This window comes from Pinus tabuliformis, chromosome J (assembly GCF_031772625.1).
Source record: "Pinus tabuliformis cultivar Carrire ecotype Pingquan chromosome J, CPIR1, whole genome shotgun sequence".
In the NCBI taxonomy this organism is placed as follows: Eukaryota; Viridiplantae; Streptophyta; class Pinopsida; order Pinales; family Pinaceae; genus Pinus; species Pinus tabuliformis.
Window position 1 is genome coordinate 1,049,277,543 of NC_142295.1, and position 288,358 is coordinate 1,049,565,900.

Genomic DNA, 288,358 nt, shown 5'->3' on the forward strand with positions numbered 1-288,358 from the left:
CTTTTAACCGGGATGATGGATATTAGTTAAGCCAATCCTAGAAACTCACCATCCATTTCTTATCATCTTAACCCTTTCCCTCTTTTAAATTTCCCCCCATCCTAACCACGCCTCCCCCCCCCAGCCACACCTCTTTAATTTCCTACCCCTTTCACCCACCCCCCTCCTTTCCCATCCTCCTTGAATTATTCTCAATTCTTTTCCTCATAATATTATTTACTAATTTAATTGGATTATCAATTACCTTTCCAATTTATCCATTTTAACATAATTAGTAAAGTTAGGGTATATAATAATATTAATATTTTTATTTTTTTAACCATTGTTAACCTTTTGTACCTTTTGTCTTTTTCTTTTCTCCATTTTTACATTTATATATTGTAATTACACATTTGATTTAGTTCCATAAATTTTCCTCTCATTAATAATATGTCCTTTAATCTTATAAGTAATCATGTCTAATTTATAAAATAAAATAAAATAAAATATTTTTAATTTTAATTTTTATGTTTGTCCCACCCCTCTTTTTAGAATTTTTGACCAATTAAAATAAATTTATAATCTCTTTAGGGTATTTTATTCATTTTTATAATTTCCAAATGTTGACCTTATGACCAATTTCATTCCAATTTAATTTATTTCTTATAATTAGGCCTTTGACATAATCAATAAATAATATTTAATTATAAATTTCAGTTACCTTTTTGAATTTTGACCAATCAAAAATAATTTTTAAGTTTCATTTCAATCCTTTCAATTATTTATATTTCTGTGATTTTGATTTATTAAGGAATTATATTAAATATAAAACTAAATCTTTAATTCAATAATTTCTCTCTCTATGGTTTAGTAAAAATTATCATGCAACGGTCATTTAATCTTACTATCTCTAATGGCTAATTCTTCACTCCATTCTCTATATATTCTGGTCAAGCACTCTTCCTATCATTAGTTTTCTTCCTGCCCTTGAAGATGGGTGAAGTGTTCACCCAAAAAGTTGGGATCTTCAACCAATGCAAATAGGATGCCAAAAGTTCTCAACAACAATATGTCACTGCCTATGGAAACATACATGCTATAACAAAACATCATCTCAGCAAATCATAAGAAATACATGGCATCACTGCATCATTTACCTCCACTTTCGGGTATCGCTGGAAAATGCAAAGCTCAGCTCATAGAATGGACTACACCATTGAAATCGTAGCACGAAATCGTGTCAAATGACTATAAACTTTTCCCCCTCCTAACACCGCCAAATTCTAAACCCTCGGGAACCTTGAAGGTTCTCCTAAAGATTCCTTCCTGAAGATGGCCAAAAAATCCGCTGCACAGATGAAGATTCTAAGCACATCACTGCACTCCCTGCGAAATTGTGTGAAAAATGACTATAAAGTTGGAATCATTTTTCCTCTATAAAAAATCAGCCTCCAAGGGAATCTTTTAGATTCTGCAAAGATTCTTTGTTGTTGGATGCCTAAATTTCCGATACTCAGATGAGGAAATGAACCACACCATCGCGTTCCCTGCTCTTTTGAGTATAAAGTTGACATGTTTCTGTCATTGTGAAAAACACCCTCGAGGGAATCCTTCAGATTCGTCAGTGCGTCAGGGAATATTTTGTGGAATATTATAGGGAATATTATCCTAGAATATACTCACCTTCGTAACTATGCCCACAAGTGGGTCCGTCATGTGGCTCCTTTGCTTAGCGCTCTCCCTCCATTGGTCCCTGGCGAATGAATAAGTGTTGCCTTTTATTAAAAACTTGGGTGGACTAACCAACATAGTATGTTGGTTTAGTTGGTTGGGCAGCTAATTGGGGTGTGGGAGACCCAAGTTCCAACCACGCGGCCCTCCCGACTTGTTACTTGGTGTATTGTTTCTTAATTACATAACCGTTAAATTGTTTCTTTTGGTGGCCAGTTAATCGTTGGAATAACATTTGTCGTTTGGTGTTTAATGCATATAACGTAATTGTTTTTTGTTGGAGTGCGCGTTGTGTAATGGGTTGTGGGGCCGCTGCTGCTGGGCCGGCCCACCTCCTGGCATGGGTTTGACACTGATCAGCCCCGGCTTATGCGATGCCTCCTTGGTATGGTTGTTGCCCAATTGTATTAATATAATATGCGGTTGGGGTTGGAGTTCGGTTGACCGGCTTTGACCGCCGACCAACTCGCCCATATTATTATTATTTTATTTTATTTTTAACAATAATGGCTTAAATATTTCGACTGGATTTCGTGTGCCGACCCTTTGCCAAATTGATTGCCTCGTTAGTGACTGCCACTTGGCTAAGTTTGACCAAAACTTTGACCGCGAATATCTTGAGCATACAAACTCAAGTTTGAGTATCATTCACGTTGTTGGAATCAAGATGACGAGCACTACGATCTGGTCTTAGTTTGGGTGAAATCCGAGAACTTTGATTTTTGAGCTATTCTAAGCCCTCTTCGACTTCTGAGCATCTCTAGAGCCACCTAGATCATTCCTCCCCGCCGAGAGCTTTTGGTCCTCCAAAATCATGAACATAATCTGCAATTGTTGTGTTACATTGTTTGCACCACAAGTATCTTGACCTGCCACACTTCCTTCTCCTTCACCCTTGTTCTTTGAAGCCATAAGTAATGAGTCGACTTGCATCCCCTGCAAACCTGTAGTACATATTTACAAATTGCATGCTCAATTACATGACCAACCATGACTCAAGCATCCCTTACTTGCCAAGAGTTTATAAGACACACTCTTTGGTCAAGTTTACATCATAATAGAATCCAATACCCCAACTATCAATAAAAAAGCCAAAACATCATCGTTGCTTTAATAAGAGATGGAAAACAGATCATCACTTTTACAATTTAAATTGCAACACACGATTTACAAAATGCGGCCATTGCAAGCTACTATATCTAGTAAAACCATCTTTCACTCATCAAAGTGAATGTGTCATTATCCTTGAGCTAATTTGGTTGTTGAACAACTTTTCCAACTTGTTCCTGCATGGGTGCTTTGTCCTTGAGACGTTGCTCTGGATGGAGCCTCCAACACGTGGGTCTTTGATGTCCACCTCTGTTGCAATGATTGCAAAAATTCTTCTTCCTCCAAACCTTCTTAACCTTCTTCCTTCCCTGATTTGGAGAAGGCCTTCCATGCCTCATCCTCTTTCTTGCTGCCATTCTCTCCCAACACTCAGAAACCACATGGTTATGAAAACCACAAAAACTACATGGTTTTCTATGCCATGATTTATGTTCATCATTAACATGCTTGTAATCAAAATGAACTTTAGAATACTGAGACTTTTTATACCTCTCTTGATTGTCTCTGGTGCAACCCTGGCGATGAGAGCTTGCCTAAGCTCTTCCTATGCACTATCATGGAAGTATTGTGATGTGTTCCAATCATCCTCTTTCTTCGATGGCTTTGACAATGTCTCAAAAGATTCTGCTACCTTTGAACACTCTCCTTCAGTGTATCCCAAACCTGTAAATCAAGGTCTTTGTACAACCTCCAATGGCTGAGTCATTCCTTGGCCATTAACACCAAGTCCTCCTCCTTTATACCCCATCTTGGTAAGGAGTCTCATGCCAGTTCCTGAAATGGGTACCTCCATGTTTCCAACATAAATAACATCATGTGAAAATGAAATTGAAGAATGATCAAAACTATTTACCTCAGTTGTCGATTCTGAAGCAGGGTTGTGATGGCTTCGCTAAGCCTTCGTTGCGTTTCAATTTTTCCAAGGCCTCTTTCGTGGCTCGTAACTAAAGTTGCAGTCTCTGCTTCTCCTCTTTTTCTTCTCGTAGAAGTCTCCTCAATTTAGAATTCTCTGCTTGAAGGCTCTAATTGATCTCTCAATTTGAATGATGAAAATATGATGAAGAAGAAGACTATTCACTCGAGGGGGTAGATGGAGCATCGTCCTCTACTCTTTCTTTCTCTCATTCCTCTCTTGCCATCTTCTCCTCATAATTTGCATACATTATGTCCACCATGTGTGCCATCTTGAGGAGGTCCTCATAGAGATCTTTATTGTTCTCCATTTTCCTTCTTGTTGCACGTTCAATCATTCACACTTGCAATTCACATCAGCAAGAAGACCGCTCTGATACCAAACTTGATCTGGATCTCTTCAGCTACCAGAATTAACCAAGATCTTTTACTTATGTGATGTTAGCAGAATTGCATATGAAAGAGTATAAAACAACCACATCTGCATGTTTTAAGGAATATGAAACATAACGACAACCATCAAATCAAGGCACAAACGCATTGATAACGAAGTTCACCCAGTGTGGGTTATGTCTTCGGGCCCAGTGTCAAGAGTGGGGAGGCTGCTTCATTGAATGGTAAAGATGATGATGAGTACATAGTACATTCTTTGTCATTACAAGGATAAATTCCCTAAACCAGATTGCCATGTCTCTCCACAAGACGTTCTCCCTATAGGAATTCTCACTCAAATGAGCCCTCCTTCAGCATGAGAAGTTAATAAATTCTCACATGACGTGGCATACACGTATCCCTCAACATAATGATAACAAGGATCTCAACAACAAAACATCATCTCAACAGATAAGAAGAAATACATGGCATCACTGCATCATTTACCTCCACTTTCGTGGATGGCCAGAAAATTCAAAGCTCAACTGACGAAATGGACTGCATCGTTGAATTCGTGGCGCGAAATTGTGTCAAACGACTATAAACTTTGCCCCTTTCTGACACTGTCAAATTCTGGACCCTCGGGAATCTCGAAGATTCCCCCAAAGATTTTTTCCTAAAGATGGCCAAAAAATTCGTTGATCAGACGAAGATTCTAAGCACAATACTTCGCTCCCTGCGAAATTTTGTGAAAAATGACTATAAAGTTGGCATCATTCTACCTCTGTAAAAAATCAGCCTCCAAGGGAATATTTTAGATTCCACAAGATTCTCCAAAGATTCCTTGTTGTTGGACACCTAAATTTCCGCTTCTCGGATGAGGAAACATACCACATCATCGTGTTCCCTGCGAAATTCTATTTTTTTTAGTATAAAGTTAACATGTTTTTGTCACTGTGAAAAAACACTCTTGAGGGAATCTTTCAGATTCCTCACTGCATCAAGGAATATTTTGTGAAATCCTCCAAGGAATGTTCCCCTAGAATATACCCGCCTCAATAACTGTGCCCACACCTAGGTCTGTCGTGTGGCTCCTCCGCTCGACGCTTTCCCTCCGTTGGCCCCCAACAAGTGAATAAGTGTTGCCTTTTATTAAAAACTCAGGTGGACTAACCAACATAGTCCATTGGCTTAGTTGGTTTGCGGCTAATTGGGGTGTGGGAGACCCAGGTTCCAACCCTGTGGCCCTCCCCAATTGTCGCTTGGAATATTGTTTTTAATTAGATAACCGTTGAACTATTTCTTTCGGTGGCTTGTTAACCGTTGGAATGACATTGTCGTTTGGTGTTTAATGCATATAATGTAACCATTTTTTGTTGGAGTGCACGTTATGTAATGGGTTGTGGGGCTGCTGCCAATAGGTCAACCACCAATGGGCCTTGGTTAGAAACCCATTGGTTAGTCACTGGACAAATTAAGTAGGAAATTTATTTTCCCTTTTCGATCGGTGGATTCCATGCGCCGATCCTTTGCCAAATTGTTGCCTCGTTAGTGACTACCACTTGGCCAAGTTTGACCAAAACTTTGACAGTGAATATCTTGAGCATAAGAACTCGGATTTGAGTGTCATTTGCGTTATTGGAATCAGGATAACAAGAACAATGATCTGGTCCTAGTTTAGGTGAAGTTCGAGAACTTTGATTTTTGAGCTATTTTGTGCCCTCTTTGACTTCTGAGCACCTCTGGAGCCACTTGGATCATGGACAGTCTTAGCTCGCAACACTAGATCGCAATTTTGTTGGAAAAAAAGCAGTGGAGGGAGAGCTCCATTGGTATGTGTCTACAAACCTGTTATATATGGGGGGAAATTAGAATTCTGGAACTCCCTAGGAAGAATAAGGGAGAATTTTGGGCCTGAAAACTATGTTCTGGGAGGATATTTCAACATAGTTTTAAAGGTCGCGGAGAAAAGAGGAGGATGCCCTGTTAGGGATCCTTTTCGAGAGCAGATGGAAGATTTAATGTTGGAGTGGGACTTAGTGGATTTTCCACCAAAGATCAGAAAATTTACTTGGTCAAACAAACGCAACGGAAATAGTCACATTGTTGCTCGTCTTGATCGGTTCTTGATCCACAGTTGTTGGTTGGATAAAGGTATGGAGTGCAACACTTCTATTATAGCACAAGGAGAGCCAGACCACAAACCAATTGCGATAAATTTATCCCCTCTCGAGAATTTTGGACCAATACCTTTCAAATTTAACCCAGATTGGCTGAAAGAAGAAGGGGTTTTGGAGCTGATTGCTCAGGCCTGGAAAAGGTCGATCTCCGGTTCACCCTCTTATGTTTGGGAAAACAAAGTGAAGGTTGTAAAAAGGGATTTAAGAAATTGGTTAAAAACAAAATATCAACCTCCAAGGTGGAAGAGACAAGAGTTACAAAAGAGATTAGAAGCTCATTAGTGACAAATGGAAAAAGAGGAGGTAACTCCAAACCATTTAGAAGCAGAAGTGACCCTTACAAAAGAAATCTTTGTTGAAGGTAGAAAGGAAGAACAATTATGGAGGTTGAAATCCCGAAGTCTCTGGCTAAAGGAGGGAGATCAAAACACAACTTACTTCCATAGAATGGCGAAATTTAGAGAAGCCCATAATAGGGTTAAAGAAATTACCCCGGAAGAAAAAGATAAAATTTCTTCCATGGAGAGTATCAAGTAAGAGGCTTATAGACACTTTTGTAGCCTATATTAGGAAGAAGGAGGTTTGGATGAGGAGAAGGTTGTTGAATTTTTGAATCCAATTGAAGCATCCCTTTCGATGGAGGATAACCATTGGATGGTAAGAAAGGTAAGTGAAGAAGAGTTGGTTGAGGCGGTTTGGGGTCTAGCTCCAGATAAAGCACCTGGTCCCGATGGTTTCTCAATATGCTTCTACAGGGCAATGTGGAGCCTGATTAAAATGGATCTTCTCTACATGGTTAATAACTCCAGATCAAAGGAAAGATTAGGAGGGGGAACAAACTCCTCCTTCCTTGCCCTCATCCCAAAAGAATCTAATCTGGTAAGATTTTCTAGATACCGTCCTATTTCTTTGTGCAACTCTTCATATAAGATAATCTAGAAAATTATTGCATCCAGGCTCAAAAAAATTCTTCCCTCTTTGATCTTTAAAAACCAAGGGGGATTCATGGAGAAGAGACAAATAGTAGACAACATAATTTTAGTGCAGGAGGCTATCCATTCTAGCAAATAATCATGAGAAGTAGGTATGGTAATAAAGCTGGACATGGTGAATTCCTTTGATAGAGTGAGGCACATCTTCCTATTCAAAACTATGAGGAAAATGGGCTTCAATGAGAAGGTAATTCGTTGGATTGCAGCCTGTATAAGCTCCCCCTAGATAGCCCCATTGGTGAATGGAAGACCTGTGGGATTTTTCAAAGCAACGAGAGGATTGAGGCAAGGTTGCCCCATGTCTCCCTTGTTATATATCATCCTGGTAGAACCTTTTAGCATAAATTTGGAAAGGGCCAGGCTGGAAGGAAAATTAGTTGGGCTATGCATTGCTTGAAATGTCAAAAATGTAAACCATTCTCTCTTTGTAGACGACACCTTGTTATTGGGAGGGGCCTCTAAAATTGTTGCAAGTCGATTCCAAAAGATAATGTGTAGTTATCATGAGTTATCCAGAGGGAAGCTTAACAAGGAGAAGTGCCACATCTATGGCTGGAACAACAATGAATAAATCTTGACTGAAATCACAAGGGATCTTTCCTTCTTGGTCTGCAATGAATGGAAATAATTTAAATATATTGTACTGCCAATATCCACCGGAGCAGATCATAGTGATGATTGGGAAATCGTGATCCAAAAAAAAAAATTGAATTGGGGAACACAATGGATTAACGTTGCTAGGAAAGTTGTCCTCATTAAAGCAGTGCTTTCTGCCCTTCCTCTCTATTTTGGCATGGCACTTTTAGCTCCTAAAGTGGTTCTATCCAAAATTGGGGGCCTTTTTAGAAATTTTTTATGGCAAGGAGGTAAGTCCAATGAAAATAAATTTCATCTTGTCAATTGGTAGACAGTCAGGCTTCCCATCCTCTGTGGGGGCTTAGGTGTCAAGGACCCCAAATTAATGAACATAGAAATGGGTTCCAAGATCATTTGGAGGTTGATCTATCCTACCTCTAAATGGTGGAAGTCATCCATCCTCATAAAGTACTTTCACAAAAGCAAACTCTTGAGACCTGAAAGTGAAAATTGGAATGAGAAGGGATCAAAGATTTGGAAGCTTTGCAAGGGAGTCGCCCCCCTAATTCTTTACCATCTAGGATGGAAATCCGGAAATGGGAAAAGGATTCAGTTATGGAAAGATCATTCACATATGAAAGAGATTTTGAATGAAAACCCCAAAATGTATGAATTGGAAGAATGGATGAAAGCCCATCAGTTAGTTTATATTGCTGACCTTTCATCCTGGGATGATAATGGCCATTGGAGAGGTTGGATATGTCCAGTTGTTCCAGAACATCTATTGATTGAATGGAGTTTGATGATTCATGCTTTAAAAGGGTGTGCTCCTATCAACACAAAACTAGTAGATGAAAGAGTTTGGATGACCACCAATAATCTCTCATACTCAGTTAAAAGAGGATATGAAGTGTTGCTTCACAATCGTGGGAATCTGTCTTCTGTGGGAATGTGGAAATCTATCTGGAACATTGATGGATTGCCCAAGGTAAACATTTTCTGTTGGGATCTTGTTCTGGGGAAAATCCTCAGCAGAAAATTTAAAGAAAAGAAAAATTCAAGGACCATCCAGATGCGTCCTGTGCAAAGAGAAGGAAGAGACAATTTATCATCTATTCAAGAACTGCAATTACGCTCATTCTGTTTGGAAGGAAATTTTCAGCGAAGTAATTGAGATGGATGCTTTCCCTATGTCTTGGGAAGCAATGTATACAACCTGGATTTAGAAAATCCCATGGAAGTGCTCAAAAGAAGCAGCAATTGCTTGGTATTGGAGCATCCTACCCTAATATATTTGCTAGCTAATCTGGATAACTCATAATCAGGAAATTTTCTAGAATAAAGATGTTAAATCCAGTGTCACAACTTCCAAATCAAAGCAGTTAGTAGCAGAGGCAATAACAACTAAGGGATTTGATCCAACTGATCTCTTAATCATTCCAGAAGAAAAAAGGAAATGGTGCAACTTAGATCTCCCTTCCCCTCAAGTTGATCGTTGTTTGAAGCCTATTTTCAGTCCTAACTTGAAGTTGTGGATGGATGATCTTGAATTAAAAAATTGGAGGAAGAGCAATTGTAGCTTCTCCCTGTTTTTCGATGGGGCATCGAAAGGAAATTTGGGACATGCAGGAGGAGGTGGGGTGCTTATCAATCCCAATGAAGATGAAGAAATAAAATATGCATGGGGGCTTGGGGTCTCTACAAATAATGAAGCAAAGTTTTTAGCTCTCTTCCAAGGCCTGAGATTGGCCATGGAAAGAGAAATAAAAAAAATGATAGTCATAGGCGACTCTCTCTTGGTTATTCAACAATTGAACAAGGCAAAGTTTTGCATGGATCCTCCTGGAGACTCTCTACAATGCCGAATCATCCATCAGTTGGAAACATTTGAAGAAATTGAACTATTTCATGTTCTAAGAGCACAAAAAAAGCAAACAAAATGGTTAATCTGGGCACAACACTGCCGCAAGGAAACTTGCTCATCAATTGGGTATCAATGGGAAATTGCCCCATTCCTTGATTATGGAAGAATTCAGTCTCCTCCTGGTGGATTAAGTGCGAGAAAATCTGGAATCTCTCACGCCTTCAGTTGAGAATTCAACTATGACAATAGGGGACCTCTATTGGACTCCCTTACTGGGATTTTCCCTTGTTGTCAATGATCTAGTAGTGGATATAGAGCGTAACACAGCAGAGAAGGTGGATAAGTGCCCAAAAAAGAAGAAGGAAGTAGATGACAACCTCATTCCATATTTTAACATTTAAATAATTGCAAATATGTAGTTTTTGGCAGTGTTTTTTGAAGGATTTATAAATTTAGTCAAAGCATAATTTTGTAGATTAGTAGAAAGGCAAGAATGAAAAAATGTGTTGTAATACAAATAGGAATAAGAGATGTAGCAATTGAATTTTATTGTAAAAGGTTTCGACCTTTAATCTGGACAGTGTATCTATAAATCCAAATACCCGTTTCGTTCAAAAAAAAAGTCGTACAAACAAAAAAGTGCAACGGGTATTAGTAAAGCATATGTAGAGCCAATATGCTCTCAAAATTTGGCATTCTACTAGCCCTAAATGCAACAATCCCTTAGTTCTCTAACCAAAACAATTGTAGGAAGTTCCATCTACCTTCCACGTTGATCCATATATAACAAAACTGGTAACCACACCTGAAACACCGCCCACAATACTATCAATTCCCCATGTACTTCACTTACATAAACAATCCCCCTTCAATTTCCTATAATGAACAACAAATGGAATGAAAATTTTACTAAAATGATAATTCTTTTACATTCCCCTTCAATTTCCTGTAATGAACAACAAATGTAATGACAATTTTACTAAAATGATAAATCTTTAACATCGTGGGTATTTAATTAGAAGGTATATAAATAATAAATAATTTAGAAGCAGGTTTTTCCTTTGGATTTTAGTAATCAAATTACTGTGTAAAATGAAATCTCTTATATTACAAATTGAAAAGAACAAAATTTCATTTATAAATTTCATAATTATTAACTACTTTGATATTTAACTCCATCCTGAACCTAAATTTAAATTATTATTATTAATAATAAAAACACTTGACTTGTAACTTCTATCATATGACACCATAACCTAAGGAAAAGGCTGGTAATCTGAACTTTTTAGATTGTAACATGTTAGGTTTCTCAACTGCAACAATTAAGTTATATTAGGATGAGGACCATCCAATTTTTTTTTTTTAGAAACAATTATATATATCAAAACATAATTCACAACATCCCTAATTATATTTATTGACTACGAATCTATTGTACCGGGTTGTTGAACTACAAGTCATGTGACACATCCCAAATTTCTTTCAATAATATGTTTGCAGCTTGCACATCGTTGCCATCCATTCTCTTTGGCAAGCTTGAATAACATCAGTTACACCATGTGTGCTCACGTTCTTGTAATGTTTTTCATGTCGTAGTTGTTGCTCAACCTCAAGAATTGTAAGGGATACATTCATGGCATTAACAACAACTTTTATGTTCCAGGGATTGACCCGGATGGCTCCATTGAGAGAAGGAGAGCACCACATCCAATCATTTGGCTTGTTCATGTTGAAGCTGGAGCTGAAGTTGTTCCATCGTTTGGCCCATTCCAGTGAAGTTGCAGCTGAAGTCGTTCCTTTGTTTTGCAACCTTCTTCCAACAACTCGTTTAGTCCATATATTTCACAATCTTACCAAAACAAATACATGGGTTTAAACTCAATGCCTCGTAAATCCAAAGAGGGTCAAAATAAAAACAGAGGTAGAAGGAAGAGGCAAAACCTTTACGTTCATTTCTTGAATGGCGAGTTTGGAAGCTTGTTAAAATTGGCAACCAGGGCCAAACTCCATGTGGGTCATCTTATTTATGGTAGCTGATATTTTTCTTGGATCCCTATCACTGAGAGGTGTAGGATTGATCTAAAGATCATCCGATTCTGATAAGTATTCATGGAGTTATGAATTTATTTGTGTTATAAGACAATTCATCAAGGTCGGCCAGCAACCAAATAACCCCCATATGTGCTTAATGTTTTAGTATAAAAGGAGATGACTTGAGAGTGATTTCCACACACTTCTCTCTTGATTTTCTCTCCACTAGCTTTGGGTTTTAGTGGAAGAGAAATCTAGGAGAGGGTGCCCTAGTTGCAGTCCTAAAGGATGCCCTAGCCGCAGTCCTAAAGTGGATGATCTAGCCGTAGTCCAAGGGAGAAGACCCTTGATTCTATATGCTGCCCAACTTGCCCTCTACATTGCCTAAAGGAGAGACATAGCATGGTGAAGAAGACCTATTCACGCTACCCAAATACGTAGATCTATCATGCCCTAGCTGCAGTAAGGAAGACTAAACAATGTGGGTTTTTGGAGGTTGTTTCAGGGTCATATGTGAAGGCCGAGTTGCTGTTAGGAGGGCCGAGATATCTTCCTAGAGGGTCAAGGTAGAGGAGGGTTGTTTGGGTTTGATGTGTGGGACGTAAGATACAACAAAGATACATGGGACAAAGTGGGTTGCTTTGGGGTCATGTTATACTCTCATCTTCAACATGGAGCTAGAGGGTTTACACTAGCATAGGCTGCATTTCATGAGGGTAATTCTAGGACAGATTTGAGGATGATTAGGGACTATTGTGTGCCCTAACCAGTCCCAGAAATTACAGCAGCAATGTAGTGACAATCAACAATGTTTGTATGGTGTGTTGGCAGCAAGGAAGATAGGACAGCAAGGTCGCATGGTGTAGCAAAGGGAGATGGGACAACAACTATGGCATGGAACAATTGGGACAACAACTGTGATGAGACAATATCAATACAATTGGGACAACAACTATGGCATGGCACAATTGGGACAACAGCTATGATGAGACAACAGCAATACAATTGGGACAACAACTATGGCATGGCACAATTGGGACAACAGTACAGTAAGCAAGGTACAACAAGCACATGGTGGCAAGCATGGTCATGCAAGCACATTGGGCAAGGTAAGTAAGCACATAGTGGCAAGAATGATGCTGCAAGTACATGGGACAATAATATGGTAACATGGTACAACATGCCACATGGGATAACAATGTGGCAACCTGGTACAACAATGGCACATGGGACAACAATGGTACATGATGCAGTATAGTGAGGTACAATATGAGGCAACACTGATGAATGTAGCAATATGATAAGGTACAACAAGATGTTGCAGAACAGGAAGGTGCAACAGTATGGTAATGAGGTCCAGCATAGTGATGATGGGTGCAACATGGTGCAACACATTGAGGTGGAGCGTGATGACGAGGTACATCACAATGCATGGTAATGGAGTCAGTGAGTCACCTGGGAGAATCAGTTGAATCAACATGTCTTCAACTGAGTTCAGCTACCTCATGTGTCATCTACTTAGAGATGATCTATGCTCTTACTTAGATAAGTCAAAGTGTTGACTTCTGTTGTATATATACTATCTCTCTCTCTCTCTCACTCTCTCTCTCTGCTGAACTATTGAATAACATATAAGAAGAATTGATCAAGGGTTTCCCCACATTGGGGTTTGTCCCTATCTAGCGCCACATCTTATGTCCTCTTGTCTTGGCTTGTCTTCTGTGATCTACGTTTATGTTCTATCTGCAATTTACTTTAATGTTGATGTGATTGCTAATCTGGAAAAGATATTGAGCTAGTTGTGAAAATTGAAATAAATTGCTCTAAGCATAGAACATACCTAAAATTAACATGGTATCAGAGCTGAGGTGAAGACAAAGCCCAAGCAAGAGTGAAAGAGAAATCACCGAAGACAATTGGGAAAGGAAAAAAGGATCAATAGATCCCTCATCCCTCTTCAAATTCACCAAGGGTGAAGTCAAAGCAGAGAATATTATCGGAATGCCACAGTGGAAGCTTCTGATGGCCTACCTAAAGATCACTTCATTGGGAAGTCTGGATCTAAGAGTGGAAGGAAAGGCAGATGCCTTGTTTCCAATAAATTCAGCCATTATGCGAAGGAGTGCCCGAGGTAGGGACACATCACTTGATGATGATAAAAAACATTCCACGGACATCTTCAAACGATGAGAGGAATGACAGGTAATGCAGGTCATCAAGGAAACAACCAACTCTTCAAAGAAAGCAAGGAACCCCGGGTATGAAGAATCAAATGTTGTTTCTGATAAGATAACAAAGTGTTATGTTATATTGGCCCTCTCCTTCAAACTATTTGGGAATCTGGCTCATTGATTGTAGTGCTTCAAGGCACTTCATCGGATAGAAGGGTGCTCTCTCTAATTTGGTAGAGATGGAAACAATTGTGGGATTATACTTGGAGTCGATGCCACTTATCTCGGAAAGGGTGTAGTGAATGTTACCCCTCAATTGAATGAGGGTAACTCGATTCATTTACAAAAATCTCTTTTATGTACCTGATCGCAAGAAGAACCTGGTGTCCATTTCGGCAATGGAAGTTGTTTGGTCAATTTAGTGTCCTAAATTTCTCTACATAAATTATCAATCCAGGCATCATAAACTGATGAAGTGTAGTGCACTATCTGTGCTATATGACCCTTCTTACCTCACTGTTTTTGAGTTTTCTGTTGTTTTGGGGGTTTGATCATTTTAATTCCTAATGTTCTGCAATGTATTTAACAAAATCTTAAATCTACTGCTGCTAAGAATCTAAAGAAATGAAATGAGAGCTAATATTAAACTGAAAATGAGATTGCACCTATCTATGATGAACCAAAAATGAAATACTGAAAATAAGATTCCAACTATTGTCTAATTTATTTGCAGAATCAAAACTTGATGAACAACTAAAAAATGGAATTGCAACTAAATGAAAAACTATGATTGAAAATGAAATTGCAACTAATCTGTCATAAAAACTAAATGAAGTGTCTTGTCACTCTGCTACACAATTTTGGGAGAACTACCTCCTTGTGATAGCATTTTGAGGGATTCAATACTTCATTGTTCTAAAACTGAAAATGAAATTATAACAAAATTAAATGAAAGACTAAGACTGAAAGTGAAATTGCAACTAATCTACTATAACAACTAAATGAAATGCTTTATCGCTCTGCTATACAATTTTGGGAGAACTACCTCCTTGTGATAGCATTTTGAGGGACTCCATACTTCATTGTTCTAAGAAAAAATAAACATAAAAATGCAGAGAAAGACTCATTCGTAAATGAAATATTTCACCACTTAGTTTTAAGATGAACCATCAACTGAAAGGGCTTTCGGAAATATTCACTTACAGCATGAGTTATTAAACTAACATCGAAATGGCATTCAAAAATATAAAGACTAATGAACATCAGATGAAAGAAACTAGACTAATGATCAGCAAATCTAAATTACTCTATGCTACTAACATCAACTTCAAGCTACTGATAAGAAACTAGAAAGTAATGAAACAAAAGAGCTATTATGTGAACACAAGCTGCATTATGAACAGAGTTAGAAAATGGTTATAAACATCATGGAAAAACACAGTGAATTTACAATTAACTATGAAAGACAAAACAAAAATAAAATGTAACCTTGACCAATGTATGGGCCCTCTGCAAAGGTCTCAGATTATAAGCACTTAATCAACACTCCAATAACGCTTCAAGTATCCATGAAACAGAGTCTTTATATTAAAACAGAGAATGAGTTCTTCAAACTACAGAGCGGAAATCTGAACTTAATACATAAGAAAAAACTTAACTTGTTCTATGTTCTTCACACAGGTATTTATAGGGAAATTATACAACTATTTTAAAGAGAGAATTAAGCTACAGCAAAACACGTAGACAGGCAAGTATGCGGAATTCTTGTCCTTGGTTGCTTGGAAACATAAATCTTATGGTAATGGTTGTTGGATTCTATTTGCGCAGGTGGCAGATGAAGTTCGTGGCCTCAGGAAACTGCTTCGGATCCCATCACTGAGAAACGTGTGCAAAACAGAGTTCTGTTTGCCATAGGTTTCTATGTTTGACTTCCCTTTGACCAGAGTCTTCCTCGTCGATCTAGGCCAGATGAATAGGATACGATCCATGCCCTAATGTTTTCCAAGCTACCCATGTAGTCCTTTTCCCCTCTTGACACCTGGAACCTGCAAAAGCGTGAAAGTAGCTGCAGAACAACCAATTAGCTGCAGAATGTGGCTGCGTTCTGTAGCTAAAAGACAAAAACTTATTCAAATATCAAAAATAAAAGTATAGCCTGTAATTCACTGAAATATACTCCTTGGGGCAATGTATAATGGTTTTTGATGATAAGGATTCATTTTTCATGGAAAATTAGAGAAGGAAGGATGAGAAAAGTAGCTAAGGGAAAGGCAGTTTTGGAACTCAACATACCCCCACTGCTAGACTATTGCATGTCCCCATGCAATCAAAATTGTAACTCCCTCCTCCTACTGCATTTGTTCTAAGACTTCAGCCAAAACATCCAACCTCTTCTTGCTTTTCTTTGCACCAACTGCCATCCTAGGCTTCCTCATGAGAAATCTGTACTTGAGGCTAATGAGTGCCCTTTTTAACTTCTTATTCTTCCTTTTTAGTTTTTTGTTCTTCTTGTGCCATAAACCCAAGTGAAGCATAGTGTTATCATTGATAATCTTATCCAACTTGTTCTATTCTTTTAAGGTTTCATTTTCTCTTTGGATATGCCTATTTAGAACTTCTAGCTCATAGATTTCCTGTTTAAGTGAGCTAGTCAAAGATTCTTGTGATGTGGCAAGCTGCTTAGGATTAGATGAAGTCCCTGGGTCCACTGATGTACTCTTTTTCTCCAATGACTCTATGTAGTCATAAATCTGTTGTTGGACCGGATTAATGCTTGGAGAGGCTCTTCTTGGGTTGCTTTCAAAGCTTTGTTGAGGAGAGATCTGTGGGCTTTGCTCCTATGGAATATTGTCTTGGGATTGAGTTGGAGTTGTAGTTTCCTCCCCCAAATCTATGAATTGGGTCTCTTTTGATTTTTCTTTCTTCACTTTTCCCTTGAGTCTAGAACTTCTCCTCGAACTTTGGGAGCCTATGATTTCTTCCTCTATAACCTGTTTCCTTTTTCCCTTCTCTTTATCTTTCTTGACATGTTCTCTGATTTTGATTAATTTCTCTGAAAGAAGTTGTTCATCCTCCTTAGATGATGAAGGTTTAGGAATATTCTTGTGGATTTTCTCAATCTTCTCTTTCATTTTCCTTCTTTTCTTTGTCTGCTTTCTGATCTCTGTTAATGTTTCAGAGATGGGCTCTTCTTCATTGTTTTTCTGTGTTAAAGTTTCAGGAGTGTTTTGAATGGTGAGACTGGTCTTCTTCTCCTACTTCTTTTTACAGAACTTCCCTCAGGAAATTCTGGAGCATCTTGGAAGATTTTTCTGACCAAAAATGCATCCCATGTGTCCCCTACATTCTTTAAGTGATGTTCAACTAAAAATTTTACTAGTCCATGATGATAAAGAGTGGTTTATATTGCTTCAATTTTCTTCTGAACATTAGTGGCCATTATTCTCAAACTATTCAACAGGAAAAATGGGAGATTGAGGGTTCCATCTTCAAGAAAATTCATTAGCAGTCTTATGTGATATACATACATCGAACCAAACCTTCCCTTACATGTAATAAACTTTTGCAAAATTAATAGCATGCTACTCCATTTGCCCTTAAGTGCAGATATTGGAATTCCTTTCCTAAAAACTGAAGTGTCCATACCTGGATTTTTGAGAATGACCTTCCAGGTTTCATCATGAAATTCTTTGTTCTTGAACCAACTCTCTCCTAGCCTTGGTAGCTCGGTTGCTTTAGCAATAAAAGACTCTGTCACTGCAAATTTTATGTCTCCTATTTCCACGTCCATCCCATCAAATGATCTGGCAAAAGATTTAGTGATTTCTTTATTGTAACCATCGACTTTTTCAATGAAACTCAACCATCCGGCCTTCTGCAACATTCCTTTCAACTGAGGATAACCTTCCATGTACTTCATCTCTATGGGCTCAGTTCTGACAATGAGCCCCATCACCTCTGTTCTCTGCTATTCTTCAAAATTCCTTTCACTGTTTGAGAAATAGAGTGACTGTGTAGAGAGGATTATGTATACAGCAATGAAACAACTGGTATATAAAAATAACTATGGATATGGGGACAAAATGACAGAGTATATGGAAGTGAAACGACTATGAGTATGGGATAAAACGACTGTACGTACATGGTATATGAAAACAGAGTAGCTGTATGCATAAAATGTGTGGAAACAGAGTGTGCACAAGGTATATGAAAACGGAGTGGCTGACTCTATACATAAACTGTGTGAAAAATAGAGTGACTGTTATACATAGAGAATACGAAAACAGAGTGACTGTGTGCACAAAATATACGAAAACAGAGTGATTGCATGCACAAAAAGGCTGTGGAAGTATAAGAGAAGAAAACTTGGTGTAATAAATGAACAATCAAGGTTTTGAGGAGTCGTATTCAAATGGGTTACGTCATGAATCTAACTGTTTAACAGGTGTGCTGGAGGAGTCTGGTTAAGTACGATTCATTGAGTTTAAAACCGAGATTGCATCATTAAACTGTTAGGTATTAAAGACGGAAGGTGTTGCGGGATTATCGTGGCAATCAAATCTCATAATGATAAATCAAGGAGTCATGTGATTATATGAGTTATACAAACTTATGTTTTGTATTGCTTTTTGAAATAAGTTTTTGTTTTTACCTTTTAGAACCATACCTTCCGCTTGCTAATCTCTTGTTGTTTGCTTCCACAGGTGCTTAGATGTGATTGGTCTTCAAAAGTTGTTCTCTCCTCAATTACCTGCATATGAAATTTTATTATGAATTGGCCTCTTTATGCTTGGATTGATGATCAAACTGTAGTTGCAGAATCAGATTGGCTTCAGAACAGGATTAGCTATGGAAAGGGAACAGCTGCAGAATGTGAAAACATTTGCAGAATGTAAACCAAAGAATAAATGTGACTTTATGAATGAATGAAATGGAGATCGTTGTGTGGGTGAAAATAGGACAAGATGATAAATGAAAAATGGAGATGGAAGAAATGTTGGAGAGGAAAAATTTATTGGTGGAATATGGTAGTGGAGTGAAAGTGAGACTTTGCAAAAGTAAAACAGAGTGAAATGAGATAAAACAATAAATTTGCATAAATGCAAAGTGAGTCACCATTTTTTCAGAAAAAGAAATGGAAAATATAGGGTGTCAGAAGCTTCTGATTTTCACCGTGTATTTTCTGTATAAGCATGCCAATCAACGATTGGTCTGATTGGTTTTCAACCTTATACAATTTTTTTATTTTTTTTAGATATGATAAACAAAGACTAAGTTGGTGGAGAAGAATGATTCTTCTTCACCAACTTCATTTTAGAATTGTTCTGAAAGATCTTGATGAACTCCTCCTTTGAGATTGGTTTTTGATAAATTTTAAATCTATGACCATTCACAAGGAGATGAGTTTGACTTTCATCTATTGTTTTGATCCTTACTGCTCCATTACTGAAAACTTTTTCAATCTCATATGGCTCAAGCCAATGAATTTGAAACTTCCATTTAAAATCTTTAAACTTTGAATCAAATAACAGTGCCCAATCTCCCTCTTGAAACTTCTTGTCTTTGATGTACTTTTCATGCCACTTAGCCCTCTGTTGCTGAACTAGACCAGTCCTTTGAACAACTTCTTGTCTGATTTCATCAAGTTCATTCAATTGCTCTAGTCTATGCTTTTGAGCTTCTGATAAATCCATCCCCAACTGGACTGCCATCTTGAAAGTTTTGACTTGGAACTCTATGGGGAACAGGACTTGCTTCCCATAAACAAGTTCATAGGGTGTATGTCCAGTTGTGTTCCTCCATGTAGTTCTATAGGCCCATAAGGCTTCAGGAAGCCTTTCTGCCCAATCTCTTCTATGTAGATGCACAGTCTTGGTGAGGATTTTTTCAATCACTTTATTTGTAGACTCCACTTGACCATTTGCTTGTGGATGATAGGGAGTGGATTTCCTATGCTTGATTTTGTATTCCTCCATAAGCTTCTCCACCATGTTGGATGTGAATTGAAGTCCCTGATCTGTCACAATTTCTCTTGGAACACCAAAGCGAGTAAAAATATCCTCAAAAATAAAACTAACTATAGAATTTTCATTAGCAAAAAGTAATACTTTGGCTTCTACCCATTTGGTGACATAATCAGTGCATACCAATATATACTTTTTTCTGCTTGGATGGAGGATTAATAGGTCCAATAAAGTCTAAGGCCCATTTTTTAAAGGGTTCGATAAGTACCTGAAGTTGTAATGGCATTTCATTTGAGGGAGTAGGTTTCCCTACCCTTTGGTAGTTGTCGCACCTTCTGACATATTATTTAGCATCTTTGAAGATGGATGGCCAAAAATATCCTAAAGAAAGGATTTTATAGGTTGTCCTCTTGTCAACAAAGTGTCCACCACACGGCTCATCATGACATGCTTTGAGAATATCAGGCATCTCATCTTCCCTGACACACCTTTTGATCATAAGATCTGGCCCTGTTTTATACAATTCGTTAGTGATCCATGAATATCTTGCACTATCTTGAATAATATTTCTTTTCTCTCTAGGAAATAAATGTGAAGGTAACTTCCCTGTAACCAAGTAATTAGCAACATCTGCAAACCAAGGAGTTTGAGTAGTTACTGCAAAGAGATATTCATCAGGAAACTTATCTTCAACCGGAGAGTCTTCTTTGATATTCTGAATCCTGGACAAGAAATCAGCAACTGTGTTTTGTTTTCCAGGTCTATCTAGTACAATAACGTTGAATTCTTGCAAAAATAAAATCCATCTTGTAACTCTGCCATTAGTAATAGGTTTATTCATCAAATATCTAATTGCAGAGTGATCTGTATGAACAAAGGTTTCATAGCCTGTTATATAGTGTCTGAACTTGTTAATTGCATGAACAACAACTAAGAACTCTTTTTCAGTTACAATATAATTCAACTCAGTGGGAGTCAAATTTTTACTTCTATAGTAAATGGCATAAGGAATCAAATCTTTTTGTCCTAATATAGCTCCCAGAGCTGTATCTGAAGCATCTGTAGAAATATGGAAAGGAAGTTTCCAATTTGGTCCTCTTAAGATAGGTGCTTCAAATATTTTTGCTTTCAAGGTTTCAAATTCTAGCTAGAAATCAAGATTCTACTTGAATTCACAATCTTTTGTAAGCAGTTTGAAGAGTGGAGATGCTATTTTAGTGAAGTTTTCTATAAATCTTCTATAATATCCTATAAATCCTAGAAAACTTCTAACATCCTTTTGGCAATTTGGAATTGACAATTTAGAGATAACTTCAACTTTAGATTTGTCAACTTTAATCCCTTCTCCCGAAATGTGATGTCCTAAAACAATACCTTCTGTAAACATCATAAAGCATTTTTCATGGCTTAGTGAAAGGTTTGTTTCTTTACATCTTTTAAGAACTTTTTCCAAATTCTCCAAAGCTTCTTCAAATGTGTTACCATAAACTGTAAAATCATCCATATATACCTCTACACAATCATGTATTAGATCAGAAAAAATTCCTAGTACTGCTCTTTGGAATGTTGTAGGTGCATTACATAACCCAAAAGGAAGCACTCGGTAGGCAAAAGTTCCCCATGGACAAGTAAATGTGGTCTTATCCTGATCCTTAGATGCTACCTGAATTTGATTATAACCACTAAAACCATCCAAAAATGAGAAATACTTTTTACCTGCTAATGTATCTAACATTTGATCTATAAAAGGCAAAGGAAAGTGATCTTCAAAGTTGCTTTATTCAATTCTTGGTATTCAATGCACACCCTCCATTTACCATTCTTTTTAGGCACAATTACCAAAGGGGAAACCCATTGGCTATCTGAAATTGGGTAAATGAAGTTTACATTGAGTAATTTTTGGAGCTCTTCTTTCACAATTTCCCTAAGATTTGGATTCATTATTCTTTGAGGTTGTCTGATTGGTCTATTGTTTTCCTCAATATAGATATGATGGATACAAGTCTTAGGATCAATACCTTTCATGTTGGTATACTCCCATGCAAATGCAGCAGAATGTTTTTGTAATATTTTGGTTAGCTCTTCTTGTTGTAGTTTCTCCAAGTTTTTGTTTATGTTCAATGTCCTACCTGGAAAAATTTCAATTGTAGAGCTACCAAACTCTTCCATAGAATAGAGAGACATCTGCCTAGATGACAAGTATTCAATATTAGATATTTCCTAAAATTGTGCACGATCATATTCTAAAGATGTTTCAAAATTTTCCAATGTGTTCAAAATTTGACTATCTTCACTAATTTTAGATATAGTAAAGAGAGGCTGAATATCATCTTCATCACTAATCCATTCCTTGTCATCTATTTCTATATTTTCTTTTGCTAGAGGATACAAAGTAAATTTCTTTGTTGAACTACCATTAGAAATATACATGTCACCAGATCTACAACTAATAAAAGCATTAGTTGTGGCCAACCAAGGTCTTCCTAATATGAGTGGATGTCTTCCTAAATTATTCTTGGGAGTTAAAATCATGAAATCAACAGGATATTCTGAAGAATCTAAGGAGACTGAAATATCTTCTAGCACACCATCTGGTTTAATTACTGATCTATCTGCAAGTTGCAGTATGGTAGGTGTGTAAAGAAGGTTAGGAAGTTTAAGCTGCTCTATAGTTTGTCTGCTCATAATGTTTACTGTTGCCCCTAAGTCAATCAATGTATTTGGAATTTTAATCCCATTTATATGTGTCTTGACAATTGGACTTCTTAGATCCACATATTTCTTCATGACAATCTTTCCCATCATGATGTCTGCTATCTTTCCTACCAAGTGAATTCTTTTTGTTTCTCTCGGTTTTCTTCCTAGTCTTTTGATGCTCAACTCCTTTATTGTATTGGCTATAATAGGAATTTCTCTAATGGCTTGTAGCAAAGGAATTTTCATGCAAACATTCTTCAATTCATCTAGAAAATCATAATTGGGCAACGAGATCTGTTTTTCTACCCCTCTACCAATTTGTAATATCTCAGGAAAAGGAGGTGTAGAAGTAGATGCTGGTTGCTCAATTATAGGAGTTGTGTTTATTGATTCTTTTTCCATGTTTTGGTTTTGGAGGTATGTTCCCTCAAAACTTTTATTGCCTTTTAGAGAATCCTCCTTAGAAGTGTCTTGTTCTTGAATAACTATAGAAGGTTTTTCCTTTTCTAATATCCTACCAGATCTAAGTTGAACATCATTAAGATCTAGAGGAGTAATCATGTAAGCTGGAAATTGTTGTCCTTCTACCATATAAGCATTCCGCGGATTTTTATTATTGGGGTTTGGTAATGGTTGGGCAAGTAGCTGATTTGGTTTTTGTTGAAATGGAAGTAAGAGTTGAGGATTTTGACCTTGTTGTGGAGGTTGTTGTGGAAATGGCAATGAAAGTTGAGGGTTTTGATTTGGAAGTTGCTACTGATTTTGTGGTTGATTTTGATAAGATGGAGGATATTGGTAATATTGGGCAAATCTCCCATAAGGATTTTGTACCCCTTGTGCCCATGGTTGAGATTGATACTGAGATTGAGGTTGAGGCCAAGGTTGCTGCCAAGAATTCCAGTTTGGTGGGGGTTGAAGATACATTGGATTGTTGAATCCTTGATTTTGTGGCCCCTGCCAAGGTCTTCTTGCAACAAAACAAAGAGATTCTATAGGATTTGGGATTGTTTCCTCTTGAAAGACAGCCTTAAGACCTGGGATTGAAGGACAATCCTTGGTCTCATGACTTTCTGAACAAATCATACAAGTTTCTACAATTTTTGCATCTAAAGGGCATTCCCTTAGAGCATGTTTCTTTCTGCATTTTGGACAAAAGATGGCTAAAGCATCAACCTCTGTTTTCTGCTTGTTTTGAATTTTAAGGGTGTCTAGTTGCTCACTAAGGCTCCCTAAAATTTCAGTTTTAAACTCATCAAGCATATTGTTAATTTCTGCCCTACTTACAGATCCGGTTGCAGATTTGTTTGCTCTAACAAGAGAAGGATCTCTCGGTCCTTTCCCGGTTTTAGATTTCCCTCTTGAGAGATGAACACATAGTTCTGCTATGTCACTCAATGGAAGTTGAGAGATATCTCCCTTCCCCATCATGTTAAGGATATCTATCCATTCATCTCTAATGGCCTTTAACAAAAGAGCTTTCAAAGTTTCTTCATCTAAATTGTTCATGTTTGCTCGTTTCAAATTATAGTTGAATCTCTCAAGCAAATCCTCTAAGTTTTCATCTTCCTTTTGTATCATTTTGAACACCTTAGCTTTATGATTGGTAGGCATACAATAATCCAAATATCTATCCAAAAATGTATGTTTCATATCATTCCAAGTTCTAATGGATTGAGTGACCAACCCCATAAACCATTTCAAAGCAGCCCCTTTTAGTGTTGAAGGGAACAATTTGAGATTTTGAGAGTCTTCTAGATAGTCATAGGTTCGGCACAAGACTTCAAACTCAAACAAAAATGTTTCAGGGTCCTCACTTCTCAACCCATAAAAGTTTGGGAGGACAGATGGTGAAATGTTTTTCATTGTGGTATGTGTTTCCTCATCTACTATAGTGAATCTAAATGATTTATCTACTTCCATATTTCCTCTGCCTCCTCCATTATTACCTCTACCTCCTCCATTGTTTCCTCTACCTCTCCCTCTACCCCCTCCTCCAAACAGTGTGAATTCTCCATCTTGTTCTTCTTCTGCCATTATAGTTTCTTCAGAGTCAGTATAGGGCTCAACCTGCAAGGTTATTCCTCTGGTTCTTCTATTAATGGACTATGAGAGAGAGTTTCTACTTCCTCACCAGGTATTCCTAATTCTTCAACTACAATAGGCTCCCCTGTGGAGGTGAAAAAGGTCTTCTCTCCTAGGACTGTTTTGGTGGATGATGTAGGAGAATCTTCTGATTGAATTTCTGCCCCTTGAATTCCAGGAATCCTATGGCTGGGAGTATGAGTCTGGGATGGAGGTGTGTCTTTTCTAACTCTTGGTGGAGTAGGTGGAGTTGTAGGAATCGAACTTCTGCCCCTAGCTATAAATCTACCCCTAGATTCTCGTTTTCTATGCATGTCATTTTTTTGTTCTTTTTTTTTTGTTCTTTTTGTTTTTTTTTTTGTTTTTTTATTTTTGTTTTTGTTTTTTGTTTTTTGTTTTTTGTTTTTTGTTTTTTGCTTTTTTGTTTTTGTTTTTGTTTTTGTTTTTGTTTGTTTGTTTTTGTTTTTGTTTGTTTGTTTGTTTGTTTGTTTGTTTGTTTTTTTTTTTTGTTTGTTTGTTTTTTTGTTTGTTTGTTTGTTTTTTTGTTTGTTTGTTTGTTTGTTTGTTTTTTTTTTTTTTATGAATGTAAGAGATAAGGCTACCTAGTTACACTTCCCCGGAAACGACGCCAAAATGTTTGGTCAATTTAGTGTCCTAAATTGCTCTACATAAATTATCAATCTGGGTATCATAAACTGATGAAGTGTAGTGCACTATATGTGCTAGATGACCCCTCTTACCTCACTGTTTTTGAGTTTTCTATTGTTTTGGGGGTTTGATATTTTTAATTCCTAATGTTCTGCAATGTATTTAACAAAATATTAAATCTATTGTTGCAAAGAATCTAAACAAATGAAATGAAAGCTAATATTAAAATTGAAAATGAGATTGCAGCTATCTATGATGAACCAAAAATGAAATACTGAAAATAAGATTACAACTATTGTCTAATTTATTTGCAGAATCAAAACTTAATGAACAACTGAAAAATGGAATTGCAACTAAATGAAAAACTATGATTGAAAATGAAATTGCAACTAATCTGTCATAAAAACTAAATGAAGTGTCTTGTCACTCTGCTACACAATTTTGGGAGAACTACCTCCTTGTGATAGCATTTTGAGGGATTCAATACTTCATTGTTCTAAAACTGAAAATGAAATTACAACAAAATTAAATGAAAGACTAAGACTGAAAGTGAAATTGCAACTAATCTACTATAACAACTAAATGAAATGCTTTATCACTCTGCTATACAATTTTGGGAGAACTACCTCCTTGTGATAGCATTTTGAGGGACTCCATACTTCATTGTTCTAAGAAAAAGTAAACATAAAAATGCAGAGAAAGACTCATTCATAAATGAAATATTTCACCACTTAGTTTTAAGATGAACCATCAACTGAAAGGGCTTTCGGAAATATTCACTTACAACATGAGTTATTAAACTAACATCAAAATGGCATTCAAAAATCTAAAGACTAATGAACAACAAATGAAAGAAACTAGACTAATGATCAACAAATCTAAATTACTCTATGCTACTGACATCAACTTCAAGCTACTGATAAGAAACTAGAAAGTAATGAAACAAAAGAGCTATTCTGTGAACACAAGTTGCATTATGAACAGAGTTAGAAAATGGTTATAAACATCATGGAAAAACACAGTGAATTTACAATTAACTATGAAAGACAAAACATAAATAAAATGTAACCTTGACCAACGTAGGGGCCCTCTGCAAAGGTCTCGGATTATAAGCACTTAATCAACACTCCAACAACGCTTCAGGTATCCATGAAACAGAGTCTTTATATTAAAACAGAGAATGAGTTCTTCAAACTACAGAGCGGAAATTTGAACTTAATACATAAGCAAAAACTTAACTTGTTCTGCATTCTTCACACATGTATTTATAGGGAAATTATACAATTGTTTTAAAGAGAGAATTAAGCTATAGCAAAACACGTAGACAGGCAAGTATGCGGAATTCTTGTCCTTAGTTGCTTGGAAACATAAATCTTATGGTAATGGTTGTTGGATTCTATTTGCGCAGGTGGCAGATGAAGGCCGTGGCCTCAGGAAACCGCTTTGGATCCCATTACTGAGAAACGTGTGCAAAATAGAGTTTTGTTTGCTATAGGTTTCTATGTTTGACTTCCCTTTGACCAGAGTCTTCCTCGTCGATCTAGGCCAGATGAATAGGATACAATCCATGCTTTGATGTTTTCCAAGCTACCCATGCAGTCCTTTTCCCCTCTTAACACCTGGAACCTGCAAAAGCGTGAAAGCAACTGCGGAATAGTTGATTAGCTGCAGAATGTGGCTGCGTTCCGTAGCTAAAAGACAAAAACTTATTCAAATAGCAAAAATAAAAGTATAACCTATAAATCACTGAAATATACTCCTTGAGGCAATGTATAATGGTTTTTGATGATAAGGATGCATTTTTCATGGAAAAATATAGAAGGAAGGATGAGAAAAGTAGCTAAGGGGAAGGCAATTTTGGAACTCAACAGAAGTCAAAGGTTACAAGGTGACATACATTGATGGAAAGGTACATGTTTGAAAATGAAATTTTCAAAGATGATTTTACTCATGGGTTCAGGGTTGGCAATTTGTATCAAGGTGTAGGAAGTCCATTGGGGACCATGTTAGTTGTCACATCTCATCTATAGCACTAGAGGTCTACTTATTATGGGACCCTACCCGATGTGAGTGACTAGGATGCCTGAATTCAAAAGGAGCATGAAGGTACATGTCTGAGATGTAGCAAAAGAAAATCTTACAAGGGGACCATTCCCCTCATGTAGCAGGTCCATAAGTTTGGAACAACCCACAGGGTTTGAGATTCATGATCAGGAATCTCATGTATGTAGGTGGAAGAAAGCCCTCTATGGGTTGAAGCAAAACATCCTGAGCTTAATATGAGAGGATTGATAGCTGTTTGATGAAGTTGATATTCACTAGGAGTGAAGCCGATCCAAACCATTTCTTGAAATTTTTGGATGATAGACCTATCATACTGGCACCTTCTAAGGACGAACTCTTTCTGGCAGGTGCAGACCCTCTCAGTTACAAAAGTAAGAGGGAGTTGGATTTCGAATTTAGAATGATGAACTACAAGCCCGTGACTACCTCGATGGATCTTAACTTTCAGAAGTTATGTGGTAGGGATTTCAGATCTATTTTGGGAAATGCCTTTGAGTTTCACAAACTCATACTAGCATTAATGTTCTTGGTGAACTTTCGTCCGGATATATGTTTTGCAGTTAGCATGTTGGGCTCATATTTGGTTGAGCCTCACTGGATTGATGCCAGGAATCACTTGAGATATCTTCAGGGCACAATCTCTCATGAATTGAGATACACTGCTGGAAATGTGAAGTTGCATGATTATTCTGATGTTGATTAGGCGGGTAATGTGAAGGATCGCAAGAGCACTTATGGGTGCTGACTCTGTTTGGGTTCTGCTCGATATCTTGGATGAGCAGGAAGTAGAAGACGATTGCTTTGAGCACAGCTGAGACCAAATACATAGCTATGAGTATGATCTCATGTGAAGCTTCCTAGTTGTGGAAGCTCTTCAGTGAGCTATTTGTACACATGATGGATACCACCGTGATCTTCTATGTCAACCAGGGGGGGATTCGATTGTTGAGGAATCTCGTATTCTTCGATTACTCCAGCATATAGGCATCAGATACTACCTTATCTAGGATATGGTACATCGATGAGCGAGAAGGCTCCATCGCATTGAGACTGATGTACAAGTCGCAAACATTCTATCGAAGCCCCAGGGAAAGGTCAAATCTGACTTTCCCAAACGACTTGGAGTCATTGAGAGACCCTCTTATGAGGGTCATGCATGATGCATGCATTGAGCTTTGGGAGATCCGGGGGGCTTGGGGTACTTCTTGGAGCAACAAGAGACCATAGGGCGACTCACCCTCCCCTAATGGTGCACTGTGTACAGGGTGAATGGTTCAGCCTTCCCCTGTGATACCCCGTGGTGACTTATGGATAGGATGAGTGGTTCTCCTATCGAGGCATCCTACCCATGTAGTCTGGGACTCATGGGAAGTACCTCTCATCTGGCCAATGAGCCAGGAAATGGTGTTAGGGACCATAGTATTACTATCAATGGATGCATCATTGTATCTATCGTACTCCCTATGCTAGGATGACCTCCATTGATCTGGGATCAATATGAGTGGTTTGAGACACTCTCTTTTGATATTGATCTCGGATCAATTGGAACCGACTTCGGGTCAGTAAGAGTGACATAACTCACTCTCTTGGAACTGATCTGAGATCAGTAGGAGTGGTATGACACACTCTCTTCATATGGAACTAACTTCAGGTCAGTAGAGAATGGTATGAGATATTCTCGATCAATTCTTCATCTTCATGGTTCAGCAGAGCAGAACAGAGCAGTGCAGGGCACTGATGGCAGAGATAGTACAGTCTGGCAGATGGATCAGCGAATGGAGTTCTCCCTAGTTGAGAGGGAGAGTTAAAATTGTCAACTAGGGCCAAACTCCATGTGGGTCATCTTATTTATGGTAGCTGATATTTTTCTTGGATCCCCCTCATCGAGAGGTGTAGGATTGATCTAAAGATCATCCGATTCCGATAAGTATTCATGGAGATATGAATTTATTTATGTTATAAGACATTTCGTCAAGGTCAGCCAACAACCAAATAACCCCCACATGTGCTCAACGTTTTAATATAAAAGGAGATGACTTAAGATTCATTTCCCACACACTTCTCCCTTTATTTTCTCTCCACTCACTTTGGGTTTTAGTGGAAGAGAAATCTAGGAGAAGGATGTCCTAGCCGCAGTCCTAAAGGATGCCCTAGTCGCAGTCCTAAAGTGGATGATCTAGCCGCAGTCCAAGGGAAAAGACCCCTGATTTTATATGCTGCCCAACCTACCCTCTATGATACCTAAAGGAGAGACATATCACGGGGAAGAAGACCTATTCACGCTGCCCAAATATGCATATCTATCCTACCCTAGCCGCAGTAAGGAAGACCGAACAACGTGGGTTTTTGGAGGCTGTTTCAGGGTCATATGTGAAGGCCGAGTTGCTGTTAGGAGGGCCGAGATATCTTCCTAGAGGGCCGAGGCAGAGGAGGGTTATTTGGGTTTGATGTTTGAGATGTAAGCTACAACAAATATACATGGGACAGTGTGAGCTGCTTTGGGGTCATGTTGTACTCTCATCTTCAACGTGGAGGCAAAGGGTTTACACTAGCATAGGCCGCATTTCATGAGGGCAATTCTGGGCCAGATTTGAGGACGGTTAGGGACTGTTGTGTGCCCTAAGCAATCCCATAAATTACAGTAGTAATGAAGTGATAATCAACAACATTTGTATGGTGTGTTGGCAACAAGAAAGATAGGACAGCAAGGTCACATGGTGCAGCAAAGGAAGATGGGACAACAACTATGGCATGGCACAATTAGGACAACAATATGGTAAGCAAGTTACAACAAGCACATGGTGGCAAGCATGGTGCTGCAAGCACATTGGGCAAGGTGCAGTAAGCACATGGTGGAAAGCATGATGTTGCAAGTACATGGGACAACAATATGGTAACATGGTACAACATGCCACATGGGACAACAATGTGGCAACATGGTGCAGCAATGGCACATGGGACAACAATGGTACATGATGCAGTACAGTGAGGTACAGTATGAGGCAGCACTGGTGAGTGCAACAAGATGATAAGGTACGACAAGATGTTGCAGTACAGGAAGGTGCATCAATATGGTAATGATGTCCAACATAGTGATGATGGGTGCAACAAGGTGCAGCATAGTTAGGTGGAGTGTGATGACGAAGTACAACACAATGCATGTTGATGGAGTCACCTAGGATAATCAGTTGAAGCAACATGTCTTCAATTGAGTTCAGCTACCTCATGTATCATCTACTTATAAATGATCTATGCTTGTACTTAGATAAGTCAAAGTGTTGACTTCTGTTGTATATGTACTATCTCTCTCTCTCTCTCTCTCTATTGAACTATTGAAGAACATATAAGAAGAATTGATCAAGGGTTCCCCACATTGGGGTTTGTCCCTAGCTAGCGCCACATCTTGTGTCCTCTTGTCTTGGCTTGTCTTCTGTGATGTATGCTTATGTTCTACTTGCAATTTACTTTAATGCTGATGTGATTGCTAATCTGGAAAAGATATTGAGCTCACTGTGAAAATTGAAATAAATTTCTTTAAGCATAGAACATACCTAAAATTAACATAGATTTTCTCTAGGTATAATCCATCAATGATTTTGTTGAGTTTTTTGTTGTTGGATTCAACATACCAAACTTTCGTGTGGTTGATGCTATCCAGAGACTCCTTCAAGTATCAAACATCAAAAATAATAAAAATTTATTAAAAATAAGCTTACAAAAAGAGAGTTGTCATGAATGTGAGACAAATCAATTAGCAGACAATGAAATAGTTACAAGCTTACGATCAATATTGCATTGAACTTTCTCAATGCTGGAAGATTCATGTGGATGTCAGAAAGTTATTTAAAGTCCCTTAAATATTGCATAATTTAAGTGATTTAAAATCCCTTAATATTTTTCTTTCTACGATCTTCCATTTGACTCCCCTACCTAAAGGTTGGTGAAGTTTCAGATACATACAAAGAAAGAAGCAAGGGCGCCTCGAGGTAAAGTTTGAGATTTTGCCACCTAATGCACACAATTTTGCATAAACCTAAAAAATACAATACAATACAATGAAAAATGAAAAAAAGTAGGTTTTGTACATTATAATATGCACTGTATCAATGTCACATGATTAAGCTACTATTGTACGAAGAAATATAATGGTGTAAGACCACAAAATCACGTTCTTGCATTTGCATCTTTTAGGCATGCATTCCCCCAATTAATTTGGTCAAAGGATATACTTACAAGGAGGATAAGAATGACCCTCCATGATCCCCTTTCTAAAATCCGAACCATCAAAATAATGTTGTAACCCTTGTTTCAAACTATCGTTCCTTCCACTGTTTACAGGTAAAAAGTTAAATGGAAGGTGTCTATATTGTTTACCCTAATTCTTTACAATGTAGAGGAATATACACTAACCAACAAAAATTATGGCACCATTATAGATAGAACATAAAATTACAGGTATATTGCCCTTTCCACATACAAGTATGTACATATGAGGTGCATAAACTATTTAGGAATAGGATTTAATCAATCCAAGACTGTAGAGAAAGAGCTCTGACTTTGATTTGAAAAGATTTCCAAAGGAGAAGGGGATGTTAGGTTCCATTGGAGGAGATTTGGTATGCATAAAATTGTCTTTTACATGCAATACCATTAGTTTGATTTCAGGTGCGTTTTCCAACCATAGGAAACCATGTAACCATGTAAGAAACCATAAGAATTGGAAATCATGATTTGTATTAAATAATAAAAGCAACTGTAAAACAAATAGTGAACTATAACACCAACTATCTAAACATCAGAGAAATCCATTAAAGGAATTGCAGCAATTAGGGACCTAGAAGTAGGCTCCATTGTGCTCCTCTGAAAAGGTTCCCACACATCTGTATATCAATCTTTGTATGTTGCAAATCCCACCTTCTACCTTCCTCACCTTCCTCTTCTTTTAAGTTGCTTTTGAAATCTACTTGCTTTACTAGTGTTTTTTCCCCTCTTCACTCACAACTGATATTTCTTGTAGGCTGCTTTGTGTCCTCGAACTTTAAATACTCCACCATGTAGAAACTATAATTGGTGAGCCAAACCCTCTTGTTCTCTCCACCAAACAAGTACTCCAAGGATTTCTAACCTTATTAGGTGTGTTTTCCAACCATACAAAACCATGTAACCATATAAGAAACCATAAGAATTGGAAATCATGATTGATATTAAATAGTAAAAGCAACAACAAAACAAATTGTGAACTATAACACCAACTCTTTGAACATCAGAGGAATTCATAAATATATTTGGCAGCTTGAAAATTTCTAAGACACATATATAAAAAATGCGGATAAAAAAATTAAAAATTACAATCAAAATAAGTCTTTACTAACTTTAGAACAAAACAAAACAAAAAACATGGGCAAAAAAGAAACAAAAAATTGAAGATTTACCGTACACGTTTAATTAGGGATGGAAATTGACTCCATTTGCACTGCAAATTTTAGACACCAAAGAATTACATATCTTAGTGAACAAATTCAAAATGCAGAACCCCATTCTTGTGTGTGAGAGCTAAAGCTCAATACAACTCCCCATTGAAAAGCCATATAGCTTAATAACTACACGTTTTGAAACCCCTGGAGGTCAATCAAACATCTGTTACAATAATTTTTTTGGTATTAAACTTCTACTTTGTTGATGAACACCCCAACCCATCGCTATTACAAAATTCAGTGACCCAATGCCAATATTATTAAGCAACACCAAGCCCACTCCACTAACCCCATTCATAATAAACCTTGAATGTTGGGCCCTATCCTCCTTACGGGAGCACACATATGGGTAGCTGATATCACGTCCCTGTCCAATCAGCCAAGTGAGGCCCCCATAAACAACCGTTTTTCTGTAAAAGTAACTCACACAACACCAAAATGTCTGTTTTTGCAGCCCAGCCTACAAGGGGTACGAAGCAGTGCCTGACCAAAGGGAGTTTTTACAAGGCCTTTAGCTCTAAATTGGAAAAAGTGATGGCACCCAACAACATCATGCTCAAAGGGAGTTTCTGTGAGGGCTTTAACTCTGGATTGAAAAAAGTGATGGCACCCCATAAACAACAGGCAGGATAAGGGCACTCATGTTCCAACATACTAGAGTCACTTTAAACACGAACCCGTGAGAAGGAAGGAGAACACAACTGGCTAAGAGGAAGGATAAGGAACCCCTATTGAGCCAACATAACCGCACTCCAAAGTGACACATTTTTTTTTATAGATCACATGCCCTACACACGCAAGGCATGAAGGACATGTGACAACTCCCCTTCTCTAGGTGTGTAACAACCCCGATTTTTAAATATACAAATAATTACATCAATTAGGCGATTTACAATTAATCAACTATTTAACATAGAATTTTGGAAATATGGGCAGAGACAACTTACCTGTGGCGATGATATTGCTTACTTGTGATTTCAGAGTCGAACAATATTTGAATCCTGCTAACTGCAACAAAGTTTTGGAGATGACTCTCCACCCAACCGTAGGCTCAATTGCACAAAATCTTGCTACAACTGGCCACCCTCGAGCCCTCAATCAACATACTACTACCAGAGAATCCTTTGTCTTACAACACTTTTCTCCCAAGAGAATGGATGATGGAATCATGGAATGCCCTCTCATCTTCCTCACCGTCTATTAAATAGAGCAAATATTGGAAGGGGAACCACATGCACACACTCCATGTGTTAACATGCAACTTTTATTTCTTTATTTTAAGTAATTCTCTTAATATAATTCTTTCTTATTTTATTCCTTTTTACGTTTTGATAACTTTACTTATTTATACTATTTTTATAGTTCTCTTAATTTAACTCTTTCTTATTTTATTGTACTTTTTGTTAACTTTACTTATTTTTACTATTTTATAGTTTATTTTTATTTATATTTATTTAGAACTCTAGTATTGTTATTTACTATTTTATTTATTTATCATTGTTATATTTTGTTCATTATTTATTATTTATTTACTATTATTACATTTTCTTTATTGTTTTTCATTTATTTTCTTATATTTTAATATTATATTATATTATTTATTATCTTTATTATTATTAGGGGACATTACATACTCCCCCTCTTTAAGCAACTTCGTCCCAAAGTTAAGTTGAATTATTTAACATTGTATTTAGTTAGTTATTTATTACTTCATGTTTTCCCTACACCCTCTATTGAACTAGTATAACCAGCAGGCATCGAAAGTTTTCACAACGCCCGGTAAATCTCAAGGAATCTCTATCCTTTTCCCCCTTTCGGAACTAGGCATAAGCCTCCTCGGTCTGTATCCTAGTCCAAGGCTCGCGCTCGACTTAGACCTCATCTAGGCAGGCATCCAGTACGATACTCAATGACTCTGGGCATCTCGCAAGGTTGGCCCACTCCCTCCATAACCACTAAGGCGCACAACCCCAGGCATCGAAGTCCTTACACCCCCACCAGACTTCAGCATCCCAATCCAATACTAGGCACCTAGCTTACAATATCAGGCACTTGGCCTCCTTAAGATGGTCCCATAGCCCCTCAAGTGCTATACAAGACAAAGGAACCACTGGCATATGTAGTGTTGATTGAGTATGTCTCCAGCCTATATGGTGTTACATATTCTCCCTTGCAAGTATGGGCTCCCAGGAGATCATCAAATAAACCGGCCCTCTCGGCCCATTTGTGGATTTCCTGTTAGTCACCACATCTCAACATGCATCCAATGCATTAATTTTTTTTTTTTTTGGTAGGTAAGCACCCATGGGGGATTTGAACCAGTGACCTATCGCAAGGAGTGCCTTCACAGTGCACCCATTCACTGTCAATCCAAAGCCCCATGGGCACATCCAATGCATTAATTATAATCATAATATCATAGAAAATAATCCACATGCTAACCCTTGCATGCCATCATGATTACATAACATACTTGTTAATCACCACATTCTGAATAGTAAAAAAAAATTGCATAGTCATGCATGTCATAAAATTTGTATGCAATTACGATACGCTTCACCTTATGAAATACCATCATAAGTTATAACATCAACATATCTGTATCAAATATATATCACGACATCACATAATAATGAACCACGTGTCAATATACATTGTATTGTAACATCATAATCCATATGCATATCATATCCATCATGAATATACAACATCATTATCATATCAAACTAAATGAATAAGAACCACATGTGCATCATTATCCTCATACCATCATATCTGAAACATAATCAATATGAGAATCATCTCAATACTTATCAAATATAGAATAATACACTATAAACATTCTTATCGTGATTCATCAGAAAAATGAATTTCATTTGCTTGTATAAACATTGAATACCAATTATGAACCAAGATTATTCAACATCCATCTAGGGTCTATGTTATTTCATCGGTACTATTAGTGTCGTGTTTTCATCAAGATACCAATTACATTTTCAATATTCTTTTCTTGTTCTTTCTATTAGGAAGTTGACCATTTAGACCGTAGGTATACTCATCTAAGTACATCGTTAAATTTCAAATGAGCCTCATCATCTTGAGCCTTATTCTCTCATCCGAGATTCTTCCTTCCCTAAGGAAATTTTAGTGAAATTCAATGTTAAGATATTACCATTTGTACAATCATTTACATCATCAATATCAAGTTAAAATTCCATGAACACTATACATATTTTGTTATCCAAATGGCACACATACACAAGGTCATCCTTATTTAAGTCTCATGTTATGCTTAATCCACCCGCATGAGGGCTTGTTGTCCCCAGGTGATTTATCCATCACTCACATAATTTTCATTGTTTATCGTAAAAAGATTTGCTTATCTCATCAAGTTCCCACGTGATCTATTTTATCGTAGATTCACCCATCTTCAAGTTGGACTAGGGATTCTTCTGTCTTAATTTCCACTCATTAAATCTTTAGTTTAGAATTTGAAATGCTTGGAACCACTACCACCATTATCATCCCTGAATGCTTTGGTATGCCCAATGTGTTTGGAAATAACTTCTTTCAATACTAATGACACACTAGTAAGTTGTTTTATGTGAAGTAGCACTAGATCTTCAATCCACTCGTGAGTAACATTCATTCAAGTACACCCTTTATTAGTTGATTCTTACTTCCTTTGGTAATTTATGTGTAATCATTCTCAAAGTTTCAGTATAGAATTCCCAATAGTATGTGTTCCTACGCTTCATGCTCGATGTTTTATCGTTAGTCTACATAGCATATTTCCTTTACCAATAATTGTTATCCTTGAAACATTTTCCTAATTTATCACTTGTCATTTCTCACCAATTACAAGTTCTCACAACTCCCTATCTTGACACTTATAAATGATATAGGTCATCATATTGACTCATACCAATCATGTTGATCATTCCACTCATCATATCCTTAGAAAACTTTCTTCTTGATAGAATCACCCCTTCACTTACTCATACCAAATATTCATAGATATATTTTTGTTTTCTCCAGTAGTCTCAATTTCCTAATATTCCATGTCTACTAGCTTCAAAGATGGAAATATCAAATTGGCCTTAATTTCTCATGTTGAGTCATCATGGTTTCTTTTCCTCCTCTCTTAAATGCATAAATTGTTACACTTTGAAATGTTGTTACTATTCCTCCTATCACGTACTTGTTTCCTCCAATTGCTCAATTTTATTATGGATTCGCTTTTATAATCCAATGTTATCATATCCCTCAGGGCCCTTGAAAATGACCTTCTTTGTTATTCAACTTCATTAGTTGATCATCAATGTCTCCTCCCTTATATGCATCATCCTTAAATCAACCTTATAGTGATTCTCACCATGTTCTTACACGAAAATAATTATATGATTCCACAACCTCTTTCCCTTGAGTTGTCCATTCAGGGAGCACTTTTAGAATATTTTAACTATTCCAAAATTTGTTATCATGTTCTAGGATAGGTTATTGCTTCTTGTTGATTTATTATATTGGTTTGTGACGCCTCTACTCACTTAGTGTGTCTTTCTCTAAATATTTTCTATTTATATCCTCCTTCCAAGTTGGGTATTGTTACAAGGTTACCATTCATTATCATTATAGGAAATTGTATAAGTTCTTCCATTTCACCTTCTTCCATTCCTAAATGCTACTAGTTTTGGAGATCAAACCCTGAAACCTTCATTCCTTTCTTAAAATTGTTGTCTCATTATACTTAATACTCAATCATCTCATTCTACTAATATTTTATTGTCCTTCCAACTTAATTGCATACTATCTTAAATTATTTCTCTTCCATATTCGACTTCATTTGATGTGTATCTTCAGTGAACTGTTCTACTATTTTCTCTATTTGAACACTTATAATATCTCCACATCTTATGTGAATATATAATCTCTTCTTTACTTCTTCATATTGCCTCAGTTAGTTGAGTATATTATATAACTATACATCACTTCATATCTAATGGTCTCTTCTTAATGTCCATAGTCAGGATTTCATTACCATTCTCCCTTCTCCAAGAGACTATATCCTTTGTGAAAAGTCAACTAATAAACTATCAATATTCACCATGAACCCAAAATTTTAATCACTTCATCTTCCTTAACCAACTAGTCCACATCATTATTACTAGGTTTCTTTTTAATCAATTTTCAATCATTTTTTTTCACAATATTCAAATAAATTCTTTATCAATAATTAATTTACACTCAAATTTCTTATTAACTCAAAATATCACACTCCAAAAAAATATTATACTTAAAAATAATATAAATATTCATACATCCAATAAATAATAATTTACAATCCCAATATAATATCTTAATATTAATTAAAAGAATTCAACTTTTATTACTCATTTCAACATAATAATTTAATAATAATTAAATAAATTCAAACTCTATTACCTAATTTATTAAATAAATAAAACCACGTCATATAAATTTATTCTCATTCCTTAAAAACTCCACCATTCATTTTTATACTATACTTTCTATTAATACATATTTTTCATAATATAAAATAACACTTAATATTATTATTAATATTTGATATTATTCTCATCTATTTATTATATAATTAAAATAAAATAATTTTACCTTTCATTTCTAAATAATAAAATCTTTCCTTTAGAAAATTTCTTAATTTTACGCACTTAGGAGTTTGAGTTTAGGGTCGTATATTATCTCCTCTTATTAAACTATAAACTATGTATCATATTTAAAAGTATAATGTTATTTACATTAATAGAAATAATATCATATATTACATTTTAAATATTAAAAAAAAAAAAAAAAAACTTTTACCCTTAAAAAAATGATTAAAGAGATCATAAATTTAGAATCTAGGTCCCTAGTGGAAGGGGAGAATATTTTAAACTTAATAAAAATATAATATACTTTTATTAAATAACCGAAAGTAAATAAAATAAAGTAACTTATGTCAAAACAAATCTTAAAGTCTTAATGTGGGATGCACTCGTACAAAGAAACCAGATGCGAATATGCTCAAATTTAAAACGCGTAGTCTTCTTTATTCAATAATTCATAAATCAAAGGACTAATATAAATTTAATAAAATGAATTTCATGAAGCAAAACAATGAATTTCGAGCGTATATTTTACTCGCAAGGGAAATTTAAGGAACGAAAAGAGGAATAACGTATTGCCGCACCGTGATTAGTAAAAACTAATAATCACACTTTGAAGATAAAAAAAATGGGGTATAATTATTGAAAACGTTGAGGATTCTCAAAATTCAATATCAACATAGCTTCAGCAAAATAATTATAATACTATATTTTGAACGTGTAGTTTAACGAGGCAGAGGAGTTGTCCAGAAAGTTATGGAAATTCTGGTCATATTTAGAGAAAATTCGGTAAGGATTTTTGTAAATCCAAGTTATAGTTGTTAAACTTCAAAATTTTAGGTGTCCCAAATGTTTTTGATGGTGCTGAATCCATTTCCACCATCAAAAACACGATTCAAACACTGCCTCTACAAGATTTTTTGAATTTTTTTTGCCCAGATTCCGGCCACTTTTGGCCGTCCGGGCAATTCCTCCGCCTCGTTAGACGACTCCAATTTTGAATAGCGAACATTCAATTGTATTTGGGTTAGGTAAAGTCAAAAGAATCTGACTCGACGACAGCTCGACAATCCCAAAGAGAAGAGTTAACTTAGCAACAACTCGAGTTATTAAATAATAAGGAAAAATAGACTTGGTCGTTTATGACAAAGGAGTTAATTTACTAACCAAAACTGCTAAGTGGACTGATTGTATTAATTTTAACCATGAGTGAACTAGGCCATGGTGGGCACATGAGACTATATTCGAAACAACACTTTAAACAAGACGAGCTTTTTCGAAATTAAGACCAACGATATGGCGGTCGAGTCGACTCTCCACCCAACTGTAAGCTCAATTGCACAAAATCTTGCTATAACTGGCCACCCTTGAACTCTCAATCAACTTACTACTACTGCCAGAGAATCCTTTGTCTCACAACACTTTTCTCCCAAGAGAATGGATAATGGAATCATGGAATGCCCTCTCATCTTCCTCACCTTCTATTAAATAGAGCAAACATTCAAAGGAAAACCGCATGCACACACTCCATGTGTCAACATGCAACTTTTATTTCTTTATTTTAAGTAATTCTCTTAATATAATTCCTTCTAATTTTATTCATTTTTACTTTTTGTTAACTTTACTTATTTTTATAGTTTATATTTATTTAGAACTCTAGTATTGCTATTTACTATTTTAATTATTATTATATTTTCTTTATTATTTATTTTTTATTTACTATTATTACCTTTTCTTTATTGTTTATCATTTATTTTCTTATATTTTAATATTATATTATATTATTTATTATTTATTATCTTTATTATTATTAGGGGACATCTTCTCTAGGTGTCACTGCATTCTAAGTGCCCACGACATTTGTTAGAGTCGTGGATCAGTTAATCATATTTTCCTAGTGAATGTTCCTAGGTACGATTTTTGTAGCATTCTAACTGTGCATCAATGTGAACTGTATCCTTGTGCGTGCCAAGAGACCTATTATTTTCTTGTTGTTGACTCTCCACAGATTCATTATGGAGTAGACCTTCATCATGATCAAGCCCAACAATGTGCACCATGGATTGGTGGGAGAAATGATATCTAGGTTTGAGAAGAAGGGCTTTATTTTGAAAGGTCTAAATATGGTGGTTGTAGAGAGATCAATGGTGGATAACATGACAAAGACATTTGAATAATGGTAATTGATCTTTTGTTGAGCATTGTGCAACAACTGGTCGACATGTTGGATGATCTAGAAAAGCTGCTCAACGCTCAGAAGGTTCTTGATAATATCTTCTGTTATGCTCTACATGAATAATATCAAAGACCCAAAGTTTTACTGGGGAGAAGAGATTCGAGGACTGCAAGTTTGAGTGGGTTGAACAACAATATTCCAACACCCAAAACTCTCTAGACTCTCATTACTAAGTTTAAACTCCAGGGTCTGGATGAGGTAGACTTGGTGGCCCTTTCAGGTATATATATATCTATTTACTTGCAGCGTCATAATTTGCAGTTCATTCATTTCGTTTTGTAGCATTCACTATTAAGTGGAGATTATTAAGTAGTGAAATACAAATGCAAATGCTAATTACGCAGGAAGGCACACCATCGGCCAATCTCGATGCACAAGTTTCAGGTAGAGGCTTTACAACCAGACTGGAAATGGGCTGCCAGACTCCACCCTCGAAAAATCTTACTATAGTCGGCTTGTTTTTGGCAGGGAGTCCTATTGGAAAGATTAAAAACAATATTTGCATCAAGATTTGGCACAAACAAGTTACCTAGTATATTCCGAATGCAAACCCTTGAAGTCCTTCAGTTTGGATGGTTCGATGTCCCTAAACTATGATGTTGTCAAATTTACCTGTTAAAACAACAGTAGATAAGAAGGCACCCCTAAGTATATATTAGCCCCTGAAAGTCCATCCAACGTACCAAACGCAGTAGGCAAAATTAAACAAAATTAAATGGAAAAATTGTCCATGCCTATTCAATGCAGAAACAAACATGCTAGATGTGAATATTGAATGTGATGTGATTACCTGGAAGATTGTATTTGAAGGCTCACTTCACATACAAAATTTGTCGTGTGATATTGAAGGGTTAGTTTAGGCAGAAACATGGAATGGCTCAGATAGAAATAGGGAATGCATGCGAATGTGGGCAACGCTTGGAGGTCTCACTTCAGATAGGAAATGTCGTGCTAAAAAACAGATACGAACAATGTCATGTTGTGTTAAAGAAATTGAAGCCTGACTCACTTCAATACATAGGAGAAGTCGTGCCAATGTGGGTGGAAGGCTAGCTCAGAGGATGTCGTGCAAATGTGGGTGGAGGATGTTGTGCGAATGTGGGTGAAGGATGTCCTTCGAATGTGGGTGGACGTGTTGATAGTCCAGGTGATAATCCAGTCCAGATGGAAATTTATAATTCGCTGGAGGATGATGAAAATCAAACTCTCCCATTACCCCAAGCCTGCAAATGAAACATCTATTAGTGTAAATATGAGGATGAGTTAAAAAAAAATTTACTTTTTACTATTAATAATAAATGTAATTTCTCAATACTTAATATGGAGATGTCAAGTATTATTGATATTACATGATGTGTAATTCTATACATTTAGTTTACATGTGATATTTAAAACAAAAATATATTAATAACAAAAAATATTTAAATGTCCATATTAAATAACATAATTTTATATCTACTTTATATAGAGAAAAATAAAGCGATTTAAATTACAAATTTTCTTATAGAGAGGTGTGTGATTTATTTTATCTAATATAAAGTTGATATATAAGATTTTAAAAATATCAATAACGAAGAAAAACTTAACGTAGTTTATAAATGAAATATTTCAATTTTTAAGTTGAGTAAATTTTTTTAGCATGAAACATATAAAGAGAGAAATATTGAGAAAATTCTTATTCCATTAATAACTACTTTCTAATTCAATATATGAGAGATACTTGTAATTCTTTCAATGTTTAATACAGATTTGATATATAATATTTATAAAATATTAATAATACAAATAATTAAATATAATGGGGTGAATGTAAATTATAAATAAAATATTTCAATATCAACTATATATATATAAATATTTCAATTTAAACTATATATATTATATCATTCTAAATCATCTAATTCTAAATATACCATATACTCATATTTTTATATCTTAAAAAATTAATCCCTATAGTAAATCAAAAATTAAAATAAATCTAATTAAAACTCTCCATATAAAATAGAATATAAATGCTTACTTCTTATATCTCAAAGGAATTTGAAAAAAATGAAATTTAAAAATTAATTTTCCATATTTAAAATTCCAATTTAATATTTAAATTTTACATACACGTTAAGAATCGCGAAGGATCGGCGCGGCTTCATGGAATAAACACTGTGCTCCTACGGGATTTTCGTCAGTTCCCTTGGCGGGGCGAATCGCATTTACTGTTCAAGTACACTGCATTTTGTTTGACTTGGATTGCGACGAGATTGACCCCATCATGAAAAACACAATGTGGAAATGGGAGTCAAGCTACTACTCTTCGAAAGGCAAAGGCATGCGAATTCGAATAACTGCCCAAGAAGCTGCTGGTATGGTGCGGGGACTTTTCTGAAGAAGCTGAGTTTGCATTGCATGCCACAATCGCCTCGCTTTAAAGGCAAAGCGTAGAGATCAACGTTTCAAGGAAAAGCGTAGAGATCAGTTGCCATTACCTTTTAACCCTCTCAATTCAGGTAATTCTCGTCTGCTTCAATTATGCATGTTTTTAATGTTTAAAGAACACGTTCTTGCTGAAGGAAAATTGGCAGAATTCATTGTTTTTAGTTAAGTTGCAGTAACAGCTTTAGTTTCTCCAATTCGGATTAATTTGATAATATTTGGTTCAAATGTTGGTGCGTGAGCATTTCTGTGTTTAGTATTTGGGGAATCATCTGCTGAAAGAAAGCTCTAGGGAAAGGCAATCTGTTCCGCACATTCGTAGAAAATTTTCTTGAACGTTGTGGTCTTGATGTACACTGATATAATCCGTAGGTTCTGTTTGTTCGTAGATTTAGGTTTATTTCTAAGGACGAATATCCAGTAGTGTTCTTGGATGTTTGGTAAAGAAATTAAGAATTCGCGGATTCTTTTCCAATTCCTTAAGTTTGATACGTTTTTCTGTTCTGGTCAATTTGCTCATGCTACATTCGATCTGACTGACGGGTTTTTGTATAAAGACTCTTATTCAGGGTAAATATATTGGAATTTGCCACAGCATAGGAATCTGCGCATGAGTTTGTAGCCTCATTTTTTCGGTATCTGTGTGGGTCTATTTTTCTTTCAGTCATGAATCAAAATTTTCTATTTGAACGAGTCGAACTGTCCGCTACAAAAATTAGTGACAAAATCGGCATAAATTTAGGTTTGCAACCGTGGAGTTGTTGTTAATCTCGTTCAGAAAGAAATCTTGCAAAGTGCGTCGACTGAGAAGTTCGGCTCTGTTAGCTTTTCAGATGGTAGAATTTTATAAAGCTTCTTGTTGTCCCGTGTGTTGTTGAAATTGGATCCCCAAAAGCCACTCGAACCGGGTTTCTGCAAAATAACCATCATATTTTGATTGATTGAGCGGTTGTAGAATTAGGTTCAAAAGCCATTCTAACCGGAATTCTCGAAAGAAAGATTCCTAGTTTCGATTGATTTGGTGTATTTAAGGTTTTTGAGAAGCTGGGTTAGTTCGGAAACCCTTAAAACTCTTTGATTAGTTTAATGGATATAGAATCAACAATCAAGTAAGCTAATTTTGTAGCAGATAAATCTTCCTGTCGGTCACAAATTTGATAATAGTTCGGCAGAAAGTTTAGTTATCGGGAGGGTTTTACCATGATCTCAGATTAGTTCACGGGGAACATTCTGAATCGACCCACCCAGATTGTCAAAATATCAATCATAGTACTGAATTGTGAACTCTGACACTTTGTATCCTCGGATTTTGGCAACTGTAGAGGGATTTGTTGCAAAACTTCAGTTCTTCATGGAACTATGACTAACACATCATTTCCGTCCAAATTTTACCGTATCAATCAAAAACTTGTTAGTTAGGGATGATAGTTAGTGCACACCTCCTGTGTGTGCTTGTTGTCACGTTTAACTGCAATGGCATACCTAACAAACATCTTCTCACAAGGTAGAGCCAATATATTTGACTATTATATTTTTGAGTAAGTAGATAAATTCAACTTCTTTTGGCAGAAATTATTCTTCCAATTTAGTAAGAATTCTGTTTCACGTTGGAGCTCTAGATGATTGATGGGAATTTTGATCATGAAACTTTTCCTTCAAGAGTTTTGGTCTGTTTTAAGATCATCTATATTGGTTTTTGTGAAATCAGAATATTTATATTATGATTAAAAACATGAGCATACATTAGCAAATGTTTCTATTGGTCTGTCACTCGGAAACCAGACCAATAGCATAGACACAATATTTTGAAATTGTTCATATCGTTCATAATTTGAGGATCTGATAGTGCCAAAACTGCTAGGAGTGCTACATAGAAAACATAAAATAGACTGTAAATCACAGTAATGATACTGAAAATTAAATTACTAGTATGAGATGTTTTTTTTTGTAGGCTTTCATTCTGTAGGGGTATCAGCCGGGCCTAGCAGCTGAGGTTCTCCATCTGAGTCTGATGTAGAGGGATCCATGCCTGTCACCCTTTTCGTTAGGAGTGTGGTTTTCCTATTAATTCTGTTCACTTTCTCCATGAGTTCTGCCATGTATATGATAATTTCACTCGGAGTATCAACCATGTCTATGAGGACTCTTCCCGTTAGAGTCTTTATATGCCAATATAGGTTGACTGTCTGCATGTATCAGGAGGCTTTGGCTCAGGCATAGTTCCCAATGTCTGGGATCCAGTCTCTAGTTTCCTAGTCCACATGCGTGTCAGGAATGTACTTTCCAAATTGTCTTACTTATTCTTCCACATCAGGTATTGCTCTTTGGACGACCACAAGGATGATATCCATGTATCTTTCTATAGCTGCTTTGGCAGCTGATTGTGCATGGGTTCCCCGAATAGAAGGGACATTGAACTCTGATGAAGAGGTGGGATCGGAGCGTCCCCTCCTACTTTGGTGAGTTGGGCCAGCTAAGCGACGCTTAGCCATACAAGGAGAGGGATAGACAACAGTTTGGGTAGGAAGAAGGAGAGTAGCACAAAAGCAAATGAGACAGGAGGATGGTGAAAAGGGAGAACAAAAGGGAGGCTTGAGAACTTGAGGCGAAGAAAGAATGTAACACAGAGAGGCTCAAACAAAAAGGGACAATTAGACAGACAAGCAAGGAGGCCGGGATGAAAGCCAGAGGGGCAAGGGATTATAAAGATGCAGGGGGAGTGGGGATTAGAAAGATGCAGGGGGAGTGGGGATAGACTATAACAAGACCAAACCATGTACAAATACAAAGCCTAGCGAGGGGAGAGAAACCCAAATACCAATAAATTTCGAATATGATTGAGAGCTAGAGATGATGAAACTCAAAATTGAGACGAGATTGCAGAAAGGTAGCATGAAGAAACAAAACTTGAAATTGTTGAATGCACTACCGGAGGACACTCGCACACAAGAGAGAAGGTTGGAGCAATTGAAATTTACTATTAGGATTAGACCCCCTAGCCTCATTTGCTCTATGAATAAATTATGTTGAACCAAGGACTCCTGCTTTGTTTTCCTTCCGCCATGGCTAGCTATTTATAAACAAGGTGAGGCACTCTCTTCTCACGGGGCGATCTCTTTCTTGCCTCTTCTCAAGATTAATAAACTATTTCACTCCATGATCTTCCATAATGAACAACCTTCTTCCCTGGTTGTGTGAAACCTTGTGCAGTTGTACCTTCCCTAAACTCTGTATGCACCAGCTCTACGTCACATCAGTGACCATTAACTTGCCATATGTTCGTCCCTTTCCCCGACGATGACGTAACCATGCAGGCTGCTAGGTGGATGCCAACCTGCCCTTCCTTTTGCCTTTGCGTGCTGTCATCTTGAGGCAGGTTGGATGGCCCATCCACACACCCTCTATGGGGATAAGAAGATACATATTACTAGAATCTTGATTTTTATTGTTTAATTTTGTTTAAATAAGAGCAGTTGGGCAAAAATTTGCTTTGTCAAAATAATGAGGTGGCTAAATATTTTGACCTTTTCTGGTTTGCCATTACTAGAATCTAGCCAAGCAATTTTTGTTGAAAAATTGCAATTTTGGGTTGTTGAAATTATCTTTTTTCACAACTGGATTGTGTAATTTTAATATCTTATTTTTGTGTTTCCATCAATCTAAAATGATGCTGGCTGAATTACAGACTAAAATAGTTGGTTATGCATAAATGGATTCAACACCCTCAATACCCCTATCATAATCAAATTGTGTAATGGTAACATCTTATCTCAAAATGGTAACTTTGAAGTTATTATTACTTTCCTTTACAAAGAAAGCTTATAAAGTGCTTTGAATGAGAAACTTTGGTTCTGTTAGCTTTTTAGGAGCCAAAATTTTATAGGAAGCTTATTCTGGTCCTGTGTGGGCATAGAATCACATTTATTTTAAATAGACCGAAAAAGCTATTCTAACAGGATTTCTGTACATCATAGCTTGATTGATTGTGTGGTTATAGAATCAGGCTTATTAAAATGAACTTAAAAAAAATCCATTCTAACCATAATTCTCAAAACTAAGCTACACATATTCGATTGATTTGGTGTGTTTAAAGGTTTTTAAGATCTTGGGTTGATGTTGAAATCCTCAAAACTCTTTAATTGGTTTAATGGATATATAATAGAGTAATTTAATATTGTGGAATATGAACCCTTCTGCTGATCACAAATCTTATAAGTGTTTGTTTGATAGAAATTTTATGTATTAGTAGAGTTTTACCATGATTTAAAATTTGTGCATGGGGAACACTGTCTTTCTGGAATTTGCCAATTCTGATTTGACTCGCCTAAATCGACCAACATTCAATCAGAGTTTTGGATTAATATGAACTTTGACACTATCTCCTCGAATATCGGCAATTAGAGGGAAATTTGCTGCAACATCAGACAACTCTACATAGAGCTACGACTAACACATGATTTCCACCCAAATTTTACCAAGATCAATCGAAAATTGGCTGGTTTTGGATCATAGCTATCGCTTGGCCCCCATGTGCGCTTGTAGTCACTTTTGATTGCAGTGGCACAATTAGAGAAACTTCAACTCATAAGAAAACTTCTACACATAAGGTAGAGTCAATCTGTTTGACTATTACATTTTTTTTTAGTAAGTATTCAACTTCTTTGGGCAGAAATTATTTTTCAAATTTGGCAAGAATTTTGTTTGAAGTTACAGTTCGACATGATTGATGGGAATTTTGATCATGAAACTTTGTCTTTAAGGGTTTTGGTTTATTTTAAGACTTAAAATAAGTGTAGTTGGATGGAACTTTGCCTTGCCAAAAATAGAAGGTGGCTAAACATTTTGTCCTTTTCCGGTTTGCCATCACTAGAATTCAACTATCCAATCTTTGATGAAATTGCAATTGTGGGTAGATGAAGTTGTGTTTTTAATGTATAAAATGGATTCAACAACTTTAAATGCCTCTAGTGCAACTGTGTTGTGCAATGATAACATCTTATCTTTGTAATTCTGTTAATCCAAAATTATTCTTGTTGGATTCCATGTTAAAACTATTGGCTTTTAATGTATAACAGATTCAACACTCTCAAATACCATTTTTGCAAACAGATTGTGTAATGTCAACATCTTACCTCTGTGATTCCATCAATCTGAAGTGATTTCCAATAGATTTTAAGCAAAAGATGTCAAGTTTCCATCCTCGTGTGTTTAGACTACTTGAAAGAAATAATGTTCACAATAAAATGAATTGATGATCTTATTTTATTTTTTACAGAAATGGTTATGAGATTTCATTAGATATTTGGAAAAAAGCCACAATTCAGGTTACAGATAGTGAAGCTGATTTCTGAGCGCCTCTCCAACAAGAGGGACATAGCACATACGCTTATGAGTCGCCTCTTTTTACATTTTATAATGTGAACTATTGCTGCTGCTTTCCCGAGCTTGTGAATGCATACAAACTGTTTCAATAAAATGCAGTAAAACATGGAAGATTAGGGGATTGGATCCCATGAGATTTCTTTGTCTCTGAGAATAGTCCCAGCAGCTAGCTGGACTGCCTTGTTTGCCTCTATGTCTGCCTCTTTGTTGTTTGCTCTCAGAACATGAAAGAATTTCAAATTCAGGGGCTTTGTCATGTCTTTGATCCTTGTAATCGTCCTTGCAAGCCGCAGATCTGCTGGATTAGTGTTGGTTGCCATTGCTTTGATGATGACCTGCGAATCACCAAAGACATTTGCCTCCTTGTGGCCCAACTCTTTGAGTAGTTTGATCCCTTGAAGAAGGGCCAATGCTTCAGCTTGCATGCTTGAGGAGTGACCCAGTCCCCAAGCATATCTGTGGATAGAGGTTTCTTCTGAGTTTATAATGAGCCCTCCTGCGCCAGCGATTCCTGGGTTTCCCTTGGCTGCCCTGTCAAAGAAGAGAGAAGGAAGTGTTTGCTTGGAAATCCAGGATTGAAATTCTTCTTCATTTTTCCTGATTTGCCAATCTTTGAGAGAGATAGGTATGATGGTCGATTTTTGGAATTGGAGATTGAGTGCAGCTCCAAACTCAATATCTTGCTGACATAGATTTGTATCATCCCTTTTGTCTCTCAGCCACTCAATTAACTGGCATTTCACTGTATTTGCAACAAGTCTGAAGTCCTGTTCTTTATTTCTGAATATCCTTCTATTCCTCTCTAACCAGATTTGCCAGCTGATGAGTTTAGGCAGAGCAGTCCATGCTGCTTTGATGATTTTGTTTTTTGGATTTGGGCCTGGGTATCTGGCCAGCCATCCAGCAAACAGGTCCGGGACAGAACAGGGGAAGGTGAACTTAAAATTCCATGATCCAAGAAGCTCTTGCCAGATAAGGCCTGCGAATTTGCACTCTAGCGTGAGATGAAGGGCGGATTCTGGGCTTTCCTTGCATAACGTGCATCTTGAAGGCCCGAAAAAGCCCCTTTTCTGTAACCTGTCATCTGTAAGGATTTTTTGGTGGCAGAGCAGCCAACAGAAATGGTCGATTTTTGGAATAGAGGGAAAATTCCAGATGCCAAACCAAGGTGCTGGGTTGGGAGGGACGTGAGGTCGTTCCATGCACTTGGCGTAGCCCAGAGCCACCGTGTAACCATCCCGTTTCGGACCCCAGCCACGCACGTCTTTCCTCCGAGCGTGGGAAGGAGCCAGCCCATGCATAATTTTTAGGAACGCAGCAAAGTCGATTTGCAGTGCGGGTGGAACCGGGAGCTGCTTCCAACCAGCCTAGCAGTCACCGCTCCAATTCGAAAAATCCCACAACGTTTTGATATTTGCGTCCGTCATCCAACTCTTCAGCTCGGTCATGGAGTTCGATTCTGCCAGCGGGGGCCTGTTCATTATGCTGTCGTCCCACAGGTTGATAGATTTACCATTTCCAGGTATCTAGAAGGAGTGCGTTCTTATCAGAGGGCCAGCTTTGTTGCAGAGCATGTTGAATGGGGTTCTGAGATGGGATTTGGGCTGATCCAAGCATCGGAGTCTCTGTCCTCTGAAGTATTTTTTCCACAGTGCTAAGTGTACCCAACCTGGTTTGGGAGCTATGATTTTCCAAATCAATTTTGCTCCCATGGCTAAGTTTTGTGCACAGAGATCTTTGAAATTCAGCCCTCCCTCTTGAAGCGGTCTGGTGACAATTCCCCAGTTGACTAGAGGGATCCTCTTTTCGTTTTGCTTGCCTCCTTTCCACTCCTCCATCTTCTTGAGGATTCCCACAGGTGCCAAGAGAACAGAGAATTGGAATAAAGGTAGGCTACTAAGTACTGCTTTGATAAGCACTGCTTTGCCAGCAATGTTGAGCCAAGAGGATCCCCAGGCCTGCATTTTTTATTTGAATTTCTCTATCTGAGGATTCCAGTCTTTGCTCAAGGCCCTCTTATGGAAGATGGGAAGTCCAAGGTATTTAAAAGAGGTCCAATTTGAAGAGGCTGCAAAACCTAGACATCTGGCAATGGAGTTTGCGGATGAAGCAGAGATATTCCAGCAGTAGATATGACATTTGCCCTTATTTAATTCGCTGCCCGAGACTTCACAGTAATCTTCCAGCACTTCTTTAAATCTGACTGCTGAAAGTGGAGTTGCAGCCCCCAACAACAAGGTATCGTCCGCGAAAAGGGCGTGATTGATGTTCTTTACCCCTCTTGCTATGCACATGCTAGCTATTTCTTGATCTTGCTGTTTCTTATCTAAATAAAAGCTGAGGACAGAAGCCTGCAACACGAAGAGGAGGGGTGAGAGGGGACACCCCTGCCTCAGCCCTCTAGAGGCTTTGAAGAATTCAGCAGCCCTACCATTCACCAAGGGAGCAATCTAGGGCTCCGAGATACATGCTCGGATCCAGTTGATAAAATTTTGACCAAAACCCAACTTGTGCAGAACATCCATCAAAAAGCTATGCCTTACACGATCAAATGCATTTGCTAGATCTAGTTTAATGACCATACCTTTTTCTTTTCGATGAAAACTGGAATGGATCGCCTCTTGGACCAGGATGAAGTTATCCACAAGCTGTCTGCCATGAATAAATCCTCCTTGATTCTCCGGGATGATTTTGGGGAGGATATTTCTCAACCTGTTCGCTATCACCTTGGTTATCACTTTGTATCCAATGTTACATAAGGAAATTGGGCGGAATCTATTGAATGAGTTTGCTCCTTTTTCCTTAGGGATGAGGGCGAGAAAAGCTGAATTTGTGCAACCTCCAATTTTCTGACAATCTTGGGACTTCTGAATCATTTTAAGAAACTCCTTCTCCACAATCTGCCAATAGGTCTGGAGAAATCTAGCTGTAAAACCGTCCGGTCCCGGGGCTTTGTCGGGATCCATTGCAAAAAGGGCATCCCTGACTTCATTTTTGTTGATTTTGCTTTCAAGTAGCTGATTCATTCTAGAAGTGATAAGGCAGGGAACAACATCCAGAAGATTAGAGCTTTGGCCAGCCTCCATGTCTTCACTATACATCTTCTTAAAATGTTTGGAAGCTGCCTTTTTGATGCTGGCAAAATCCTTTAAGGTGTAGTTTTCTTCTTTGATTTCAGAGATGGAGTTACGGCATTTCCTGGCTTGAGCTTGCTTATGGAAAAATGAGGAGTTTCTATCGCTTGCTTTGAGCCATAGACTCCTAGATTTGAGCCTCCAGAATTCTTCTTCAGCCAAACAAGCCTTATGAAATTTCTGCTGTAGTTGCGACTCCTTGTCCAACTCTTCTTTGGTGATTTCAGCTGCTTCTAGATGGAGATGTTGCGTTTCTAGGGCGTTTTGAATTTTTTTCCTTTCAGCAGCAGGATTGGGCAAGGTCTTAACCCAGTTTTTCAACATTGCTTTTACTCTTCTAAGTTTTTCCTCCCAAACAAAAAAAGGGGAACCCTTGACTGGGTCTTTCCAGCAATCTCTGACCTTTTGCATGAAGTCTGCCTCTTTGGTCCATAGTGAACTGAATCTGAAAGGGATAGGCCCCAGGTCCTTGGGAGCCAGCAGCTCAAGGCTAACGGGCTTGTGATCTGATACACTGCTATGAAGAATGTGCATTCTAGCCTCTAGCCCAAGAAGCAGGAAGGAGCTTTGAACAAAAAATCTATCAAGTCTTGCCGCTATATGTCCAGGACCAACTCTCTTATTTGACCAAGTAAACTTACCAGTAACCGGCTTGATGTCTAGCAGGTCCCAGTCCTGCATGAGGTCCTCCGCCCATTCTCTTGCCGGATCCCTTACAATGCTGCCTCCTCTTTTTTCTGATGAGAGGAGGGTGAGGTTGAGATCTCCGGCTATGATGATATTTTCCAGGTTCTCTAGATCTGCCAGACTTTTTATGGAGTCCCAACAATTTTTTTTCTCACCTGCATTGTTAGGAGCATACACATTGAATAGACAAATGAACTCCTTAGTTTCTAAATGCTGCATTTTTAAGAAAATCCAATGGGTATTCAGAGACTCAGAGATTAATGAGAACTTATTAGGATTCCAGAGCAACCCAAGCCCTCCCGAGGCTCCACGGGCAGAAATTGCTTGCGCTCCGCTTTTATTCCAAAATTTTTTACTTGCTTGGAGGAAAGCTGCGTCCTCCATTTTGGTCTCCTGGATGAGGAGGATATCCGGGGCTTCCAATCTTATTAAACTTTTCATTGCTTCTTCCTTGGCTGTAGTGCCCATTCCCCTACAATTCCAGGAGACTATCTTCATCATTTATTTTTGTTGTGGTGAGCTCCCTTGGAGCCCTGAGATTGGTTCCTCGTCATCTTCGGGGTTTTTGCCAATAGCTTCTCTAGAGTTGGCTGGCTGCCCTGAAGCTTGTCCTTGTAGGTTTCTTGTTCTCTTTTTTCCCTTGCAGACTTGCGTCCTCTTGTGGATCTTCTGGGAGAAGATTGAGAGTCTCCTATTTCTCCTTCTTCTTCTGATTCCTCAGATTCTTGGGTTTCCTCCTCCTCTTCTGAGATCTTCCCTTTGGATCTCTCTGCTGCACTTCCACTTTTGATGGAGGGGGAAGCTTTGGATGGAGAAATTTCCTTTGGGATCTCTACCTCTTGGGAGATCATGATTTCAGATCCAAGAAGCTCGAATTTGTTCCCTTGACCTTCCGTGGATGGTTTCTGAGCAGGACCCATCTGTGGAGCTTTAGCATTTGCATTTGCAGTCTTCTTGTGAGAGGTTTTGGTGCGCTTTACCTGATTCCAGCCCTCTTCTTTCCCTTTTTCTTCCACACCGTTGGACGAACAGTCTCTGGCAAAATGGCCATAGACATGGCACTTCCGGCATTTGAAGGGCAGCTGCTCATAATCAAGTTTCTGCACATGAGTCCAGGGGCCTACGATTATTTTGATGGCTTCCGGTAGTTCGATATCTAGATCTACCTCCATGCAAATTCTGGCGCAGTCATATTGATCTTTGTTATTAGCCTTGTCTATAAATTTGCCTAGGGTATTGCCTATGTGCTTCAGAGAATCCCAATTCCAACAGTGCACTGGAAGGTTGGGGAGTCTCACCCACACCGGGACCGCTGTAGGCACATCCACTGCCGGATCGAAGTCTGGCATCCATTTATTCAAATACAGTCCTTGAGGGCCCATGAAGTAAGGTCCATTCTGGAAAATCAGATCCTTGTCCTCTTTTGCAGTGAACTCAAACAAAAAGTAGCCTCTCCCGAGAAAGTATGAGGTTACTTTGTCTTTTATCAAGGGTGCCCAGTTCTTGGCGACCCAGTTCTCTGTGGATTTCGGGGAAGGCCAGAGTCCTGTGAACTGGCCAACAAGGGCACGATCTGCAAGAGACAGGGCAACTTGGATTGGCCCTTCTGGCGGGAGGGCGATCTCAGGAATGTCGTCCAGCTTCTTCACGAACTTTGCAGTTTCCACTTTCTTCTTCTTGGGCAAGGAAGCCAGCAGGGTTTTGAATGCATCAGCGGCAGAAGGCGGAGGGGGAGAGATGGGAGGCCCCTGAGGAGTACCCAGCGCCTCCATGTCAAGCGATCTTGGAAGCCCTAGCCAGGGCAAGGCGGCCACGGCCTACAGCACAACCTCAGCAGGAACGTGCGCAACTGTTGCAGAGCGTCAGCCAGTTTAAAATAAATTAGTTGAATTGATGATCTTATTAACTCACCCCATTTTTTACCATATGTTTAGAGTCTGTGTATTTGATTACCATTTAGATATTCTGTTTGAATTGACAATACTTTTTAATAAATAATGTAATTGTTGATTACGTGTGTTACCACAAAATCTAGTACTTTAAATGCAAAGCCTCACTAAATAGTCTAGGTAAAGGGTAATAATGGGGTTAGCCACCATCGTCACCTTAGTAGTTGTTCCCTAGATGGATATTATCCCCACAAGGGAGACTTCCCCCAATAGATATTGTAGATTAGGTAGCCCAAGAATTCCTAGGCTAAATACCCTCTAAGGATTCTGCTAAATAAAAACCCAAGGATAATATTCAATGAAATAGGTGTTTGGGTGAAATGATGTAATGAGTTCAAAGGACCTATGGCTACATCTAGAGGGCTTGGATAGTCCCAGAGAGGCTCAAATAGATCCCAAACACACGTTACATTGAAATTCATGATTGTTGTTATAAATTAGGGTTTTTGTTAAGCACAAACAAAATTTATGACAATAATAATCAAAACAACCTATAATTAATGATAAACGATAAATAAGCAAGGCTATTGAATGAGTAAACAAAGGAAAAACGTTGCAACAATCCTTCAATGACTCAAACTGCATAAAAAAACTATAAAACTCTAGACGTTAGCTTAAAAAGCTGATTGAAAATCACATATAAATTGATATTTTGCTTTTTCAATTTAATAGATACAAAGCCTAACCCTAGGAATATGATATCCAAGATATTTTATGCTATTTAATGCAGATTTTGTTGTAATCTAACCCTAATTTACCCTAAAAAAGTAAACAAAGAACATTTAGGGTTTTAATTTTTGTAAAAGATTGACATACTAAATCAACTAGTTCTTCTATCAATCTTGGGCATATGGAGTCAAAGGGTGAGGTCAATGGTAGATGACTTGGTTGGAGCAAGTTACGAGAGAAACAATCTCTTCATCAAAACCCTCGTGATTTTCAAGAAATTGGAGATTTAAGGTCAAGGAGTTTTATACTAAGTTTCCTTGATGGATACTTGGTGATAATTTTGCTAAGGAGATGTTAAAGCCATAAAAGTTTCAATACATTAATATGAAAAATTCAATGAAACCCTAATTCTACGACATTTGCAAAATGGAAAAAGATTACACACAATAAAGTTGCATAAATCACTAGAGAATCACTTCGTCAATCCAAAAGAAAATCACTTCAAGCATAATATCCTCCCTAAGACAATTCTCTACATCAATGCTCCATTGTGCCCAAGAGAAAAAATAACAAGTGTGCATTTTCTCTTAAGGATTAAATGTGTGTGTGTGTGACAATGAGTCAACCTAAATCAGGGTTGCAGGGGAGCATCCTCCCCTCGAATCCACTCTTGAAGCGCGATCCCTTAAAAAAATTCACTCACTGTTTTTTTGGGAGCGAATTTTTTTAGGTGGGAGCAGTCGGGGAGCGATTGCTCCCGCCTTAAAAAAATTGCTTCCTTGTGGGCGAAAAATTTGCGGCCGCGCGACAAGTTTTTGGAGGGAGGGGAGGGGCGAAACGAAATAAAAGGCCCTCCTTTCCCATAATTCACCATTTGCATATTGTGAGACCAAGAGAGGGCTTTTGGAATTGGAGCTTGAGTTGAGGAGGAAGATTGAGAGGGTTGCTTGGGAGCTTAAGGAGCTTTCAAGGGAGATTGGAGCCTAGGATTGAAGGCCAAAGAGGCAGGATCTAGACTCTAATCTAGCATTTGTGTTTTTATATGTTCAATGTTAAATGAAAATGTTATCTTCTATCTTTCCCATTCCCATTCCTCCATTTTGTTGCAGGAAAGAAACTATAACTACACCAAAGTTTGAAACTTCAAACATCATGGCTATATGGCTTGACATTCTCTTGATGTTGGTTCCTTTTTTGCTATGATGGTGTTGGGGAGCAGAAGGAGGAGGAGTGATGAAGAGGATGAAGAAGTGGGTAGTGGTGGATTTGAAAACCCTAGAGAGGAGGAGGAGGATAATTAGAGTGGAGATGATGAGGGCACAAAAACCAAACCAGACCAAACCCCATCGTGGAAATATGTTTCTAGGCCTCCAGGAGGGAAGGGGGGTGGAACCACTAAATTTACATGCCTCCATTGCAAAAACACTTACACAGGTTCATACACCCGTGCTAGAAGGCATCTCCGTGGGAAAATGCCATGGGATTCAAATAAACAAATAAGAATCAAAACTAGTGGAAGTGTGTCACAACATCAAAGAGCCAAATACATAAGGGAAGAGGAGGAAGCCTAATACAAATCTAAAAGATCAAAGGGTGACTTTGAACATGACACCAGTAGCCCACAATCACATAGACTAAGAACTCCATCAACATCCTCCCATGGCGGTGGATATGGAGGCATAGGAACACACATCCCTTTAAGGCGTAGAACCATATTAGATTTCCTTGACGAAGGGTGTAGGAATGATATGGATGCAAAAATTTAGCAGTTTCTTTATGCATGTGGGATACCATTTAATGTTCTTCGCTCACCTTATTGGCATGAAATGCTTTCCACCATTAATGATGCCCCCAAAGGATACAAGAGCCTGGATATGACAAAGCTAGAACCGTGGGACTTGATCACGAAAAAGCAAAAATAACAGATGTTGGCGGTCACAGAGTGTTTGGTTGTTTCCCCTTGACACTCTCCCTTTAGGTAGCAGGGTATGGGAGGCTCACCCTAGACAGTTGGATATGACACCGCGTGCTATTACTTGGGAGGAGACTCTTCAGTTGAGACCCTTGGTAGGAGCATGAGTTGTCGGATACAAACTTAGGGATGGCATGGTTGGTAGCCGAGGTAGCATATATTCCACCCCTGAGCTCCCTCTTGAGGGACGATGGATGGTAGACTTTGTCTACAGGAGGGTACCCAGACTCCGAGCAGTGTCGAGGTGTATCATCAGGAGTTGGGATAGTGGATTTCACTGCGTGGTTCGGCAAGAGCAGGGCAGGTTCACAAGCATGAGACCTACTCCTTATACTCCGGTTCCACCCAGGGAATACATACAGGGATCAGAGATGAGGGCCAGATGGGTTGTAGCTGGTAACAATGTTACGCAGTGACATCCTGTGAGGAGTGGGAGTTATGAGCTTTATGTTTGGGGAATCTGGGGATCCAGTTGGCGGCCAGATCACTCCACTTTGTGACGAGTAGGGTCATGGTAGAGGATGATCCAGTTCACTTTGGGTTTGAAACATGGGGGATTACTGAAACCTCCACTGCATGGCGAGGCAAACTTTTCCTTTTATGGCTCAGAGTGGAGATTGGTAGTGGAGGGGTAGAAATTGGCATCATGGAGATGCCCGAGCAGGATGAGCTTAACTCTCATAGATTTTTTGCCACTAGGCCTTAGGAGGGGAGGATACTGTCTGCGCAAGATGGGGAGTATGTCATAGTCAGAGCAGTGCAGCATCAGCATGGTGGCACCACTCTGGGACTAGCAGGGAGCTGGGGCATCACAACCTTCCACAACTCAATAACCTGTAGGGATGTGCTGGCTACTACAGGAGGAGATCATACAAATCTTCCATTGGGCTTTAGCGAGTCACTGATGGAGCAGGGGACTTCTAGTACTTGCACCGGGCAAGATAATAAGTGGAGCGAGAGGAGCTTCATGTTGGACAAGATGGCTTGGGATCTTAGTACTGAAGGATTCTTTCATATCAGGACAATGCAGAGGTCAGGTACGATCCAGTGGCACATATGCGACCCTGGCACATTTTGCAGTGATAGTGGGGAGCAACAGTTAGAGAGGATGCTTGGTTAGACATTTCTTGAGGACAAGCAAATTTTTGGTGCATTGGAGGAGCTTGCAGTGATGAGGATGCTACTTGGGAGGGCGAGCACATACTTGAGCATCCAACACTGAAGTTGCTTGGGGACAAGCAACATTTGGGAGGGGAGGACTGTAATGTCCCTTCCTAAATTATTTTGGAACATGATTAATTTCTATATTTTGGGGCCGATTTTGGAGGTGATGGGGCCCATTCGATTTTTATTAGGAGATTAGACTTAGGAGAAGTTATTTTGTTGTGGTTAAATTACACATGGGGGCCACCCACACTAGGGAAAGACACACTTCCTAGTTCGGTTTGCATGAAGGTGGTTAAGTTTTGCATGTAGGTGGTTAAGTGAGGGCCCACGATGGAGGTAAAATTGGAGGGAAAAGTGCTCCACGAAATCTATATAAGGAAGGTAGCTCTCCTCATTTCATTCATCTTATTGGAGTATATCGATTTCTCTTTGGTTGCTTGAGCTACTTAGCTGAGTCACTGGTTGTTTAGCACGAGTTCTTCAAGCGAAGAGCTCACCCTTTCTTTGGGGGACTTCGAGTGCCACCCTAGGAAGGTTTTCTTCATTTCTTCAGGAGGAGGATCACATTGTGATTCCTAGCAGTGGCATTTCCTTCCAGGTTGTGTGTATTATTGGAGGGCACACTGGAGAGGAGGCCGAGTTCATTGGTGGTGCTTAGCAGTGGAGATCTGATGTGAGATTTTTTGGAGAGGAGGCTAGGGAGGATTGTCAGCATTTGAGAGAGTTTGGGATCTGATTGAGCTTCTGGCTTGACAATGTGACTTTCGCACAACCTGGGCTAGCGTAGAGGCAATGTGTGGGAGCTCATTTGGTGGGTAGAGTATCAGTGCTTGAGGCTGAGCTTTTCCGTGGAGGTTAGGTCAGATATTTGTAGTGTTTGCTTCCATGTCAGAGCTTAGAGGAGGACTTGAGGAGGACTTTGTGGTCATTCCTTGCAGGCCGTATTTTTGGAGCTGTTTGGAGGGCGTGGGCCATAGAAGAGGTCGAATTTGGGAGGTCAAAATCTGGCCAAACCAATTCTAGGTTTTTTTCTGGGTTTTTGACAAGGATCCCAGATATAAAGTTTCGAAATTTTATGAGTACTGAAAGTGAGGTTTTCAGCTGTATCTCTGCAACAGACAGTGCATAATTGCTGGGGATTGCACAGTGCCTTTGGGGTTCGATTTTGGGAGGTCATAATCGGGCCAAGCCATTTCTAGGTTTTTGTGGGTTTTGGCCAAGGAGTTTGTGGCTGAAGTTTCATCACTCTCTGAGCACCAGAGGCAGCCTTTCTTGCAGCTCCTTTCTAGTTAGCAGTTGTAGTCACTGGGAGACAGCGCAGAGCATTAGAGGAGAAGTTCTTTCCAGCATTGGGATTACCGTTTGACACTTGAGTTTTGTCAAGCTTGCCCTTGAGGCAAGCCCAGGTGCATTTTCCGCACTATTGTACTTGCTCCACTCCATTAATAAAATGGCTCAGCTGGTTCACATTTCTATTGTGTATTGAGCATTTGTTGTTCGTTTAATTTTTCTATGTATGAATCACATTTGCTTTTGTATATCACTATCTGTTCCAAATTTTCTACATTTGGGACATTACAACATGCAAGGTTTTGAAGAGGTGGAGGAGACCGCTCTTGATGGTCTGTTTTGGGCACGTGTGAGGGAAGTTTTGCAATACACCAAGCCCATTTATAACATGATTCGTTTTGCAGATACATATGCACCAGTGATTGGGGAGGTGTATGAGAAGATGGATAACATGTTGGGGCAAATAAAAGATATTGTTAAACAAAAAGATCCCAACTTGTATGATATTATTCACAATTTTGTGTACATGGTGGTTTAAAATTAATGTTCCACTACATGCCTTGGTGTATATGCTTACGCCAAAATACTATCCATCTTGGTTGGGAAAACCTGCACCTGGGGGTGGGGCTAGGGCCAAACCCATACAGATCTAGAGGTACAAAATGGGTATATGACATCATCAGACAAGGTGGTCCCTTACAGGGAGGAGTGTGCTGATTGCGTCTTGAATTAGGCAGATACTTCACCAACAATGGAGTGTTTGGTTCTTTGCAAGCAATGGAAGATAAGGACAGATTTGATGCTATCACATGGTGGGACGCGTATGGCGGCCAAGGAATTTTGCCAAAATTGGCAAAAAAGTTCTTTCATAGGTTGTAAATACTTCTTCTGCAGAGAGGTTTTTTAGCACCTATAGTTTCATCCATAATGTGAGAAGAAACAGACTCAATGAAAACTAGGCAGAAAGCTTAGTTTATGTGCACTACAACTTGAGGTTGTTGAGTCATTATTGTGAGCAGGCTCGTGATGATACATCATATACAACTTGGGACAACAACCCAGAGGAAGATAATTTGGAGGATGGCACTCTACATCTAGAAGAATTAGAAACAAAATTTTTGAAAGATGATGATGAAGCAACAACAACCATGCCACCCCCATCATCTAGTAACAATGCTCAAGTTCCATAATCTTTGCCTTTATTGCCGCCACCTCCATCTACATCCTCACGTGGAGGTCATGTGCCTTCTGGTTCTAGTCGTCCGACTATGCGGGAGGAGACTCCCAGTAGACAACCATGGCTTTCTCAGAAATTAGCCATTTCTCGTGGCAAGGGCCGTAGGGAGCAGTAGATAATGGATTTACTTGTGTTTTCTATTAGTTTTTATAACTATTGACTCTTTCATATTTATTATGATATTTTTTGTAAACAATATTTGACAATTTAAGTTTGAAGTTTGAAGTTGGCAATTATAACTCATTGGTAATGAATTATGAATATGATGCTTCTTGAAAGTTGAAAGTTGAAACACTACATTTCATGTTAAATATTCTTTGTTATCGTTTGGTTACTTGGTAACGATAATGGTTACAAATACAAGTTACCACTCTAGTGATCAATGATGATAAATGTTATATATCGGATTTTGAAAGCTTGAAACTTTAAGATTGATGAATCATGAGATTTAATATGTTGTATGTTACTAACTTGTGGACGTGGTTGATGAAGAGTATAACTTCTAGATAATTGATGTTGTATAGTCCAATCCATGTTTTTGTGCTTTTTTATATCTAATTCATCATTCTACATGCTTTTGTTGACATATATGCATCCAAATATATAAAAATATATATTATATAAAAATTCGCTCCCGAATTGGGAGCTTTTGAAAATGTTGCTCCTCGCTTTTGCTCCTAGTCCTGCTCCATGCTCCCACTCCCAAGCAACCTTGACCTAAATCAATTTCCCTCTATATATATGAGGCAAACAGGTTGATTTGCTCCAATAATTAATTAAATCCCAAAAATAGTAAATTAAGTGATTACAAGTAGGTCACAAGCCAACCTAAAAGATAGGTATCTTAATGATGAAACATGACAAAAGCCTCCTCAAAGACAACTCATGTAAGCAAAAGGTCCTCCAAGGGTGATGTCATTCTTTAAAGGCGAATATCTCCATTTAAAATGTGCCATGGATGGGTCAAAGGAGTGCTCCTCACTCAAAGGTCATCTCCTCATCTACAAGGTGTCCACTCATTAATCAAAACCCTCTTCATCCACATGTCTTCATCAACCAAGCCCATGTCATCATTCCAAGCCACATGATAGTGACATCACAAGGCGAAGGCATGATATCAACATCTAGAAAGATGTACTAACCCTTCTAGAGGGATCTCAAGTCATCATCATCATCAAATTGGAAACATCCATCAAGAAGGTACAATGCCATCCTAGGGGCACCAACTTGTGGGTGTCTTGTGGTCTTTGGGATGCATTTATCTTCTAGGCAATGTCTTGGATTCAATGTAGTATTTTAGGCTCTCGAGGGACAAGATAAGGTCATCATTAGTGCTAGATACATCCCAAGGTCAACAATCCTCATAAAGTGGTCAAGAGTCATAAAAAGTCATCAAGTGGGGTTAGACATCCTCTTTGATGTGCTGAAGAAGTCTCAAACAACCCCTCAAAGGATGGTAGCTGTACCTGAGAGAAAGCATATGAAATATACCCTCAAAATCAAGTAATATCATCATCATAGGTAAAATACCATAACAACATCATAATGGACCACATCTAATGCAAAAGGCACCAAAGTACTTCACACAAGTATCATTTTCAAATGTATTCCTAGCTTAGGTTTGTAAACAAGTTAGCATGCTTAGATATGGGAGGGTTATCAAAAGGCCTTATTAGGTGCTTCCAACCCTACGGGGATGAATAATTTTTAAGTCGACCCATCAATTAGCAGGTGCAAGTGGTCAATGATATGGGAGGAGTTTAATTCATAGAGGATGCCACCATCGTTGTGTTAGCTATGAAATTCCATCTTTCTTGAGCATTATAATATGAAGAGGAAGCAATCATGGGACTTGAGTTACCCCTTTCCTTGGTCTATTTTTATCACCCCTCTTGTGCACTTTTTTTTTCATTGATCTTCTTTTTCTTGCATAGCATGGGTTAAAAGCTTTCATTTACGCATCATTGACTCCTTAAAGATGAAGCGTTTTATTGTTCATCGGGGTTGGGATATTCATAGTTCTTTCATTTTGATTGCTCATGCATTGGCTAGGCATTGGGTGACGGCTAATGGGGGGGTGAGAGCTTAGGCTAGGCTTTTGTCCATGTGCTTTATTATATCCTAGCCAATTTTTTTCATTTTATCATTATGGCTCGTGCTCTTTCTTTTCTTTCTGCCGCATCAACATATTAGGGCAAAGTTTCTAGGCCCCTACTCAAGAATGAGAAAGTCAAGGAACCAATACTCGTGACAGATAGCAATCAACTTGAAGATGGGATGTGGATACAAGGGACAAATGGAAAGTGTCAAGTATGGGTTACTATGGACACACAAAATCAAATAGTGCCTTCTATTTGTGCTCCTCTAGGATAGTGGAAATACAGGCCTCAAGGAAAGTCACGTTGGACTAGGGATCAGGGATGGCCACTAAGGTGTAGCATGGGAACAAGAGGACAACCAAAAGCAATATATCATCCAATTCAACCTGTGATCCATACTAGAATGGCCTTAAACATTAAATGAAAGCACTTGATTACAAAACTAGTTAATGTACCTTACAATAGATGACCCACCTTCATTTGATGAGTATGCTAGATGTCGTAAAGCACTAACCTTGGCATGGATGGAGGGTTTGAGGCTAGCTATTTGTAGATCATCATAGGGATATTGGCTAGTAATTTGATCAGAATAGGAGAAAAAATTTCTCCTAGGGGTTATCCATCTAGGTGGTAACAATGTCCACAATGAATTCCTCACTAGATGTTTAGGGTCAATATATTTGACTATTATTTATTGATTATTCGTTTGAATCAATGTTACACCAAGTTTTTGGGACTTGGTATGCAAGAACGAGGAGACACATAGAGGGGGATGTGTGGGAGCACCCCCAAATTTTAGGGAAATTCAAGGGGGAAGGGGAGATGATGGGGCACATACGCGTGTGTATATATTATAAACATGATTCTAATTCAAATTGAATGATGAAATACATTGATTCATACATCATAATTGATTCAATCAAATAGAAATAGTCAAATATTGTATGCATCGATTTAAATTCATCATTCATCATTCTCTAATCTATATTGATTTAAATTTATCATTCATTATATTAGAATTTGATTAGTACTAAGCAAAATAATAGATACTAAAGTCTGAAGTTTGGAATAATAAATTGAAATTACTCAAACTCAATAATAGTAAAGAGTGATAAGCCAAAGACTCCATCTAAGGTCATTAACATCTAGAGTAAAGACTCAAGTTAAAAATGAAAATGCATAATGGACAATGAACCAATGTTATTGGAATCATATCGGTAATCAAACTAGTTGACCCCAAAATCGAGAATAGGAAAAAAACCAAACCAAAAAACCGATCGATAAAAAAATATAAATATTCAAAATTTGAAAAAAATATAGAAATATTTGTGTGCATTCATATGAATCCAAACTAATATATACAAATATGCAAAGTTTCTCATATATATGGTAGGTAAATGTACATATAACCAAAATAACACTGAGTTACAACAAATACTTGCATATCATAAAATCATTCCCTATATTGGGATCCTTATCATCATTATCACTCTCTAAGCATTAAAATTAGATAGAAAAAGCTTAACATGTCAAATTGAGATTTTGTTTGACTGATGGGTACATTTTTACTAGGGTCATGATAGTGAAGTTCAACAATCAATGCCACCAACATCGAGGTACATAGAGGGTTTGGTGCTCTTGATTAAATGCTAGTTTCATACCCTTATACATGATAGAATCCAATGGAAACATTGCAATCCCTCCAATCTAGAAATCTTGAAAATTGTTAAATCTACAGTGTTTGGAGTGGGATCTAAAATTCTATTTTCTCCATATGAAATCTGATGAGGTTGGAACCACTCTTAAATATCCTAAAACAATTAATGATAATGTTAAAAATTTAAGTAAAAGGAAGGATGAAAATGAAAGGTAAAGGAGAATGTTGAAAGATAAAAGAAAATGAAAATGAAAGATAAAGGAGAATGTCACTTTTATTTTAGGAATTTAACATTACCATTAATGGCATAACATTAGTAGGGCCCAGGGTTGAATATCAAGTCGTCCCTCTCATAAGTTATTTTTTTTAGGCAAACTCAAGGGGGATGCCCACAAACACCCATTTTGGGGAAACATGCCCCCCACATTGGGGAAACATTTCCCCTTGTGTTTCCCTGAGTTTCCCAAAAGGGGGACAAGGGGAAACATTTCCCCAAGCGTCCCCATCCTATGAGTGTACCCCCCACCCAGGGGGACGTGTCCCCGTGGAACACTGGTTTGAATTAATGGTGTTTTTAACATATAATGTAATTGTTGATGAGGTGCACAATGAATTCCTTTGAATGCCTTTATAATAGAACATAGTAGTAAAATCTAATCCATCTAGCTTTGGACCATAGCATGACCCCTTGTAATCAACAAAGATTTACCCCCTCTCTAAGTGTGAGTAAATATATGAAGATATCTATATACTAGTAATTGTCCCTAAAGGTGGAAAGAGTATGTCATCTTAATGTGAGGAGATGTGAAAAAGTTGTATTTTAAAATTCTATTGGGAATTGGAGTAATGTGAAGTGCAGAATGTGAGAACTCATTGATACACTTGAAAGTTTGGTGAGGTAATCTTCAATTTAATTTGTTGGCTAATTATTTATTGAATAAAAGTAGTTGAGAAGTGAAAGCCAAAAAAGTAAAAGATAAATGTTAGAGATCAGAGGTAATCGTCAATTTAATTTGTTGGATAAATATTTATTGAATAAAAGCAGTTGAGAAGTGAAAGCCAACAAAATAAAAGAGAAATGGTAGAGATGAGAAATCAAGCTTGATCCAGAGATGGTAAGATATTAAACTTTGTTTGTCGTTACTCAAGATTACTCTAATTCTGGGTAATCGATTCATTCATTATGGGGTTTCAAACCAATGTATCCTGTCACTTATGCTACATGCTTAAGCCCTCATGGCTTGACGTTTGTGTGTAACAATGATTCATATTTGTGTCGACTTATAGTTTTAGATGTTCTTGTAGTGGAGTTTGGATTCATTATGATGCTATACTGGCTTATATGGACACATAGGATACCAAAATAACACCAAAACCTTGCATTGGTTGCATGATAAAGTTTTGATTCTAACATATCTAAAACAATGGTTGACAAAAGCAAAGATGCAGATTTCAAGACAATGAAAGGAGTGCACACAACATACATTTGCAAAAATATGTTATTAGAACACTTGAATGTTAAACCATCTTTAGAATGGTGAACTTGTCAGTGATCTTCTCTCTGCATGTCCAATTTCTTTATTAGATGTAGATGCAAGGGCTTAACATTGCATATCTATGGTATTTAAACCAAGAGATTTAGCCAAATTCACTGTGTATCTCACATTATGGCATAATGAATCTTTAAATATCATGACAAAACCTTAAGGTAAATTTAGATTAATTAATATAGAAATTAATAGAAAATAGGATACCTATGGATACCTATCATGCAGGGTTTTGATAGAGTCTTGAACACAAAAACTGATAAACAGTGCTAGATGTCATGAATAATTGAAGAGAAATTTACTTTTGACATGCATGAAGGGCATGTACAACCTTTTGTAGATCAAGATCTTTGCAAACATTGTAGCAAATAGTGTGTGTGCAGAGCATTCAGAGCAAATTATGACATTTGTTAGTGTTATACCACAGAAGTAGTAACCCAACAAAATGAAAGGTTGAATATGAAATCCTATGGAACTTGAATATGAAATAGCAAATCACCATCATAAACATTCCTAGTTGTGATATAAAAACACCTTTTATAAATTATAACTCTTTTGCAAGACTATTTTTTGGAATTTTTTCAATCCAATTTATTTACATACAATACTAAAGTCGAGAGTATATATGATATTTGCATATGGTAAATGTGGCCTTTCAAGTAATTTTTTTTTTCAACTATTTTCAAATTTACTATTATATATCCAAATCTTACAGGTGGCATTGGAGCACAAAATCTCCCAGAGTCACCATTATTCATGAAATAAAAACACAATGAATGCAAGAAGTAAACGAGGAAGGGAAATGGCATCTATTGATGATGTGAACAAAAGCATTCGAGGCATTCTTGTTGTGTTCATAAATGGGGTTTTGCATACCAAGTGCCATTTGCCAACAAATCCTCATAGGATCGATCCTTGTGTAGCATCCCCCAAAATTATATGAAACAAAAAATTGGCTTTGAATGAATTAAATGGAAGATCAAAGATAATTGATTGCACTGGTAGTGTAGACTAATAAAATGCAAAGAACAATAACATAAATCCAACCATGGAATAAAAACTTGTTGATTTATAGAACGCAATAAATTGGCTTTGAATGAATTAAATGGAAGATCAAAGATAATTGATTGCACTGGTAGTGTAGACTAATAAAATGCAAAGAACAATAACATAAATCCAACCATGGAATAAAAACTTGTTGATTTCTAGAACGCAGTAAATGAAACTATGGGTTTAATATTGCAACTCAAAATCACACAAGAAAACTCCTTAGCAGGTTTTAAACTTGGCCATCCTAAAAAACCACATAAAAAAGACCCTTAAATTATTTTGTGCCACTAATCTTTTCCACGTGAAAGGTATGCAGGCATGGAAGGACAAGGTGGCTAGACTGTAATTCTAATGTGTTATAGGGTGGTCAATGCTATTGTACCGTACTAGGGTACTTTTTCCCTAGGATTTTTGTACAATCAGAGTTTAATTCATAATTTCCCTTTTAATTTATTTGCACATGATATGATATCGTAAGAATATAACCATGTATTACAGACCAATCTAACCAATAATACCAGTTGTGTTTACCGCCAAAATAATACAACTAATCTAGCAGAAACTAGCATTAACTTCTGTTTACTGCTTGGTGTTAAGCATCACTAAAATAGATCTTTCGCTTCCAATAAACCCACCAAAATATACAGTACGGTCAAACCCTTGTTCACTTCATGGAAATATGCTCTTGTGAAAGTGTCATTCACCTAGAATTTTGTTGAACTTGTAAATCAGACCGTCACAGAACTTCTACAAATTTCACTGTTCCGATGAGATGGTCTCCTGCGGCCAGAACAAGAGAAAGAACAAAAGCAAACTTTGTTGCTCTCTTCAAATCGTACCTCTGTGCCCTAACATAATGAAGGAAAGATAAAATTGTGTTAATTAGGGTGGAATCTTTCATCACCGAAATTGACAAGAGAAAAGGGTCTTAAGACCTCAAAGCCAATGCTCAAGAAACAATATGAATTGATCCACACTTCATGATCCAAATGATTTCCTTCTTTATTTGTAGACTTCCTTGAGGGGTTTCATGTTCTTAATTGGTTGAGTGTATCATACTCAAAACCCCAACTGGTCCAAAACTTGCCCAACAATGGGTATTTTGGGTTCTTATCTCCTTTATAAAGGACTATAGCCCACGGGTCAGGTAGGCTACTAAGTCCATTCGTACTCAATTTGTGGAGGACATTACAGTCTCCCCTGCCCAAATTTGCTTGCCCTCAAGTAATTGCAAATTTGGGTGTTGCAGAATCCATTCTCATTCCCACATTGCATCTTCCTCTGGTAAATTCCTCCATCTGATGAGGTATTCTAGAATTACTCTTCCCCTTAACTTCTTTTCCCTCACTGCCATGATTGTCTCCAGAATCAATTCTAACCGTCCCTCTTCATCTATTGGTGGCAACTTGTTAGAAGTGGCGACTTGCTGACCCACAACCTTCTTAAGACATGATACATGAAATACATTATGAATTTGTTGTTACTAGGTAGCTCCAACTCATATGCCACTTCGCCAACCCTTCGAAGAACTTTGTAGGGCCCATAAAACCTTGGCTTCAGTTTTTCTGTGCCACTCTTTTTGAGTGTAGACTGTCTATAGGGTTGCAATCGCAAGAAAACGAGATCTCGACCTACCTTAAAGCTACATTCTGTTTGATGCTGGTCTGCATACAGAACCTGTATATTTTCCTTGAGTACCCTGAGAATGTCCTTACTCGCCTATATCCAGTCTTTGGTAAGGGGTGCCTTGTTGTCACCAAAAACTCTATCGATGAAGGATGGTGCATCATATCCATATAGAGCTTTGAAGAGTGTCATCCCAATGGATAAGTGGTAGGTGGTGTTGTAACAATGTTCCCTAAGGTACAACCACTTAATCCATGCCTTCTATTGACCTGTCACATAGTTGTGCAGATACCCTTCAATTCACTTATTCACAATCTCTATCTGAAGGTCGGTTTGTGGGTGATAGCTAGTGCTGGGGGTCAATTTGGTTCTTATTAACCTGAAAAGTTCTTGCCAAAATGCGCCCATAAATCTACTATCGCGATCGCTGACTATGTTTTTTGGCAGTCCAAGTAACCTAAAGGCCTCTTTAAAGAACAACTCTGCCACTTGTTTGGCTGAGTAATCAACTGAGATGGAAAAGAAGTGTGCGAATTTAGTCAACCTGTCTACCACTGTGTATATGCAGTCCTTTCCTTGGGCTTTGGGTAACCCTGTGATGAAGTCCATCAAGATGCTTTCCCATTTTTTTTTGGAATTGGTAGTGGTTGGAGGAGATCCAAAGGATGTGTATGCTCAACCTTATTTTGTTGACATGTCATGCATTCCCTAATGTATTTCATCACATCTTCCTTGAGCCCTTTCCACTTCCTGAATTTGGCGATATGTCTTGAAGAATCCTTGATGCCCAACTAAAGGAATATCATGTGTAACCTTCAAGATTTTTTCCTTGAGTGTAGATTCAGGAACCAAATATATCTTGTCTTTATAATAAATGACTTCATCAATTATTTTGTACCTGTCATCCTGAATGATCTTGTCGATTAGGGTGCAAGCAAACTAGTTCTTGGCATATTCTGCTGAGAGGTGTGCCTTCTAGTCTTCTGCAATTTCCATGAGAGCACATGCAATTGGTTTCTTGGAGAGTGCATCAACCACAACATTCTTCTTTCCTTTCACGTACTCAATGTCAAAGTCGTAAGCTTGGATTTTGCTTACCCATTTTTGTTGTCGTTCGTTCAGGTCCCTTTGACTCAAGAAATGGTGTAGACTGTTGTGGTTTGTCTTGACTACGAATCTATTTCCCACCAGATATTGTTTGAATTTTTCCAATGCGTGCATGATAACTAACATCTGCATGTCATTTATGGAGTAGAGTCTCTTTGAATCTTCCAGTTTTTGACGTTCGAATGCAATGGGATGGCCCTTTTGCATAAGGACAACCCCTATTCCTTCTCCTAACGCATCACATTCCAATATGAATGGTTGACCAAAGTCAGGAAGAGCCAGTACTGGACATGAGCTCATTATTTCTTTGAGCTTGTTGAATGCCTTGTTAGATTCCCCCGTCCACTTGAATGCTCCTTTTTTGGTTAAGTTTGTCAGAGGTGCACTTAACTGGGAGAACCCTTTAACGAAAAATTGGTAATAGTTGCATATCACAAGGAACCCCCGTAATTCTATTAGGGTTTTGGGTGTGGGCCAATCCACTATTGCTTGGATCTTCTCTTAATGGACTAGTACCCCCTTTGCGCTAATCATATGTCCCAAATAAAGGATTTTCGTCAATCCAAACTCACACTTTGATGCCTTGGCATAAAGGGATAATTCTTGCATGATGATCAAGATTTGATCCAAATGCCCCAAGTGATCATCCCATGTCTTGCTGTATATGAGAAGATTGTCAAATAATACCAACAAAAACTTCCTTAGTTGCTTGTTGAATATATTGTTCATGCACGATTGGAAAGTGGCGAGGGTGTTGGTTAGACCAAATGGCATGACCAAAAATTCGAAGTGTCCATAGTGACATTTGAACATCGTTTTTGGCACATCTTCCTCTCAGAGTCGTATTTGATGATATCCAGATCGTAAATCGATCTTCGAAAAGTACATCGCCCCATGGAGTTCATCCAGCAATTCATTGATGGTTTTCTTATTGAGAGCTCAGTAATCAATACACATTATCCATGTGCCATCCTTCTTCTTCACCAAAACTATAGATGATGCAAACAAGATTGAGCTGGGTCTGATATGTCCCATAGTAAAGAATTCTTGCATGGTTTTTTCTATCTCGTCTTTGAACTTTTTTGGATGTTGGTATGGTGTGGTGATCATAGGCGTAGCTCCTCCTTCCAGTTCAATAGTATGCGCAAATCCTCTTTTAGGAGGCAATCCTGGCGGAATGTCACCAAATGTTGGAGCATGCTTGTCCAAAACTTGTTGAATATCTACCCTGTATTGCGGTTTGTCATTGCCAAGGGTCTTTCAGGTCATAACCTTACATTCTACTACATATGCTATATCTATGTGCCTAAAAAGGGTTTCCATCCTTTTGACTGAAACGACTTGCGGCGCACCATTTGACATGCCTCTTAATACAACCTTACTGCCATTTGGTGCTCTAAATTCCATTTCCAACGCTTGGTAGTCCATCGTATGTTTGCCCAATGAATATAACCATTGAACTCCCAGTACCATGTTGAGGTATGCAAGATCTATTACATAGAAATCACTAGTAAAAGTATAGTTACCAAGAGTTACACTCAAACCTGAGATCATTTGTGTGCAATCCAAGTTGTACCCATCCACAACTATCACATCCAAGCCCTTGAACTCTTTGGTGGGAAGTCCCCTTTTAGCTACTAGTGTTGCATCAATGAAGTTGTGCGTGGCTCCTCCATTAATTAGGGTTGTGATGCATTGTCCCTTGATGACTCCCCTAACCTTGAAGGTGTAATACTTGGGTGTGCCTGAAAGGGTTGCAATCTTGACCTGTGGTCGTGTCTTCTTTTCTCCGTTGGGCCTTTTCTCTTGTGGCGGTTCTTCTTTAGCGCTATCATGCTTCTCTTCTTCTTTTGCTTCCTTCTGCGGTGGCTCTTCATCAGTACTTGGAGTGGCCTCTTCTTCTTCTTTGTTGCTAGAGATCACTTAGATGTAATGAATCTTCCCTTTTCCTAAATAGTGATGAGCAAGTTCCCATGGTTCCCTACAGGTAAAACACAACTTTTTCCTCCTCATTTCGCTTCAAGTTTCCTCATCTAGTCTGTCTCTTTTGAGCCCATCATGTTGGAATGGCTTCTTCTCCTTAACTTTTGGAGGGATGAAAGGCTTGGATGAAGCCTTAGCTTTAGCGACTGCATTTCCCAAGTCTTGAGTCTTCTTGATGGCTTCTTGAAGAGTGGTGGGATTGAATGCTTTGACCCATCCTTGTAGGGGTTCAACTAGTGCTTCAGTGAAAAACATAACTAATAGTTCTTCATATATATTTGTTACCATAAGTGTGGTGCGTTCAAATTCTGCAATAAACTCTTCATGTGACCTTGTTTGCTTAAGTAGTGCTAGTTCTTTGAAGTGGATTTCTAGGTTCTTTCGGTCAAATCTTTCTATCAATCTTTGTGTAAAATCTTCATAAGAAGTGATGTTAGCATGTCCTAGGGTCACTAGACCATGATACCACCACTCATGTGCTTCCCCTTCTAAATGTAATGTGGCAAATTGGATTGCATTTGCTTCGACCATAGGATTGAGCCTGAAGTAGGTGTCCAATTTTTGCACCCAAGCCCTTGCTGTACATTTAGATGATCCATCAAATGAGGGTAAAGGAAGTTTACTCACCTTGCGAGCTAATTCTCCATTAAGCTGTCCCTAGGGTCTATTCTTGTATCGAAAGTTGCTATACTCGTTGAAGGTCATAGTTGCTCGAGTATTTTCTTCCAATCTTGCATAATCCTAAACATAATTGTTAAGGAGTTGATTTGGCTCAACTACTTCTTGGGCTGCTGGCACATGATTATCTGTGAATTGCGGTAAGAAGTGATCGACTGCTCTTTCTACTGTTTGCTTGGTTGTTGGGCGGACCAAGATTATGGTTTCCACTTCCCTCCATGGTAGTACTATTGGGGACAACAACATTTGGCTGTCCTGTGAGGTGAGTGATCAACATTGCGATTTGTTGCTGCCCTTGGGTCAATACCTGTGCTATCTGTTGTTGCCCTTGAATCATTTGTTGCCCTTGATGATGCAACTGTTGATGCATCTGCTGCTGTCCCTGTATCAATTCCTGAAGTAGAATACCAAGGTCATGTTCTCCCTGACTTGTTATATCTCCCATGGAAGAATGATGGTTATTTATCTTTTTCCTTACAGTGATGTTGCTTGTGTCCGTAGGAAGCATATAAGCTGGCAGGATGCTTTGCTTTGATACCACGTACTGTACTAAGGTAATTTTTCCCTAGGATTTTTGTACACTCAGAGTTTAAATCATAATTTCCCTTTTAATTTATTTGTACAGGATATGATATCGTAAGAATATAACTAGGTATTACAGACCAATCTAACCAATAATATTAGTTGTGTTTACTGCCAAAATAATACAACCAATCCAGTACAAAATAACATTCAACATGAGAATCTGACAAAACAATAATTATCAATAAAATGTCTAATAATAAGAAGTAAAATCCTAGTGTATTCTCAAATCTATCGCTCTATCCAATTTTCAATAGGGCTAGTGTTTATTGCCCTTAGGGACCCACACACCCTTTAGCTAACCACGATCAAGAATTCTAATTACTTCGAGTCCAGACTTTGGCTCTTGTGATTTTATTATAGCCCCCCCCAGGTTGCATTAATCCACGACTGTTGAAATAGGTATTTCGTTCAACACTTCAACGAGGGTTTGACTGTTCGTTTGACTCCCACCACGCCTTGACTCACTGCAGTCTGCAAGGGTTTTTAATCCTTTCGTCAATGTTTTATTTCAATCCACAATGATTTTTTGTTTGTTTGTTTGTTTGTTTATTTGTTTGTTTGTTTGTTTGTTTGTTTGGTGCAGGATGTCGTGTCAACTTCTATTTATCGCTTGGCGTTAAGCATCACCAGAATAGATCCTCCGCTTTCAAGAAACCCATTGAATTCCTTTACTGTGGTCGAACCCTTGTTCACTTCACAAAAATATGCTCTTGCGAAAGTGTCATTCACACCAGAATTTCACAGAACTTGTATTTCAAACTATCATAGAACTCCTACAGATTTTGTTGTTCTAATGAGATGGTTTCCTGCTGTCAGAACAAGAGAAAGAACAAAAACAAACTTCACTGCTCCCTTCAGATCATACCTCTGTGCCCTAACAAAATGAAGGAAATATAAAATTGTGTCAACTAGGGTGGAATCTTTCATCACCGAAATTGACAAGAGAAAAGGGTCTTAAGACCTCAGAGCCAATGCTCAAGAAACAATATGAATTGATCCACACTTCATGATCCAAATGAATTTAATCCTTCTTTATTTATAGACTTCCTTGGGGGGTTTCATCTTCTTAATTGGTTGAGTGTATCATAACCAAAATTCCAACAAACCTAAAACTAGCCTAACAATGGGTATTTTGGGTTCTTATCCCCTTTATAAAGCACTATAGCCCATGAGGACTGGTAGGCTACTAAGTCCATTTGTCCTCAAGTTGTGGATGACATTATAACTATTGCTGGTGATCTGTTGTATAATGGCATATCATGATGCCTGATGACTTATGCATGCCATTTTTCAACTGCTCGCAAATAGGCTGCACACCACACATTGCACACAAGATCACAATCACAATTTCACTTGAATTTTTGTGAGTTTAATTACTACCATTATCAAACGTAAATACATGAATAAAATGGTAGTATGCCCTACAACAAAGGAGGAAATCAACCCATTTTGAATACATTTATCATCATGCTATATGGATTACATCAAAGTGAATGAGTAATTTGATGCTTTTGTCTACATGAGTTGTTGTGTTCAATGTTGGAACTCAGGTCACCTACGACCACTAAATCAGAGGATGATTACAACATCGATGGGAAATGGAACCACTGTGACAGAGGACAATCTCCAGACTTGAAGCAAGAATATGCTTTGTTTTAGCAATTTTACTAGCATTCAATTTTATTTTATTTTTTTATTTTTATTTATTTATTTATTTTTATTTTTTATGTACATAATCCCTCCCCTCTGTCTCAGGCTAAAGAATGGCGATTAATAGTGGAAAAGCCTCAAATGGTAATCTATCACGTTTGAACCACTCTTAGCACTCTAACCATCACATTAGGACACATTTCTGTAACGAAAATGCCTTACAATGTAATTAGGATGATTTTTTATAATCAAGTTGTAGAAAAACTTGAAAATGTGTACAAGTTTTCAAACTAAGAATACTTAGAAATGTGAACTCCCTAAATGTGTACCCAGGGAGGATGATATATATATATATATATATATATATATATATATATATATATAAACTTGAAAATGTGTACAAGTTTTCAAACTAAGAATACTTAGAAATGTGAACTCCCTAAATGTGTACCCAGGGAGGATGATATATATATATATATATATACACACACACACACACACACACACACACACACACACAATAATTTATTATCTTGAAAAACATAAAAAATATGTGTATAAATGACATGTTAAAAGGAGACTCTTTCGTAGATGATTACATGATACAAAATTCCATAGCTTGATGGTCTTGAATAATGCCAATCCATACCCTCATACATGATAGAATCCAATGAAAATATTACAATGTTGCCCACTTTGAAATCTCAAAGTCAACTAAATTTTAAATGGGATATGAAATCCTATTTTCTCCATACGAAATTCGACGAGGTTGGAATCACTCTCAAACATCTTAAAACAATTAATAATAATGTTAAAAAGTTAAGTAAAATTTGTCACTTCAAGAATCCAATATTACCATCAATTACCAAGGTGACAAAGTCCTCAAAGTTCAATCCCCTATCTCTATTTTGTCTTGAAGGGTCATTGGCACAATGAGGAAAATATTTTCCAATGTTGCACCAAGCTTCTAGGGCAGGTGGACATGGGAATGGGGAGACACACAAGGGGGATGCGTGGGAGCACCTGCAAATTTTAGGAAAATTCAGGGGGGATTGGGGGACGTGAGTGTGTGTGCGTGGTGGGTTAGAAGGGGGGTGGCATGGGGTGAGAGCACCCCCAAATTTAAGGGAAATTCACGGGGGGCCGTCGAGGTGTGTGTGTGAGATTCAAATTCAAATTCAATAATGAAATATGTTGATTCATTTATCATAAATGATTCAATGAAATAGAAATAGTAAAATATTGTATACATTGATTTAAATTCATCATTCGTTCTATTCCAGAATTTAATTAGTACTTAGGAAAATAGTAGATACTAAAGTCAAAACTCAAAACTGAAATTACTCAAACTCAAAAATAATAAAGTGTGATGAGTCAAAGACTTAGTCTAAGGTTATTGGTATCTAGAGTTTCAATAATGAAATATGTTGATTCATTTATCATAAATGATTCAATGAAATAGAAATAGTAAAATATTGTATACATTGATTTAAATGCAGCATTCGTTCTATTCTGAATTTGATTAGTACTTAGAAAAATAGTAGATACTAAAGTCAAAACTCAAAATTGAAATTACTCAAACTCAAAAATAATAAAGAGTGATGAGTCAAAGAATTAGTCTAAGGTTATTGGTATCTAGAGTCAATACTCAAAAGTTAAAACTGAAAATGAACAATCAACAATGAACCAATGTTATTAGTACCAAACCGGTCATCAAACTGGCTAGCCCCAAAATTGAGAACCACAAAAAATCGGACAAAAAAACTGATCGGCCAAAAAATATATTAATATTCAAATTTCGAAAAAAATATATAAATATTCTTGTGCATCCATATGAATCCAACCATTATACACAAATATGCAAAGTTTCTCATATATATATATATAGAATAAGGCTGCATATAATCAAAATAACATCAAGTGCAATCCATCTTTAAACCAAAAATACATCAACAAAGATGCTCTAGATGGCCGCTGTAGTAAAAAAAATTTCATACCACAACAAATACCTATACAACATCAAAACCGTTTTCTATATTGGGATCCTTATCATCAATATCACCCTCTCAGCATTAAAATAAGATGGGAAAAACTTAACATGTTAAATTGAGATTTTGTTTGAGTGATGGGTGCATATTAACTAGGGTCATGACAAAGAAGTTCAACGATCCATGCCACAACATCAAGGTACATAGAGGACTTGGTACTCTTGATTAAATGCTAGTTCTATATCCTCATACATGATAGAATCCAATGGAAACATTGCAATCCCTCCCAATCCTAAAATTTTGAAAACTGTTAATTTTGATTCATTTTGAGCGGTATCTAAAATTCTCCTTTCTCCTATGAAATCGAATGAGGTTGGAATTTAACATTACTATTAATTACATAGCATTAGCAGTGCCCTAGGTTAAATGTTAGGCTTCCCGACTCATAAATTAATGATTTTAGGCGAAATACAAGGGGTACACCTAGAAGTCCTCATTTTTGAGGGGGGGCATACACAAGTACCCCTTTTGGGGAAATGCGCCCCCTAATGGGGAAACATTTCCCATTGCATTTCCCTGAGTTTCCTTGAAAGGGGGATGTGGGGCAATGTTTCCCCAAGCATCTCCTTGCCTCCCAAGCATCTTCATATCTCGAGAGTGTGGGAAACATGGGGAGTGCACCCCACTTTGGAGGGCATGTCCTCATGGAACATTAATATTTCCCTATGGGTCCCACACTTGTCTCAAGCATTTATGCGAGTCTAGAAACTTCCAAAAAAGTTCTTGAAATGAACTCACTAGAAATAATAATAATCTTTAAATATAAAAATTAACAAAGAGAGACGAAGAGATTTGATCCTCCCACCTATTCTATATTAAAAAATGTTCATCAAGTATATACTAATTAGTATAATTTTGCTACTTGCATCACTTTTCAAATTCAAATTTAATATAACTCTTTTTCCTAAATTACAATCCAAATTTTCTACTTGCATCACTGTTCAAATTCAAATTTAATATAACTTTTTGTTTCCTAAATTACAACCCAAAGCGAATTTAATGTAATTTTTTTCTTAAATTACAATCCGAATTCTAACTTTCACATCGAAGGAGCGATTTCAACCTGTGAGGAAACCAACCCTAATGCAGAGATGAAAAGCTTGTCCTCAAGCAATTCTAGAGTCCGCACATCGATTTCAGGATCCCAAATGGATTTGAAGAATTCCTGCTTCGTCAATAAAATGAAATCCAAGACCTATGTGCTAGGACCAATTCTTGGATCCCATATGAATATGAAGAAGGCTTTGCTAAACTCTTGTTGCATCAATACGATACTATCGATCTTGGTACCTCTTTCCATCACAAAATTCTTTAGATCACAAACCTTGGTATCATCATATATCTTGAAGGTGATAGCATATTTGTCAAAGTCTTCCTCCCATGGGTGTACTCCACTTGGATCCCATTTCCAACATGGGAGTCCATCATGCTTCCACTGTGCTACTCTGATGACATCTAAAATACCAATATGCTGGAGCTCTATCTTTTTTCCTTGCATCCCCACAAAATAACCATCTTGTAGAAACAACCTGAGAGACCTGCAAGACTCGACTCCTTTCTCCATAGAAGGAAACACCTTATACCAACCCTCCATCCCATGCTTATGTGTCATCACCCTCTCTCTATGTGGGCTGAACAATAATGTGCAAGGATACTCATTAATCACGTATCCACTCATATGCAAATGTGGACTCAAGGTGTTGCAAGCCTTGTCTATGTACTTCTGAAGAGGGTTGTACATCCCACCTCTTTCTCTTGCTAAATGCAACTCAAGAGCATGTTTTTGTTGCTGCCCCATCAAGAATTTTAACTGCTCCTCAATACTAGAAAGCTTGGCAACTATCCTAGCACACATGATTCCACACACCTCAAACTCACTGTCCTTCTTTAATATTGTGCCTTTTAGCCTCTTGAGTTTTTCCTTCATTGCTAAGAGGCCTTCTGTAATATTTTTGATCTCCTCCTGAGTATGCCCCTGGGGACTTTCATTTGAAAGCTCTGTAGAAGAAATAAGGGAAGTGGTACTCCAACCAATGATATTAGATTTCACACTACTATCATTCTCTTATATGATGGCATCTGAAGAATGTGCTTCCACATAAATCCCATCAACCCTTTCTTCTTCCATTAGTTCCTCATCAAACAAGTGAGGTTTCAACTTCCCTTCACATTGTTTGACAAAACTGTGTACCAAGTTGTAAGTCGTTGTCAAGATGACCTGTTGTTGTTCCTGAACAACCACTAACAAAGATATGATGGGCTGTGAAATAACATCACTTTCCTCAATAATTGTAGTCATAATGATTCTCATGTCATCACAAATAGATTTTTCATGATCCTCATTGATAACATTGAGGAAAAGATGGAACATCTATAGAATAAGATCATAATCAATCATGACAACACATGATTTCACTTGTGCCATCAAATTTAGAATCTTAGCCTTCTTACTGAAAGGACTTTTGATGTCATCTAACCCTTGAAGACTTTCAATGATCAGTTGGAATATCTCCTTCATTATATCTTCCTTGTAAGGAAGGTTAGGAGTTGTAACCCTTAGAAGTTCACTTAAACAATGTGTGACAACAAGTCTTACCTCCTTATCCTTATGTCTCAACAACTTGTGCTCACCCAAGTAAATTGCTACTGGAACCATAGTTGCTTGCATTAGCTGAGAAGATGTTTGATCCACCTTATGTAAACACTTTGTCACCTCCTCTAATGAGCTAAGAAGGCCTCTTTTGAGATATACAAATAACCAAGCTTGTTTCCTGCATTAAAAACTTCCTCTTCTTTTTCTAGCATCTTTTTCAATGATCCCATCAACTTACTGTTGAACTGTTTAAGAGGAATGTTGGTCACCATCTTTCACTGTTAACCCCATAAGTCTGGCAATATGCACAACTCTTATACCACTATAATGTCCTTTTTCAATATAAGCTAAGAAATTTTCTTTGAAACATTTTAACAAACAATTTGCAAGAAAATTATTGGGACATTTCGTCAAGCAGTTTGTATTCAATTAAACATTAAACCCTTATGCAACAAATAAACACAATAAATTCTCAAAATGAGCAACAAAAATGTAGTGAATTATTTTTACTAATATTCAACACAATATTACATGCCAATCAATCTTCTTCCTTAAAAATGAACTCGTGAAACTCCTGCAATAATGACGTGCTTGGTTGTATCGTTCGCTGATTGTTGTTTCCTCCAAAACAACAGGTCTTCAATGTTAGGCCCAATGAAGAAGTCCGATTGACTCCTCTTTCTCCAATCTAAAGCACCAATGAAGGATCTGTATGACCCCTCCTTCCTCTTTCTCCATTGAAGCACAAATGAGAGATCTGATATGATCCCTCCTTGTAGATCGACTAGGGTGTATCGTTGCAACACCAAAACCAATCAAGACGAATAAACTAAAGTGGATCTTGCACCAACGAAACTACCCTCCTCACATGGGTTCACACCCTTCCTTCAAGCTCCAAGAACTCTCAGACCAATTATCAAAACAATATTCAATTCATCATCTGACATCCCCAAGAGCGAGCTCCAATGTTCATTATAATGTCATGGGCTATCAAAATACCATGGGCATATACCATGGGCCATCCAAATACCATGGGTGAATACTGTTGATTTCTGGTAGTGTCGGATGTGCTCTAAGTCTCAAATTTTGTAGGGAGGCTTGGGCACATGTATTCCAAAGAACCCATAAAGCATTTTGGGAAATTCCACCCGGAGACAGTGTTATTAAAATAACTAATTATTTTTAAAGGGACCCTAAGTCTAAACTTAGGAAAATAAAATAGTTAAAGGGTATTAATATAAACTATAGGTGTAACTTCTAGAAGAAGATGAGGATCAAGTAGAAATGATCTTAGCCATTGATTAATTCTAATCTGGGTCGTTGAATGTCAATGAGGAGATTATTTAAGGAGGCTTGAGGGTCACTTGGAAAGAGACATGAGAGTTCAGAAGTTTGATTTTCTGAAGCAGAGCAACTACCGGGAGAATATCGATAGTGAGCTGTTGCAGAGGGGCAGAGAGGGTTTTGGTTGGAGGATCTTCTCTGGAGCCAAGAATATTAGAAGAAAGCAGAAAGACACATAGAGGAGGCAGTGCAGAAGGTAGAGAGGGTGACGCAAATCCAGGAAGGGCTCATGCAGGCCCCACGCAGAGCAACGCAACAACTTCCAGCGCAGAGGTCCAAATCAGGGGAAGGCGCTGATGTTTCTGAGCTGGGAGGGTTGGAAAAGGCTCCTGAAGGCAAATCGATTCTCAGTTGGGCTGACACAGTGACTTAGAGGTTGATGCAAGGGAAACACAAAGGTAGTTGGGGAACTTGCAGCTCAGCTGCTGGATCAGCCGGGATCAACAGTGTTGAGTGAGGTAATCTCACCAATCTTTCTTGCCAAGTGATTTTCTCTGTAACTAGATTGTCGGGAGGGCATCCAAAGTTGTATTCAGAATACTTCTGCATAATAATAAAAACCCTCAGATTTGCTGCACTGATTTTCCCGCATTGGGTTTTTCCGGGGACATTTGTCCAAAAAATACTGTCATTTGTGTGTATCTTTCTCTATTGTTTTGTTCTTGTTTTGGGCAAATTAATTAATTAAGTGAACGCTCCAGTTGTATTAGCTTCGATATTTGCTGTAGGAAGCAATACATAATTTGTTTCAGTAACTAACAAATAGGAGAAGTTTAATCAGCTGCTACAGTAGTAGATTCAGGTGGGATTCTTGAATCTTCACATGGTATCAGAAGAGTGTAGGTGAAGCATGAAGAACAATGTCAGAGAATCGAGCGCTGAGCAGAAGAGGAAGGTTGAAAAAACTGCAGGAGGCAACAATTGGAAACCTTAGAGGATTTGCACAGTCCTAGTTGGAGGGCTGAAGTTCGAGGCGGTCTCTCTCTGAGTGAGTTGACAAAGAGAAGGGCTACTAGATCGAGATCTTCCGTGGCAGAGGGAGTAGCGCTGAAGCCTTAGTGTGAGGAGATATTGGTGGGACAAAATTTTTCTACAGACTGTTTTGCTGAGCAGAAAAACGTCAGAAGAGAAGAGAAGCATTGTGAGGGAACTTTTCCTTAGTAAGACTTCCTGCCAAGAAGTCTACTTTCTTATTGGCTGAGCAACAACAATAAGAACCCGAGAGGAGATTTTTGACATTTTTTCAGTGGCAAAGATGGAAACCAATGGCTTGAGGGATCAAGATAGATTGGACGGAGCATCCAACTATGTCATCTGGAAGGCAAGGATGTCATTCCTTCTAGATGAGCATGCCCTCAAGACATATGTTGACAACGTGGTGGTTGTGCCCGCAGATGCAGATTTGTTGAAGAAGTACTGAGTTGAAATGGCAAAGGCAAAGAGAATGATCCTCGATGGAGTGAAGGATCATGTGGTCTGTCACATCGCTAGCAGAGGGAATACTAAGGAGATGTGGGATGCGTTGTCTACGTTGTATTAAGGATCTTCCAAGCAACGAAAGATGTACCTTAAGTAGAAATTGAGATCTGCTCAGATGCAGAAGGGGGAGCATGTGGATCCATTCCTCACAAAGCTTCAAGAGACCCGAGATGAGTTATCAGCTGTGACGTCTACACCTCAAGACGCAAAGTTGGTTAGACTGGCCCTCAATTCTGTCTTAGATGAGTGGCAAGTCTTTGTCCAGAGTATCCTGGGCAGGGCGACTTTGCCAAATTGGGATGAGATGTGGGCAACTCTCAAGCAAGAGGAGTTGAGGAGAGACTTGGTCAAGTGTAAACTTGATGGAAGTAACAATAGTAGGTTGGAGCCCAAGGAGGAAGAGGAGAATGCAACCCTTGCATCTAAGGGGCAACATGAGCAGTAGAGGCAGAAGAAGGATGTCTCGAAGATAAAGTGCTTCAGGTGTGGTGAGATGGGTCACTACGCTACACAGTGTCCTCTCGGGAAGAAGGACAAAGATGAGAAGCATGATCTGAAGGTTGTGCCCGCAAAGATAAAGGAGGAGGAGTTTGCCATGACAGTCGATATACGTCCAAGAGGGAGGTGAGTTGAGTTGGAGCTGTAGTTCAAAAGAGCTATAGATGGGTAGGATCCTTGAGGAGCCCACCTCTTGGATCAATTCCTTGCTATAGGAGCCCAGATCAGAAGTAGCAGGATGGACTAGTGTCGGATGGCACCGAGGAGTGTTGGAGAGACAGTGGCAGTGGCTAGGAGCGCTAGAGACTGAGCATCGCAAAGCAGAGTTGGCAGTAGTGCAGATGGCACAAAGCAATAATCAACAACAATGTAATAGATTTAGAGGGTCAATGTAGAGTTTAGCAACAGTTAGGCTCCAACATTCACATGGTATCATACTGAACACAGTTAGTTCAGTGATTTGGGATGTTTTTCCGTTGCTGATGGAGTAGCAGCAATAGTTTGCAGTGCAATGGCAGTGCTAGCAGCAACACGGATGCAGAAACTTAAAGGGAGTTGCAATATGGATGCAATGTTGACAATGGCAGTGTCAGCAGGAGTACATACGCAACATTTGCGTAGTGGTTGGTGGACAACATGTCAGACATCAACAACACAGAGGGAGATGTTACAGAACAGAGTAATGCTTTAGCAGGTTGCATTGCTAGAACACATTCCTCGCTAAGAGGGAGTGTTGATTTTTGGTAGCATCGGATGTTCTCTAAGTCTCAAATTTTGCAAGGAGGCTTGGGCACATGTATTCCAAAGACCCCAGAAAGTGTTTTGGGAAATTCCACTCAAGGACAATTTTATTAAAATAATTAATTATTTTTAAAAGGACCCTATGTCTAAACTTAGGAAAATAAAATAATTAAAGGGCATTAATATAACTGTGGGTGTAACTTCTAAAGAAGACGAGGATCAAGAAGAAATGATATTAGCCGTTGATTAACTTCTAATCTAGGTCGTTGAATGTCAACGAGGAGATTATTTAAGGAGGCTTGAGGGTCACTTGGAAAGATAGACAGAGAGTTCAAAAGTTTGATTGTCTGAAGCAGAGCAACCGCCGAGAGAATTTTGATAGTGAATTGTTGCTGAGAGGGGCAAAGAGGGTTTTGGCTGGAGGATCTTCTCCGGAGCCTAGAACACTCAGCTAAGAGGCAAAAAGACACATAGAGGAGGCAATGCAGAAGGCAGAGAGGGTGCCATAGAGGCAGGAAGGCCCCACGTAGAGCAGCGCAACAACTTCCAACACAGAGGTCCAAATCCACTGAAGGCGTTGACGTTTCTGAGCCGAGAGGGCTGGAAAAGGTCCCTGATGGTAGATCGATTCTCAGTTGGGCTGAAGCAGTGACTTAGAGGCTGATGTAGGGCCCACACAGGGGTAGCGCAAAAGTAGCCAGGGAACTCGTAGTTCAGCTGCCGGATCAGCCGGGATCAATAATGTTGAGTGAGGTGATCTCACTATTGTTTCTTACCAAGTGATTTTCTTTGTTATTGGATTGCTGGGAGGGCATCCAGAGATTGTATTCCGAATACTTTTGCATAATAATAAAAACCCTCAGATCTACTGCACCGGTTTTCCTGTAGTGGGTTTTTCCGGGGACATTTGTCTAAAAAACATTGTCACTTGTGTGTATCTTTATCATTGTTCTGTTCTTGTTTTGGGCAAATTAATTAATTAAGTGAAAGTTGTAGTTGTATTAGCTTCGATATTTGTTGTAGGACACAATAAATAAGTTGTTTTAGTAATTAACAAATAGGAGAAGTTTAATCAGTGGTTGCAGTTGTAGATTCAGGTGGGATTCTAGAATCTTCATAAATACCATGGGTCATTCAAATATCATGGGTCATTCGAAATACCATTGGTGATTACCATGCATCCCTTTTTTGCCCCTTTGTTGATCACTTGGAAAGGGACATGATAACAGATAGGGTTACGACTTTCCTTAGCCTCAATACATCGCTCCACCTCCTGTGAAAATTATGTCAGTTTGAAGCTTTGATACCACTTGTTCATCTAGAGCTTGCAAACAATAGTAAGCAAAACTTGCAATATATATCTCCAATAGAACTTGCAAACACAATAGAAGAACAAAAGAATAATAAAATAATTACAAAATAATTCAAGGTAAGAAATCAATTGTCATTGCTTAAGATTTGTGGGATTTTTGTTGTACAGAGGTTTGCTCAACCATAAAATACATATAGGCATGAATAATAGAGAATATGGTCAGGGAAATGTTGTAATTGTCCATTAGCAAAATAAATGATTTTTTTTAATGGTTATATTTTAACACTATCCTCTGTTTATAGGGGTTTAGCACTCTTCACATCATCAGTAAGCTTCAAGCCCTTGAAGATGGGTGAAGGGTTCGCCCGAAATGTTGGGCAAACATATGATCACAATACACAGTTCTCCATTGGTCTTCATCAACAACAAAAAGAAATATTGTTTGATTATTGTTGTCACTACTCAATAAATACATATGTACTTCCACATGGCAATCAGCATATAACCTAATATCAAACCATATCCTTGCCATAATCATACAAATACATATATACTTCCACATGGCAATCAACATATAACCTAATATCAAACCATATCCTTGCCATAATCACACATGTAGGTTGGTTCAATATGATACCATCTTTGGTAACGTTTATTCTTTGTGAATATGTGTAGGTAATACAAATATGGTTAACATTTTAGGGTGAAAGGGTGACTATGGCTAACAACAAGGATTGAATAAGATCTATTTGATGTCAAGTTTCTAGAGTTATTTTTTTAAATTTGTATTCGTAGACTATATGCTTATTTATTAGCCACTTACGATAATTAACATGGTTTATTTATTGGGCACTAACCATTATAATTCTTAAACATGGTTTAAGAAGTTTCAATTGATTATTTAGGATGGCAACAAGTTTTTAATATTAAGCCAATGCATGCATGGTAAATTGTGTTCACAATTTGCCTTCGTGTTAGACACATGACACTTTAAAAAATACTAATAAAATGATATGAGAAATAAAAACAAAAATAAAAATAAAAATAAAAATAAAAATGTAGAGGATAGTGAATGGTTTTTCAAAGATAAGAGAAATATTGAATTAAAATGTGAATGATAGTGAATGGTTTTTCAAAGTTATGAAAGTGGTGTTGTAATTGTCATCAGGAAAGGATTTTATGGTTAAGTCTTCGAATAACATATATTGTATATTACAAGTTTCACTCCATTGAATACGTTTTTACATTTAAAAAAATACACACATGTTATATCGAGATATATGAATGAAAAAAATTATATTTTAATTAAAAAAATAAAAGGTCAAATCTAAAGGAAAAACATTTTTTTACGCTTTTTATTATTTTATTTAAATATAAAATTATTTTAAAACTTGAAAATTATAGATAAATTTAATATAAATTTATTTAAAAATTACCATTTATATATAAATTTAATGATTGAATTACAAGGATATGTATTATCAATTAATTGAATGAAATTTTCACAAAATCAAATTCTCACAAATGATATGAGAAATGAGTATATGGTTGTATTCCCAAGTAGAAAGACTTGGTGAAGGTTTAAAAAGTGATAGAAATAAAGGAAGCGAGGTAGTAATGATTAAACCTTCTCGTTTTGATAAAACTTTACTCTCTAAAGAGACCCATCTGGTTGTAATGATTGTTGTTGTTACTTCGCCCTTGATAACGATGTGGATGTATAAAGCCTTTTAGTTCTAACAAAGATTTATACCCCTCCTCCTTTATAACTTAGTGTCTCATTCAACGCATGTGGGTAAAAAAATAATTCTATGGTGATCAAATTATATAAAACATTGGCAAAATAAAAATGTAAAATATTTTTTATAATCAAATTATATAAAACATTGGCAAAATAAAAATGTAAAATATTTTTTATAATCAAATTATATAAAACATTGTAAAAAAAAAATTTAAAATGGTTTTTGATAGATATGTCAAATACGTATCTTTATGTATATAAATATATTAGTGTTAAATTCTATTAATTAGAGATTTTTTAAAAAGTATGATAGTTCTAATACTTGTATTTTATTTAAAAAGATATAATGTTAATATGAGTGTGTTTTTATCTTAATTTTATATTTTATTTAAAAAATATAATGTTAATATTACTGTGTATTTATCTAATTTTATATTTTATTTAAAAAAATATAAGGTTAATATTAGTGTGTATTTATCTTAATTTAATAGTTAGTAATATTTTTTTTAAAGATAAAAGTTGATATGTTTTTTATATATATTTTTAATATTGTAGATTGATAAAAATCAACAAGGTGAAATAGAAATATTACATTTATATATATATATATATATATATATATATATATATATATATATAATGACTTATAAAATGTAGATTAATTGTTTTTTATGAATTTAGTTTTTATTAGGTTTTTAGGTTCAAATTTCATGGGAGAGTTGAGGATAGAAGTCATTTTGGTGGAAATTAAGACTATGCCAAGGGACATCTAAGCTTCACTGAATTACAAAGTCTAGAGAAACCTTGAAAGATAATTCCTAAAATCCTTAGAACACAAGGTTGATAAAAATTACCATTACAATAGTATACTCATTATGAGTTTAACATATAATTTGTGAAAATTAAATTTGGATGGAAATAATAACAATCATTTTTTTCAACCACTTCCATTAAATCCAATCCAATTGACATAATTTATATCTAATAAATAATTTATTAATTATTATTATTATTATTTTTTAATGTTAATGTTACATGGAGATGATATTATAATATATTTGATTCTTATTTGTAAAATCTTTCCAAATTTCTTTCAATTAAATGAAGATGAACCACACTACCACACTAGTTGGTTCGAAACACGTCGAGGAAATTTTCTCTCAAATGTGATTTTCGACCTGATTTTCTTTTTTGTCGTCCATATTATACTTTATAGATCACAGAGACTTGAATTCAAAAATTACTTCTCTCAAATGTGATTTTCGACATGATTTTCTTTTTTGTCGTCCATATTATACTTGATCACAGAGACTTGAATTCAAAAATTACAACCCGGTAGGGCCATTGCCATTATACATCTTGTCTTGAAAATAAGATTTTTTCTTATGTGATTTTCACTTGAAGATTTTTTGTCGTACATATTATGGATCACAAAACCCTAAATTCAAACCTTACAACCCAAACATTACAAACTTACACAATTGCGATTATGCAGCTTGTCATAAACATAAACAAGTATCTGATTTTCACCATATATATATATATATTTTTTTTCATTTTTCCTACAAATTCAAATGGGATGAAAAAAACCTTGCCATTTCATTTCCAACCCATCTTTAAAATAAAGATAATAGAAGGAAGTTGACCCATGACAATAATAGAAAAGGAAGTAATAATAAATTGGACTAGCAGAACCTTGACAAGGCATCTATCCCCACGATTTTTACTTTACAGAGTGTGATGTTCTTACGAATTTAATCGTTTTTTCTTTACAGAGTGTGATGTTCTTACGAATTTAATCGTGACCAAGTAATCTTCCTCTTCATCATCAACATTCCGAAGTCCCATGCCAAACCATTATCCACAGTGGAAAGGACTGCTATCAGCTAATTTAACCATGAAAGAAAACTGAACCCTTGCTAAATCATTGAGCTATCCAACTCTTTTTAACAGGAACCCTCAAAATTTAACTAGATTCAAAGCTATTTCCTTGGTAGATTGACCCACTGTGAAAAAAAGAAGAATACGGAAACTTCTCTTGAAAAGCCAAAACAAATGGCCCTCTTCACAGAAAGACTCTTCATAGGCCTTTGAAAAGCACGCAACTTGTATGACTGTCCAATGAACCTGGCATTGCCAGTGTTTTCTGAAGAAGTGTCCCTTGCATTGCATGGTGCAGCGCCCTCGCTTTAATGAAAAGCGTGCCCTCTTTAGTGAAGAGGCGTGAAGATCAGCCTTCCATTACTGCGCTGTCCTCTCAATTCAGGTAATTTGCGTTTCTCTGTTTCAGATATCGCTTTTTAGTTAATATTCTGAAAAATTCTAATGCCGAGGAACGTTTAACGGAGTTCAATCAATTTAGGTTGGAATTTCTACTCAGCAGCTCTAGTTTCGCCAAGTCGAAATAAATTTCGCTTATATTTGGTTCTTTGCTTTCGCATATCTCGTTTAATATTTTAGGGAATTAGTTAATAGTTAAAGAATTATTCATGCAGAGTTGGTTTAGGGAAATTCGATGTTTCGGCACATTCGTAAAATTTGAACTCGTTAATGTTTGACACATAATACAATAATCCGTCTGTTCCAACTTCTGATAAATTTAGGTTTATTTGTACAGACGGAAAATTCGTAACCTACTTGGAAGGTAAAAAATTAAGAATCCACGGATACTTATCTGGTTGCTTAGGTTTTTAGCACTTTTCTGTTTTGGTCAGTTCACTAATGTTATTCCTGTCTGGATATATTGAGTTTGGGTTTTTTTCCATAAGGATCGTTATTAAGTGTAATAAAAATTATCGGAATTTGCCATAGCTTATCGATCCACGGAGGCGTTTTAGCGTCACTCTATTGTGGTGTTCGGTGTGGGTTATTCTCCTTTCTGTTTTATTAAAATTTTCGATTTGGAGGAGCCGAATTGTTAGCCATAGAAATCAATGGTTAAATAAGCGGCAGTTTTAGGCGTGGAACTCTAGACTTTGATTTCTATTACTCCTTGTACAGAAAGATAGCTTTCAATGTGCTTGGACTGAGAAGCTCTTTCACTATAAACTTTTCAGATACCGCAAATTTCCAGGAAGCTTCTTGCGGTCCCGTGTGTGCTTGCTGTCGCACGTAATTTAAATCGCTCTTACAAGGCGTAAGGTATTGATGCAAGAGGATCCTCCTTTCCTTGCCTATCTGAGTAAATTTACAATGGAATTCCTTCTCTTAGCAGAGCTGGAAACATAGATGCTCCAAAACTTCTGCTGCATAATAAAACCACACAGAATTCTCAAACGAAGAGTGCTACAACTACTGGAGTTGCACATCCTTACTGTCTGCTCTTTTGTAGAACTAGTAAATGAACACCTCAAAACACAAGTATGAACGAATGCATCTACTCCATATTCCTCAATTTGTAGCACGAGGATGGCAACCTATATAGCATGTTCCACAGCAATTATATATATTCGGCAACATCTCAATGCAGTCTTCATGGCAGCATCACTCTGTGATCACGCCTCTGAATCCTGTAGTCACTAGTTGGTTTGTAAACCAAGGAACCTTTCGTTTCTAATACATAGTTTTCTCATATCTAGGTTATGCTGACACTTTTCTGTGCTTTGGGAAATCTCTACACTCATACCTATATTCAATAGGAACTCTCATCTTCATGAGCACCATACACAGCAATACTTAGTGATGGTTCAACACACTATCCAACTTCTCTGTACAATTCTCAAACTCAGGAATAATGACACCATTGGTTGATACTTCTACATAGAGATATATACATGATGATAGGGATTCACATTGACAATCTATATGAACGAACATTGTACATACTCAACATCCCTACGACATTAATTTTCCAAGCAATATAATTGCAATCTACAATAATGCAAACAGAACTATACATTAGTATAACCACATGAACTCATCCACACAAATCCATAGAGATTTAAAGTGGAAATCTGAACTCTTTTATTCATTTGTGAATAGAATAAGTACAATATCTCTATGGCCACATATCAGCTTATAGAACTGGTTGGGTTGTAAGACACAAGGCCATGAAAACCTCAACCATTAACTTATATCACTCTCAAGATCTCCTCTCTTCTTCTTGCCTCCCTTATGTTGTATTCGTTTATTTTCGACAAACTGTCCTCCTTCCTCTTCCAAATGGTCTTCTCATGCCTGCTTCAATAATGGATGTTCATGCCCTTTTGTTTTCAACTTTTGTATTTTCATTTCCATCTTGCAATCCATTTGTTCCCAATGATTCCTCTTCTATAATGTGACCTTCCAGCTTCCACTCAGTAGTGTGCTTCCTCTACAACATGTCATTTGGACTTGCTTGTACATATGCATTCGAATTTCTTCTTGAGTCTTGATCATTTCTATTTCTTTCATGCTATATTTTGTAGCATTTACTGTCACAATTTGTGGCACTATCACATTTCGAAGCACTATCATGTTCTGCAACAACGCTATCACATTTTGCAATACTTCTATTTCATACAATCTTCATGTTGACATCCTTAGAATTACTTTGATGCTTTTGCATCAAACTCCCTAGGTTACTAAGGAAGCATGCCCTCATGCTTATGAGGTAAACTCTTCCAATCTCCAACTACCTATTGCAACTTTGATCACCGTTGCCTTCACCATATCTGCATTCTCCATTGTTACACATTGAAATCCACAAGGAATACAATGCATCTTCTTCATCAATTGATTTGTTGAGCACACACTTATATTGAGAAGGGGGAGTGAATTAGTATAAGACAATTTTTACTTATTTAAAGTTTAAACATTCATGAACCATATAAAAACAATCACATATGAGATCTGTCAGCTGTAGAACATGGAACACAAGATTTATATCGAAATCCTTTCGAGATAAAACTGCAAAACTTCTTTTTATAATTCTTTTTGGGCACCAACATATTGTTACAAATATTTGTGGGCATCGGCCTACTAGAGACACCAATCCCCATCGCTGCAAATATTCGTAGGCACCAACCTACTAGAGACACCAATCCCCTTTGTGGCAAATATTTGTAGGCACCAACCTACTTGCTACTTTTGCCTTCATCAAGACTGCTACTCGCTTCAACCTTCACTAGTTATGATTGTTGCTTCCGTTGAAAATGTGGCGATGGAAGGTCTTTTGGCTTGTGCCTTAGCCAGTGAAGACCTCGACTTAGTCTTTCTCTAGCATAGATGTGAGTTCATGAGATAGACTTCAGTTACAATGAGTTGATTTCTAGTTTATTGGAATGGTCATCAAGTTTGCATGCGTAGTGTTGGAGCTTCAGTTAGTTGGAGTCTTCTTCAGTTAGACTACAAGATGAGGTGGCAATGACAAGTTGAGTTAGAATGAGTTAAGAATTTAGTGTTGATTAGAGAGAGAACGAGTTGAGTTCTCAGTTAACTCGTAATCACAACTAGAGTAAATCAAGGAGGAACTTGAGCTAGTTAACTAAGAGCTAGTCCAAGTGTAATTAGGACTTGCTCTAGTTAACTAGCAAAGGAAACTCGTGACACTAGTGTGAACTGAAATTCGACTAAGCCTTCTACATTCATTTATTGCTATCTATAAAGAGAAGGACGAAGGCACAAGATCATAGATCGTTCTGTGTGTGGAGTGCGCATAATTGAGGAGCAATTGTGCGCAAGTAAATAGGAGCCAAAAGTGCGCAAGGAAATAGGAGCCTGAAGTGTGCAAGGATTGTGGAGTAGGGATCAAGGTTGTCAGGGCAATTTGAGACTATCTTCAATAGAGAACCATTATAGAGCTGAGAATAGTGAGGAGAAACCTAACGGTTTCTTAGAAACAGATTGCTAGCTGCAATAGCAACGTGAATTGTAATAGATCTATTTGCTTGAAGAACAATCAATAAAATACCATAACAAAGAAAACAGGTTTAACCTTTTGGGTTTCCTTGGTAAAACAAACGTGTCAATTTTGTGTGCATATGTTTTTATCTTCGATGTTTTTGCAAATTGCCGCTGCTTATTGATTGCTACGAAACTCTTTATCTTGGTGAAAGTAAATTTGGTTTCATTTTTTAGTTGCCTTGTTTTCAGTATGTCATCTAAGTAGTGCATATCGTTTCAATAAATTTAACAACTTCTACCTTCACTAGGTTTGCTTCTCCCAAAACTTGTTGTTGTTGGCCTCTTTCTAATGACAAAGTTGTACATCATGCCACGTATCCAATTTTGAAAATCTTATTTTGAAATTTTTATCTAAGGAACTTTTGTATGTCTCCTCAGATCTCTGAAAATTTCACAGTTTAAAAGGTCCCAGAAAAGCTATATTGCACGGGTTTGCGAACTCGGGGGTGGGGTTGTCGAACCCGTCCCAGGTTCTTGTCCCCAAGTATCGGGTTCAGGTACGGGTTCTTCTAAAACGCATCCAAAAGAACCAGGTTCTCTGACTAAGCACCGGGTTCTTCGCAACCAAAATTTGGGTTCTTTTGTCTAATTGGGTGCGTCGAACCCCGACAACGGGTGCATGGAACCCCAAAATCAGGAACGTTAGGGTCAATATTTTTTATTGATTTTGTTGTAATTCTTTTCAAGCTCGGCCTTTTTACTTCTCTTTCTGCAATTTCGACCTAGAGATGGCCACTGTAGATTCATTGTGTAGGCCAAATGTCATTACTATTGTAGCTATGTTAAGGTCATTACTATTGTAGCTATGTAGCTAGAGAGCATGCTAATTGAAGATCTAAGTGATGCTGATGACATGGCTTGAGGAAGCCATTGTTCACTATTTTGAAATTTCCTAGTTCATGTTTGGAGATGCCTTAAGGCAAATTTTGAATGTAGTATGACAATGGACATATATCATGATTCTTATTAATATGTAAACTCCAATTTGCACTTGATATCAAACTAGAAATTTTGAAATTTCAATGTGAATGTTCAATGTTCAATGATGTGCATGTTTAAATCTTTAAAATTTAAATCATAAATATTTTATTTTTCTTGTTTAAAGTTGGAAAATATACAAATTCATATATATTATAATTTATGAAATATAATATACCCCCAATGAACCAACACACCTTGTTTCAAAAAGTGATGTAGTCGTCTCCGAACCCACGTTTCCTGGCAAACATAGCAAAAAAGAAGTTACAACAAAGATTCCAAGATAACTTGTTTGAAATTGATTTCGCGATCATTCAAAAACCCTAAATTCCACAAGGCATATCTCCTAAAGTATAACAAATGAAAGTTTGAAATTTTTAGCCGCGGCATTGCTATATGTGTCCACAACTCTCTGAAAATTTCACAGTCTAAAACATCCCAGAAAATAAGTTATAGTGAAAATGCCAAATTGACCTGTTTGAAACTGATTACAGGACTATTTAGAAACCCTAACTTCCATAGGGCATATCTTTGAAAGTATAGCGAACCAATCACCGAAATTTTTATCGCATGTACTTGAAGATCTCTCTCCATCTCTTCAAGATTTCACGGTTGGAAACATCTCAAAAAAAATTTATAGCGAAAATGCCAAGATGACTCATTCATGCCACAAATCACATTTTTGCTCCACATTTAAAGCCCCAAGAGTATTTCCCAACTTCTCTTGCACACCTCAGATCTCTTGTTGCTTGGATGGTGTTCATATGTACTCATGTATCTTTTATTTATAGTGTTTCTATATCCACTTATGGGGCTTGTTACAACTCAAACTAGCGGGGGACCTAAAGGGGTTTCGAAGAGGGCAACTGCTAGGTTAGGGGCAACAATGGGGCTTAGCCCACTGTCACCATAATTAAGTCTCCCTGCTCTTTACAGACTTTCACTGATGGGAGGAGTCCTGTTAGTGTAGGGATTCACTTGTAAAGTATATGTCAATGGATAGGTGAGAAGTGACCTTGAAAACCCCTTTCCCAAGGATGGATTGAAGAATAGAGCTTGCTTGCTTTTTAAGCAAGGGACTTGGTCCACCAGGGATAAGGGGTGAGGATTGGAGGGTTAATGGAGAAAGGATAGGCTTATGAACAAGTTTCTCAATCCCTATAATCCTTGGGAAACTTGGATTCCTAAATGGTCCTTGACAAATAGCGTTTATTGAGAGGTGGGACCACACAGGGTCAAGTGGACCCAGCCCAGGTTCGGGGATGGAATGTAGCAACCAATGATGTTCCTATCCTGGACGAGGTGAGGGGAAAGAACCAAACAATAATACTTTCTTCAAAAGGTTGAATTGATCCTATTGAGGTCTAGCCTTGGGGATGCCTAGGGACAATTTGATCCTGGAGCTAGCGCTTGGGATTCTCGGAGATTCCACTGTTAGAATTGCCTCAAATTTGGAGGAGAGGGAGGGGGCCCCCACCAACGTAGTAGCCTATAGGAGATCGATTTTTTCCTTGGGTCAATTCCTAGGAAATTGATGCCCTAGGTGACCTAATGGGGCTTGACTTGGGGAAAAAGGGGAAAATGGTTAAAATAAGGTTGAATGATCACCCTTTTTGAGGGATCAATGCCTAGTTCACTTAGGGATATGGAGTCAAGGATAATGATGAGTAAGAACTTGGTTTCTTGATCAAGGAGGCCCAAAAAGTCAACTTTATCTCAATGTTGAGAGAAAGAAAAGAAAAGCGACCTTGAAGCATTTATACTTCAAATAAAATGATGCAAGATTCTCGAGATCTCTAGGACATTTCATTCATATAACATTGGCCCATACATTAAATTAAGCTAAAACATGCTCAATTCCACATTTCGATAATGCAACAACTAGCCCCAATTTTAGTAGTATGCAACATCAAGAATAATAACATCAAAATTTACCTACAGCGTTATAGAGAATATCCAACCAACATTTTGTTTGCTCAATAAAGCTCCAAGACAAGAGAAATAACCCAAATCCGTACATCAAAATTCATCCATCTCCAAAAATATCCACCAAGGAAAAAATGCGAAAATTCTCTATGATTATAGAGATCCCAAGCTAAGTGATGATACAAATGATTGTATCTAACATCAATATATAGCCTCCTAAGGAGTCCAAATTAACCTATGGCGCCCCTAATGATAAAATAATGTGCAAATAATAACTCCTAATGGTGACAATCCCACCATACTAGCTCATAATGTAAAAACAAGCCTCACAAGGGGCCAAATAATGATGTATGCATGTTGTAGGGCCCTCCAAAGGCTCAATAACATCCTGAAGTACCATATTGAGGAATAAAGTCCTCGGAATATGATAGATAAGGGGGTGGCCCCTTGTTATCCAAGTAGTAGACCTGTGGTGCTCTCAGTGGGTTTGAGGGGACATCAATGACCCCATGGGTCTCCATGTGAATCAGATATGTTTGTAGATCCTCTGTAATGGTCCAGGTGGTGGAATGAATGTTGCCATGACATTGTACAAGTGCAGGGACACGTGGCAAGAGAGTGGATCTCCTGTGGGGGCCTGCTAGGCATAGTGTACCAATCATGTCACCGTCGTCCCAAAAGTGGATCGCTAGTAGTCTCTGAACATCCATGAAGATCTGTGGAGTGTTGTCTATTGCTGTGGAGGCCCATGGCTCTCTATGCACACCCTACATGTGCTAATGTGGATCTCTGGGGGTCAGGATCCCATATAGGGAAGTCAAACCCAAATGGAAACCACCTGCAATCTTGCATAAGATCCAATGCATCCCATAGGCTTCCAGTACAACCAATCATTACAATAATTGGGTAAAGGAGCTTACAAACCATGGATAACAAAGTGGGCACTTCATAATGACATGCCCTTCCGTATTGGTCTTTGACATGTGCTAGTGTCTCCAAACTCCAGAGGGGGTTAGCCAAGTACCTTATTAGGTGGTTTCAGTCCTTAGAGGGGATAGTATGTCCAAGGTACATCCTTCTAATGGGGGTGGCAAGTGACAAATAGGTGAGATGGAATAGGGAATGAGAGGGGCAGCCCTGGGCCACATAATGGGGCGTAGGGGTAGCTAGATAAGGGAAAGTCCAACGTGGGTGTATAATGTATAGGAGGGAGCAGTAGTGGTACATGACGTGCCTCGACCTTGATTTTTCCACCCTTCTTTATATGCCTTTTTCCTTTTATGAGTTTTCTTTAATTAACTGCTTAGGGCTCAAAAGGCAAGAGCATGATGTGTATAATATAGTAGTGATTACCCCTTTTGAGGTAGGGCGGTTCATTGTCCTCCAGGGGTTGGTACAATCATGGGTTCTTGAATAATAGAGGAGGCTCATCTAGGGCCTATGGAACCAGGGTGATGGCCATGTATGGGGTAGTGCTCATGTGTCGACTTTTGCCCACATGCTAATTATTTTTGTCCCAACTATCTTTTGCATTTTGTGGTACAATTTCCTGTTAAATGTGGCCAATTATGCTTTTTATTCTTTTTTTTAGTTGCTTCAACCTCTGGGGCATCATTCTAGTTTTGACCCAAGGTGGGGACAAATGGGATAGGGAGGCTAGCCTTATGTGGACTCAGAATGGGAATGTGGACCCAAGTGGGAGAAATGATGAATTGGGGTATAGTGAGTGGAAAGGGAGTAGTATGTGTGGGTAAAGGAGCGGGACCACGCAACCAAAGTCGGGGTTTCCCAAGTGTGAAAATTTCTGAATCTAACACATCAGAAACCCCTACTGCAATATATGGTTTACTATCTCCTACTATTCTTTACATTAACAAGTTATAATAACATAAACATCTAGTAAACACAATTGCAACTTTCACAAATATACAGATCAATAACTGAAATAAACTGAGACAACACAAGGGACACCGTTATTTTTGGACAATCTTCCCCAGAAAAAACCAATTCGGGAAAACCGGTGCAGCATATATGAGGATTTTATTATTAAGCAGGTTTCTGAATACAACTAGGGTGCCAGAAATGGCTCACCCTTCAGAGAATATCCTTGGCAGTATTTCCTCTCTCCAGAGACAGATATTCCGGCAAATTAGCAACCAGATGATCAACCCCACAGTGACTCTTATTGTTCCTTGTGTTGGACAGCGAAAGTTGCTCCAAGCACTCCTCTAGAACTGCGTCACCCTCTCTGGAACTGCGTCACCCTCTCCCGACTGATCTGCTCTCAGTTTGCCCCACAAAACCTCCTCAGCGCAACCTCTTCAGCCCAACGTCAACCTCTATAGTCCTCTGCACTGTCTGCGTTAGCCTCTGCATCCTCTATGTCTGCCTCTACGGCTTCTGTGTCCTCTACGCTGGCCTCCTTAGCCTTTGTGTCAGCCCTCCTAGGCTCTGTGTTGCCTCTTCCGACACTTTGCTGCCTCTCTGATATGTATTCTTCAACCTTGGATCGAAATCCCTTGCTGATTTGCCCCACTGCAACTGATCTCTAATTCGATTTCCTGAGCAAACCTAGCCCTCGAAAATCGAATTCTTGCTCTCTTGGTGTGTCTCCAACTGACCCTCAAGCATCCTCTTATACTTTTCCTATTGACGATTCAACGACCGAGATTAAGTTCCTAATCAACGACTAAGATTAGATCTCGCTTGATCCTCGTCTCTTAGAAGTTTCTCACCCATTTTATATTAATACACATTAATGTTTTAATTTTCCTAAGTTTAGACTTAGGAACCCCATTAAAAATATTAATTATTTTAACATCTCTTCATCCGGGTGGAATTTCTCCAAATGATTTATGGGTCTTGGAGATCTCATGTGCATTAGCCTCTCCACCAGTTTTCATTGCTAGAGCACATTCGATGCTACCAAAAACCAACACTCCCTCTTAGCGAGGAATGTGCTCTAGTAATGCTTCACCATAGAAACATCACACTGATCCTCCGCATTGGTACCTGTGCTGATGCTTGGCCTGCTGCCTTACATCCATTGCACTGCTGCTTCATATACTGCTGCCCATGACACTGCCACTGCCACTGCTAACTGTTGCACTGCAGCTCAGTTACCGAGAAGGAAGTAACTGACTTCACCCAGATACTGATGTCCTGGCTAGTCTGGAAGCCTCGTGATGTTGAAGCTACCTCTGCTGCTATCCTGTGCTCCTTCTGTTGCCACTGTGCTGCTGCAAACACCTCTGTGCCTCTCGCACATCTGCAACCTCCACTACGTTGCTACAGACGTTTGCACTCTAGCACTGCCTTGCCACTCCATCACACCTTGCTCCACCTGACACCTGTCATCATGCTACTGTCGTTAAGGGCTCCCACAGCCGGATGTGATCCAAGAGTTTGGGTAGCTCAAGGATCTTGCCCTTGCATGTAGTCCTCTTGACTACAACTCGATGTCTCCCCACCTATTCTCTAGAGGCGCATGAACACTCATGGCACAATCGTCATCAGTCTCGACATCCTTCTTCGCCTCTGCTGGAGCAACCTTTGAGTCGGAAGCTTCTCCCTTGCCTTTCTTCTTGGGGCACTGAGATGCATAATGTCCCATCTCCCCACAATTGAAGCACTTGACCTTGGAGATGTTTGTCTTCTTCCTCTTTTGAACTCCCTGCTGTCCCGTAGATGCTAGAGCCGCATCCTCCTCCTCCTCTTTATTGACTCGAACTCCCTTACCGCTACTCCCCGCCTTGGTCAACCTCCTGATCTCTTCCTGTCGAAGAGTTGCCCACATCTCCTCCCAACTGGGGACAGTCGTTTTGCCCAAAATGCATTGGACAAACGTCTTCTAGTCCTCGGAGACTGCATTCAGAGCAGTCCTGACCATAAACTCTGGATCCGGTGTAGACCGCACGAAAGTAAGCTTGTCACGAATTCCTTGCAACCTGAGAAGGAAGTGATCTATCTCCTCTCCTTTCTGCATCTGATATATCATATGACCTCACCTAATTCTCTAATAACATCTTCCACTGCACAGAAGAGCCCTGGTATAAGGTGGTCAGCGTCTGCCACATCTCCCTGGCTGTGTTCTTCTTAGCAATATGTGGTATGACATGATCTTTGACCCCATCTAGGATCATGTATTTTGCCTTCGCCTTCGCCTCGACCTCCTCATACTTCTCATTTGCATTAGGGTCAACTGGGACAACTACAGTTTTCAAGGTATACTCTGTGATGCGATGTTTATCTAGGATTGCCAAGATCCTGGCCTTCTAGATGACAAAATTGGAAGCCCCGTCCAATTGTCCTGATCCCTCAATCCGTTCATTGCCACTCTGCCTCTGCACTGGCCCTTCTCCTCGCACAAAATGCTAAAGCAGGCTCTGTGTGAGCCTCTGCGTCACCCTCTTTGCACAATGTCACTCCTCCTCTTGCCTCTTCAGCTCTGGAACAACACTGTCTCTCGGGACAATTGCTTCTCTGCTGCAAATTTTCAGATTTTTTCGGCTGGTGTCTTCAATCTTCTTTGATCTACAATCCCTCTAATACCATGTGAAAATTTCTGAATCTAACACATCATAAACCCCTACTGCAATATCTGGTTTACTATCTCCTACTTGTTATTTACATTAACAAGTTATTTAATAACATAAACATCGAAGTAAACACAATTGCAACCTTCACAAATACACAAATCAACAACTGAAAGAAAATGGGACAACACAAGGGACACAATTATTTTTGGACAATCGTCCCTGGAAAAATCCAATTCAGGAAAGCCGGTGCACCATATATGAGGGTTTTATTATTAAGCAAATTTCTGATTACAACTAGGGTGCCAAACATGGCTCACCCTTCAGAGAATATCCTTTGCAGTAGTACCTCTCTTTGGAGACAGATATTCCAGCAAATCAACAACCGGATGATCAACCCCATAGTGACTCTGATTGTTCCTTGTGTTGGACAACGAAAGCTGCTCCAAGCACTCCTCTAGAACTGCGTCACCCTCTTTGGAACTACGTCACCCTCTCTTGGCTGATCTGCTCTTAGTCTGCCGCACAGAACCTCCTCAAAGCAGCGTCTTCAGCCCAATGTCAACGTCTACAACCCTCTGCGTTGTCTATGTTAGCCTCTGCGGCTTTCTGCGTCCTCTACGATTTTCTGCATCCTCTGCGCTGGCCTCCTTAGCCTCTGTGTCAGCCCTCCTAGGCTTTGCGCTGCCTCTTCTGACACTTTGCTGCCTCTCTGATATGTATTCTTCAGCCTTGGATTGAAATCCCTTGCTGAACTGCCCCTCACTGCAATTGATCTCTAATTCAATTTCCTCAGCAAACCTAGCCCCAGAAAATTGAATTCTTGATCTCTCTTGGTGTGTCTCCAACTGACCCTCAAGCCTCCTCTTATACTTTTCTTGTTGACGATTCAACGGCCAAGATTAAGTCCCTAATCAACGGCTAAGATTAGATCTGGCTTGATCCTCATCTCTTAGAACTTCCTCACCCATTTTATATTAATACACATTAATATTTTAATTTTCCTAAATTTAGACTTAGGAACCCCATTAAAAATATTAATTATTTTAATATCTCTTCATCTGGGTGGAATTTCTCCAAATGATTTCTGGGTCTTGGAGATCTCATGTGCCTTAGCCTCTCCACCAGTTTTCATTGCTAGAGCATGTCCGATGCTACAAAAAATCAACACAAGTAGTACCACCCTAAAACCAAATGGCCAATAAAGGAGATCCCACGGGACTAAAGATCCAAGGGTAACAACCAAAAGAGGTCAAGGAGACAAGAGTACAAACTAAGCCCACTCTTTCCACCAAATTCCCCCATCAATCCATACCCAGAAGTATCCATGATAAGTAAACCCAATACTCAATTACCAAATGACAAGACATACCTTTAGATTCGGGAGGCCCACCTTCAAACATATGATCAATACAGGTGGGTGAGGGACCACATGGTTGGCTTAGGTGGCAGAGAAATGGCACAATGAGCTAGTAGGAGGCATCAAGGGGCTGCTGGATGCCAACTGAGGCTCATCATGGAGAAAAATTTCTCCTGGGGATATCACCCACAAAGTGGTGGGTAACAGGGCCAACTTGTAAAACTGCCTGGGCTGACCTAATAGAATCTTTCATATCTTCTCATTCCTACAAGGTTAAAGGGAGTGCCATATACTGTTGGAAAGATCTCAGAATAACCTTTTAGTCCATAAATCCTATGTTCCCATTTGAGCTATATCCATAGAGATTTAAATCTCTTTGGATACCCAATCTTTTTATGGCCAATTTATCTCTATGGACCAATGTTTTAAAACTCAGACTTGGACTCCGACTCGGCTGAGGTTCGACTTCGACTCTGACTCCGACTCGGTATCGACTCGGCGGGCTCGATTTCAATGACTCGGTCGTTGTAAAAAATACATTAAATATTTTTTTTTATTTATAAAAAACATAATTTTAAAGATATTCATTCATGTTTCCAAACACACAGCATTTTCTCTCTGTTATCTTAGAAGGCATGATATTCTTCCGAGTTATGAGTGTCTTTTTGGTGGTAGTAGCACCATAACGCAATCTTATAGGTTAAAGTATTAGGTTTACCCAGTAAGGCGAATGGTTCTAGTTTTAGTCTTTGGTGGGGGTATGTTGGTAGCCTCATCGCTGATCGCATTCTTGTTTGAAACATGAAGTCTATAAGCTTTAGGCTTGCCTTCACCACAAAAGCCTTAGCATGACCAGTTTCTAATATAATGAGTTAATTAATGTTTGCTTCGAAGTTCGAGCGTGGAGTGTGTGGGTGTTATTGAATGTATAGACATACTATTTTATCATGATGTGCTGCATTGGTAAAAGGGCATGTGAACCCATCATCAAGAAGGGTGGTCACTGTGTTATGGAATGCAATGCATGCTCAGCGAATCAAGGTTGAATTGAGCTTTTTGTCATGTTGTTTTGTGTTTAAAATGGTTACTAGGCCATGTTTATCAACTTCAGCAATGCGTACATGTGTGACAAATTGAACAACGAGGAGCTAAATAGCACTTAACCAATTTTTAAAAAAACTTGGAGTCCCCAACACTCAGCAAAATCTTAAAAATTAAAAAAAAATATAAAAAAACGCTGTTTTTGGGGTTTATTGGCCGCATGAAGTGACCCGGCCGAGTAGATACGAATCCGGCCGAGTTGGCCGAGTTAACATTGACCCGGCCGAGTCATGCCATGACTCGGCTAGGTCAGTCTTAACTCGGTCGACTGAACCGGATCTTCTGCCGAGTCGCAAATTTTTTTACCGGCTCAGACCAACTCGGCTGAGTCAGGTCGGAGCCGGCCAGCTTTTAAAACATTGCTATGGACATATATGGACATGTATAGTCTTCCCCTGTCTTCGACATTAATGACATCAATATTTCCAATGTGGTTGTGGCTATTTTCATCTCCATTGCTGCATATCCATCTGCGACAACACAATAATACTCTTATCATGGAAATCTGGAATTTCCATTTGATTTTTGTTGCAATTCACCTTTTGGTAGTATTGCCATCTTTGTCTCTCTTACTTCACCACCATAATCATTGGTCAAATGCTCAACCATGCATTGCCTGCACAACTTGATTTGAGTCATGTCCCATCCAAGACATTCTACTGCCCTTTATCGTGCAATGTATAATGTGCCTTTGGTGTAACCAATCATTCATGCTTGAAACCAACAACATGCTCACATGTTACACTTCTCTCAACTCAGTGCATAACCGCATGCAAACTTCTTTATTCAGCGATTCTGTTAGTGTATTCATATTCTTGAATCATAAGAGACATACCTTCAATAACCTTTATCTTCATGTAACACCTTTACGCTCAGTTCTCAACACATTCTCTTTAACAATTTGCATATCTTTCCAACATTCTTCCACAACATGTCTTTCGTCCTCCAACAGATTTGTAGTCCTTGTCATCAAAATATTCAAGAACTTCCTCTTTCTTCAAGAGTTTTTTTCTATTGCATCCATCTTCAATTCAATGACTTCACTCATGCTTCATTCTAGGTCACTTATTTTCATTCCATCTTATTCCATAGTTTTCTCTTCAGAGATTTTATCTTCTACAACCTCTATGATTTACAATTGCCATGATCTCTGCAAATTCCCTTGCACATCGTCTTTTTATTACATCTTTTTTGACTGATATTCAAATTTTCTCATCCAAGTACATTCACGTCCATTTGCACCTATACATTTCTTTCTTCCCACATACAAGTAAATGTTATGTTTAGGGAAAAGAAAATATTTCAACTTCAATACATGTGACACACCACATGTGCCTCTGTGTTTCACTACTCTTAGCTTTGGGGTCTTTGTTCATTCTCATTGCCTTTTGGGTTCAATGCCACTCTGAATCTCTAGCCACCATCCAACAACAATGCACTACCACTATTGCATTGCTACAAACATGTTCCTTTGGACATATGGGCTCAATCTGCAATCCAGGAAACCTTCTAAGTACATATTCTCTTGTAACCTATTTTTGTGGTTAAGGATCCCATTCATCCATGACGTGGAGTCATGTTTTCCTCTCCCATGTCATACTTTCAATAGGTTTCCATCATATAGTCAACATTCATGCTACAACTTCAAACCAAACATTTTAATCTTATTACAAGTGATTATCATTTCATCGCAAGATAACAATCATGGATAACCACCATCACAATTGTTGTCTCATTCAATCATGAATTTCTCTCACAACCCACACTGCCTCTATATCTAATAGCAATTTATTTTAGAGACTATCTTATTTCTCAGTAGCAACCTTTTAGACATTCTTTACTCCATGCAACTTTTTTTCCTCTATTCTTGCAAACTTGAATCTTCTACATTCTTCCTCTTCTTGCAGCTTCAATCCTTTGCCATATAACGTTTTCATTATTTTCTCTGACATCTACTCCTTTCTCTTGTGCATCTTCTTTGCCTTATCATCTGCAATTCTATTTTTGCAGCTACTATGGCTCCATTATCTTCAATTTTTCTATTCTTTAATTCTTCCAATGACTAGTTCCTCGAACCTCTTTGAATTTCTCCTCTTTGCAACATCCTTGGGAGTTGTCTTCAAAACCTCAACTAGACTACCATTCATAGGCCTTTCTTCTAGCATTGTGTCCCATCACTTGTTTCACAATAAACAAGTTGAAATGACCCTCTCTCAATTGTTCTTATTGCTACATTTTCATAGGAACTAATTCATGAAACTCAACTCTCAAGAGAGAATTAGTTCTAACAATACTACAAATTCTAAACCATAGTTGAACCTTGCTGTCATAATGATTGCAAATTCTTTCATCCCAAAGTTGTAGCTAACTTTGATAGCCTTGAATTCTTCCATCCCAAGCTATAACTGTGTTCATACCACTTGATGCTCCAGGATCCACCTCCCTTCTCTTATTAGAGTAAATTCACAACAAAATTCATTCTCCTAGCAGAACTGTGAATGTAGATTCTTTAAAACTTGTACTGCATAACAAAACTAGATAGAATTTTCAACAAAGAGTGCTACAACCACTAGAATTGTGCGTCCTCACCATCTTCTCTTTTGTAGAACTAGTAAGTGGGTGCCACATATCACAAGTATGCACCATATTCCTCAATCTGTAGCGTGAGGGAGGCAACCTATACATCATGTTCCACAACAATTAGAAATTCGGTAACACCTCAATGCAATCTTCATGGCAACATCATTCTATGATTATACCTCTCAATCCTATAATCACCAATTAGTTTATAAACCAAGGAATCCGTTAGTTGTAATACATAGGCTTCCAATAATTAGGTTATGCAAACACTTTTATGTGCTTTGGAAAATCTCCATGCTCATATCTATATTCGATGGGAACTCTCATCCTCATGAGCATCACACACAATAGTGCTTAGTGATGGTTCAACACACTAACATACTTCTCTATACAATTTTGATTAAGGAATAATGACACCATTGGTAGATTCATCTAGAAAGAGATATAAACATAATGATAGGGATTCACAATGACACTGTTCTCTATAGGAACAAACATTGTACTTCCTCATCATCCCTACAACATTAATTGTCCAAGCAATAACATTGCAATCTACAACGATGCAAACAGAGCTATACATCAATATAACCACATCAACTCATCCACGCATATCCATAGAGATTTAATGTGGAAATATGAACTCTTTTATTCATTTATGAATAGAATAAGTACAATAGCTCTATGGCCACCTATCAACTTATAGAATTGGCTGGGTTGCAAGACCCAAGGCCATGGCAACCTCAACCATTACTTCTATCAAGCTCGAGATCTTTTCTCTTCTTCTTCAAGCCACTCTATCCTTTTTGCGGGCTCCCCTTCTTGCCTCCCTGATGTCATATTTGTTTATCTTCAACAAATCGTCCTTCCGCTTCCAAATTGTCTTCTCATGCTTCTTCAATTACGAATACCCATGCCCTTTTGTTTTCAACTTTTGTCTTTTCATTTCCATCTTGGAATCTATTTGTTCCCAATGATTCCTCTTCTGTAGTGTGACCTTCCAGCTTGCACTTTGTAGCATGCTTCTTCTACAACATGTCATTTGGACTCCCTTGTACATATACATACAAATTTTCTCTTGACCATTTCTTTTTCTCTCATGCTATGTTTTGGAACATTTACTACCATAGTCTATAACATTTTCACGTTTCTTAGCACTATCATGTTCTACAACAACAATATCACACTTCTGAGCATTATCATGTTCTAAGCATTGTCACGTTTTGCAGTGATTTCGTTTCATACAATATTCATACTGGCATCCTTATAATTTCTGAGTTAGTTACCGGAGAACCCACAGTGATAACCATATTCTGTCAACGTTTCAAATCCCAATAGGGATCCATCATCAGGACTATTTTTGAATGTTGATAGTAGAAGAGCTAAATGAGAGTTTTAAATAGTTACTTTGATGCTCCTACAGGTTTCATTGACATGTTTGAATATCATTACCGAATGTTTACTTGCTGAATTCTCGATTGTTTGAAATGACAAGATCAAGCATCCAACGAAGGGGTTCTCATTTTCCCCTTCTTATCCAACATAAATTTCCCCTCATCCTGGGATGATTTTTGCCTTTTCCTGATGTCAAAGTTCAATTTCTTTTTTGGGAATTTCGATCATGTAACTTTGCTGGATAGGTTTTGGTCCATTTCAAGATGTTGAAGAATGTAACTCGGGTTGGTTTTCATAATTGTATTTGTCAAAAGAATTTTTATTGTTAAAGAAATTGACTTATTAAAGCATGGGTTTCATGCTTGGGTCAATGATTTTAAGTCAAAGCCTCCATTGAAGGCTTTTAGGTTTTGTCATGAGTCAATAGAGTCATTGTCATTTTTATTAGACCCTTCTTGGGCTTTTGTATCATGTAAAAAGAATTATTTTTTATTCAAAAATGTCATTTGTCACCTCCACTCCAAGTCGACCCTGTCCTCATGAAGCCGGCTTGGATTAGGGCTATTCGATCTAGCAAAAGGGCTATATATATGTGAGAATTCGAAATCCTGAATCCTATTGCAGCAACTTGAAATTATTCTCCTAATTGTTAATTAAATTTAACAATTTATTTATTGTTTCCTACAACAAATACTGAATAACTCACATTGTAACCTACACAAAAAAACTGCGGAAGAATAAATGCTAGCACACACATAAAATAACACAGTGGTTTTTGGACAAAAGTCCCTGGAAAAACCCAACTTGGGAAAATCGGTGCAGCAGTGAGGGTTTTATTTTGTTATGCAGTAGTGAAATCTGAGTACATCTATGGAAGCCCAATTGGCAATCCAAACAACAAGAAAATATGAGCAAAATACTGAAGGGAATTACCCTTCTCCCACAGGCAATCTTTGGCTTGGCTTTCCCTATCAAAACTCGACCTCCTGGAGCTCTGCATCAGCCTCTGTGCTGCTCTGCATAGCTAGTTGGACGACTTACTTCGGACTGGGATCTGATGAAGTCGTTCTGTCTCTAGATGCTGAGGAAATCGCCTCTTCGTCCCTCTGGGACTTCTTCCCGACCTTTGGAACTAAGAACAATTTTCCTTCCTCCAAATCGAACTGCCTTGCTGAAGCAACTGCGCTGCCCCTCAGCGCTGCCTCTCTGGGATAATTCGGCTCTCTTGTTGCTGCCTCTCCAGATCTGGAAAATCTTTCCTCCGGATCATTGTCTCTACCCCTCACTCACTACTTCGATCTCACTGACTCTCTCTCTGGCAACTGACTGCGTCTACTCAGGAAATTGATCTGCCAAGGAAATTGAATTGCTCAAGTGTCTTCTCCAGGTGCCCATTGACTTCTTTTCTTATAATCCTCAGTTGGGACTCCAACGATCAAGATTAAATCTTAATCGATGGCTAGGATTAATTTGAAGTCGATCCGTGCGCGTTTCTAGTTCATTCATGCCTTGACTTAATTAATTCTGATTAATTAACCATATTCCCTAAGTTTAGACTTAGGAAATATTTAAAAACTGGTTAATAATCTAATTAAGTCATTTCTTGGTGGAATTTCCAGAAACAATTTTTGGGTTTTGGAGATCTCATGTATTCTAGTCTCTCCACAAAATTTCAAGGCTAGAAAACATCCGATGCTACAAAAACTAACACTTCCTCTTAGCAGGGAATGTGTTATAGTGCTCTACTACATGTCTTGTGTCAGCACTCTGTCTCTGCATCATCTCCTGTCACGCTACTGATGTCTGACTACTGCTGCCCACCAACCATTGCGCAACTCGAATATGTGTTGCATCTGTGCTGTTGCTGACTCTGCTGAACTGCTTCCAACACTGCAACTGCACTACAACTCCCTCTCATCTGTTGCTGCTGCAACTGCGACAACTGCAACAGAGAAGCATCCTAAATATTGAATCAATTGTGATCAACATGATGCATTTGTCTCTCGAGTCCTTATTGATACTAGCTATTGCTCTGTCTACTGAAGACTTTGTTGATTTTTGAGTAGCTTGGGAGGTACTCCAAGCCTCAGGGTTCGGGGTTTGGAGGTTAAAGCACCACTTGTGGGCTTGGAACCCAAGTATGGGGTTTTACACCAAATCGTCTTTTCGGCATTTCCATGAGCACATTTCTACATGTGATGACATGAGGCGATAAAGGTTGGAAAGGAGAATCCAATGCTTCGAGAATAATTGAATTGCGAGTTATAGAAGTGGAGATATGAATTTTTGAAGGTAATTTTGGGGTTGACACCATAAGTGTCAAGGTCGGCCTAAGGTGTTTTTAGGCTTATGACAGTTGGCAACCCCTTGTGATGATGTTTTAGAAGCCCTCCTTCATGGTATATATAGGAGGTGATGTGAGGATTGTTCCTCATCCATTGTGCAACACACATAGCCAACAAGAGCTTGTTGGAGGAGAGACATAGCTCTGTCTTAGTCGCAGCAAGGAGAGGACTGAACAACGTGGGCAAGGAAGTCTGTTTTAGGGGTCATCTTAGAGGGCCGAGTGGCTAGAAGGGAGGCTGAGCCGCTGAGGTACCTCCCTAGAGGGTCGAGGCAGAGGAAGGTTGTTTTAGGGCTGTTTGAGGTGGTTCTTGGGTGGAGAAGCCTTGGGAGAGGCAACAAAGGTTGCTGTGGGTAGGTCACAGGCCCTACCTCACTGTTTGAGGGCAATGTAGGGTATATTGAGGGCTGTTCATGCCCAGAACAACAACAAACCAAGTGAAGACCTCTCCAAGGGTGGGCCGTAGTCAAGGAGGGTTGTTTGGGTGACTGTTTAGGGGCTGTTGCAGTAGTCCAAGATGCCCTAACCAGTCACAGTCACAACAACAATATTGTAGACTTGAAACAACGATGTGATGTGTGTTGGATCCTTGTTTTTGGGTCAGCTTGGATCAGATTGTTGGGCAACTTGTGGGATCCAATTCAGAGACTTGATTGGGTGATCAAGAGCCTTCATCGATGTAGATTGTGCAGTGTAGTATTGGGTACCATTGACCTGGTGGAAGGCAGTGTGTTGGCTACCCAAAGTAGCCCTAGACAAGCTATCTTGAAGTGACGAAGAGGAGCTGAAGGTTGGGTGAAGATTGGTGCTGAAGTGCAACACCTTGATGGACAAAGGTGACTGCTAGCTTGGCAGTTTGGAGCTCGGGAATCGGCCAACCTAGAGAGCAGAATTGATGAGCCCGTGTACATGCTACAAAAGTGACTTGCAGCAGTGTTAGGTGGCAACCCTCTTGGAGTCTCTATGTGTTGTCCTTTGAAGGATTAAGGGGCAGCTAGTGAGCAGTATGAAAACGAAGGACCGACAAGAGAAGATATGACATCGTGTTTGCGCAACATGTTTGTCATTGTATCTTGTATACCATAGACTGTTGTATTATTCAGATTGGTTTAATATAATGAATATTGGGTTGTACATTATTGTACAATTTTGTTAAAAATTGTGTATACTTGTGCATATGTGATTTATTGCTTTATATTTTCCGTTGTGCAAAGTAGTTATGGTTGAGATTCTTGGTTTGGTAGCGTTAATGATTTTAAGATTCTAACCTAGACCCAAGATCATGGAAATTCAACATGGTATTAGAGTGTGTCTGAGCTACTTTGGAAGTCAGTGAATCAGAGTTGTGCACAACGAAGTACAACTTAAGAGGGAGTTGGTCACATTGTAGGTGACAATGTCGAAGTTGCAGGCTAGTATCCGGTATGAGGACAGGTTGGAGGGATTGTCCAACTATAGTCCATGGAAGGAAATGATCAAGTTGGTCTTGTAGGTCAACAGGATCTGGGAGTTCACCGAGAAAGCCATCAAGAAGCCAACTGACCTAAAGGAGCTGGAAGTGTATGAGGATTTGGATACGAGGGTGAGATTGATCATCCTTGATGGTGTGAAGGATGCCCTAATACCTCATTTGTTTGAAAAGAACACCACACATAAGATGTGGATGGTGAAGCAAGAAAATTGTAGCTTTTTGACTGTAAATGTTAAAATACACAAAGGTATTTGTAAAAATAATTTATTATATATAAAATGTACAAGTATGTTGAATGTTACAATAAGGACCCGCATATATACTAGGCAAGTGTCCCTTCACGATTGGGCATGTCTTTTAGACATGCCTTTTCACTTAACTTGATGACTATTTAACATAGTCATTATTTGATTATTTATCATTTACATTATTTATATTTATTTTATTTTGTTATGAATTATATTCATAACATTGCCTTCCTCTTCGAAAAGCTTTGTCATCAAAGCTTATTATTGACCTGCTTTGTCCTCAAGCTTATTGCTGATCTTTTTCTTCATGTTATCTTGGCATATGTAATTCGTCATTGGTATGTGTAGCTCGTAAGTGTTTTTTTAATAATAATAATAATATTTATATTTATATTTGTCTTTTTAAATTATTAAATTATATATATATATATATAATTAAATTGCTTATAACACCTAATGTAACGAAATAATATCGCCCTGAATGAAGGGACGTGACCGGATAAATTGCGTTGACTTGATGGATAAGACTGATGGGACCGTAGAATGGAGGAACACTTCAAGGATGGCGTAGCTATCGGCGAATGCGTCCGGAACAAGTGTGGTCGACTCTTCAAAGAAAGCAAGGAACCCCAGGTATGAAGAATCAAATGTTGTTTCTAATGAGATAAAAGAAGTGTTATCTTATATTGGCCCTCTCCTTCAGATTATGTGGGAATCTGGCTTATTGATTGTAGTGCTTCAAGGCACTTCATTGGATAGAAGGGTGATCTCTCTAATTTAGTAGAGATGGAAACAATCGTGGGATTATACTTGGAGTCGATGCCACCTATCCCGGAAAGGGTGTAGGGAATGTTACCCCTTAATTGAATGAGGGTAACTCGATTCATTTACAGAATCTCTTTTATGTACCTGATCATAAGAAGAACTTGGTGTCCATTTTGACAATGGAATTCAAAGGTTTCAGGGTGGCATTCATCGATGGAAAGGTACGTGTTTGAAAATAGAATTTTCAAAGATGCTTTTTCTCAAGGGTTTAGGGTTGGCAATTTGCATCAAGTTGCAAGATGGTCCATTGGGGATCATGTCAATTGACATATCTCATCTATAACACTGGAGGTCTACTTATGGGGCCCTACCCGATGTGAGTCAAATGGTGACAGGGATGCTTGAATTCAAGATGAGCATGAAGGTACGTGTCCGAGATCTACCAAAGGAAAATCTTACAAGGGGACCATTCCCCTCATGTAGTAGGTCCACAAGTTTGGAACAACCCGAGGAGTTTGAGATTCATGATCGGGAATCTCATGTATACAGGTGGAAGAAAGCCCCCTATGGCTTGAAGCTAACCACCTCAGGTTTGATATGAGAGGATTGATAACTGTCAGATGAAGTTGAGATTCACTAAGAGTGAAGCTGATCCAAACCATTGTTTAAAGGTTGTGGATGACAGACCTCTCATACCGGCACCTTTTGAGGACGACCTATTTCTAACAGGTGCAGACCCTCTCACTTGCAGAAGTAAGAGGGAGTTGGATTCCGAATGTGGAATGGTAAACTACAAGCCAGTGACTACCTCGAGGATCTTAACTTTCAGAAGTTATATGGTGGTGATGACGGACCAGATTTGGGAAATGCCTCTGGGTTTCATAAATTCATTTGCATTGATGTTCTTGGTGAACTTCTGTCCGGATATATGTTTTGCAGTTAGCATGGTGAGCTCATATTTGGTTGAGCCTCACTGGATTGGTGCCAAGAATCTTCTGAGATATCTTCGGGGCACAATCTCTCATGGATTGAGATACATTGCCGGAAATATGAAGCTGCATGATTATTCGAATGTTGACTGGGCAGGCAGTGTGGAGGATCACTAGAGAACTTCTTAGTGTTGGTTCTCTTTGGATTCTGCTTCGATATCATGGATGAGCAGGAAGCAGAAGTCGGTTGCTATAAGCACCGCCAAGACCGAATACATAGCTACAAGTATGATCTCGTGTGAAGTTGCCTGGTTGTGGAAGCTCTTCAGTGCACTATTTGTACACATGATGAATACCACTGTGATTCTCTAGGACAACCAGGGGGGATTTGATTGTTGAGGAATCTTGTATTCGATGATTGCTCCAGCATAGACATCAAATACTACCTTATCTAGGATATGGTAAGTCGATGAGCGAGGAGGCTCCATTGCATTGAGACTGATGTACAGGTCGCAAACATTTTGTCAAAGCCCCGGGGAAAGGTCAAATCTGTGACTTTCTCGAACGACTTGGAGTCGTTGAGAGACCTTTGTATAAGGGTCCTACATGTTGCATGCATTGAGCTCTGGGAGTTCTAGGGGGCTTGGGTTACTTACTGGAGCAACACACGACCATAAGGTGACTCACACTCCCCTAATGGGTGCGCTGTGTACAGGGTGAATAGCTCAACCTTCCCCTGTGATAGCCTAAGGCATCTTTGGGACATGATGATTCGTTCTCCTGTGAGCCAGGATGATTGGTTCTCCTGTGAGCCAGGATGATTAGTTCTCCCATGGGATAGGATGATTAGTTCTCCTGTCGAGGCATCCTACCCATGCAGTCTGGGACTCATAGGAAGTACCTCTCATCTGATCAATGAGCAGGGAAATGGGGTTAGGGACCATAGTAGTACTATCGATGGACGCATCGTTGTATCTACTGTACTCCCTATGCTAGGATGACCTCCATTGATCTGGGATCAGTATGAGTGGTTTGAGACACTCTCTTGGGATATTGATTTGGGATCAATAAAAGAGTGATGTGACACACTCTCTTCATATGGAACTGACTTCGGGTCAGTAGAGAATGGTATGAGACATTCTCAGTCAATTCTTCTTCTTCATGGTTTAGCAGCGCAGAGCAGAGCTCAGCAGAGCAGAGCAGTGCAAGGCACTGATGGCAGAGATAGTACAATCAAACATATGGATTAGCAGATGGAGTTCTCCCTAGTTGAGAGGGAGTATTAAAATTGGCAACTAGGGCCAAACTCCATGTGGGTCATCTTAATTATGGCAGCTGATATTTTTCTTGGATCCCTCTCATTGAGTGGTGTAGGATGGATCTAAAGATCATCCGATTCTGATAAGTATTCATGGAGTTAGGAATTTATTTGTGTTATAAGCCAGTTCATCAAGGTCGGCCAACAACCAAATAAACCCCACATGTGCTCAACGTTTTAGTATAAAAGGAGATGACTTGAGTCTTTTTTCACACACACTTCTATTTTGATTTCGCTCCACTTGTCTTGGGTTTTAGTGGAAGAGAAATCTAGGAGTGGAAGCCCTAGACGTTGGAGGAAAAGAGGCAGCCCTAGACGCAGATAGAAGGCAACCGTAGACACAGATGGAAAGAAGCCCTAACGTTGTCCTAAAGAAGCCCTAATACCGTCCTAAATAAGCCCAAGATGCTGTCCTAAGGAAGCCCTAGCCGCAGTCCTAAGGAAGCCCTAGCGACAATCCTAAAATACCCTAGACGCATTCATCTAAATGAGGTATGTTCACACTAGGGTAGGCCACATTTCATAAGGGAATTCTAGGCCAGATTTGAGGATGGTTAGGGATTGTTCTGTGCCCTAACCAGTCCTAGAAATTACAACAGTAATGAAGTGACAAACAATAGCATTTGTATGGTGGGTTGGCAGCAAAGGAAGATGGGACAACAAGGTCACATGGTGCTGCAAACACAAATGGGACAACAAGCAATCATAGGAGCAGCAGTGGCACAAGTGGGATAGCTACTAACTAGTGCAACAATGCATAGGACAACAAGGTACATAGTGCTGTATAAATGCATGGGACAACAAGGCACATAGTGTTGTATAGATGCATGGGACAACAAGGTACATAGAACTGTATAAATGCATGGGACAGCAAGGTACATAGTGCTGTATAGATGCATGGGACAACAAGGTACATAGTGTTGTATAAATGCATGGGACAACAAGGTACATAGTGTTGTATAGATGCATGGGACAACAAGGTACATAGTGCTGTATAGATACATGGGATAGTTGTGACATGGCAGCAAAGGTACATGGGACAGTGGCAAGCATGGACAACATGACAAGCATGGTGCTGCAAGCACATGAGACATGCTATATGACAACATGGTTATGACACATGGGATAATAGTGCAGCATAAGGTGCAACAGTATGATGTGTACAACATGGTCATGAGGTCCAGCATTGTGATGATGGATGCAGCATGGTGCAACATGGTGAGGTGCAGCATGATGACGATATGCAGCAAAATGATAGGTGAAAAGGTCACCTTGGAGAATCAGTTGAAGTAGCATGTCTTCAACTGATCTCATGTATCATCTTCTTAGATTTGATCTATGCTCTTATCTAGATAAGTTAAAGTGTTGACTTCTGTTGTAAATATACTATCTCTCTCTCTTTGTTGAACTATTGAAGAACATATAAGAAGAATTGATCAAGGGTTTCCCCACATTGGGGTTTGTCCCTAGCTAGCGCCACATCTTGTGTCCTCTTGTCTTGGCTTGTCTTCCGCGATTTATGTTTATGTTCTATCTACAGTTTACTTTAATGCTGATGTGATTGTTAATCTGGAAAATATATTGAGCTAACTGTGAAAATTGAAATAAATTGCTCTAGAGTCTAAGCATAGAACATACCTAAAATTAACATGCCCGTCCTTGGATGCTCGAACATAGTGGTCCTAAGAGTGTCTAGACAGTTCCAGACACACACAGTAACTAGAAGAGAGTGTCCGAGGGTTTGGAGTAGATCTGGGTGAGTTTGACCTCGGACGCATGCACAAAGTCTTCCTGAGAGCATTCGAGCAGTCACAGACGCCCTCACATAGTGTCTGAGAGAGTGTCCAGAGAGTTTCGGATGCACGCAGTCAGTTTTGCTGAGAGCGTCCAGGGTTTTGACTTTGGGTTTGACAGTTGGCTTCAGTTGGCTTCAATGATCTGGTAGATCTAGGTTTCTCTCTGCTGTTATATAGATTTGTAGATCTGATTTGTAAATCTCCGCTGCAAATATATGTATTGGGCTCATTGTACTCTCTACTGAAAACTTTTTATGATGATCTATTAAAGAAGAAGATTTGAAAGGGTTTCCCCCTTGTGGGGTTTTTCCCTGGTCTTGGACCAATCTGTTGTCTCTTATGGTTGTGCTGTTGTCTTCTTTGTCATTGCATATATTGTTCTATCTTTAGTTACAGTTTATGATTGGTTACATTGTTATTAATTGGATGCATTGTTAATGAAGAAGTAAATTGGGCTAAAGTAACTGATACAACATAGAACAATCAGAAAAATTAACATGGTATCAGAGCTGAGGTGAAGGACAAGCCCAAAAGAAGACAAGCATTGAAGCCCTCATTATCAGAAAGAAGATTGCCTAGTCAAGGTCAAGATGTCTTCCTCTACCTTCAAGGAGCATGAAAAGTTGGGTGATGCATCAAACTTTGCTGCATGGAAAGTCAAATTGGAGATCATAGCTGACAACAATGATGTGCTGGAATACATTTAAGGAAGGATGCCCGAGCCTCCAGAAAATGCTTCCACTTCCCTCAAGAACAAGTACAAGAAAGGTGAGTCCAAAGCAAAACAAATTATAGTTGATGGTTTACAAGATCATTTACTTGCATATGTTGGGAATTTAAGAAAGTCTAAAGATATGTATGACAAGATAGCCGACATGTATGAAATCAACAACTTGAATGAGATCATCACCTTGAAAGATCAACTGAACAAAGGAGAAGTTGTTCAATCCTATATTGTGAGGATCTCTCGCCTTAGAGATCAATTGTAGAGAGTTGGAGAAAATGTGCCTGACAAAGAACTAGTAGTTGTGACTCTTAGAGGTCTCCCTCCTATTTGGGAAACCTTCATTACTACAATCAACAACAACAATGTCCTTCTGTCATTTGATGAAATTGTTAGGAAGCTTACTCAAGAAGAATCGAGGATGATAGCAAGAGGAAGGATTCAAAAGCATGAAGAGGGAGAGCCCGTTGTATATATCATTCATGACAAAAGGAAGAAAGCAAAAGGAGGTCCGTCAAGGAAGCCAGATCGAGATGCTACAATTGCCAAAAGAAAGGGCATTATGCACGAGACTATACTGAGGAGAGAAAAAGGACACATTACAACACCAGGAGCAACAACAATAATAAAATAAGAGAAGACAATCAAAGGAATCACTGTGATAGAATATATGAAAGAAGAAGAAGAGACTCCTCAAGCGACCGTGAAGAAGATCATCCTCCTCAAAAGAAGTTAAGGGCTCCCAGGTATGAAAGCAATGCTGTAAATAAATCTGAATACATTATTATTTTTTTCCCTTACTAGTTCTTCTCCATCGGATTCGTGGGATAGTTGGTTGGTTGATACTGGGACCACTCATCATTTCTTTGGATACAAAGGAGTCCTCTCCAATCTTGTAGAGAGGGAGACTAAGCTAAAAATTATTCTTGGAGACAACTCCTCTCATCCCGTGAAAGGCTTTGGGTCCGTCAAATTTCAGTTGAATTCTGGGGAATCAGTTTCGCTGCATGATGTTATGTATATACCGGGATTAATGAAGAATTTGTTAGCTATCTTCACATTGGAAGATAAAGGGATGAGAGCTGCCTTCACTTGGCTTGCTAATTCACCTATGAGAGATGCATTCACATTAGGATCGAGATTTGAAGGATTCTATAGAGTCACTGGAAGGCCACTTCTAGCATTGGTTCATAATACCAATCATCTGAGCGAGTTATGGCACTGCAGGTTGGCTCATTTACACTATGATGCTCTTCTGAAATTGAAGAAACTGGTCTCAGGTATTCCCGATGTTCAAGCTCATCATGATGGAGTTTGTCTAGGTTGTGCAAGTGGAAAGAAAACAAGGGGACCATTTCCCTCTAGTAAGAATAAGACAAATGACATCCTCCATCTCATTCATTCCGATATATGTGGTCTGATGCCTGTACATTCCATTGGTGGTCATCATCACCTTCATTGACAACCTCTCAAGAAAGATATGGATATACTACCTTAAGCACAAAGATGAAGCCTTTGAAATGTTCAAGGAATTCAAAGCCTTGATCGAAAATCAAATAGGGAAGAGAATCAAAGTCTTCAGGTCCGACAATGGAGGGGAATACATGTCAAACAAATTCATAGCATTTTGCAAGAAAGAAGGGATCAAGAAGGAAACAATTGTGCCATATACTCCTGAACAAAATGGTTTAGCTGAAAGGAAGAATAGGTTTATATTAGAAGCTGCCCGTGCCATGCTCCATGATCAAAAGGTGCCAAAATTCCTTTGGGCAGAAGCCACATCTACTGATGTATATGTTCAAAACAGGGTGCCTCATCAAGCATTAGAAAACAAGACCCCTGAAGAAATATTCACAGGTGTCAAGCCTAATATTAGCCATCTTCGTGTATTTGGATGCCCCGTATATTTTCATGTGCTGAAGGATAAAAGGAACAAATTGGAAGCTACAGGAAGAAAATGTACGTTTGTGGGTTATTGTGAAAATTCTAAATCATATAGAATATATATTCTTGGTCAGAGGAAGGTCGAAATTAGCAGGGATGTAACATTCGATGAAGATGCAGCTCTTGGAAAAGCAAGAGATCTTCCTCCGCCTCCTCCCAAGGAAGAGAATGATGACTGGGATATTCTAGATGGTCCTTTCGCACCCGAGTCTGATATTGATGATGATCCCATGCAGCTATGGATCCATTAAATCCTCCTCCATGTGATCCTCCTACTAGGAAGAAACCACTTTGGCTCTGCGATACTCTACATAACGCTGAAAGAAATGTTCCCATTTGTAGATCATTTAGAGAAAGGAAGCAACCATGCAGGTATCAGGGATATGTTGCAGCGATGAGCACTATGATTCGTGCCGAAACGTCCTCATTCGAAGAAGTAGTTAAAGAACAAGTTTGGAAGGATGCTATGGCTGAGGAATATGAATCAATTGTGAAAAACGATGTATGGGATGTTGTACCAAGACCGAATGGGAAATCTGTTGTGACTTAAAAGTGGCTATTCAAGATCAAACATGGAATTGGTGGCATCATTGAGAAATGCAAAGCAAGGTTCGTAGCTCGAGGATTCTCTTAGAAAGAGGAAGAAGATTATGATGACATATTTTCTCCCGTGGCTCGATATACAACCATTCGTTCGATAGTTGCCCTTGCTACTAGTCAAGGATGGACTTTTCATCAGATGGACGAAAAGACTGCTTTCCTTCATGGCATGTTATAGGAAGAAGTATATGTTGAACAACCACAGGGATTTGAAGTGGAAGATCAAAGAACACATGTTTGTAGGTTGAAGAAGACGTTGTATGGTTTGAAGCAAGATCCCCGAGCTTGGTATGCACGTATTGACAGTTACTTAATGAAGCTGGGATTCACAAGAAGCAATGCCGGTCCTAACCTCTACTACAAGGTAGTCCAAGGTATGCCATTAATTTTGGTTTTATATCTTGATGATCTATTCTTGATAGGTAGTGAGCCTCTGAAGATCCAGTGTTAGAGGAAGCTAGACTTTGAATTCGAGATGAAGGACCTTGGTCTCATGCACTACTTTCTAGGCCTTTGAGGTGTGGCAAAGGCCTAGTGAGATTTTCCTTTCACAACGGAAATACATTGTGAAGCTGCTAGAAAGATTTGGAATGATTGAATGCAAATCCATGGCTACACTGATGGAAATGAATTTCAAGAAATTATGTGGAGAGGCTGCAGGACTCGATTTGGCAAATCCACCCGAGTATAGACAATTGATTAGGGCTCTGATGTTCCTTGTGAACAAATGTCCAGACATATGCTATGCAATAAACACAATGAGTCAATTCATGACCGAGCCCCTCCATGCACATTAAGCTGCAAACACGTATTGAGATATTTGCATGGGTCAATCACGCTTGGTTTGAGATATTTCGCCGGAGATGTTCAACTTCATGGATACACTAATGATGACTGGGCAGGAAATGTTATCGATAGAAAGAGTACATCTGGATGCTGTTTTAGTGTTGGATCTGCCATGATATCCTGGATGAACAAGAAACAAAAGTCTGTTGCATTGAGCACTGCCAATGCAGAATACATTGCCGCTAGCATGGCTAGCTGTGAAGTAGTTTTGTTGAGGAAGCTCTTTGGAGAGCTATTTGAGTAGGTCCTAGACACTACAGTGATATATTGTGAAAACAAGAATGGGATCCATTTGGCAGATAATCCCGTGTTCCATGACAAGTCCAAGTAGAGTGAGTTTCAATATCACTTCATTTGAGACATGGTGCAGAGAGGAGCTGTTAGAGTTTGAGTTCATCACATATCGACAAATGAGCAGATTGCAGATATTCTCACAAAGGCATTACCGAAAGGAAAGTTCTTGGTCTTCAGAGAGCAACTTAGACAGATGGATGTGGCCCTTCTGGATAAGGGGCAACACTGATCGAGGACACCGAGCCAACTCTTCCTACCCTGCTTGAGCTCCTTGGGTGAGGAATTGAGAAATAGGGCTCCTGGGGTTGAGGGATCTCTGGACAATAGGGTACTCCCCTATCTATTACCCATATTGTTGAAGATGTTTCTACCCTATCTTCATAGGGTCGGAAAATGTTGCTCATGTCTGGTCTTTTCAGAGTATACCCCAGTTGGCATCATACCCACAAGTAGGGCTTGTCATGAATATCGCTCCTTGTTTGGCCAACAAGTTGAGAGTGTACTTGGGGTGTACAACCCAAGTCGATTATGATGCAAGTGTTCTACCACATTACTATTGAGAGTCATTGATGGGAAGATCGGTAAGAAATAGGATTGGGTTGAGATGTTGCTCCCCTTTTGAGATCTAGGTTGAGGATGAGTTCCTCGATGAGATTCCAGGGTTGAATATGTGCTCCCTTCTATGATATGTTATCCTATTACTCCCTGATTTTTCATCTTTCAGATTGGAGAAATTTTCAGTAGATAGAGTTGAGCAAAGACATTCAAAGCATGACCACAACATGATAGGATGAGATGAAGATCAACTGACAGATATTAGCAGGTGGAATTCTTCTTAGTTGAGAGGGAGTGTTAATTTTTGCAACTAGGGTCAACTTCCACATTGGACAACGTAGATCACTGAGATGATGCTTGCATTAAATTTCTCTTTTCGAGAGGACCAAAATCGACCTAAAGATCACCCTATTTGGTCAAGCGGAAGTTGATTTTTGAATTATTTTATTCATACATGTATTATGGAATGGGTCGGCCCTAAGCACATGTGAAATTGGTTAGGTCGGCCTCAATCCCAAGTTGACCCTCAGGAAACCCTATAAATAGAAGCGACCCCAAGCTCATTTCATCACATTGATCAAGCCATCTTCTATTCTTCTCTTTTGTCTTGGCTCATTTACACTATGATGCTCTTCCAAAATTGAAGAAACTGGTCTCAGGTATTCCCGATGTTCAAGCTCATCATGATGGAGTTTGTCTAGGTTGTGCAAATGGAAAGAAAACAAGGCGACCATTTCCCCCTAGTAAGAATAAGCAAATGACATCCTCCATCTCATTCATTCCGATACATGTGGTTCAATGCCTGTACATTCCATTGGTGGTCATCATCACCTTCATAAAGAAAGATATGGATATACTACCTTAAGCACAAAGATGAAGCCTTTGAAATGTTCAAGGAATTCAAAGTCTTGATCGAAAATCAAATAGGAAAGAGAATCAAAGTTTTCAGGGCCGTTTGACAATGGAGGGCAATACATGTCAAACAAATTCATAGCATTTTGCAAGAAAGAAGGGATCAAGAAGGAAACAATTGTGCCATATACTCCTGAACAAAATGGTTTAGCTGAAAGGAAGAATAGGTTTATATTAGAAGCTGCCTGTTCCATGCTACATGATCAAAAGGTGCCAAAATTCCTTTTGGCAGAAGCCACATCTACTGATGTATATGTTCAAAACAGGGTGCCTCATCTAGCTTTAGAAAACAAGACCCACAAAGAAATATTCACAGGTGTCAAGGCTGATATTAGCCATCTTCGTGTATTTGGATGCCTCGTATATTTTCATGTGCTGAAGGATAAAAGGAACAAATTGGAAGCTACGGGAAGAAAATGTACATTTGTGGGTTATTGTGAAAATTCTAAATCATATAGAATATATATTCTTGGTCAGAGGAAGGTTGAAATTCAGGGATGTAACATTCGATGAAGATGCAGCTCATGGAAAAGCAAGAGATCTTCCTCCGCCCCCTCCTCCCAAGGAAGAGAATGATGACTGGGATATTCTAGATTGTCCTTTCGTACCCGAGTCTGATATTGATGATGATCCCATGGAGCTATGGATCCATTAAATCCTCCTCCATGTGATCCTCCTACTAGGAAGAAACCACTTTGGCTTCGCGATACTCTATAAAATGTTGAAAGAAATGTTCCCATTTGTAGATCATTTAGAGAAAGGAAGCAACCATGCAGGTATCAGGGATATGTTGTAGCCATGAGCACTATGATTCAAGCCGAACCGTCCTCATTCAAAGAAGCAGTAAAAGAACAAGTTTGGAAGGATGCTATGGTTGAGGAATATGAATCAATTGTGAAAAATGATGTATGGGATGTTGTACCAAGACTAAATGGGAAATCTGTTGTGACTTCAAAGTGGCTATTCAAGATCAAACATGGAATTGATGGCAGCATTGAGAAATACAAAGCAAGGTTTGTAGCTCAAGGATTCTCTCAGAAAGAGGGAGAAGATTATGATGACATATTTTCTCTCGTGGCTCGATATACAACCATTCGTTCGATAGTTGCCCTTGCTACTAGTCAAGGATGGACTCTTCATTAGATGGACGTAAAGACCGCTTTCCTTCATGGCATGTTACAGGAAGAAGTATATGTTGAACAACCACAGGGATTTGAAGTGGAAGATCGAAGAACACATGTTTGTAGGTTGAAGAAGACATTGTATGGTTTGAAGCAAGCTCCTTGAGCTTGGTATGCACGTATTGACATTTACTTAATGAAGCTGGGATTCACAAGCAACAATGTCGATCCCAACCTCTACTACAAGGTAGTCCGAGGTATGCCATTAATTTTGGTTTTATATCTTGATGATCTATTCTTGATAGGTAGTGAGCCTCTGATGATTGTGTGTTAGAGGAAGCTAGCCTCTGAATTCGAGATGAAGGACCTTGGTCTCATGCACTACTTTCTAGGCCTTGAGGTGTGGCAAAGGCCTGGTGAGATTTTCCTTTCACAAGGAAAATACGTTGTGAAGTTGCTAGAAAGATTTGGAATGACTGAATGCAAATCCATGGCTACATTGATGGAAATGAACTTCAAGAAATTATGTGGAGAGGCTGTAGGACTTGATTTGGCAAATCCATCCGAGTATAGACAACTGATTGGGGCTCTGATGTTCCTTGTGAACACCCGTCCAGACATATGCTATGCAATAAACACATTGAGTCAATTCATGACCGAGCCCCTCCATGCACATTGGATAGCTGCCAAACATGTATTGAGATATTTGCATGGGTCGATCACACTTGGTCTGAGATATTTTGCCGGAGATGTTCAACTTCATGGATACACTGATGCTGACTGGGTAGGAAATGTTATCGATAGAAAGAGTACATCTGGATGCTGTTTTAGCCTTGGATTTGCCATGATATCCTGGATGAGCAAGAAACAAAAGTCTGTTGCATTGAGCACCGCCAAAGAAGAATACATTGTCACTAACATGGCTAGCTATGAAGCAATTTTGTTGAGGAAGCTTTTTGGAGACTATTTCAGTAGGTCCTAGACACTACAGTGATATATTGTGATAAGTTAAGTCACCATGTTCGTGTTCGAGTTTGAGTTCGGCGACCTTGAAATTCGAATAAAGTTCGGCAACTAAAATTTTGCCGATAAAGTTCGACATAAAATTCGACATATAGAAATTTGAAAAAAAAATGTATATATATGGCCTTGATTTTGGAAGTGTCTAACAGATGTATAATCCTTTAGTTCTGCTGGAAATCTTCATGTCTTTCTGAACAGTTTTTTAAAGAAGTATTGCACATGGCTTCGTCTAAATATCAGTAATCATCATTTCAGAATTGTTGAGAACTCTTTTGCTACCATCTTGCTAAAGGTTGAAAATGCCATCTAAAAAGCTTAGAGTCATGGACATAATGTTCAAGAGCTATAAATGTAGAGCGTGGATTAAAGTGAAGGAGCTTTGAATACCCTAGAGCGTTTAATTATCCTAGAAAATAACATTGACAGTAATTATAATAAAAGACTGGTGTTTACATAAAGCAGCCAATTATTTTCAAACTTTCACAAAGTTTCAACCTCCCTCTAACTTAAATCCCCTGAGAACCTATTGCCATGTTATGGGTATATTTGTTTTCTTTGATTCACAGCTCTGATGTATAGATCGGACCACCAACATCAAGCAACAACTGCACAGACATCTCAACCAGGTTGTTAAGCGTGACTCACATAGTCACTTTACATGTATCCGGCCATGGTGTTCTCACGGTGTTGTGTTATTACCTTCTGTAATAACATGGTATCGAAACACTACACTTGTTATTGAAACACTTGGCAGATTTTCTGGAACGAACATGGTATCAAAACACTTGGCAGAATTTCTGGAACGAACATGGTATTGAAACACTTGTGAATAGTAACAAGTTGTACGGATAATTTTAGTAGATGATAAAATTTCAGGTACGCAATGGACATTTTGGGATAATGCCAAAGACGGATTAAACTCTTTTTGAAGGTTTCTCCTTTAAAGGGCTTGAAATACAAAAACAATAGACGTTATTAAACACAGAATGAGGGACTCAACTGAGAAATTGGGTAGTGTGTTCTTCGTTAATAATCTTTTGTTTATAATGGCTTCAGGTTCGTTTATCCATTGATATTTTCCCATTCATTTTATAGAAGATTATGCTAATAGGCGTCGACCGGAAATAAAAACGAGCAAACTGGGGCCTCATTTGATGATATAAAAAGTATGTTCATCAATTTTTTTTTAATTCAGCTGAAAGTTAAAACTGTGACGCAACATGCAGCTCAAATTGCAAATGGAATGGGCGTTGGCATTTCTAGGGCCCACTGTGTCCAAATTTTCAAAATTCACAGATAGAAAAAACATTATAGTAGACTCGCCGATCTATGAGGGTTAGAAACAAAGGCCCCAAAACCAAACGCTTGAAATGTAATCAGTAAAGAATTTAAAAATTTGTACCTGAAGCGACAATCCTGCACAAGGAAAAAGTGCGTTCAACTCCAAATTCAAAGCCAATCACACTTATTAGCTTAATGCTAACAACATTGTTTACTTACAACGATCTTATTATTTATTAATCAACGAGGGCCTCTATGTTGAGGCCCACAACCCGTCGAAAAAGCCGTTGGAAACTCCAAAAACCTGTTGAAAACCCTATTGAACAATGAAAAGCCGTGGGCCGTCACTGTATCATGTATGCTATTGCTCACGCGGACTGGTAGTGGTCAGTGGTCGTTGGTCGGTTCAACCACTGCAATTTGCAAACAATGAAACCTAACCCATCGCAAACAATGAAACCAAAACCAAAACGTGCCCGCAATTCATTTCGAAATTTTTTTAAAATAGAAAAAAATCGAACTAAAACGAATTTAATCGAACCGAAATGAATTTTAAAGGTGATAACAAGAGTGGGATCCATCTGGCAGAGAATCACGTGTTCCATGACAAGTCCAAGCACAGTGAGATTCAATATCACTTTATTCGAGACATGGTGCAGAGAGGAGTTGTTAGACTCCATGACATATTGACAAATGAGAAGATTGCAAATATTCTCACAAAGGCATTACCGAAAGGAAAGTTCTTGGTCTTCAGAGGGCAACTTGGACAGATGGATGTGGCGCTTCTGGATAAGGGGTAGTGCTAATCGAGGACATGGAGCCAACTCTTCCTACCCTGATTGAGCTCCCTGGGTGAGGAATTGAGATAGAGGGCTCCTGGGGTTGAGGGATCTTTGGACAATAGGGTACTCCCTTATCTGTTACCCATATGGTTGAAGATGTTTCTACCCTATCTTCATAGGGTCGGAGAATGTTGCTCCCATGTCTGGTCTTTGCAGAGTATACCCCAGTTGGCATCATACCCGTAAGCAGGGCTTGTCGAGAATACCGCTTCTTGATGCAAGTGTTCTACCACATTACTATTGAGAGTCATTGATGGAAAGATCGGTAAGCAATAGGATTGGGTTGAGATGTTGCTCCCCTTTTGAGATTCTAGGTTGAGAATGAGTTCCCCGATGAGATTCCAGGGTTGAAGATGTGCTCCCTTGTATGATGAGTTATCCTATTACTCCTTGATTCTTCTTCTTTCAGATCGGAGAAATTTTCAGCAGATAGAGTTGTGCAAAGACATTCAAAGCATGACCACAACATGACAGGATGATATGAAGATCAACTGACATATATTAGCAGGTGGAATTCTTCCTAGTTGAGAGGGAGTGTTAATTTTTGCAACTAAGGTCAAATTCCACATTGGACAGCTCAGATGATCGAGATGATGATTGCATTAAATTTCTCTTTTCGAGAGGACCAAAATCAACCTAAAGATCACCCTATTTGGTCAAGCGGAAGTTGAGTTTTGAATTATTTTATTCATACATGTATTATGGAATGGGTCGGCCCTAAGCACATGTGAAATTGGTTAGGTCGGCCTTAACCCCAAGTGGACCCTTAGGAAAGCCTATAAATAGAAGCGACCTCAAGCTCATTTCATCACATTGATCAAGCCATCTTCTATTCTTCTCTTTTGTCTTGGTTCACACAGGTTTGACGGAAGGAGTTCGCGCAAGGGTCCGAAATCACAGGAGTGAAGCTCACACTGATCTAGGGCTTTCTGATTCCTTGACGCTGGCACAAAACTAGGCATTTTAGTCTCTGGGTGTTGTCACACAGTGGTCAAGGCAACATCCAATGAACCTTAGACACTGGCACAGAAGCTTAAGGGAGCATCCAGGGTTTCAGAAGCAGATTTGAAGGTGTCAGTCCCCGGATGCTCGCACATAGTGGTCCTGAGAGCGTCTAGGCAGTTCCGGATGCACACACAGTAACTAGAAGAGAGCGTCTGAGGGTTTGGAGTAGATCTGGGTGAGTTTGACCCTGGGCGCATGCACAGAGTCTTCCTGAGAGCATTTGAGTAGTCACAGACACCCTCACAGTGTCTGAGAGAGTGTCTAGAGAGTTTCGGACGCATGCAGTCAATTTCGTTGAGAGCGTCTAGGGTTTTGACTTTGGGTTTGACAGTTGGCTTTAGTGATCTAGTAGATCTGGGTTTCTCTCTGCTATTATATAGATCTGTAGATCTGATTTGTAAATCTCTGCTGCAAATATATGTATTGGGCTCATTGTACTCTCTGCTGAAAACTTTTTATGACGATCTATTAAAGAAGAAGATTTGAAAAGGTTTCCCCCTTGTGGGGTTTTTCCCTGGTCTTGGACCAATCCACTGTCTCTTATGGTTGTGCTGTGCAGCTGTTGTCTTCTTTGTCATTGCATATATTGTTCTATCTTCAGTTACAGTTTATGGTTGGTTGCATTGTTATTAATTAGATGCATTGTTAATGAAGAAGTAAATTGGGCTAAAGTAACTGATACAACATAGAACAATCAGAAAGATTAATAGTACATGGGCCTCTAGGAGTCGTTCAAAGTCTAGTGCTGCCACCATCCCAACTTCAAGCATTGTGATGTAGATTGGTTACTAAATGTTTGAATAACATTCCTATTCAATTGATTTCTTAATCTGATATATGAATTTAAACTCTTTACAAAATCAAAGTATTTTATAGTGGTTTTCAAAACAGGTGTAAAAGTCTGCAAAACTTATTGAGAAGGGAATTGAGGAAGAATAGCTTCTGTAGAACCCTCATGGACCTTATTGCAAATTGCAATGAGTTACATTTAAGTTTTCTAAAGCTAAACTGCATTTTACTCATGTCCAATAGCCAATATTAGAATGTCACTCAACCCCTTTTTGAATTGTTTGAGCTTTTTTATAACTGGCAAACGTAAGGGCTGTACATAATGCTATATAGTATAGCTTGTTATGCTTACAAGCTTGGAACAATCAAAATGGTGAATTCTAAATTCTTAATATTCTTTTCATTCATATATATATATATAATAGTGTCCCCAACCTGCTGTCCCTTTGAAAAATTTGGGGGTGCACTCTAGCAGTCCCAAGAGTGCATCCCATGTCCCAGCTGTTCCCCATCCCAAAAACTAGTGCAACATAGATTTTATATCAGTTTAATACATTTCATTAATTTTAATGATTTAAATGAAGTTAAATACATTTTATTAGTTTTAATGATTTAAATGACTTCAACACTTTGTTTTTAATTAATTCAACTTGCAAATAAATTTTAACTCATATCATAAAAAAATTATTTAATCATTTGTTTATTTACTTTGATATGTTGAAAAGATAAAAACAAAAAATGAGTTTTATGTTGCGGACAAACTAAAATGCAAAGAGTAAGGATATTCTGTCTTCAAGATAATTGGACGCTCCATTGGAAAGGTTAATTGTGTCCCTTTTTTCTTTTTAAAACCTGAACGACATGTTCTAGGTTCCAAGTCAAAGAGATGAAATGCAATCTGCATTCTCCATGGGTTACAACACTTGAAAAAAATATAAGTTAAATGATTTTTAAACAATAAAATAAAATTTATTTTAGAGGAATGACAGTTATTGTCGACCTGTTGCGCAAAATTTAACATTAATTTATAGCTCGATCATTCATTGAAATCATGAATGGATATGACATGTTATTAAAATCTTAGGAAATAGTCTGATAGCGTAGGATCTTTTAAGATCTATTAGGCCTCCAAAGTCCTTTTCTCAAAAAAGGTTTTTCCATCAGCCGCTGCTGATCTCAATATTTTTTAACAATATTAGAATGTTGAGCCGTCACAAACACCACCTGTATGATAGAATGTGTTCACGATTTGATCTCATGTGGGGCCGATATCACTTAGAAAAAATTATTTATTCAATTATGTTATCACTGTTAAAATGAAATTTTGATTGGGGCAACTTGACGGACTTTACTTTTAAACGAATTACTGGGTTTTAATATTTTTCTTATTTGTCCAGTTGATATTCACTATGAATTATTGGTTGATAGGTTCACTTTAAAAAAGGAAGTCCTACATACACTTTATTAAAATTTGTTAAGATAGTCAGCTCAAATATCCTTTAATTGAATTAAAAAAAGTAATTCCCTTATTTAATTTATATTAAATTTGGGTTAAATGGAAAAATGACATTTTCTTATACGTGACAATGGAGTGAGTAATGTCTTTTAAACAAGAACAGAAAGCACGGCCGTAAATTTTGTCGAATGATATTTGAAAGCAATTTCCCAGTAACCAGTTATTTAAGGTTTAAAAAACAAGTAGTAATAAACAATCAAGAAAAATATCTCAGGAAATGGCATTAAAAAGGATGCGAAGAATCAAATATAATGCTTCAGAGGCCAGCATCGAAAAGATGTATAGCTAAGCTATTCAATCTTGTGAATTTGGTAAATGTAGATGTGATGTTGATACAGATATAGATTTAAAAGGTGTTGCTGGGTTGTTTTTTTTGTTTTATTTGTTTGTTTACTTTTTTTTTTAAAATGGGGGGGGGGGGCACTGATTTTTTCACTGTACAAATTTGTTTGTTTACTTTGTTTTTATAACTTTTAAAAGATGTTGCTGGGTTGTTTTTTCTGTTTTATTTGTTTGTTTACTTTGTTTTTATAACTTTTAAAAGATGTTGCTCGGTTGTTTTTTTGTTTTATTTATAATTTTTTTTTGAGAAAATCCAGAAAGATCCATCTGAAGGATTGCATCTTTGCTGGCCAAATTAATTAGAGCCTAATCCGGAGGGCATCAAGGAGAATTGATTATGTGACTTCCCGCAGCGGGAGCTAAACCCTCAAATTTATTTTATTTATAAATTCAGTAAATGTTTTAGTTGCATTTTTTTCAAAGGGTTGTGAATATACATTCAATTATGATAATTTTTGAAAATGTATGAATTAAAAAATTTAGAAAACGTTAATATTAAAAAACGTTTTCTATGTTTTCACATCTTTCTGGATAGATTTTGGAGTCAATTTTTGTTCAAAATCTGGTAAGGACTTATTGGAATATTAAGATTGAGTTATAAAATCTGCATAATTCAAGTGTTATAATAGTTTTTCTTGATGTTGAATCCATTTGTACATTCAAAAACATATTTTAAACAATAAAATATCACAAATTTACCAAAAACATTCATAAATCTATGTTTGTCACGATCATCTGGCTTTTATGGAAGTGGAGAAATAACTGTACTTTTCAAGATCTCAGAACTCCTCTTGCGTCTATTCTGCTGCGGATTACAGATTCCTCTGTCCCTCCTGATATGTAGGGATCTCTCTTCCAACTGTCTCTTGAGGTCCTCATTGCTGCTGCGCACCAATGTTTTTTATTGGAACAGAATTGTTACTTGAGGTCGTCATTGCTGCTGCGCATCAATGTTTTCTTTGGATCTGCCTGATTTTGGAGCTCTCGCTCTATCTGGTGCTTTTGGTACACATGGTTCATATGGAGATTTCATAGTTTTTTTTTGTCTCTTTCTGGTGTGAGATTATCCGCTCCACCCACCTGATCATCTGTAATCCTTGCCTCATACATGGGTTTTATCTGTTTTTGCTGTGGTCCAGGCAATACTGTTATGCTGTATACATGACTTTATATTTCCTGTAATATAATATATTTGGTTTTTTTCTTCTGAAAAAAAAATCTTTAAAAAAAATTTAATTTAAAAAATACTATTTTCAACCTTATTAAAAAAATATAAATCTCAAATAAATTGGTTTAATATTAAATAAATAAATTAAAAGAATATAAATCTCAAATAACTTATTATAAATTTGTAAAAATATGAAAAAGTTTTTTAACATGGTAAAGCAATTAAATCATTTTTTTGGGGGTTTAATGGTAAGATATGTGATTAATTTTTTAAACTTAGATAAAATATAAAAAATTTAAATGCTAAAAAAACAGATTTTAGATTTGAGTGTTACGTGACTTAACACGATTCTTAAAGTTTGACTACTTAATCTTACAGCACTATCGAATATCATTTTTTACTTATTTTAATATATCATGACTTGGCAGTTGAAAAAGTCAACTGTCAACGAGATATTTAAGAATTTCTGTAACATAGATTTTTTAGAATACAAAATGCCAACCGATCCAATCCATTTCATCTTGCCAGCTAACATGATAAATTCCGTCGTTACCAGGAAATCGCGGGCTTAGTATTTAGAGGGACAGCTAAGCAAAAGTCAAATGTCAATGAAGACGTTTTGAGATTCTGTAAAAGACACGTGTAAACATCAAATTTGTAGGGTGACAACTGGCAACCAATTCAATCCGGAGCACATTTAAAGTCCGATGGATACTCATTCCATGTGAAATAATGTAGAATAACAAGTGACAACGATAGAACACTTCAGGCCACGCAACTTTCCTATATTTATTTTAGATATATAGGATATATCTTTATCATAGAGCATAAACAGATACTTTGAAGAAAAACCTCTCCCAGAAAAGATCATTGGTACCAGCGCTATGCTGTCGCCGTAAAGGAAGGCGGGGAAAACAGCCTACCTTTGAATTCTGACATATTCAATCGAGTAGCTGTGAGAAATCTTGTTTGCCTTTAATAATTAAGAAAATGCTCTGTAGGCAATCTTCATAGAATTCAATCAATTAAGCATGAAAATTCCAGTCGACCAACTTTAATTTCTCGAAGTCGGGTTAAATTTGATAATAGGGTTATCAATAATATGTTCTTTTCAATAGCTAGGGAGTTACTAGCACGGAGCAAGGTTTAGCGATCTGTTCACCTTCAGGTCGATACTTTCGATTTACTGGAAATTGATTGAGATTCAGGGGTAAACGAACGTTTTGATTTCGAAGTCCACTACAATAATCTGTCTGACAACGTATATTTTTACTCTCGGGAAAGACAACGTATATTTTTACTCTCGGGAAATCTAGTATCGTACTTGGAATTTGCCTTCATGGGTATCGGTTAAATTTAGTATGTTTCTCTGCCATTCAGTTTATGCATGTGACTTGTGTCTAAATACTTTGTCACTTCATTCTGTCTTAGATAATATCAAATTCTTATCTGTTCCAATTGACTTTGTTTTGACGGGATCAATTCAGTGTGTTGGGGGGCAATATAACTGACCGGGCTACACACATATTTCAGGTCGTGTATGTGCTATTAGCAGTTCGTATCAAGGTTTTCGCATCTGATCCGACCTGTGCATCATTCTTTATCCCATCTCATCTTGACGGCTTTGTTACTCTTCAGGTATGGGTTCTCATCATTTTCAAGTCTTTGACAATATTGAAGTATGGTGGACAGTTGTGATTCATGTTAAAAGTTCGATGAGATCCGGAAGTAAGATGACACTAGTGTCTGTCTTTGTCTTTCTTCTGACCTATTTGTCTAGGGTAGTCTTTCCACTGCTTTGTTAAAATGTTGCAACGCCTCAAATAATGAAGTTAGTATCAGATATCCCCAGTTATTTTCTTCAAGAAGGGTTATGGTATTGTGAAATCTCACCATACGGTTCTTGCAAGCAACGGAATTTTACACTAACATTCTGTATCCATTAAGCTTAGTGTATATGTGGACATCGGGGAAGATGATAGGAAACAGCCTTTCACATGCACAATCCCGTTTCCTTTCTTTGAAGGAGAATACCTTTGTGCTCTAAATGAGCTGTAATTCTGATAATTATGAATACTGGATAGATTTAACTATATCCTATTTTATTGGGAATTCCTCCTGCATACGATGAATAAACAGATTGATGCTAGATACTCTATGGTTAGAGATTGAGTTCTTTGAAAAGATTAGAACTTGCAGACCTCACAAACACCAGTGGGTTTTTTTATACTCAGATCCTGTGGTATATTCAATGTTTGAATACATCTTCATTACAATATACATGTTTTGAAATTTCTCTATTGCAGTAGTTCTGAAAAACCTTTTAAAAAAACATCTTGGTAATGAGATGATAATTTGACCCTACTGTTTTGTAAAGGGAGAAAAAAGGTATTAGTGTGCATGCATAGCCTTCTCTTAAAGAAACCACTAAGAAACGTTCTTAGTGGTTCTTGTTCTATCACTTTTGATACGACAAGTCGCAAGATAGAGATCTTTTGTGTTTGGTGAAGCATCGAGGGAAGTGAGGACTAGAAAACATATCAATTTGGGTGTTGGGATGGACCTTTTAAATAAAAATTGCATACTTCTCACTAAAAGATAGAACTTAGAGGTATAAGCTGTTGGCTTGTAAATATGTTGGCAGCGTCAGAGATTCCTTAAATGAGAAGTAATGCCTTCTTCTATGCTAGTCCCACATGTGACACATCTGTTGTAAAATTATATTTTTGAAGAAATACCCACGGTTTGCTCATCTGCTAGTCCATGTGTTGTCTGCCCAACATGCTGCCTATGGATTATTATTCATGATTCATATTTTTCTTTAAGTCACATTTTTTGATAATTATGAAGGACTTTGGCTAGAAGATCCTAAAAAGCCGGATGCAAAGTACCTTTATAGTGCAGTGGAATATTTAACATCCACTTATGCTCATGGACTCTATATTGTGAAGATCATTAATTTTACCTGCTGCCTTGGTCACTATCCTCCTTCAGCAGCATCAGAACATTCCTCAGCATTATATTCTTTAGCAGCAGCTGTGGATTTGTGCACTCAGCAGAGTTAGTGCAGCCTCAATTCCTGTGCAGATTGTAATGGATAGAGTGGGTGGATGGTTGAAAGCGCAGCATAGAAGCTTCAATGAGGTTGCAGAAGCAGTTATAGCATTTTAAAACTCGGCCAACCTGGACTTGGACTCGGTTGAGTTGACAAAGTTGACCCTTGAGGACATTGACTTGGTCACATAACCATCCCAGGGAAGTGATTTGGTACTGAACTGGCTAGTTTAGTACCAAACCGGTCCAATCCAGCCAAGTCCATACGAGGTTGGTCATCTTCAGGGCAGGTGTGCTATTTGGGAGAAAAAATGTCTTTTTACAAAATCGTCACATAAATTAAAGTTTCTCTCACCCGAAACCCTAAAAGTACACTTCATTGATCCTTTGTGAGCGTTTGGAGTTTTTGGAGCCATAAGTGTATGAACCAGCTGGTTTAGCACTAAACTGGTCCAACTTGTCTGAGTCCATATACTAGGTTAGTTCCTTATAGGCTGGAGTGCCATTTTGGGGGAATATCAATTCTCAACAATTTTTTTACCTAAAGTAAAGTTTCTCTCACCCTAAAGTAAAGTTTCTCTTACGCTAAAAACACACTTCTCTGATCATTTGTGAGCATTTGGAGTTTTTGGAGCTACAAGCCAACCTGGAATAATGGTTCAACAATAAAATTCTTGAAGGTTTTGATTTCCCTTTCAAACCCTTTTACTTAAATTTTCTATATTATCATTAATTGTTTCAGAATGTTTAAGAGCGGTTTCAAGCTTATTGGACCTCATACATGAAAATAGAATTTCACATCCCATACAAAATTCAACAGAGTTAGCAGATCTCAGAATTCCAGAAAACTGAACTGTACTGATCAGAAGACAAGTCCACTAAACCATCAAAAAAATGCCACATGTCACCCTAGCTACATCTCACCTTTGAAGCATAAACCTGCAAAAAATAGACATAACAAAAATAGCAATTCCAATTTCCAACTACTGAAAAATAGTTCCAGAATGTGAAAAAACTGCTCCAGTTATTGAACAGAAGATTTGTTACAGATCCCGTTGTGTTGGATGATATTGATCCAACCTCAGAATGGGTAGAGGAGACTCACCTAGCAGAGCTTGATTCTGATATCGATGACTTGGGGCGGCTTCATTTGGATTTGGATCCACTAGTAGTAGTAGCACCAAGCATGGCAGGCTTTAACTCATGTTGAGGGTCCCATTTCTAACATGGTGAAAGTTTGATGATTGATCAATGATATATAGTAGGCTAGTAGCTTGTAGCATATTCTTTTTGGATTTTAAAGGTTATTTAAAGCCTCATTAATTATGTATTTTGTTTGAAATATATATTGCACTTAGTGCCATTTTTTATATATTCACTTTTACAAGGTGCATTAATAAGTAAACTCTGCATATTTTGTCTCTAATGGTTTGGATCTTTAAAATATATATTTTTAATTAAAAATTTAATATTTTATGTATTTTTTAGAAAATCAAGTCATAAAGTTCAAACTGGTCCTATTTTGAGTCATGTCTGAGTGAACTATTGATGGATCCCAAGGCCGAGTCCAGGTTTTAAAACTTTGAGCACTTATAGACAGTTAGAGATAGACGCGCGTGCATGCATGTGCCAGTTTTAGAGTTGCTATCTTTATAGGGCTGGCTTCTCCTTGTTTAGAAGTGTTCTTTGTTAGTTTAGGCCATAGTTGCGAGGGAGCGCCTCCCCCCCCCCCCCACAATCCCGCTCCCACTCCCAATCCGTGCTCCAGGCGGGAGCGACTTGGGAGCGGGTCGGGAGCGCGCTCCCGAAATTGCTCCTGAAAAGGGAGCGATTTCAGGAGTGCGCTTCCTAAAAAAAATCGCTCCCTGCCTTTTTGGGAGTGTTTTGCCTTTTTTGCAATGATGTTCCAAATGCAATTGTTTTTCAAAGAAACAAATAAGTTTTTAGTGGGGTAGCTTAATGATCAAGTCTATGGCCCTAGTATTGATATGCGATTCATGGTAATGTTAAATTCTTAAAGTAAAAGTGACATTCTCTTTAATCTTCATTTTTCATCCTTTTACCTAAATTTTTAACATTACCATGAAATGACTCAGGATGTTTGAGAGTGATCCCCACCTCATTGGATTTCATATGCAAAAAGTAGAATTTTAGATTTCATTCAAAATCCAACAGACTTATCAGTTTTTCAGGATTGCATTGTTTCCATTGAATTTTGTCATGTATTAGGGTATGGAACTCGAATTTAATCAAGAGCACCAATCCCTCTGTGTACCTTGATGTTAGTGACATTGGTTGTCGAACTCCTCTATCATGACCCTTCTAAAAATGTATGCATCACTCAAACGAAATCTTGACTTGACATGCTATGCTTTTTCTATCTTATGTTAATGCTTAGAGGGTGATATTAATGACAAAGATCCTATACAGATATCGAGGTAATGACAAAGATACCTCTGGATATTAATGCTTAGAGGGTGATATTAATGATAAAGATCCTGATTTTCCAACAAGACTAAAAAATTAGACATTTCTCGTTGTGGCAAGAGGCCCAAGCATAAGCAATAGATAATAGATTTACTTGTCTTTTCTAGTTTCTAGTAGTTTTTATAACTATTGACTCTTTCATATTTATTATGATATTTTTTTAAACAATATATGACAATATAAGTTTGAAGTTGGCAATTATAACTCAGTGGTAATGAATTATGAATATGATGCTTCATGAAAGTTGAAAGTTGTTTCATTTCATTTTATAACATTTCATTTCATGTTAGATATTATTTGTTGTAATGGTTACACTTAGCTTACAAGTACAACTTTGGTGATCAATGATGATAAATGTTATATATTGAATTTTGAAAGCTTGAAACTTTAAGATTGATGAATCATGACTCAATATGTTGTATGTTACTATGTTACTAACTTGTGGACATGGTTGATGAAGATTATAACTTCTAGATGATTGTTGTTATATGGTTCAATCTATGTTTTTTTATGTTTTCTATATCTAATTCATCATTCTACATGTTTTTGTTGACATATATGTATCAAAATATAAAAATATAAAAAATATACATATTATATAAAAAACGCTCCGGGATTCGCTCGCAAAGTGGGAGCTTTTGAAAATGTCGCTCCTGCACCCGTTTTCGCTCCCGGTCCCTACTTTCACTCCCGCTTCCAAGTAACACTGGTTTAGGCACTTTATTCTCTTGAGTTGAGTGCTGTACTGAAGTTAGAAAAAAGCACATTGCGAGAATAGTTTTCCAGATTAAGACTTGGCACAAGGTTGGAAGTCTTGTATGGTAATTGATCTATTCTAGAAGATCATGAGTTCCATGAAAATGAGGCACTCTACTGTAGTGGCAGTGGTGTGTTTTCTAGGCAAATTACTCATACAAACTGGGTGCATTATCCTAGGTGATTTGGGGTTTGACACAGTCATAGGAGTAGCTCAACTTAGTATGTCTACATGCATTGTAAGTTGTAACCCTAGACCTCTCATATTCTATATAGGAGATAGGGCAGACCATTGATATGTCTTAGAGATTTGAGTGAGTTTGACAGTTCAGTTTTTAGATATTGCAGTGCTAGCTTTGCTGTGGTAATTTTCGGTTATCTGTGTTTGTAGAAATGACATTCAGAATTGACAGTTTTGATAGGATTTCTCGACGTTAAGTTTCCTGGTGTTTAGCATTTGTTATTCGAAGAGTAGAATCTGCTTGCCATGATCTGAACTTAATACATATTAGGGCAGATTTGCTGAAATCTTCAAGGTATCAATGTATGCAGAGGGCTGTGGCCTGTGAGAGGGAGTTGTCAGAAGATTTTCGTGAGTGTGATGTGCAAAATATTTAGTGATTGAAGCAATCCAGACCTATGAGAGGTTGTAGGGTGTGATCTGCACTTGAGATAGGTTGCTGATCTGATTTATTCTTGGTTGATTTGTTTGGTTGATGTATGTTCTATGTGTTACAAGGATGTGCAATGTGGTTCTTAGAGAGTGTGATCGGTTAGAAGGCGCTGCAAATTTCACTCCTTGGAAGTGCAAACATTAGATGTTGTTGAGGGAGGTTCATCTTTGGTGTTTTGTTGAAGGGAAAGTTAGAGGACTGCGAGAATCATCCTTGATTTTGTGAAGGACCACTTGATCCCTCACATTGCATACAAGAGGTTGGCCTAGGATATGTGTGATGCCTTGATCACTTCGTATTAAAATGTGAATGTTTTTTGTAGAATAATGTTGAAGAACAAGCTCATTGCCACATGCATTAGTATAGACATAATGGCCAGTGACCTTATGAAGATCACTGACCTTCGAAGTCAACTCACTACTATTGAGGGAAAGGTGGAGAATGAGGACTTGGAAGTTGTTGCCCATATCATTAAATGGGTTCTCTTCATCCTAGGAGCCTTCAGTTCAGGGTGTATGTGCTTGTGAGAAGCTACCTACCTTTGAGAAGCTTTGGTATGATTTCATTAAAGAAGAAACAAGGTTAGATAACATTAGATGATTTTATTGGTGTCTAACAAATGACCATAAATAGGTCATTGGGACTATCAAGTACAAAGGTATGAATACACTGTGGGACCATAGGAGATCTCCTATATAGCAAGATAAAAATAAGATATAACCTATGATCTAAAGTCTAGAATCTTGGAAAGAAAGTGCCTATGTGAAAATTCAAGTGATACATGAACCGCTGAGGATGAAGAACAACATGCCCTGAAGGGATGTCTTAGAGGAAGATACAAGGGGAAGGGAATGTGCCTCAGCGTTCATTGGATCTGATTATTGAAAATGAAGAGGAACAGTACAGTCCTGTGAAACATCCACCTTTGAACATGTATCTTTCCTACCATCTGTGATCGAAGTGAAGAAATTTATGATAGAGGATTGTCCCAAAGTACTAGACAGAGTTGATGTACGTTGTGTATCATTATCTCTGATGGGCCTTTTAATTACCTTTTTAATTGCTAGAAAGACAATTAGATGATTGTTCATTTAATTGTCAACCCAAGGTTCATATGGAACTTGCGAATTGTCATGCATTGTATGTGCCAGGGTAATCTATTTAATTAATGTTCCAGGGATAAAGTTGTGGCAGGAAGTATTGATTATAAGACAAGTTTTTAGGATACTTTCGACAAGGTCACCAATACTAAGAATTCTAATCTGACAGGAAATTAATCTGACTGCAAGCAAATTAAGTAATGCATTTGGCACAGGGAGATTGCTGTTCCACCCCAAGTTCGATGAAACAAAAATGACAGGAAAGAAAACTAAGCTATTCCAGCTGGCACAAGAAGGCTTTAGTTGTAAACCTCAATTGGACAAAAAATGAATATGCAAGAAAGAAAACTAATATATTCTAGCTAGCACAGAAGTCCTTGCTGTAACCCCCAACTGGACAAAATAGGAATTGCAGAGACTAACTATTTTTCAAAAAATATTTACCACACTAGTGCTGATAATGGAAAGAATTGAGTTGGGGAAAGTAAAAGGCTAATTGTTGACTCTGTTTCTAAATATCTCCAAATCCTCAATCTTGTAAATAAGTCTCGCACTCTTTGTACATTCTAGATTAATAGCTCTGTTTCAAACTTCTTCAACTACAGAAAGTAACACAGCTTCCCAAATGAGATTGCAAGAGTGCTTAAATTCAATTATAACTAGAAATAAAATAAATAAACACGAATTGTTGTAACAGGATATAAATCTTAAAGCTACAGAGATAAATGAATGGTACACACAAATACACAAAAATATTTAACTAAAGTAGCAAAAACTAAGTCTATGTCAAGTTACAGTAGTACTTGACTAAGGAGGGGGGCCTACCTCCTTAGAGGAAGTATTGGGTGAGATTTACAGTAGAAAGAAAACTTAAATCCACATTCAATTATAGGAACAAAACCAAGCTTTTATTAAATGGTAAACAGAGTATCAAAATTACATCCACAATTTCTCTCCCTTCTCTTGCTTTTCTCTCCCTTCTCTTGAGTTGAGCAGGGTTCTTATACAATTATTGCAATGTCTTATCTTTTTACCGATGGAGATTTTTGGGCTAGTTTTTCACAACCCGTGGTTTTGCCCATGGTATTCTTCTCTAATGTAGCCTATTTAAAGGTATTCTTTAATGTGAGATATTCATTGCAACAAAAGCTTTTAGCCAGATCAAAGTCAATCCCAAATTCCACCACGAATATTAAAACCCTGACCAATTTTCATATCCATTTTAGTAAAGAGAACTGAACCATTCAATAAGGACACTACATGAAGACTTTGTAGCTCTGTTGATGCATGTCTTCCAGGTAAAACCTGGGAAAAACAACCCTTCTCACTTTGTTACATAGACTTCAAATATTAAGTTTTTTCTCGTTGTTTTGTTTGTTATTCATTTTACTTTATACATTTGAAATTTTACTCATGAGTGTGAAGAAAAAGGAGAAAATGAAAATAATAGAATCTGGTGCATGCAGTTCTATAATTTATTTATATTTTTCTTTCCGCCTATATCTTATAAAGTAATTTTGAATTTTCTCTGTTTAGACTTTGTCAACCAGTTATAAAGCAGTGATATGTTAATTGGTTTTACATTTCATTTTTAACCTCCACATTAAAATCCATCATAGTATGTTTCTCTTAGAATTCTGTCCACATTAAAATTTATTGGAGTTGCTCAGTTTAGAGTGTGTCAACCATTGGTTTTAACCTCCCCATGAAAATTCACTGGAATTTGTCTCTGGATGTTTATAACAACTTAGTTTAGATACAATTTTTATTGAGTGTTATTGAGTTTTATTAAGTATAGATGTTGTAGTGAAAGTAATATGGATGGAACCAAGAATAGAAAAAAACCCTACTACTAATGGCAATATGAGTAATCACAATAGTTGTCTCTCTAGTGCGAATAAAATAAGATAAGAAACATAAAATAGAAATAAAATTTTAGTTATAATTATAATTATAATTGATTATAACTAATAATTAAACCAGCCTAGATCCATCTTAACTCCATATCTACCAAGCGCCGAGAGGGATCAAATCTCTTTTCAATCTAAAAGAGGTTTGCATTTCAAGAGATTTGATCCCTCTGGACGCTTGGTAGATCTGAAGTTAAGATGAATCTAGGTTGGTTAAATGGTAAACAAAGTATCAAAATTAGATCCATAATTTCTTTCTCCCTTCTCTCGAGTTGAGTAGGGTTCTTATACAATTATTATTATGTCTTATCTTTTTAAAGGGGTTGAGGTACCCCAAGGGTTAGCTCAATTTGTCAAGTTCCTGTTGCTAAGTACCTCGTCGATTGGTAGGTCACGGGGTCAATTCCCCTCGATGCCCTTGGGGTTAGGCATTACTAGTTTGGCCGACAGGATGTGATTCCTTCGGGTTGATCTGCTCGGATATTCCATGAGAAAAAAGGGTTAAGGACAGCCATAAGAATCTATGATGCTCAGGTGGTTCTCAATCTCATTCTAATAGCTCAATGAAGATAGACAAAAAATACAACTCGTGGCTTGTCATCCACATCAGCATATCAAGATTTTGACAAAAAGGCGTTGAAGCAGTGATGGTCAACTGGTGTGGTCTAGCTATCTAGGACTAATGGCCTTGCCCTTTCCAAAACAATGCACCATCCACTTGGTCATTTATTGGCACCAGGGGTAACGACCATCTATTCCAGCACTATAACAACTTGTGCAGTAGCAACATAGATTGGAGGTAACATCTACATGGTGGCAGTGTGACAACAATGGCGACCGCAAGTATTATAGCAATGACAACAGGTGTTACAACAACAACAATTGTTCTAGTGGTGGCAACAAGTGTTATAACAACAACAACAATTGTTACATTAATGATAAAAATGGGTGTTACAACATCGCAACAATAGGTGCTACAACAACACATTCGTCGGTGTTACAACAACTGCAATGTAACTGATGGGTGTTTGCAGCAACGTAACTGGTGAGTGTTGCAACAACGCAACTAATGGGTGTTACAATAATTGTTGAAACACCTTTGATAATACTTGTAGTAGCACCATTACTTGTAACAGTAATTGTAGTAGCTTGTCCGAAACAATGTCTCACAAATTTTCTCATTAGTAAGCATAAAAGGCTAGTTTTTCCTTTAATCACACTAGTATGATTGCTTAAAATGATATAAATAATGGGTAAACATACCTTAGGCAAAAATTTATCGTTATTAACAAAGTTAGGCTTCAAGATATTGCCATGACAAGCAAAAATGGTCAAAAAGGTTGTAAATGTGTGTGGAAAAGATGGAGTTTTAGGTGCCCATCCATCCCACTAGATGGCCTACTAGTGGTGTCTAGTGGTGGTGGTTTGCTTGTTGAAAAGGTGAGCCTTTTTTTGGGATTTGAATTAGCAACTCCGCAAGGTTCTTGTTGAAGGGAGACAATTTCAACTAGATCGAAAGAGATCTAGAACTTTGTTGTCATTGGAAAGATGAGAAAAGGAGCTAAGTAAGGAGGTATTGTGAGGGGTTAGGAGGAGGAGGAGGATTCAGGTTCTCCTTGAACCAAGGAATAAATACATGAGCCATGTGAAGTTTGTAAAGTGCCATAAGATGGGCCACTATGCTTCTCACTATCTAGAGAAGAAGGGTAAGATCAAGCAATAGTGTAGTAGAAGCAGTTTGCAAGGAGTAGAAGCTTCAACCCACAAGGGGATGAGTTATCATCGAAGTTTGAGATTGCCTTCTCCATAGTTTCATGCCTATGCACTCACACTGTCTTTGGTGTAGGGTGGTATGTGGATAGGGGAGGATCTATACAAATGACCTTCAACAAAAAGTCATTTGTTCAACAAACTTTAGGAGTAGAGAGGCCTACAAATAGGTGGAGTTGGGTGATAATGCCACATATCCAATTATAGGGATGGGTTTAATCTCTTCTTGCATGCCAATAGGTGATGTTCTTGACCCTGATGATGTCTTATGTGTTCTTGTTTCAATAGAGGATATTCTTTCAGTGGCAACCAAATTAAATCTTAGATGCATGGCTGAGTTTGATGATCAACAAGTCATTATTGAAGATTGCAACAGGGGTCATGATCATATTTTTGCCAAAGGTATGCAAGAAAGTGGCCTCTAAGCGTTGCTTGCTAATCTGATCAAACTTGGACCTTTAATGCACGATAATGACAAATTATGCTAGCTTTAGCACAAGTGATCTGACCACCTGTACCATGAAGCATTACCTCTCTTGAAGAACATGGTGGAGGGATTGTTAGAATTCAAGATCAAGAAGATAGGGTTGTGCACTTGACAAACATGCCAAGATTTCTTTCCTAAGTAGTGGGCATAGATCAAGGGGGATTATTGTTCTAATGCATTTAGATGTGTGTGGACCTATGATTTCAACCTTTCTTATAGGTAACATTTATTATGTTCCTTTCATTGATGATTCCTTTAGGAAAACTTGGATCTACTTCATGAAGGAGAAGGACAAAATCTTTCATAAGTTTTAAGAGTTTAGAGCCCTTATAGAGAATCAGATTGGTAAGAAGATTAAGATGTTGAGATTTAACAATGGAGGAGAGAACTCCAAGAATTTTGATGCCTTTTATAAGAAGGTAGGGATCAACAAAGGAGCTAAAGCCCGATAGTACTTTACAACCCTCAGAAGAATGTGGTTGTTGAGGGGAAGAACAGGTTCATCATAGAGATAAGAAAGGCTATGATTCCTCATATAAATATCTAATTTAAATCTGACCATGTATCTTTGGGTGAAGCACACAGTACAAATGATGAAACTCTGAACATGTCATGGGATATTGAAGGACAACACACTGGAGGAAGCTTTTATTGTTGAGAAATCATAAGTATCACACTTTCATGTTTTTTGTTTTCTTGTGTATATTTATACTCCTGATTAGAAGAGATCTAGGCTTGAGCCTTTTAGCATGTGCTGAATTTTCTACAAGATAAACATTAGAAACCAATCTTTTGATTTGATAATTACTTCTAATGATCTTCAATTAATTCTTCTTATGCCACTAATATCATTAAGCAATTATACATAGAGAATCTCAATAGTAATGCAACTAAAATAATAGAAACAATAAAGTTCATAAAGAGACAACCATGCACAATAGAGACAACAAATTTTTCCTGGGAAACCCAAACTTGGGAAAAATCCAACAACTCTTCTTCTAGGAGAAATTTTCTTCAGTAAGGTTTACAAATTCAAATTGTCTAGAAATCTATGCAAAATCCCAAGTCCAAAATTTAGTCAAGTTTGTCTTCTATATGTTCCCATTTGTGGCTAATTTAGAAGAGAAATGATGAGCGAGTAATCAAATGAAGTGTCACATCATTTATATATATACAAGTCGAATGGATGCGTTTATCCCAAGGGACACACCCTCTCATGGTGGGGCTGACTTGTTCCTTTTGAGCCTACATGAAACCCAAAAAATAAAATTTATTTTATTTTAATTTCTATAATTTTTCTAGGTCGACTTAGGAGGCCTCCTAGGATGCGGGAATACCTCCTAAAGTTACACAAAAGTCAACACTCCGTCTTAGTGATGGAGGTATTCTCCTTGGTTGCAATGGATTTTCCTTTCGTTGAAATTTCTCTTTCCTTATGAAAACTTCATGAGCTTGTCATGTTGATGTATGTCTATAGACAACTCCATCCGGGAGTGGGAAATGTAATTCCTCACATGCACATGAGTATCCAGGGCCTTTTACCTCTGGCTAATATCCATAATGGATCCTTCCTCTGGTCAAAGTTCTTTATGATGCAACCAAGTCCTTTTGGTTTCTTTGGAGAGAATCCACCCTTGGACCATTCTCCCTTTTGGTCTAACTCCTTTATGACCTAGCCAAGTCCTGGATTTTAGGTGAATTACATCTATCTCCTTTGGTCAAAGTCATTTATGGCCTAGCCAAGTCCTTCTGGCTTCTTAGGAGAAGATCTGTCCTGCAAAGAACTTGTCACTTCGTCTCAATGAGGGAGACATTCAATATCATACCACGCTTGTCTCCGAAGTATGTCCCCAATCTGCTCATCTGTGGATATGTGCTGGAGCTCTACTGCTCCTCTCTGCACCATATTCTCGAATGAAGTGACCTGACCATGTCCTTATGGTTGCTTCCTTTGTCAAATAAGCAAGTCCTTCTGCTATTACTGCTCCCTCTGTCACATAAGCAAGTCCTTCTGCTATTACTGCTCCCTCTGTCACATAAGCAAGTCCTTCTGCTATTACTACTCCCTCAGTCACATGAGCAATTCCTTTTGCTATTACTGCTCCCTCTGAATTGGAAGCTCTTCCGGTCATTGGGCATGATCTTGGATGTCTTAGCAATATGCACAATCCTCCCTCTCGAACATTAATCACTTCTTGCTGAGTCTATGCTCGAGTCCAAGAGTCTACCATCGGCGAGAGGAGCAAAAATCTACTCATAGTCCATTTCCTCTATCTTGGAGAACCCTCTTGTCACAAAATTCTTGATGCTGCCAGCTATTGCATGAATCATTGCATTAGAAGTTATCATAATATACCCATTCTTTCCCTCCATTAAGGAGGTCATGGAAGAAAAAATCATAACCAAGCAAAAAATACAGACACAAAAGTTTGGCCAAGGAATAAAAATAATAATAATCAAGGGAGAAAAATATGAAGTACTTATCTCTTGATTTAAGAGGGAAACTCCTTAGTGTTGTCAACTCCCTCTTGATTCTTGCCTCGCAGAAATCACTGAAGTCCATCTGTAATTTTTATCAAGCTTGAAATGCTCATCCTTGTCCTCAACATCAATTGTTAATGCTTGTAGCTTTCTTCTTGCATGACCTGTAAGGGCTAGGCTTTCTTTGTCCCGTGGATTAACAATCCATTTGTTGAGCTGTCTAGCCACACCAAAGGCTCAACAACAGGCTAGCATCAACACCAAGTCTTCCCTTGGATCTCTCACTTGCATTTTGTTAATTTTAGGATAACAATGATATGTTCTATGCTTAGAGCAATTTAACTTCAATTTCTTTATTAGTGCAATATCAATATCTAGTTCAGCAATCACATCATCATGATAGTAAAATACAGATAGAACATAAACAACAACATTAGAAGACAAGCCAACATAAGAGGACACAAGATATGGCACCAGCTAGGGACAAACCCCAATGTGGGGAAACCCTTGATCAATTCTTCTTATAATTCTTCAAAAGTTTAGCAGAGAGAGTAAATTTACAATATTTACTTGCCCAAATTGATTAGTCAAAACAACAAAAACAGAAAGCCCTAACCAGAAAGTCAACGCTGGGCAACAGGGTTGAAATTGACCACCAAAACAACTCGGCCAACCTTGGTCAACTCGGCCTCCAACAATAAGATAATGCAGCCCAAAAGCAGTCTGAAAATAACCAGTCAAATTTGGTCAACAAAAGTCAACGCATCAACCTGAATTAGGGTAGTCAACGCAGGGGTCAAACTGCCTCAGCTTTTGTGCCCAGAACTGCGGCATGCCCAAACATAAGTTTCCCTCACAAAACCAAAGTCAACCTCATGAAATTTCGGCCTCCTGAAATTTCGTTCATATTTGGTCAACGTAGCAGCGAGAAAATTGGACCTTCCTTCGCACATGTGGAGAGAGAGAGAAGCCCAGAAATCTGTACCCAATCAAGATGAGAGAGAGAAAGATGAATGAGAGTGATGCCAAAATGAGGAGGAGGCACCTTGTATTTATATGCAACGTTGAAGGCTGGAGGAGGCTAATTTGATGGTTGGCCGACCTTGACAATTTGTCCATAATCAAAATAAATTCATAACTTCATTTGTACATGTTAGAATGGGATGATCTTTAGATCAATCCTACACCTCTCAGAAAGAGGAATCCAAGAAAAATATCAACTGCCTCATAAGAGCTGTCCAAAGTGATGTTTGGCCCTAGTTGCCAAATTTAACACTCCCTCTCAACTAGGGAGAACATCACTTGCCAAACTGTCTGACAATCTATACCATCCCTGTCACTGCACTGCTCTGCTGAACCATGAAGAAAGAAGAAATGATCGAGAATGTATCATACCATTCTCCACTGACCCAAAGTCAGTCTCCAACAACAGAGAGTGTGTCATACCACTCTTAACTGACTCGTAGTTAGTTTTCATTGATCCTAGATCAATATCAACATCCCAGCATAGGGAGTACGGTAGCGCACGATGCGTCCATCGGTAGTACTATGGTCCTTATCCACATTTCCCTACTCATTGGCCAAATGAGAGGTACTTCCCATGAGTCCCAGATTGCATGGGTAGGATGTGTCGGCAGGAGAAGGTGAACCATTCATCTTGCTCATATGCCATAGGTGAGGGTGAACCACTCAACCTATGCATATGCCACCATGGGGTGTCACAGGGGAAGGTGAACCATTCACCCTGTACATAACACACCACTAGGGGAGGGTGAGTCACCCTATGGTTGCTCATCGCCCCAAGAAGTACCCCAAGCCCCTCGGAGCTCAACATCCATCTCTTACGAGACCCTCATGAGAGGGTCTCTCCACGACTCCAAGTCGTTCACGGAAAAGAATTTGACCTTCCCTAGGGGCTTTGTAAGAATATCGGCAACCTGATCATCAGTCCCAATGTGTTGGAGCCTTGTTGCTCCCCGTTGTACCATATCTCGGATAAAGTGGTACCTGATATCAATATGCTTGGAGCAGTCATGTAATAAGGGATTCTTCGAAAGATGAATCCCACTTTGGTTGTCGCAGAAGATCACGGTGGTATCCAACACATGTCCAAACAACTCACTAAAGAGCTTCCTCAACCAAACAACTTCACTGGAGGCCAAACTAGTAGCAATGTATTCAGCCTTTAGCAGTGCTTAAAGCAACCGACTTCTGCTTCCTGCTCATCCATGCTATTAAAGCAGAACCTAGAGAGAAGCAACATCCTGATGTGCTTTTGCGATCCACCACATTGCCAACCCAGTCTACATCAGAGTAACCATGGAGCCTCACATTCCCAACAGTGTATCTCAGTCCATAAGTGTTTGTACCCCAGAGATATCTGAAGGGATTCTTGGCAGCAATCCAGTGTATATGATGAGGCTCGACCATAAACTGACTCAATGTGTTCACTACAAAACATATGACTGGATGGGAGTTCACCAAGAACATCAGGGCCCCTATGAGTTGACGATACTCAGAAGAATTTCCCAAATTGGGCCCGACAACACTTCCACATAACTTCTTGAAGTTAAGTTCCATTGCAGTAATCACGGACTTGCAGTCCACCATCCCAAATCTTTCAAGTATCTTCACAATATACTTTCTTTGAGAAATGAAAATCTCGCCTGGCTTTTGCCAGACCTCCAACCCTAGGAAGTAATGCATCAGTCCTAGGTCCTTCATCTTGAATTCGGAAGCTAATTCCCTCTTACATTAATGAATAAGAGGGTCTGCACCTGTTAGAAAGAGATCATCCACATAGAGTACCAAGATGAGAGGTCTATCATTCTCAACCTTAAAGTAAAGGTTCAGATCAACTTCACTTCTTGTAAATCCCAACTTCATTAGATAGCTATCGATCCTCTCATACCAAGCCTAGGGTGCTTGCTTCAACCCATAGAGGGCTTTCTTCAACCTGCATACATGTGTCTGATGATCTTGAACTTCAAACCCCTCAGGTTGTTCCACATAGACTTCCTCCTTAAGTGAACCATGCAAGAAGGCAATCTTGACATCCATCTGGTGTAGATTCCATCCTTGCGAGGCAGCAAGGGCTATAATCGAACGGATGGTGGTGTAGCGAGCAACGGGTGCAAATATCGCATCATACTCTACACCTTCCTTTTGAGAGAAGCCTCAAGCAACAAATCTGGCCTTGAATATCTCAACACTTCCATTAGCACCATGCTTGATCTTGTAGAGCCATTTAGAGGTGACAACAGATTTGTCCTGGGGTCTAGGGACCACATCCCAAACATCATTCTTCATAATTTACTCGTACTCTTCGTTCATAACATCCTTCCATACTTGTTGCTTCACAACTTCTTCTAATGAGCAAGCTTCATACTGAATAATGGTGCTCATAGCAGTTAAGTACCCTTGGTACCTTTTAGGCTTCTTTCTTTCACCAAATGTCCCCCTCGGTGCAACATGTCTCTTGGCATCTTCGAGAGTTTCCCTCAGCCATGAGGGTCTCCTTTTGGAGGAGGGCTCATGAGGAGGATCAATGGGATCCATCGGTTCTTCAACATCAGGGATTGAATAATCCGGCGAATCTCCCTAATTTTCTGCATCTGCTTCTTTGTCCTTCCTTGGAATAGGAAGGTTGCTAATCTTCCTTAGGGCAACATCCTCATAGAAGGTGACATCATGACTCAACTCTACTTCTCTTTGACTAGGCACATAGATTCTATATGCCTTAGAAGTTTGATTGTAGCCCACAAAAGTTCCTTTCTTCCCTGATGCCTCCAATTTACTTCTCTTTTCTTTTGACACGTGAAAATATATGGGACTACCAAAAATTCTAAAATGAGAAACATTAACTTTCTTACTGGTGAAAACTTCTTCGGGAATTTTGGTGTCCAATGTTTGATGAGGGCATCGATTTTGAACGTACATAGCAATGTTGGTAGCTTCTCCCCATAGGAACTTTGGAAGTCCTTGATCATGAAGCATGGCACGAGTGGCTTCTATAATGGAACAATTCTTCCTTTCAGCAACACCATTTTGCTCAAGAGTATATGCAGTAGTAGTCTCCCTCTTAATGCCAGCTTCCCTGCAATAGTCATTGAATTCATTTGACTCATACTCGGTTCCATTATCAGTCCTCAATATCTTGATCTTCTTCCCTGTTTGATTTTCCACCAAGGCTTTGAAGGCACAGAACCATGAGAATATTTCGTCCTTCTTTTTCAAGAAATATATCCAAGTTTTGCGAGAGAAGTCATCCACAAAGACAACATAATATAAATATCCTCCTAATGATGTCACATGAAACATACCAGATAGATTAGAATGAACCAATTGCAAAATGTCTGTGGTCTTGCTATCACTTGAGGGGAATGGTCCCCTTGTATGTTTCCCTCGGCACATCCCTGAAATACACCTTCATGCTCTATTTTGAATTCGGGCATACTTGTAACCATCTTCTTTGCAACGAGTAGAGCCTTATAGTGAAGATGAACAAACCTCCTGTGCATAGTTCGGATTGAAGAGATGTGTCGCAAGACATAGCTCCTAGTGGACTTCCTCCAACTTGATATAAACTGTCAACCCTGAATCCAAGAGTAAATGCTTCTTTGAAATTTCTTTTCCACACACGTACCTTTCCATCGATGAATGCCACCTTGAATCCTTTGTCTTCCATCGTCGAGATAGACACTAGATTATTCTTTAGATCAGGTACATATAGTACTTCTTGAAGATGAATGGTGTTACCTTGATTCAATTGAAGGGTAACATTCCCAACTCCCTTCATGGGATAGGTGGCATTGTCTCCAAGGATAATTTCCAAATTTGTATCCTTCTCTATCAGATTTGAAAGAGCTTCCTTGTACCTGGTGAAGTGCCTTGAGGCACCACTATCAATCAACCAATTTCCCAAAGTATCCGGAGGAGAGGCAGTAGAGAGGGCAGATATAAGATAAAATTCCTTTTGCTTAGAATTTACAACATTAGACTCATCATACTTGGAGTTTCTTGTTCTTTTAGAAGCTCGATCATTTCCAAGTTGAGTAGTGGAAGCATTCATTTTCCCTTTGTTGTTGAACCTGCCATTCCTTTGATTGTTGTTGTTGCCCCTGGAATGATTGTGATCATCATCATGAGATGTGTCCCTTCTATTTGGACACTCCCTGGCATAGTGACCAAACTTGTTGCAAACGAAGCATCTTCCCTTCCTTCCATTTTTGAATCCCAGTCTTCCTTGACTTTGCTTCTTTGAACCTGCAGTGTTCTTCATCTTGGCATGAGTGAAGAATGCGGTAGGATTATTCCTATTCGAAGGCATCTCCAATTCCATCATCCTTGTTTCTTCTTGAGAACATCTAGTCAGCAATTCTTCAAAACCTGGAATTTTGTCGTTATTGAGAATAGTAGTGTTGAACACATGCCATTCGGGAGGAAGACCTCCAAGGGCAATGAGAGTGAGCTCCCTGTCAGCAATAGCTTCACCAATTGAAAGAAGATCATTTTTGATCTCAGTAATCTTCATGAAGTAGGATTGAATATCCTCACCTTTTCTCTTCTTTATATCCTTCAGCTTGTTCTTGAGGAAAAGAATTTGATTTGCATTGTTAGATTTGAACATGCCAACCAACCTGTCATATATCTCCTTTGATGTGTTCAAATCGGAAATGTAAGCAACTAAATGCTTATGAATAGAATCCCTGATGATCTTCTTGGCTTTGACTTCACCTTTCTTGTATTTGGTTTTAGCAGCAGTCGGTGCATTAGAAGGAGGTTTCGGAATCTTACCCTGCACATAATCCATGACATCTTGCTCTTCTAAAATCAAATCAAGAGACATCTTCCATGCATGATAATCAGACTTATCATGAAGCTTATCATCAGACTTGAAGTAGGATGTGGAGGCCATTGAGACTTGTTCTTGATCAGTGATTGCTCCTCTTAGTGATTGCTCTTCACTCTTGCTTGGGCTTTGTCTTCACCTCAACTTTGATACCATGTTAATTTTAGGATAACAATGGTATGTTCTATGCTTAGAGCAATTTTACTTCAATTTCTTTATTAGCCCAATATCAATATCCAGTTCAACAATCACATCATCATGATAGTAAAATGCAGATAGAACATAAAAAACAACAGTAGAAGACAAGCCAACACAAGAGGACACAAGATATGGCACCAGCTAGGGACAAACCCCACTGTGGGGAAACCCTTGATCAATTTTTCTTATAATTCTTCAAAAGTTCAGCATAGAGAGAGTACAATTTACAATATTCACTTGCCCAAACTAACTAGTTAAAACAACAGAAACAGAAAGCCCTAACTAGAAAGTCGATGCTGGACAACTGGGCTGAAATTGACCTCCAAACCAGCTCGGTCAACCTTGATCAACTCGGCCTCCAACAACAAGATAATGTAGCCCAAAAACAGTTTGAAAATAACCAGTCAAATCTGGTCAACAAAAGTCAACACAGCAACCTGAATTAGGGCAGTCAACGCTGGTCAAACTGCTTTGGTTTTTGTGCTCAGAACTGCGGCCTGCCCAAACAGAAGTCTCCCTCACAAAACCGAAGTCAATGCTGGTCAAAATCAGCCTCCTGAATTTCGGCCTCCTGAAATTTCGGTCAAATCTGGTCAACGCAACAGTTAGAAAATCCGGCCTTCCTTCGCACGTGTGGAGAGAGAGAGAAGCCTAGAAATATGTCCCCAATCAAGATGAGAGAGAAAGATGAATGAGAGTGATGCCAAAATGAGGAGGCTAATTTGATGGTTGACCGACCTTGACAATTTCCCCATAATCAAAATAAATTCATAACTTCATTTGTACATGTTAGAATGGGATGATCTTTAGATCAATCCTACACCTCTCGGAAAGAAGAATCCAAGAAAAATATAAGTTGTGTCATTAGAGCTGTTCAAAGTGATGTTTGGCCCTAATTGCCAAATTTAGCACATTTAACACTCCAAGTCTTGCTCTAGGGTTTACAAACCCTAAATATTCCAACTCTTGTACCAGGTTGTCCTTTGCTTTGTAACCAACGTGCATTACCAGTTCTGCTACACAATGTTCCTTGCTATGCTATCTTTTTAAATTAGTTTGATCTAATACTTTGATAGGGAGAATGACACTCATTCCATTACTTGGTTATAGTTCCGCTTTTGAATTGTAACTGGATATAACAACATACATAACCAACAAATTGTAATCATGATAACTTCCATCACTATTACTCATATACTTTGCCTGCACCAAAACTTTCGTCAATTCAACCATTGCCTTAGGTATTACGACATCCGATCGTGTCCGACAGACTCTTCCAAACTCGTTGCCAAACATCAAACATACTGTTCTTTTTGCTCCTTTAAAAGCTGATAAAAAATGGGTATGATCCAACCTTCAAACTTGCAGTAATTGTCATTAGGCACCAACAGATTACCAATTCAATTCAATCCATTTGAACATAACTGAGCTTCGGGTAGTGAAAAATCACCAATATTGGTAGGTGCTAGACATTTAATTAGGTCTTTCTCAACCCCTCCTGTCGTGGTGACCAACACATCAACTATGCGATGCTCTTCCAACAATTGAATAGTGTCTCACAGACTAGATGAGATGAGGTTCGAAGTAAAACCCATGAATATTTTGCAGTTTACACTTTGTTTGAAAGTTGAATCCCTCTCTTCCTTGCCACAACCATCTTCAATCGGTTTGTCGCTTAGCCTCCAATCCAACATATTGTTTACAAGAACAATGGCTTGGCTAAGATGAGAAGCTTGAAAACCAATGGTTAACATTGACTGGAGATTTTTTTTTTTCGTGATCAATTACTTCGTTAATATCATACCCACTCACCATTGTGGATTTGTCATTTAGCTTTGTCGATGATTTCATGGATGCAGCGTAGGCGGAGAGAGGAAACTCTTTGAGTGTATTCAATGGGGGCGACAACACTGTTAGCAGGCTCTAAGCCCATTCTCTTCTATTCTATGTACTAGGTATCCTTAGTGCTGTGACGAAGAGGAGGGACTCTTGTGCGTGTCTGTGCAATATGAAGGGAAGTTGTCCCTACATGCCCTATTGCATTCAAAAACTATGTATGTGTTCAAGCCTTCCAATAATTTCAACACTGTTCGACTTCTATTAGTGTGACCCTCTTTACAACACCAATATTTGTGTGCGGATATAGGATCATAACATGTTGTGCATAATCCATGGTTGGATTGATGCCAATACATGGATATTCACACAATTTGACATCAAAGTGTGCCACGACCTCACTATAGTTAAAGACAAAGAGGAAGTAAGGAAATCGTGCTTCGGGCCTGTGGATGCAGAAGTTTTCTTCTTTCAGTGCAAATGTTATCAATCTTATCTTATATGTTTTGATGGCCCTTCCTTTGTTCCAAACATATGCGATACCACAAGATTATTCAAAGTCATCCAACTTTTCCAACTAATTTGTATTCTTAATCTTAGATGAGATGATATATTGGAGAAGAAAGGATCGATGTTTGAGTGCATTTGTCAGATATTTTGTTGCTACCATATACAAAAGATTTCAAATATACTTGATGCACCCATCTTCCACACCTGCCTCATGAAGAACGTCCTTCAACTTGGAGGAGACCTTGCCATTCACTATAGCATTTTGGGCAGTCCACTCATCTAAGCCAATCTTAAGGAACAGCTGGAGAATCCCCCCCCCCTTGCCGCTCTCGCTTGTCACCATTTTACTGCACAAACAAGTAAGGAGTGACGCAAAACCCTGGCAATCCCCTCAACAATGTCAACGATAGTCTTTGTCCTGAAATGCACACAATAAAGACAGTTCTTGAAATGTGATTCCCAGGTTCGTAGGGTTTTTATAGAGAACGAGTAAATGATGAATTCCAGTAGCGAACCAAATGTCCTTTCGCACCTGATAGAGGTCCACAACGAATATCGTAGGTGTTGATTGAGTGGACTGTGTCTCTTCAGTGGCTACTCTTATCAACAAGGCTTTGATACCATGTTGAATTTTCTACAAGATAAACAGTAGAAACCAATCTTCTGATCTGATAATTACTTCTAATGGTCTTCTATTAATTTTTCTTATGCCACTGATGTCATTAAGCAATTTATACACAAAAATCTCAACAGTAATGCAGCGAAAAAAGTAGAAACAATAAAGATCATAAAGTGACAGCCATGCACAATAGAAACAACAATTTTTCCTTGGGAAATCCAAACTTGGGAGAAAACCCAACAACTCTTCATCTAGGAGAAATTTTCTTCAGCAAGGTTTACAAATTCAAATTGTCTAGATATCTGTGCCAAAAATCCAAGTCCAAACTTCAGTCAAATTTGTTTTCTATCTGCTCCCATGTGGCTAATTTAGAAGAGAAATGATGATGAGTGACTGATCAAATGAAGTGTCACATCATCTATATATATACAAGTCGAATGGGTGCATTTACCCCAAGGGACACACCCTTTCATGGTGGGGCCGACTTGTTCCTTTTGAACCTACATGAAACCCAAAAAATAAAATGTATTTTATTTTAATTTCCATAATTTTTCTAAGCCGACTTAGGAGGCCTCTTGGCATGCGGGAATACCTCCTGATGCTAGACAAAAATTAACAGAATGAAGGGTCTTTTTTTGGTTATAGTGAGTCCTCAAAGACTTATTGGATCTATCTTCCATCACAGCAGAAGGCAGCAGTAAGTTGAGATATGAAATGTAATGAGGATCCATGGCATTTTGCATCTTAGGAACTTGCCTTTAAGAGTGGTTGAGGAGGAGGAAAACCTTTCTGCCCCAAAGGATGATCTGCAAAAAGAGGAGATATGAGATTCAGATCAGTAAGTTTCCAGTGAAGGAACAAATACTTCAGTACCATCCAGTTCGATCAGGAAACCAAAACTTCTTACCTAGACATTTCAAGCTGCAGATGAACAAGTAGGAGCGCCTAAAGTTACATTTCAGGTGAGAAATCCTCGTAAGAAGTTTCCAACTCATGTTGCATTGATGACTTATATTTAGCAGTCTGATGTCTGATAGACAGTTCCAAAACCCTGGAATCAATTATTGATCCTGAGCATGCAGTTGCTGATGAAGTCTTCATTTGAGACAAAGGAAGTATCCCTTGAAGATTTTTGGGATGTTGAGGAAGAAATTTGATTTTGTGGAAAACGCTTTCCTCCCAAATTACCACTTTAGTCACTGTTCTCCTTCAGCAACAACAGATTCCACAGCAGAGTTACCTTCTATAAGAGAAGATTCTGTGGCATTATATTCTTCAACAGCTTGACAGATTGGTGCGCTTAGCAGAATATGGGCAGCCTTGATTCCATGTGGATTGTAGTGGATGTGGTGGGTGCATGGTTGAAACCACAGCATAGAAGCTTCAGTGAGGGGGCAACATCTTTCATAGACAATTAGATATAGAGGTGCATGCATACATGTGCTAGTTGTAGATTTCCTCTCTTCAAAGTGCTGGCTTTTCCTTATTTAGAAGTGCTCCTTTTGTTCTAGTTTATGCTCTTTATTCTCGAGTTAAGTGCTGTTCTTAAGCTAGAAGAAGCGTAATGCTAGTGTAGTTTTCCATATTTATACTCGGTGCATGGTTAGAGGGAATTTCCAGGTTTAGGAAAAGTTCCTTGCATGGTCGTTGATGTATACTATGTGGGAACGAGTTCCAAGACAGTGAGGTGGCTTACTTCACCGGCAGTGGGTATGTTATTCTAGGCAGATTACTTGTACAAACTGGACACATTATCTTAGGTGATAAAGTGTTTTACTTTGACAGTCATAGGAGGTGCTCCACTTAGTATATTTACATGCATTGTAACCTAGACCTCTCCTCTTCTATAAAGGAGAGAGGGTAGATCATTGATATGTGTCTTAGAGGTTTGAGTGAGTTTGACAGTTGGGCTTTGAGGTGTTCTAATTTCTATTTTCTGAGTTAATAGACACAAATGTGATTGGTGCTATAACAATTTTCAGTTATGTGTGTTTGTAGGATTTAGCATGCAGAATTTACAGTTTTGATAGGAGTTATCAGTTTTAAGTTTCCTAGTGTTTAGGGTTGTTATGTGGAGTGCAGAATCTGCTTACCATCATCTGAAATTAACACAGATGGGTGCAGCCATAGTACATATGAACTAAGATATGCATCCTTATTTCCCATTATTGGTAAATCTTTTCAGTTGCCATCAAAGGCTGCTCATTGACATTAATATGGGTAGTATGCATCCTCTACATATGAATTTTTTATACTCTTGGATTTATGCTTGACCATCAATATGCACGTTTGGACATCAAAGTTACTAGGGTCTCTGTGTTCATGTATCGGTATGGTTGCGACATACAAGAGCAAAAAAGGAAAAAAGTTGACACAGATTTCAATTGATTAGTTGTTTGATCGTTGTTGGGCATGTCCTTTGGTATTGTCTTGGGTTTGCACAAGTGCCTGTAAGAGTTTGGTTCAAGCTTCCCCTGCTCTCAGGTTGGGCATATACAAGGGAGAATGTTAAAGGTCTGTAGGCTATTTGGATTTAGCATACAATTACCTCTATACAATATGGTATTGGTTCAATCCCAGGGGCATGCTTTTCGACTCATATTGGATGTGTTGTTGAGATAAAAAAAGATGCTGGCTTTCTTTTATGAAAATAAATATTTTATTTGTTGTATCTCATGATAAAGTTGGATTTCTTTGGCTAATTGAGAGAAAAATTCTTCCTTTTGTCCATTACTTTTCAAGCCAAGCACATAATGTTTTCCAAAAGTTTAAAAAAGTGGTATTTTTTCCCTTATCACTTGATTTATATGAAATTAACTTAATTACTTGATTTATATGAAATTAACTAAAATGCATACATCGAACAACTGCATAATATGTGAAAACTGAGCAGGCTGTAACTCCTTTTAACAACAGATATACAACCTCAAATAGGTTATTCTAGTTGATTAATCATGGTGCTAGGACTGCAGTGCTTCATATTTAAATTGCCATCTTTCAGGTTCCATTTGCCAGTTTTCTGTTTACTTATTTAAATTATTTTAATGCTTTAAAACAGTCATGTCTAATAATACTATCAAGCAGGTACAGGAATAAATAAAATGGGTCAGTTATTATGCTGTATACAAGTCGATCAGTCACAAGTGGCTATGAAGGAGACATTTGGACGCTTTAATGAAGTTCTTGAGCCAGGATGCCACTGCATGCCATGGATTTTTGGGCAAAATATTGGAGGTTATCTTTCCTTGAGGGTACAAAAGCTGGATGTGCGATGTGAGACAAAGACGAAGGTATGCATTTTATTTCTATTTTTTATTCTATGGCATAACTATAGTTGAAACATAAAACAAAAACCAACTCTATTTGCGTTTTTTATTTAATAAACACAGTATTAATGATTTTGTTTTAATTTTGGAAATCACGCTTGAAATTACTGTACCTTAAAATGCAAATATTGTAGGGATAGAAGATATTTTGATTTTCTACAGTTAAGTGAATATCTGCCTTTTTATTTGATTTAAAATGATCTTGCATTGATAACTTTTGTTGTGGCAGGATAATGTATTTGTGATTGTAGTTGCATCTGTGCAATACCGTGCCATTTTAGGGAAAGCTGTGGATGCTTTTTATAAGCTTAGCAATACAAGGGAGCAGATCCAAGCTTATGTTTTTGATGGTAGATTTCAGAACCATCCCTACATAAGTCCCAAACTTATGCTGCTGGCCACAAACTTGTTTCTGTTGACATCATAAGTTTAGCTTGCTTACAGAGTTGAGAAGATATATATATACCATATCATCATACTAGAAAACCATGGCAGTTTGTATCTCCTAATCTGTGTTTTGTAACTTTCGTAAACTTTCATACTTACATTTTGTTTTGGATTGGTTAAATGTTGTCATTTTCTAATTTGCTAAAGCACGTATAACCATCGTTAAGAAGGATTAATAATTAATATTTAAATTTGTTTGTTATTGTTCATGTATTTTGCAAAGATAGATCTCAGACGAGGAACAGAAATAATGGTTTCAATCAAAACAAATGGAATGGAACGACTATCCTTAGTACGGATTATGGATTAACAATGAATATTTGAATTTGTTTGTTATAGCTCGTGTATTTTGCAAAGATAGATCTTACAAAAAGAACAGAAACAATGGTTTCCAAACTTTGATTGAAAGAAGAAAACTTGTTAACTGAGGTGTAATTTAGGCTAAATCAGCAGTTGGTCAATATGGTGCATGGTAATATACAGTTTGGGTTCTCCATTGGTACAGGATCTTTCTTGTTTTATGGTATTCTTCCACTGCCATTCGAACTTATGTTCATGTTTTTATGTGCAGTCATTCGGGCAACTGTTCCAAAGATGAACTTGGATGATTTTTTCGAGCAAAAGAATCATGTTGCTAAAGCTGTTGAACAGGAACTTGAAAAGGTAAAGCAGTGAAAATCATTTCTTGTTTGGTATATGTTTTCATGTGGAGGATAAATACCAGCTCAAAAATACTTGCATATTTATTGCTTCATATTCAGTTGGGGAAAATGCATGAAAATTCATTGGATCTTCTAGTCATTGCATTGTTGTTCTTAATTTTGTGGATGGTTTTATTCTGGTTTTGTTTAAAGAAGTTGATTGTTCTCCACAATTATGTCTTCTACTTGGATACAGGTTATGACAAACTACGGGTTTGAGATAGTGCAAACTCTCATTGTTGATATAGAGCCTGATGAAACTGTGAAGAGAGCAATGAATGAAATAAATGCAGGCAAGAATTCTTTGCCGTATTGAAGTCACAATGGAATTATTTATATGCAAGTACATTAAAGTTAATTTCTTGCTGTTAAAATAAAGGATTAGTTGTTCTTTGGGGAAAAGTGGCTCTCTATTTCAAGAGGTTCTTTGGTATGTTTATGTGTTTATGGCTAACTCACTGGCACAGACTAATCATCATTTTATAGCAGGGATCGAAAGCTTATCAGCTCTTCTAATGTAGCTTTGCTTTAAAAATGCAATATATTTTTAAAAGTTAACCTTACGAGACAACATGTGTCATGAAATTGTATTTTTGCTGTAGTTTTTGCATAATTTAATTTAATTGTCTTATTTTTTTCCCACTTTTCTTGCACATTATCTTCCATCTTATTCTCATACTTAGTCATTTGAACTTTAATTTCAGCTGCAAGAATGAGGGTAGCAACAAAAGACAAAGCTGAGGCAGAGAAAATCTTGCAAATCAAACGAGCGGAAGGTGAAGCAGAAGCAAAGTATTTATCGGGATTGGGTATTGCTCGTCAACGGCAGGCAATTGTGGATGGCCTTAGGGACAGTGTACTTGCTTTCTCAGACAATGTGCCTGGGACAACTGCAAGAGAGGTGATGGACATGGTCTTGGTGACACAATATTTTGACACAATGAAAGAGATAGGAGCATCTTCAAAGTCATCAGCAGTATTCCTCCCCCATGGACCTGGTGCTGTTCGTGATGTTGCTGAGCAAATCAGAAATGGATTACTTCAGGCACAGGCCTGTTAAACATCATAGAAGCACATCGTGAAGTATTGAATTCAGAATAAAGGCACATCACATACAACAATGTTTATAGGTCACCTTTTTCCTTTGAAGGATTAATATTGTTATTATTATTTTTTCAATGTTTTTGTCGTTTTTTTTCATTAAGGAATTCTTACAGGGTTTTTGGTATTGTTTTTTGATTATGTATGAAATTCCTATGTACCATATACGATTACGAAGTAGGAACTGAACCTTGTATATGAAATGTTAGTAAAGAAAATATGCACATAATGTTTGGCAGTGCATAGCCATTTTTTCAGTTGTATTGACAAGAAAAGAGTGCTGCATGTATATGAAGATGGTTGAGTGTTGATTATACATATATTATGTTTATGTCTTGTGAAGAGGTTGGCAAACTTGGGGAATAGAATCACAGATTGAAGTTGCAATAACAGACTTGAAGATGCATTCATAGAATTTGGGTTCTATTTGTTTATGCTTTGTAGTATCTTTAAAGTGAGATAAAAGGCCTTCAGTATGATGTGTTTTCGGACTTAATATCGACATTATGTCCTAATCTTAAACTGCAAATCTCAAGTTTTTTATTTTTTTCATCCCCTCATGAAAGACTGCCAAGACCCTTTCTTGGTGTGAAGATTCAATATGGAAAGTTTGCCTCAGTATATTTCTCAAAGTAACTTGCTTGAATTGATGTCCGAGAGTATACACAGATTAAGAATGCATCTCGTGTCTTCTGTTTTGGTGATCTAAATTTTCTCGCTCCGACTCTACTGTTTTTGCATTACAAACATGCTATATGTTTTGATGCTGACGGTTACATGTATCAGATTACATTAATGTAGCAAAAAGTGAATTTTCAACAAACGAGATTTACTGCTTTGTGAATTTTGACATTTTAAGTAAAGTTTTCCATTATTTAAAATAGAAACAACACTATTCTGCCTTTACACCAAGATGGTGGAAACCTTTATTTGACTATTCCATGGTGGAAGTCTTCAAGATATCTGAGTTTTTTTAAAGTTCATTTTTGTGATACCAGGTCCCCAATGAGGGCCTTGTATATTTTGTATCCTGAGTTTTATGAATAGTTGTAATGCAAATAATTCTTTGTATTAAGAAATATTTCTCTTAGTTAAAGATAATCATCATATGATATTCAAAACTCTTAAGAAAGGAGGAACCAACTAGTAGACAAAAGGAAATATGAACCAAGTAGTTGTAGTGTGTAGAAAGCAGAAGAATCCTCTTCGTAGGGGCATCCAATTAGGAACAGTGTGAACAGTGTAGAGGATCTCATCATAGAGGTGAAGGAACACCTTGGTAGATTTCTCTTCCAAATTATTTGTTAGAGGTTGCTACAACAAAATTTAGCACCTCCAGGGTGTGAAGTTCTAAGCACAAGGTCTTAGTTTATGTAACTCTACAAGACCATTGATTGTCATCATTGTAGTTCTGTGTCCCTCCCTCTCTTCTTTAAGTTGGTTCCTCTCCATCTCAAGGGGAGTATCCCTAAGACAAGTCCAAGTCCAAGTCCAAGTCCAATAGCTTATATGTTATATGTGTCAAAGTCTTTAGGGACCAATGTGGTTTAAATGGGGTTTTGTTGTGAATCTGGTTTAAGAGTGTCTATGAAATTTGTATATTCAAGTTTCCAATCTAATTTCAACCTAATGAATGCTAGGTTTTTGACAAGTCTGAGATGCAATGAAATCATGTGAAAGTTATTTTTCAAATTTACATATAAGAAAGAAAATTGAGTCAATAAATTAAGAAATAAAAAATGCAATGCTCAATAATACAATTTGGAAATTGATTTTCTTTGTTTAAAATAAATGAAAAATGCAGAAATTCAATAGTGAAAAATTAAAGAAAATTTTGAAACGCTTAGCACAGAAAATGAGCCTGACATGTGATGTGAAAGTTATTTTTCAAATTTACATATAAGAAAGAAAATTGAGTCAATAAATTAAGAAATAAAAAATGCAATGCTCAATAATACAATTTGGAAATTGATTTTCTTTGTTTAAAATAAATGCAAAATGCAGAAATTCAATAGTGAAAAATTAAAGAAAATTTTGAAACGCTTAGCACAGAAAATGAGCCTGACATGTGATTTAAAAGTGAGGTTTAAGGAATGCTAGGTTTTTGACAAGTCTGAGATGCAATGAAATCATGTGAAAGTTATTTTTCAAATTTACATATAAGAAAGAAAATTGAGTCAATAAATTAAGAAATAAAAAATGCAATGTTCAATAATACAATTTGGAAATTAATTTTCTTTGTTTAAAATAAATGCAAAATGCAGAAATTCAATAGTGAAAAACTAAAGAAAATTTTGAAACGCTTAACACAGAAAATGAGGCTGACATATGACTTAAAAGTGAGGTTTAAGGCTCTAATACAATCTTGAGTAGATAAATTTTTGAACTATATCTAGTGCTGGAAATGCACTTGATATAAAACAGAAATTTAAAACTATTTCTAGAATGTATAAAATCAAATATAACCTAGTTTATGGTGATATCTTGAGATTTTAGGTGGTTAAGCGATGTTGCAAATATAAATTTCTGAATTAATTTAAATATTGAAAATGCATTTAACTCTAAACAGATTCTAAATAAAAATCCAGCAAGTGTACGCAACACCTTCGTATAGTTTAGTTGAATTTCTAGAGTAAGATTATTATCTGGAAATTGTAATTTTTTTAGTAAAACCTACCAGCTATTTGAAATAAACCAATTCTTAGTAAGAAAGGAAAAAATAGTTAGAAATTAAAAAAAAAGGAAATAATAAGTAATTTTTGGATGGATAAGAGAGAATCCTAGAGCTAGTGGGATAATTCAATTATGGAGAGCTTAAGCTTGTTTAAATTAAAGGATTTAAGAGCTGATATAAAATGTGTCACTAAATTCCTACCTATATAGCTGAAAATTGAAACCTAAACTATGCAAGGAATAACCCTTAGAGGTATTGATTTAAAAATTAGACCAAGTAATATATGCCTTCAAAGTATCATTAACCTAAGTTACTACTTTTCTACATAACACAAATATAACCACTTAATGCAAATAAAAATAAATAACAATAGTGAAAGAAAATTATTATTTCAAAATTACTTATATCATTGAAGTAGCTTCTTTCCTAGATGACTTTATAAAAGCTCTGTTCACAATATAATCTCACATATATAAAAAATAATTTCCGTTCAATATTTGCTTCATGAAGAAAAAACACTCTATAGCTTAGTGAACAACAATCATTAAAAATAAGGTGACCTTATTTGTGGAATTCTAGTTTCATACATGATATATATATATATATATAAAATGTAACACCTTCCTCCCACACTTACCCAAGTTAACCGGTTCCCTAGGGTAAATATGTGACGAAGAGTTACTATGATATGATTCAACTCCCTAAGTATAGTTAAGGAAGTAGAATCGACCAAACAAAACTTTACAGACCTCCCTCAGGTGCTATTAGACCCCTAGGAGCTAACCAACCATCCTAGGTGCCCAACCCCCGAGTCAACTTGCTATTTAATTGAACTAAACCCCTAGTCGCTCCCATGACAAGCCCGCCATGCCCTTGTAACCCTCCAGTTTCTCCTACAAACAAGGCCTCCATGCGAGTACAAACTTTTTCACCTAGTTCTGTACTAGTGACTACGAGATTTAAGCCACTTTTTCAAGCTAGTCTCTAGACCACTGCCCAAAGCTTCATCAAACTTTCCAGAACAATGAATAATACCAGGACAAAGCCTTTCACACCAAATTTAGACAAGAACTTGACCTAACAAGGCCTAGCCATGGTAGTCATTTTGTCAAACACATCATGAACATGTAATGTATAGGTCATAAACACACATCTGAACATAGGGACCTCATACTTTATCTGAGAATCGTCAATAAGCTTTGATGTCGTCAACAATCACAACATCATCTATTAGGTCATTCATTCATTAACATTTCATCTACTAACCAAAACATGATGAGAGCCATAACTCAAATCTGTCATTAACCATGCTCTTAACCAACAATAATAAAACAACCATCATAGCTACATAAAAACAAGTACATTTACACATAAAACACGAGGAAAATGAGCTATTATTAACATATACAAATTCAACCAAGTCAAGGACTTCCACGTACCACCTGGTCATAGATTGGGTTGAACCAAATCTCTCTTTCAACCAATCACCCTCATGCCATATTCCAAGCATGAACGTGGGATTTAATGGAATGAACCCAGTAAAACCAAACCAGAACTTCTAAAGGCCAAACCACCTCAACGCTCAACCAATGGCTCCAACTCACGGTCGAACATCACTAACCATCACTAAATCGGTCTTTATCCAAGCTGTCCAAGGCTCTTGAGTGTTTCTTCCAATCCGACTTCCAGGACTAGTAACTCAAACAATAGTTGCCGCTAGGCTCTAGAGTGTTTGTCCAACTAAGGTTTTTAGGACTAATAACTCAACCCACCAAGGGTTCTCGAGAATTTGTCCAAACGAGGCTTACACAACTAGTAAATCAACCCAAGTTATTACATGGCTTCTAGAGCGTTTGTCCAACCAAGGCTCCAGGAACTAATAACTCAACCCACAACCATAACGAACATGAGCACCAATTAGAAAAAAAAGGTAAAACCCAGAACACCATGACTATGCAGGAAATGGAAAGGCTAGGAAAAACCACTGTTAATCAAGACAATCCTCCATGCCAATGACATATCATAACCAAATAACCATATGCATATGCCTTGCATGTCAAAACTAACAAGGAAAACATACATGCAACTCGGTACTTGCAAAGAAAACTTGTTATAATTGTTGATTCCACTATCTTCTTGCGCTTTCCTGCTTTTCCTTTGCCTTCTTGCTTCAAATCCAAATTGTGTCCAAAATCCTCCAAGAGTGTTCCAAGAAACTCTGAGTGTGCAAGAGTATGAGAGAAAGAATAGAGATAGAGAGCTCCAAGCTAAAACTAACAAAAAGCTTGAACTGATACTCATAAGCCTTTTTTATCATTGAAGCCTTTATTTTCTTCATTTTCCATTATTTTCTTTAATTTTCCTCCTCACATGCAATCTGTGACCTTTCACTTTCATTTTTTCTTATTTTCCATTATTTGCATAAATAAAATGTCAATTAATGTCTCTTTGCTTTTGCCAATTTACATAGCCATTAATTAATCACAAGTGGTCCTCGTCATTATGTTTTTGCTCAACATTCATCTTGGAATACGTGTCCCATGACAATGGTTTTACTTTTCCTTTATTAACTTTATTACATGGATTTTTAACCCGGGGTTGTTATAAACCCCTCCCCCTTAGGGGAACACCGTCCTCGGTGTTCAATGATGCCTACAACCAACAAGTTTGTTGAAAACCAAGTAATGTACTCGATCTCGAAGTCAAAGTCACTAATTGTGCCCAACCACATAGTTTGTTTGGCATTCAGACTATGTTGGTCAAACACATATTTCAATCCATTGTGATCACTCATTAATACAAACCTCTTGCCAAGAAGATAGTGCCTCCACATATTCAATGCATGAATGATCGCTACTAGCTGAAGATCATGTGTCACATAATTTGCTCGTGCTCATTCAATTTCCTTGATTCATAACACACTATCTGTCCTTCCTGCATCATGATTCCACTAAGTCCTCTCTTGCAAGCATATGTACACACCACAAACTCTTTATTCGGATCTGTGATTTTTAGCACTTGAGCATTTGTCAACAACGACTTCAATTGCTCGAAACTTGCTGCACATTCCTCTATCCATTCAGTTTTCTTACATTTCCTTTGCAATGATATAGGGTAAACAATTTGTGAGGAATTCCTGATGAACCTCCTACAATAATTTGCTAACCCCATGAATGATCTGACTTCATCCACATTCTTAGGAGTTGCCCATTCCATGATAACTTTTCTCTTTTTTGGATCTACTACTATGCCTTCCTTGGAGACAACATGCCCCAAGTAATGTACCTCTATTTAAAAGAAATTGCATTTGCTAAGCTTGACATACAACTGATGCTCTCTTACCAATATCAACACTAATGGTAAGTGTTCGGGATGTTCTTCCTCATTCTTAGAATATATCAATATATCATCAATGAATACAATAATAAACTTGTCCAAATAAGGATGCAATACATTATTCATCAAGCACATAAAAGTAGTTGGAGCATTAGTCAAACCAAAAGGAACTACAACAAACTCGTAATGCCCGTACCTGGTACATAAAACAATTTTGTAGATGTCCTCTTCTTTGGTGCGTACCTGATGGTAACATGATCTTAGATCAATCTTCGAGAACACTGATGCTCTCTTCAACTGGTCAAACAAGTCGTCAATCCTCGACAAAGGGTATATGTTCTTGATGGTTACTTTATTCAACTGTCTGTATTCAATGCATAACTTGAGAGTACCATCCTTATTCTTCTGGTGCACCCCAAGGCAATACACTCGGCCTAATGTATCCTTTATTAAGCATTTCCTTCAATTGCAATTTCAATTCCACTAATTTTGGTGTGCTCATCTTGTAACACAAATTTCGATTGTATTTCATTATTATAGGTTTCACTTGATTATTCCCTTTCACATCCCTCCCACTCCTATCGACGTTCCTTTGCACCTCTCGGTGCAATTGCTTGTAAGTAGTGAAGAAATTACATTTCTTCTTCATACTAAAAAGTATATTATTTTAGTTACTTCCGATTAGTTTATATCTCTATATAAAGTCATGTAAAATTAAGGTGCAAATTGAAGTATTTTAATTATGGCCGACTTAATTTATTTTATTATTACTATTTTTAATTTGTTAATTTAAATTTTTATTTTAATAATTTTAAATGTAACCTTATGTGATGTCTCTCCCACATTGGTTTGTAGAGCACCTCTCGGCGCAAAAAATATTATTATTCGTTAATAATAGTTCATCACTTCAATATTTACCAAATTAATTTTACATTTTGTTTAACATGTGATTGGTCTTGCCAAAGTATGTGATTCTTCTCCATTAACAATAAAAGAATAAACCTTGAAGAAAATCTTTTCCCAATCCCTCAAGGTCCAACAATTACACATCTCCATCTGTACCCCCTTAAAACCCAGTAGTTGCCATCAATGATCAAATTTGAAGGATTGGTTTTAATTTCAATTAGAAGGGCATATATTCATACAATCCCTTCATAATGAAAAACTTACAAACATAAATACATTTCAATTGACAACAATATATTATCTCTACATTTCATTTTCAATCAAATTTATTTCTATTAAATAAATTAAATTCCTAAAACTAGATGGCAGGTAGAAAATATCACATTATGACAACATCAAATAGATAATATAGTCAAATATAAAAATGCACATTCACATAATAACAAACTTTATAAATTGTATTAATTATTTTCAAAATGAAATAGTACATTTCGTCCCCAAAACAAAGGTGTACTTGAGTGTTTTTTCCTATCATGTTCCATGTATCTCAAATTATACAGATTTAATAACTCAAATTATACAAGTATAACAACTCAAATTATACAGAACTCTATGTATTTAATATCCAAATAGCAAAAATAGAAGATTCCCATCATTAGACTTTTGCATTTTTCTATTTTTATTTTTGCCTTAATATTTTATCTCTAACTAGTGGAAATAGAAGGCTCCCATTTATCATAATCTTGCATTTCTCTATTTAACATAATGACAATTCACAATAGCTCTGTGGATCTATAATTTAGAGCAACAGGAAAAGATCTATAGAAAACATAGGAATAGAAGAGAGTCGAGTTAGACTATAAATGGAATTAAACCAATATTTGCCAGGCAAATAGAAAGTGAAATAGAGACCAATGCCAATAGGGTACTTGTTCATCATTACATTTATGGAGTGTTAGGTCGTCCACCAAGGTTTCAATCTGTATGTCATAGGCCCCACCTAGATGCCATGACTTTTAAAGGGAAATCACAATGTGTCAATTTTGATTTGCTTTTGAGGTGGATAGTGATCCACCGCTGAGGTTGAGATCTACTGTGTTAAGTCATCCACAATGGTTCCATTCTATTTGTGGTCTACCCAACGTATGGAATAGGTTTCAATGGAGAGATAGTTGGTGCAAGTCATTCGTTGGTTATGATTTCACTAGTGAAGTCAGAGTGAACCATCGACCAAGGTTCCATTAGCAACATTGTTTGTCCTACTAGGATGGCATGAGTTTCGAAGTGATGAGACCGAGTGCCAGTCTCAGGGTGTAGTTTCTCAAGGTTTATTTTAACCAATAAAATAAAATATATATGAATGAATAAATGAGGTGAGAGCTAAGAGTCAAAGCACCAACCGTGATCTAGAATCCCTATCATAACTGAAAATTGGTTGACAAATTATAACAACCTCAGGTTGATTTTCTATGTAAATAAATTAAACCAAAGTTATGGGACACATATTCTAAGTTGAATTGAGGGGGAAAACATTATAGTGGGCATCACTTGTGTGTTTATTATTGGCCATGGAAATTGGCATTGGCAAAGGAAAAAGGCAATAAATGGCAATTTAATATAATAAATAAAGGAAAATAGGAGAAAAGGAAGATAAAGAGACAAGAATATGCATGCAAGGGAAAATAAAGGAAATTGGAGGAAAAAGGAAAGAAAAATGGAAGAAAAAAGGAGAGAAAGGGCATTCTATGCCTCTCTTAGTCACCTATAGTCACTCTTAGTCACCCTTAGTTATTCTTGATCACTTCTGGTTATTCTTGGAGCAATGAAGAATTCTCTCTTGGACTTGGAGAGAGAGAGAGCACTTGGACAAAAGCAAGCAAAGGAAAACGGGGCAGTGAAGAAGAAGGTTGGAAAAACAACTACAGTAGGAGAACATTGCAAGTAACAAGTTGCATGTGTGATTCCTTGCTGAGATTTGAATGCATGGTACATGCATTTGGTTATTTGGTTACTTTGTTGTCATTGGCATGGGATTTTCCTAGATTGACAGTGGTTTCAGCCTTGCCTTGCCATTTCCTGGATAACCATGATGTAGTGGGTTCCCTATTTTGGTTAAGATTTGGATGGCCGGTATATTTCAGATCCTGGTGAGGTGGTCTCAGGAAAATTCCCAAGGGTCAAGGGTGGAGATGGGAATTCTCCTAGAACTCTTGACGGATGGGTGGAGACAAGAAAATTCCTTTGGGTATGGTGAAGAAGTCGAAGGCATCCAAGTTGGTTTTGGTTTTGGTGATTTCTGGACCGGTTTAGGTGAAATCACTGTGGTGGAGGGTTGAGGTGGTTTAACCTCTAGAAGCCTTGGTTATGTTTTGGTTTATCCCATGTGATCCCACATTCATGCTTAGAATATGGTACATGGGTGTTTGGCTTAAAGAGAGATTTGGTTCAACCCAATATATGGTCGGGTGGTACGTAGAAGTCCCTGACTTGGTTGGCTTTATGCATAAGTTACTATGTGTTATTTCTTATTGAGATCAATGTGCACATTTATGGGTTATTGTGTTGATTTTATGACTGGCTTGTCATGTTTCTTTCTGGTTGAATGTTGGTTATAAGCATGGTTAAATGATGTGCTCTTGTTCATGATTTGATAAGTTATTGAATGGCTATATGAATGCATAAGCTAACGAGTGTTGTTGCAGCTAACTTGAGAGGGAAACAAGCCTTCTTGATGATTCTGTGATGAAACTGAGGAAATAATGTATAAATATGAATTCATGACCTATAGCTATCATGTTTGCCATATGTTTGTCTAAATGTTTATTATTTGACTATTGGGTTTGGGCAAGATCTAAGCCTGTGTATAGGTTATGCATACTTTTGATTATCTTAGACTTGGTTTTGGAGAGTTTTGGCCAATTCTGGGTAGTGGCCTATAGGCCAACCCTAAAAGTGTGGCACTAATTCTGCAGTCATAGTCTCTTAACTGAGAAATTGTAATACCCACCCCACATTTCCCCACTTCTACAAGTTCACCAGGGTAAACATGAGACGAGAGTTAGTATGAATGACCCAACATCCAAGTTCCAGTTATCGAAGTGGGTTCTACTATCCTGAAACTTATTGCAACCTCCAAGAACACCAAATCACCCATATGTCAAGAAACATCTACTGATCAACCTTCCCTGGACTATAACTACTTCCTCGACTCACTTCACATCCCAATTGCATGCATGCCAAACCTTCCATGTAGCTAGAAGGTTCCAACCGCATGCACAAGCCTTCCTCTGTGCTATTACAACCAAAATTTCCCAGTTCAGAGGGTGTGGTTAGAAGCCCTGATCTTGTTTTTTAATACCAGTTCCAAGCCAACTTCCCAGAATCACCTTAATCACCTACATGAGTCATTACTCACTATTCTTGACTCAATACTTGCTTACACGTATCAAATACATAATAATCATTTAAACAAACACTTGGTAAACATAACACCTACAGGTTATGAATGCATATATGTTCATTGTATCATTAGTTTCATAAAAGAATCATACAAAAGGCTTACTACCCTCTCTTGCTAGTTGCATCAAACACATATTAGCTCATGCATTAAAATATATAACCAAGAGTCTGTCAAACCATGTATTAGATCCATAACAACAACACATCGCATAATCATAAATATTTTTTTAGAGAGAAAAATCAAAATAGTTATATTAAGAAAATATAGAGTTCAAAATACATGATCGATATCATATCTGTGTGAGACAGCAGGAAGACATGCTGCTGATCCATTAGAGAGAACTGATGAGGCAGCATATTTACATTTTGTCATTGATTTTTTGTCACTGATTTAATAGAGAAAGACCAGCGAGAATCATTGAGCCCCGCATAGAGCAAAAAGGCGCAGCATAGGCATGAGGAAAAAACCATGAAACAAAACACACTGTCGCTTCAAGACAGAAGCAGACCTTCCAAAAAGGATTGAGAGAGTCAGTGGGAGCTGAGACAAGAAACCAGTAAGTGAAAATACATCAGCATTGAAGAGAAGGTGGCCGAATATGCTGTATATGAAAAACAGAGCTGGATTGGAGATTAATCTGCGGGAGGCAGATTGCCCGTGATATGGATGAGGATAGAATGAAGGGGCAATCTGGAGTTCTGGAAAATGCATTCATTCCTCCATTTCCAAAGATACCAGCAGGTGAGGATAAACAATGAGCGCCAGGAGGGGTTCTGGGCGCTCCACCAGTTGAAGCCTTCTTGTACAGATGAAAAAACTTGATGAGAAAAACCATATATCAAAGATAATTCATACCAGATTGTTGAAGATGAGGCACAGCTGAAGAACATGTGGGCGTTGGATTCATCTTCTGAAAGGCACATTTGACATCTGCCTGGACCCTGCCATCCCTTTCTTTGGAGAACCTGCCAGGTGAGATTCCTGTCCGAGAAGAGGAGCCATGAGAAAAGAATCATCTTGAGTGGACAGGAAGCTTTCCACAATTTGAGGGGGAAGATGGGAGAGGAAGGTGACTGTTGTGGTAGGAAAGCAGCATAAAGATCTCTGACAGTATTAGATTGAGTTGAATTCTGAAGCGACCAGATGAGTTCATCCTTGGATCCCGATTGAGAGACACCCTTGCTGGAAAAACCATTGATAGCAGATGACCATAAGGGACGAAGAGAGAGGGGCAGTGATAATTCAGCCGCATCCTTCCACACAGGGGACTGAGATGACCAAGATTTTATTAATTTGTCCCATGTGAACAAGCCCCTTTGGAAGAAGAAGGAAAGCAAAGCAGGGGGAATCATTGATTCCAGATCGAACACAGTAGAATCCATGCCAATAAAAATGCTAGATCCCGTGAACAATTTCCATCTTAAATTCATCAAGAAGAGAGACTGAATCTTTCTAAAACTCTGCCAAATGGGGGAGCCTCTTCTGATGCCCAGGGAGCGTCTTCTGTACCAAAAAACCATAGATTTTCCTTTGAGGTATTTCTGATTTATGATAGTGCTCCATTGACAATTCCCGTATATACCTCTGCTGAGGGATTTGCATAGTAAGGCTTTCCCGAAAGTCGGCATGTGCAGAAGGCCCCAACCGCCCAGAACCTTCGGCCTTGTGATGGAGTCCAGCTTTACGAGATGGATCTTTGACTGATAAGATCTGCCGCCCCATAAAAAGGAGGCCGCCAGAGAAGCCATTTTTCTTGTAATAGATGCAGGAAGTAGGAAGAGGTGGCCCCAATATACCGCCAGTTGAGAGAGAACAGAGCGAACCAATATGTATCTGCCTGCCAAGGATAAAAAACGCATCTCCCAACATGAGATTTTCTTGTAAAAACGCTCGATTAGCCATTGCCAATCCCTTGCATGATAAGCTTTAGCTTTTAAGTGGAACCCAAGATATTTAAACCCATCCTTAATCAATGCAAGTTTTATGCCAAAACGAGCAGCGATCCATTGTGCTATGTCCGGATTTGTTCCATTGTGATACAATGTGGATTTGTCTTTATTAATAGAGAGGCCCGATGCGGAGTGAAATTTCTGGAAAATCACATATAAACAAACCCATGAAGATTTACATAGCATCGCGAAAAGGAGAATGTCATCTACAAAGAGGTTATGAGAAAGGGAAATGTCCTTGCAGATTTTGATCGGCCTGCATCTCCCTTCTGCAACTGCCAGATTGATCTGTGAGCTGAGGGTATTCATCACGAGAATAAAAAGTAGTGGGGATAGAGGACAGCCTTGGCGGAGGCCCCTCTCCGCAGGAAAGAAAGAGGATGGTATGCCATTGATGAGAACAGAGTAATTGACGTTTTCAACACACGCCATAATCCATCGAATACCCTGAGCATTTAATCCAATTTTTGCAAGAAGGATTCGAAGGAAGCCCCAGTCTACGCAATCGTAGGCTTTTTTGAGATCTATCTTCAGGACAGCGGCATCTATATTTTTTGTTTTAATTGAGAATAGGCATTCCTGCGTCATAGCAACAGCGTCCAGAATAAGCCTATCTTTTAAAAAGGCATGCTGCTCCTTTGTAATGAAGGAGTTAAGAACCACCTTCAGCCTTTCGGCAATAATCTTAGATATGATTTTAAATAGAGTATTGCAAAGGGCTATCGGCCTGTAATCGAAGAACGATTCCGATTTGACCTTCTTGGGAATAAGTGCTATAAAGGTGGCGGATAGCGCACTGTTTATGTTCCCAGACATGCGGGAGGCATCCACCATACCCAGCAAATCTTTTTTGAACAGATCATAGAAATGACTAAAAAACTCGATCGGCCAACCATCAGGGCCAGGGCTTTTGTCCCTTTTGAACTTTTTAATGGTGTCGAGAAGTTCCTCCTCCATGATAGGCTTAAAGAATTGATCATTTGCGTTCTCGTCAAACATTACAGGCAGCTGTTCCACAGCCCATAAAGAGTCATATGCATTGCTATCCTGCCTTTTATAAAGATTTTGAAAAAATCTGGTAGCTTCTGCCGAGATATCCTGTTGAGTGTGGAAAAAACCTCCCTTGCCATCCTCAATCTTCCAAATGGAGTTTTTGGCCCGACGTGCATTTGCAAAATTGTGAAAAAATTTAGTATTTCGGTCACCCTCCCTGAGCCATGTCGCTCTACTTTTAAGCCTCCATAATGCTTCCTCCTTTTGCAACAGCTCGATTTTCTTTTTTTCCAGGGACCTGATGAGGGCTTTTTGATCAAATGACAGACCATTATATTGAACCGAATTAGAGAGATAACTTATTTCTTTTTTGATGTCAGATAGCTCCTGTTTGTCCGATCTCCTCTTCTTGATCTGCCAATCCTTTGCTGCTTTCCTGAGCATTTGAATTTTTTCCCGGAAGGTAAGTAAGAAAGCGTCTTCAGAAAGATGGATATCCCTCCAAGAATTTGCAATGAGAACATTGAAAGATTCATCCTCAAGGTAGGATCTGTTAAATTTGAAAGGGTACCCCAACTTGCAATTCATGTGCTCCCATGCGAGGAAGATGGGCCTGTGATCCGAGGAAGGCTCCAACCCCGTTCTAGCAACAGGCATCCCCCAGCTTTCTATTATGCTGACATTAATAATAAAGCGGTCTATTCTTTTAGCAATGTATGCTGAGCCCGTCCTGCCATTTTCCCAAGTTGGTACCAATGTTTCAGGAATAACATCTACTAAATTTCTATTTAGCAATTCCTGACGCATTTTATCGGCCAAGCGGTCCTGCTTTCTACAACTGCCCCAACATTCCGCAGCGTGGAGGGTCAAATTTAGATCACCCGCTATTAATAAAGATTTTATGTCTAGAATTTCAGATTCAAACAGCTTGTCCCAGAAAAAAGATCTGTCCCTATAGGGCGCGTAAATATTCAAGATGTTGATAATCTGAGACCTTCCTCTGATAGAAGCTGAGATGAGAATCCCAGCACAGCATTTGAAAGCCTTTGCTCTGACCGAGGCCGGGTTCCACAATACTGCCAGACCACCTGACATTCCTTCCGCTTCTGTAGCAACCATATACCAACTGGGGAACATTCTTCTGAAAAAAGCCAGAGAGACCGAACTTGAATGCATTGTTTCCTGTATAAAAATGATGAGAGGATGAGCAGAAGCAAGAGTCTCTTTTAGCACCAGGAATTTAGGGGCGGCACCCAGTCCCCTAATATTAAAAGATACTAAAAAAGTCATTTGGAGGCTTGTCCAGCCTGACATGCTCTAAGAGGCTGTGAAGCAGTAGGTTCCATGATTGGGACTTCCACAAGAGACAAATTTGTGACCCCCAAGTCAGAAGCAATAGTTCTGCCTCGAAAGTGACGGCTGTCTCCTTTTTTCTTTTTTCTGACAGTGATATTTTTGGCAGAATTTGGGCTAATGGATGGGAAGGACGGCTTATGTATAGTGAGAGGTTCGAGCACCGATGGGTTCCGCTGAAGGAGGAGTTCGATATCACTATCGAAACTATTAACAGGGGATTGTGTTGGGGAGTTGAAAGGGGTAGGGGATATCATAGGTTCCTTACCCTTTTGCATGGCAGGAGCCGGCCCATTTGAAGATGGCGAGGAGGAGGAAATCTGAATCGGATGTGACCCCACCACAAAATCTGCTTGATTCTTTATCTGCGGAGAAGGAACGGGGTCCTCGTCTTGAGGTTCAGGGATGGGGGGACAATGAAAGTCCGCTAATTTTGGCGACTCAGATTGAAGTTGAGATTTGAGCTGGGAGCAGCGAAGATCAGTGGATTGAAAGGAGAAGAGATTTTCAGAGTCATTTACATCTTCAGAATCTGGCCCCGAACTTCTTTTCCTTTCTGAGGGATGCCTGTTTATCCTGTGTTTAGATCGGTACCTGCAATTCCTAATGAGGTGACCCGTTCGATGACATAAAGAGCATCGAAAAGGGATGCCCCAGAAGTCAAGCCTTTGACAAATTTTAAAACCTTCCCATAAAATCTCTATCTGATCAGGATAGCCTCCCTTGTAAGGCCTCTCAATAAGAATCCACGCGATTCTCTTGTCCTTTTCTCCCCTGACCCATGGGTCGACATATATGAATTTGCCGACAGCATCTCCGATCATAGTGAGAGTTTCAGTCGTCCATAATTCTAAGGGCAGGTTTGGGAGCTTAACCCAAATCATGCTGTGTGATGGAGTGTTCTTGAGAGGGTCGAAGCCCATGAACCATCTGGACAGTGAGAGAAAACTTCGGCCAAAAACCCAAGGTCTGTTCAGAATCAGCTCTAAATCAGAAGCCTTCTGAAAGTGGAAGGAAAGCCAGTCTTTCATGAGGCGAGAGATTATTGGAGTATAGCCAATAAGAGGGGACCAAGAAGCTGTTATCCATTTCCTCATGCTTTCCTCGTTCATTTCTGGAAAATACCATTTTCCAACCAAAGCGTGCTTTTGGAGACTGTCAATCCTTTGAGACAAAGAAGAGCATGTCACAGAGACAGCTTTAGGAGGGGGAACGGTTTTAACCGGCTCTCTAGGTTTGCGAGGGTGCCGACCGTGGACATAACCTTTACTTTTAGAAGAGGTGAGGCCCGACTTGGAGTCATGAATCCGTTTGGGAGATAGCATTTCATTCACCGTGGCATGCCAGCTAAGATCTTGGGTGGCATCATCACGTGCATCCTCTGCTTCGATGGCAGCCCTAAAAAGAGCCCGCGTGGCGGGAGAGTCATTGTCTTCTGACATTCTGATCAGAGGAGATAGTTAGAGAAAAAGGAAGCCCAAGTACCTCAAACAGTACTGTTAAATCTCTATAATAGATCCTGCAGAAAGAATTACCTGGAGACGTACAGAGGAATAGTTCTGTCGGAAGATTATGTCAGGATCTAAGGACAGATACCAAGATATAGAAATTAAGGATGAGAGCAGGATGATATCTGAATTCTGGAAGAGGAAGGTCAAGGACGGAAGGGAAATTAAAGCGAAGACTCTAGAGAGACCCAACCCAGCCGTCAATATGTCAAAATCTAGGGAGAAAGATGACGAAAACGTCGAGGAAATTGATACCATCTGAGATGGTTCAGAGAGATCAATTAAGAAGGCTTCATGACCCGCCGGAAAAAAATTTGAATTTGATTCCGACGACAGCAACTCACCGGAAAGACTATGGCCTCTGAGGGAGGATTCGATGCTGTGATGCCCCCTGCTACAGACCTGTAACTACAGACAGGGATACCTATGCTACTGGCTGATTGTTGCAGTCAAAACAACAACAATAAACGTGAATAACGCACCACCATCTCCCAATACGAAAACGAAGGTCTGAACAGGGGCTGTAGATGTAGAAAGAAGCTTTAAATCTATTCAGGAGGGATTTCAACATGATTATCAGATAAAACAGAAATTGAAACCACCTACTGCCTAAACAGAGAAGCCTATGCTACCCAGACATTTCTCCGAGAACATAAGCGGAAATACTGTTATGCATAAGCTACCATGAGAAGATACGAGAAGTTTACTAAAACCTGTTCGCTATTGCTTACACGACTGAAATATGTAAAAACATTCCAGAAACAGAAGAGAGTTAACTGACCTGCATGGAGAGGCCGCGGGCGCGCCAAGGACCAAGAGAGCCGAGTCGAAAAAAGACCAGGATACCGAGCAATCCTCAGATGGTGAGAGGAGATGCTGGGTGAGCGGAAAACCCCCGGCCCAGATGGCCAGAGGAGGAAAAACAAAGATGATAGCAAAAGCGTGGATATATAGCAGAGGTCCTCGAGTCAGGAGTTGGAAACTTGCATGGATGGAGGGAGGAACTAATACCACGTACCCCCACGTTCCAGAGCTTCATGCATGGAGGCTGCATGCGTCGAAAGAAAGCAAGCATCCCATGGCGGAAGGGGATTGGTCATTTCCAGTGATTGGTGGAGAAAGGAGGCATCCAACAGCTGTTTGACTGATATCGGCTCCTCTGTCCAAGCGCGCACCCAACGGCTCCCAAAAATACAAGATTACGACAATCTTCATGGCTTTATCCATGGCACTCTGTCTGTGTCCAATGCTTTGCCTATGAATTCACATATCAAACTAGTACTTGAGCTCATTTCTCTCATTAAGGAATAACACATACTACCATATGCAAATGCCAACCAAGTCAGGGACTTCCACATACCACCCAACCATAGATTGGGCTGAACCAAATATTTCTTTCAGGCAATCATCCTTGTTCCATATTCCAAGCATGAATGTGGGATCACATGGGATAAACCAAAACATAACCAACTAGGGATTCCAGAGGTTAACCACCTCAACCCTCCACCACAATGATTTCACCTAAACTGGTATAGAAATCACCAAAACCAAACAAGCTTGGATGCCTCTGATTCTTCACCATACCCAGAGGAATTTTCCTATCTCCACCCATCAGTCAAGAGTTCTAGGAGAATTCCCATCTCCACCCTTGACCCTTGGGAATTTTCCTAAAACCACCTCACCAGGATCTGAAATCTATCGACCATCCAAAGTTTAACCAAACAAGGAACCCACTACATCATGGATATCCAGGAAATGGCAAAGGCAAGGCTATAAACCACTTTAAATCTAGGTAAATCCCATGCTAATGAGAACAAACATAAACCATAAACCAATGCATGCACCATGCATCAAAAACCCCCCCATGTTAAATCACACATGCACATTGTTACCTGCAATTCCGCAACTACTTTTTTCCCTTAATTGTCGTTGTCCAAACTTCTTCTTTCAATCCCTTACTTTCATTCTCTTGTCATTGCTTTCTTGATCCTCTGCTTGTTGTCTCTCCCTTGGAGTTCGATTTTTGAAACTAATCAAAAGTTCAGCAAAAGTTTTCAATTGTTTCTCAAGTGTCTTTTTATCATTGATGTCTCATGTCTCTTCCTTCCCTTTTCCTTTTTCTTTCATTTTCCTTCATTTTCTTTCCATTTTCCCTTGCATGCATATTATTGTCTCTTCATCTTTCTTTTCTCATATTTTTCCTTTATTTCTTTGAATTAATTGCCATTTATTGCCTTTTGTCTTTGCCAAGGACAATTCCATTTTCCATAGCCATTAATTAACCACAAGTGACACCCAATGTGATCTTTTCCCCTCCATTAAGCTTTAAATTATGTATCCCATGACCGTGGTCTTATTTTATTTACATAGAAAATCAACTTGGGGCTATTACAAACCAATCCCCCTTGGGGGAACACCGTACTCGATGTTCTATGACACTTATGACCAACAAAATATATTGCTTATGCAATTTTATAAACACAACTCGGTGCAGTATTTACGATGACAACTGTTGAAAACATAATAAACATACCACTTATTAAAGTTTTATAACACAACTCGATGTGGTATTTACAATGACAACATATATATACTTATGCACATTTGCTCTAACCAACAAATAAAAGGATATGATGCCCACATCAATGACAAGGGAATCCATAGGCTTACACCCCCACCCTCAAATGTAGTACCATGGATTCACCTCCTCTCCAGGAAGTCCAGAATCCATTGCTAATATCAAAGTCCGCATCCAATGTCCAGTGCTACAATCGTTATGATACTTGTTCCCTCAGTGAACAATTACTGGCTCATTGTTCCAGTGCACTCTCTCAATGTGCTTCTAATTCCAATCAACAAATGCTATTGACCAAAGCAAATATATTCCATGGTCTTCGCTTATTTGCTTCCCAATCCCTCAGGTAATCTGGTTAGCCCCTTCCGTGCAACCCCTCACCTTCCAAGTTCCTCTACTACCTAGTCCCTCAGGTGATCCATCCCTTGGCAAGGTTTTCTCACATTGGAACATCCAAAAACCAAGGCATATCCTTGCCTCAAAACCATCAGACCGTCATAGCATGCTTACGACAATCAATGGACACTATTGGGTACCATTATCCCACAATGGCACTGCTCCTAATGTTATTTACCAACATACGGTTGCATGTTCCAATTCCTTTTACTGTTGTTGCTAACATTCTTGCAGCCAGTTCTATCCACCCAACCGAGCATTTATATGCCTTCTTGTACCAAGCACATAATTTCCATTAGACTCAAAAGGAATTGAAATAAATTAAAATCACACATCATTAGAAACTCATTAATGAGGTGACATTTGCAACTTTGTTTACTTTCTGTCACAACAAGTCAAATTAGCTCCTTTATCAAATCATCATGTATAAATATATCACATCCAGTTCGCTCAAAACTTAACCATCATAAATCAAAATCTTAGACTATGCTCATAATTTGAAATTAAAAAATAAAATAAAATACTGATACTTATCTTTCAAATCATTCTTTACTTCTGCCTTTGTTCTTTCTGTACACACATAGATCAGTTGCCAAACCTAGAAAGCACTTGATGCCTTCTCTTCTCTTTGACCACATACACACACTAGATCTGTTGCCAAACCCGGCAAGCACCCAATGGCTTCTCTTTCTTCTCGTCCAAAGCAATAAGGGAATCTAGAGACAATACAACCTCCTTCCTCAATATCAATAACAAGGGCATCCAAATACTATATCGCCTCTACCTTGAATATCAATAACAAGGGTGTCTAGAGACTATACCACCTCTACCCTCAATATCAACAACTCAAAATTGGCCTCTTCCCAAGATGTCCAATGATCCATGGACTACTATATCAACCCACAATCTCCAAGGAAACCAAGTTGTTACATGGCTCCATAAATCTTGTCCCAACCCACATCCTCTAGGGATTCGAGAACCAAATCTCCAAGGAAACCAAGTTGTTACATGGCTCCATACATCTTGTCCCAACCCACATCCTCTAGGGATTCGAGAACCGATCCCCTTCACAACACGTACACATACACACAGTGTACAACACAACACATACATGTACACACAATACAACACAACGAATACACATGTCACAATACAATGACTACACAATACACATGACAATGTACAACATGTACAAAACAATAGTAATACATATCCAGAGATCACACCGTCTGTACCAGGAAACCTTGCCTCTAGAGTCTTTCCCACACCTTATTGCGTGCATCCACAACCCAAGTCCCAAGTCTATGGCTTTTCCAATATCCATGTTTGTCCCAACTTGCCGCAAATCACACTGCTTTCATTCTATTGATGTATCTTTCAACATTGTCTGCCATAACATAAACATAGGCATAGTTATAAACACATAATATCAAAATCATATTCATATGATAGTAACCTCATAGATCTTTCAGGGATACTTTACCCACTTGATTCCTCATAAAACCAAGAAACTTTTCATGTAATTCACCTACATAAAACAATCATTCTTCCACAAGAATGATCACTGACGACCATGTTAGATACTGGCGCACACATACACACACATATTAACATAATCACGATCATAACATAATTACCAGTATTCATAAGGTCAAGGTTAAGAGAACTCCCTTATCCATGCAATGCATGCACAATATTGAGAACAACAATTCCTAACATAGCCAAGGCATTAGTTTCCTCAAGTCCATTTACTTTACCTTTCTTGATACCTTTCTCATGATTGTTCTACCATTGTTCATTTATTTCAATAGACCCAACTAGCCCAACTTGCTAACTTATTCTTTCCTTTAGCTGCCCTTCATTTATGCATCAGGGTTCATCTGGGTCTTACATTACCTGTTGGGTTCCAATCAGCTCTCCCAAACCCCATTACTTTCCTCTTTCTCCCAACCAATTCCCAAGACCCTCAAAACATAAAAGGCAAGAACAAGAAGACAAGATGAAAAAAAACATAGAAATCCAAGCACCAATACAACACCACAAACAAAGTGGCATGACCATGCACCAGTCACAGTCAAAATTGTAAATCAAGCACAAAAAATCACAAAACACTGAAAGCACAAAACTTTCAACAGACACCATGACTCAATCCCCATGGTTTCTTGGTGCTTCCAAGGGTTCAGAAGTGAAAGCTCAGCTCGAGCCTTCTTCAAGATATCATGGCAATCTCTTTTGCCATGCAATTCCTTGCATCATGCTTCTTGATCCGGATTTAAACAGGAACACAACAAATTACAGATATAACCATAAATACAGAGATGCAACATAAATATTACTTCATTTAATTAATGTAAAATACTGAAATATGCCTAGTAACAGAAATGGAAATAAACTAGCTCAGGCGATGGTAGCTTATCCCTAAGAAGAGATGTGGCGGCTACATGCCTCTAAACTGCCTTACAATGAGGCTCAAGGGCCTTTTTATTATTGAACAATAAGAGCAAACCCTAAACAACCAAAACCCTAACCCGAGGAGATGTAACACCAAGATTTTTGGGCCCCGTTGGGGTTAGTTGGAAAACCAACTTCCCGAGGTTGTGACTTGGTCATCTTATCTCCGTCTGACGCACATGATACCCCGTTGGAAAGATCTCTCCAAGGACTACAATGGAAAAGATGATTTTATTAAAAGATCGCTAGCGGTAGATTTCCAAAAAAACATCGTTTAGGGCCTCAAAATGGCTCTGGGAGTTTAGGACCCGAAAAACTGCTAAAAATAGTAAACTGTGCTACAATTAAGGAAATTGAAAAACTGAAAGAAACAATGGTGGGGGTCTAAGTGGAATTGGAGGGTGGCCAACAATATCCACCTGGATCATTCCTCCCCCCTTAGGAAGAAATGGTTCCCATTGCGTTGAGTTCCTCCATGAGATGAGAAAACTTCTGCTAAACTTGGTCCTTGGTGAGCCACTTGCCCTGGTGAAGGAGTTGGCTGGCTTTGACAACTCGATATAGTTGGATCTTCTGCTGGCGAGTATGCTTGATCTGCATGTCCATGATCCAATCAGTTGCATCTTGTTCCATGCAATCTATATTTAAGTCTGTTGGTGTGAGCTGTTCTGCAATGTCGAATGTGTCTAGTAATGGTGGAAAGTATGGCCAAAGGCAGTCCACATTGAACACTTGGTGCAGGCCAAGGAATGGGGGAATGCTGAGCTCAAATGCATTGTCTCCCACAGCCTTGGTAATGGTGTAAGGACCATATTAGAGTGGTTTGAGTTTCTAATAGGCTCTGGTAAGGCGTTCCTTTTGCAAATGCAGCCAGACTTTGTTTCCCACCTGAAACTTGTGTGGCACCCAATGTTGATAATGTTGTTGCTTGTAATTGGCATTTGATTTCTCCAAAATGTCGTGGACCTACTCGCGGATATGTTGGATGTGCTTAATGAAGCTATTTTCCTTATCTTTTTCGGACTGGACATGAGCCAAATCTATCTGAGTAGTTGCAAATGGCATGGCCACATTAATGGGATATAGTGGCTGGAATCCCAAGCCCACTTGAAAAGGGCTGTGGCCAGTAGTGTTGTGGAGAGCCCGGTTATAGTTGTTTTGAACATAGGGGAGGCTCTCATCCCATGTGCATGGATGCATTGAGTTGTACATGTGAAAAATGTGTACGATCATCCTATTGACAACCTCTGTCTGGCCATCAGTTTGGGGATGGAAGGTTGTGGACTTAGTGAGTTTGGTGTCCAGTATTGACTAGAGACTAGACCAAATTGTACTGAGGAACCTGTTGTCCTGATCTAAGATGATAGAATGTGAGATCCCAAAGTGTACCCACACTTGCTCAAAGAAGAGTTTAGCAGTGGCTTCTGCTATGATATTCTTCTTGTAGGCCGCCATAAGGGCCATCTTCGAAAACCTATCGACGACCACAAAAACACATTCGTTTCCATGCTTAGTAGAAGGAAGGCCCAACATGTAATCCATGGAGATGGATTCCCAAGGTCGACTAGGGGTAGGAAACAGAGTATAGAGGCATTGCTTCTTGTTAATTTATGGTATGTTATATGCTTATAAAAATTTTCTTCTTTTTCTTATTATATTCCACAGATTAGCAATCACATGTTCATAAAGTAAAGTGCAGATAGAACATTAAACGATCGACAAAAAACAAGCCAAGACAAGAGACACAAGATGTGGCGGCTAGCCAGGGACAAAACCCACAATGTGTGGGGAAACCCTTTGATCAAATCTTCTTTTATATTCAATAATTCAACAGAGAGAAATAACAAACCCTAGATCAGCAGCATTAGCATTAGCAAGTTCATTATCAAAACTAGGGCAGTCGATATCTCACAAACTGACTGTCAGATCGGCTTGATTCCACCACCAAAAGTTGCAGCCTGCAGAGGAGGTTTAGATGAATCTACAACATAGTTCAGAAGAGGAGGTTTAATGGTCCATGCTGGTCAAACTTTGGATATGCAGTTGCAGCTTCATTTTTAGCAGCTTCCTTCAAACTAGGGCAGTCGATATCTCACAAACTGAGCGTTGGATCGACTTGATTCCACCACCAAAAGTTGCAGCCTTCAGAGGAGGTTTAGATGAAACTACAATGTAGTTTAGAAAAGGAGGTTTGATAATCCACGCTGGTCAAACTTTGGATCTGCAGTTGCAGCTTCAGTTTCAACAGCTTCCTTCAAACTAGGGTAGTCGATATCTCACAAGCTGACTGTTGGATCAAATTGATTCCACCACCAAAAGTTGTAGCCTTTAGAGGAGGTTCAGATGAACCTACAACACAGTTTAGAAGAGGAGGTTTGATCGCCCACGCTGGTCAAACTTTGGATCTACAGTTGTAGCTTCAGTTTCAGCAGCTTCCTTCCACATGTGTGAGAGAAAGACTCTTTCCTGCGCAGTAGAGAAGACCCTCTTTTCTGTGAAGGGGAGAGAGAGAGATGTGATGAGATGAGTGAGTGCAAATGAGGAAAATTCCTCTTGTATTTATACACAACTGATGATGTTTGAATAGATGCGACTGTTGGGCTTCTGAGTCTACATGAGTTGTAGGTCGGCTTGATAATAATTCCATAATCAAAATAAATTCATATCTCCATAAATACTTATCAGAATCGGATGATATTCAGATCAATCCTACACCTCTCAATGAGAGGAGTCTAATAAAAATATTATTAGCCATGAATAAGATGACCCACATGAAGTTTGGACCTAGTTTCCAATTTAACACTCCCTCTCAACTAGGGAGAACTTCATCTGCAATCTGTCTGTCGGTCGCTACTATTCATCCATCAAATGCACTGCCCTGTATAGCCTGACCCTTGTCCTGCTTTGCTCTATTTTGCCTATTCTGCTTTGTCTTGTTCTGCCCTGTACTGATTTGTACTGCTCTGCTTTTGCCCGAATTATGAAGAAGAAGAAATGATTGAGGATGTATCATACTGACTCCAAGTTAGTTTCAGAGTATGTACCACTAGTCCTAGACCAGTCTCAGCCAAGCTGAAGTCAGCATCATAGTGAGTACAACTCCACTGGTCCCAGACCAGTATCATCCTCCACTGACTCAAAGTCAGCCTCATAGTGCGTACCACTGGTCCCAGACCAGTCTCAACCGACCTGAATTCAACTTCATTGTAGGTACCACTCCTACCATTGGTCCCAGACCAGTATCACAGTCTCAGAGAGTGTACCACTGGTCCCAGACTAGTATCACCGTCTCAAAGAGTGTACCACTGGTCCCAGATCAGTCTCAACCGACCCGAAGTCAGCGTCATAGTATGTACCACTCTCACTGGTTCCAGACCAGTACTGCACTAACACGAAGTCAGCCTCAGAGTATGTACCACTGGTCCCAGACCAGTCTCAACTGGCCCGAAGTCAGCGTCATAGTATGGTACAACTCCTACCACTGGTCCTAGACCAGTATCATTGATCCCAGATCAATGGAGGTCATCCTAGCATAGGGAGTATGATAGATATAGCGATGCGTCCATTGGTACTACTATGGTCCCTAACTTCATTTCCCTACTCATTGATCAGATGAGAGGTACTTCCCATGAGTCCCAGACTGCATGGGTAGGATGCCTCGATAGAAGAACTTAATCAATCCCGTCCTCAGAGGAGAACACATAAATCCTGCTATAATCGCCACGGAGAACACATCAATCCGGGCCTCACAGGAGAACACATCAATCCTGCTACAATCGCCATGGAGAACACATCAATCCAGGCCTCATAGGAGAAAACATCAATCCTGCTACAATCACCATGGAGAACACATCAATCCAGGCCTCACAAGAGAACACATCAATCCTACTACAATCGCCATGGAGAACACATCAACCCAGGCCTCACAGGAGAACTGATCATCCTGCTACACAGGAGAGCGAATCATCATGTTCCACAAGAGAGTGAATCATCTTGTCCCAGTGTGCACCACCAGGGGAGGGTGAGTCACTCTGTGGTCGTATGTTGCTCCAGTAAGAACCGAAAGTCCTCAGAGCTGCCAAAGCTCAATGTATGCAACATGCAAGACCCTTGTACAAGGGTTTCTTGATGACTCCAAGTTGTTTGGGAAAATCACAGATTAGATCTTTCCTCGGGGCTTTGACAAGGTGTATCGACCTGTACATCATCTTAATGCAATGGAGCCTCCTTGCTCATTGACTTACCATATCCCAGATGATGTCTATCTGCTAGAGCAATCAATGAATACGAGATTCCTCAATAATCGAATCCCACCTCTGGTTGTTACAGAGAATCATAGTGGTATGTGTTCAAACAGCTCACTGAAGAGCTTCCCCAACTAGGCAGCTTCATACGAGATCATACTCGTAGATATGTATCCGGTCTCGGTAGTGCTTATGGCAACCGACTTCTGCTTCTTGCTCATCCATTATAGTGAAGCAGAATCAAAAGAGAAACAACACTAAAAAGTGCTCCAGTTATCCTCCACACTACCTGCCTAATCAGCATTCGAATAATCATGCAGTTTCATATTTCTGGTAGTGTATCTCAATCCATGAGAGATTATGTCCTGAAGACATCTCAGAAGATTCTTGGCACCAATCTAGCGAGGCTCAACCAAATATGAGCTCACAATGCTAACTGCAGAACATATGTTCGGACGGAGGTTCACCAAGAACATCAACGCGAATGAGTTTTTGAAACTTAGAGGCATTTCCCAAATCTGGTTCGACATCACTACCATATAACTTCTGAAAGTTAAGATCCTTGAGGTAGTCACAGGCTTGCAGTCCACCATACCAAATCTTTTCAGAATCTTCACCACATATTTTCCTTGAGATAGGAAAATTTCCCTTGGCTTCTGCCACACTTCAAGTCCTTGGTTCTTCATTTCAAATTTAGAAGCCAACTCCCTCTTACATTTGTGAATGAGAGGGTATGCACCTGTTAGAGAGAGGTCATCCACATACAACACCAGTATGAAAGGCTTGTAATCTTCAGCCTTAAAGTAAAGGTTAGGATCAAATTCACTCCTAGTGAATCCCAGCTTCATCAAGTAGCTATCGATCCTCTCATACCATGCTCGGGGTGCTTGCTTCAGCCCATAGAGAGCCTTCTTCAACCTACATACATGAGATTTTCAATCATAAATCTCAAATCCTTCGGGTTGCTCCACATAGACCTCTTCTTTGATCGAACCGTGCAAGAATGTGGTCTTGACATCCATCTGATGTAGGTTCCGTTCTTGTGAAGCCACAAGGGCTATGATCAAGAGGATGGTCATATCTCTGGCAACAGGTGCAAATATCACATCATAGTTTATACCTTCCTTCTGGGAGAAACCACGAGCAACAAAACGAGCCTTATACTATTCTGTACTTCCATCTGCTGTAGCTTTATCTTGTAAAGCCATTTTGAAGTAACAATTGTCTTGTCCTGGGGTCTGGGAACTACTTCCCAGACATCATTCTCCATAATGGTCATAGCATCCTTCCATACTTGACGCTTGACGACATCTGAGAATGATGAAGGCTCACTTTGTATGATTGTGCTCATATTGGTCAGGTATCTCTGATACCTATTGGGTTTCTTACTTTCACGGAAGGTTCCTTGGGGTGCAGCATGTATTTCAGCATCATCAAGTATCCCCCTAAGCCATGAAGGCCTCTTCCTAGAAGAGGAAGGCTCAGGTGGATAAATAGGATCCATCGGTTCTTCCACACCAGGCATTGTTACATCATCTACCATAGAGACAGCTTCCACAATCGTATGGTGCCACATGATTCTGCTCTAGAGTATGTGGTGTAGTAGTCTCCCTCTTAATGCCAACCTCAGGTATGCTTGAGTGAACCAACTGTAATATATTGGAGGTCTTGCTTAGGCTTGAGGAGAATGGTCCCCTTTTGAGCTTTCCTTCGGCACATCTCGAACATACACCTTCTTTTTCTACTTGAAATTCGGGAATCCATGTTACCATATGTCTTACATCCGGTAGATCTTTGTAATGAAGGTTGGCAAACCTCCAATGCCAAAGTTCAGACTGAAGAGATGTGTCATAAGACATGACACCTACCTGACTTTTATCAACCTGATATAATGAATCAACATGAAACCCACGAGTAAAGGCATCTTTAACATTATTTTTCGATACACGTACCTTGCCATCGCTGAAGGTTACCTTGCAGCCTTTGTCTTCCCTTGTCGAGATGGACACCAGGTTCTTTCGGAGGTTAGGTGCATTTAATACATCCTGGAATTTCTAGCCTTCTTGAATGGTTGTCCTCTTCCTTGATTACAACATTCCTTTTACCTTTGCTATTGAATTTTCCCCTTCGATTACCATGAGAGGGATTTTGATCATCATCATGGTGAGAGTCCTTTCTATCAGGGCATTCCCTTGCATAGTGACCTGCTTTATTGCAAATGTAACATCGTCCTTTTCATCCATCCTTAGGTCCATCTTTTCTTTTTCATTTAGACTCGAAATTATTTCTTTTCTTAACATGAGAAGAAAAGGCAACAGGAGGACCTTTAGGCAAGGGAATTTCTTGCTCTTCTACCCTTGTTTCTTCTTGAATGCATCTAGCCATTAATTCCTCGAAACCAGGAATTACATTGTTGTTCAGAAGAGTAGTCCTGAACACGTACCATTCGGATGGTAATCCTCCAAGAGTTGTGAGTGCCATTTCCCTATCAGTAATAATCTCCCCAATAGATAGGAGATCGTTCTTGATCTTGGTGATTCTTAAGAAGTATGCTTGCATACTCTCATATTTACCCTTCTTGATTTCCCTTAGCTTATTTCTAAGAAACAAAACTTGATTTGCATCATTAACTTTAAATAAACTCACCAGTCTATAGTAGATTTCCTTGGAGGTGTTCAGGTTAGATATGTAGGCCACCAAGTGCTTGTCGATAGAGTCCCAGATGATCTTCTTTGTTTTGAATTATCCGGTTTTCCATTTATACTTGGCAGCAGCGGATGCATTTGATGGAGGCTCAACAATATTGCCTCTCACATGGTCCAACACTCCTTGTTCTTCTAGGATAGCCTTGCCTATCTTCTCTTCGGTGATTGCGCTTGCTCTTGCTCGGGCTTTGTATTCACCTCAACTCTTTTATCTTCAATAATTCAGCAGAGAGAAATAGTACAACAAATTTTATTTATATCAGCAGTAGCAAACCCTAGATCAGCAACATCAACATTAGCAGCTTCATGTTCAAAACTAGGGCAGTTGATATCTCACAAACCGACTGTCAGATCGGCTTGATTCCACCACCAAACAGCCTTCAGAGGAGGTTCAGATGAACCTACAGAATAGTTTAGAAGAGGAGGATTGATGGTCCACGCTGGTCAAACTTTGGATCTGCAGTTGCAGCTTCAGTTTCAACAGCTTCCTTCAAACTAGGGCAATCGATATCTCGATAACCAACCGTCAGATCGACCTGATTCCACCACCAAATGTTGTAGACTTCAGAGGAGGTTCAGATGAAACTACAGTGTAATTTAGAAGAGGAGGTTTGATGGTCCACACTGGTCAAACTTTGGATCTGCAGTTGCATCTCCAGTTTCACCAGTTTCCTTCAAACTAGGGCAGTCAATATCTCACAAACCGACCGTCAGATCGACTTGATTCCACCACAAAAAGTTGCAGCCTTTAGATGAGGTTCAGATGAACCTATAGTGCAGTTTAGAAGAGGAGTTTTGATGGCCCACACTGGTCAAACTTTGGATCTACAGTTGCAGCTTCAATTTCAGTAGCTTCCTTCCACATGTGTGAGAGAGAGACTCTTTTCTGCGCAGTAGAGAAGATCCTCTTTTCTGCAAAGGAGAGAGAGAGAGATGCGATGAGAAGAGTGAGTGAAAATGAGGAAAATTCCTCTTGTATTTATACACAACTGATGATGTTTGAGTAGATGCGACTGTTGGGCTTCTGAGCCTACATGAGTTGTAGGTCGACTTGATCATAATTCCATAATCAAAATAAATTCATATCTCCATAAATACTTATCGGAATTGGATGATCTTTAGATCAATCCTACAGCTCTCGACAAGAGGAATCTAATAAAAATATTATTAGCCATGAATAAGATGACCCACATGAATTTTGGACCTAGTTTCCAATTTAACACTTCTTGATGGTCGGTTTGGCAATGGCGTAGGCCGTGCAGGATCTGATGTACTTCTCGACATCCTGTCGAAGATTCGGCCAATAGAAATCCTTCTGCAGTACTGCCACCATTTTATCGACCCAAAAATGCCCAAAAATGCAACTATAGTGTGCTTCCCTAATCATCTTGGCACGCTCGCTTGAAGGAACACAAAGGTGACCCAGGTGGCATAACAGGGCATCCTGGAGGTGAAAATCTGGAACATGCTAACCCTCCAAGAGTGTTTGGTATGTGTGGCTGTATTCTGGGTTTCTTTTGTAGAGAAGTGGCCAATCAAAAGTCTCATGCCCACAAGAGTTGAGCACGGTGTTTAGCGCCATGATCGGTGGTCGACTGAGGCAAGCTGTAACATTATTGGTGCTGCCCTTCTTATACTTGATATTAAAATGGAACTGTTGCAGGTATGTGGATCAATTCCGATGGAGATCATTCTGCAACTTCCCTTGCATCTGTATGAACTGTAGGGGCCAGTGGTCTGTGTGGATGACTGTTTCCTTCCCCAAAATGTAATGCTTCCATTGTCAGCAAGCCTGCACAATGGAACACATCTCTTTGTCATAAGTGGGATACTTCCAGACTGTGTCTAAAAGTGCCTCACTATGTTATGCCACTGGATGCTTGTGTTGAGTAAGGATTACCCTAATAGCATAGTCAGAGGCATCTGTCTCTATCTCAAATGGTTGTTTCAAGTCTGGTAATGCAAGCACTGGTGCCGAGCAGAGGCGATGTTTCAACTCTGTGAATTCCTTTTGTTAAGATTCAGAGCAAAAGAATTTTTCTTTCGCTCCTCCCTTGGTGACTTGACCCAAGGGCCAAGTGATATGAGAAAATCCCAACACGAACTTGCGGTAGAAATTGGCAAGGCCCAAAAAGCTGCAGAGCTCTGTCAGAGTGGCTGGAGATGGCCAATCCCGAATGACTTGGATCTTGGCTAGATCCACATGCACCCCCCGTTCATCAGTAATGTACCCCAGATACTGAACTTGGGCCATGCCAAAAGTGCATTTCTCCAAATTGGCACATAGCTTGTGTTGTTGCAGTGTTTGGAGAACCTGTCGGATGTGGTGGAGGTGCTCTTCCTAACTCTGGCTGAAGATCAGGATATCATCCAAGTATACCACTACAAATGAGTTGGTGAATGGCTGCAAGATGTCATCCATCAACCTCATGAAGGTTAAAGGAGCATTCATCAACCCGAAAGGCATAACCAAACATTCAAAAAGGCCCTCCTTGGCTTTGAAGGCAGTCTTCCACACATCAGAGGGTTCGATTGGTACCTGGTGATATCCTATTCAAGTCGATCTTGTTGAAATATTTTGCCCCCTTCAGTTGGTTTAGAAGGTCATCAATCCATGGGATTGGGTACCTATTTCGGACAGTGATCTTGTTCGGTGCCCGATACTCAATACAAAGATGCAGCGGAAATAATACTTCATTTCATTAATGTAAAATACTGAAATATGCCTAGTAACAGAAATGGAAATAAACTAGCTCAAGCAATGGTAGCTTATCCCTGAGAAGAGATTTGGTGGCTATATGCCTCTGAACTGCCTTATAATGAGGCTCAAGGGCCTTTTTATTATTGAACAATAAGAGAAAACCCTAAACAACCAAAACCCTAACCTGAGGAGATGTAACATCAAGAGTTTATGGGCTCCATTGGGGTTAGTTGGACAACCAACTTCTCGGGGTCATGACTTGGTCATATTATCTCCATTTGGCGCGCATGATACCCCGTTGGAAAGATCTCTTTGAGGACTACGATGAAAAAGATAATATTATAAAAATATTGATGGCGGTAGATTGCCAAAAAAATGTCGTTTAGGGCCTCAAAACGGCTCCAGAAGTTTAGGACCCGAAAAACTGCTAAAAATAGTAAATTGTGCTACAATTAAGGAAACTAAAAAATTGAAAGAAACAATGGTGGGGGTCCAAGTGGAATTGGAGGGTGGACACCAATATCCACCTGGATCACTGCCATAAGCACATAATAGTCAATGCATTAATAAATATAACAATATTCCAATTAACTTTCCCTGTTGTAACAAGCACGCTGCCTTGCAATTGAACACCTGCAAAAATCATCTCCCAAGGGATTCTAATTCCCTTGATGAATTCAGTTGTAAATGGAATCTAGTTATTATGACCCCATCCGATCAATCATTTTCCATGTATCTTCCTAAGCCCCAAAGTGCTTCTATGCACTTTAACTTTCTCTATCGCTAGATCCCAACACATGGGCTGTTTCCGTTGCAATATGCATTGAGGCTCTGATTGGAACTCTCCCCCTGGTTGTACCTTCCATCTCGATAATGAATGCTTGATGATCTGCCTACCTATTATCCACTACTACATAGATCCAAGGAATGCTCTGACCTACATTCCAAACTATCCGTGCCTCCTACACATTATAAATCTTGAGGCTTGTCGCGCTTCCGCTGCGCTACTTTGATACAAAGGGAAATCCTTCTTGCAATGATCTCCTCCACAGTTTCAATACCACAATGCTTCTCTTCCATTTCCTTTATTCTGCTACTCCACAGAGTGAGATCTCTGTCCTTCTCAGTTGCCTTGAAATTCTTATAAGGTGCCACATTTTCCTTGTCACCTACATCCTAAGATCTTTCTCGCTTCTTGGGCCGTTTTCCTTTATTCTTCTCATTAACTTTCCATCATAATATTTCTCAAATAGGTACTTCTTTGTGAAGAGTCTTTCAAACTCATCCTAGGCCATCTTCTCTTCCTGATGCCTCTAACATGCTTAACAACTTCCCACCAAATGTCTGATTTTCCCTTAAGACTAAAGGTAACTATATTAGCTTTCATTGTCTCTAAATAATCATGCAATTTGAAGAACTTATTCATACCAAGAAACCATGCTTTTGCATCTTATGATTTCTTCAACTCACCATCAAAGGTGGGAGGCTTGACTTTCTTGAATTCCTCTAGAAAATATTTCTTCTCACTCCTCCTATAATAATGCTGAGGTGATGACGATGATGTCTCTTGAAACCAGAGCTAGAATAACATCCATGAGTGCGAGCCCTCTTGTTAGGTGTATCCAATGATCTACCACCTCTCACAATATCATCCTTCTCCATCTTGTGCCCCTTCCAAGACTTGCTTCCATCTGCACCATATGTCTTTTCTTCTTGTCAATGATTGATTCCCAACTATCCCTACTTCTGTAAATATGAAAGGCTCTAAAGAATCACGGCATTAACCTCAAATTTCTTTTCCCTAGCTCTAGAATGCCTTTCTTGTGCCTAAATCAACCACTCATTGTCTGCCTTGCAACTCACAATTTTTGCCTTCAAACTTCTTAAAGTGTCTTCCAAACCAGGAGAATGTCCTTCTCCTTGCTACTCAACTGATCTCTCCCATCCTACCAATGTATCTTCAAGCCTGTACGAAGAGTCGTATGAACTGCACTCAACTATTTTTCTCTTCATTTCTTGGAATTTTATGTCCTGCAATATGCCAATTGTTATCTATGTAAAACACAATCAAAATCATACCTCAAGGTATCTCAGGGGAGTCTCATCTACACAAGACAATCCAAATTAGCACGATATGACATCACAAGCATACCAACTTATACATAGATATCATAACCATAACAATAACATGCATGCATGATAAACATATAAACAACTGATATGCATGCATAACAATCTGCATTTACCCTGAGGTCCAGTGTTGCAACCTCACTTTGATATGACTTTGTAACACCCCATACCATATTTACTCACTTTTACAAGTTCACCAGGGTAAACATGAGACAAGAGTTACTATGCATGACCCAACATCTAAGTTCCAGTTATGGAAGTGGGGTCTACCATCTCGAAACTAACTACAACCTCCAGGAACTCCAGATCACCCAGATGTCAAGCAAAATCTACTGATCAATCTTTCCTAGACTGGAACTACCTCCTTGACTTACTTCACATCCTAGACACACGAATTCCAAGCCTTTTATGTGGCTAGAAGGCTCCAACCACACGCACAAGCCTTCCTCCATGTAGTTGCAACCAAAATTTCCTGGTTCAAAGGGTACAACTCCAAACCCTGATACATATTTTTAGGACCAGTTCCAGGCGAACAACCCAAAATCACCTTAACCACCTACAAGAGTCATTACTCATTGTTATTAACTAAATACCTGCTCAAATGTATGAAATACATAATAATTATTTAGACAAACACTTGGAAAACATAACAACTAGAGGTTATGAATGCATATTTGTTCACTGTATCATTAGCTTCATTAGAGAATCATCCATAAGGATTACTGACCTCTCTTTCTATCTACATGTTGATGATGCTAGATGTTGCCAACATTGTAAAGGGCTCTCCTCGATGTGAAGTCCCAATTAGACCTCACACCTTTTGGTGTAGGAGTCCCATATGGTCATACGATCCGACCACCATTGGAAAGGTTTCAAAGATATGCCTTGGTTATGATTACACATAAGAGAAGACAACACATTTTTGGGGAAGCAAGTATGTGAGATTTGTGAGACACCCAATGTAAGGTGCACGGGGAACATCCATGACTAGTAAATAAAATGAGCCTCCGGTTAGAAAATTAATAGTACTATCCTAAAAGGGGGCTTAGGAAGGATGAGAAAGACTTGTTGAATACATGTAGATTAGTCCAAATAATAAACAACAATCAATTAATCATAATAACACTCATTCAATAACAACACAGCTAAGAAAAGAATTAGTTCATTCACTTAGTATGTAATTAAAGCAACATATACCATAAACATAACATGAATAGTCCTACTATATCTATAATACATGCATGAAGAAGTGTCGGCTCATAGAGATTTTTATTAAGAGTGAAAGATCCCAAGTACATTGTTACATGAATGAAACACTATATCCAGTAGTGGAACACGAAGCCACAACTTTCTTCTCCAAAGAATGATCTATCCCCTATGCACTACAAGAGAAGCCAAGGCAAGACTCTAAGAATCCAAGCCCTTTCTTTGAGTTATGAGGAGCTATTTATAACAAATAATAATGACCTTTGAGCTTCCTCATGACTCTTTGACTTCTATGACTATTCATATTCTATTCATGACTTATTACATTCCATATGTGACTATTCACATTCCACATGTGTCCGTTGGACTTCATTACATATCATTTATTACATAAGACAAATTACAAATGCAATGGTGGCCTAATAAGAAAAAATTGATAATGGGACAAATGCTCATAAAATGGATAAATCATTTGCTTCCTCATGGAGTTCACTTGTAATGTAAGTGTGCCATGCCCTAAACTCCATTGAGATGGATTTGACCCGAACTGGCAAGTCCCCTATATACCGCATCTTCACCTCTAGTGCCTCTGTTACTATGGTCTTGGAGCTTAACTGTACATTATTCCACAACCATGAAATCTTCATATGAGCTTTGACTGGTGCGATGGCGTACTGTAGAATAATGTCTTTGGTAACCTCCAAGCCTTCCTATTCTATTGCCTGCTTGATATGTTTAATATATTTTCTGATCTCCTGGAAGATGACTTCTCTTCCTTTGATCGCTTCAAGTGTTCATATTGCATGCATCCCATCGTTCTGTGTTAAAGACATGAAACCATTATGCAGTCGATTATAGGTAGTAATAGTACTTATCAGCTGTGCTCCAAGATGTGAGTAGTTTTATAGGTGGAGTCTCAACTGAACTTTTTCCATCTCTGCAACAATCCTATCTTTCTTATCCAAATGTTGCGGAGCATCCGAATACCTGGCAACCCCCTCTTGAATTTGGTCAACTTCTCTATTTTCTATTTTCAGGAGTTTTACCACTTCATGTGCTCTCTTTTGAATGTTAATGAGAGGATCCACCACTTGTTGTATAAGTATCATCTCGTCATACAACCATGCCATGGTGTCCTCCATTGGCCCCAGTTCTTCTTGCATTATTGACTACCATTTTGTTGTGTTGAAACTCTACGATGATAATCATTGATTCTCTATCGCAACATGTTCCGCCTGTTGCTTCACTACAACAAGTTCTTTCCTCAATTTAGCATTCTCACTCAGTAGATATTCAGATTTTTCTTGGGTTGCTGTGGAAAAAGAAACATTTTCCATCATGATTTCCCTAGGATTCCTTCTCATGTTGGCAATAATCACCTTCTTCGTAGAAATTGAGACTACATTCTGAGGATCCTTTGGCAAATATATATGCTTTTGCTGCACGATACTCTTCTTAAGTTGATCAAACGAGACACTGGATACATCCATGACTCTATTTGTTGGTGGAGGTGTGATCCCCATCTCCCCAAATGGAAGATGACCACCTGTGAGAGGATGTTCTTCTGGAGTATCTGGTTCATCCTCCATTGGTTGGATGGTATCCTCTTCCTCCAACTATTCCTCTTCTAGCTCTTAAGTCAATTGTTCTTCTTCCATCCTCTGTGCTGCTTCTTCCTCTTGGGACTACCTTTGTTGTTCTTCTTCTATCCTTCTCCTCTCTTCTTCTTCTTCTTGTTGCTTCGCTACCAACCCATCTTGATTTCTTTTCTCCTCTTCTTCTTCTGCTTCTCTCCTCTCTTGTTCTAATTGAATAACTCCTATGTTCAAAGGATCAACTTTCCACTTCCTGCTGCTCCCACTTGTTGAATCATATATGATACTCTTCTTAGGAGCTACTTTCCTTGCTTGAGAGGTTACCTGTTCTTCCCCTTGTATTTTCATATGTTGAGCTGGTGAATCCTAGGGTGAATTGGTCTCTGATATTGGATGTGTCTTTGTAACTACATTATATCAATTTTTCACATTTTCATATTTGTTTGTGGACATTGATGAATGCCATGTACTGTGACCGATCCTTTCACAATGTTGCCTGCACACTCCCCTAAGGTCATATCCATGAAATTTTTTAGTGGTGAAGTGCAAGTGATCTGATGCTTGTATTGATATTGTTGTCGCCTTGTGGCTCTTTAACTCATATAATATAATCCTCAAGGGAAGGTGGGCCAAAGGGTTTTCTTCCTCTTGTGAAGAATTCCTGATAATCCCTTGTCCAAATTTGCTACTTTTTGCATGACCACTTTATTGGTCACATATCACAGCATGACATGAGGGGATATCTAAAAATTAAAACATCTAATGTACGTACCCTTGGGAGCTGCAAACCAATCCACGATATCCTGTAGTGACTCCTTCACCTAATCGGTCAGGCAAGGAGGATCAATCTTGAATATCGTATGCAATATAACTACAAATAAGTGCTAAGATAATTTGTCATATGTGCCTCTAAAGCTTCATTTTGAAAACACTCTGCAGTGGAAGTAAACTGGGAACTTGTTCTCGGGAGTCCAGTTCCAGTACAATGTTGGGAAAGCATATAATGCACAAATTCCATCCAGAAAAAATGTAGACATGTAGAATTGAAGTGCCTAGTTCACCCTCAAATATGCTTTTGCCTGCCTGACATGACCTTGCAACTCAAATGATAATATATCTGCCCAATTGAAAAATTTACCCTGAGTGACCACCACATTGAGCATATATATATATATATATATATATATATATATCCAATTCTCCTCAAACACCTTAGCATTCTTGCACCCATGCAACTAACAACACATGGCTATCAGATACTGGTATGCATCTATAAGAATATCATTCGGATAGACCGTGGATGGGCGATGGAGAAACTTGGCAGCCTCTCAACACCATGATTTGATAATGTCACTTGTGTCGAGGTTGGTCCATCTCATGTAGAAATCATCATTTGCATATTATTTGGGCGTAAGAATCTTATAATACATCTGCATGTCTTCTCCATAATAAGTGGCAAGCTGACCACCACTCTCACTGCAAAGCACAAGATGGGATTCATCCATATGTGTAATGATCCACTCAATTACTTTTGCACAAGGGATGACTAGGAATCTGCATGTGATCCTATGCATCCTAGACCTCTTGATATTGATGTACACTGGTAAGTCCTCCAAGTCCTCAGGAAACTGTTTTTGCATGAATGTGTCATATATGTTGCTCCATGTGACCTCAATAGACTTATCAATGAAGCACTGAGTGTCTGCATATATAGGAATGGTTGGCTTGGTCACTTCAATAGGTTCCTCAATGCTTGCCTCTGAGACTTCTTTGGAGGCCACTTTACAGGGAGGCATGGCTCCAATAGATGATGAAAGGGTGACAATACTTGCAGCATGAACACCTATTTGTGGAATTACACTCATAACGACAAGATTAGCTTAATGCAACTAACTATGTATCAATATCTCATAAATCATGTATAAAGAGCCATCAAAGGTTACTGAACATGTAAATCTATTAATGACAACACAAGGCACACTTTCAAAGCATGAAGGCAGGTCAAAGGTCATTCGAGGCTTTGCAAGGTGCTCATGCACTCAAGCAAGAGAAAGGGAACCTCAAGGGCACACAAACGCACTTCGAAGGGTAAAAGAGATGGATTATTGGGCCTTCCGACCTTCACAGTGTGCTCATGCGCTCAAGGAGACAGAGAGGGTGCATTGGCACGCCCTGAAGGGACAAAGGAACATGTCATCAAACCTTCAATTCTTCAGGGTGCACTCATGCGCTCAAAGGGAAGGAGGGTGCACTAATGCATGCTGAAGGGACAAAGATAAATGAGTTTTGTCTTCAAAGTGAGTTCATGCGCTCAAGGGAGGGCACATTTCTTAGTGACAAAAGAGTGTGCTCAAGAAGGAAACTTGGTCATTTTGGGTGAAATTTTCAAGGCTGATTGGGCTTCAAGGTCTAGAAGTGCAGTCTTCCTAAAGAAAGATCCAAAACAAGTTCAACAACAAGGATTCCATATAAGAATGAGAAGAAGAAGGACCTGCAATTTTATATGGGCCCTGTCGCAATCATGGTATATTGTGAAAGGTTGAGGAATGCATAAAGTTTTTGCATGCGAAAACAAATTAACATTTGCATAATCAAGATTGAACAAAAATGCCAGTAAATAACTTGAAGACAAAGAAACCCCAGTAAAAAAAAGTAAGAACGACAATGAAATCATGAAAGGCAATGAAAAGATCCGACATGAAAAACTTACTTGTGGTGCAGGTTGATGAGAAGTTTCTTGATCCATAGTTGTGCGCCCAACCCACATGAGAATGATTATGCAAATGAACTATTAGCTGGGTTAATTTAAAAGAGTTTACATGAAAACTTGATTCATGCATTATTGCCACTTGTCGTCGAGTGAAAGGGTTAGTTAAGAAGAGTTAAGTGGGATCTTATTTTCTAGGAGTTCGGCCACATGAAACAAAGGGGCACATGCATGCATCCAGAAAGAGAGCATGTCTTCAGCGTGAAGGAGTACACTCAAGGAGGGCACACTTTCTCAACATGAAGGAGTGCGTTCAAGGAGGGCACACTTGCTCAACCGAAGGAGTGCGCTTAACTCAAGCACATGTCTTCATCAAATATGAGTGCGTTTTTGCCTTAAAGAGTGTTTTTTCTTGACTTTGTTTGTTTTTTATGCTTTTTGTGTGATTTTTCGAGTGTGTGAATGTCGCAGAGGCAAGTTTCTAAGTATGGATAAGTCATGAGTTCACTTAACCATGGACTAGAGAACCCAAGGATTCTAAGGGTTAGGTGATGACACTTAGGAAACATTGACTTGGGAGGATACGACACTAGGAGAATACACACAAATAACAAATCAAACAACATGACGACACTAAGGGGCTTGAAATGACAGATAATATAAACTCCAAAATTGACTTAGGAATTTTTTTTGGAGGGTCTTTGTCGCGCTGACAACACTTGGTGATGTTAGAAAATTGGAAAGGTATAAATCTTTTCTTATTTTGATAATCACTTGTGATATCTTTGAGTTCTTATTAAATTTCTTATGTTATTCTTTTATCTTTGTTTCATCAAGAAATTATCAAAATAAAAACAAAAAAATTAAAGACACTAGATGTAGGCACTCTGTTGGGGGTAAAACCCCTATATAGGGGAAACCCAGTCAAACTCTTTCACTAGAAAATTCAAGTTGAGATAGAATAAAACCCTAGACCCAAAGACCTTCCTCCTCCAGCAAGTCAACCTTTCAATATAATTCAACAACCTTCAATAGTCTCTTTTTGTCCAACAACTATAACCTGACAACAACCCAGAATTTTGGCCCCCAACAACTCAGAATTTCATCCCAAATTCAACACTACAGTTTCGGCCCTTCCAACAACTCAACAAATTCACATGTGTGTGTGTGTGTGAGAGAGAGAATTTCAACTTCTTGTGATAGATAGAGGTCTCCTCTCCTTCACTAGCCCTTTTCCTCCTTATTACTTGAATTTCACATTTTTTCTAGCCCTAAAGGATTTAGAACAAACTTGATGAGTGAGTGTACCAAATGAGGTTGAGTTGGTATCTTTATATAGGAATTTTTCCCCTTGGTTGGGCTCATTTGTCCAGTTTGAGGCCGACTTGGTGGAGGAGGCACGATTGACCTATTTTATTTTAAAATAAATTTATTTTTTGACAAATGAAGCGAAAGAAGGGTCTTTTAGATTATGATATGGACAAAGACACTTGAAATAAACCCTAGAAGCCTACAATGGAGGCTTTGACCTATAAACAATTGATCCAAGCATGAAACCCATACTTTAATAATAAAATTTCTTTAATAATAAAATTTCTTTTTTCTTTCTTAAGACAAATACATTACATCATTATTCTATTGAAAATAGCAACAAGAAATTCTAAATATAGAAGTGCTAAATTTAGTACAACTATAAATAGCATTTCAGGATACCTTCCTATTTTAGTTAGTCCTTGAACTAAAATAGAGAAGTAAAATTCGAATTTGATCTTAGCAGCTGTTTGTAAAATAATTAATTAATTCACCATGAGTTAATTAGTTGTAGAAAATAAAACATGAAGTCTATGTGAGGACATGCAATAGTTTCTCCATTAATTGAGGAATTTATCCATCATTTAAAGAGATAAGGATGAGTTGTAATTAGTTGGCTCAGTTAACTAAGTCAAGTCCAATTAGATTAATTCAAACAGTTTGTTGAATTAATTGTGAGTTCAGTTAGTTAATGCATGCATGCATGTAACTGATGCACTTCAGATAACTGAACATTCTCTCATAAATAACTCATGCATGTCAGTTCAGATAGAGACCCAATTGAGATCAGATGGAGGGGCAGTGTACTATCAATTTCTAGAATATTCCATTGTGAATATCTCTTGCATGCAGAAGGAATTCTTTCCTTGAGGATTGTGCAGTTACTTCTTCAGGTTTTGTGAGTGTGATGAGGCCAATTCACACATGTGGCATCACTGGACCCCAAGAAAATCTGCGCAAGGAAATAGGAGGCTTGGGGGGCTTGAGGAGGACATATATTGTGTCTATTCAGTCTATGAGCTGTATTGTTTGATTGCAGAGAGAGCAAGACAGCTTGAGAGATGATTCTTTTTGTAACTTGAACATATTTCCACTTGTATGATAATACATAGATTGGAGTTTTAGGCTGAGGCTTTCCCTGGGTCTTTTCTTCTGTGTTATGTGTGATTGATTTCTCATTTTTAGTTATATGTGTTCTCATTGATCTTGCTCAATTCGATTAAGCTTCCACAAAGTTTCTTGTAGAAGTAGATCTTGTATTTTGCTTTAGTATATTGCATAATCTGTTGATCTACAATGGAAATTTCTAAATGCTATCAGAGCAAAGGTGATCAAAGTGAAGAACAGTATACAAGAAGGGAGAAGTTCGAAGTTTGAGGTTCCTAAATATAGAAATCGAGTTCTTATCACATCTTAATTTCACCAATGGTGTTCAACGGTTTAAGACTCGAGTATGCCCTTGATGGAAGCTCAAATTATATAGCCTGGAAGGATTGCGTGGAAGCAGTATTAGAGGATAACGGTCTAAAGGACTTCATTGATCAAGAAATCCCCAAGCCGACTGATGCTACTCAATTGGCGGAATGGAAGAAATGTGTGGCTAGAGCAAGGAGAACCCTTTTGGAGGGAGTTCGAGACCATATAGTCTCAAGTCTCCATGGGAAGGAGACACCGTTTTCGATGTGGAAAACATTGAAAGATCTATATCAGAATAGCAACGATTAGAGGAAGCTGGTGCAGAAAGACAAGCTTCGAAAAATCAAGTGTGAAAAGGGCGACACGATCTCTACATATCTGAACAAGCTGACCACCTATAGGATGAGCTTGGAAGTGTAGGGATCACAACCGCTAATAATGACATGGTGAGTCTTGCACTCCTCGGTCTTCGTAAGAGCTGGCATAGCTACCAAGACTCGGTTAATGGAAGAGAAAAACTACCATATTGGGAACGACTTTGGTCAAATCTGATGCAGGAGGAAATAAGAAGAAGCACCAGAGATGGATCCTCATTGAAGCAATATGATGAGGAAAATCTAGCCTTAGCGAGTAAGGCGAGGAAAGGGAAAGGGAAGGCATCCCATCCCAAATTCGGTTCTTCCCATGGTGGGAAGAAGTTTGACAAATCAAAAGTGCGATGCTTTCATTGTCATGAAGTGGGCCATTATGCTACGAATTGTCCACAGAAGAAATCCAAGAAGGGTTCCTCGAAGGGATCTAATGGTGAGGCACTGGCCTCACAGTTTGAGTTGGATTTCTCGCTTATCGCATGCATGGTTTCATCCATGGTGGGATGTGTGTGGTACCTGGACAATGGAGCTTCATTCCACATGTCAGGTGACAAGAATCTTTTCAGTACCTTGGAGGAGAAGGATCTCCAGATGCGGATTGAGATGGGCGATGATGGAAAGTACCGTGTTTTAGGTGAAGGTACGGTTGTGTTTCAGAGGGAGCATGGAGCTCCCCTCACCCTGATTAATGTAAAGTATGTACTAGGTCTGAAGAAGAATCTTGTGTCTGTCGCTATGCTAGAAGATAAAGGCTATGATGTAGTCTTTAGTAAAGGAAAGGTATTCCTGAGGCATATCGGTACTGGACAGACAAAGCGAATTAGGATTCGAGTAAAGAATCTCTACAAGTTGGAGGTAAACGACTGCGCTGCATTGAGTTCCAAAGCTGAGATGGTGCAAAGCCAAGATGTTGGTGAGCTATGGCATAGAAGACTAGGCCACTTGCACCATGGAGCCCTGAAGATCATGTAACAGATTTCTACCGGATTACCCAAGGGAAAACTTGAGCAGACGAATACATGCAAAGGTTGTACCTTGGGTAAGTATGTGAAATCTTCCTTTTCGGATCGAGACAGTAGAGCTAGAGCAATCCTAGAGCGAGTTCACTCAGATGTTTGTGGACCATTCTCTATAGCCTCCACTGTTAAACAAAGGTACTATGTTATTTTTATTAATGATTTTTCTCATAGATGCTGGATCTACTTTATGCAAAAAGATCAAACCTTCTTGAGGTTTTGTGAGTTTAAAGCCTTAGCAGAGAAAGAATCTAGAAAGAAAATAAAAGCCTTGCGTAGCGACAATGGTGGAGAGTATGTCTCCCAACAGTTTAAAGACTTCTGCGCTGCAGAAGGAATTAAACGGGAATTGACAGCACCCCATAACCCATAGCAAAATGGGGTGGCCGAAAGGAAGAACCGATCAATTGTGGGAGCAACTCAAGCGATGTTGCATGACCAAAGCCTACCACTGCATTTGTGGGTTGAGGCATGTAATACAACAGTATACTTGTAGAATAGAAGCTCGCACTGTATACTGGGAATGAAGACACCTATGGAGGCCTTTTCCGAGAAGCGACTAGATGTGAGTCACTTCCGAATCTTTGGATCATCAGTATTTTCATGTGACCAAAGATGCCTAGAAAAAGATGGATCCAACAACTAAGTTGGGAATACTCATGGGGTACATGGATACACCCCACAACTATCGAGTGTACCTTCCTACCAGTCAGAGGATAGTGGTAAGCAGGGATCTGAAGTTCGATGAGCAGAAAGCCATGAGATTATCACTTGAGAGGGAGCTCAAGTTGCATGCAGAGGATGAACTTTCAGTTCCTAAGGAGGAGGAGCCTCAGATTGATGCGAAGCAACCGTATGTAGAGGATCTGGGAGTGGATACATCCACTCATACTAAGACTTCCAAAGATGGGTGGAAACACTCAAGGGAAGCTGATAGGTTGATGCTAGATGCACAGGAGAATGTGGGACAACCATCTTCTCAGCGCAGATAGAGGAGGTCGCCCAAGCAGTACACGAGGTACATGGCCTTGGTTGGGAAGTGTGTAGATACTGAACCTACTTCATTTGAGGAGACAGTGCAGCAACGAGTCTGGGTTGATGCAATGGTAGAGGAGTACGACTCTATCATTCAAAACAGTGTGTGGGATGTTGTCCCAAGACCTCAGGGCAAGTCAGTGGTGAGTTCCAGATGGCTTTACAAAGTAAAGCAGGCAGTTGATGGCAGTGTTGAGAAACATAAGGCAAGGTTTGTTGCCCGAGGTTTCTCACAGGTCGAGGGGATCGACTACAATGAGAATTTTGCTCCCGTAGCAAGGTACTCATCGATTAGATCGATATTGGCACTATCAGCTCAGATGGGGTGGAAGATCCACCAGATGGACGTGAAGACAACATTCCTCAATGGGAAGATTGAGGAGGAGGTGTACATTGAGTAGCCAGAGGGTTTCGAGACCTTCGATCATGAGTCACATGTGTGCCAACTCAAGAGGGCTTTGTATGGGCTGAAGCAAGCACCCCATGCTTGGTACACTAGGATCAACAGCTATTTCACCGGGTTGGGCTTCACCAAGAGTGAAGCAGATGTGAACCTTTACCACATCATGGTAGAAGGTAAACCATTGATCATTGCTCTTTATGTCGATGATCTGATTTTGACAGGTGATGATCAGCTGATATAGTCTTGCAAGGAGGACCTTGCAAGAGAGTTCGAAATGAAAGACATGGGTATTATGCACTACTTTCTAGGCATGGAGGTGTGGCAGAAAGATGGTGAAGTATTTGTGTCTCAAGGCAAGTATGCCAATGAGATACTCAGGCGCTTTCACATGGAGAAGTGCAAACCCATGCAGACTCCTTTAGCTGGGAACTGGAGGAAGGAGGATGCTACTTCAGGTGAGGTAGTAGCTGCTACTGTTTATCGGTAGCTGGTGCGTTCACTTATGTATCTAGTGAACACATGATTCGACTTATGCTTTGCGGTGAACCAACTAAGTCAAGCTACGGTTCAGCCTACCAAGCTGTTTTGGAAGGCAGTGAAGCATGTGCTGAGATACCTCAAAGGCACATCTCAGTTCAGATTGTGGTACAGACAGACAGAGGGAGTGAAGCTTCAGGGCTTCACAGATGCGGATTGGGCAAGGAGTCCATCAGACTGGAAGAGCACTTCTGGAAGAATCTTCAACCTTGGTTCAACTGCAGTTTCATGGTACAGTAGGAAACAAAGATTAGTTGCACTTAGCTCAACAGAGGCTGAATACATGGCTGCTAGTCAAGCTGCATGTGAGGCCATTTGGACACGGAAGATTCTAGTGGGATTGTTTGGTCAGAGGATGGATCCAACCATGCTCTACTGCGATAATCAGAGTTGTATCAAACTCTCTGAGAATCCAGTTTTTCATGACAAATCCAAGCACATTTATATCCAATATCACCATCTTCGAGACTGTGTGGTCAAGAGGATCATGTTGTTGCTGTATGTTTCGACTGAGGAACAAGATGCAGATATTTTGACTAAGGCATTGTCAAAATGCAAGTTCGAGTTCCACAGAGGTAGGATTGGGGTTACTAATAATCCATCTCTTGTTGAGAGGGAGTGTTGAAAATAGCAACAAGAAATGCTAAATATAGAAGTGCTAAATTTAGTACTGCTATAAATAGCATTTCAGGATACCTTCCTATTTTAGTTAGTCCCTGAACTAAAATAGAGAAGTAAAATTAGAATTTGATCTTAGCAGCTGTTTGTAAAATAATTAATTAATTCACCATGAGTTAATTAGTTGTAGAAAATAAAACATGAAGTCTATGTGAGGACATGCAATAGTTTCTCCATTAATTGAGGAATTTATCCATCAGTTAAAGAGATAAGGATGAGTTGTAATTAGTTGGCTCAAAGTCAAATCCAATTAGATTATTGCAAACAGTTTCTTGAATTAATTGTGAGTTCAGTTAGTTAATGCATGCATGCATGTAACTGTTGCACTTCAGATAACTGAATATTCTCTCATAAATAACTCATGCATGTCAGTTCAGATAGAGACCCAGTTGAGATCAGATGGAGGGGCAGTGTACTATCAGTTGCTAGAATATTCCATTGTGAATATCTCTTGCATGCAGAAGGAATTCTTTCCTTGAGGATTGTGCAGTTACTTCTTCTGGTTTTGTGAGTGTGATGAGGCCAATTCACGCATGTGGCATCACTGGATCCCAAGAAAAACTGTGCAAGGAAATAGGAGGCTTGGAGGGCTTGAGGAGGACATATACTATGTCTATTCAGTCTATGGGCTGTATTGTTTGATTGTAGAGAGAGAAGGATAGCTTGAGAGCTAATTCTTTTTGTAACTTGAACATATTTCCACTTGTATGATAATACAGAGATTGGGGTTTTAGGCTGAGGCTTTCCCTGAGTTATTTCTTCTGTGTTATGTGTGATTGATTTCTCATTCTTAGTTATATGTGTTCTCATTGATTTTGCTCAATTCGATTAAGCTTCCGCAAAGTTTGTTGTAGAATTAGATCTTGTATTTTGCTTTAGTATATTGCATAATCTGTTGATTTACAGTGGAAATTTCTACATATTCAAATATAATTATGAAGACCGACACTAGTTACATTCTTCAACACTCCCTCTTAACTAGGGAGGCTTTCAGAATTACATATATATAGAGGTACATGGAAGATCTCAAAATGATATGCTCTATGACGATTCATAGCACACTCAGTGTTGCAGACTAGACACCTAACTAGGGTATTCTATCCGAGTGGGACTAAGGGGACTCAAGCTTTAGCCAGTCTAGGTACCATTAGGCTTTTAATCTCTACCACCAATCCATGGAACTAGGTGTGTATCCAAGTTCAGAGCTCCATGACCAACGCCACCCTCCCTCTTTAGGATCTAGAAATTAACACATAGGCCAACCATATGTCCTCCCAAGCATCTTTCTATTAGATGCTTTATCTCTCCCTATTAGATAAATCAAATATATATTTTTGTACAAACATGCTTCCAAAGTGTTCAACTTTATTATGGAGATATTTACCTGTACAAACATAACCCCTAATCATTAATAGACTTTCAAATATATATATATATATATACAAATAAACACATGCCTTCGGGGTCCTCAATCATTTGGATGCCATTTATATCATCATCAAGTTATCCATTTACAATTTGCCGGAAGTTTTCTCTTTTCTTTTGGTTCTTCAGTAGCATCAAAACAACCTTAATAATTTGCAAATATATTTGTAGTACGTTCATTCATTCTCTAATTTCATTCTATTAGAAAATTATATATTATAGAGCAATGGAACACATAAAATATTGCAGAAACACAAACACAGAAAACTCATAAAACAAGAGAGACAAAGATATACATGGTTCACCCAATTTGGGCTACATCCATGGAGAAACAACTAGTCCTTCCTTTATATTATCCAACAAAATGAAGAGATACAACCTACAACAGATCTGTTGTAATTTCCTCTTTTCTCTCACACAATCTCCTCTCTCTTTCTTGCTTAGAATAATAATACACAATCACAATACAATTCCCTCATATAAACTGAGGGTTGCCTTCTAGGGAAAAACCCTAAATTAAACATAACTTCTGCCGTCATATCATCCACCTAATGAATGACCCAGATTGTATACGAAATTACAACATTTTACAAGGAAATTTTACATCTATTTTCAGCTTTAGGGGCATTGCCCCTGAACCCCTGCCGGGGGGGCTCATAAAATGACTCCCCTAATGGTGATTAAACAGGCGATGTTGTCGCCTCGTTAGGAACTAGGGTCCAACGCGGTGATACCTCTGAATAAATAAGATAATCAAGCTCCACATCCAACACATTATTTCTTCAAGGTATTAATTATGATTGTCATAATATGCCCTACCTCTCAACTCAGGAGATGTATCCTTTCATCTAACCAGGTTCCCTCTGAACTTAGGGAGAGAAAAAACTTCATAACATTGGAGAAACTTCATCCTTTCAAGACTTCACTCTTTCTTATGGAATCAAGGTTATCTTGATCATCATAATTCTTATAACCTTATTCATCATGCTTATCATTATCATCTTCAACTTATGAATATCTTGAAGATTATGTACCTGCAAATATTCAACAACTTGAAGTAGCATGAAGACAAAAACATTTGAACTTTAGACATAAAATACCTAAACTTAGTTAGGTTCATAATCAACAAGAGACACACCTTTTTATATACTAGAATTCAAGTTCTTGCTAGGTTTTTGTCGTAAACCCTAGACTTCATCTTCGAGACATCAAAAATTCAATAACAATCCAATCATAGTATTATACATCTAAGTTTTCAACAATATGCTTTTAGAATTACATGACAAACTCTACTAGGGTTTGTTCCAAACCTTGTCAAAGCTAAATTATATCGAAAATAATATCATTATATCCAAGAATATCAATCTTTACTAGGGATTTGTTACATATCTAGGATTTCATGCACTAGCATTAATACAAACATGAATGCATCGAAGTCAGATATACAACAATTTTCTCAAGGAAAGGCTATGGTTTCAATCATACAAACAAATATACACCTAGAGTTTTGCTCCTAGGATCTTACTTTAAATATTACAGGGGTTTTGTTCATAAACACTAATTCACCAAACCCTAAATATCTAGGGTTTCAATACATAACTTAGACATTAATAGCAAACCCTAAAGAACTAGGGTTTCTATCACAACAACATCAAGACCCTAAACATCAAAAGAATAAGATTTTTAGACTTTATCGACAACCCTAAGAGGACTAGGATTTCAATATTATTGACATACCCTTAGCATCAAGAGGCTAGGGTTTTATAGTGAACCCTAAGGGTTAGGGTTTCACAAGAATGATCAAAATGATAGTATGATGAGGGTAGATTTAATATAATGATTAATCACCCTAACAAGAATATTTAAGATTCAAAACCCTACACATAACAATGTTAGTGATGTAAATCAAATTTCAAAAGAGAATGACCATACCCTTTTCTGAGTTGTTACTTAACAAACCTTGTAGGACATCAATTCTTGAAGGGTTTCCTTTGCAACAAAACTTCTTCCATGCTTCAAGTCTATCTGACGTAGGATTACCTTTGCTTTAGCCACAATATGCATGTAGACCTATGCATAAATCATTTTCCCAGGAATAAATATGACCTACCAGGTCAAAACTTCATTAAAGTTGATGGTTAAGGCCTTTTCTTTAGAACTCATGCGGAAACATATAAATAGACTAACCAAAGTCTAATCCTTCGTTACAGGGACCTTTAGCACCCCTTAATCTTCATGTATGACTTTATTAAAGCCTTTCCTTCATCCCCTTCCAATCGGGACCGGTTAACCCTTATAAACCTTTATAAATGCTTATGGCCACACATATACAAAACCCCACTTATAACTTTGGGTTATAAGCTTAAAACCCTTCTATCACGCTTTAACCCATTTAAACCCTTTATAATAGATAACACATAGAACATGCGTAACCTTACCTTTTTCCGCCTTTCATAAGCCTTTGCACAGTTATCGATAAACGCCTTTATCGCAATCGGCCATTGCAGTTACCCATGGTCTTACCACATATATGCTCTGTCACCCCTCTGACTCTGATATGCAACTATCGGGCATGTTTTAAATAACACTTTTACATTAAAAGACTTGGGCACGCACTTTATGGAATACAAAGGAATACATTGAAATCCCGACCCGAACACATAAGGCCGGACTTCAAAGTTTATAAGCCCGCGTCTATATTTATCGTTGGGTCCGCCCTTCCATATCAAAACTTCCGCTGCGCTGCTCCTCCTTCGATCTCCAATCACCGAAGCCTCTGATCAAATCTTGACCGTCCATTGTATCCTCTGATCCAACGGTTGACATTACTCCTGACCGTTTAAACTTGCGCGCCTATTCTCCACCGTCAATCTGCACCCAACAGATCCGACGACTATTGTTGATATCGGGTAGATAACAAGTGCAAGGATTAACCACCCGATAAAGTGGTTTCCTCTCTCCTCTCGCTACCATGCATCGTTTGATGAGTGGAATTGGTGTTTGTCCTTCAATACCGCTTACAGTTTTGAGGCTACCCGAAATCCACTTTCACTATTACAAAACCGCCCAACGCCAATTTTTCTCCGCTATTCCTTTTTACTTAGATTTATGTTGTTTTCCAGTGTTGATGTGGTTCTCGGTTTTCTTCAAAGGTTTTGCCCTTTTTGCTCTTCCACTGATCCATTTACTCCTGAACTCGATTTCTGCGTCTTTCTTCAATCATTGACCCTTTAAAGCTCTACTTTGATCCTTTAAATGGATTCAAAGATCCATTGCACTCCTCTGTCTCACTCTACTCTTTGAGTTCACCGAACTTTGCCTGCATGAATATATATATTATGTAATTATTTGATATACTCAATTTATCAGTCAATACATCGAAACACACACTAATACAGGTTGGGATTAAACTTGTGTATTTATAAATATGAACAACTGCTACATAATGAGACCCTCTGTCTCTCTTCGGCCTAATTCTTCTTTACAATGGCCTCTGATTTAAAAGCTGCCCGTAGGCTTACAATCACACTCCAATCTGTTATCTATCTAACCTATTCAACCTCTCCAACCTCTTTCTATGCCTTTTTGGCTTACATTTATACAAAGGGATTCTAAAACCAATTTCTTGTTTAGATCCATAAACTCCTCAACAAAATTCCTAAAATCTCTTTCTCATCCCTAAGGATTCTCTTTCATCCACAAAATCATGAACTAATTCCTAATCTAAGATTTATAATCAATTCTCAATCCTCTCATCACTCAACTGTCCTAAATCTCTCATGTTCTCCTACATTCAAGAACATTTACAATTATACCTCACAATATTCAATTAATTCCTATTCTCATTAAAATCACTCAAAACATTAAATAATTACATTAATTCAATACTTAGGAAACCAACTTCCTTGAAACACAAGACCCCCCTATGTCTACTAGAATACAATGATAATGTTGAGCTAGATGCTCCTGCATCAGACTCCCCAAGTAAGAAAATTTATGACCTCGTGGTCATAAGTCTAGATAATTGATTCCTCCTGGATCCCAAACTTTATTTTGTAGCTTGTCTTTGCTTGTCCATTGTTCAATTGTTGTTGTTGTCTGCTGCTGTTCTCCAGGTCTCCATATCTTATGTTGTAATGCTCCACTTGCTCTACTTTTGTAGTTTGCTACTGTCTTCCTCTTGTTGTCACTCCTCTTCTTTCTTGTTGTTATCTTCTTCTGAGACACTTTCATCATTAACTTTCTTATCAACTCAATTTATCTTTCCAGTATATCCTTTGTCTACTGACTGTTTTCATCTCTTGATTGCTAAACTCTCATTCTTGCTTGTTCTTCACTTATCCTGGTCACCTCCTTTTCATCCTTACCCTTTTATTTACTATTATTTTGCACCTTTTCAGCTGTTGCTATATTGTCTTTCAGAACGATTTCTTGCTTCTGTTTCCTGCACTTGTCAACTTCTTCTTGATTATTATTTATGACAACTTCTTTTTCATCCTTCATTAGCAATTTATCCTGAACATTTATCCTCTACTCTTCTAACTATCTTCTTTGAAAGTCTAATTCTATATATAACTCAATGATTTTACTTGGAGTGAACTTTGGAAATTTTACACAATCTCCCATTTCTTCATTTGCTATTGACCCATCATCACATGGTCCTTCTTTCTCTGCTAAATCTTTCTTGACATCCTTTAGTAGATGTTCTTCCTCTTCTTCTTTCATTTGGCTGTCCTCCTGTGCCAAATATGTTCCAGTTTCTACATCAACATCTTCAATTATAAGACAATCATTATAATAAAAAATATAAAGTCTTTGTACCTATTCTTCCTTTGGCAACACTGCAGTATGCTGCTTTGATATCTCTTCTTCTGTTAGCATATCAGTATGCTAATTCAAACTCAAAGAAATCCTGAGACTGTCAACTAGTCTCTCCTTCTCATCATCTGTTTCAATGATGTCTTTCAGCACTTGTCCACTGTAGCGAACTGATTCTTTCCCAGTCTCCTTGTCATATTCTGCTTCATAACTTTCATCTTCTGGAAGGTATTGTTTCATGTTTTTGACAGCTTTAAAATATTGCCAATCCTCTTCCAAACCTGCAATCATACACAAATCATTATTTTTAAAAATACAAGACCTTTCAGTCTCATTTGATGCTTCAGTCATCAAGTCTTCTGGCTGCTTTGAATCATTCATATGATTCAACTCCTCTGGCTCTTCATCACTTTCAAAAAGTAATGGTCCACATTCTGGTTCACATATTGAAACTTAAACATCTTCTTCAACATTTTCCTTTTGCTATAGCTCAACTCTTTCGAGCTTTTCTCTATTTTCTGTTCAAGTTCCCTTAGCTCCTTTATTAACTGCATATTCACCTGCCGATTCCTCTTCTCTTGTAGCCTCTGCCACTTCACTTTCTTTCTCATGACATAACCATATTTCTGGTCCATCTCATTCCTCTGTAACATTTCCACTAATACTTTAATCTGAGTTGCTATCTCAGCCTTCTCCCTCTCATATTCTTATTTACTTAACTTTCTTTGTATGCCATTTGCCTTGGTATCTCCTTTCTTCTGTCCTTGGCTGTGGTTTCTTTCAGAACCTCTATTATGATTTTCCTTAGTCATCATCCTCTCCATCTCTATGAGTTCCTCACTCACCCACTATGAGCTGCACTAAAACCTCTACAACAACAAGTTCCCCCTGCTGCCACTTACCTCACCAAGCTCTCCTCACTCAGTGTTTTGGTAAGAAATTGGTTCTTTATCTTTGGAACCTCCTTTGAGCAATTCTCTTTTCTGCTCCTTCTAGGCTTCAACTCATCTGAACCTTCTAAGAACAAAATTGTCTTCTTTATCCAATCTCTATTGGATTTCCTCAAGGTTCTACCACATTTCTGCTTTCACTTATAAACTCTTACCAACTTCCTTTATCTCTTACCAATTCTACCCACATCCATTGTGGAATTTCCTTTGGGAGTTGCAACAATACTTTTGCATCAATGTAAAGGCTACAAATTTCCAATTTTCAAATCCAATTAAAGTAAAACTGTATCATCTTACCTTCAAGATCTTAGTCTGATCTTGTCCTCCCATTCACTTGCATTTTTGAATGGACTGTCCTTTTCACTAGCCTTCAGTTGTACCTTCAAACTCTGCTACTTCAAAAACTTACAAAGTTCCTCTTATAGTTTAACTACTGTAATCCTACTCTAAAATTTCACTCATTCAATATCTGCTAATCATTAGACAAATTTGCATATCTTCACCTACCTTCAGGATCCCACCATTCCTGCAAATCTGTTTCAGCAAATCTTTATGCTTCCAATGCACAAATTCTCAATATTCAGCTACTGTCAATTAGATTTAAAGTCTGATTCTTTCTTCCAATCTCTTGGCTTTATCTTGACAAAGCTTAACTATCAGCAACAATTTCTCCTTTGCTGAGTTTTCTTCCACTCAGAAATCCTTAATAGTTTCCTTCATTACTGCTTCTTAAGGCTTGTTCTTCTTTTGCTAAGATACTTCATTAGCGGCAGCTATCAATCTTCAATCTATTTCTTTATCCAGCAAAAACCAAATCAGAGTTAAATAAAACAATACTTGCATGGTTTCTCCACCCACTCTTCACATCTGGGTGAATCTCCATTCTCCAAAACGTCACTAAGGATTCTTTATGTTCCTGCAATCTCTTCTTATTTCTTACTCACCTGCCTCTAAGAACTTAACTGTTCTTCTCCATTCTCCCAACTGTACTCTGGTTGCTTCGCTCTCAGATTAGAATCTGATCTCCCTTGCCTACATACACATCTTTCCACTATCTCTATTCTAAATTCTTTCAAAGAAACCTTCACACATAATTTCTTTGTTCAACTCTGATACCAAATGACACAGGGTTACCCCTTCTTTAGCCACAGATATGACCTACCAGGTCAAAACTTCATTAAAGTTGATGGTTAAGGCCCTTTCTTTAGAACTCATGTGGAAACATATAAATAGACTAACCAAAGTCTAATCCTTCATTACAGGGACTTTTAGCACCCCTTAATCTTCATGTATGACTTTATTAAAGCCCTTCCTTCATCCCCTTCCAATCAAGACTGGTTAACCCTTATAAACCTTTATAAATTCTTATGGCCGCACATATACAAAACCCCACTTATAACTTTGGGTTATAAGCTTAAAATCCTTCTATCGTGCTTTAACCCATTTGAACCCTTTATAATAGATAACACATAGAACATGCGTAACCTTACCTTTTTCCGCCTTTCATAAGCCTTTACACATTTATCAATAAATGCCTTTATCGCAATCGACCATCGTAGTTACCTATGGTCTTACCACATATATGCTCTGTCACCCCTCCGACTCCGATAGGAGATTATCGGGCATGTTTTAAATAACGCTTCTACATTAAAAGACTCGGACACACACTTTATGGAATACAAAGGAATACATTGAAATCTCGACCCGAGCACATAAGGCGGACTTCAAAGTTTATAAGCCCGTGTCTATATTTATCGTCGGGTCCGCCCTTCCATATCAAAACTTCTGTTATGCTGCTCCTCCTCCAATCTCTGATCACCGAAGCCTCCGACCAAATCTTGACCATTTGTTGTATCCTCCGATGCAACGGTTGACATTACTCCTGATCGTTTAAACTTGCGCGCCTATTCTCCACCGTCGATTTGCACCCAACAGATCCAACGGCTATAGTTGATATCGGGTAGATAAAAAGCGTGAGGATTAACCACCCGATAAAGTGGTTTCCTCTCTCCTCTCGTTGCCACACGTCTTTTGATAAGTGGAATCGACACTCGTCCTTCAATACCGCTTACGGTTTTGAGGCCGCTCGAAATCCACTTTCACTGTTACAAAACCAACCTTTTCCGATTGTTCTCCGCTATTCCTTTTTACTTAGATTTACGCTGTTTTCCAGTGTTGATGTGGTTCTCGGGTTTCTTCAAAGGTTTCGCCCTTTTCGCTCTTCCACTGCTCCATTTACTCCCGAACTCGATTTCTGTGTCTTTCTTCAATCACTGACCCTTTAAAGCTCTACTTTGATCCTTCAAATGGATTCAAAGATCCATTACACTCCTCTGTCTCACTCTCCTCTTTGCGTTCACTGAACTTCGCCTGCATGAATATATATATTATGAAATTCTATGATATACTCAATTTATCAGTCAATACATCGAAGCACACACTAATACAGGTTGGGATTAAACCTGTGTATTTATAAATATGAACAACTGATACATAATGAGACTCTCTGTCTATCTTCGGCCTGATTCTTCTTTACAGTGGCCTCTGATTTACAAGTTGCCCGTAGGCTTACAATCACACCCCAATCTGCTATCTATCTAACCTATTCAACCTCTCCAAACTCTGTCTATGCCTTTTTGGCTTACATTTGTACAAAGGGATTCTAAAACCAATTTCTTGTTTAGATCCATAAACTCCTCAACAAAATTCCTAAAATCTCTTTCTCATCCATAAGGATTCTCTTTCATCCACAAAATCATGAACTAATTCCTAATCTAAGATTTACAATCAATTCTCAATCCTCTCATCACTCAACGATCCTAAATCTCTCATGTTCTCCTACATTCAAGAACATTTACAATTATACCTCACAATATTCAATTAATTCCTATTCTCATTAAAATCACTCAAAACATTAAATAATTACATTACTTCAATACTTAGGAAACCAACTTCCTTGAAACACAAGACCCCCCTATGTCTACTAGAATAAAATGATAATGTTGAGTTGGATGCTCCTGCATCACTATCTTTTAAAGTCGCCTCCATAACCTTTTAGCATTCAACAAGCTTTCCGAACCAAGGAAAATATAAAGAAAAATGTTATTAGCATACAATACAAATAAATATCTATGTGAAGAGGAAACCAAACATGAAAAGATGAAAAAAATAATAAAATACTTATCTTTTTGGTAAATGGTGGAGGCTCCCTCTTAATCCAATCTTGAGGGATACCTACAACTTTATCAAAATAATTCAAAACTGTTCTAACAAGGACACATTATACCTACAGATCCTAGAAATCAAAACATAAAGGAAAACATTAAAAGACTAAGAATGATATATAGGAGAGGACTTAGTAGTATAAGTCCCTGACTTCTTATTTCTCAGTCTTGTTCTTCTTAGGTGGAGCTTCATTGGTAATATTTTTTTGTTCCCTATCTCTCTTCTTATTCCTTGGATTATGAGGACATTGACTCTTGTAATGACTCATCTTATGAAAGTTGTAACATTCAATTTCGGATAGTTCAACTTTCTTCTTTGGTCCTTTAAACTTCTTGAAGGTTCCCTTTTTCTTGTGATGAGAAGAATATGCATTAGAGGTATTTTCTTCTTCATATTACCTTTTTTTGTTTACTAATGATATTTGGGCTACATGCATTCCACATTTGTTCAAATGTTGGAGTATCCTTCCAACTATTAATTCCTGATGCAAAAGCACTCCAGGATTTTGATAGTCCTAGAAGCGCAGTCATTACAAGCTCTTTTTTTCAAGTACAATTTCATCTATTGCTTGGAGTTCATCCCTGATTCTAGATATCCTTATAAAGTAGGTTGATACAATATCATATTTCGTTATCTTAATAGTTCTTAATTCATTCTTGAGGCTTGTTATTTGACCAATGTTCTTGATGGTTCATAATTTGGAGAGAGCCTCATACATTTCTTGAGAGGAATCTATGTTGGATATGTATGGAATTAATTTGTCCTTTACTCCATCGAATATTAGGTTCATGTCCACGATATCGGTTTCTATAAACTTCTCTTTCTCTGCTTCATCAGTAGGCTTATTGAATTTTCCTTGAACAAGATTCAAAACTTTGTTCTTTTCAAGGATAAGATCTATTCTATTTTTCCATACCCTGTAGTTGGAGGCTCCTTCTAGATTTTTTTTTCTCCCTTCATTGAAGTTGACATACTTCATGTAGGTAGTAGGATTCTCTTCTTATATAATCCTTTTTCGTTAATGACCTTTATTTGATCCCCTATCCTTCAATAGATCTCTAGTCTGCCTTTCTCCTTCTTCATCACCTTAACTCTGATACCATGTTAGAAAATCAGAAAGGCTGAAAGATTTTCTTATATTGATAAGTAATTGTGATATATTTGAGTTCTTATTAACTTGATTATGTTCTTCTTTTATCTTTGTCTCATCAAGAAATTGTCAGAATCAAAACAAAAAGATCGAAGACACCAGATGTAGGCACTCTGCTAGGGCTAAAACCCCTATATAGGGGAAACCAAGTCAAACTCTTCCACTAGCAAATTCAAGTTGAGATAGACCAAAACCCTAGACCTAAAGACCTTACTCCTCCACCAAGTCATCATTTCAATATAATTCAACAACCTTCAATAGTCTCTCCTTGTTCAACAACTATAACCTAGAAACAATCGATAATTTGGGCCCCCAGCAACTTAGAATTTCGGCCCAGCTTCAACACCCTAGTTTCGGCCCCTCCAACAACTCAACAATTTCACACATGTGAGAGAGAGAGATAATTTCGACTTCTTGTGCTTGATAGAGATCTCCTTCTCCTTTGTTATCCATTTTCCTTCTTATTCCTTGAATTTCACATTTTTCTAGCCCCAGAAGACTTAGATTGAACTTAATGAGTGAGTATACCAAATGAGGCCGAGTTGCTGCCTTTATATAGGAGTTTTTTCCCCTTAGTTAGGCTGACTTGGTAGAGGAGGCATAATTGACATATTTTCTATTAAAATAAATTTCTTTCTTCACAAATGAAGCCTAAGAAGGGTCTTTTACATTATGATATGGATAAGGACACTTGACATAAACCCTAAAAGCCTACAATGGAGGCTTCAACTTGTAAACAATTGACCCAAGAATGAAACCCATGCTTTGATAAGCCAATTTCTTTTTCTTTCTTATGAAACATACATTACATTATGATTCAAATATAACTACGGAGACTGACACTAGTCACATTCTTCAACAAGTGTCACACTAGGAGAATTCCAACTTCTCTAAAATGGTTTCATTTAAGCGCGAAGCCTCAATTATTTAGGAAGCATTATTCAATCAGTGAGTTACCTTAGCTACCCACTCTTACCTTGTTGAATATATAGTTTCCCATTTCCATTGCTCAGCGTAACACAACATAAACAAGCCATATCATTATCCTGTCGATGTAAGTAAGGGTAATATAGTACGATGAGTTAAAAACAATAAGGGTATGAGTTTTACATCTATGTCATTGCTACGCTGCTAGAAAGCCTGGACAGTACCCCGACAAAGTCACTTCAAGGACACAAATGTTGCTTCATTGCTAACGAGCCTGGGTAGTACCTCAGAGAAGTCACTTGCTTTACCTCCATATGAAGGAAGCCTTTCTCTTCTTTCACCCTTTTATACTTTCTTTCTTTTTCAATAGGACTGTGCATAGGCACTTATTATTTTTCAAAGGGGAGAAGAGGGATCCCGAATTATTGAGAGCAGAAGACATTATTCCTTCAGAGATAGGTTTTATACCTCTGATGCTTTGATCATTAAAAGTTTTACCCTTGTCTTACTCTACTAAGATAGATAAGCAAGGATACAATATTCATAAACAGGACCGAGTGCGGGAATGAGAATCCTAAATAGATATAGGTCTCATGTTTTTTTTAGCTTACCATATGAAGCATCATATTTTCCATCGGAAAATCATTGAATTGAAAGATGAACCCAAAAAGAAGAAGAGGGTAATAGATAAGCCAAGGGTTGTATGGTATTACAACTTTCCTTGCATAAAAGTTTTAGCCACATCATCTCGAAGCTCAAAACTAACTTTATTCAAGAACCAACAAAACAAAGGAAAGATGAAAACACCAAACAAGAATGCAATGCATCTAACTAAATGCAACCTATCATATCCTAAACTAAATAGTACATGACAAGGTCATGTGAAATGGAACTTCCAATGTAGCCGTAAAATCTGCTCCTGACCTTTGGGTGGAAGGATGTGATCGTGTGAAACCAAAATAGAGTGCAGTGCAATGAAAATGATAAACAATGGAATCATGTACACTGAAACATAGAAACAAAAAGTGCACTTACAACGGTGTATCACACTCAACTTCTCTATCGAATCGAAGACTCCACAACAACAATAATTACTAGACCTATGGTCATACAAGACTTAATGAAGCACATGCAAGTACAGGCCAGGAGAGATGGGTCCAGACTAATAAGATTCTTCTAAGGAATCTGCAATAGGATCATGGAAACAACCTTTAGGGAAACATTGACAAGAAATACTAATCAAAGACAAATCCACATTATAAGCAACATTAACAGGCTGACCACAATCCATGTTGTCGTGTGAGTGAGATTCTTTGATGGATGATGTAGAAGATTCATTAAAACCCCTCTCTGTTTCCACATCACAGATTAAAGATTTATTTGAGACAAGATGTAGTGGTGGAGGTTCAATAGTCAAATTAAACCTTCTTCCCTGAGGGTTGAAAAATTTTACGTGAAGAAATGAGCATCCCTCAAGAGAGAGTTGAGATCCCACGTGATGACATCAGTGATGAAATTGTGCAAAAGAATCGTGAACTGACTGAAATTACAAATACCATCAGGGTGACACGAACTTGACATAACCATCAACGCAGGCTAAAGTATCCTACTCACCTGAATTGACTTTGAATTTCGTGGAACCACAATCAATTGCCTATCAAAATGAGAGTCATTATGTAGATTATGAGATTCAAAAATTTGAGGTTGATCAGATAGATTTTTGAGATTACCACCAAAATCCTCAATGATAAGCATGTCATCTTCTTGATCAAAAGGAGTTATCCCTAAAATAAAATCTTCGATGATCGCATCAAACTCCAATTGGAATTCCTGCAAATCTAAATATTCTTATAGAAACAAAGATTCATCCATGTTACTTGAACAATATTTCCCATATAATTAAGAGAAAATGAAATCATCAGGGTCATGGTTGTCCAAGGGTTCAACTTGATTAATAGGTAAAATATCAACTGGAGGAATATCAAGATTCAAATATGATTTTTAGATAGAATTGTCATCACTGCATTAATATATTGTCGTCCTCCCCCTCCTCCCATTAAATATCAATTATCACACACCAACTGTTTGGTCCATCCTTTGTCCCTCATCTCTGTACCAAAGAATGTGCTAATTGCACTGGTTCATTTGATTAAATCCCTTCCAATTGCCATAACATTTTATAACTCGTTACATAAAGAATATGGAGAAACTTTGATATTTGTGTAAAGTAGTACTCTAGAGTCTGTACCTCACTAAAATAATTTTAGAAATGAGAATAAGGCAACCAGGGGATATCTGACAATTTATTTGGTATTCATTCACCAGGCATTTTGTTATATTTTTTTTAAGCAAGTATAAATAAAAATTAATGATTTTTTATTTTTTATTTTATTTATTTATTTATTATTATTATTATTATTATTTTATGCATAATTTTCGCTTCGCACTTCTTAGATGTGCGAGACCCCTCTTGAAGGGTTGTGATGTGTTCAAGTTTGACCTCTGGTCACTAGTGAGCAATAAAGAAGAGTGCTCCCTACACAAATCTTAGTGATCTATCAATCAATATAATTGCTAAAATCCTTCTTTGTCTACCCTTGACATCTTTCCTAACATAATCCAAAACATGTTTTGCATTTAATGAAATCATTAACTCACCACAATTCTCAAAAGCACATGACCAACGAACCAAGCAACATGGATGGATCATAGTAGATAATTCATGGGATCACTCTTTGAATTGGAACTTGTCTTCTATGACATCTCTCTCAACAAATGGCATAGGGCTTCCATATCCAAATCTACCCACATGAAACCCCCTTGAATCCAATGATGGTATCACATTAGAGAAATTTTGAGGTAAAAAATGGGCCTCCTAAGGAATATTATAAAATAATAGTGGAAATAATAAAATAAGATTAAATTACCTCATCAAGTTTTGGAGGGAAAAAAGAAAAAAAACTATTTTTTCAACTTATCTCCCTATAGTTTAACTCAAATTTCGAGCGGAAGCACTCGTTGTATGAAAGTTTTAATTTTGCATCCAAAGAGTACCCATGTTGCATACTTTCGATGGACCCTTCTACACAACAAATGTGAAATACATGAAAATGTCATTACAATCACGTTTTTTCATGTATTTAGCATTTTTTTTGTAGTAGGGTCGAGCAAAAGTATGTATCATGGGTACTCCTTATATGGTAAATTAAATTCTGCATCCAATGAGTGTTCCCGCTCAAAATTTAAGTAAAATCATAGGGAGATAATTTGAAAATGTAGTTTTTTATAATTTTTTTTCTTATTTTTACTCCAAAAATGGTGAATCAGCCCCCATGGTCGAAATAATCATATTGAATCCTATTGGTTCTTATAATGTTTATTTTTTTTGTACATTTTTGACCTCAAAATTTCTTTAATTAGGCTTATGGCGGGCTCCTTTTACTCACAACCAAAAAAAAGGATGACAATAGCCAACTCCAACAAGAACAATGATTCGGGGTCATAAATCCTTTGAGCAAGAAGACTCGTTAACTTCCCAATCCTTCAATTTTATTGAGTTCCGACAATCCCTGTGATCAATGCATTGAAATGGTGGAAGACACCTGATAACCTATATATGATCTCCCAACACCTAATGTTCATCATCCCTCAGTTGTCGTAATTATTTTTTGTCTTTGGATGGTTCGGGTTTAATCTGTATTAGGGGCTAAATTGGGAACGACTTGATGTATCATTGGACACCGATCACCCAATAGCTTGATAGTTGGCAACCAATAGGCTAATATTCCATAATTGACGGGAATCTCTCTCACAGCTAAAGATATTATTAGGATTTGTTAGTATCTATGATTTCCATTAATAACTTCTTGTACAACTCCCAACGCTCTATTAGTCGATAAACTTAATTTTATGTATATTTGTACTATGTTATATTATTATTTTATATATTTCGTATTATAATAAATTTTTGTTTAATGAGAATCATCAAATCAAATATCACACATTTTACTTATTATAAACTTAATAATTACATATATTATAATGGTAATACATTATAAGCCAGCGAGGATATCTCAATTGATGATGGCCGTGAAAATGAAGTACCAAGAGGTTCAAGGCCCAAATGACCCCAATTTACCTGTGTCTATGAAAGGGGAATTCTAACACCCCGCCCCACATTTACCCACTTTTACAAGCTCACTAGGGTAAACATGAGACGAGAGTTACTATGCATGACCCAACAACCAAGTTCTAGTTATGGAAGTGGGGTCTACCATTCAGAAACTTATTATAGCGTTTCAGGGACACATAATCACCCAGACATGAGACCAATTTCATTGGTGACCATTCCCTAAGATGGAACCACCTTTTCATCCACTCTTCCTACCAACCACACTCACGCAGGCCAGTGCATGTGGAAAGAAGGCTCCAACTACACTCATAAGCTTTTGTCCATGCAGATACAACCAAAATTCTCTAGCTAAGAGGGCACTGCCAGACGCCCTGTTTCAGATTTTTGGGCTAGAATATAACTACCTAGATCTACCCAGGACCTTCTAGAACGCCATCAACAAGGTTTGTATGTATGAATGCTTGATTCCAGGCTCTACTCCTAATCCAAACTTGGTGAATACATGATGATCATTTCTGCAAACACTTGGTAAACATAACACCTACATGTCATGAATGCATATATGTTCACTATATCATTAGTTTCATCAAAGAAACATCAAGAAGGTTTACTACCCTCTCTTGCTAGCTGCAACAACACATATTAGCTCATGCATTCAATATATAACTATGAACATACCGCACCATGGAATAGAACCATAACAAGAGCACACCATATAATGAGAAATATACCATACATGCAACCAACATTTAACCAGAAATAAACCATGACAAGCTAGTCATATAATCATATACCAAACTAAAACTTATGCTTATTGATCTCATTAAATAATAACACATATTACCTTATGCAAATTCCAACCAAGTCAGGGACTTCCATGTACTACCCAACCATAGATTGGGCTGAACCAAATCTTTCTTTCAACCAATCACCCTCGTGCCATATTCCAAGCATGAATGTGGGATCACATGGGATAAACCAAAACAAAACCAACCAAGGCTTCTAGAGGTTAAACCACCTCAACCCTCAACCACAGTGATTTCACCTAAACCGGTCCAAAAATCACCAAAACCAAACAATATTGGATGCCTCAAACTTTCTTCACCATACCCAGAGGAATTTTCTTATCTCCACCCACTTGTCAAGAGTTCCAAGAGAAAACCATCTCCACCCTCAACCCTTGGGAATTTTCTTGATACCACCTCAACCAAGATCCAAAATCTACCAGCAATCCAAAGCTTAACCAAAATAGGGAACCCACTACATCATGTCTATCGAGGAAATGTCACAGGCAAGGTTTAACACCAATGTCAATTGAGGCAAATCTCGTGACAATGAAAACAAACATAAACAATAAACCAATGCATAGACCATGCATCAAATCCCAACATACTAAATCACACATGCACACTGTGACCTGCAAACCCGTTGTTGTTTTTTACCCTTACTTATTTTTGTCCAAACTTCCTCTTATGTTCCCTTGCTTTCCTTGCTTTCTTCCTCCCTTGATTTCTCTCTCTCTTGGAGTTTGATTTCTTCATTAGAAAAACTAAAGATGTCAAAGCTAAAAACTAATCAAATGCTTCCAACTGTTTCTCAGATGCCTTTTTTCATTAATGTCTGGTTTCTCTTCCTTTCCCTATCCTCTTTTCTTTCATTTTCCTTTATTTTCTCTTTAATTTCCCTTGCATGCATATTTTTGTCTCTTCATCTTCCTTTTCTCCTATTTTCATTTATTTCATGAATTAATTGCGATTTATTTCCCTTTGCCTTTTGCCAATGACAATGCCAATTTCTACAGCCATTGATTAACCACAAGTGACCCCTAATGTGATGTTTTTCCCCTCACTCAACTTGGAATACTTGTCCCTTGACCTTGGTTACTTTTTTCCTTTTTACATCGAAATATAATTTAGGGGTTGTTACAAATCCCTCCCCCTCGGGGAAACATCATCCTCAGTGTTCTATGACACTTATGACCAACAAAAAATACTACTTATGGAGCTTTATAAGCTCAGCTCGATGCAATATTTACAATGAGAAACACATATATACTTATGCACATTTGCTTCAACCAACAAATAAACATATTGTTTTTTGAGCTTTATAAACGTAACTCAACACAATATTTACAATAATACATATACATATACATATACATTTACATTTACATACATATGCACATTTTCTTTAACCATCGAATAAAAGGATATGATGCCCACATCAGCAACAAGGGAATCCGAAGGCTCATACCTCCACCCTCAAAAGTAGTACTGTGGATTCACCTCCTTCCCAGGAAGTCCAAAATCCACCGCTAAGATCAAAGTCTACCTACAATGTCCAACACTACAATCCTTGCGTTACTTATTCTCTCAGTGAACAGTAACCGACTCATTGTTTCCGGGCACACTCCTAATGTGCTTCTAATTCCAACCAACAATGCTATTGACCAAAAAAAATTAATCCCTAGCCTCCCCTTCTTTGCTTCCCAGTCCATCGGGCAATACGGTCACCCCCTTCTGTGTAGCCATTCACCTTCCAAGTTCGAGCATCCTCTTATATGTTTCCTAGACCCTTGGGTAATCCATCCCTTGGCAAGGTTTCATCACATCGGAAGGTCCCAAAACCAAGGCATACCCCTACCTCAAAACCATCATACCGTCATATCATGTTTATGGAAATCAATTGACATTTTTGGCTACCAGTGTCCCATAATGACCCCGCTCTTGAAGTCCTTTACCAACATACTGTTGCATGTTCCAATTCCTTTTGTTGTTTTTTCTCACACTCTTGTAGCTAGTTCCAACCACCCAACCAGGCATTTCCATGCTTTCGTATACCAAGCACATAATTTCCATTAGACTTAAAAGGAATTGTAATAAATTTAAATCGTATCGCATTGGTAGCTCATCAATAAGGTGACCTTTGCAATTGTGTTTAATTCCCGGCACAACAAGTCAAATTAGCTCATCGATCAAATTATCATGTATAAACATATCACATTCGATTAGCTCAAAACTCAACCATCATAAATCAGAATCCTATATTATGTTCATAATTTTGAAATTAAAAATTGAAATAAAATACTAATACTTAACTTTCAAAATGCTTCTTTTCTTCTTCCTTTTTTCTTTGTCCTTTCCATACACACACTAAAATGATTGCCAAACCCGACAAGCACCCAATGCCTTCTCTTCTCTTCAACCACGTACACACACTAGATCAGTTTCCAAACCCAACAAGCACCAAGGACTTTCTCTTCTCTTCTCTTCCAAAGCAACAAGGGAATCCAAAGACTATACCGCATCCTCCCTCAATATAAACAACAAGGGCATCCAGACAGTCTCATACCTGCTTGTCCCAACATATTATACAACACATACACCTACACATGGTGTACCACAACACTTTCACATATACACATGATACAACACCACACGTACACAATACACATGACACAGTACAACACGTACACAACACAACATGTGCACCATGTACACAACACAACATGTACAACATTTACACATCGCAACATGTATAACATGTACATAGCAGTAGTACTGCACATCCATAGATCGAACCATCTCTAATAGGTATTCTTGCCTCTAGTGTCTTCCCCACGCCTTATTGCATGCATCTGCAATCCAAATCTAGGATCTGTGGTGTTTCTAATTATCCATGCTTGTCCCAACATGCCACAGATCACACTACTAAAATCAAAGCATAAACGTGAAAATATTTAGAAATGACCTCTGTAGATATTAACTCAAGATTGTTCTCTTCACAAGTTGTCCAAGATTCCAGGGACTACTATCTCAACCCACAATCTGCAGGGAACCCCAGTTGTTACATGGAAACATTGAGAACAAAAATTCCCAGCATGGCCAAGGCATCTGATACCCCAAATCTATTTACTTTACCTTTCTTGTTTCCTTTCTCACGACTGTCCTACCATTGTCCATTTATCCTAATGGACACAACCAACCCAACCGGATGTCATATTCCTGCCTTCAGCTTCCCTTTATTCATGCATTGAGCTTCATTCAAGTCTTATATTTCCTGTTGAGTTCCACTCAACTCTCCTTGAGCTCCATTAGCTTTACTCTTTTCCCCAACCAATTCCCAAAACCCTTAAAAAATAAAAGGCAAGAACAAGAAGACAAGATAAAAAAGACATAACAATCCAGACAACAATACAACACCACAAACAAAGTGGCACGGCCATGCACCAATCACAGTGAAAACCGCAAATCAAAAACAAATCACAAAACACCGAAAGTGTTGAAAATGAAACAAGAAAATCCTAATTTAATTTTGTCCTTGAATTAAATTGGGAATAAAATTGTAATTCCACATCACATGACAACTTGTATTAGTTAACTAAGTTAATTTGACTTAGTTGGCTCAGTTAATTCGAGTTGAAGATCTAACTTGAGTCATGTAGAGAGACTTCTACGCTATAGGAGGCCTGGTTGAGTTTATTTCGAGTTGTTATTAATTAAGTTTAACTGAGTTAAAGTTAGTTAAATTAGTTCTAACTGTTGGAGGAACTAGTGGGAGGTCTAGTAGTGTGGTGCTACCTGCAGTGATTAACCAATTAACTGATGATTCACTCATAATTAACTCATGCATGTTAGATCTGAGAGTTACCTGGTTGATATTGGAGTTTAGGAACAATGTGCTATCCATAGTATAATCATCTGAATTGTACAAGTTGTGCATGCAGTCAAAGGAAGGCCTATGATGAATTACACAATTCCTTTGAGGAATTTCCCTAATTAATAAGGGGCTAATTCCAAAGGAAACAAAACAAGGAAATAGGGACTTGGGCAAGCTAGAAATTGGTTAAGTATTGGCCTAAGTTTGTCTAGGACGTTGTGAGACAAATAGAGATAGTGCAGAGGTTGCTCGGGCTTGAGCAAAGCATTGTAATCTTCTCATATTTTCTAACTAATGCAATATACAAATAACATGGGGTTTTAGCTGTGGCTTTCCCTAGGAAATCATTGTGTAATGCATTGATTGAATTCTTTCTCATGTATGCTTCGTGATCATTTAATTGTTTCTGCTGATGAGTAGAGTAGATTCAAGTCTATTGTTTTAGTAAGTTACAATTAGCAGTTTGAATCTACAAGGAATTTCTATAGAAAGCACAAGAATTTCAACAGACACCATGACTCAACCCCCATGGGTTCCCAATGCTTCCAAGGGTTCATAAATAAAATCTCATCCCGAGCCTTCTTCAAGATCTATGGAAGTCTCTTTTTCCATGCAATTCCCTGCATCATACTTCCATAAACACATAATTGTTAGTGCATTAATAAATATAAAAATATACCAGTTACCTTACCCTGTTGTACCGAGCACGCTTCCCTGCAACTGAACACATGCACATATCATCTCTCAAGGGATTTCAATTCCCTTAATGAATTCAACTATAACTAGAAACCAACTATCATGCCTGCATTTGATTAACCATCTTCCATGTACCTTCCTTGTCTCCAAAGTGCTTCCATGAAATTTGACTTGCTCTATTGCTCGGTCTCAGAGCATGAGCTTATTCCGCTTCAGGATGCATTGAGGCTATGCTTGGAATTCTCCCTCTAGTTCCACCTTCCATCTCGATAATGGATGCCTGATGATCCGTCTGCATGTTATCAACTATTGCATAAATCCGGAGAAAGCTCTCACCTACATCCCTTCCTGTCTGCGCCTCTTGAGCACTATAGATCTCGGTCGTTCCTCCCTGATACGATGGAAAATCCCTCCTGGAATGGTCTCCACCATAGTTCCAACACTTTAATGGTTCTTTGTCATTGCATTTAGCCTACTACTCCACATCCTTTCTCCGCGGTATTGAACTTCTTATACCAAAACACATTTTCCTTCTCACCTGCATCCTGAGATATTCCTCGCTTCTTAGGCCATTTTCTTTTAGGATTCCCATTACCCTTCCAATCACACTTGATCTTAGGCTTGCACTTTGTCTGTTAATAACAATGCTTCAACTTCCTGATGGCTTCCTCCAAAGATCGAGGCTCATCAAACTCAATTTTGTCTTTGAATGTTAATAGCAATCCGTTGATGGACCTTTGGATATTTTCTTTCTCATCCTTGAGATAAGGGACATATCTCAACAAATCTAGAAATATGGTTGTATACTATTCATCTGTCATGGAACCCATCTTGAGATCATAGAATTCTTTGGCCTTTCCATCATAGTACCTCTTAGATAGGTATTTCTTCCTAAAGAGTTTTTCAAAGTCATCCCAAGTCAACTCCTCTTCCCTGATGCCTCTTAGATTCTTAAAATCTTCCCACTAGATATTTGCTTTTCCATTGAGACTAAAGGTAGTTATCTTGGCTTCCATATTCTCAGAGTAATCATGAAGTCTGAAGAATTTCCTCATTCCAAACAACCATGCTTCTACATCTTCTGACTTAGTCAACTAACCTTCAAAATTAGGATGCTTATCTTTCTTGAACTCTTCTGGAAAGTACCCCCTCTCACTCTTCCTATAAGGACGTTGGCGGTGATGGTGATGATGTCTTCCAAAAGCAGAACTAGGACAAAATCCATGAGTGGCATCCCTCCTCTTAGGTCTATCCAAGAGTTCGCCACTCTTCACTGTATCATCCCTGTCCAACCTATACCTTTTTTGAGACCTACTTCCATTTGCACCATTAGTATTTTTTCTTGTCGGTCCCCATGACTAATTCCTAGCTATCCCTACTTCTGCAAATATGAAATACTCTAGAGAATGAATGCATTAACCTTGACTTACGTCTCTTGAGCTTTCGCAAGGCTTTCCTATGCCTCAATTAACCTCTGATTATCTTCCTTGCAACTTATGATCTATGCCTTCAAGGTTCTCAATGTATCTGCTAGATCATGAGAGTCTCCATCTCCCTGCTGCTCAACTGATATCTCCTATCCCACCAATGTTTCTGCTAGTTTGTATGGGGAGTCTGATCCGGATTTAAACAGGAACGCAACAAATTACAGAGATAACCATATACACAAAGATGCAGTGGAAATAATACTTCGTTTCATTAATGGAAAATACTGAAATATGCTTACAAACAGAAATGGAAATGAACTAGCTAGTGCGATGGTAGCTTATCTCTGAGAAGAGATGTGATGGCTACATGCCTCTGAACTGTAAAGGCTACATTATGGCGGACAATCTGTCCTTTTACAAAATGTGACTTGTTACTTATAGTATTTTTCAGTTACAATACCACGGGTCAATTCCATGGGTGAATGAATACCATGGGTGGATTTTACAATACCACGGGCGGATGCCATTTACAATACCATGGGTAAATTCCATGTGTCTATGAATAATATGGGTGGATGAGTACCATGGGTGGATTTTACAATACCACGGGCAGATGCCATTTACAATACCATGGGTAAATTCCATGGGTCGATGAATAATATGGTGGATGAGTACCATGTGTTGATGCCATTTTCCATTCGGATCATTCCTCCCTCCTTAAGAAGCAATGGTCCCCATTTCGTAAAGTTCCCTCCTGCAAAGCCTTTGTTGAATATGAAGAGCCACTGAAGATAAGGGTTTTATGTGGTTAACCCAAAACCCTGATAAACGAAGATCCGAGGATAGAGATACCCTGTAATGCTTGTGACCAACTGTGATTCTGACAGTGTGCGGCCTAGCAAATGGACTTCGATGAATTGTGGGTTTGTGGATGACCCATAACCATGAAGAACGAAGATCCGAGGATAGAGATACCCTGTAATGCTTGTGACCAACTGTGATACTAACAGTGTGCGGCCTAGCAAATGGACTTCGATGAAGTGTGGGTTTGTGGATGACCCACAACCATGATGTTGGTTGCTGATGAAGTAGCAGGTGCCTACATAGCCTGGGGTGGGAGGGCACATCTCCAAATAACCCAAGCCAATTGCTGCTATGTTGAAACTGATGAATGTGAAGCAGGTGCCTACTAAAGTGGGGTGGGAGGGCACGTCTCCAATGGGAACCCACTCTGAATGCTGCTCCAGACTTAAAATGGGCATAACTCGGCCAATATAACTCAGAATATTTATTATAACCTGTTTTTAGAAGCAGAAGGATCATTTTGCATCTTCCCATGAGTTGGAAATCCTTATCTGGACACTCTGAGATCTCAGATTCGCGCTGCAACAGTTCCGCCGTCACAAAAATTCTGATAAAATAGCTGATTTTAAATCAGCGATATCTCCCACATCCGAACTCCGATTCGACCCATTTTTTTTTTGAAATTGGGTGATTTTTCGAGAGGAATCCAGATCTGGTATTTGTTTTTGTAAATTTTGTACCAAATGTTTCAGATCTGATCTGCAACATTGCGTTCAGATCAGATCTGATATGAATTGTACTCAACTATTTTTCTCTTCATCTCTAGTCTTCTATTATCTTGCAAACACACCATATTAAATAAAACAAATAGAAGACATAATCAAAATCATACCTCAATGTATCTTAGGGGAGGCTATTAACATCTACACAAGTAAATCCAAATTAGCACAGTAAAACATATCAAGAACTTAACTATCATGCAACAACCGCAATGACAATAGTCAGCATGCATATGATCGCAATGCATATAACAAAAAAATAACTATCATGAATGAATAACTGATGCACATGAATTTGAGGACACTAATTAACTAACATCTATCATGCATGTAACCACAATAGCAATAAATTGATTGTCATGCATGTGACTGCAATGCTTATGACAATAATTAACTATTATGCATGCATGCCAATCTGCATTTACCCCAAGGTCTAGCGTTGCAACCTCACTCTAAAACCACTCTATAACACCCGACCCCATATTTACCCAATTTTACAAGCTCACTAGGGTAAACATGAGACGATATTTACTATGCATGACCCAACAACCAAGTTCAAGTTATGGAAGTGGGGTATACCATTATGAAACTTACTGCAACATTCCAGGGACACATGATCACCCAAACTTCAAACCAATTTCACTGGTAACCATTCCATGAGCCGGAAGCCCCATTTTCACCCACTATTCCTCCCAACTACATTCATGCAGGCTAGTGCATGCAACTAGAAGGCTCTAGCCACACTCATAAGTTTCTCTCCATGTGGCTACAACCAAAATTCTTCAGTTAAGAGGGTGCGGCCAGAAGCCCTGTTACGGATTTTTGGGCTAGTCTTCAGTTCAACTGCAGAGAATCTTCTAGAACTCTTTCAACAAGGTCTCTATGTTTATATGCTTGATTCCAGGCTTTACTCCTACTCCAAACTTGTCAAATACATGATGATAATTTCTGCAAACACTTAATAAACATAACGCGTACAAGTCATGAATGCATATATGTTCACTGGATCATTAGTTTCATCAGAGAACCATCAAGAAAGCTTACCGCCCTATCTTTCTAGTTGTGATAACACATATTCTCTCATGCATTCAATATATAACCAAGAGTCTGTCAAACCATGGGATGGAACCATAACAAGAGCACATCATATAATGAGAAATATAACATGCATGTAACCAACATTTAACCAAAAAGAAATCATTGCAAGCCAATCATATAATTATATACTAAACCAGAACTTGTGCTCATTGATCTCATTAAAGAATAACACATATTACCATATGCAAATGCTAACCAAGTTAGGGACTTCCACGTACCACCCGACCATAGATTGGGCTGAACCAAATCTTTCTTTTAGCCAATCACCCCTATGCCATATTTCAAGCACGAATGTGGGATCACATGGGATACACCAAAACATAACCACCCAGGGCTTCCAAAGGCTAAACCACCTCAACTCTCAACCATAGTGATTTCACCTAAATCGGTCCAGGAATCACCAAAACCAAATAATCTTGGACACCTCAAAATTTTTTCACCACACCTAGAGGAATTTTCTAGTCTCCACCCATCTCTCAAGAGTTCCAAGAGAAAAACATCTCCACCCTCAACCCTTGGGAATTTTCTTGAGACCACCTCAACCAGGATATAAAACTATCAACAATCCAAAGCTTGACCAAAACAGGGAACCCACTACATCATGGCTATTTAGGAAATGACAAAGGAAATGTTTTACACCACTGTCAACTTAAGAAAATTCCATGCCAATGAAAACGAACATAAACAGTAAACCAATGCATAGACCATGCATCAAATCCCGACATGCTAAATCACACATGCACATTGTTACCTGTAAATCCATAGCTATTTTATGCCTTACTTGTTGTTGTCCAAACTTCCTCTTGCACTCCCTTACTTTCTTGCTCCCTTGCTTGTTCTCTCTCTTGGAATTCAATTTATTCCTTAGAAAAACTAAAGTTGTCAAAGCTGAAAACTGATCAAAAGCTGCCAATTATTTCTTAGATGCCTTTTTATCATTGATGTCTGGTGTCTCTTCCTTTCCCTTTCCTCTTTTCTTTCATTTTCCTTTATTTTCTCTTTAATTTCCCTTACATGCATATTCTTGTCCCTTCATCTTCCTTTTCTCCTATTTTCCTTTATTTCTTGAATTAATTGCCATTTATTTCCCTTTTCCTTTTGCCAATGCCAATTTCCATATCCATTAATTAACCACAAGTGACCCCCAATGTGATGTTTTTCCCCTCATTCAACTTGGAATACGTGTCCCATGACCTTGGTTGATTTTTTCCTTTTTACATGGAAATACAACCCAAGGTTGTTACATGCATACATAGGCACCTAAGGGTTATAGAGGTAGCAATATGAATTGACCCTATGTCATGTAAGTACGAAACCAACCTAGATGTTGATTCCTCTAGTCACAAAAAAAAACAGTGATGCGTTATAAAATTCAAATTAAACTAAGAATATTATACTTAAGATTGTCTGGGGTCACATATTCAACCCCTTAATGGTTGATTAAGGATGTGAAGTATCGAGACCCGACCTCCAAAGTATTATCAAAATTCCTCTTCCTTCAACCACCTTAAAACTTATATATTATTTTTATTTTTCCATGAGTTATTAGTTTTTTCATTAGTCATTAGCTTTTTTCCCGTATTTGCCTTGCAGTTTTTACCTTTTTACTTATTTGTAAGATTCAAAGTCATTACAACAATATACTTAATATGAACTCAAGATGTCACTTGTGGGAATTGAACCTACATGGAGAGGATGACAATCATTCTGCCTAATCACCTGAGATAAACCCAATTTACTTATTATAAAGTATTTCTAATATTTAAAAACTAAATGATATGTATTAAAAATTTGATGTGGTTGCACTATATAATATATAACACAATGATTCTCTTGCTTTGTTCTCATTTCATAAGCAATAAGTTTTCCATGTAATTCATCCATGCTAAAATTTTCTAGATCCGTTCTTTCTTGTAGTACTAAAACCTTGGAGGCAAATCTCATGGGAAGAGATCTCAATACCTTCTGAACAACTACCTTATCTTTTATGGCCTCACCTAGCCCTTCTATGGAATTTACAACTTCATCAACTTGTAGGAAATATACTACAATTTTTTATTCTTCATTCATTTTCAGTTGCTCAAATTGACTTCTGAAAGTCTAGAGCCTAGCCTCCTTGACCTTTTTGTATCCTTCATATATATTTTGAAGCTTGTACCAAACATATTTTTTCAGATGTCCTAGTGCAATGCATGACTTTTACATATACTCATTCTGTTAGGCCTTTCAAAATAATATTTCTAGCTTTAGCATTATTGTCATAGAGATTCTTACATATATCATTTGTTAGAGTCAAGGGTTATTTGTATCCAGTCATCACAAATTTCTATACATCATATCCTTGTGCCTGCACATATGCTTTTATCCTTCCACTCGAAAGCACATAGTTTTATCCATTAAATACTAGAACTCTGATCTTTGTGCACTCCATGATCTCCCTTCTAATGGTTAAACTGGTTGTGAAGGAACCTGCTCTGATTCCACTTGTTGGAATACTAAGAAGGGGATGAATCGATATTTATCTTTAATTAGTTAATTTTAACTTCACAAAGAATTAAATTCACATTAACATTAAATTAAGATTACATCTCATGAATAGTAAACATTGCCATTCAACAATGCACAAGCATCAAGATAGTGGACAACATATTTTTAGGTGGAAACCCTTCCAAGAGAAAAAAACACCTAACACTTCATAATATTTGTCTTTAATGATTTACATCAATAGGAAGCTTCAACTTCCAAATTTATCAGCTCTAACTAAAAGGATGCTCCAACACACTTTTTACTAGCTCTAACTAGAAGGATGCTTCAATGCCCTAGTTTCCAGGCTCCAACACCTTATTTACCATTTTCATTTGGAAGGACACTTCAATGCCCTGATTTACAGGCTCCAACCTAAAGGACGGCCCAATGCCCCGATTTACCAACTCCAACTGGAAGGATGCTCCAATGCCATGGATTTATTAGCTCCCACTTAAAGGATGCTCTAACACCTTGTGTAGGCTCCATCTTACCCTAGCACCACCCTGCCACCTTGAAGTGTTCTTAGGCTCCGACCTGAAGGAGACTCCACTCTCCTACCCTGTAGCACCTCACCACCATGCTTAGAAAGCTACCACTTTCCCTGAAGGCTCCAACCTTCAACACACCACGGCAGACCACATTTCATATATTTTCAGATTGGATCCACTTGTGCTTAAAATCAATACAAAGAAAACTGCAATACAATCTTTGCTTGATCAAATCTTCTTCTGCTCAATTTGTACATCAAACACTAAATTTAGCTATATTTTCTTTTTTTCAACATCAACACATCATCATGCCACCAAACATCTAGCCATATAATCTTGGTTAAAGCAAGCACTCCATGATCTGCCTTCTAATGGTTAAACTGCTTGTGTAGGAACCTGTTCTAATTCCACTTTTTGGAAATACTGAGAGGGGGATGAATCAATATTTCTCTTTAATTAGTTAATTTTAACTTCACATAGCATTAAATTCACATTAACAGTGAATTAAACTCACATCTCATGAATAGTAAACATTATCATTCAATAATGCACAAGCATCAAGACAGTGGACAACATATTTTTAGGTGGAAACCCTTCCGAGACAAAAACCACCGAGCGCTTCATAATATTTTTATTCAATGCTTTACATCAATAGGAAGCTTCAAATTCCAAATTTATCAGATCCAATTGAAAGGATGCTCCAATGCCTTGGTTTACAAGCTCCAACACCCTATTTATCATCTTTGTCTGGAAGTACACTCCAATGCCCTGATTTATGGGATCCAACCTAAAAGACACTCCAACACCCTGATTTATCAACTCCAACTGGAAGGATGCTCCAATGTCCTGGCTTTATCATCTCCCACTTAAAGGATGTTTCAATGTCGTGTGTAGGCTCGAACTTTAACCCTAGCACCACCCTGCCGACCTAAAGTGTTCTCAGGCTTCGACCTGAAAGAGACTCCACTGTCCTACCTTGTACCACCCTGCTACCATACTTAGCAAGCTACCACTTGCCCTTAAGGCTCCAACCTTCAACACACCACGACAGGCCACGTTTCATATATTTTTTCATTGGATCCACTTGTGCTTAAAATCAATAAAAAATAAACTATAATACAATATTTGTTTGATAAAATATTCTTCTAATCAATCTGTACATCAAACCCTAGCTTTAACTATATTTGCTTATGTTCAACATCAACACATCATCATGTCACCAAAAATCTAGCCATGTAATTGGTTCAAGAATGTACTAAAACCATAACATTCATAAGGTGCCCACACTGCTATCAATACTATTGTTTTGCCTCTACTTAAGGAATAAGAATTTAGTCAGGTGCCTTGTCACAATATCTTTGTTATGTATTGGCAACAAACATGCACTCAAAAGTTATATCAAACCATACTCTCTATTTTGTCTCAAGTCCTAGCTGCTATAACAAATCTACTCAAACACATATTGTGGTGCATATATCAACAATGTTTCCAATATAGCACACAAACCCTAAACCTCCTAGCAACAACATACCAACAACCTTTGTCATTTTTATTCAACAACAAACATCCTCATTCTTTTATCTAGTTCTTTGACTGGAATAACATAATGATGCTCTTATGATGTTCCTAGTGTCACTTTGTTTCCCTAATGAAGAAAATACCATTGAAACTAGGACACTCTCAAATCCCTCACAACTTCAGAACTACTTTGTACACAAGTTACCTTAGCTTATAGATCCTTATGTATTTCTTCACTTCAATATGTCTCCAATACCACGAGTACAAACCTCAATTATGATGTAAATTTTCCAGGAGATACTCTAAAGAAAATTGGCATGCCAATAAGATCAAACTTTAGATAATGTCAACAACCCTTAGCATATTTCACATATTCTTCACAACTATTACTTCAAAATAACCTCAAATCTAAATAGGTTACAAGACTTCCAAATATCAGAGCAAGATGTATGCCTATGAAATTTGAGTTAGCCTCATCCACAGTGGAATAATGAATATATTTAACACACTTTTGAGCTTGAATCTTCTGCCTACAATATTGACCTTTGATTATGAGTTTGCCTTGAAGAGGCAACAACATTTTCTTCAAATCAAATCTAAGACCATCATCTGATGAACTCTCCTCATGGAAATGTATTAGTAATGTACCAATGTTATTCTACCAACTTCTACAAATCAAGTCCTATTTTTGGTGATGATAGGGGCTACAACATTGAGGTTTCCTTGCTTAAGATCATATTAATGAAATTCAATGTAGATAGATCAGATTTAGGACTTACAGGATTGATTCAAGAACTCTTCAAGTATTAAAGTGCCATGTAGTGTGAATATATTCTAGATCTATCGCATTAGACAACTACAAAAAATGAGTTACCTCAGTTTGAAGATAAAGGTATTGTGTAAAGGTTTTGTCTCAAGGATTTCTAAATGCTGAGAGATCTCCAACAACACAGGATCAAGTTTCGATCACAACTAGTACTCTGTCATATATGATCAAACCAAACCCTAAGTTTGATACCTTTCCATGTAAACTTCGACCATGTGCCCTCTCAATCTCAAGGATCACGCCACAAAACGTTTCAACAATGGTCTACAAATCTTGATCAAAACTATGTTTGTAGATCTTAAATCAAATTAGACTAGTTCATAGATAGGTTTGAGAGAAACAAGTCAATTGTAGGTTTTGACCCCGTACAGAAATTACCTGCATACGAATTCTAAAAACAGAAAATAAACAATAGCGAGAGCATAACACATAAAACAAATATACACAAAGATTTTCCCCTGGATCCCAAAACTGGGACTACCAGATTGATTTTTCATTATGTTCCTTTCAAAGTTACAATACATATATATACATGCCGAAGCATCCAATACCATGGATTGAAAACCATCGCACCCAAAACCATGTTCGAAAACCATGCACAAAACGATGGGCAAAACCATGGGTCCAAAAAAAAAATCCCTAGGTCATTGTCTCGGACCCTGTAGAGGGGGGCTAACCACCCCCCCATTGTGCATCGGTGTAACGAAGGGGGGGGCTACCCCCCCCCCCCCACACCCCTAACCCCTCGATTAAGCTAGAGGGGCTAGTTGTGGAAAGAATATAACACAACCCAAAATTCTCCCACTTGTTGTTTTCTTTCCACAGGGGGTCACAGGAGAGCTTAGTCATTTATCCAACCTTTCAACGCCCATTGTTTTTCTACACCAAGAAAACTTCTCAGAGCTCACAAATTTTGTCAATGCATTTGCAATATTCTTGAAAGTGTCCACCTTTACCCACAACACCTTTTTGTCTTCTATTATATCCCTCACAAAGTGATACTAAACATAAATGTGCTTTGTCTTTGATTGGTAAGTAGGTTTCTTTGCCAAGAAAATTGCACTTTGGCCGTCACAGTCTATCCTTATAGCTCCCTGTACTAACCCCATACTTGAACACAATCTCTGCAACCAAACTGCTTCCTTGCTTGCATGAGTGGTTGCCATGTATTCTGCCTCTATAGGTAATAGTGCCACTAAAGATTGTTTCTTACTCATCCAACTAACTGCACCTCCAAATAGGTTAAACACATACCCACTTTTAGATCTTATCTGATCTAGATCTCTAGCCCAGTCTGCATCAACAAAGCCATGAATATCCAAAACTTTGTCCAATCCTGGTCTTCCTTGGTAGCACAAACCATAATCACTAGTGCCACGCAAATACCTGAAAAACCGCTTCACTGTTGTCTAATTCTCCTTCCCTGGTTTTGACATAAACCTACTCAATACTCCCACTGCATGTGAAATGTATGGTCTAGTACATACCATCACATACATCAGGCTATTGACTGCACTTGCATATGGAACACGGGACATGTCCTCTTCCTCTTCTTGTGTATTGGGACATTGTTCAACATATAACTTTACACCTACAAGAATAGGAACCTTCACTGGTTTACTATCCTGCATATTAAACCTCTGAAGTATTGTCTTGACATACTTCCTCTGGTTTAACCAGAGCTCCCTCTTTGCCCAATCTCTTTTAATTTCCATGCCCAAAATATAGTTTGCAGCACCAAGATCTTTCATGTAGAATTTGGAGGACAATTGGGTCTTCAAATCCTGGATAATTTCTTTGTCATTTCCAACCAGCAACATATCATCCACATATAAGACCAAATAAATAACATAGTCACCATTTAATTTAAAATATAGAGAGTGATCTGCTTTGCGTTTGGTGAAGCCAAGTCCCTGTATAAATGTATCAAATTTCTGATACCACATCCTTGGTGACTGTTTTAACCCATACAAAGACTTTTTTAACTTGCATACCAGTTCTTTCTTACCCTTCACTACAAAGCCTTCAGGTTGCTTCATGTAGATATCTTCTTCCAAATCCCCGTGAAGAAATGTTGTCTTCACATCCATCTGTTCTACCTCAAAATCAAAAGCAACAACAACAGATAAAAGTAATCTAATTGAAGCTACCTTGGCAACATGAGAAAAAATATCACCATAATCAATTCCCGACACTTGGGAATAACCTTTTGCTATTAACCGAGCTTTGTATTTCTCCACCTTTCCTTCTGCATTTGTCTTCTTCTTGAACACCCATTTGCTGCCAATGGGTTTCCTTCCAGCCGGCAACTCCATTAGATCCCAAGCCTCATTTTTGTGCAAAGTTGCCATTTCATCAACCATGACCTCTTTCCAGAGTTTTCCATCCTCTGATTCCACTGCTTCCTTCACAATTCTAGGATCATTATCAGTAATAGATAAAGAAAAATTTGAACAGAAAGCAGATGGACTATACCTTTCTAGTTGCCTTTTTTCTTGAACTGATCTTCTCACACTCGGAGTTTGTGGCTCTTCATCTTCTGATTCCTCTTCTCCTGTAGAGTCTGATTCTTCCTATTTTAGCTCAAACTCTATATTTTGAAGTTCTTTTGATGGGACTTCATGTTTAATAGCATATTTCACCTCTCTGAACACCACATCTCGGTTGTACACAACTTTCCTTGTTACTGGGTTCCAAATCTTATAACCCTTGAAACCATCCTTATACCCAATAAAGATGCACTTTTTAGATTTACTATCCAACTTGGTTCTTTTCTCCTTTAGAACATGTACATACACATCACATCCAAATACCCTCAAATGTGAAAGAGAGGGTTTCTTACAATTCCATACCTCTTGTGGAGTCTTATCCTCAAATGTTGATGAAGGTGATCTGTTGACCAGGTAACATGCTGTCTCCACCGCCTCTGCGCAAAATTCCTGTCCTAACCTAGCAACACTGAGCATGCTTCTTGCCCTTTCCATTAACATCTTGTTCATTCTTTCTGCAACTCCATTTTACTCAGGTGTGTATGGAGTAGTATTTTTCCATGCTATACCACACTTCTTATAGAATTCTTCAAATTCCTTCTTGCAAAACTCTCCACCATTATCTGTCCTTAGCACCTTTATCTTCTTCTCTATTTGGTTTTCTACCAGAGCCTTAAATTCTTTAAACCGGTCAAATACTTCACATTTCTTCTTGATGAAATATATCCATGTATTCCTTGAGAAGTCATCTATAAATGATACATAGTACACAAACTTACCCAGTGATAGAACCTTCATAGATCCAAACACATCACTATGCACAAGCTCTAATATATGTTTTGCCCTCTTACCACTAGAGGGGAAACTCACCCGATTCTGCTTCCCATATACAAAATTTTCACAGAAATAAAAATCTAGAGAGCTATTAGTCATACCTTATACCATATCTTTACCATGAAGTACGTGAAGGCCCTTCTCTCCAATATGTCCAAGCCTTTGATGCCATAGCATGGCCTTTTCTCCAGAGACCACTATATTTTCTGCTCCACTTTCAGAAACCACAGAACTATTGCACCCATTAATAAAAATGCTACCTTGCAACTTGTACAAAGTTCCAATCCGAACTCCCCACATCAATACCAGTGCTCCACGAACCACCTTGCACGTATCTTTCTCGAACATTTTTTTACACCTGCATCATCCAGCTTACTTACAGAAATTAGATTTCTGGTTAATTCAGGAATATGCAGAACACCCAAAAGTGTTCTTCCACCTTGAAACTTCAACTTGACTTTTCTATGACCAATGATTCTAGCCTTCCTGTCATCTCCCAAGAAGACATATCCACCATGCCTCATGATCTGCATGTGTACTTGAAGAAGCCAAGTACACATCCCCACCTTCATCTGAGGTGGTTTTTGCCTCTGCAAAATGAGCATCATTAGATCCCTTTCCTTTATCATGAGCTTTAGATTTACAGTGCTTTTGTAGTTCCCTTCCTTTCCGCATTTCCAGCACACCTTTATAGGTTTTCCTGGAGATTTAGATCTCCCTCTAGATTTACATCTCCCACTCGACGACTTATATTTGTTTCTATTATGGGACCGTCCTCGTACAAACAAGGCATCACCATTCTAGCTCTCCATATTTTTCCGTCTCATCTCCTCCTTCAGTAAGGATGAGACTATTTCATCAAACTGCAAGGCAGTTGCATTGCTACCTATTGCAATAACTAGACTATCCCACGAATCTAGTAGAGAACACAACAAACTGATGCACTTATCTTCATCTAAAATTTTAATATCAACAGATAATAACTGACTTACCACAGTATTAAATGCATTCAGATGCTCTATCACCGAGTCTCCATCTTTCATCCTCAGGTTATATAGCTTTTTCCGTAGGAACAACTTATTCACCAGAGACTTAGATTGTTACAAAGTCCCTAACTTGTCCCACAAAGCCTTCGCCATAGCTTCCCCTGATACATTCAACAATACTAAATCTGAGACACACAATCGTATTGTGCTCTTTTCCTTTTGATCCAACTTCTTCCATTCTTCATCGGACACTCTCGTTGGTTTAGTACCTGGATCTACTATGATCCACTAATCTTTATCCACCAACAGATCCTCCATATTGAGTTTCCATAACTAAAAAATCTAACCATTAAATTTCTCGATCTCTATATTTCCACTTCTCTCCATCTTCTTTCACCACCAAAATCGATCCCGCAGATCTCCCACTGAACAGGGTGTACCACAGGCTCGAAAAAAAGCATAACACATAAAATAAATATACATAGAGATTTTCCCCTGGATCCCAAAACCGGGGCTGCCAGATTTACATTTCATTATGTTCCTTTCAATGTTACAATACATATATGTACATGTCGAAGCATCCAATACCATGGACCGAAAACCATGTGCAAAAACCATGGACAAAACCATGGGTCAAAAAAGAAAAAGAAAATCCCCGGGGCATTGCCCCGGATCCCGTAGAGGGGGGCTAACCGCCCCCCTAAAACCCCCGATACAAGGGGGGCTACCGCACCCCCTATGACCTCCCCATTTCACATTGGCACAATGAAGTGGGGGCTCGGCCCCCCCTCTAACCCCCTGGTTAAGCTAGGGCGGCTAGTCGTGGAAAGAATATAACACAACCCAACATCAATGATTAGCTTCTCAAGACAAGTCCTTCAAGAAAAAACATTCACCATGTCAAAGAACCATCAAGCAAGAGGATTCTGAGCCACGAAATCAGTGTGCTCTAAAAAGCGATAAACAATACCCAAGAATTTGAAAAATAGACCTTCCAAGATTCAACCTTCTACACCAAATTTGAAACAAATCACAAGGGAACCATGTCATAGGTTTGCAGGAATGAATTAAAGGTTCCACTCCTCTACTAAATAAACCTCAAATACATGCCATAAGAGAGATGAAAGACTTGTGAAAAATATTTTACCTTACACCCTCAAATTGTACCTTTGAAATGTCATAGATTGATGCCAAAAGGAGGGTTAGGTAGGCCCCAGGAATCCATGAAGCAAGTTCAATGACCTGGAAGTGTAACACTATGTTTTCTTACATGGATTAGCTTGAATACGAGGAAAAGATGATCACAGTAATGCTTAGACCCCAACAAATCCATTTTCAAAGATAAACAAGAATGAAAAACCCCAGAAAGACTTCAAACATTTCAAATCCTGCTCTAGATATGCTTGTCAAGCACAAGCCAAAAATCTGAGAGAGAAGTTCCAAAATATATGCTCAGAATTGTGTCTTTTAAAAGATCTGAGCCTCCCTTCTATAGAGGTTGAGGAGGGCTTCCATGGAGTCGACTTAAGGAGGGAAAATTCAAAAACTAAAAATAATTGGAGTCAAAACCCCTAAATTTAATTAGGATGACTTATACTTTTGGAGGGAACCATTTCAACTTTAAATTAGAATCTCAAAAACAATAGGACCAAATTAATGATGAGATTTTAAACCGCAAAAGTCTTCAATATTTGAGGAAATTTCTTAATTAATGAGGAGCTACCACATCATCTCATCTTGAGGATTTTGACCACAAATAGGGGCTTCAATATTTAATCAATCATATCTCCCAAACCATGAGGAGCCTCATACCGTTAGACACAACATGATGAGGATCATCAAGTGATGATGGACTCCAAAGCAAATTCATTGATCTGCATCGTCAAACACTTAAACAAGTGCGGGTCTTCTATGGATTTCCAAGGCTTCTTGTCCTTTGGATCTTTTAATCGATGCAAATTAGACGAGTATTAAGAGCATTCAAAGATCGATGTTGGCATCAATGACAACATCATTCAACAATCTCCCCCTTTGTCATTGATGACAACACACGTACTCCAACAGTGATCATTTCTCCACCTACTTGCATGCCTCTTAACATCCTAACATGTTTTCTCTCCCCCTTTGACATCAATGGAAAAGGGTTACTCTCCCTGACGAAACTTCCTACAAAATGTCTTTATTCCTTTAACTACTTCTCTCCACGTGACATGTTATGCTTCTCATGGTTTACCAGTCAATATGCATCAACAACAATGAGTCTTTTTGCAATTATTTCCATGACTTTTCCTGCCAAAATGGCCACTCCATTGAAACTACCCCTAATTTTGAATGTTTCTCTAACAACTTCTGCTTTGTACCAACCTATCAAAGGATAAATCTTCAAATGTGTAGCTATTGCTACATAGATTCCTTTCTAAAATTCATAGGATAGGGAGTCATGAAGCTTGGCTGTTTAGAATGATACATGAAACTATGATGCTCATTATCCGAAATCTCTATTTCTTCTCCACCTGTAGATTCATCATGGTCTTGTGTCTTTTCAATTCTTGAAAGCACGACCTCTGTGATTTCTTCATTTATTTTTTCTTCATTGTCTTGTTTCCTTCTCCAAACATTTTTGTTCCTGAAATCGGTGTTTTCTCTCAGGGAATTCTTCATCATGGTTCCGAACTCATGAGCCATATGTCCATAGTTGTGGCATTTGAAGCATGCTACATTATACCTAAATGATGGTGCAAATGGGTATCTATCTTCTACTCCTGTGAACTTTCTTCTAGGGGCTTGATAATGACTTTGATAGTAATTCCTGTCATAATCTCTGCAATTCGTAGCCATGTGCCCAAAGTTAATACATGAATAAAAATAACCAAGGAATATACTAGAGTACCTTGATGGAGGCATTATTCTTGATGGTGCCGCTCTTTTGTAAGCTTCATCTTGAGTCCTCTCTATTGTTGGTTGTTGATTCCGCTTTCTTTGATTCTCTTTTGAGGGTTCATGATCTTCCTTTTCGATGGAACCCTTGATGACACTTGCACAACTTTTCTGATTTGCTTCTTTTCTTGTTGTCATGGATCTTGAACCTTTCTCAACATTAGAGGGTTTGTAGCCCAATCTAGGTTTATTGTCACATGGTCTTTGACTGCTAATGATTTCATCCAATACTTTGGAGTTTTTCAACAAGTTCTGTTGGGCATTCCTTTTTTTCACTTCCTTTCGCAAAGAGACTATCTCTGCTTCCAAATCTTCCTTTGTCTTGGTACATTCTTCCAATTCCCTTTTGAGTGATTCTTCAATTTTTATGGTCTCTTCTATCTGCACTTTAAGATTGATGATGATATTATTTGACTCTTTAGTCTTCTTGTTGATACTTTTGGCATGTTCCTTTAGTCCTCTTATCTCATATTCCAATGCTTTGACATTCTTCCTTTCTAATTTTAGATCTTTAAGAGCACTAACTAGTTCTCTTTCAAGATCTACCTCGCCTTCTTCTTCATCCTCTTCAATAGATTCCTTTTGATTATGTTTTTCCATTAATAACACTATTCCTCTATCATTTTCGTTGTCATTGTTGCTTTCTTCATTGGATGAGGAACTATCTTCCTTTGAATAATTTTTTGTTCATTTTACCCTAATTCTTGTATTCACTTTGATTCTTCTTCACTTTCCTAAGAGCTTCTTCTTCATCATCATTATCTTAATTCTTTGAATAAGGACACTTTGAAGCAACATGACCAACTTCATCCCAATTGAAATACTTCAAGGGAATCTTAGCTTTGTACTTGCTAGTTCCTCTCTTTAACTTTCTCACAAAATTTTCAATTTCTTCATCTAACACTTCACTGCAGCTGTAATTGGGGCTTGGCTTAGAGTGTTTCTTGTTTTTCCCTATTTTCTTGAATGCCATAAATGTTGCTTTTCTATGAGATGGATTCTCCTGCTTTGTTTTGTTTTCATATGCAATAAGTATTCCATGTATTTCATCCATCTTAAGATTTTATAGGTTCATTATTTCTTCTAGTACCATAACTATAGAGTCAAATCGCATGGGATGATAACTCAGTACCTTCCAGAAAACTACCTTATCTTCTATGGGCTCATCTAGCCCTTGTATGGCATTTACAACTTCATAAACTCTTAGGAAATACGTTGCATTGTTTTTGTGTTCCTTCATTTTCAGTTGCTCCTGAAAGTATGGAGCTTGGCCTCCTTGACCTTTTTGTCTCCTTCATAAATATTTTGAAGATTGTCCCAAACATCTTTTTCCGATGTGCAATGCATAACTTTTACATATACTGATTCTATTAGGCCATTCAAAATAACATTTCTATCTTTAGCATTATTGTTATAGAGTTTCCTACCTGCATCATTTGTTGGAGGAGTCAAGGGTTCTTTGTATCCAGTCATTATAGATTTCCATACACCATATCCTTGTGCCTACACATAAGTTTTCATCCTTCCACTCCAAAGCACATAGTTCCATCCATTAAATATTGGAACTCTGATCTTTATGCACTCCATGATATCCTTTCCAGTGGTTAAATTGCTTGTGAAGGAATCTACTCTGATTCCAATTGTTGGAAATAATAAGAGGGGGGCACAGGGACTTTACTGGGGGAGTAATACCATACCACATGGGTTCATATTGGGGGATATATATTGAGGAAAAAATCGCATAATATATTGGTAGGTATAAAAAATGGAGCTCAAAGTCAATGAAAAAATATAAAGGAGTATAAAAATTGTTAATGAAAAAATGGATACCCACAATATCTAGTGGAAGTAGGGATTTTTTAAATTGGGAAGGCGTATTGGGTTTGTATTGGTAGGGGGTTAAATAATGTGATTGTTAGGGGTATTTTCGAATATGTATTCAAATTAGGGATATTGTTTAATATGTCACCAATGCATGTGATAGGTCAGAGGTTCATTGAGTGAAGCCCCCCTGGAGGGGGGTGAATCAATATTCCTCTTCAATTAGTTGATTTTAACTTCACAGAGTATTAAATTCAATTAACATTAAATTAACATCACATCACATGAACAGTAAACAACACCATTCAATAATTGACAACTATCAAGACAATGGACAATTTTGTTTTAGGTGGAAATGCTTCCGGGAGAAAAACCACTGAACGCTTCTTAATATCTGTCTTCAATAGTTTACATCAATAGAAAGTTTCAACTTCCAAATTTATTAGCTCCAATTGAAAGGATGCTCCAACGCCATGTTTACCAGCTCCCACTGGAAGGGTGCTCCAACGCCCTGGTTTACAGGCTCTAACTTGAAGGATGCTCTAACACCCTATTTACCAACTTCGATTGAATGGATGGTCCAACGCCCTAATTTACATGCTCCAACTTGAAGGAAGCTCCAACGCCCTGATTTACTAGGTCCAACTGGAAGGATGATCTAACGTCGTGGCTTTATCATCTCCCACTGAAAGGACACTCCATTGCCCTGCACAAACTCCAACCTTCCCTAGCACCCCCCAACGACCTTGAAGTGTTCTCAGTCTCCGAATTGAAGGAGACTCCACTCTCTTGCCTTGCACCACCCTACTTAGTAAGTTACCACTTTCCCTGAAGGATCCAACCTTTAGCTCACCATAATGGACCACATTTCATATATTTTCAAATTGGATCAACCTATACTCAAAATCAATACAAAAAAAATTGTGATACAATATCTGCTTGAAAAAATATGCTTCTACCCAATCTATACATAAAACCCTAGCTTTGAATATATTTGCTTTTGTTAAACCTCAACACATCATCATGCCACAAAACATCTGGCCATATAATCTTAGTTCAAGCAAGCACTAAAACCATAACATTCATCAGGTGCCCACACTACTATCAATACTATTGTTCTACCTCTGCTCAAAGAATAAGAATTTAGTTAGGTCCCTTGTCACAATATCTCTTCCATATACTGGTAGAAAACATGCACTCAAAATTTATACCTAACCATACTCTCTCTGTTGTCTCAAGTCGCAGCTGGAATAACAAATATGATCAAACACATCCTGTGGTGCATATATCAATAGTGTTTCCAATAACAACATACAAACCCTGAACCTCCTAGCAATAACATACCATTAACCTTTGTCATTTGTATTCAACAAGCAACATCCTCATTCTTTTTTATCAATCTTTCAATGGAATAACACATTGATGCTCTGATGATGTTCTTGGTGTCACTTTTATTTGCTAATGAAGAAAATGGCACAGAAACAAGGATTCCCTCAAATCCCTCACAACTTCATAACTGATTTGTACAAAAGTTACCTCAGCTTAAATATCCTTAAGTAATTATTCATATCAAGATGTCTCCAATACCACATGTACAAACCTCAATTATGATGTAAATTGTCCAAGAGATACTCTAAATAAAAATGATAGGCCAACAAGATCAAACTTCAAATAATGTCAACAACCCTTAACATGTTTCACATATGCTTCATAACTATTACTTTAGAATAGCTTCAGGTCTAAATAGGTTATAGGACTTCAACATATCAGAGTAAGATGTATGCCTATGAAATCTAAATTAGCCTCATCCACAGTGGAATAATGAATTTATTTAGCACACTTTTGAGACTAAATCTTTTGGATGCAACACTGACCTCTGCTAATGAATTTTCCTTGAAGATGTATAATATTGTCTTCAAATCTATTTTAAGACCATCTTTTGATGAAATATCCTCATAAATGTATGAGCAATGTACCAAGGCTATTCGAATGAATACTACAAATCAAGTCGAATTTCTGAGGATGACTTAGACTACAATACTGAGGTTTCCTTGCTTCAGATAAGATTAATGGAATTCAATGAAGATAGATCAAATTTAGGGTTTATAGAATTGATTCATGAACTCTACAAGTGCTATAGTGCCATGTAGTGTGAATATATTCTAGATCTATCATAGCATATAGCTACAAAAAATGAGCTACCTCATTTTGAAGATAGAAGTATTGTGTTATGGTTTCGTCTCAACGATTTCTGAATGTTGAGAGATCTCCAACAACACAATATCAAGTTTCAATCACAACCAATGCTCTGTCATAAATGATCTAACCAAATCATTAGTTTGATAACTTGCCATGAAAACTTCAATTTCATGCCCTCTCAATCTCAAGGATCATGCCATGAAACATTTCAACAATGGTCTGCAAAGGGGGATCAAAACTATGTTCGTAAATCTTGAATCAAATCGGACTAGTTCATAGATAGGTATGAGAGAAACAAGTCAATGACTAGCTTCTGAAGATGAGTCCTTCAACCATAGACAATCATTGTGCCACATAACCATCAAGCAAGAGGACTCTGAGCTATGAAACCAGTGTGCTCCAAAACAACGATAAACCATACCTAAGAATTTGAAAAATATACCTTGTAAGATTCGACCTTCTACACCAGATTTCAAACAAATAACAAGGGAACTCTGTCATAGTTTTGTAGGAATGAATTAAAGGTTCTACTCCTGTACAAAATATGCCACAAATTCATTCCCTAAGTGAGCCAAAATATCCCTAGAAGAGGGATGCACTTGCGCATAATACTTTTCCTTAAACCCTCAAACTGTACCTTTGAAATGTCACAAATTGATGCCAAAAGGAGGGTCTAGTAGGCCTTAGGAATCCATGAACCATTTTCAATGATCTAGAAGTATAACAATATATTTTCCTACTTGGATAAACTTGAATAAGAGGAAAAAATGATCGCATTAATGCTCAGACCTGAACGAAACCCTTTTCAAAGATAAAGAAGAAAGAAAAACCCCAGAAAGACTTCAAAAATTTCAACTCTTGATCGATATATGCTTGTTAAGCATAGGCCGAAAATATTAGAGAGAAGTTTCAAAATATTTGCATAGAATTGTGTCTTGTGAAGGATCTGAACCTCCCTTTTATAGAGGTTGAGGAGGGGTTCCATGGGGTTGACCTAAGGAGGGAAAATTCAAAAATTAAAAATAATTGGATCCAAAACCCCTGAATTTAATTAGGCCAACTTATACTTTTGGAAGGAACCATTTCAACTTGAAATTTGAATCTCACAAAAAATAGCATCAAATTTCAAGTGTAGACACAACTTGCACAACTTTTATGCTCTTCTTCTTTTCTTGTTGGCATGGATCTTGAGCCTTTCTCAACATGAGAGAATTTGTAGTCTAATCCATATTTATCGTCACATGGTATTTGACTGCTAATGATTTCATCCAATACTTTGGAGTTGTTCACATAGTTCTCCTAGACATTCCTTTCGCAAAGAGACTATCTCTGCTTCCAAATCATCCTTTGTCTTGGTACATTCTTCCAATTCCCTTTGAGTGATTTTTCAAATTTTCCGGCCTCTATTTGTACTTTAAGATAGATGATGATATTCTCTGACTCTTCAGTCTTTTTGTTGATACTTTTGGCATGTTCCTTTAGTTATTTTAGCTCAACTTCCAATGCTTTGACATTATTCCTTTCTTCTTTTAGATCTTCAAGAGCACTAATTATTTCTATTTCAAGATCCACTTTGCCTCCTCCTTCATCCTCTTTAGTAGATTCCATTTTATTATGCTTTTCCATGAATAACAATCTTCTTGTGTCTTTTTCACTGTCTTTGTTGCTTGAGGAGCTATCTTGTTTTGAATAAAAGCTTCTCTTGAAGCTTTTCTTTTTACCCTACTTCTTGTATTCACTTTGATTCTTCTTCTCTTTCCTAGGAGCATCTTCTTCATCATCATTGTCTAAATTATTTGCATAAGGACATACTGTGTTGAGATTTGGTAGCTTGGGAGGTACTCCAAGCCCTAGGGTTCAAAGTTTGGAGGTTAGAGCACTACAAAAGTGATTTGTGGGCTTGGAACCCAAGCATGTGGGCTTTGCACCCAAGTTGTTGGGTGTGGAACCATGAGGGATTCAAGTGATTTGACACATGGAGGTGTTAGATTACCCTTAGAGGAGAAAGGGGCAGCAAAAGTCACTCAAATCCGAGCTCTAGAAGTGGAGAAAATAATTGTATGTGTAGATGGTGGGTTTTGTGGCACATAAAAAAGCTTATCTTGGGTTATTATGTGCCCCATGACATGTTTTGATGACACCACATGGAGCCATACCTTAACATATAAATATAATGTGTGTGAGGATGCAAAAGACAGATCTGAAGTGCAACAATTGATAGGAAAACATCTTATGTGGTTGTTGCAGCTTAAGGAGGAGAGGGTCGAGCTATTAAGGGATTATTTGGAGGTCTTCTTATGGGTTTTGATAGGTCCGAGGAGCATCATATGTAGGCCGCATGACTTAGGGGAATTTCTAGGCTAGTTTTATTGAAGTTTGCATGGTCTTCTCCTGGTTGTAGGTCCCTGTGACATAACAAATCTGAGTCGAGGCTTTTATCACCTTGTAGTGAGGGATGAAAGGCCTAGAAACCAAGGTATAATTCTCTGTTTAGTAGCCGCAACCATTTATGATTTGGACAAACGTGTTTGTGAGGGTTGGAAGGTCTTACATTGGGTTGGAATTAGCCCTAGCAGCCAGCTAAGGAGGCAAAGATTAGGGAAGGAGCACACAACTGTAGTAAGGGTTTTAGAGACAAATTGGGTGTTGAAGTAGCTTGATATCAGCCCTAACCAAGACCAAAACTTACAGTAGTGTAGATAGACCTAGAACAAGGTATGTGTTAATGTTTTCAAGTTGAATTTTGTTTATAATGGATGGTTTTGGTATTGGAAACTTGTGGTCTGTTAGAGGGCAGTGTGAGAGTGGACTAAGAGTAGCCTAGTGCAACACCTTGATGTACTAAGGTTGTTGCTAGGAGAGGCAGATTAGAGGAGATCAAGGTTTGGCCAGCTAGGAGCAGTTTGGTATAGCCCATGTTCATTGTTGGAGAAGCAACATTCGATAATGATAGGTGGCAGCGCTCCTGCCCTATGTTCATCTTCACTAGAGCAGCGCAAGAAGGCTATAGTGGGAAGAAAAGTCCCAAAAGAACTGAGGAGAAATAGTGGCCATAAGTATCAAAGGGTTTTGACATTGAAGAATGAAGGAGTAGCTAGTGAGTGTGAAGACCCTATGTGTTGGTTATAGATGGACTGACGATCAGATAGAGGGAAAATTGAAGAGACCGAGTTTAGTGGCCTAAAGGAGTTGGTACATTGATAGAGGCAGTGATGCAGAATGGAAGCAAAGGACCCACAGTGTACAGGATACAACAAAGCATATGTGATTGCATGCTACATCAGCTAGAACGTCAGTGTATCTTGTATCTTGTATTCTTGTACTAGTGGATGTATGGGGGCCATTATCCCTGGTATAAGATACCTAGACTATTGCATTATCAGTTTGATTAATATAACGAAGTTGGGTTGTTGTATAAATTTGTAAAAAGTTGTATATATTTTGTGCACTAGTATATTTTTTCTGTATAATATTTCATTGTTCAAAGTAGCCTTGTTGTGGTACTAGGATTGGTAGCGTCAGTGATTTAAGATTCTATCCTAGACAACAGTACCATGGAAAAACAACATGGGATAAGAGTTTCTTTGAAGGGCTAGTGAATCAGAGTGTACACAACGAAGTACAACTACCGAGGGAGTTGGTTACATTGTTGTTGAAGGGCTCACACAATGCCGAAATTGCAAGCTGGTCTCTAGTATGAGGACATGTTGGAAGGGACTTTATGGTCAACAGGATTTAGGAATTTGTCAAGACGGAAATCAAGAAGCCAATGGACCCTAAGGAGCTAGAATTGTATGAAGAATTGGATACGAAGAAAAAATTGATCATCCTAGACAGTCTCAAGGATTCCCTAATACCTCATTTTTACGAGAAGAACACTACCCATGAGATGTGGGAGGCTCTTCAAAATTTGTTCTAGAATAAGAATGAGAACCAAGTATTGGTATTGGAGGATAAGTTGAAGGTCACCAAGATGATACAAGGTGAAGGGGTGACTTCGTATCCGACGAGGTTGTCTCAAGTTCAAGATGAGCTTGCCGTCATCGATGTGACTACTGCGAATTCTGAGCTGGTGAGGGTTTACTTGAAGGGGTTTACTCCAGAGTTGAAGTCATTCATCAAAGGTATAGTTTCCAAACTAAAATTGGTTGTGGGGTGACTTCATTCAGGAAGAGTTGTGAGACGAGGATCTTCATCCAAACAAGAAGGCTTTAGATGATGACATGGCACTTACAACAAGAATGAAGGGCAAGCAAAAGAAGGACTTGAGTAAGATCAAGTATTTCAACTATGGTGATATGGGTCATTTTTCGATGAGATGTCCAATGAAGAAGAATGGAGATGACGAGAAGAAGAAAATGAATTAGGTTGCAAGTGTTGCCACTTATACCGAGATAGATGATCTCTCTAGGAGGTTGGAAAAGGAGGACTTTTCTTTGATCACTCATTTGTCACAGGGTTCCGTCAACAAGGATGCATGGTATGTGGACAATGGTGCGTCAAAGCATATGACAGGGTCATAGGAGGTGTTCGAGACTCAAAGTTTCACACAACGTTGGGTGACAAGAGTTAGAAAGAGATCAGAGGATAAGGGGTCACGCCATTCAGGATGGAGTCAGGTCAAGTAATGTGAGTTTAGGATGTTGTTTGTACAAGGACTCAAATATAGTGTGATTTTTGTCTCAACGATCGAGCATAAGGGTTTGAGGTCTTGTTCCAGGATGGAAAGGCAAGACTCAGGCCTAGATGATCTAGCTCCACAAGTGTCATGATTCGAGTTAGATAGCATGGTCTATATAGGCTGATGAGCAAGCCTATATATCATGGGAAGAAGGAGAACTGGGTACAGGTTCCAAAGAAGTAGGTGCAAGTACAGGTTCTAGAGAAGAAGGCTTAGGTTCCAGAGGCTTAGAGGGAGTCAAGTTCTAGAGGTAGTTTGCAAGGCTAGAGGGAGCCTGTTGAACCTAAGAAGAGCGCGTGGACAATGGGGAGATGATCGGGGAGGATCCGAAAATACAAATGGTCTTGAAAATAGCTCGAAATCAAAGTCATCAAATGGAAGTAAAACTAGGACCAGGTTGTAGTGCTCGTCACCCTGATTCCTACAGTGTGAACGACACTCAAATCAAAGTTCGTATGCTCAAGTTATGGATGGTCAAAGTTAGGGTCAAACTTGGCCAAGTGGTAGTCTTAACGAGGAAACAAATTGGTAGAATCCCGACGCACAAAATCTGGCCACCAGAAAGGGAAAATTTTTCGAATTGTTAATTTGCAATGTTACACGAGTTTTTGATACGTGGGTACTTTGGGTACGTGGAACGAGTATCTGGTACGGCTAGAAGCTTTGCCCAAATTTATAGGGAACGTCAAGTTGGGAGCAACAATAATGAATAATATAATATATTAAAAATTAAAATTTAATATAATTAATTTTATTTTTTAAATAATGTAAACATTAAATGTACATACCAAATTGAAATTTTAAATGATTCATCATTCAAGAGACAACCATAAAAAGATAAAACTAAAACTAAAAGCCACCCAAATCATATTGATGTTCATACTAGAAAAAACTTAGAAAGGCAAAAGCCTAAAGTAGTACATAATTCAAAATTCCCAATAGCCAAAATATAGCAACAAAAATACAAAGCTTATGATCATATAGTATGATCTTCAGCATCAAGGAGATCCATATAAGCTTGAGCCTCACTGGGTATTGGATCAATGTCATCATCATCATCATCATCAAATGCAACAATGTCATCTAATAGTATGCCAACCAATCCTGCATTTGGTAAAGGATTGTCATCGTCGTCGTCAATTTGGGCAACATCTTTAGCATTCACATCCCATCAAGCAGTAGGTTCGTCTAAATATTCAGGTAGCGTCCTTGAACAAGTCGAAGACTACTATGCCCATAAACAAGTTTCGTTGCTCTCATAGAGGTAAGTCTATTCCTCTTAACAGAGTGTATGAAGCTATAAATGGACCAATTCCTTTCAGCAGCTGAGGAACTAGCAACCTAAGATAGCAAATGTGAAGCAATATTTCGGAGCTCTGGAACCTGTCCCCCATACATTCTCCACCATCCAAGGGATTTCTTTTGAGCATAATGCTTGATGTTCCTCTTTGCATCTTGGCTTAATGCAAGAGGGCTTATTGTACCAAAATCAATCAATTTCTCCCATATCACACCTTCTTCATCAACCGTATACATCTTAGTTATAGCATTAAGAAACCCTTGTTTTACCTCTTCATCATCAATAGGAAGAATTCTATTTGGTCTTTCCATATACCACTTCAGATTAAGGGCAGATGCAACCATGTGAAGGGAGGTATTGAGTTTAAGACATCTTTTCGATATCAGCTTGTGGATTTCATGGAAAAAACTCCAAAGAAAGGTTTCTTTGGTGAATGATGCATTTTACCTTTACCACGATGGTATTAATACATTCATATATTTCTCCAAGAGAAGGATAATCTGAATCAGCATACTTGATCAACTCCACAATTGGAGCAGTGAAAGATATAACATATCTACAATCAACCCACCAATCCTCATTAAGAAGCATTTCTCTTATCTTCTTCACTTGAGGTGACTTAGACTTAGTCTATGCATTCCACTCTCGAGAGAAAACAGTGACTTGTAAAGATGCATAGACCTCAACCATACACTCAAGCAAAATAAAGTATGTGTCATATCTTGTTTCTGCGTGTTCTAAAAATGCTTCTTTAAATACAGCCTGTAAATTGCCAAGGAATCATGGTGGTTGCGAATGAACATTTGTTCCTCCCTCGTATCTGAAATGATTTTTTCAATCCATTGTATTTTACCAATTTCTTTTAAGAGATTATTAAGGGTACGTACACAATAAGGAATCCAAAAGATATGTCTATATCGACTTTGGATCATCAATCCTGTTGATCTACAAACAAGTGGTGCATCTGTGATGACATGTACCGCATTTGAAGGACTAATCTCAACAATTGCATCATTCAACATTTCAAACATGAAAGTAGCATCCTTAGTTTTTCCACTACAATCAATTGCTTTTAAAAAATAAGGCCCTTCTGGTGATATGACAATAACATTCAACAAAGGTGTTTGTTGAATATCTGTCCAACCATCCATGACAATTGAACAACCTGAATGAACCCAAGATTATTTGAAGTCCTCCATAAGTCCATGCATTCTTTTCACCCCTCTATCTAATAATGAAGTCCTCATTTTTTTGTACACTGGGGGTGCGTATCCTATTCCTGCAAGTATGATTTTTCTCACCATTTCTTTATAGTATGGTGAATGTGTGGCATTAAATGAAATTCCATTCGCCATAAAAAAAAAAAATAATAATAATAAAAAAATTAAAAAAAAAAAAAAAATATGCTATGGCATCATCTACTTCATCCCTATGCAAGACATTGTACATCTTTTGAATGGATTCATTTACACTAGTCCTCTTAGTGTTAGAACTCTCTTGATTAGTCTCAATTTAGATGTGACTTTGTTCATTCATACATTGGGATGAATCTTCATGTCTACCTCTCTTATTATTAAGAGATACAATGCTACTATCACATTCATTGTTTCCATTTGCTTTCATGTGAATCTTACTCATCTCCATTATTTGTTCAAGGTTACATGTGCAACCCTTCACTCCTAACCCAGGTATGCCCAAAAGATGATGCCATACTCTTGTATAGCTATGCTTAAAAACATGGTCACACAAAGTGCATTGCCATTCTTCACATCCCCCACTGTTTTTTGCCTTGTTTTGTGTTATTTCTTTCGTGAACTTCGTTAAGGGCTTCTTGAAAATGTTGCTTGATTGCTTGTGGGTACCTATTGTTGCCTTTGCATTCTATTGTTGAACTTGTGAAGCTTGTGGGGGTATCATCCTGTTGTTGTTGTTACCACTTACCACATTCATTGCCCAAATCTCTATCCATCGTATCAATACTGAAAATTAAAAAAAAAAATACAAATAAAAAACATTAGAAGTGGAACAAATAAATAGATTTATGATTTTATCGTTTTACAATATACATAAATGACAAAAGAATTGAAAAATAAAACTCAAAATAATTTAATTTGCATATGCCATATTCTCATAAACTAATAAAGTCAATGATCAGTTAACCAAAGTTCAATATGAAATCAATAACATAAATTTGTGAAATAGTTAACCAGAGTTCAATATGAAATCAATAACATAAATTTAAATAAGGTAAAATGCAAAGGTCAAATCTAAAACAATAAAAATTGAAAATAAACAAGAACATAAAAGACTTGGGCATTTGACTAAGGACTGCTAAGTCGATTACTTAAGATGGAATTGACATTTAAGACGTAAATTTAAAATTAACTTTCCAAAGAATATATCTTCTACAAACTTTGACCAATTATACATAATCTTAAATTACCATCTTAACACGAAAATTTATATTTTAACTTGAGCCAAAAATTGGATATCTTAATTCTATCCTAACATCCACCAACCAACATAGATATTAGTTTATAGGTCTTGCACAACAAAAGTGAGATGATTGTGGGACCAATTTTATACTAAATATTAAAACTTCTTGCAGTAATTTTTTTCATTTTAATGGCGGTCAGTTTTTAAGTGAGATGATTGTGGGACCAATTTTATAATAAATATTAAAACTTCTTGCAGTAATTTTTTTTTCATTTTAATGGCGGTCAGTTTTTTAAAATTTTCAGTTTAGTTTGATGTTGCAGGGATGGCACATCTAGGTGAAAAAACACATCAACTAACAACTATAATAAGCTTGCATAACTAAAAGGCCTTGCATAAATAGAATTTAAATAGATTCAATTCAACTAACAACACCAAAACTTTAGCAAATTCAATTCAATTTAACAACACCAAAAATTCAGCAAATTCAAATTCAAATTTGGTAACACTGTGAGGAATGGCAATGCAGTTGAATTTAACTTCAGCAAATGATTTGATTTAATTCAATTTAACAACACCAAAACTTCAGCCAATTGCCTATTATTATTTATACCTTACTGTGTCATCAAAGGTAATGGCTACAAATGGGCTTCCATCAAAGGAACCATTTTGATTCGTCTCAAAACATGTTTAAAAAAGTAAAGAAGTTTGTATTTTGCATATTTTTTCTCTAGTATATTGTTGAAACTTGGAATTGACATAAGCTAAAATTAAAAATATATTGACATGAAATTGGCCAACTACCAAGATTTCACCGTTCAATTCTTAAGAGTTATTCATATACCAAACTTTGCAATTTTAAATTTTTTCTACGTATGTTTGTAAGGGCAGGCAAGTTCATATGTGCTTCTTATTGGATTTTAATATTTATCATTCTACTTATCTTATCATGGTTTTTCTTGAAAGCTATTTCTTTTTAATTTAACTCAGAATTGTTAACTAGTGTGAAGTACCCTAAAGCCAATTATAAGGTCTATGTGATATTGATTTGTCAAATGTATCTTAAAGGAAACATTAATAATTATACATTATAACTTAAAATGTTAAAACATATCTGAACTAGCTATGTTGAAGTTTTTGCATTGATTGAATTTGCACACATTAAGATTCAAACTATATGAGGTGTGAATTGGTAAATTAAATTTAAACAGTTACTAAATTAAAAATAAAATTTATAATGGAATTTTTAAAAGTTAAAATTGAAAATTCACTAGAGGCAGAGGACAAATAATGACCTAAACAAATGGTACTTAAGGAAAAATTTACGATTGATCAAGGAAATGATTTAACAAGGGATGTACGTCATTGAGGGAGTGAAACTTATTTAATATTTTAAGCCCTCTGAAATATATCTGAAACCCAAAAATCTATGAACATTACTCTCATTTTTCAAAGCTATAATCATAGAACTGTAGGTTTTAACCCCGTACAGAAATTACCTACATACGAATTCTAAAAAACAGAAAATAAACAATGGCAAGAGCATAACACATAAAACAAATATACACATAGATTTTCCCTTGGATTCCAAAACCAGGACTACTAGATCGATTTTTCATCATGTTCCTTTCAATGTTACAATACATACATATATATATATATATATATATATATATATATATGCCGAAGCATCCATAAACCCCAATCCATTAACCCTGTATTTGAACATAACCGTAGTTCCCTTGACCAGATCTACAAAATACCATGGATCGAAAACCATGTGTGAAATCCATGCACAAAACCATTGGTAGGTATGCCTACCTAATATAACACAACCCAACAAGAACAAAACAAAAGAATCAATTTACTAACTATAGCTCCATAAGATTTTTGCAGGAACATGGAGAACTGGAATGATAGAATAAAGAGATTCTGAAGGATGACCCTATCGAGAACAAATCTAAGGATGGAGAAGCATCTACAAAGCTTTCTGGAGCTGAGTAATAGCTTCCACAAAAATTAAAATCCTAGCTGAGAATTGAAGAAACTCATAAATATTAAAAAGCATAATAGATGGTCATAACCATCCCATTTTTTTCTTTGTATCGGTGATGTTAATATAGTGTACTGCATATAGTCTAACGAGACTCTTGGGCAACTAAGAATCAACTTTGGAACCTTTAAAGTTCAATATTAAAATTACAATGTACAGTGATAAATTTAAAAGACATTGTAGATCCCAAAGCAATCACAAAATGAAAAGAGTCAAAGACAGAACTAAGGAAAAAAATAAAATTCAAGAATATACCTGCACACAACAAAGTGTTGATGCGTCAAAGGAAAAATTAAAATGCACACAACACAACATCCTTGAGCCTTGAACAACGTCGCTCAGGCCTCAGTGCTCAGTTCTAACTTCTCACCCATGATGGCGCAGCAGTGGCTCATCCATGATAGAAGAAGCAGCTCACCTGCGATAGCGTAGTGTTCCAAACTCAATGCTAAGTGGATCAATGGCTCCCTAACAATAGCAGCAACATTCTCGACTCCAATGCAACGTCCAAAACACAACGAAATCTTGCTTGATTCACTTAGAGAATGACATTAGTTATATAGGCAAAGAATTGGCGCGAAATGCCAAATACAAAGAATTTTCCTGCCAATATTTGGTGCGTTTTTCCTCCAATGGTGAGTAATGGTTAATTGGTAACCTGTGGGGGCTCCCATCCATGGAGGAGCGTCTAGACGCTCCTCCATGGATGGGAGCCCCCACAGGTTCCCGATCAATGCTCCCAAGAAAAACCAGTACTAGAAACTCCATATTTTGGACCGCAAAACTCTCGTAAAGATCCATCCATCCTGTAGAATCTCCATGCTATTTTGGAACATTTTGTACCATCTCCTAAGCTCCCAAGTGTGCTGGAGTTTGAGGGACTTTGTCTCCAAGGCCTGGGAGCGGTATCCATGCAATGTTGTTAATTTGTCTAATATACCTTATTTTTCGGTCGACGGATTTTGACTAATGAGTCTTAATATAACAAAATTCAAAAAAATATAAAAAAGTAGGGGTGGCAGGACATCATCCCTCAACGATTGTATTATATATAACTTATCTTGAATGGGGTGGGCGGGTCACCCCCGACGGACCCGCCCAACCCCCAGCTAGAACCACTATATTAAACCGTCGGTGGAACTATGACAACAATCGTTCACCATATTACGTAACTGCCAATCGCACGTGTCTTGACCACACTGAATCATTTGTAACCAAACATTGCCACATATAAAAAAACCATCGGACTTATATGGGAGGCAGGGGATTCGAAACCGAAACCTTCGACGACCTAACTGACTCTGCCACCATTGGGCCAATGACCCACGCATTGGCCAATCCACCCAAAGTAATATATTTAAACTCACTCATTTGCTTAGTGGACAAGGGCGGTGGTGGAGGAGCGGTGGAACCTTAAGTGACCCTAGGGTGTGGAACATTGAGGGAGCGTATCAACCAAATGTTGAAAAGATTCCCTTAGAGGGCTAGAGTCATAATTGGACAAGTTTATACTCAATTTTGCACGTTTTCACGCTAGGAATCCATCTGAGTAGTCCGTTTCTCCATCTGAGCTCTCCATTTTCACATCATCATCCTGATTGGAGGGTCATTTTGGTAAATTTGCTTGGAATTGATTTCTTTGATGCCACTTAATAAAAGAAGGCCTCCCCAATTTTGAGCAAGGCCTGGAGACATAGCCCACATAGGGTGAACTCCATAATCAATCATTGTGTCTTTGATCTCATGTGTGCTTATGATTTCTGCTTTTTTTCATGTGGTTTTAAGTTACTTGGTTAATGTGCTCTTTTATATGCAATTATGAATGCATCCTTGAAGTTGAAAGATCTAGATCAAGTTTGGTATCAGAGTAGGTCTTCTTGATGTGAGTTGCATGAGTGAATTCTAACTAGGAACAAGCTCTAGAGAGGTGAAGGAAAAGTTAAATCCTTTAATCTAGAATCGGTGTGTGCACCACGAAGACGGAACATGACAAATGAGGAAGATCGAATTGAGGAAGTGCGAAATTATTGCAAGGATTTCTTCACCATTGCAGAGAAAGTTGACAAGCTATTTGCAGAGTATGAGAAGACAATCAAGCCTGAGAAAAAAGAGCCAGATGACCATGTATTGGTAAATCATGGAGGCGATGGAGAAGATCCTCCTCACTCTCCATCTTCTAGTAACAATTCTTCTTATTATTCTTTTTCTCATCACTCTAACAGGCACCATAGGAATACATCTAAGAAGCCATTTTTAAAGCTAGATGTAAAGTTTTATTTGCCCACATATAATGGATAATGTAATGTAGAGAAAATAAACAATTGGATTATACAGATCGAGGTTTATTGCCGGATTCAGTAGATCGAGGAAGATGAGGCAAAGATCCAATTAGCATCTCTTCGGCTGAGTGGCACCGCTCTCATCTGGTGGGAGAGAAAGTTGCAGAAAGGCAGCAAAAACTTGGGTAATATCCTTTCTTCTTGGTCCAATTTTGTTTCTGCATTAAAAGATCAGTTTTATCCTTTGGGTTATCAACAAAAGTCTTTAATGGAATGGCAATATTTAAGGCAAGGAAGAGTCAAAATGTATAAAGCTTCACAGAAGAGTTTAGAAAACAAGCATTGAATTTGGGCATTTCACTTGATTCACTCGAAACTGTAACAAAGTATATTGGTTATTTACATAGTTACATCATACATTCTTTGTTATTATTTAAGCCTACTACTACTAATGCGGCTAGTTTGAAGGCCATTAATCTTGAAAGAAGGGGTAAGAATGATAAAGAATAGAAGGCAAAGAAATCATCTTTTAAACCTCATAATGGCAAGTTCAAAGGAAAAGGCAATGGAAAGGACAAGAAGGAAGCTACAACCAAGAAGGAGGAAGGAGCAAAGTGATCTTGCACCCGTTGGACAGAGTTGGAAATTACATCCAAAGTTGAAAACGACAAGATTTGGTGGAAAGGGCAAGCAAAAGATAGCGGAAACTGCGCAGCAGAACCTTGGATCCAATTCTGGTGATGAGACATTGATCAAATTAGTGGGCACACAAGGCACCCTTTCTCTTCATGCTAATGAAAATTTTGAATCACATGCAAGTACAAGTTATTTAAATGAGCCTCTTGTTAATGAATGAAAGAGAATTGAATTGTTACACATTAGAGTCATAATAAAACATACTAAAGTGGAAACCTTGTTTGATTCGGGCTCACAAGCAAGTTTTATTTCAAAATCCTTGGTTAAAAAGCTAGGATTATAGACCAAGCCTCATCTGAAACCATACCCGCTTGTTTGGGTTTGTGATAAAGAAAAATTACATGTAACCAAGAACTGTAGAGCTAGATTTGTGATTGAATCTAAACTATTTGATGAGGTTGATCTTGATGTTGTACCCTTGGATATTTGTGGTATTGTATTGGGGATTCTGTATTTGTATGACAGGAAAGCAATCTTCTTTCACCATGAAAACAAGTATCATCTCACAAAAGATGAGGTGGAATACAATGTTATAGCTCATTGCGCCAAAGTCAGTTCTAGTCTAGTAAGTGCAAGTCAGATGAAGAGATTGATTAATTCTAGCAAAGGGTGTATGCTCATGGTTGTGAGAGCAAAAGATGACGAGACGTCTGAAGCTTTCTAAGGTTGTGATCCCACTCATAAAAACCAATTCTATGAAGTTGTTTCTAACTATGATGGGCTTTTTCAGGAACTAAGTGGGTTGCCTCCAAACTGTGAGATTCAATATGAGATTCACTTGTAGTAGGATGTTCCAATACCGAACAATGGTATGTACAAGTTGTCAACCATCGATATGGAGGAGATAAATAAGCAGGTATAGGAATTACTAAACGAAGGGGTCATAAGACCGAGTTCTTCTCCATGCGGCTCACCGATCGTGTTGGTGCCGGAAAAGGATGGAACATGGAGGATGTGCCTGAATTACAGAGCACTCAAAAAATAACAGTGAAGAATCAGTGCCCTCTCCCTTGCATTGATGATTTGTTAGATCAATTGAAAAATGTTATCTATTTCACAAAACTAGACTTGCGTAGTGGTTATCATCAGGTCAAGATTGTAGAACAAGATGTATGGAAGACTGCATTCAAGATGAAACAAGGAATGTTTGAATGGCTGGTGATGCCACTCAGACTGTGCAATGCTCCGACCACATCCATGAGGGTGATGAATGATATTTTCAAGAATTTTCTTGATGATTTTGTACTTGTGTATCTTGATGACATTCTTGTTTACAATAGGACATGGGATGCTCATGTGTGTCATGTTAAGAAAGTGATTGATGTTCAAAAAGAAAAATTGTATCTTAAAATGTCTAAATGTGAGTTTGGGAAGACCTCTTTGCTTTATTTAGGTCACATTGTTGGAGGTGGACAATTAAAAATAGATCCTTCTAAAATTAATTTGATTTTAAAGTGGCCTAAACCCACCAATGTTACAACTGAGCTTGGTTACTCAGAATACGCTATTTCAACTGAACTAATCGACTGCGATATTCCACTCTAATCGAATTGGACTAATCAAATTGGCTAATCAGGTGTTAGCTACCGGGATGGGATAGATACGGTCAGTGATAGAAGAACCTTCTCACTCAGAAAATAAGATAGAAACTATATTCATCGAAGGTTCGTAGCTTTTTTGGTGCAATACAATATTCGAGAAGGTTCATTTCCAACTTCTCCATCATTGCATCCCCCACACATGCATTGATGAGTTTGAAGAAAACCTTTCAGTGGGGAGGAAAGCAGCAAAGAGCCTTTGATGCATTGAAAGAGAATATCAACACCACACCAGTTTTGGCCTTACCAGACCTCCGTCAGCCTTTCGAGACCGAGACCGATGCCAACGAATACGCCATGGGAGAAATTTTGATGCAGCAAAGGAAACTTGTATGTTACCATTCAGAGAAATTCTCCAAGATGTCGTGAACTATACCAAATACAACAAGGAGTTTTATGCCTTGGTTCAAAGCGTGAAGAAGTGGAAACAACATTTGATCGACAAGGAGACCATCATTCACACAGATCACCAACCCTTGCAGTACTTTTAGTCGCAGACCAAGCTTCAACAGGCACATCATTTCAGATGGATGGGATTCCTTCAACAATTTCACTTGGTAATAAAATACAAGAAGGGCACCAACAACAAAGTGGCGGATATGCTTTCTCGCCCTCCTATTTCTACATCTATAGTTTTACAAAATGCCTCTTTATCTTTTGAACGTTATGATGAATAATATGTTGATGATGATGAATTTAAGGAGATTTATGCAAAGTTGACTCATGGATCGTAGATGGATAATTACCATTTCTAGGGAAATATGTTGTATCACATTGGTAAGCTTTGTATCCCCACCAATGAACGAATACATGTAATCATAGAGGCACACACCTCTCTTATGTCAAGTCATTTTGGTGTAGGGAAAACTTTGTGTCATTTGCAGAGGTTATGTTATTGGCCTCACATGAAAAATGTTGTGACTCGATATGTAAAGGGATGTTTGTTGTGTTTAGTTAGCAAGCCCACTAATAGAAAATTGGGGCTCTACACACCACTCCCTGTTTCGAGTCGTCCATAGGAAAGTATGTCAATGGATTTTATAAGCGGTTTGCCTTTGTCTAAGAGAGGTCATGACTATTTGTATGTCATTATGGATCGATTTAGCAAAATGTGTGTATTAATGCCTTGTAAAAAGCAGGTCACTGCAAAGCAGACTGCTCATCTCTTCTTCCAATTTGTATGGGTCCACTTTGGGTTGCCCACATCCATTGTGTCTAATCGAGACTCTCACTTTCTTGGAGAGTTTTGGACGATTTTGTGGAGAATGATGGACACCAAGTTGAAGAAGAGCATGAAATTTCATTCGCAAATTGACAAACAATTATAGGTTGTCAAACACACAGTGATACACTTACTTCGAAGCTATTGTGACAAGTGTCTCAAGTTGTGGGACAAGCAGCTTCCTTATGTACATCATGCATATAAACGAGCAGTGCATTCATCCACGTAGAGCTCAACATTCGAGACATGCTTTGGCTATTTACCAAAGGACCCCTTAGACATGGTTTTTGGGATAGATGAAGATTCTAGTGGGAAAGATGATAGGGAAAAAGCCTAAAAGTTCATTCAACAGATTCAGTTGATTCACCAGACAATGTAGGAGTAGTTGCAGATGAGTCAAGCTCAATACAAAGCCCGACATGGCAAGCACTGAGCCGATCACCAGTTCCAGGTTGGAGACAAAGTGTGGCTCCACATCAACAAAGACAAAATGAAATGGGAAGGAAATAAGTTACGACCAATCTGATATGGCCCATTCACCATATTGGAGAAGATTGGAGACCATGCTTTTCATCTCGATTTGCTAGCATACATGCAGATGTACTCAATGGTGAACATTGAAAACTTGAAGCTTTATGAGTCTCTGTTGATCACATACATTGAGGAAGTTGGATAGGTTCCTATAGTGGACGATTTTTCACCTGCATACTTGGACAAGCTACCATAGGACATCATTCTTGATAGGAGGACCAGAACTTCACTATGGGGAGACGTAGAGTACCTTCATATTGACTTCAAAGGAACGCATCCATGTAAGGCTCGATGGATGGAAAATGAGAAAGTGAGGCAAAAATTCCCTCACTTGCCAATTGAATGATAAATATTTTGGCGTCCTAAATTCTCATTAGTGGGGAGGAATGATCGAGGAGGATCCAAAAATACAAGTGGCCTTGAAAATAGCTCAAACATCAAAGTCATCATATAGAAGTGAAACTAGGACCATGTCATAGTGCTTGTCGCCCTAATTGCAATAGTGTGTATCACACTTGAATCTAAGTTTGTATGCTCAAGTTATGGTTGGTCAAATTTCGGGTCAAACTTAGCCAAGTGGCAGTCTTAACGAGGCAACAAATTGGAAAAATCCTGTTGCACGGAATCCGGCCACCGGAAAGGGAAATTTTTTCAAATTGTTAATTTATCTAATATCCCTTTTTTTCTGGTCGGTGAATTTTGACTGATGAGTCTTAATATAACAAAATTCAAAAATATATAAAAAATATGGGTGGCGGGTCGCCATCCCTCAATGGTTGTATTATATATAACATATAATGAATGGGGTGGCCAGGCCACCCTCGACGGACCCGCCCAACCCCTGGCCGAAACCACTATATTAAACCACTGGTGGAACTGTGACAACAACCGTTCACCATATTATGTAACTGCCAATCTCATTCGTCGTGTGTTGACCACGCTAAACAATTTGCAACTAAACATTTCCACATATAAAAAAAACCGTTGTTACTTATATGGGAGGCAGAGGATTCGAAACCAAAACATCCGGCGACCTAATCGACTCCACCACTATTGGGCCAATGGCCCATGCCTTGGCCAATCCACCCAAAGTAATATATTTAAACTCACTCATTTTCTCAGCAGACCAAGGCAGCGGTGGAGGAGCAGTGGAACCTTGAGCGAGGGTATCAGTGAGATGCTGAAAATATTCCCTTAGAGGGATAGAGGTGCCAGAGTCAAAATTGGACAAGTTTATATTCGATTTTGCATGTTTTCTCACCAGGAATCCATCCTTGCGGTCTATTTCTTCAGCCGAGCTCTCCATTTTCAAGCCATCATCCGAGCTGGAGCTATAAGGGTCATTTTTGTAAATTTTCTTCTAATTTATTTCTTTGATGCCACTTAATAAAAGAAGGCCTCCCCACTTTTGAGCAGGGCCTGAAGATGTATCCCACATTGGGTGAACTCCGTAATCAAATCATTGTTTCTTCAATCTCATGTGTGCTTATGATTTTTTCCTCTTTTCATGTGGTTTTAAGTTACTTGGTTAATGTGCTCTTTTAAATGCAATTTTGAATGCATCCTTGAAGTTAAAAGATCTGGATCAGGAGCAAGGGTGTTTTTACAACTTCTAAGAAGGAATCATGGAGAAAGTGGAAAACATTTCAAGAGAAGAAGAAGAATCATGAGGCTTCTAGTGACAATGACACTTCAGAGAGAGGCGTAGTCCATGCTACAAGGATTGTTGCATTTTTTATTTCAAAGAGTTGGGAGAGTGTTGCGAGTAGTGACAGTGATGATGATTAGTTACTTCATAGTATTGGAAGTGCCTCCCTTGCTAAGAGGGAGTGTTGAAATTTGGTAGTTTGGGAGGTACTCCAAGCCCTAAGGTTCGGGGTTTGGAGGTTGGAGCACCACAAATGTGATTTGTGGGCTTGGAACCCAAGTATGTGGGATTTTCACCCAAGATAGTGGGTGTGGAACCATGAGGAATTTGAGTGATTTGACACATGGAGGTGTTAGAGGACCCTTAGAGGAGAAAGGGACAATGAAAATCACTCAAATCTGAGCTCTAGAAGTTGAGAAAATATTTTTTATGTGTAGTTGGTGGGTTTTGTGGCATATAGAGTAGGTTGGCTTGGATTATTATGTGCCGCAAGACATGTTTTGATGACACCATATGGAGCCACACCTTAGCATATAAATACAAGGTGTGTGAGGACGCAAAAGACACATCTGAAGTGAAACAATTCATAGGAAAACATATTCTGTGGTAGTCGCAACTCAAGGAGGACATCACCAAGGTATTAAGGGACTATTTGGAGGTCTTCTTGTGGGTTTTGATAGGTTCAAGGAGAATTAAAGGCAAGCCTAATGACTTAATTCTGTGCTAGTTTGATTGATGTTTGGGTGCTCTTCTCCTAGCCGCAAGTCTCTGTGACATAGCAGACTTGAGCTAAGGCTTGTATCACCTTGTAGCGAGGGTCAAAAGGCCTAGAAACCAAGTGACAACCCTTTATTTAGGAGACATAACCATTCCTGAGCTAGATGAAGGTGTTTGTGAGGGTTGGAAGGACTTACAATGGGGTGAAATTAGGCCTAGCAGTCATCGAAGGAGGGAAAGATCAGGGAAGAAGGAGGTTGCAACTATAGCAAGGGTTTTGGAGGCAGAATTGGGTGTTGAAGCAGCTTGAGATTAGCTCTAACTAGGACCAAAACTTACAACAATGTGGACAGACCTAGATCAAGGTATGTGTTGATGATTTAAAGTTGAATTTTATTGTTAGTGGATGGTGTTGGTATTGGATGCTCATGGTCTGTTGGAGGGAAGCATGAGAGTGGACCAAGAGCAGCCTAGTGCAACACCTTGATGGACTGAGGTCGCTACTAGGAGAGGTAGATTGGAGGAGCTCAAAGTTTGGCCATCCAGGAGCAATTTGGTATAACTCATGTTCATTATTGGAGAAGCTACATTCGATGATGATAGGTGGAAACCCTCTTGCCCTATGTTAGTCTTCATTAGAGCAGTGTATGAATACTATAGTGGGAAGAAAAGTACAAAAAGAGATGAAGATTAGTACTGGGCAGAAGTCTCAAAGTGTAGCGACCTTGAAGGACAAAGGAGAAACTAGTGATCCTAAATAACCTATGTGTTGGTTGTAGATGGAATTATGATCAGCTAGAGGGAAGATTGTAGAGACCAAGTTGAGTGGCCTAAAAGAATTGGTACATTTATAGAGGTAGTGCTGCAGATGAAAGTGAAGGGCCCACGGTGTACAGGATACGACAAAATAGATGTGGTTGCATGCTACATCAGCTAAACTGTCAATGTATCTTGTTTCCTGTGTTCTTGTACTAGTGGATGTATGAGGGCCATTATCCCTGGTGCGAGAGCACTAGAATGTTGTATTATCAGTTTGATTAATATAACAAAGTTGGGTTGTATAAATTTGTAAAAAGTTGTATATATTTTGTGCACTAGTAGATTTATTGTTGTATAATATTTTTTTGTGAAAAGTAGTCTTGTTGTGGTACTTGGATTGGTAGCGTCGGTGATTTAGGATTTTATCCTAGACTCCAGTATAGTGGAAAAACAACACTTTTGGAGCAAAATGACCAACTTCATCACAATTGAAACACTTCAAGGGAAGCTTACCTTTGTACTTATCGGTTCTTCTCTTTAACTTTCTCACAAAATTTGTAATTTCTTCATCTGACACTTCACTGCATGGGGCTTGGATTAGACTATTGCTTGTTTTCCATGTCTTCTTGGATGTTGTAAATGATTCTTTTTTGATATATGGATTCTCTTGCTCTGTTCTCATTTTGTAAGCGATAAGTATTCCTTGTAATTCATCCATCTTAAGATTTTCTAGATATGTTATTCCTTCTAATACTAGAACCTTTGAGTCAAATCTCATGGGAAGAGATCTCAGTATCTTCCAGACAACTACTTTGTCCTCTATGGGCTCACCTAGCTCTTGTATAACATTTACAACTTCATCAACTTGTAGGAAATAAGTTGCAATGTTTTCTTCTTCATTCATTTTTAGTTGTTCAAATTGACTTATGAAAGTCTGGAGCTTGGCCTCCTTGACCTTTTTGTCTCCTTCATATATATTTTGGGACTCATCCCAAACATATTTTGCAGATGTGCAGTGCATAATTTCTACATATATTGATTTTGTTAGGACATTTAAACTAATATTTCAAGCTTTAGCATTATTGACATAGAGCTTCTTGCATCACTTGTTCGAGGAGTCGAGGGTTCTTTGTATCTAGTCATTATAGAGTACCATACATAATTTCCTTGTGCCCGCAGATACACTTTCATCCTTCCACTCCAAATAATATAGTTTTGTCCATTAAATACTGGACCTCTAATCTTTATGCGCTCCATGATCTCCTTTCTAGTGGTTAAACTGCTTGTGAAAGAACCTGCTCCGATTCTAACTATTAGAAACATCGAAAGGACGGTGAATTAATATTTCTCTTCAATTATTTAATTTTAACTTCACAAATAATTTAATTCACATTAAAATTAAATTATCATCACATCACATGAACATTAAAAAACATCATTGAATAATGCACAAACATCAAGACAATAGACAACCGATTTTTAGGTGGAAAACCTTCTAGGAGAAAAACCACCAAACGCTTCTTAATATTTGTCTTCAATTATTTACGTCAATATGAAGCTTCAACTTCCAAATTTATTAACTCCAACTGAAAGGATGCTCCAAAACCATGTTTACCAACGCCAACTGGAAGGATGCTCCAACACCCTAGTTTATAGGCTCCAACTTTAAGGGTGCTCCATCACCCTTTTTACCAGTTTCAAATGAAAGGATGCTCCAACGCCCTGTTTTATAGGCTTGTTGGCTTGGTGGGGCCTGACCCAGGTTCAACGTTAGTTAGCCAACAAATCCCTACACCACTGGCCCTTTTGGCATCGGCCCACAGAGTGCAGTCTGAAGTCTCACCCGAAGCAGTATGGGGGCATGCTGGAACCAAGTTTCTGCACCCTAATATGGTTGTGATGTCAGTTTAGTCCTTGTAGTCCTTCTCTCGTGCAGGTCATTAAGTTATATGGATTTGTTAGTATATCCCTTTATTCCTCCCTTCAGTACCTCCGCGAAGGGGTACAATTAGCCTTCGCGCAGCCCTAACCTGTGGTTTAGGTACTTTCGCACTGCTAGGGAAACGTATCGTGTAGATCCCCACCCTATCTTAAGTGTCTTACTTATCTTATTAAACAATCACAGTTAGCACCGTGTAAATAGATATCCTTATTTGCATTTAATTATCTAATGTAATTACATACATTCGCGCATCACATAAGCATTATAAATGAAATTCATACACAATATGACAAGATGTTTTAACACGAAACAAGAAAAAAGGACACAGAATTTGTAGAATACTTCTCTTTATTGATATCTTCAAATGATTACAGTCTTTATCTTCCCTGTGCACACAGCTGCAGGGGTCTGCGCACTTAGTTGCGGACTTCTACCCTAGGCCTCTGTGCACTCAAGTGTAGAGCCTCTACCTACTCTATGACCTGAAACTTAGACTCTTCTCCCTATCGCTCAAGACTTCTTCTACAACTTATGACTCAGCTGAACTCCTCTAAACTACCTATAGCTTACTTAATTAGCTCTTTTTATACAATCCCATGGTCTGCAGACCATGGGTAGATCTTTTATAGCTAAGTTTACTTTACAAAATAAGGGCGGACAATCCTTTATGACTCATGACACCTTCGCGCTCCACGACAACAAAATGCGGAGACTTTACAACTTTATTACAAAATTCGACCCAACCCCAAAACTATCCTTGGGGGATCCCATTCCCAATAGGCCCCCAACACAAACATTGTGACTCACCCTCGATTCACTCGATAGGCAAGCAGATCTTAGCGTGAAGACCTCCCAGCTCAACTCTTATGACCGCAACCTCGACAGTGCACTGTGCGGCTGCCTACTTCACATCTTCAACCATTTGCTCAGTCGCTGCTCCTGAACTGTCGGCTTGAAGGTTCTGCTGAGTTGCTTGCAGATTCACAAGCTTTCCTTCAATAGAGGTTGTCAACGTGTAAGCATCATCTAGTCAGGGCTTTAGTCGTGCATTCAGCACTGCTTCCTTGTGCAACGCTGCATCCACCTATTCCTTCAGCTGCTTGGCCTCCTGTAGCTTCACCAATCTCGGTGTGAGTGAAAGATTCGTGTTGTGCCTTTGACTTCATCATATCACTACTGCAGCTCACGCACTTCTGTCTCCAGTCGTTGTACATTAGGGTCCTCCTGCAAGCTTGTCAGGACCTCGAACGACTGCTCAAAAAGTTGTGTGCAATCTGCTACTGCACTGTCAACCGCCGTTATTGCTTTTGTGACAGTGGTCGCCCACTGCTCCTTTACCTCTGGCGGGGTTGAAGGCTAGGCCCTTAACTGCAATTCAATGATTTGCAAGTTCAAATCCAACTGAACCCTCACCATTTCTGTAAGAGTGTCGCACACCCCTGTAGCCAGTTTGCGGACGTGCACCTCCTCTATTTCTTCCTCAGGAATGGCCAGCTCTGGGACCATTCGACATGCCTCCTCAATGACCTGCATTATACGCCTGTTATGATTGGTCGCCTCAGTCACACCGGCAATGGAAGAGTCTCACTGTAGTGCCATCTGCTCATTGTTAATTCGTTGTTCACTAATCACCTGGAGGGCGCAGTGCTCACGGTGCCTCAACTCTGCAATCACTCCATCCTGCAAGAGGTGGAGCACTTCACTAGGGAGCACTACTAGATTCAACCCTACTCCCTTTAGGGCATTGACAGTGGGCCTGTCAGCTTCGTTATCTGTGGTCAATGCTCCATCAAGCAGCACTATCACACTGGAGGCCTTCGTGCACAGCATCTCGAAAGCTTCTAAAGTACCGATAGCAAGGATGGTAGACATCCTGCCAGCCTGTGACATGCGGGTCTACAGCTCCTTCAAACCTGTCTGGATAGCCCCCAAAATTATTTGTTTTTGCTGCTCAAACTGTTGTAGGGCCTCTGCGGTGACATCTCACACCATGTCATTGATGTCATGCAAATCACCTTCTGTGAGGGTGATTGGGTCCAGCGATGTCTTAGTAGCCTTAGATTTCTTCCTGGACCATCCTTTCTCTTGCTCCCATGGATGCTTGATGTGGGTGAATGTCGCCTGTGGGTCCGCGACGTGCTGTTCTGTCTGCTCGTTTGTCTCCTCCTCTGTCTCAGGTGAACGCGACCTCACGCCTTTGTCAAATCCTCACTCTGTTCCACCCATTTGCTTCTTTGTCTTCTAAGAGACATCGCGCTCCACATGGGCCTTATCAACAACCACATTCTTTCTCTTTTCGGCCAGCTGTGTCATCTTTAGCTTGGCCTCCTCCTTCTTTCTCTGCGCGACGGACTTGCTCCCTCCCACCGCCAAGTCTGTTGTAGTGTGCCACTCTGCCGACCATCGATCAAGTACTGCATCAATGGCATCATCCATTGCCAGGTAAGGCAAGTCATACCATTTATGCACAGGGTCCTTCCGCGCCCTGATGGCCACATGGTGAAAATCTGTTTTAAACTCTACGCAGCCCTGCAGGTTAAACACCTTAGGTGACAACCGCAGTTTGCGATTGATGTCCATGCGTATGTTCATCTCCATCAAGATCCAGAAGATCTTGTTGTCCTTGATGTGTTGTGCATCCTTGGTCGCCCATAGTGAAGCATACTTCGTTGCTTTTGGTAGGTCTAGCACGACCAAAGGGAATTGGATGTCCTCTGGTAGCTCCCATGCTACTAGCACAATCAACAGCAAGAGCTAATTGTAGTGGAATGTCATGCTGAGCTCCTGAGCCTCGTGGTAGTTCACTAGGAAATCTGCGAAGATAGTCCAACCAATTTAACTTGACTCCTTCGACGCACTAGGCTACTAGCACGACGACAGGCGCCGGCACCTCGTCGGTGCGACACTTCCTCATCACCTTCCCTGCTAAAATATGCGTAGCCACCCTTATAGCAGGGTCACAGATGCTGGATATGGAATATTCATACGACTTCTTCACCAACTTAAACTTCTCCTTCATGGCCTCGGCAAGGGCCTCCTCACCACCTTTTTTGCCAAATATCATGGCTGAATTTTCTCCTGTGTAAGACAATCGCATGATCTAGTGGATCAACCTGTCAGTGATGGGTATTGGCTCCTCCAACCACAGACACCCATCATGCACCAAGCATAACAACTGCTTGATGAACAATATTGTAACTGGGGTGCGGTTGTAGTGCGACACCCATAGTAGGTTGAGCAACCCTGCCTTGTCTACTCCTTCGAGCCACCTCTGCGGCCCCAAGCGGGGTCCTTCAAAAATAATTTCATTTGGTAGCAAAGGGGTTTGCAAGGGGACCTTGCTCTTGTCAATATCTTTTGGCACCTTGGCCTTGCCCTTGGGTGGAGGGATGTATTTAGGCAATCGAGTGCTAGGGTCAGCACCCTAGGCTTCAACTTCCTCCATGTCTACTCCCACATCCTCATCATCCATCGGGATGTCTTTGATTTCTTCCTCCTCCGGCTCTAGATTGATGGCTTTGCCCTTCTCCTGTGCAGTGGGCTTCAGTGGGTTTCTTCTTGGTGATGCGCACACCAATATTGCAGGTCGATTGCCCTTTTTATCCTTCGCGCTCTCCTTGGTTGGGGTCAGCTTTGGTCTCAACGTCCTTGGTGATTTTGGGACTTCGGCTAATACTTCACAATCCTCAGGAGCAGCTTCTTCGGCCTCCATCTCAATTTCCAACACTAACTCCTTTTCTTCGGTATCTATAGCTTTTGTGGGCACTGACATGATGTTCTGCAAGAACACCTGTGTCTCCTTCGGCAATGTCTCAAATACTGAACTGGATATCAGAACTTCGTAGTGCTCGCAATTCACGTGCGCTTAAGAGCTCAACAACTCAATTCTCAAAATTGAAAGTTTTTTTCACTGGGTAGCCACTTGTAATTTATAGGTCATTTTGAATTCAAATCTAACCATTCCCCCCAAATTCGGTTCATTAATGCCGAATTGGTGGCAAATTTTCAAGGATCTTACCCATAAATTTTGTCTTAAATGCCGATCACCCGCTCTATTTGGCTGCATTTATACCATCAAATCATGAACAGTGAATATAACGGTCACTTTCTGACCAACTTGCGCAATTTCTCCCTGGGTAGGGTAGCTCCCTTCGCGCTGCGGCGAATCCTATGACACTTCCTCGTTTCGTACAATCCTCCAATCACACAGCTCCCCAACCCAGGTAGTGTAGTTTATAGTCTTGTACCTCCTTTTAGCTGCTTGGAGCGCTAAGACTGTGCTACCTTCACATAGTCATATGACCTAACTGCTGGTGTACATTTCAATCAACTGCCATTCACCTTTCCTGGGAAGGGATCTCCATTAAATTTGACCAGTTGTAGTGCTCCTCTCTCGGTAATCTCCTTAATGACATAGGGCCCTAACCAGTGCATTCTGAATTCCTTTGAAATTTATCAAATTTGTTGTCATATAAAAAAACCAGGTCATTTACCTTAAAGGTGCGCAGCTTAATGTGTCGATCATGCCATTCTTTTTCGCGCTGCTTTTGGACTTGTTGGAGAAATCCAGCTAGAAATATCTCTTCCTCAAGTTCAGCCAGCTGTGCAAGCCTCTCTTCCAGGGCTCCGCGATCCGCCATACCCATGAGTGCCGCTATGCACAGATTAGGAACAATGTATTCCATGGGCATTACTGCTTCAATACCATATACAAGCCTAAAGGTGTTTTTCCAGTCAACTTCTTACATGTCATCCAATAGGCCTATAGTACTGCGGGTATGCGTAGGTCCCAATCACTTTGTTGAGCATTGCAAACCTTGGTCAGCACATTCTCCAGCACTTTATTGAATTCTTCCACCATCCTGTTAGCCAATGGGTGATAAGGCATGCTCTTTTGGTGATATACTTGAAATTATTCCGTCAGCGCGCTGATCGTCTCATTCAGAAAGTGTGTACCAGGATCACTCATCAAAATCTTTGGACACCCGATTCGCGTTAGTACATATTCAAAGAGGAACTTCGCAGCAGTCACACCTGTACAATCTTTTACAGGTTGTGCCTCTGCCCATCGAGTAAAATACTCAGTCCGGTGATAATGTACCGCGCTCCCATCTTCTTCCCTTGGGGTTGTATTGGTTCCACAAAATCTATCACCCATTTCTCAAAAGGTTGTAACGTCATCTATGGATTCAGAGGTAGCTCATCCCTCTGTGATGGCCTGCCAGTTCTTTGACACACATCACACGCTTTTCAGTAAGCTTTTGAATCCTGATGGAGGGTTGGCCACCACAACCCTGCGCATAGAATCTTTTGCGCGGTCGCTCTCCCTGCATAATGTCCTCCCGCGGTGCCCCCATGAGCGTCCACGAGGATATTGCTCCTTTCAAACTTCGGTACATATCGTCGCAATATCTCATCAAACCCCATTTTGTATAGATACCCAGTAATGACAGAAATTTTTTTTGCGCGCACCACTAACTCCTTCTTCTGTTGGATGATGTATCATTCTGGGGCAGTTCCTGTTGTTAGGAAGTGTATGATATCTTCAAAATGACCATCCGCGATGCACAGTGCAAATCGTTGTGCGTCAGGCAATCCCTCCTCCAAATTAGTGGGCTCTTACCCTATTTCGATGCGCGACAGATGGTCTAGTCCCACGTTCAGTCATCCAGCTTTCACAATAAATTCAAAATCATGCTCTTGGAACAATAACAACCACCTGCAGATTCTCCCCCCCCCCAACACAGGATTATTGACCAGGTATTTTAGCACAGAATGATCTGTATACATCTTAAAATGGCCACCCAACAAGTAGTGTCTAAACCTATGGAGCGCGTATACCATGGCTAACCCTTCGTGCTCGGTGGTGGAATAGTTCTTCTCCACCTTGGATAACCTTTTGTTTGTGAACATTATAGGATGGTCCAAGTCTCCTCCGCCAACTTGTGTTAGTACTGCTCCCAGCGCTATACATGACGTGTCAACATGTACATGAAACTCCTTCTTCCAATCCAGGAAGACTAAAATCGACGCGGTGACCATCTTTTCCTTCAATACATCCAAGATTTTCTTACAGTCCTTGTTCTAGCAAAATGTGACATCCTTTTTCAACAACTTCTCCATAGGCGCGGTGATCTGGGCATAGCCTTTGATGAACTTTATGTAATATCTAGTATGCTCTAGGGTAGCTCACAACTGTTTCAAACTCCTCGGTGCTTCTAAGTTAAGTATCACCATGATCTTCACAGGATCTACCATCAGTCCTTGTCTACAAACCACATGACCCAGTAGGGTCCCAAAAGGAACACAAAATAGACACTTCTTCAGATTGAGCGCGATTTTGTATCTTCGACAGGTATCTAGCATCAGGCGCAAACTGGTGGCATGGCATTTCACCACTCCAAACATAGTCCAGTTATCAAAGTACACTTCCAGGAACTTATGAATAAATTCCTTGAACACGGCAACGACTACACGAGAAAAAATCACAGGTGCATTCTTCAATCCAAAAGGCATTACAATGTACTGAAAACACCCCCACTCAGTCACGAAGGTTGTCTTGCTCCTATTCTCCAGCGCGATTTTGATCTGATGGTACCCAGATAAACCATTAGTGAAGGAATATGCTTCTTGGCCACCTACATTGTCCAACACTTAATCAGTGAATGGAGTTGGGAAAGGATCATGTACACACGTGTCATTCAACTTCCTAAGATCTATGCATATCCTTATTTCAGCCTTCTGCTTCTTTTCCTGTACCATAATTGGGCTTACCTAATCAAATTCTTCTACGGGCTCAATGATGCCTACCGTGAGCATCTTGTCTAGCTCTAAGCGGACCTTCTCCTTATACTTCGGATTGAGACGGTAAGGTCTTTGCTTAACCAGTCTTGTGTCGGGTTTCAACGTGATCTTCATTACACCCAAGTCCCCTATTATCCCTTTTAGATCTGTAAAATTGGTAGGGAACAAATCCTGGTATTCATGAAGCAATTCAGCAACCTTATCCACCATCGCATCATCCCAGTAATCTCCAATCTTCGCGAATTTGAGCTCTGCCTCCGTACCGATATTTACCTGTTTCGTTTTCAGTGGCACAGTTATATCGAGATTCTCAACCTACGGTCCTTCAACCTTGCGGTGACCTTCTGTTTCAGGGATGTTAATCTTTCATGGATCCTCATCTTCTTCTTCAGCAATCACGTTATACCATTCCATCGCGTGACTCAGCTACGTAGTCCAATCGGGTTGAATAAGGGCCAAAGGATCTTGCGGTATCCTAAAGATCATTGCTTTCACTTCTTGTACAGCTTCGTCAAGATAGCCAAACCCATCTTCAAAGATGAATGTCATTATGAATCCTTCGCGTAGAATATCCCACTCACTTGTATGATGGCAGAGCTTTATTTCTAAGTACCAGTTCATCAGGATGACATCCAGGGTGTGACAAAACAAGTGCACCCATTCAAGTTGGGGCTTCTCTCCATAAGCCTGAGCCCATTTGGCCAAGTGCGCGTGGGGGTCATCTTTCCCATCATATTTGTCTATGATTCATACCTTCCGCTTGCAGGCGTAGCGTGCAGTGCCCAGTCCAATGCCTGAAAGTGCTGCTTCTCTGGTACCTCCCTCTCAAATGAATCCAAAAATATATCTGCATCATTCAGGCCATCATAAGTGGGCAGATCTCTTACCTATGACGACACACAGCATAGAAACTGGGTCATCATGTTACAACTTAGTGTGGTTACTTCATGTAACCAATTCTGCCAATGCTCTAATTCTTCATGAGAGTCTGAGGTGCAAGAACTCTCGCAATCCCATGTAATTCATCCATCCGCTATTGGATTCATCCAATCTCGGTTTCATGTTGTTATCTTATAGATACAGTCCAAACTGTCATCACTCTCATAATCGCGGACTGGTTCAGTACAGCATGATCCTTCACCAGGATCTAGGCGTACTATTACGCGGAGCAATTTCTTTTCAAATATCATCTTTGGCTTCTTTAGGTTGATTGCCCCATTCATATCAGTGGCATAATCAATTCTAAGGAGCGTAGGATAGGGTTTGCTGTCATTCACAAAATCTATTACCTCAAAGTCAGCCAACGCGCTTGTGCCTTCAATATCTACAGTCACCCCTTGCAGCTGCCCCATGGGGATGATCTTTTGCTGATTTTCCATCCTTAACTGAACCGGAGACCACTGTAGCGCGGGTCTCCCCATCCATTCCCAAGTTTTCTTCGGTAGGACATTCACGTCTAACCCTAGGTCCAAAATTACCTGATTCATTTCATACTCTCCTATCTGCGTGGTTAGTCTCATCTCCCGTCATGTCCTTGTTTTATGCTTACCAATCTCTCGTACCACGAGCGCTCACCCAGAGTGTTTCCGGCGCATCTATTTATAAGCTCCTATAATCCCTTCACGGCCTTGCTATCGCGCAACAACTTCATGCAGGTCTCTAGGAAGGTTGTAAGCATATATGGGTCCATCTCCTGACAGGCTTATCCTTGCTCCTTGAGGTGGAGGCCTCAACGAAGCTCTTCTTTGTTTCCATGAACGTTTCGCATGCGTGCTCCAAATCAAATTCAGCCTCCTTTGTCGAAGATTTGCGAACCCATGCGCTGTCTTTGGGCTATTTCCGCTTATCATCCTCTTTTGCAACTCCACTTCAAAGCACCATATTCACATTCAGATCCTCTTCACGAGGCTCAAACCTCATCATCTTCAGGTTCTGAGTTGGCTGAGGTGGTAGCGCCCCTTTGTCACATATCCTTGATATCAGCATAGGACAGCCCTCCGTCTCATGATTAAACAAAGTGCAATATTTGCGCGACGGATGCGTTGGGTTAGTGAAATTGCAGGCATAGTGTCATGTTCCTCCGCAATTGTAGCAGATTAGCTATCCCCGAACTCTACAAGGTCCTCCTCTGCCTTGGCCTCATCCGCATCACTGAAAGCCTATTCGTGCCATCCCTGCGCTCTGGTTAGGGAGCTGCATTTTGGCCTAAACCCTATAGGCGGGTGTTCTATCCATCATCAATTCATAACTTCTATAGTTGCGCTCTTCATGCCCTACTGACCTACAAAAGTTGCAGAACAATTGTTGTGGCATTTGCACAAACTTTTGCAACAAATGAAGGTTATGAGTCGTATGTGTTCCTGCTACCTGACATATAGCACACCACAATGCAGGCCACGCGCTTGGTCTTGCTTGAGATTCTAGCCTCAAAGGCATTAGTCCTCCTCCCGCAATTTAATTCACAAAGACTAGGCAATGGTCCTTTTCATGCCCCTAACCCTTGCATTTTAGGCACCATACCTCTTCGCGCACCTCTAGTCAAACTGTTTTGTCCTACTTCAAGCTCTACATTTCAATGCAAAGATTTTGCAACTACACATGGATCTGCTGAACCCCCAGATTTGGATCTTCCATCGGTGTTTCATGCAGTCTCATTGCAATCTCCCAGGCCTCTGCCTGATTTGTTATCTTTTGTTGTGACAGCGCAACCCTTAGGTGTGGTAGCATCGAAGCCACAAACCATTCGCAGCGTTGTCCATCTATTAAGTTCATATTAGCTTTGCAGGTTTTACACTTCAATCTCTGATCTAATTCCCAAGGTGTCTCATCTGGTTTCATCGTGATTTCTCTTAACCCCACAATCGACTGTGCTTCATATTTAGGCCTACTGAATTCTTTATTCAGCGTGGTTTGGATGTCTGCCACTCCAGTGTTCGGGTTATCATTAGAGTATTTAATGTACCAAATTAGTGCGCGATCCTGCAGAGAACTAACTAGTGTTGCCTTCTTCATGTGATCATTTATAACCCTCAGCTTCCCATACAACTTTCATGACAAACCAAAATTGGTTTGGGTCCTCATTTCCCAAGCCTTTAAACAAAGGCAACTTCACTGAATTTGCCATGCTGAACTGCGGTGGAGGTGGAGGTGGTACGGGTGAAGTCGCAAATGATGGTGGTGAAGTTGGAGGTGGTGTGGGTGGAGGTGGCAGTCGCGGGAATCCTTGTCTTATTAACTGAATAACACTTCGTGGAGAAGCCTGTGCTACTCCTAGTTTGTCACCCAATGGAGGTGAAATCAATGGACTATATTCAGGACCCTTTCTTCCTTCGTTCCTGTAAGTCTTTCCGCTTCGCATAGCTCTGAACATCAAGGTAGCTACTTCGTACAATAACATTTTAATCCAAGTATTCAAAGACTTTGGGTACTTACCTCGTAGACCCTTGAAAAAGAGTCGCTCCGCCTCACTGTAGCTAACTAAGGTATCGATCGTGAATTCAGTCACAGATCCTCCTATGATGCGATCGAGCCAATGATCAACAACACGGGTGATATAACCCTTAGAGGCTTCCAATATCTGTACTAACTCCGGGGTCCAAACAATAGGACCGTCAAGTCTCCACCTTCCTTGGCTATTTGCTAGCTTCGTGAACCACTCGTATAGCTCTACTAGAAAGGAACAGAAAAAGATCTCGTGTATTTCTATATATAGGTACCTGTCTAGCCACTGTTCCTTTGTCAGTCGTGGATTTCTATTCTCCTGCACCGTGAATTCATGGATCTTCCTATACAACCAGTCTCCAATATCTTTCTTAGTTGGATCCCAGTGATACTACATCACACATCTCTTATGCAAATTCCAGTCCCGGTAACGAAACCATTTATTGTCTTGGTGGGGCCTGACCCAGGTTTAGCGCTAGTTAGTCAAACAAAACCCTACACTACTGGCCCTTTTGGCATCGGCCGACGGAGTGTGGTCCAAAGTCTCACCCGAAGTAGTATGGGGGGATGCTGGAATCAAGTTTCCGCACCCTGAGATGGTTGTGATGTCGATTTAGTCCTTTTAGTCCTGCTCTCGTGTAGGTCGTTAAGTTATAGGGATCTATCAGTCTATCCCTTTATTCTGCCCTTCAGTACCTCCACGAAGGGGTACGATTGGCCTTCGCGCAACCCTAAGCTGCGGTTTAGGTACTTTCGCGCTACTAGGGCAACGTATCGTGCAGATTCCCAACCTATATTAAGTGTCTTACTTATCTTATTAAACAATCATAGTTAGCGTCGTGTAAATAGATATCCTTATTTGCGTTCAATTATCCAATGTTCACATACATTCGCGCATCACATAAGCATTATAAATTAAATTCATACACAATATGACAAGATGTATTAACAGGAAACAAAGACACAAAATTTGTAGAATACTTCTCTTTATTGATGTCTTCAAATGATTACAGTCTCTATCCGCCCTTCGCACACAACTGCAGGGGTCCGCGCACTCAGTTGCGGACTTATACCCTAGGCCTCTACGCACTCAGCTGCAGAGCCTCTACGACTCGAAACTTAGACTCTTCTCCCTATCGCTCAAGACTCCTTCTACAACTTATGACTCATCTGAACTCCTCTGAACTACCTAGAGTGAGCTTACTTAGCTCTTTTAATACAATCCCATGGTTTGTGAACCATGGGTAGATATTTTACAGCTGATTTTACTTTATAAAATAAGGGTGGACAATCCTTTATGATTCATGACATCTTCGCGCTCCGCAACGACAAAATGTGGAGACTTTACAACTTTATTAAAAAATTTGACCTAAAACATGGGCTTTTAGCCCCAAAACTGTCCTTGGGGTATCTCGTTCCCAACAAGGCTCCAACACCCTGATTTACCAACTCCAACTGGAAGGACGCTCCCATGCCCTGGCTTTATCATCTCCCACTGAAAGGATGCTTCAAAGCTTCGCATAAGCTCCAACCTGCCCTAGCACCACCCTACCACCCTAAAGTGTTCTTAGGCTCTGACCTAAATGAGACTCCACTATCCTACCTTGCACTACACTACCACCTTGCTCAACAAGATGTCACTTGCCCTGAAGGCTCCAACCTTCAAATCACCATGACAAACCATGTTTCATATATTTTCAGACTTGATCCAACTGTGCTCAAAACAAACTGAAATACAATTTATGCTTGATCAAATCTGCTTCTACTCAATTTGTACATCAAACCCTATCTTTAACTATATTTGTTCACCATCAACACATCCTCATGTCACCAAACATCTGGGCATGTAATCCCAGTTCAAGAAAGCACTAAAACCCTAGCATTCATCAACTTCCCATGCTGTTATCAATACTGTAGTTGTGCCTCTACTCAAAGAATAATAATTTAGCTAGGTGCCCTGTCACTATAGCTCTATTATATATTGGCAGCCAACATGCAGTCAAAAGTTATACTAAACCATACTCTCTTTGTTGTCTCAAGTCCTAGCTGCTATACTCAAACACATCCTGAGGTGCATATATCTAGAATGTTTCCAATAAAATCATTCAAACCCTGAACCTCCTAGTAGTAACATACCAACAACATCTGTCATTTGTTTTCAACAAGAAACATCCTCATTTTTTTTTTTTTTTTTTTTTTTTTTTTTTTTTTTTTTTTTTTTTTTTTTTTTTATCTTAGTCTTTGAATGGAATAACACAATGATGCTCTGATGATGTTCTTATTGTTACTTTGTTTTACTAATGAAGAAAATTCCATTGAAACTAGGAAGCTCTCAAATCCCTCACAACTTCATAATTTCTTTATACACAAGTTACCTCAACTTATATATCCTTAAGTATTTATTCATATCAAGATTCCTCAAATACCACGGGAACAAACCTCAATTATGATGTAAATTGTCTGGGAGATACTCTAAAGAAAATTGATGTGCCAACAAGATCAAACTTCAAATCATGTCAAAAACCCTTAACATATTTCACATATGCTTCATAACTATTACTACATAATAACCTCAAGTCTAAATAGGTTACAAGACTTCAAAATATCAGAGCAAGATGTATTCCTATGAAATCTAGGTTAGCCTCATCCATTATGGAATAATGGATATATTTAGCACGCTTTTGAGCCTAAATATTCTAACTCCAATACTGACCTTTGCTAATGACTTTGCCTTGAACATGTAGCAATATTTCCTTCAAATCAAATCTAAGACCATATTCCGATGAACTCTCCTCACATAAATTTATCAGTAATGTACCAAGGTTAATCTACTGACTGCTACAAATCAAGTGCTTTTTCTGGGGATGACTTCGGCTATATTAATGAGGTTACCTTGCTTCAGATCATATTAATGAAACTCAATGAAGATAGATTAGCTTTAGGGCTTATAGAATTGATTCATGAAATCTACAAGTATTACAGTGCCATGTAATGTGAATATATTCTAGATCTATCACAATAAACAACTGCAAAAAATGAGTTACCTTAGTTTGAAGACAGAGGTATTGTGCTAAGGTTCTGTCTCAAGGATTTTTGAATGTTGAGAGACCTCCAACAACACATGATCATGTTTCAATCACAACTAGGGCTCTGTCATAAATGATCAAACCAAACCAGGATTTTGATACCTTTCCCTAAAAACTTCGACTGCATGCCAACTCAATCTCAAGGATCATGCCACGAAATGTTTCAACAATGGTATGCAAAGGGGGATCAAAACTATGTTTGTAGATCTTAAATCAACCAAGACTAGCTCATAAATAGGTTTGAGAGAAACAAGTCAATGATTAGCTTTTGAAGATGAGTCCTTCAACCACAAACATTCATTGTGCTACAAAACCGTCAAGAAAGAGAACTCGGAGCCATGAAATCAGTGTGCTCCAAAACAAAAATAAACCATACCTAATGATATGTAAAATAGACCTTCCAAGATTCAACCTTCTATACCAAATTTGAAACAAATCACAGGGAACTCTGTCACGGGTTTGTAAGAATGAATTAAAGGTTATGCTTCTGTGCAAAATATGCCACAAATTCGTGCCCTAGGAGAGCCGAAATATCCTCAGAAGAGGGTTGAACCTATGCATGGAACTTTACCTTAAACCCTCAAACTGTACCTTTGAAATGCCATTGATTGATGCCAAAAGGAGGGCCAAGTAGGTCTCATGAATCCATGAACCAGTTTCAATGATCTGGAAGTGTAACACTATGTTTTTATTCTTGGATCAAATTGAAGAAGATAACATAATGATCACAGTAACACTAAGACACCATCGAAACCCTTTTCAAAGATAAACAAGAAAGAAAATACCTAGAAAGATTTCAAAAATTCCGACTATTTCTCCAGATATGCTTCTTAAGTACATGCCAAAAATATCAGAGAGAAGTTGCAAAAGATCTGTATGGAATTGTGTCTTTTGAAGGATCCAAGCCTCCCTTTTATAGAGGTTGATGAGGGGTTCCATAGAGCGACCTAAGGAGGGAAAATTCAAAATTAAAAATAATTGGAGCCAAAACCCCTCTATTTAATTAGGTCAAATTATACTTTTGGAGGGAACCATTTCAACTTGAAATTTAAATCTTAAAAACAATAGGACCAAATTGACAATAATATTTTGGACCAAAAAAATCTTCATTATTTGAGCAAATTTCTTAATCAATGAGGAGTTTCCACAATAATTCATCTTGGTGATTTTACCCACAAATAGGGGTTTCAATCTTTAATTAATCATATCTGCCAAACCATGAGGAGCCTCGTGGCGTGCCACATACCATTATAACCAACATTACAAGGAGCATCAAGTAATGATAGTATCCAAAGAAAATTCATTAATCTACATCCTCAAACACTTCAACAAGTGCAGGGATTCTAGGCTTCTTATCCTTTGGAGCTTCCAATCAATACAAATTAGATGAATATTAAGAGCATACAAAGACCGACATTGACATCAACGACAACACCATTCAACAATCTTCCCCTTTGATGGAAACACACACTGTTCCCCCTATGATAAATGCTCCCACTGACTCCATGTCTCTGATCCTCCAAACTTGTTTTCTCTCCCCCTTGGACATCAATGGCAAAGGGTTACTCCACCTAACGAAATATCTTCCTCTAACTTCCCGCAAAATGTATGTCTTCCTTTAAATGCTTCTCCCCCCCCCCCCCCCGACATGTTATGCTTCTCATGGCTTTCCACAACTCATTCTACCAGTCAACATGCATCAACAACAATCAGTCCTTTTGCAATTTTGTCCATGAATTTGCCTGCCAAAAGTGCTACTACACTGAAATTTCCCCTAATGTTGAATTTCATTCTCACAACTTCTACGATCTACTAACCTGTCAAAGGACAAATCTCAAAATGTGCACCTAATTCTATATAGACTCCCCCTTTTTAAAATTCACAAGAGAGGCATTCGTCAATATTGGTCGTTTAGAATGATAAATGAACCTATGTTGCTTTAGGTCATTATCCTGAATCTCAGTTTCTTCTCCACCTGTATATTCATCATGGTCTTGTGTCTTTTCAATTCCTAAAAGCATGGCCTCTAGGATTTCTTCATTTATCTGTTCTTCTTGTTCTTGTTTTCTTCTCCAAACATTCTTGTTCCTAAAATTGTTGTTTTCTCTCATGGAAGTCTTCATCATGCTTCTACAATCACAAGAAATATGTCCATAGTTGTGGAATTTGAAGCATTCTACATGATACATGAATGATGGTGCAACTAGGTATCTACCTTGTGTTCTTGCGAACTTGCTTCTAGGGTTTTGATAATGACTTTGATAGTCATTCTTGTCATAAGCTCTGCAATCCCTAGCCATGTGCCCAAATTTAGTACATGAATAACAACAATGAAGGAATATGCTATAATACCTAGACGGAGGCAATCTTCTTGATGGTGCAACTCTTTTGTAATCTTCACCTTGAGTCCTCTCTATTGCAAGTTGTTGATTATGCTTTCTTTGATTCTCTTTTGAGGGTATGCGATCTTCCTTTTTGATGGAACCCTTGATGACATTTGCACAACTTTTATTCTAATCCAGACTTATGTAGGAACACAAAAAATACAAAAATACCCATATACACAGAGATGTAGCATAAATAAAACTTCATTCCATTAATATCAAAAAACAAAAATATGCTTACATACAGAAATAAAAATAAACCAGCTCGGGAGATGATAGCTTATCTCTGAGAAGAGATGTGGCGCTATATGCTTCTGAACTGTCTTACAATGAGGCTCAAGGGCTTATTTATTATTGAACAAGGGGAAACCCTAAATAACAAAAACCCTAACCCCAGGAGATGGAATATCAAGAGTTTGTGGGCCCTGTTGGGGTTACTTGGGCAGTCAACTTCCCGGGGTAGTAACTTGGACATATTATCTATGTTTGGCACATACAATACCTTGTTGGAAATATCTCTTTGAGTACTACAAGATTTATGACAAGCCCATACCAATGGTTAAGGGCCCTCTACAGACCTCAAAAAAACTCCGTTTAGGGGGTAAAAACTGCTCCGGAAGTTCAGGACCCGAAAAACTGCTAAAATAGTAAAAATGCTGCAATAAACAAGGAAATAGATGAAAAAAACTGGAGGTATAGGTGGAATAGGCGGGTGGCCACCAATATCCACCTCAATTAGTCCTCCCCCCTTAGGAAGAAATGGTCCCCATTGCGTGCAAATCCTCCATGAGGTGAGGAAATTTCTATTGAACCTAGTCCCTAGTGAACCACTTGCCCTGGTGAACCACTTTCCTTGGTGAAGGAGTTGGCTTGTCTTGACAACTCAATATAGTTGGAACCTCTGTTGGCGAGTGTTATTTATCTACGTGTCCATGATCTGATCAGTTTTGTCCCGTTCCATGTTGTTTGGGTTTAGCTCTGTTGGTGTGAGTTGTTCTCCAATGTCGGATGTGTCCAACAATGGTGGAAAGTATGGCTGAAGGTGGTCTACATTGAAAATTGGGTGCAGACCAAGGAAAGATGGAATGTTGAGCTCAAAGGAATTGTCCCCTACAACTTTGGTGATGGTGTATGGCCCATATCAGAGTAGGCGAAGCTTGCGATGGGGGTCCAAGAAAGCACTCCTTCTGCAAATGTAGCCAAACTTTGTCACCCACCTGGAACTTGTGCGACACTTGATGTTGATCATGGCATTGCTTGTACTTAGCATTGACTCTGTCCTATATATCATGGAACTATTAGAGGATGTGTTGAATGTGCTCAATGAACCTGTTAGCCCTGTTGGCTTCGGACTGGACATGAGACAAATCTACCTGAGTATCTGCAAATGGTATGGCCACATCAATGGGACATAGTGGCTGAAATAATAGCCCTACTTGAAAGGGGTTATGGCCCGTTGAGCTATGGAGAGCTCTATTGTAGCTATGTTGGACATAAAGGAGGCTTTGATCCCATGTGCATGGATGCTTCGAGTTGTACATGCACAGAATGTGTAACATCATCCTGTTGACAACCTATGTTTGGCCATCAGTTTGGGGTGGAAATTCGGGGACTTAGTAAGTTTGGTATCCAACATCGACAAGAGACTTGACCAAAATGCACTTAGGAATCCACTGTCCCAATCTGATATAATGGATTGTGGGATCCCAAAGTGTACCCACACTCGCTCAAATAAGAGCTTAGCAGTGGCCTTTTCTATGATACTCTTCTTGCAAGCCGCCATAATGGCCATCTTAGAGAATCTTTCGATGACCATGAAAATGCAGTCATTGTCGTGCTTCGTAGAAGGAAGGTCGGACATGTAATCCATGGAGATGGATTCCCAAGTTCAACTAGGAGTAGGGATAGGAGTATATAGGCCTTGCTTCTTGATGATTGGTTTGGCAATGGCATAGGTGGTGTAAGATCTAATGTACTTCCCAACATCCTAACGAAGGCTCGGCCAATACAAATACTTCTACAATACTGCCACTAATTTCTCTACTCTGAAATGTCCCATGAACCGACTATAGTGTGATTCCCAAATCATCTTGGCATGTGTTACAAGAAAATTTGGGCACATCAACCGCAACTTCCAGATCAATGATATTAGGGTCCATCAACCCCTAATTCAGTTGTCTTCATTCCCTAATGAAGTTAACCTACATCATGCTTGCCTCCCAAGAGTTTCATGACACCATTCATCCAAAAAATGTCCCTAAGGAGATCATTGCAAGTGGCCTTCTATCTGGCTGCAATGAATGGCAAGCATACATTGTCTGGGTGCTATGCATAGCACCTGGCCTTTGTATCACCTGCGATGAGCGAGATCCATTGAATTTTTCAAATGAATCCATTGGATTCCTCATCCAATGGATGCGTCTAGAGGTTTCTAGAAGGATTGGGCTCGCTTTTGGATGAGGAAGGAGATGAATGAACCTTAATCCATTATCCCTTCCTCCATGGAACCACTTCCCAAATATTGCAAAGCATTCATGAGGGCCATTAATGACCTAACCTCCTTTGTTCAGCTATAAAAGGACCAAGCTCTCATTGATTGGTCTAGGTTGAAACTTCTTGAGCTAAGGAAATGTTGTTGGAAAGAGATTAGTAGAGAAAGTAATGTTATCATGTCAAATTGTTGTTCCATGAGGAGAGAAGGGTTTGAAGCTGGGAGGATGACACTGAATCGATCATGCATCTACATGGGTTGTAATATTTCCTTCTATGAATAAAGAGTTCTATGTTTTTCCCATTCATGTGTTATGTGATGTATATTGTACTTTTGATTCTATAATATGTTTAGTTAACAGATCGATATGTATGCTTTGATGGTTTTTTGTCTCAGCTTGTGTGCAGGTACCTTTCAAGCGAGTTAAGTACGGAAGGAGAGGCGAAAGCGGTCAAAGGGAAGAGGGGTCGAGCGAGAGATACAGGTTGGTACTTTTGCTCCTCTTTATTTTATCTGTTAGCTATAGGAAAAGCAATGGAATTACTTTAACTATTGTTCTAGACTTGCTACTAGGTCTATGGGTTAGTCGTTCGAAAAGACACTAAATTTGCCCATAACAAAATGGTGACTTCGCTGGGGAACGATCCTATCCCTTATAGTAGCTTA

The 288,358-nt window shown here is 38.5% G+C and overlaps 1 protein-coding gene and 1 pseudogene across 13 annotated transcripts; one reads left to right on the forward strand and one right to left on the reverse strand.

Annotated features, from left to right (window-relative positions):
* The first annotated feature begins 42,954 nt into the window (after positions 1-42,954).
* LOC149230521 (hypersensitive-induced response protein-like protein 1) lies at positions 42,955-159,570 on the forward strand. Of its 13 annotated transcripts, none has more exons than XM_089378969.1 (8): positions 130,775-130,901; positions 131,115-131,305; positions 131,480-131,584; positions 156,764-156,969; positions 157,235-157,355; positions 158,024-158,115; positions 158,350-158,446; positions 158,858-159,570. In XM_089378969.1, the coding sequence occupies exons 4-8, from the start codon at positions 156,781-156,783 to the stop codon at positions 159,211-159,213; spliced, it is 855 nt and encodes a 284-aa protein (XP_089235095.1). In that variant the 5' UTR covers positions 130,775-130,901; positions 131,115-131,305; positions 131,480-131,584; positions 156,764-156,780; the 3' UTR covers positions 159,214-159,570. The 13 variants fall into 13 exon arrangements, with proteins under 13 accessions (XP_089235105.1, XP_089235099.1, XP_089235103.1 ...); XM_089378976.1 differs by having other exon boundaries at positions 156,770-156,969; XM_089378970.1 differs by having other exon boundaries at positions 131,115-131,207.
* LOC149230522 (deoxyhypusine synthase pseudogene) lies at positions 152,010-153,403 on the reverse strand (annotated as a pseudogene).
* Positions 159,571-288,358: the final 128,788 nt, after the last annotated feature.

Coding starts and splice junctions, on each gene's coding strand:
- LOC149230521 (XM_089378979.1), top strand. CDS start 156,781: ATGGGTCAGTTATTATGCTGTATACAAGTCGATCAGTCACAAGTGGCT. Junction 157,356..158,023: donor CCAAGCTTATGTTTTTGATG/GTAGATTTCAGA, acceptor TTTTATGTGCAG/TCATTCGGGCAACTGTTCCA. Junction 158,447..158,857: donor AATGAATGAAATAAATGCAG/GCAAGAATTCTT, acceptor CTTTAATTTCAG/CTGCAAGAATGAGGGTAGCA.